Consider the following 288,358-nt stretch of genomic DNA (forward strand, 5'->3'; position numbering starts at 1 on the left):
GTACCCATGGGCCGCCAGCAATGACACATCCCCCGCTGCACTGATGATCTGGTTGGAGACCATCATGCCCTCATTCAACACCTCCTGGAAGTCTTCCCGTTTATCCCTAGGCAGGGAGTCAGCAAACTGTTGCAGGGAGTCCCATAATGATCGGTCATAGCGACCCAGCAGAGCGGAGGCGCTAGCAGCCTTCATAGTCGTGGCCGACGTAGAGCACATCCTCCTCCCCAAGTAGTCCATCTTGCGACTCTCCTTATCCGGAGGAGCTGTTGAAGAGGGCGACGTGGCATGTTGCTTCCTAGCCGCAACCACAATGACAGAGTCCGGGGGAGGGTCCACCCTGAGTAACGCCGGGTCCGAATCAGGGGCCCTGTACTTCTTTTGCAACCTTGAGGGAGCAGACTTCACCACGGCCGGTGTCAAGAAGACCTCCATGGCTGGTTCCTCCAGACCTGGAACCAAAGGGAGGAGGGGGCGTGATAGATGCGCCTTGTGTAATGTCTCGAATATCACAGAGGTAGGGGGAACTGGTACTGTCACTGAGATTCCCAATTTTGCCGCCCCTCTCATCAGAACATCTTGGAAAGTGGCAATATCATCCACTGGCGAGTTTCTAGTAGGCGGTGTTTCCGATAACGTGGGGGAAAGCCGTCCAGTGCCAGAAGAGTCCGAATACCTCGTGCCTCTGGATCGAGATCTATACCTCCGTCGTCCATGCCTTTGAGTGGACGATCTGTGTCTGCTCCCTGACCTCCGGCGCGATCTAGAGCGTGATCTCAGTCTCTTAGGAGCCACTGGCCGCCGAGGAGAAGGCGGGAGCTGTGGCACCGGAGGCGGTGGTAGCAGAGGTGGCGTAGGTCGCTTAGGAGGCGCCACCGGGAGCCGGGGGTCAGGTGGAGGAGGAGGAGGCGTAGGAGGCTTCTGAGGCCGCGGCTGAGGTTGCAGTCGCGGTAGAGGCAGTGGATCCATTGGAGACTCTCCCCGTCCATCACTCCTTGCAGGAGAACCCGGACTAGCCCTGTCTGGACTTCCGTCCACCCTTCTCTTCTTTGCGGGCCTACCCCGTGAAGAGGCCGAAGTGAACGAGGGTGTAACGCCCTGAACGTCTCAGGATCGTTTAACAGACACGATAATGAGAACGCAACCACTTGTGAAGGTCTAGTTATTTTAATGAAGGCAAAAATAATACAAGGAATAAACAAAGGTTATAGTCACTGGAATCCTCCAGGCTAAGTACGTTACCAGCCCACAGCACGGATGGTCCTAACCGTCCTCTGCATATACGCCGATCCCGGCGTATGCCAACAGAGGGCAGAAATGAAATGGCCGACAATGCCAATCGGTAGGCTGTGAGGGGCACGAAGAGTGTTGGGGAGAATCGAGGAGTCAGGGAAACACCCAGCCGGGGTCTCTACCTGAAGGGAGCAGCCGCTCAACCTCTTCCTCAGACTGCACCGGGACGCGGAGTCACCTCCTGGTGATGCGTCACCGATACCCCAATCACAAGCAAAGAAGACTGAACCGAGAGCAGCCGCTCGATCGATCCTGTGGACTTCCGAGTCTGTAACGCGGCAAACACCTCCTGGTGTGCGTTACAGCTGGCAGTCCCTGTATCTCTGGTCGGGCTGGGAGTTACGACTCCAACCAGCAAAAGCGCCACTGCGCTTTGACTCAGCCGAGTCAAAAAGCGAAGCTCAATGGTTATCCGGTAGAGCTTCCGGGTCCTTCACAGGTGACGATGGGGCAAGACACGGCCCAGGGAGTAACGACTCGACCTACCTCCGTTCTTGCCTTACTGGAGCACCACTCCGGAACACTGCTCTTCACTAAGCAGGTACGTCGGTGTAAACACAATATCCGACAGCGTTGTACCTACCGGTTCCTCCCTTTATAGGGCGTGTTTTCCTTGAGTTATGTAACAGCTCTCCTGTTTACATAAGGGCGTGTTTTCCTTGAGTTATGTAACAGCTCTCCTGTTTACATAAGGGCGTGTTTTCCTTGAGTTATGTAACAGCTCTCCTGTTTACATAAGGGCGTGTTTTCCTTGAGTTATGTAACAGCTCTCCTGTTTACATAACCTCTCAACCGCTAAGCATCCTGGGAGATGTAGTCCGTTTTCGCTGGTTACCGTTTTCCTCCCCTCGCATGACAGGAATTCTTGACAGAGGGAGAGCGTCCTCCTCTCCTAGATCCACGACTGGATATCGTAATCACTGAAGAAGTGTTACCAGGTGATCTGGTCCTCGACGTCGAACCGTGCGTCGACCTCGTATGGCTTCTCCTCGCCGTTGAACGCAAACGGCGTCCCCTCGACGTCGAACGGCATCCCCTGCCTTTCCTCGACGTCGAGCGCCTTCGTCTCGACGGCGAGCCTCTCGACGTCGACGGCGATCTCCTTCGCCTCGACGGCGATCTCCTCCGCCTCGACGGCGATCTCCTTCGGCTCGACGTCCGTCGCCGGTGTCTCCGCGTCGATGTTGTCGACGTCGAGCTATGAGTCGACGGCGAAGGAGGCGAGCGGGCTCGCCTCGACGGTGAGCGGCGCTGTCTGCGGGGCTCAGTACGACGTCGATGGTGTGTCGACGTCGACTGTGAAGCCTTCGACGGCGACCTAGTCCTAGGTCTCGCCGGCCCCTCTCTCGACGTCGAACGTCGAGGACTCCGCGATCCAGAGCCCTGGATCGACGGCGAACACACCGGTGCTGTACCTTTCGCCGTCGACGTCGTCGCCCTCGACGTCGAACGGGATCTTCCGGCCGGTAGGTGTCGTTTCTGCTCCTTTTTCTGCCCGGAGGTCCCTCCAGTGGCTGAAGCATGGACAGAGGATGGGGCAGGAGATCCTCCATGCCCAGAAGTCCCACCTGTTCTCTGCTTCTCCTGTCCCTGAAGGCGAATCTTCTCTCTGTCCCTCAGGGTCCTCTTGGAGAAGGTCTTGCAGAGGTCACATGTAGCAGGGACATGTGAAGATGATAAGCAGAGAATACAGACATCATGTGGGTCCGTCTTGGCCATTTTCCTCCCACACTCAGGGCATTTATCAAATAAAGCGATGCTAAGAGTGGGTCAAACTGCACCAAACTACAGGATGCAGCAGAGAAAGGCTCTAGACGTCGAATGAACAAACTTTTAACTTCAAAAAACCAATTTAGTCCAAAATATCCACCCAAAAGGGTAGAGCTCAATGCTCCCGGGTCCTATTAGCAGGAGCCGGAAAAAAGAACTGAAAGTACCTTGCTTTGGCTGTGCATCATGGGATACCGGGGGTCTCTGGAGAGTTCCTTAAAGGCACGGTATCCTTTTAGCAGACACATAATGACAGCCTATAGGGCTTGTCTTTCCACCCCTTCCTCTCTATTGTTTAAAGGGATTTTGGTGAAGGGAGTGTGATACAATAAAGGAACATGTCAGATGTGAATAAAAATGACATTTAAACTTTATTTTGGCTTTTGTGTTCACTTCAGATGAAGTGCTGGCCAGTGCAGCCATATTGTTATTAGGCTGTATTATTGTGTCTGTCTCTTAAGTGTCTTTGCAGGTTTGCAAATGCAGGACAGCTTAAGAGATATTTTGATTGCTCCGGGGTCCCCGCACATGGGCGGGACTATTCATAGATTATGACTATACACAGAGATCCCCTACTACAGAAGGAAAAATTCAAGATACTAACACCGGCCCAGGTATTGGCTACGCTGGATGGTGGTTTTAGACCTGCAGGATGCCTATTTCCTACTTTGACAAGTGACTATTGAAGACAGATTTGCACCAGGCAGTAGTCAACCACCGCTAGACTACGTGAACCTCCTGTCATCTTTGAGGTTCACTATCAAAGTGCTGAAGTTACACCTCTTTCTCAGACACTCCTCTTCATGGGAGCCATTCTGGAAAGAGCATTACTGAAGGTAAGCAACTTGTTTGTTTTCACTAACTGTTCTTTACTGGAATTTCATACCTGTTCTCACCCCCAAGCATCAAACCGCTGGTGACATAGCTTTACTAACGTGCAGCCACATTAATTAATAATGGCCTCCACCATGTTAACAGGTTCCCAGCCCAAAAGCAATTAGGCCATCTGTACTGCGATCTGCACTGGGACACACAGCTCCCAGCAATAGGCAACACTCTTTCCAGCAGCACTTTCAGGTCACAGTTCAAGTACCTGATGCTGCGGAGCTTGGTTCAGCATAAAATGTTGTTGGATTTCAACCAATAGATCTAAACAACAGACTACAATGGCAAAACGAACACAAATACAGAAACAAGCTTCAAACTATATGAATCCTAGGTAATGCCTAGTAAAATAATGTAAAGAACACAGTATTTTCAGTTTCCTTCCCCCTCACTCCGGCATTCCTTAGAAGCAACTTCTCCAAGAAGAAAGTGTTGAAAGTTTCCCAGCCCTAACCCCTCTTCTAGATGGACCACTACGCCAAGGCCGGCAAACATTTCAAGCTTTGACAGGAACTGGCGTTAAGGCATTTCCTGCCAATCTATTGTGATGTCATGCATGACTGAGCAGTACAGAAAAATTGCTCTTTTTTTGTTTTCAAAAAGAAAATCACAAAGTGGGATTTTAATTTTGAAAATAAAAAATAATGCCACCTTCATCACAGCAGTTTTTTCAGATGTGAGGGCGCATTGAGCACTTTTTAGTGTCACTAAACCTGGCGGTGATAGACACGAGAAACGGCTATATGTCCGCTCATCTAAAATCTGGTGGGGAAGGGGACATATAGCAATTTCTCTGACGGCTTTTACTCCGTCAGGACATCTGTCATGTGCAAAGGCGGCGGAAATAGAGTAGTCTGAAGGCCCACCTGACTCTAAATGAAGTGGGCGGACCTTCAGGTCGCCTAAAAGGGTACTTTGTCCGATATGCTGAAGTATTTGCTTCAACTAAAACACAAATTTATAAAATCAGATTTTTTTTTAAATCACTTTATTGGCAGAGATCCATGTTGTCCCCTGTTGTATGTTGATTATTACACATGTTTGTGTTCCTTTAATTCGTGCTTGTGAGCGAGACGTGGAACCTTGCTAGGTTCTTGTTTAGATTCTAATCCTGGGGTCAGTTGCACTGGAGTCCAGGAGAAGAAGCTGTGTTAACGGGCGCTCACCTGTTCTACTGATTTGCTCAAATAAATCTATCTCCTACATACGCTTGTGAGCATCTTTACACCCCCTTTCTTCCTGTATCTTACTCAAGAGGAGGAATCCAATGCCCCTCTTGTTCCCACACCACTCTCTTGTGTTGGTTTCCAGACGTTTCCAATGTATGACTCTCCTTGATGTATGATGTATGGCCTCTCTATCCCTCTTGTTTTTCATACCTGCCACCACCTGCACTAATGTAGCTCTTGCAAACTTGGCCCCTTCAAATCTCCATCCCTCTTTTTTTTTTTCTTACCTCTGTTTCTCCGTGGTATCCTTGGCCATCTCTTTGTTCCTATTGCTCTACCCTGCTTGTCTTTCCTTTTTTAGCAGTAGAAATAATAAAAAGACTACAATTCTAGAGCTTGGAGGCAAACGTCTGCAACCATGGGTTGCCCTATTTTTTCCAAGGTAATAGGGTCATTATTTTTTCAATAACCTTGTTTTTTGTCGTACATATTCTTTCCTCTTCTCTTACTGCACCTAAGATTTGTTATTCAGTTTGCTGCAATTACTGATAACACTTTAGTGGTTTGTAAGCTTGACATGTCTTCAGGTTGGAGTTTAATCAGGTTACATCCACCTACTCCAGGATTTCAAGCATGGTCTAACCTAGTAGTTGGGCATTCATGCACAACAGTAGAGCATCATTCACAAAGCCTGCCTTAAAAGTAACACCACTCGTTTTGCTGTTAAAAGACCATTACTTACGGAAGCATTGTCTCGGTCTCTTTTGCTGTGTCACCCTCAACTGAATGGGGTCACACCCTGTAGGTTTCCTAAGCCACAAAAGGATATTGTGACATTTTTGGATAAAAGGAGGACTGGTAGGAGTCTGTCACCCCTTCCCACCTGAGTTATGCTCAGATAGGCGAGAGTGGTAGAAGTCAGACTAAACCAGTCACAGAATCTCTCATCTGCAGATGGTTTCAGATCCCCGTCTCATACCCCACGATAAGTACACACACACACACACACACACACAGTGGTTGGTATTTCAAAATATTTGAGAATTTATTATAGCCCGTCTGTAAATCGTGCATTAGAATGACTGTGACTACAATAAAAAAAACTCAGCAGTATTTAGATAAATATATTAGGGCAAAGGTTAAATAAGCCCCATATACATTTCATTACACAACCCTAAATAGTCTAAAACCATACCCAAGTTATACCCAGCTGTCTAGCATAGCACAGTTATATCAGTATATCCAAATATGGCAGGTCGTGTTATGCCTTCCAGTGTACCTTATGTGCTGTCTGACCTTTAGCTGGAACATCACATATCAGCAGCCTTCCAGGAACCACCCGCGTATCTAGCCCCCGCCTCTGCACCGTATCCTATATGCTTGGAACGTACCTTATTAAGCAATAGCACCTGAAGTTGTCCAGCAACCGGTCCAGGTGTCCAACACCTCACCCCAGGAACTGTATCTTACATACCCCGATGATCCATCGTGCTCTATGGAGCCGGGGGGGTGTCAGCCATGCCCCGCTCCGGGATAGTGACCAATGCTTCATGTCCAGCACCCAAGCCTACTGATACCTTTCTTTCTTCTACCTACAAGGTGGAGTCCACAGGGCCATCTCTCCTGGGAGCCACATTAAGCTGCTGTTTGTCAAGGAGCGCCAGAGAATGGAAATGTTCCTTTTCTGGGAGTTTCAGAAAACCATGGCAATCGCAAGCACACTTTATTCCCTGCATCATTTGAAAGAGCAGGAAATACTTAAGACTCACTTTCTTTGGACATTTATCCTTTTACCCATAGATTAAAAAGGGAGACTCTAGTCCTCATCGTAGATTAAGAGCATGCATGTATGTTTTAAGGCCGCCGCCTCAACATCTGGCGCACACAGCAACGAATGTTGGGGCGTGGATTCATTTAATGTGCGTCTGTGGTTTTCATTGCACCTAAATGGACTTTCCCAAGGCTGGCGCTGGTGCACCCTCCGATTACATCAACTTGATGTTTCCGAAAGCGCTCTTCAGTGCTTTATGAGAATGTGATGTTACCTTTATGGTACCCGGAGTGTGGTATTCCACACCTAGAGAATTATGGTGGACACCCACTGCATTCAGAAACTGATTGGGAAATGTGCTGGTCTCCCAGGCCACCTCTCTACACCCCCTTAACCCGGTGTGATGAGCAGGCATGAGGTGAACCATAGCCTTGCACTACCACTGTTTTCATATTAGCTACACAGGCAAACATTGCATTATTGTAGCATGGACTTCAAAATTCTGTGTTTTGTTCGAGATTCATATTCATGGCAAAGAGTTGTAGAATCACAAAGACAAACAGAAGTCAAATAGCAGAAAAAAATCAATCCAGCTCTTCCTGTGCAGACAGCGCCGCTTTCTTTTCCAGCTTGGAAACCTGGCAATGGAAAGGACCCGTGGTTAGAGTATTGCAAAGGTCTCATTCACGCCTCATTTCCGCTCACATCACTGGGACCCTTAGCGTGCTTGGAATTATAGCTGGGAGTGTTGAGTAGCATGCTAGCCTATGTGTTACATATCTGTGCAGTACAGCATTGGGTTTGGCGCTATGAACAATATGTCAGCAAATAGATGCACTCAGTCAAATGGGGCTCACCTACATACACCGGATGCCATTCATTGGCCCATACAGTTTAGGTATTTTCAAACACACAAAAACAGTAATTACAAGAGCAGTGCTTTGTCACAGCTGGGTTGTGTTGGGCCACCATGTGCCGCAGCTCACTGCGTGTTGCTGCAATTTGGCAGCACTTACTCCACCGGTGCGGATCTGTGGAGCTTCATAAGGTTGTGTCTGTGAACATAGTGGGGACAAACATTTTTGTGACACCTAGGAGTGTAATGGTGTGTGGTTGTAGGTGCACTGCAGGGTAATAAATGTGGGACGCAAAGCAACTAAGCTAGTGGTGATATAATCCTGGTCTGAACCAGGCCAATTTCTCCTCTGACCAGTCACAGATCGGGCATAAAGTGTGATGCTGGCTATGGACTGCAGAGCTTTGAGATGGGGAACATGAGCACGAACACAGAGCTGAAGGGCTCTTTACTTCAGGTCTGTGGTAAGAACTTTATTTACACTAAGCAATGTTTTATGTTACCCTCTCCCATCTGAATTAAACTGAATCAATATCGACTGGTCACATAGACAGGCCCTGACCGACAACAGTTCAGCAATGAAAAATCCGCAATCAATGAGTGACCCAGAGGTAATCTGTTGACGTTTCAACCCACATAATCAATTAAAAGATCTTCTTCAGGGCAGGCTACAGATAGAAACCTAAATACTCAATAAAAAGTGATTGTTTGGCATCGCTGTTCCACAAACCATAGCAAAGTTTCTTAAATTCCAGGGTCAGCACATCTATGACTACTCAGACTCACCAGTGCATCCGTTGACTCTTGGAACACAGTGCCTACCCTTACCCTAGTTCCTAGAAATACTGGGTTTGCCCCTTGGTGTATTTGGATTATCAACAAAAGTACAGCTCCTCCATGTGCCAAGCATACTCCCAAGGGGTTCGATCATGTGTGATGTAGTTCGGTTTTTTGCCAAGCCTACTTGGAATTTTGAGCCAATACCTACAATGTTAAATGCTATGCTGCATGTTCCAGAATGCAACATGTGGTTGCCTATCACAGATGGCATGAAGCCACAAGGCACCTAAACCCATGCCTAGTTACAGGTACAACCAGATGACACATGCCCATTAACAGGTGCAGCTCTCCTACATTTACTTTGGAGTGACAAATACAACTCTACCCCACTTCTGTTCTCGCTGGTTTAACTTTTTAGTCACCAGTAGTGACTGGTGCACTCTGACATTGGAAGGCACCTTTGAAATATGAAGCGAAAAAGGAGGAGGTTGTTAAATTACAATATTGTGAAATGTCCACTCTCTTTACAATGCAGCTGCAGTGTGCACTGGAAGACAAACAGGGCAGAGAGCGGGTGTTTCGCCCATCAATGCAATAATGTAATTCATGCAGCTGCAGTCTGCATAGTCGGAGTACCAGAATTCTATGTCAGGACCGGAGGCTCCGATTATGCTTCTCATTTCTTTACTAGAAATTTGCTCAGCAGCCAATCATATTACACTATAACAAAAAAACTACAATACCCATGAACCAATGGGTATGACGAAATAACCATAGAGTATGTACATATAAATAGTCAGCAAGAGAATACCACATCCTCTTTCTTTGCTGCTCCGCAGCCAGTTAAGTGCATTTCTCTTTCTCTTTCCAGCTATTTGTTTATTTATTATGTCGCTTGTATTGCAGTATTATACCGCTTGTATTGCTTTATTATACCGCTTGTATTGCATTGCTCTGTGGTTTACCTTGCATTGGTTTTTCAATTCTCAGCGCTGTGCGCCGCTTGCGAACCTTGTTTTCCGCTAATGAATCTTTATTGTATTGTCCTCGGTTCCATCGTTGCAGGGAGCGCGTGTCTGCCTCCCCGGTTCGGGCGCTCTGCGCCCGCGCCTCAGTTTAAGTGGAGCGGGAGTGAATTACGGGGCTGAAAGGCTACGCGCGTGTCGCGTAAGTCTTTCCTCATTTAAATTCAGGCGGCCGTTTACGCGCATAAAACTTGTTGTTTCCTCAGGTATTCAGCGCGAGAGCAGCGCTTTTCATTGCTCATGCCCACAGCCTGTTTTCTCTCGCCCCTGTTGACGTCCTGCTGCAGGTTTGAAGCAGTTGGGGCTGTATAATTTTGCATAGGCTTTGCCTAGAGTGGTTTTCATTTGGCAAGTCCTCCCTCCACATCTAAGTATTTACATATTTCAGGTTCATTTGACCTGTTTATTTAAACTTGCCTCAGGGGTTTGTGCCGCTCCCCCTTTATTGTGCTTTGGCATACCAGATTTACTATTGTTTTCCTTCCTCTTGTGGGCAATATTTGCGCCAGGTTCTACCATGGCTGATTATTTTGAGGAAGATGACTATTATTATGATTATGAAGATGAGGACGCCTCTGGCTCTATGGAGCAGGATTTGGTAGAGGCTCTTGACTTGGGTGTACAATCCTCTGTGAATAAAGCGCTGGTCCGCACTATTACACCACTAAAACGTCATTTATCGCAATATGCTGTGCAACAGGGTTGGTTGCCCTCGTCCTCTAAATCTTCGAAATCTTTTCAGTCCTCCAAGTCCTCTAAATCTTCTAAAGTGTCTAATCCTCACAGGTCAGATTTTGCAAAGCTGGCTAAAGCCCTTTCCTCGGAACATTCTTATGGTCAACCTCCTAAGGAACTTTCCTCCTCTTCAGTTCACCCAACAGACGATGACGGCACCTCTCCATCTTCTTCTGATCATGGGGTATCCTCTCCTCCTCGTAAAAAGGCTCGCAAGGAGCATTTTGTTGATGCGCCATCGCATCCCCAAGTTCTCACGTTTGAACCTTCAGATATCATTCATCCCAATTCCTCTTCTTGGCTCCCGTCTCCTGAGGTGGCGGAGTACGTCCAAACACATATTCGTCACCTTTTGACAAGGAGGTACGTTCCCGTCTTCGCTCTGAGTGTCCCCGTCCTGACTTGGCTGATAAATTAGCGGACACCCCTGAGGTGGATCCCACTATGGTGACATATCTAAAAAAATATGCCAAGGACCCTAAAAGGGGCATTGACAGAGCCTGGCGATCTTGCCAAGATAAACTTTTGGATTTATTGGGACCCCTCACCAAAATTTTGGATTTAGGTTATCGGGCCAAGGAGTCTTCCTCTGCCATTGACCCGGATGACCTTATTGGTTGGGCTCAAAGAGCAGTTTGTCAATTGGGTAACGCCAATTGTGCTATGTCTTCGGAACGTAGGCGTTCTATTTTACTGAAATTGGACCCAAAATTGGCTGAACTTTCTACTTCTGAATCTGGTCCTTTGGCGCAGGGATTATTGTTTGGCCAGTCTTTCCTCAAAGAACTCACTAAATTTGTGGCCACTTTTAGTGGTCTTGATAAGGCGCAAGCGTCTATCAGACGGGCTTTTCGCCCGGTTTTTGGAAGGGCCGGTCGATATAGGGGACGATCGTCCGGCCGAGGTTATAACCAATCTAACCAGCGTGGTTTCCAGTCCCACCGTGGAGGAGGTCAGGACCCCAACAACTCCAACAACAAGCCTTCCTTCTACCCTTCCCGTCGAGGTCGACACCAATTCCGGAAGGGGCGTGCCGGCGGCAATCAAGGAGGACACCACGATTCCTCCGCTTCAGGTGAGTTTGATCTCTGCTTCAGAGGTCAGGTTGGGGGGCAGAATTCAGTTTTTTCTTCCCAATTGGCGTTTGATCTCCAGCGATGCATGGGTGTTGGAAACGGTCACGGGTTTCAGGATAGAATTTTTCAGTTGCCCAAGTCAACCTGTCCCTCCTCTCCCCTTGGTCTTTTCCCTTCAGGATCAGGCGATTATTTCCGCAGAAATAGACTCCCTTCTGACAAAAGGGGCGGTTGTCCGGGCTTCCCCTCATCCGCAGGGTTTTTCCAGCAACATTTTTCTCGTTCAGAAAAAAGGAGGCGGTTCACGGTTGGTTCTCAACCTGAAAGAGTTCAATGGCTGGATTGTCTATCGCCACTTCAAGATGGAGGGCATCCATCTTTTGAGGGATCTTCTTCAGGAAGGGGACTGGATGGTTCGTCTAGATCTAAAGGATGCGTATTTGGCAATTCCCATTTACGGTCCTCATCGCCGGTTTCTCCAATTCCAATGGCAGGGTGTCTGGTACGAGTTCCAGGTTCTCCCGTTCGGCCTCTCGTCAGCACCCTGGTGCTTCACAAAACTTCTGAGGCCGGTGGTAGAGTCTCTACGCTCTCGGGGAGTTCGTCTGATAATTTATCTGGACGACATTCTTATCATGGCGCACTGTCCACGTCTGTTAATGCTCCATTTGGACTGGGCAATAGATCTTTTACAGTCACTCGGATTTCTAGTCAATCCTCAGAAATCTATGTTCCGCCCTTCCCAGTCGATAGAATTTCTGGGCTTTCTGATCAATTCCCTCTCTTGCCAACTGTTCCTGCCTCTTCAGAAGATCAGGATGATCAAACGGGAGTTGAAATTGATTTTACACAAACAGCTTGTGTCATTGAGGTCTCTAGCTCGGATTGTCGGTCTGTTAGCTTCTTCAATTCAGGCCATCTTCCCGGGTCCCCTCCATTATCGGGCGCTTCAGCGACTCAAGATCCGGCATCTCCAGAAAGGCCTCCGATACTCAGATCAGATTCCTCTTTCAGAGGAGGCGAGGTGGGAGATGTTGTGGTGGTTGGAACACATGGAGTCCTGGAATGGCAGAGCCCTGTTCGGAGTGTCTCCGGAGGTGGTGATCGAATCCGACGCCAGTCGGTGGGGATGGGGAGCCCGTTGCGGTCCAATGTCCACGGGCGGCCGGTGGTCCTCGGAGGAACTATCTCTCCATATCAATTGTCTGGAGCTTCTGGCGGGGTCGTTTGCGATCCGTTGTCTGTCTCCACGCATGACGAATTGTTGCATTCTCCTCCGCATGGACAATGTCTCAGCGGTTCGATATGTCAACAAGTTGGGGGGGGACACGTTCCAAGATTCTGGCAGAAATTGCCAAGGACTTTTGGCACTTTTGCCTCCAGAGAAACATCACGGTAATTGCGGAGTACCTGCCGGGTCACAGCAATTTGATAGCAGATTGGAATTCTCGACATCTTCGCGATTTCAGCGACTGGAGACTTTACCCTCGAGTGTTCAGATCTCTGTCTCGAATGTGGGGCCCCTGCCAGATCGATCTCTTTGCCTCTCGCCTCAACACTCAACTTCCTCGGTTTTTCAGTTGGCGTCCGGATCCGGAGGCTCTTGCCACGGATGCATTTCTCCAGACTTGGCCGTCTCTTCTTTGTTATGCCTTTCCCCCGTTTGTCATGATATCCAGGGTTCTGGCACGCATGAAACTATTTCAGACGGAGTTGATTCTGATCACCCCTCTCTGGAGGGCTCAAGCTTGGTTCCCTGTTCTCCTGCAGTTGTCTTGTGCAGTTCCAGTTCTTCTTCCCCAATTGTGGAATCTGTTACTGGATCCACTCAACAATCCTCATCCTCTCGTAGAGTCGGGTCAACTCTTTCTGGTGGCATGGCGCGTTTCGGGGATCGCTGGCAGATCCCAGGCCTTTCGCGAGACGCTTCCAGATTTATCAACGAAGCTTGGTCTCCCAACACACACAAACGTTATGCCGCAGCATGGAAACGTTCGTGTGATTGGTGCACTCAACGGCAAGTGGATCCCTCTTCTGCGGATGTCGCTTTGATTGTGAATTTTTTAGCTTCTCTGGCATCTTCCGGCCTTGCATATCGGACTGTCAACAATTTCCGTTCGGCTATATCTGCGGGGCATATTCCTATTTCTGGTAAACCTGCAGGTGAACATCCTTTTGATTTCCAAATTACTCAGAGGTGTCAGATTGGTAAAACCTCCTTCTCCTAAGTATGTTGCGTTATGGGATGTGTCTATTGTCTTACGTTTCTTGGAAGCTTGGCCTTCCAACGACTCTTTGTCCCGCAAACAACTTTCAGCAAAGTTAACTATGCTGTTGTGTCTAGTCTCTTGCAAGCGTGTGTCTGATGTTCGCGCGCTAGATCTTGCAGGTCGTATTTTTTCTCCTGAAGGGGTTACCTTTTCCATTTCCAGACGTACTAAGTCTAATACTGCCTCCATCACTTACCCAAGTTTTCCCAATAATCCAAAACTCTGTGTAGTGCAATGTATTAAGGATTATGAGGTAAGTACTGCTCCTTTTCGACAAGATTTACATGGTCAATTGTTGATTGCGTTGCAAAAACCATTTCACCCTGTGACCCCGGCTACTTTAGCCAGATGGGTCAGATGGCTCATGGGTGAAGCTGGTATTGATGTTACTACTTTTGGTGCACATTCAACTCGTGGAGCTATGGCTTCCAAGGCTTTTTCTATGGGTGTGACCTTAATAGATATTATGAAAGCAGCTGATTGGTCAACTGATTCTATGTTTAAGACTTTTTATTATAAACCTATTCTGGATATTGCTTCTGTTGTGGTGGCTCAGCTTTGAACAAGCATAATCGGAGCCTCCGGTCCTGACATAGAATTAAAAATTTGCGAACATACGTGACAAGAATTTTCAATTCTATTAAGGACACGGAGGCGAGGATTATCCCACCCAGTTTTTTCTGGTATGTATTTTTTGCATATGATAATTTTCTTTTTCAATTCTATATTCTGGTATACTGTTATGATGTATTTGGATACAGTCCTTATTTTCTCTCTTCCCTCCCTAAGTATTCTATGCTTTTCTTTTTCCTTTCGGACTGGTATATTACGACTTTGTCTCTTCTTTCAGGTTCTGATCCGAAGTGAGCTGCACTTCTTTCTTTATCTTGGACTATTTTTGGACGTCTACTGGTTCCTATTTTGGGGCTGTTGTTTCACGCATCAAATCAGCTGTTCCATCCTGTTGGTCTTCAGTTGAAGTGTTCGAGCTACGATTTTATCTTCCACGACTTTTTTCCAGTTGTTGCATTGTTTTCTTCTTCTAACTGTTGCTAATTTCCAAAGAAAGAGGATGTGGTATTCTCTTGCTGACTATTTATATGTACATACTCTATGGTTATTTCGTCATACCCATTGGTTCATGGGTATTGTAGTTTTTTTGTTATAGTGTAATATGATTGGCTGCTGAGCAAATTTCTAGTAAAGAAATGAGAAGCATAATCCTCGCCTCCGTGTCCTTAATAGAATTGAAAATTCTTGTCACGTATGTTCGCAAATTTTTAACTGTAACTGCACTGGGACAGCGGGGAAGCATCATATCCTGGAGAAGGGGTGGACCCCACGCCGCAAGGTCACACCTGCACACTTGTTGAGTTTTTGTTTGTTTGTTTTTTGCATCTTTTATATAACTTGAACTCGACCCGAAGGTATTGGAGCGCTGTACATGAGCACCGTATTCCCATTACACATTCAGGCACGGGGAGATCAAGTGATTTGCCCAGAATCACAGGATGTGGACGCGACCTCGAGGCTCGAACCCTGGTTTCCTGCACCAAAGTCGGCAGTTTAAGCCAACGGACCACATCCTCTCCCAGCTGCAAAGGGTGGGTTCTGCCTAAGATTGACATGCCGCCCCTCCTCCACCCGGGCAGCGCAGTCACCGCCCGAGATTGGACTCTAACGGGGCGATGAGGCCGATAATCTTCAGATGCCACTTTGTTTGGGGCGTGGGGTCTGTTTAGGGGTGAGCGCTGAAGGCAGGATGTCTTTCGAAGAATGATGTCAGGCCATGGTTGCGTCTGTGCTGGCCGAATGTGCCTGGATGCCTGACCTCAGATTCAGGCCACGCACCCACTATAGTATCCTACGAACATATTTAAATCACGTGGCTGATGGCAGATGTTGACGACTGCACGTTGGGAGTATGAAAGGCGGGGTGGCGCCCCAATGTTCTAATGGCTAATCTCTCAGAAAATACCCCTCTCTCTTGTATGTAAGGTCATTGAATGCTCGCTCTTTCCCCTGCAATATTTTCATCTTTTTATCTGGAGTGTTTAGTGCTGCTCCACGAGGGCCTGTGTCCATGCCAGATCTGCATGATAGCAACGGACAATATAAATAAAAGGCTTATGTGGTTACCCTCAAAACCAGGCATGAATCCAGACCTCGTGAACCACCGGCGGGCCGGCCATCAACATCGTCATCAAACAAGTTTATTTCGAGACAAAGCCCATACAACTAAGAAACAAGAAATACAATGTACACAAAACATACCAAAAATATTTAAAGATCAGACTATAAATATTTCCTAGCTGAGTCCTTGATATTAAAATCTCTCTTTGCCCCTTTAAATAAGATTTAAATAACTTTTAAAAAAATGTTTCCTTTCTTTCTGAGCAAATAACGTGTGAGAAGACAATCAGCCCAGATCTTGTTTCGTCACTTTTAAGTAATTCTACCGTGTGGTTCCCCCCCAGGTATACCTCTAGTGTTTAACAACTATTCAAGTCATTTTATGCTAGCGTAGGTATGTGCTGGGCTACTGTAAAGTGGGGTGGGGCGATGGTCCTTGCTAGCGTCCGGGTCCAATGAACTCTTGCTACGCCAGTGACGCAAACGCGCACAAAAGAAAGGGCAGCCCGCGGCGTGCTGTACCTGCTCATCGATGCACCGGAACTGCCAGGGCCAGGCGGTGTTATACAGGAAGGGGCGCAGGTCAAACCGGTTGTCATCCGGGCTGTAGTTCTCCGCGTGATAGGACGGTGTCAGCGTTGTCATTTTGTGCCGGTTGATGGAGTAGGATCGGAAAAAATGCTTCACCTTTTCTGCCACCTGGTGGAAAAAGTACAGAAGTTCAGGCTAGCAAATTCTCCATGCAGTAGTGAGAGCAATACAGTGTAATGTTTACATTTCCAGATTTAAACACGTTACACATGATTTGATGCTCAATATAATAATATCGACCTGTTCCTAAGCAGTACCTACGGATACATAATTGAGTTATACATTTCATTAAGGTCACATCTGTCGTGTCGTCACTCGGGCAGCACGCGGAGACAGGTATGTTGGTAATAATACTTTCTTCTTCGTTGCTGTGCCCACACGCACGTCTTTCCCCATGCCCTCGTTCTCCAGAATGCCCTTCCCACTCCCTGACCGGAAGTAGTGTCCGGTTGCTGTCCCCGCCCAACATTAGGGTGCAGGGTACTAGTGCCCTCTGACCCAGGTCACTACAACATCCAAATGTGCTTTCATGTAAATTCCTATTAGAGTTATGCCCTCCTGAAAGATGGGAGATTTGAGGTTTCACAGTCGGGGTCGGATGTATGACCCTTTTTTGCGGCCGCAACCGGGAGATCTTCCCGTTTGTGACAGCAAAAAAGAAAAACTGGCATGTTGAAATGCTATTTTGCGAGTCACAGACTCGCAAAATAGCATTTGCGATGCACGCTATTAGGAAGGGGCGTCCCTACCTAATAGCGAGTCACCATTGCATGTACAATTGTTTTGCGACTGCAAAACACTCGCAATTTATCACCTACTTGAAGCAGGTGCTAAACCACTCGCAAACAGGAAGGGGTCCCCAGGGGACCCCTTCCTCTTTGAGAGTATGTGAGGAAATATTTTTTAAGAGCACGCAGTGGTCCCAGGGACCACTGCCTGCCCTTAAAAAATTGAAACTGAAAAGTTTGATTTTTCTTTTGTAAATGCATTTCGTTTTCCTTTAAGTAAAACGGGCTGCATTAAAAAAAACTGCTTTATTTAAACAGCAGTCCCAGACATGGTGGTCTGCTGACCCCAGCAGGCCACCATCCCTGGGAGTGCTAGCCATTCCCAATGGGGTAGCAAATTGCACCAGCCTCATTAATATTCATGAGGCATGTAATTTGCGACCCCATTGGGAATCGCAAACAGTGTCTGAGACACTGTTGTACATCCCAATTTGCGAGTCAGAAATTACAGTTGCAAATGCGACTGAATTTGCGAGTTGCAAATTGGTGGGTCGTACATCTGCAGAGGGGGGTCACAACACCAGAGGGTAACACACAGGAGGGGGTGTTGGTGGCATCAAGGGCAGGGCAATACAAAAAGGGGACAAGTGCAGCATTATAGACTGGGTACGAATCTCATTTTTAGGTCTCGCCTAGGCAGCACGCATGCGTAGCTCTAGGAGATGACCTTTAGAAATTGGTGTGCTGTTTTCAACACACTTGTGCATGTGGCGGCATCCACCTTACGGGAGCGAGCACCGGCGCACAGGGGCCATCTGTATGTAATTAGGGACACGCGCACGCTTGTTTACATTAGCCTGCTCTTAGTCACCTTGCCGGCACGACATCCTGGCGCTTTCACTTTTGTTTACGTCCACGCTTGTTTGTAGAACGCTTGACTCCAAAAGCTAAAAGGCACCAGAAGAGGTAAAGGCAGGATCCTGGGGGCTAGGAGTAGATGAGAGGTGGAACAGAGAAACTGAGATTTGTTTTGGGCTGGCTGATGTCTCTTCAGCCACTTCCCAGCATTTCAATCTTTACCATCAGCTTTCAGTCTGTCTTTGAATTTCCTCCTCCTGTTCTCTTTGAGTTAACATGCGCCCTTCTCCCTCTGTGTCCTTCTTTTGGATTTTGTGTTGAGATTATTTCCTATCTCGTTTCCGTCTGTTTTTATAATCTCTCCTCTGTCACCCATTTCCCACCATTTTTACCCTCTTGTTTCTCCTGTTTTTACTCTGTTCTCTGTATTCAATGTTTCCCTCCGTTTGTGGCCCATCCCAGTTTGCACCCCATTCCTCCATATGCAGCGGCGCCATTTACTCTTTCTTTTTTGCACCGCTATACCCTCTGAATTCACCCCCTTCTCCACTGTTTTCACCCCTCCCTTTGTTTTCGTGCCCCTCCCGTGGTTTTGGACTTGTTGCTTTCGTCTGTTGCCTATACACCTCCATCCCCGCCATGGAGTGCACGTTTCTTGCCCTTCTCTGTGCTCTCCCTTCAAGCTGGGCCTGCTCATCCCTCCCGGCTCTGGAAGTATCCGTACCAGCAGCGGCTCCGCTGACTTCTCTCCTAATTGAGTTACAGCCACGTATGTGCGCCCTGTCCTCCTTGGGAGCCACTGACAGCAGTTCCAGGAATGCGTTGACCTCCCACTTGCATGGGTCGCAGCTTTGAACTTGGCACAGACAAAAAAAAGGCAGTGAGTTATTTATAGGTCCGGGGTAGGTTCTCAAACTCGGTGTCACCTACCCCGGAAGCCGGGTTTGGTGGAGGCTAGTTTGGCTAGGAACCCCACAAGCAGCATGTCGAGCAAGGAAGCCCATGTGAAAATCGGGCCCTGAAGGTTCCTTGAGGCCCGCCACTGCGAGTGAAATCGACTCCTCACATAGTTTAGTGGGCAGCACTGCCCCTTCACTGACATCACATGCCCGTCACCGGTACCAACTATCCCCTGCACCCCGCGTGCCAACCAGACAAGTGTTCCACTGCAAACTTGGGTCACCTCGCACCAGCCTCCCTTCTTCATCCTCGAGCCACAGCCCACGAGCCATATCTGCCCCTTCGTACTACCATTCATCTCTAAGCCCTCCAGTGCCTTCTCATGCCAGGTAGTTCGTGCCCCCGCCCCTGTCAGGTATGGCTGCCCCCTTGTATCAGGACACTGCCCAAACCACCCACGTCAAACCAGTTCCCCTCCCGGGACAGCGGCTCGTCACCGCCCCTCTTGCTTTCAGTTTAGGGGAGAGCGAGATTGTGTGCAAGGTTAGGCACAGAATGTTCTGTCTTGCTCATAATGTCCCCTCGCCGCTCAACCTCTGCACTTGGCCTCACTTCCCCACGCTTCCGTGTGTCTAAGAACATTACGGGTTTATGTTTTCCTGAGCATTAGACCTCAGGCTGGAGGGCTGTGTTCCCGGCACTCTCCAACTCACGCGAGTGCTCATTCACAGCACTCACTCCATTGTCTTGAGTTGGTGGGGCGCCGTCATTACTCATCACTGGGCACATAGGCCGCCATCTTCCCAAAGTGCAACGACAGCTCCTATTTTCTTCTACGTTAAGTTTTTGTTCACTGCACGCGAGACTGTGCGTGCGAAGCCCTCGTCTGTGGTCTGGGCCTAAGGCATAAAAGGATTTAGACCACGAAAAGCATGACCACATAGTGCACAGAGTATGCAGGGCTTACACGGACGTACACCTGTGTGCAAGGCCCGCAAAGCGTTGCCTTCAGTCATACCCTTTGCCACTGCACACAGGGAGAATCACGGGCTATACACAACTTTGTATGCAACAGTGGCCTCCAAATGGCTAACTACATATTTAGATACACAGTACAGCGGAATGAGGCTTGCCTTCGGCATTGCGCTTGCTACAGTGACATCTGATATACAACGACTGTATGACTTGGATATACCAAGCATAGGACATGGTCATATGCCATGCCTTGTGTGTGCAACATACATAGCACATATCACAATGTAGGTGCAAGTGCTATGTCCACTACATACAATGAAACACACATACAGGGCACAGCCTATGGGCATGGTGCATGTGTGTAGTATGTACCGGGTATGGCCTTCAGCTATGCCATGTGCGTACTATGTATACGGACATTGAACACACATTGAGAATCTCATGGGGACATTTTCCTTTGCATAACTCACCACAACTGGCAATTTTCATTTATTTTCAGGTTGCTAATTCTAACTGTAACATCCCTTTATTCCCCAGTTGTTTTTTATTGAGTATTGCATAGAAAATATCTCAGTTTCCATACTCGACGCACAACGTAGCTCATATATGGAAAGGGCTGTTCATAGTTTACACATAAATACAACTAATAAGTAGCATACATATCCTTGCACTTTGGCAGTACTACTGGACATTTTTCAAACCTTATACTTAACAAATCTTGAACAATAAAATACTAAACATTCAGAGTAACTAACCTCCCTCTAAGAAATGTCTTTCAAATAATTTGTATGTCTTCGTATGATGAGGGTTACTGGAGACCCATAACAAAGCTTTATAGTGGGTTGCTTGGACTTTGAAATGGCATACATTGTCTACTGTCCAAAGAGCTGCATAGAACAGCTCGCCTTCTAAACGCTACTTCTGGTTTCAGCATCAGCAGGTTGCAGCTGAGGACCAGGTTGTTGGAGTACTATACAGGAGGCACCTCCTTAGGCAACCCTTTCTTCCCAGCAACCATGCCAACTTGTCCTGCAGTTACTGAGTGACGATGGTCCTTAGCTAGTCTCTGCATTAATTTACCATAATCTATTATATTTTAAGTATTTGCCTCTCGTAGACTCACCGTGGTCTGCAGATCTCTAGAACCCACTTTTTTTATTTTAGACAAATAAAAGATATGTGAAACCCTTGAATGATCTTAACCACTTGTAATTACCCTATGCTGGATATCATTCTATATTTTTTCCTCCATGTTCTATCACAGGTTAGGACTAACCTCATCCAACCCAGGCTTAGTCCCCTTTCAAACAAGCATTTGCAATGCAATAGGTCTCGCATTTGCGAGAGTTTAAGCTATTGGCATTGTGAAGGACAATGCCTGTTATTTATCTGTTTTGATAATGAACACATAAATAAGTCATTTTCATTTACAATGCCAATAGCTCAAACTCCTGTAAATGCGAGACCTATTTCATTTCAAAGAAGCATCCGCCATTTTCGCGGGCTGCTTGGAAAGTAAAAGCGCGCATGGCGCGCCGAATGCTGCAGGAAAGCATGTCGTGCCTCCAGTAGGATAAACTCATTAAAGAAAATAGTGCTTACAGATTAAATATGAAGTAAAAGGGCCAGCCCTCATAGGAGGTTACAAATTAAGACAAGGAGGTACTAAGGAGGCACTAACAAGCCTAAAAACGAATCAGAAGCCAGCATTTACAAATGACAATGACGCAAGCCAATGAAAAATATGGGTGGAGAGTGCGCGGAGCTTCAAGTCCATACTCAAATACAGCATTGCTCCAACTGGGTATGTCTGTGCCTTCCATGCAGTGTGCCCGTTCTGGATGCTCGGGGTTTCGTCGAGGTCGGCTGATTGGAGGTTTCTCTTGGGTGCGTGGAAGGAAATTCTCCCATTGAGGTATTGGATTCTTGTGTTGTGGAGGCATTTGTAGGCGTGGGTGAGCAGCTTGAAGGTTACTCTCTTCTCAATGGGGGAGTCAGTGGAGGTCTCGCAGGTGTTGGGTGATGTGTTCCTGTCGAGGGACGCCAAGGACGTGTCTGGATGCGGTGACTGAAATTTGCGGAGCAGCGGCTTGTGGATTCCGGCGTAGAGGGCGTTTCCGTAGTCTAGTCTGCTGGTTATGAGTACGTGGGTGACCGTTTTTCTTGATTCGGGGGGATCCATTTGAAGGTCTTACGGAGTATGCGCAGTGTGTTGAAGCAGGTGGAGGCGATGGCGTTCACTTGTCGGGTCATGAAAAGGGAGGAGTCGAGTATGATGCTGAGGTTCTGCGCATGGTCGGTGGGGGTGGGTGGACTGCCGAGTGCGGTGTGCCACTAGGCGGTGTCCCAAGCAGTCGGGGAGGGTCCGAGGACGAGGACCTCTGTCTTCTCCGAGTTCAGCTTCAGGCAGCTGTTGCTCATCCAGGTTGCGACATCCTTCATTTCTTCCTGAAAACTGAGCCTGGTGGTGATGGGGTCTTTGGTGAGGGAGAGGAGGAGTTGAGAGTCGTCGGCGTAGGAAACTATGTTGAGTTTGTGTTGTCTGACGATCGAGGCGAGGGGGGGCCATGTAGATGTTGAATAGCGTGGGGCAGAGTGAAAATCCCTGAGGCACTCCGCAGTTGATATCTGCGGGTTCAGACAGGAAGGGTGGCAGTCTGATTCTTTAGGTCCTGCCGGCAAGGAAGGAGCGGACCCACTGGTGGGCAGTTCCCTGAATGGTGGCGTCGAAAAGTCTGCTTGCGAGTGTGCGGTGGGAGACGGTATCGAAGGCAGCAGAGAGGTCGAGTAGGATCAGGGCCGCGGTGTGTCCTTGGTCGAGGACGGTGCGGATGTCGTCTGTGGTGGCGAGTAGGGCAGTGTTGGTGCTGTGGTTGCTTCAGAATCCAGATTGGGAGGGGTCGAGGATGGAGTTCTCTTCAATGAATTTCGTTAGTTGGGCGTTGACGGTCTTCTCGGTGACTTTGGCCGCGAAGGGCAGGAGGGAGATGGGTCGGTTGTTCTTGAGGTCCAAGGGGTCTGCCGAGGGTTTTTGTGCAGCGGCTAGACTTCTGCACTTTGAGTCGTCGGAGAAGGTGTCGGTTGTGAAGGTGGTGTTGATGGTGCATCGTAGTACTGGTGCGATGGCGGCAGCGGTTTTGTGGAAGATGTACGGTGGGTAGGGGTCCGTGGGTGCTTCTGAGTGGATGCCCTTCATGGTCGATTCGGTGCCTTCGGAGGTGGCTGGGGTCCAGACGGAGATGGTGGGTCGGTTGGTGGTGTTGGAGGGGTAAGTGGTTTTAGAGTTGAGCTTGTTGCAGAGGTCTTGGCAAGGGGTGATGTCTGAGGCCTCACTGGGGGTTTTGGTGAATTTTTGGATGATGCTTAAGAATACTTTCGAGTTGCCGGCATTGGTGGAGATCTTTTTCTGGATAAAGGTTCGTTTGGTTGACCTGATAAGTTGGTGGTATTCAGTCATGGTGTTCTTGTATGTGGTCCGGTTTTCCAGAGTTTTGCTGTTACGCCAATTCTTCTCCAGACGTCTGCAGGTGTGCGTAAATTTGCGGTGAACCAGGTTGCCTTCCTGTGGTGTGGTCTGTCGAAGTTGGAGGGGTGTGAGTTTGTCTGCACAGTTGGAGATCCATCTGTGTAGTTCTTTGACTGCAAGTTTGGCGTCGGTTGAAGGGGGGTGGGGGGGCTTCACAGTTGAGGGTGGAGTTGAGGTGCTCCTCTGTGACCTTGTTCCAGTTCCTTCGCAGTGGGCGGGGACCAGGTTTGGGGGCGGTGGGTATGTTGAAGTGGAACTGTACACAGTGGTTGTCCATCCATGGGGGTTGAGTGGTATGGCTGAAGTGGATGTTGTTGCAGCCTGCAAAGATGTGTCCTGCCTTGTGGGTGGGGGAGGAGATGAGTTGTTTCAGTCCGAGGTTGGCGAGGTTGTCCAGTAGGGTGGAGGAGCTGGGGTCATTGAGGTTGTCGAGGTGGAAGTTGAGGTCTCCGATGAGTATGTAATTTGTGGAGGTGATGGCTTGGGGCAAGAAGAGGTCGACGATGGTGGCGGTAAACGCAGTTCGAGGTCTGGGGGGCTGTAGGTTAGCGTGCCACATAGAGTGGATCTGGGGCTGGTCTGTACCCGGAAAGGAGGTGCTCGGTGGAGGACTGGGGGTCATTCATCAAGGAGGTGGTGAGACAGAGGGAGCTCTTGTGTGCGATGGCAGTCTGGTCGGTCTTTCCTCTGGATCTTGTATCCTTCGGGGGTGGCGGTGGGATGTCCGGGGCGGAGGAAGTGTTGGTCCAGGTTTCCGTAACGATGGTGACTTCTGGCGAGAGAGTGCCAAGGAGGTCCCAAATCTCTACAGCATGTCTGTGCAGGGAGCGCATATCGAGGAGGATGCACTTTAGGGCTTCAGTGGTGTTGGCGTCTGGTGCAGAGCTGGTGCCCGTGGGGGTGTGGTGGGTGGTGAAGGCCTGGTGGCAGTAGAACTGGCAGTGGGTGGTGTTCGGTGTGGACAGCTCGCAGTTGTTGTTTCTACCGGGGTTGAGTTCGGGGAGGGTGGCGAAGTCGTAGCGGTGGATGCTCACAGATCCAGGGTCCCAGGCGCTGGTCGCGGTTGGGCGTAGACAGGCTTGCCTACGGCGCACCGGCCGCCATTATATAGTGGAGGGGAGAGGGAAGCTCAGCTGGGAGCGGGGATGGCAAGGGGTCAAGGCCGCGGGGGAGCTATGGCAGGAATGGGTGACGGGAGAGCAGGCAGAGGAGACAACAGGGGCACAGTGAATGGCACAGTAATGGACAATCAAAACATGGGAACAGTGGCACAGTAAAGGGACAATAAACAGAGGTGCAGTATAAAAAGAGACAAAGGCTACTTACGAGGGAGTCAGACACCAAATGGGCACAATGATCACCAGGGCAACAGGAACAGCAGAGGCAAGGCTCGAACCCCTACTTACAAACTCTCAGCTACAGTGGCACAACGATGGAGCAGCTGGAGGAGAGAGCAGGTCCCTGGCCAGAGGTCAGAGGTCGTGCTACGAATCTCACAACTTGCTGCTCAGTGTCAGGGTTTGGAGTATTGTCTCACCTGTTCAGAGACGGTTTTTCAGGATCTTACCAGGTGTTGATTTGTAATGCCAAGTCAATCCATCTAATAGATGCTGCCCTAACTGAAGTTCCAACGCTGAAGCAATGTAATAAATATATAATGGCATAACAATTTCTAATCATGATATAGGGCATCATGTATCGCTGTTTGTGGAGAGTGCTGCGGGACCAGGACTAAGTGTCCCAGGGGGCTTGGCGTTCCACACCTGTAGCGGATTTCACCTTGCAACTACAAAGCCTATCTCCACTTCCGCTGCGCGGACGCGTGTGGACGTGCGCCGGGCGAAGCCCGGGCCAAGTGAGGGCCCGTTTGAGCCCGTTAGAGACCGATTGAGGACGGGACAGGGCATCTCCCTTTCATTATCAGACAAGGTTAGTAACATCATAGTTGCTCCCTGTTGCACTGACAATCATCAGTATTGTATACGGTTAATATAAAGGATAGGATACAGTCATTATTACCGGCAGTACTATGACGTCAGCTTCAGACAGAGGTCGAAAATCTATAGCTGGGACATTAGATCAATTCTTGGTGAGAGTTTCGTCTATTTTGGAAAAGGAAATTGATTATACGGAGAAACGTTTGTCTGTGGGATCTTTGGCTGATAAACGTTCTTCTCTGGGACAGCTGGCTTATGTTCGTTCCCCGGTGTACCATAAAACACCGAGAGATGACAATGAAGTAAGCCTCGTGGAACGAGAGGTAGCAAATAGTTCTTCGTTACATGAAGGGCCCTCTCACTGCCTCCCAGAATCTGAAGGAATTAATCTCAATACCAGACCAAAAGTGAAACAAACAAACCTTATCCAAACCGATGTCGTGCCCCAGAGCGTTAAGACACGTTCTGCTACTAATGTCAAGGAGAAAACCCTAAACTCAAATAATAGTGGGAATGCGAAGAGCCAGAGACCTAAAAGGAAGCGTGGGGAAACGGCTAACGGAGGGAAAAATGCAAAGGCAAGGAGAACCAATCCTGTAAACGCTAGTGAGATGATTCCTACCCCCATGGAAAAACCCACTCCAGGCCCCGGAGATGGAACAATATTCCCTCCCTTGATTCCATCTAAAGAGCTGCAACCAGACCTGGGAGATGACTTTTGGAGAAAGATAGACTCAATCTTCTATAAACTATGCCTTCCAATTTATGACAGACTGGATGTAATAGAAAACAGATTGGTATATTTGGAACTGTCACATGCATCAGCACAGACTCGTTTAAAGAATGTTAGTAATTGTCAGGCGTCTGTTAAACCGACTGGAACACTGTCTCACAAATGCATTACTACTGCGATACTGAGGCAGGAAACCCGGGTCACTAAAAAGAGTTTTGCATGCAACACAGTGAGGGCAGGGAGGGTAACAGCTAATGAAAGTTCATCAGCTGCGCAATTGGGGAGGGAGTCACTTAGTACTTCAGTAGCAAGAAAACCCCAAAGTATACACCTCCCACCTGAGTCCACACCTTATGTGGTGGTATTGGCAGGGGTCAAACCATTGGGCCCAGAAAAAAGGGAGGACTTCAGGGCATTAAAGAACAAGTGCGTTTTTTGGCTTAATTTAAATCGCCCCTTACTCCAGCACGTTTCAGCCGAAATTCTGTTTGCAAGACGAGTCGACTGGGTTGGTCCCAAGAACAAATCAATAGAGGGAGATTGCATAATAATAAATTTCAGAGACAGGAAGCCAGTTGACCACATTTGTAATTGGCAGAAATCAAATACGTGTACTACCATCCTTTCATTGCCTTTGTCCTTTTTTTATTGTGGACACCAACAGCCAATCCTAGACGACCAAGGACATAGAGGTTTTGATAATTGTGTCATGAATAACAGAGGGTCTAATGTATATAATGGGACGGCTAGGTCCTCTGGGCTGGAAGATTGTGATTGACGGCCAGCCCACTCTAGTGATAGGAACATAACAATTGAACCAACCCAAACCCTTCTTGAGAAAGGTGAAGACCAATTAAATATAGTTGTGGGTGATAGACCAGACAATGAACAAAATCCGTTAGTTGGGTCAACAACAACTGACCTGATTCAGACAGGAGTGGTAAGCCCATTAACTTTGGTGAAAGAGGTGGGGTGTCTGTTGCACCCTCCAAGCGATGCTGAAGGTGGCAGCGAGCATGGCACCAAATCCAATATGGGCACTATTATTATGGATAAACTGGCTCACCCCGAGAGGGATGGTCTAGGCGCTCCATTGCTGAGTCTAGATATTAACAAGGGAAAACACAGAGAGAATGGTTCATTGTCTATAATATCTTGGAACATTGCAGGCCTAGGTCCTAAAATTGCCTCCCCTGAATGGATGGGATTCATAACAAAATATGATGTATGTCTCTTTCAAGAGACTTGGTCAATAGATCCTGTGTTCTGTAGTGGCTTCCTCAATTTTTATGTCCCTGCATTAAAAAGCGTAAGAGGCCGCCCGTCGGGTGGATTAACTATATGGATAAGGCAGGATTTGGGGTGGCAAGTAAACCAAGGTGTAAGAATTAGTGAGGATATATTATCAATAAGGATTGTCTCCAAGTCTAGGATTAAACTAGAAAATTTCAATGTGTATGCAAGAGGCTTACCGGGGGGCAAAAAGTCTGTGGTTGTAAAGGAACTGGAAGACTTATTAGACTCTTTGCCCTTGAACACTTTACCCCTTGTAGCAGGTGATTTTAATACCTCCTTTGAGCATTTGGGCCACGATATATCACAGTTTACAACAGAGGAGGACGCTAGATGGGGTATTCCAACCCTCCAGATTGCTCCCGTGAAAAGGTATAGGCAATCATTTGAGGGCAGCCAATGGGAGAAGTGTGTCAGACAAACTCGGAAAGAACACCTTTGAAAATGGCCGCAGGGCGAGCAGAATAGATTATTTGCTTGTTCATGTGAAGCTCTGGTTCCATCTTGGAGATATGAAGGTCATCAACCGTACCGAGAGTGATCACCAGCCACTCGCCTCGGTATTTAATTTGTCCTTATCTGGTAATTTAGTATCCCAGCAAGGTAATTCCGAGCCCGAACAAATTATGTCTAATAATATGCGTCATCTAAAGTGGGGTAGGATTGTGGGAGACTCAAAAATTACGACAGCGATCAAAGAAGAAGTAGCTGGTGCATTACAGGTACCTGGTTTAGCTGTAGATGGTTGGAACTCCAGCCAGATTGTGGTGGAAGTTCACAATAGGCTTTTTGAGGGTCTGAAAAAATATTTTGTTAAACCTATCTCAAAAAGAAACACCGACCACCACAATAACGAGGGATGGTACAATTTTGACTGCAGGAAAGCCCGGGCTAAACTTGGTAGTGCCCTCAAGACGAAAGATTCAATATTGGTAAGGTCTGCTAGGTTATTCTACAGGAAGACAATGAAAGAGGCTAAGGAAATGTGGGATAATGAAAAGTGGAAGGATCTCCTTGATGCTTGCAGGCGTAAGAATGGCAAGCAATTCTGGGACATATACAAATGGGATAGGGGTGGTGTTCCAGAGCGCCCACAGAATAATGTGGACCAGAATGCGTGGGTTGAGCACTTTAAACCACAGTATGCAGCAACCTGTGAAGAAAACTCTGGTGACACTTTTAGCCATGTATACTATGATAAGGCAATATTTTCACCAATAGATGTAGTAAGGGCCCTAAACACAGTGACTGGGGGTAGAGCACCTGGCATGGATGGAATTCCAGCAGATGTGTTTACTAGCGATAGACACCTCTGTTGTAGTTATATTACACGTCTTGCTAATGCAATCGCCCAGGGAGCTGATATCCCTTCCTCATGGAAGGGAGCTGAAATTGTCCCGGTATTCAAAAAGGGGGATAAGTCTGTAGCTGGCAACTACAGGCCAATCAGCCTAATAGATTCAACACAGAAGATCATTGGTCGTTTGTTTCTACATGAGATCTTAACATGGATAGAAAACCGGGAAATCCTAAGCCCAATGCAGGCTGGTTTCCGACGCCGGACAAGTACAATTGACCAAGTTTTCCGTTTTGTTACTTAATATTGGAAGACGGTGGTCTTAGGAAAGGGTGCTTTATATGCGGTGTTTGTCGACCTAAAAGCGGCTTTTGACCTGGTTCCACGTAGAAAGCTCTGGCAGGTCTTGAGAGAAATGGGAATTGCACCTGAACTCCTTTCCGTAATCATCCGCTTACATGAGGGTAATGTTGCTCGGGTTCGCTGGGGGGGTGTGGGAGAGGTGATAGAGGATTTTCCGGTTGGCAGGGGCGTGCGACAGGGGTGCATCTTGGAACCGACCCTGTTCTCGCTCTTTGTCAACGGGGCGGCCGACTTCCTCTCGCTGACCCCCACCGACGCACTGGTATTGGCAGGGTCACGTGTCCCCATCCTCATGTTTGCGGATGATACGTTGATTATCTCCAAGACCCCAAGTGGTTTACAAAAGGCACTTGGGTGTTTTGAAGAGTTCTGCAAAGTGAGGGGCCTGGAAGTCAATACTGAAAAAACCAAGTTCATGTCCTTTAATGAACATAAATCATACAAGGGAAGGATTTATATGAACAATTTACCCCTGGAGCAGGTTACTTCATTTACATATTTGGGAATCACATTGTGTCAGGACACGAATTCCAGCAAAAGGATACCAAACCTCGGGAGCGAAGATATTTCTCCTCTCTCCCCTCAGGGCACGACCAGACTCGAAAACAATCTCGACCTCTGATCTGCTGCCCCACTGGGAGGTAGGAGACAGCTTAGGACCACCAGACTTCAAGGAGGGATGGCTGGGAAGTAGTGTTGTCAGTTGTGCGTGTTCCCTGCAGAGTTGTCAGGAGCGTGATTTCCCTACAGAGAGAGAGAGAGAGAGGATAAGGGACGTGACATGTAATGCACCCCTTTCTATCCCTTCCCACCCGCCAATCTATCTACTTCTATATCCACTCCCCTTCCCAGGAGGTGTGCTCTTGTGGACTCACCAGTTTGGTAATCTGTAAGCGGAGTCTTAGTGATGTAGCAGTAGATTTGAAAAGCAGTCACTTATAGTAGGAGAAATCACGTTTAGATGTAGTGACAGGTGGCTCCAATGTTCGGGTGTCTCCAATGTTCACCTGGAGAGACCAGCAACCCAAACACTCGATGAGTTCCAGCCGCGAGGGAAGGATTGTCACAGTAAACACACAAAGAGGAAAGTCCGGTCCTGCTGTGACGGGAAAGTCCGGTCCTGCTGTGACGGGTAGGGGAGCAAATGAGTCCGACTCTCTCAGAGGTGATGCCGAAGGCAGGGGTAGGATATACTGGATTTGTCGGAATCGGGAGGCCAACGGGGAAGAGGAAAACACGGACCGGAATCAGAGAGAGAACTTGAAATCGGGCGGAGATGAAGACGTTCTCAGCTGCACGGAAAGCCAATTAGTTGGTTCGATAGTCCGCTGGTCTTGCGGGGGGAACGATAGGCATGAAAGGATTAAGGTTCAAATAGAGAAGGGCAGCACAGATCCGAGCAGGATAGTAGCAAAAGCGCTGCCTGACGAAGAGTTCCACGGCAGGCAAAGGTCCGATGCACAGCTGCGAGGAGGCGTGGTCCATCCAAACGGAGGGATTGTCAAGCTTCGACGTGTAGGAGAGAGATGCTTATATCTCCGCCTCTCACGTCAGGTGATCTCAGCAAGCACACACCACCTCCTCCCCTTTCCCACTGTCTTCTAGGAAATGTAGTGCACCTAACTAACCACAGCCCCAAGCACGGGTTCTACCGTGTAACACATTGCAGAAAGACATGCGTTGGGACTGCCAATTAGATCGTGCTGTACTTATACACAAACAAAAATCAGGTGTGCTTCTCTCCAGATTTAAAGCCTCATTTACAAAAACGATCTCCCCAGTATTGGAAGTTTATGGGATGATGGTTTTGAGCTCATGCTTATATGGGGCTGAGCACTGGGGATTTGGTAACTTGAACAGCCTGACAGTGCTTGATAACACGTTTTTACGCAAGATTACAAATCTTCCTTCAAGTACGCCACTGCGACCTCTATTATTAGATCTTGGCAAAAAGCCACTTGAATATCTTGTGAAGCTTCGTCCAATACTTTATTGGCGCCGGCTTTGGTGTACAGGTGAACTCATCCACTATAGGAGTGTCTTTATGGACGTAAAAAAATCTGATTTGTTTCACAAAATACATTGGTTGCGTGGGATCAAATCTCTTCTTGGTAGCATAGGCCTGATCGATCTCTGGAATGACCCATCAAATGCTGTTTTCCCAACAAAGGAGAAGTTGAAAGCAATATATTGGGAATGGGTATTCAAGGTGGAAACTACACAAGGTCTCTCTACCCATCTAACGTGTCGTTTCCTCGACTTAAAGGTTTGTCCATCCCTTGAGAGGTATTGGGATATAATCGAAAAAACCCTCGATCGTAAACTGTATTTCCAATTACGGGTGGGTACTTTACCCGTTGCTGAATTCACCTCCAGATGGGGGGGCCGACATAGCAAAAACGATAAGTGCTATAGATGCGTAGATGTATGTGAATCAGTAGGACAAGTACTATTATTTTGTCCTATGTATGTAGTACCTCGAAAAATCTGGATAAAGCCCATTTGTAGATTTTTGGGCATTAGAAGATACGCTATAGCTCTGCGTATCTTGTGCACAGATTCTGCCCCGCCCACCTGTATAGCTGTGGCTAAGTTTTTGGGATGGGCCTGGGGTATACGGTCAAAAGCCCTGAAGTAAGATGTAAATTGTTTTTAATATGCCCATATTTTTTAGCATCTATCAGATGTAATTAATCTTGGTTGGTAACTAAAGCAGTATGACCCTTGAACTGTGTCATGTTGATATAAATGCAAGATGGATTGGTTTTAGATCGGCTTAATAGCCTTTTAAGTATTGTATTCGATGATTGTCTAGAGATTTAATTGTAATTTTAAACTTTTAGATAATTTATTAACTTTTTGATATGATTGTAATGTGCTTTTATGACTCAATTGTCGAATAAAGCTTAATTGATCGATTATACTGGTGGAAGTATTCTGTATGATTATATTTGTGGCAGTATCCTGTGTGATTATGTGCGTGGCAGTATCCTGTGAATATACTGGTGGCAGTATTGTGTTATTATACTGGTGGCAGTATCCTGTTATTATACCGGTGGCAGTATCCTGTTATTATACTGGTGGCAGTATCCTGTTATTATACAGGTGGCAGTATCCTGTGTGATTATACAGGTGGCAGTATCCTGTGTGATTATACAGGTGGCAGTATCCTGTGTGATTATACTCGTGGCAGTATCCTGTGTGATTGTACTTGTGGCAGTATCCTGTGATTATACTCATGGTAGTATCCTGTGTGATTATGCTCGTGGCAGTATCCTGTGATTATACTCGTGGCAGTATCCTGTGTGACTATACTCATGGCAGCATCCTGTGATTATGCTCGTGGCAGTATCCTGTCATTATACTCGTGGCAGTATCCTGTGTGACTATGCTTGTGGCAGTATCCTGTGATTATATTCATGGCAGTATCCTGTGTGATTATACTCGTGGCAGTATCCTGTGTGATTATACTCGTGGCAGTATCCTGTGTGATTGTACTCATGGCAGTATCCTGTGATTATACTCACGGTAGTATCCTGTGTGATTATGCTCGTGGCAGTATCCTCTGATTATACTCGTTGCAGTATCCTGTGTGATTATACTCGTGGCAGTATCCTGTGTGACTATACTCATGGCAGCATCCTGTGATTATGCTCGTGGCAGTATCCTGTCATTATACTCGTGGCTGTATCCTGTGTGACTATGCTTGTGGCAGTATCCTGCGATTATATTCATGGCAGTATCCTGTGTGATTATACTCGTGGCAGTATCCTGTGTGATTATACTCGTGGCAGTATCCTGTGTGATTGTACTCGTGGCAGTATCCTGTGATTATACTCACGGTAGTATCCTGTGTGATTATGCTCGTGGCAGTATCCTCTGATTATACTCGTTGCAGTATCCTGTGTGACTATACTCATGGCAGTATCCTGTGATTATCCTCGTGGCAGTATCCTGTGTGATTGTACTCGTGGCAGTATCCTGTGATTATACTCACGGTAGTATCCTGTGTGATTATGCTCGTGGCAGTATCCTCTGATTATACTCGTTGCAGTATCCTGTGTGACTATATTCATGGCAGTATCCTGTGATTATCCTCGTGGCAGTATCCTGTGATTATCCTCGTGGCAGTATCCTGTCCTTATACTCGTGGCAGTATCTTGTTATACTCGTGGCAGTATCCTGTGTGATTATGCTCGTGGCAGTATCCTGTGTGATTATACTCGTGGCAGTATCCTGTGATTATAATCATGAAAGTTTCCTGTGTGATGACGGCTCCATAGAACTCAATTACAGCACCAGAGGGAGACTCACACAAACATCTTAGCAGCTGATCTGGACTGGAAGGTGGGGGGGGGGGGGCTTGCCGCATTGGAGACACGAGCGGAAAGACACACCTGACAGGCAGGAACCTAGCAGCGAAGCAGCTACTGACAATAGACAACTCACCATCTTTCAGTTCTCAACCCAAAGAACCCAGTAAGCCCACCAACACTAGGAAGGTGAACTAAGCACCCATATATGCCTCCATCACAAAAGCTAGCCATGGGCATATTGCGCACAAATACACAGTCACCAAACACGCTTAGAAGCACAGGAAAACCAGCATGCAGAGTATGACAGCGCGCATGAAGCTCCACATTCGATACTCGCCACTAAACTGGTTTCTATTTTAGCTGCAGTAAAAAAATCGGATCTACACTTGAGCAAACGCAGACATCACTAGAGTCCAGAATAGACAAAGTTACTTCAGACTTTACGTTACTGCGAGCCGACCACCACAAATTAACAGATAAGGTCTAAGCCAACAAGCTTAACATATCAGAACTGAAGCCAAACACACACAGACACGCGGCCGCTTTGCAAGACCTCCTGGACCAAGTAAACACAATAGAGGACAGACTAGAAGATGCAGAGGGACACTCCCGCTGCAGCAATATCCGTGGGGTGAGCCTTCCTGAAGGAGAAGAGGGACAAGACCCTGTAGCATACAGCAAATGCTGGCTGTAGGAGCTGCTTCCGGAAGATGCGCTGTCGCCCCATTTTGTGGTAGAATGGCACATCAGGTGCCAGCCCGCAAACCGCCTCCAGGAGCCAGGCCAAGATCGTTCCTCTTTAAATAACTAAACTACAGAGACAGGAACGCAGTACTGAGGAAAGTGCGATATTTGCCAGACATCAGGATACAAAAGAGCCACATAATGCTATTCCCAGACTACACTGCGCAGGTACAGAGACGGCGAGGATCTTTCAATACAGTGAAACGCCAACTTAGAGAACTAGGCATCTGCTACTCCCTCATGTTCCCTGCCAAGCTAAGGGTAGCAGCAAAGGGTACCACCCGCTTTTTCGACACGCCTTCTGATGTCTGGGACTGGCTGGAGGAGTAAGGCTGACTGACAGGACCCAGGCAACCCACAGAAAACATATCACCCCGGCGGAGCAGGGGGGCTTGTCGCTGCGATGAGGGAAGAGGTCCGAGTCGCGTAATGCCATTGACAGCGGTCTCGGACCTAGAAAAAAGATCAATGGAAAGGCAAGGGGCAATCCATGTGGCCGCAACAATCCGATCCACGTCTCAGAACTCTGACCACGAAGGGAGTTCCACTCATTCGTTAAGCACAGCTGGGTCGACGCCTGCCAGATCGGAGGACCTGGACTCTGCACCACCAGACGTCACACAACAGACAGCGTACAACATGATCTGAACAATCATGGAGAATTGATTGGTTGGTTGCTATCACATAATATGCGAATAGCGCGCTGTCTTGTCTGTAGTTGATGTCCCAATAGGCACACACTCAGCAAGCAGATGGGACAATTAACATTCTAACAGACATAAAGACCATGCAGGGCCCTACACTCCCATAACCCAGGCTGAACACACACCCACATCTACAACTCAGGTGGGATTACCTTAAATTTTCCTTGCTCTTTTCAAAGAACATCGAGGGGGAGACAATGCCGCATAGTCCACAGCATGCACCCAAACAGCTAAATACAAGTTAACATAACAGTTGCCACCGTTGGGCATTTTAGTTTGGGCGAATTACGACTCTGAATTCACCCTCATACAGTTATGCAGAACGTAGTTGAATCCCTTGTTCTAATTTCTTTTACATCACCCCAAGGAGCTATAAGAGATCGACCAGTCCCCCGCCGCACACTAGCCAACCCTTACAGTAGGGGCAATATCATTTAACTATGGCACAGGCAAACATATTTACCTGGAATGTGAGAGGAATGCACACACCCACAAGCAGATACAACATGTATTCCAATCTGCAACGTAGATCTACAAGCATAGCCTCCCTGCAGGAAACACACGTGAACCAAATGGAAAATGAATGCCGGCGATGGAAGGGGAGCTATATCCAACTCACTACTCCTCCAAAGCATGGGGGGCATTAATATGGATAAAAGCCTGGGTCCCTTATGTGAAGGAAGATGTGATAATAGACCCGGAAGGCAGATATGTGTGTGTCAAAGATTGATTAAAAAGCCTAACACTCCTAATAGGCGCCATATACACTCCTAATGTGGAACAAACACTATGCCTTAGTAAATTAACTGGGGTATTGGCCAGATGGAGCAGAATCCTGTGGCTTCTAGGGGGAAGATTTTAATTCTGTGCTAGACGTAGACCTAGACAGGGCATTCCCACCCTGACGAGAACCACAGCGACGTTCAATGCACAGGCACTAATGGAATGGTTGACTTACTGGTCGCTGACTGACATCGGGTGCGCCCTCAATCCTAAAACATGTATTTACTCGTACAATTCCCCTGGTCACGGACTACATGTGAGGTTGGACCATATAGTGGGGTCACACGCTCTCTCCCCGCTTATCAAGAGGGTTGAATACCTAGGACGCACGTACTCCGACCACAATCCCCAGCTACTGCAATTTACATGGGAGGCAGGTCCCCCAATCCCTTCATGGCAACTCCAATCAGCAGCACTAGCAGATCAAGCATTCCATTTCTCCTTGGGAACAGCGATCCTAGAATACTTTGAGATAAATGAAGGTACCATAAACGACACACTACTTGAATGGGACGTCTTCAAAGTTACCACAAGAGGGCACTGCTTGGGGGCCAGCTGTAACATACGAAAACAATTCAATGACACGTTTAGTAGAGAGACAATTACTACGCCACGAGACAGTTGAGGGCGCGGAAGGCACCCAGCGTCTAGAAGAACTACACACAGAACACGCTGATCTACTAGAAAGACTTCGATGTCCTATCTATGCGGCGCACTCCACACGCACGCAAGCCACAGCATGCCAAGCGGGTCAGATGTTGGCATGGCTCCTGCGTCAGGAACAAACTCGCCAGCCCATATGCGCCTTACGGGCAGAGACAGGACACACACTATACACACAGTATGAAATACAGGCGGCTATCATGCTCCACTACACTAAGCTTTATCAGTCATCAAGGCAATGCGACAAACAACACCTAACCGCTTTCCTAAAATCAGTGCATCTACCAAAGACAACCCCAGAACATAAAGAAATTTTGAACGAAGCTCTACCAACCTACAGATCGGGGAGGCCTAGCGGCCCGAACCTGGAGCAATACTATCTGACCGCCCAGCTGCAGTGGGTGGCCAGGTGGATGGCTGATCGTCATCACAATGACACTGCAACCACGCGCCCAGCCAATACCTTGGTGGAACTGCGGCGACTGTTTAACCCCTGTACGAAAGCAAAGCCTCCAGAATTGTTGTTGCCTAATGTAGCATATAGATTCTTCCGCAGAAGCCTACATCTTACCCGGAATGTTACACCGTATGCACCTGCTTTACTATTGGAGGGAACGCCCAGAGGTCGGGCTGTGAATAAAGCCGCCAAACTGAGGAGCTGGTGTGAAGCAGGAATCCAAGACATAGGACACCTATACTGGGAGGGCATCCTAACCTTGTACGCGACACTAATAGAAGAAGGCGAGCTACCCTAAGGCTAATTGCTACTACATTGGTCGTTGTTGGCCGCCCTCACCTCTAAATGTGGAGACGTAACCCTTGAACTTCTAACCTATCTCACTGTACAATAGTTACATGTCATGGGACAGGAAGGGCATCTTACATGGTGGTTTGCCGACTCACTGTACCACCACACTGCAATCAATCCAATGCCCCTTCGGCTTCACTGGGAAAGAGATATGCAACGTCAATTTACAGACTGCGAGTGGACCTCAGTGCACGAAAGTCCTGTGCACATCCCTAGAACATGCGCTTATGACAAATACAGTATTATGTCACGCAAAGGGAATATCTTACACCTGCTAAAATCAATAGATATTTCAACCGCACGGATGCCACCTGTCCCCGCTGCTCCTTTGTTGAAGCAGAACTTATACATATGTTATGGGACTGTCCCCACCTACACACATGCTGGAGTGAAGTTGTAGATATACTGACTCACTGTACCGTCGTGCCCCCCCCCCCCTCCCTCCCCAATTTGACTGGCGCACCTACATCCTACATCTCTAACACAGGAGTCGAAGCAACAAAGTGACCTCCAGATTCTTAGACTTGGGAAAGGCGGTCGCAAAGAGACTGATCACAAAGAGATGGAAAAAAACCTGCCCCACCTCATATACTGCTGTGGAGACGGTCCATGCTCACATGAGCCAAGGCTGAAAGTATTGCGCTCGGACGAGAAGATACTATGGGTATACGCCAGGTCCCACTTGCCGCAGGCTGGGATGTGATGCTAACTGCGCTGCTACATATTCATAACACCAATACCGAAGCCTATCCTCAGCCAGCCCCACAACTTAGGGAAACACATTCTCAGAGCGGAAAAGATCTGGAATAGGACATGGAGTGGACATACTGGACAATGAATAGGAACACGCATCACCAAATATTCCCCCAGGCACATACCGAAGTTCTCACTGTGCAAAACAACACACAACATGCACCAGGTGGAGGAAACAGGGGAAAGCTCCAACATCGTTACACACTCGCTGTTATATTTTGAGTTGCCCCGTTACATTATTACCCGCCTCCATCACACATTAAACAATACGCAACAAGAAACTGTAGCACCGATACACACGGCATGCATGAGCATTATTGATAGCAAGTGGACACTAACAGCCACTGTTAAGGCCCTCTATATAAATATTTCCGCTTTACATATGTTACAATTCACAGTTCAGGTCGCATCTGTAAGTATCTTTATGTGGAATACTCACTGCCACAATCTCCACCGCATGTCTATCGCCAAGTGATATGTATACTACGTATGTGTGTACGGATGCCGAAAAGTTGAAAACTTAAAACTTAACAAAAACAGATTGCAAAAAAAAAAAGAACTGCACCTTCTATTACTGCAGTGAAGAAGGATGGCCTGGGATGAGGTAGCTGCTAAGGCTGGCTTTTAACGCCCTTAGAGTCAAAATGTGCCACACTCATCTCCTTCCTTTTCTTTCAATTTGTTTTCTCTGAAAGATTATCACACTTACACACAAAAAGAGCAAAACAAACGTGTGGTTCTGGAAAATTAATTTTGCTAACTGTTATACATTTGTGTTATATTGCATTATGTCATATTATTTAGTAAAACCACAAATGCATCTAGATTTTTGTACACGATACAAACAATGCACAAAATATTACTAGTACAAAAATGTGCTTGGGGTCATGGCGCGGCTGTGCAAGCTTAAATCTAAAATCTGCTCCTCCCTTTCTAATTTTTGGGAACCAAGTTGTGCTAATTCTTACCTGTCTTGGTGAACAGATGTGCGCCCAAGTGTTGACGAGTTTGCAGAACATGCTGTATGGTCCAGTTCTGGACACCTTCCTCAGCTTACCGTAGACGGAGAGCTCTGTGTACGTCATCCCCATGTCTGCCTGAGTAGTAAAGTAGAGGTAGCACAGGTAAGTCAGTGTGACTGGCAATATAAAACAGTTCAAAAGCAGGCTACTAGCTGTTACTACCAGGTACCACTTTGGTTTCTCTGTTATAGTCAGGGCCACTGGAATTATGCGACAGGACAGGCCCAAATTATGTGGCAAGGTTGAGTAAATTATGCAGGGGGGAAAAGGCAAAATAAGCGGCATATTTTAGGATAGTATTACTCCATTATTGCCATTTTTAAACTTGCCTGGGTATTAGTTGCACCTCTTTAGTACTACCAGTTTAACATAAATAAAGCAATAAGCTACACAAAGGTGGCCAGTCAATGTTTGCAAAGTGCCTTCCACTGCGTGGCAACATGTTACCGGGTTTTTAGTAACCTTTGAACCATGTTAAAATCTACAGATCATGCAGGAGATAATGGATTATGTGGCAGATGCAACAAAACTATTTCTATGAGAAAATCTCCGCGGTCGCACAATCAGATAATTCCAGTGGCTCTGGTTATAGTGCACATAGCAGCTTCCCCAAGGCGGGGAAAGAAGCATAGGCCATTTGACGAGTACATAGTCATGGATTCTGGTCATCGAGCAACAAAGAAACATTTAATAATTATCACGCTCCAGATTTGCATCCATTTGGAAGTCACAGAAGTGGAGGGAGTCACAGTCAATCCCTTATTGGTTGGTAGCCTGGGCTTGGTTCCTGAATGGTGGGTGTGGCTAGCTGACCTTTGCCTGTTGACTTGGATTCTCAATTCTTGGGTTTAAAGATCAATTCTCTTCCCACATGTGTGCACATGCGCTCCATGTGCTTGTTGAAAGATAGCAGCCATATTCCCTGCCAGGGAGAGGGTGGGGTCATTATGTCCTGAGAGACTGGACCACTGAATACTTATAAGCACACAAAAAAGGAGTCCCTCAGGTGATTATGACTAATAGTACCAAGTCAAAACAGAATGATCAGACATCCGCCAATTAATCATCGATGTTTTCATAGAAATAATGTAGCAACAACGCGCTTTAACATGGAGATCACACACATAATTACATAGAAAAGTTCACCAATAATTATTATGAAGTCACAATATTCAAAATAATGTGCAAAATGTTTGTGTTCTGTCACCAATCTGTGTGAGCAAAAGCAATACAAAAACTGATTCAATGAACAACTAAGGTTCATTTACAGTTCCAAGGGCACATTAATAAGACACCGGTTAATGTCTTTGTATGATTATTGGCACCAATTTATAATGAAAAAGGGGATGCTAGCACTTGTTTAGCAGAAGCCGAACGGTCTCATATTAGTCCATTCTGTCAACTTCCACAGAGAATTTCTGCCTAATGTCCGTGATCAGTAGGATCAACGCGTTTCGACCCCTTTAAGTTCTGAGGGATGGTGGCCTCCTCAGGACAGGGATCCAACATTGCTGGTTATTAAATGACGAGGAAGGAACACCTTTGCTTTGTAATGGACATGCCCACTCTTTCCCCTAGGTTGATTGTTACAGATGCAGTATTCCTTGCAGGAGATTTTAGATAATAGAAAGGGTTCGGGAAGAAAAGGAGCATGTAATGCATCTGTATACCACTCTCTACTGGCTCTTTATTTTTATTTTTTTTATTTTCTAAACCACAAATCAAACACCCAAGGGTGATGGGACACAGTGCTAGGGTTCATTTGTAAAAACTGTTTGAAAATGGAAATTCTAGTGTGAGGCAAACACATATTGTGGTACAACAGAGCTAAATTGAAGGTTTAAAATGAATAACTGAACCCCTCCTCTCCACAGAGAAGTCTTTAAGGGAACACTGTGGAATATTTATGCACAAGTGGGTTTAACGTGCCCTGTGGAATCAATGTAATCTACTCACAGTTGTTAATTTTTTAAGTATTATGCTCCATGACCGTATGGCATATCAAATGAATACATTAATCTAAACTATGCGTATAACTCTAAGAGAAGTGAACTCTAGCAGATGGAAAAGTAGTGTGTGCTGCAGTCCTGAACAACATGTATGGGACAGAACCTAGCTCTTTAGGTATCCGGCTGTAAATTGGCATTGGTTAATTCCAAATATGGGAATGCTGGTAAGACATGCTGTGACATTCCAATAATGACATTCATTGCACTTAGAGGTGATGGCAAGATTCTGTTTCTTTCACCAGCTCTGCCTTTCCCTGCTTTTGATAATTACTAATGAATAAACTAATGAACAAATAAACAATTAACGCAAAAAAATCATACCAAATAAGCAGCAGCATGTTAAGTTACCTCGTCGGTTTGAGACACAAGTCCATCAGCTAATGGCTCCAACTCTGCAGTGGGTGGAGCCACCAAAATGCTGCAAAATAAAGATAGTGTAAGTTATGATAAAAATTGTCTAGCGCCACCTGTGCGGAATACAGGCGCAGGTTATGAGATTCTACTTTAACTTTATCTTCTCTAGTTAATGTACTTCACTATACTACAAATGGCTGCACTTTCAGTGTGGCTTCATGATAGATGTACCATTATGTCTCATTCTGCACAACACAGTACGGCCAAATATAGAGTATATCTGATTGCATCTCTTCCACCATATGTGATATGATTTTAAGGATCAGAGTCGACTTAGGCATGAAGCAAGCTAAGATCATTGGCTCTCTGTCAGAGTCCTCTCGCAGACATATCTGATAATTAGAGCATCTTGTAGGTTCTTTCATGTAGGTCCCTCGCAGGGACCCACCAAAGTTTCTTCAGAGATCAGAACCTGTGAGAACAGCATGGGAACACACCTTTGCAAAGATCTTTGAGGGTCCTTCCAATAAAGATTCTTTGCCTTGCCGTTGTGGTGCTTCGGGCAGGGATTTTGAGGCGATTATCTGGCAAACAACACTTTTAAACCGATTCTTCAATGTCGCACATTTGTTGAGGTTTTCACAGCAGAGATCATCATCAGAAAAGGCTCATCCTCGCTTAAATCAGGCATCTGTGGTCCTCCAAAACCTGTTTAACATGACATGTAAAATTCAACGTACATTTTCACTAAGTAAGGAAGGTATTAGCTACAAACACTTGTCAAGACTTCCTCTCATCCCTGCATAGACCAGTCACACCCGGCCATTTCTAACTCCTTGTCAGATGTTTGAAGCTAACACGTTACTTACTTAGTGAACCTGTACATTTCACTTGTGTTATTCTTAACTGCCCTGAACCGTATTACACTTATCATGGATTTGTCGATTCTCTGGAAAAGGTGGTATCGGTCAGGCCAGAAACTAAGCAACTGAGACATTAAATGCCCCGCACAACCTTAGAGGGGAATGAGGAACACACAAAGCGTAATGCAAATAAACCCCTTTGTTTACAACCCTACAATAAGGGCCGGACTGGGAACAGAAACCGGCCCTGGCAAACTCCTTGGCCGACCCCCGGTAGGGGTAGTGAGCCCAGCTGTTTTTAAAGGCCGGTTTGGCCGATTTTGTTACACGAGTGGCCGATATTGCAGACCCGTGGTAACAAAAATGACCCCCACCCTGGCGGCCTACCGGGGAAACGCCCAGTGCCCACTACAGCCAGTCCGGCCTTGCCTACAATGAGACCATGCAGCAGAGCGATGCCAAGAGCTACACCTGTGTTGCTTTTCCTTACCTTGAGTGAGTAGTTATTCTTTGCTACAAAAAGCCCTGGGGCTCCTATTACTGCAACTAAGAATCTATGATGTCCTCTCCCAACTCAAGCTTACAAATGATAGCAAGTGATTAGGAGTGATGCGGAGAATAGTAACCTTCATTACGAAGCAAACACAAGGAGATGATGGATGGAACTCTGAAACTTTTCAGACACTCACTCCCAGTTACAGATCTGGGTTGAATCCATCATAGTTCTTTAGCTCACTTTGTGGGCCCCTTGCTCACTTTGCTACTTGACTCAAGCTAGCCTGCTTGTGTGTGCTTTGTTCGCCCTAAGTTGGCAGGGTATGCCCAGATATGGGTCCCTTGCTCACTTTGTCACTGGATTGGCTGATGAGAGGTGTTACCCCGAAAACGGTCCCAGGATGCTTGTTTCCGGTCCAGGTAAGACCTGGCTTGGCAGTTCGGGCTGGACTGTTCCCATGAGCTCAGGGTCAAGACTGATTTGCATATAGCTGGGTCTGAACTGGGGTGGCGAAGTGAGCTAAAGAACGATGATGGATTCCACCCAGATCTGTGACGGGGTGAGGGTCTGAAAAGGTTCAGCGCTCCGTCCATCATCTCTTTGTGTTTGCAACCTTGATGAGATGTCATTAGACTTAGTGATGCTGAACGCGACCATCACGACGGCTTTCATCTAGACTCACCTTTTCAGTGCCGTGAGCTGGAAATGGTCCACGCAGTACTCTATGAAGCTCCGTAGGTCCGTCTTACTGATACCGCCGATGGGGTTAAGATCAGCACTGGAGCAGTCATACTTGGTCAAGTATCCTCGAAGGCTGCACAGGAGAGACGTCAAGCAGAAGAACAGAAAGAGGACCTTAGGATTAAAAGACAGTACAAAAAGTGGCAGTGCAAATAACATCATACGAGAATTTTGTTCAGATATCCAACTGTGCCCTGAAGCAACCTCAGAGCCACACACCTTTTATATTGAGAGTGCGGTCACTATTATACTTGTCATAATTATAATTACTGAATCTGCCCATTTTTTCACTGCCTGAGGACAAAATATACCTTTATCGAGCAATCAGAATCCAAGAAACTATCACAATAGCGCCAGTTTTAAATCTGTAGGCAACTAAGAACAATTACTTTGTTTCTTTATTGATTAATTCCCGCTGAGCGCAGGCCCGTCAGTTTATTTCTCTGTGCACTGTACAATAGTAGGTATTTCCAAAGATTAATCCAACCTGCTGTGCGTACTGAACACACAGAGAGACTCAAGAATACATGTCCCCGTCACCTACCGTATGAGGTGATCTCCGCATCCAACCAAGCCATAAGACCCCAGAAGGTGTCCCATACACCCTCCGGCATCTAACTTGGATAACAGACTTCACTACTGATCTATATGTTTATTAAACTACATAACCGGTATACTAAGGCACTATTGATTCAGGCATTTACTCATTGTCCTGATGATGATCCACGCACTAGCCACATGGATCGAAACGCCGTCGACACTTTGAAACACCTTATACGTTAAAGATTCTTTATTTGAAAATGTAAAGGTGTACGCTGTGATTGGTTTCAAAAACTGTGATACTTCTGTAACAAACTATGACCTTTGCATGAGCCCCCTCCTTTTTGTGTTTTGTATTCTGTTGGTCTAGTAGGATACAGGCTTGTGTGATACACGTTCACAACTGGACTGCCACAGATTCCTCCTAGTGCAATGAGTCACTGCAGATGTGAATTTGGAAACCCAGCTGTAAAGCAACAATGATGGACCATTTCCTAAAGGTAATCCAAATCGATCTCAATGACAGAGGCGTAAGAGGAAAAATCCACATCTCTTGCTCACACTGGACAATCCCAAGAAGATCTTACTCACCTCTCGTCCACGTTAGCTGATCCCAGTACTAGAAAACCCCCAGGCATGCCACGTGACCAGAGGCTCAGCTGAGCAAAGAGGTAGGCGATGACCATTCGTACCCTCGCCTGCGGTGGAAAAGTGGAAAGAGATTTAGCTCTCTTAGTGTCAGGCACATGAGCTCACACAATTAACATGGATTAAGCCCATGTTGGCAATGGAGGGGAAAACTCGGTTTGAACAGGAAAAATATAAGGAGGTGACATTCCCTGAAAAGGAAAATAAACCATACTTTTGACATCAATGGAACATAAATGAATATCTTTATACCTTTCCTCTTCATGTCCTAGCCGACCTCTTTAAACTGATGTTAACATAAAATGATGGCCACCCCCTGAAGAATGTGGCTAGGGGCCCCAGTCTTCCATATCTCACAGATATTCATTGGCATTGGGCTGAATGGGGGCTCTCTGAAAAGTTGCCCCTTCCCTACCCCTGCCATCACCCTCATTGCTACCCTTGTTGGTCCAAACGGCCCCTTATGCAGTCATGGATGATGCATATTTTCTTTTGTGCACTAAAAGGCTGCATCGTTAGGTGTTTTTCAGTTCCCATTTAATATATCACCTCAGTTATTCTTAAACCGTCCAATAATAATTCAGTAGACAATCTCACAAATTTAACACACAAATTAGGACATTCGCATATGTGCAAATAAATATAGTAGTACACAAGAAAATTAAATTAAGGTTAAGTCTAAAAACAATTCACAACACTCAAATACTCAAACCATTTTGTATTTGAATATTTTATCCACAAAAAGTAAAATGAAAACTTAATAAATTATTTCTTTAAGCATACATTTTTACCACACTGAATATGCATGCATGTGATCCATTCCCATTTGTGAGAGCATTAGTGTGATGGTTTTACAAAATGTTCCCTCTTCTATTCAGCACAATTTCCCTTTAAATGGGTAAGAAGAGTCCTCGTTATGAGTAGGCTGAAAAATTGCCTGGTATTTACACCCCCTCCACCCCCCCCCCCCCCCCCCCAAATGTATCGGTATCTTTGCTACTTGCAACTCCATGAGCGGCGACAACCCAGCCCATTCTGAGCTGGACTGTGAAACCATGAAATAAGGAAATACCAGGAGTATTGGAAATTATTTCTTTTGGCTCACACTTTCTCCGAGGCACATCAGAATTTAGTAGTCATTGTTAAGGAGGGCCTTAAAAGTCTGTTCTTTCTAATGAGTGTTATTTTGAGTAAAATGCTGCTTTCAAAATGCAACTGCTGTGTGTATTCCAGCCTTGATCTATAAGAAACTTGGTGCTCACAGACGTTCTATGTGTTTCAACCCATACCCTATTTCTTTGTGCAGGGCCTCTTCAGGGCAGGGTTTGTTTGTGGTTACAGGACTGCCAATGAATGGGAAATTCTTTTTGCAGTAGTTGTAAGGCAAGTTTTGAGGCCACTGTCTCTCGACAGATTCTGCAGACCATCCCCTGGGCTGGCTGTGCCTGAGAGAGGAATGAAAGTGAACCCTTTTGGAAGGTCACCGGGAAGGCCCAGCGGGCCCTTTCAGCAGTCATATTCTGCAGCCTGTACTCCCAAGGAGATGGGGGTATAGGCCACTGGCGACAGGTGGTCCAGGGGCTGTCTAGATATACAACTCTTACAGACAGTCATGCTACTTCACAGGTTTGGGGTCCAGGGCTACTGACTAAACTTTTAGAAATTGAGTCATTTACAGCCACTGCCAACAATGCATATCATAATTCAAGTTTTCAGAAAGCAACAATTTTGAGGTGTAAAAAATCAGCTGCACAAAGACATCACAATCTTTTGTAATTCACAAAATGTATGAAATAATCAAATATTTATTATTGCACGACTTTACTCAGTTGAATTTACAATTCCCCTATGTGCCAACACGTCGTCTAACAAACACCACTGTTGTCAACAATGATCAGATCTTAGCCCTTTCCTCTCTCACCAACTATCCATACAAGCTCAACTGATACCCACGGCCCACCTCCATACCAACTATCTCAACTCATATAGACTCCCAACTCCACACCTAAACCCACCCTCTTCCAACCCCACACTCACCGACACCTACTCTCCATGCTAGCATCAAGTCTTGTACTTGACATCCATTTTCACACCAGATATCCAATCTTGCACCCAACATCTACTCTTACTTCATTCTCGTTCCCACTATTTGCAAAATTAATAAAAAACAAAGAATTGTGATTGCACAGCAGACCAGAGAAAAAAGGAGGCTTAAAAATCAATACCTTTCATTTTAATTTGTAACTCGGCATGCTTTTTTTTTTAGCATCCAACACAAGTCTGGAGCACATTTCGCAGTGCAGGCGTCTCCCAGTGTGGTCTAGGTGAAACAAAATCTGCTTTAGTGTGGTGCGCCTTGACCCCATGATTGCTTGCTCTTGTAACCCTTCAATGGTGCTGGCCGGGAAACTGCAACTCCGGCCTAGGGGGTAACCAGTCTCTGGCACCCAGAGGAGGGGGCGCTATGCATGAATTTCTGAACATGTGCTCATTTTGCTTCATGCCCTTGTGAGCTTAGCATTTCGTCCTGTCAGCCTCCTTGTTTGTCTCACAGTCTTGGTGAAACACATTAAAAAGCTGTTGACTGCCCTCTTTTGGGACTAGATTGTTCCCTCAAACACGTTTCATAAACGGGCGTGACACTACTTCATCATGGGGCAGCCTCCTGAGATTAACAATAAAACTCCCACCCACTCTCTCAAACTCCTCCCCTCCCTGCTCCCCGCAGTCAGACAGCGGTAGAGCTATTGATAAAGTGGTATGTGTGTCACTTTCTTATCTTTCTTCTGAACCAGATAAAGGCCTCACTGTTTCCCGGGCCCAGACCGTACGTTGTGCTTGCCAATGGTCTCTGCTGCTGCCTTGTTTTTGGTTGTTGCTGAATTGGGGTGCAGGGGCCACCGTTCTCCAAAGAAATGCTTTCAAATATGATGAGAATGTGCCTTCTGCCCTGGACGTGATGTACCCGGGCTCGTGGAGGAACCAGTGGACGGGCTCGTGGAGGAACCAGTGGACGGGCTCGTGGAGGAACCAGTGGACGGGCTCGTGGAGGAACCAGTGGACGGGCTCTTGGAGGAACCAGTGGACGGGCTCGTGGAGGAACCAGTGGACGGGCTTGTTGAGGAACCAGTGGACGGGCTCGTGGAGGAACCAGTGGACGGGCTCGTGGAGGAACCAGTGGACGGGCTCGTGGAGGAACCAGTGGACGGGCTCGTGGAGGAACCAGTGGATGGGCTCGTGGAGGAAGCAGTGGACGGGCTCGTGGAGGAAGCAGTGGACGGGCTCGTGGAGGAACCAGTGGACGGGCTCGTGGAGGAACCAGTGGACGGGCTCGTGGAGGAACCAGTGGACGGGCTCGTGGAGGAACCAGTGGACGGGCTCGTGGAGGAACCAGTGGATGGGCTCGTGGAGGAACCAGTGGACGGGCTCGTGGACGGGCTCGTGGAGGAACCAGTGGACGGGCTCGTGGAGGAACCAGTGGACATTTTAAGTGTTTCGTGCTGGTATTGTCTTGGGGTGTTTTACCAGATGAACTGTTTGAATGATTATACGTTTGTCTTTTCACATGGGACCGTGTTCCAGCCTTCATGATAGTAGTCAAGGTTTTAAGTTTGGGTAATAATCTGGGGAATATTGGTTTAAATATCAGCCTTTTGTCCTGTACCATACAGAACATTTACTCCGTATTTCATTCTCATAGCTGGTAAAATGTGTTTCCTGCATTGCACCTTTGCCAACTCCCGAGTGTGTGAGGGTACGGTCTCCTCGGTGCGCCTACTGCTGTCACAGTGGCCCCTTTAGTGAGTGTACATAGGGTCTGTGACTGTCCTTTCTGATTGTGTTGCTGCAGGGGGACGATGAAGGCTGGAGGTTAGAGACTGGGAGGTAGGTGGATGTGTAGGTGTGTGTGAATGTGTGTATATGAAGAGGGGTGAGTTAACACAGTCCGAAGTGCGCATGTGACTTTTACTAGTTGCTTGTGTGTACGCATGTGTATGATTGTTTCATGACTCGGAGGGTGAAGGAACTCGTAAGAGGTTATCAGCAGGCGGGTGAAACCTTCTTAAGCGATCTGTGGGGGAGCACACATATATGCAAGTTATCTCATTAGGTTTGAATGTCCAGAGGTGCATTACGCCAAGCGAAGGGACCAAAGCTATCAGTGGAAACAAAGCCAGCAAGCAGAGAAATAGATGATGTTCAGTTGTGAAGTTATGCATGAGGCAGGCCCATAAATGTGATAACTACTAATGGAGGCCTGGGCAAGTCCATTCATAAATAATCCATATTAATCAGTTGTGCACACTACGCATGTGTGCAAACTAGGGAGAGCACAACAGTGAGATTTGAGAGTGTGTGATACATGACAATGATATTTTAGTTTTCATTTGCAATTGATTTTGCCTCATGTGGACACTGATGTAGTTTGACCCTAGGCACACCTCTATTTTGGTTCTTATGGATCAGCATGCTTGCACTTAGTGACATCCCTTTTCAGGAAGTGAAGACACGCTTGAAACCCGCCCTAAGGATGCAATGGCGGCTCCAGAGTGTGAAGATCATAGTTGTTTTACATTCTTGCTCTGGGCTTTAGTCAGAGTATGGGAGCAAACAGAGACCACTGCAAGGAGGAATACTCATGTGAGAGCGTCAAAGGCTCAGAGCACCTCTTAGGGTGAATGGAACCCCCATGCGTACTTCAAGTGCAAGAATATCAGTCACTGAGCTCTCTTGTGAGGGGAATGAGGGGTGAACCTGCAGATGTGTGTAAGCTAAAGATGATGAACCGCAGACGCTGCTGTCACCCGCAGGGAGGCAGTGGGTAAGTTGTGGAGTCAAATGTTGAATTTATGTATGTGTGTATCTCCGTCTGTGTTTACGGTTGTACAGGTATGACTCTGAGTATGCCCATCACATATGTGCATGCAAGTATGTGTCTGGTCAAGGGAATGTGCTCAGCCGTGCCTAATCACAATCACAATCATTCTTGAAAAACTGTTCTTGGGGAGATACTGGCACACCCAGATATAAAGCGTCATCCATGACATCATCTGGGCTCTCCAAACGTATTATATCATCAGTGCCTTTTCAGAATCTACTTTTCCCCATTAAAAAAAAAAAATGTGTTGTAAAATGTTCCAACTAGCCCTTATTTTTATGTTAGCGTTTTCTCAAAGGTGAGAGCACTCCCGACCCTTTGATAGTAAGTTTTGCTCGGTCTAATTTGAGGAAGGTATTTATGCCCAACCGCTTTCAAAGTTCAGCAGCCGCCATCATAAAAACGTCCAAAGCATTTTACATAGAGGAAATACAGATGTTAACAATGGCTCTGTCCTTGGACAATGTCCACGATTGCACTTTCTGCCGCTGGAGTGCTGTCTGGCTGTCTGTTGTAGCACATGACAAGCTCATTTACTAACCACAATTCGTGGAGCGAGGGAGGGGTTCAGTGCTGGTTGTATTGCACCTCTGCTGCTATTTGCAATAGTTAATGGTTTGTTTTTAAGTCTGGCCTTTGAGACTGCTCTAGCTCTCTCACCAGACCACGGTTTTCCACAAACAAAAATACATTTAAAAAAAAAATGTTTTTAAAAATCACACATGTCTATTAGTGGTTTTTTGTCAGCAGGCTTTACCCATTGGGCTATTGGACTGTTACTCACACTTTGCATACAGCAAGGGGCACTCGATCACCCCACTTTACCCACTGGTTTGCTTCACTTTGACTGCACAAAACTTGTGCACATTGTTCATGTTCTTTTAAAACAAGCACTAGCAAAGTCAATAGGTCTCGACTTTAGGACCCATTTGCTTTGCCAATGTTTTTTTAGACTCGCTGTCTAACATCACCAAGGCTGTGTAGCTTTGGCAAAAAAAACAAAGTTAAAAAAAGGGCACCAGGATATGGTGGTCACGTCTTTTTATAGGTGGCTATACCACACATGCAACTGCAAACACAAAGAAGTGAACAATTTTTTACATTTTTGTTTTGGATCAGTTAAAAAAATATATATTGTGAAAGCTGTGTTTTTATAAGCCCAGGCAGAGAGGAGCAGCACAGAGGACCAGAGTGGAAGGAAATAACATGGGTGTTTGGGGTGGGGAAGCAACATAGAGGGCACACCGGTGAGGGGGCAGCAATGCATGGGGGACAGAAGCACCATGAAGGGTGGGGTGCAGAAATAGTGAGTGAGAAAGAGGGTTCCGCAGGAGAAACAACACGTAAGGTGGGGGTGGGGAGGAGAAGCAACAGGCAAGAGAGGAGGGCGCGGGTATGGGGAAGGAAAAGAGCCTGGGGAGGGGAAGCACCAGGTGAGAAAGAAGGAGGGTGCAGGAGGAAAAGTAACGGGCAGGAGAGCAACATGGAGCGGCAGGGGGAGAAGCACATGGGAGAGAAAACAGCAAGGGGTGATAAATGAGGCCGAGCTTAACATGTGTGGGAAGAACCACATGAATGCCAGGAAGCAACACAGAGCGCAGGGGGAGAGTATTACACGTGGATAACACATGGAAAACATCCCCATGGAGTATGTAACCCCCCAAAAAACACACAAAAACAAGTAGTGGCAGCATAGAAGCCAGCCAATCAAAAGAGATGGTAAAGAGGTTATGCTTCAGTGGAAGGACTTACAAGATTGACAAGCTGTGCCACGAATCAAAAGCAGGCAAATTACAGTGAAAGGAAAGCCAACCAATGGGCGAGCTGTACGCCCCTGTATGTCCCTATAAGCCCACAATATGTCTCACACCACACAGCACATGCACTGTCAAGTAGGCTCTACCGAAAACCTTCCTCCTCAGAGACAGTTCTTTAAAAATTTGATCTTTTTCATTTTTGGATATTAAAAATTCCCATTTATTTTGCCTGCCCAGTTAGACAGTGAATTTTTCCCGTCTCCTGTTTGATATTGCTGTTATAAAGTGTTTAAGTGGTACTGAAGCTGCTTGCAGACTGGCTGCATAGTTGGGTGATGACTGCTTGTCACCGTCACAAAAAAAATATTAGTGAAAAGCATGGCACACATAAAAAGCTTGTGGTTTATTCAAGAAACATTGCTAGTAAAAGAGCCACATTAGTGTTATTTTAAATTTAATATTTTTATTAGAAGCCTATAGTGGCCACATTTGCAATTATGATTGCAATAACAAAATGTAAAAAGATGCATTTCTTGCAGCAGCATTCTAATGCCAGACTTATTGGCTTTGCCAAAGGCTGTTCTCGTTTGGCCTCCACTCGGCCTGCATTGCATGGACATGCAGAGATGTCACAACATTCTGGAATAGCAAGGAAGTGAGTCACATGTCTTGCTCTGTAGGACATGTGACAGAACAGGACTAAGCTCCAACCTTCTACCCTGTCAAACACAGCAGCTCAGAGTTCCTCTTTCATAGGACGACAGCACAAAGCCGACTGATTTAATATGGGACGCAATTTACATAAACTATAAACTAAGTTGGTGGATTGCACAGTATAATTTGCTAATGAGGGCTACTGAGAAGAGACTTCATAAGAAATATATAACGAATCTCTAATGAACCTCCTCTCTCTCCCAGTAGTATCGAGCTAGAAAAGGCTACTTTTCACTGGTTACTATAAAAGAACCTAGTGTTATGCAGCAATCTCTGCCATTCAGCACATAGAAGTTAAAAAAAATGCAAATAAAAGATTTTAGTTCAGGAGAATTCAACAAATAAATTTAACAGTTTTTGAGGTCGATCCTGAGCCCGCATGCAAACGCTGCTCTGGCGATCGGCTGTAGTGGAGTAGGGAATAGAAGCCTCGCCCGTATTTGCCGTTGGTACTTGTGTCATTGTCTGTCCTAATGCTGGCTTCTAATTTGTAAATAGGCTTGTTAGTCTCACCTTAGTACCGCCTCCTCTTCATCTGTCACCTCCCATGGCGACTGGCCCCTTTACTTCGGTTGTTACACGGTACGTATTATTTAAACTGTGAACACTATTTTCTTTATCCAGTTTCTCCTACTGCAGGCAAGACATGCTTTGGTGCCTTCTTTACAACCCCGCCCTCCCTCCTGTTGTCCGTGCCTTCTTTACCCCCCCCCCCCCTCCCCTTGTCGCGCCTTCTTTACCCCCCACCCCCCTGTTGTCCATGCCCCCCCTCCCCCGTTGTCCGTGATGCCTACCATTTGCAATAGGTCTTGCATTTAAGCAAGTTTGCGCTATCGGCATTGTAAATGATAATGCCTCTATTTATGTTTTGGTTTTTAAAACATAAGTAAAACAAATTGTTATTTACAAGGCCAATGGCTTAAACTCGCGTAAATGCGAGACCTATTGCATTGCAAATGCTTGTTTAGGAGGATTGACTCCGAAGATTTTATTTGTTTTGCAGCTTTATATAGCGCAAACTCGACCTGGAAGCATTGCAGGGCTATACACGAGCATCAGTTACATCACACACAAGGACGCAGTCCATAAACCCCAGCTCCTCTCTTTCACCTCCAAAAGCCTGGTCTGCCATTGGGAAAACAGCAAGGGGCTGTGTAAGAGGAGGAGTGTGGAAGGAGGATGGAAGGTGTCTGAGACCGATGGTACTACCGGTGCCACACCGGACGCCCTCTCGCATCTGTGTGGAGTAGTTTTGGAAAAAGTGATTAGTGTCAGCTGACCGGACTCCGGCATCGCAGGTGGGAATCGGGAAGGGCTGTGCACCCGAGCCGATACGGTTACTACTACGGATCCAGAGGGCCTAGTGGATGCCGTGGGCGAACCGTGGGTGAGGATTCCGTGAGGACACCTGCCACTTCCTAGGGGCTCGAGGTGCACCAGAGGGAGGTAGAGGTCCAAAGATGTCATGGCGCCGGCGGGAATTATAATACTCCCGCATCGAGCCCAAAGTCGTCCCAGCTCCAGGAAAATCAGAGAGGTGCAGGGTGGACTTTTGCGCCGATTCCTCACCCGAAGGCTGGGAGAGGATGACGGAAACGCTTAGCCTCTGTGGCATAATCAGGACCCACAAGGTTTGAACACAGAATACATGAGAAAGAAGAAAGAGGCACACTGTACCTTTGATAAAAAAATTAATGAAACAAGCCAAAAAACAGCCTGAGGAACCGCTCAGGATCATCATTGGAAGCGCGGAAAAAAAGAAACTGATGTCAGCGCATAGGGGGGTCTTATCTAGACTCCATCGACATCACTTCCGATAGATGACGTTGCAATCGAGCCACACAATGCCCTCTACCGGCACACAGAGGTCCTGCTGAAAAAATGTCTGAATCCAGTCTGGCACGGGAGGAGAATTCAAATGTAGGGAATCTGCAGCTAGATGTCTCTATCAGATTTAAATGTGATTATCATTCCGATTCCAGCACAACAACTTCTACCACTTCAGAAGCAGGTGGGAGGGGTTTGCATTAACTATTATGCGCCAAACCCTAGTGGTCTGATGAATATTATTTAGGCAGCCCACTATTTGCCATCCTTTGACTGGCTTCCAACACTGGCCAGCAAGGAACAGCAGAACCACCATCCCTGTGTTTACATTCCCAAACGAGAATCTTGGTTTTTTTAAGCAGTCTGTGTTCCATAAACAAATCAGTACTTTAAAAAAAAGTTTCAGATTTGCTAAACCGTCCTGGGGAACAAGAACGGTATCCTTTACCACTGTCTAGCTCCAAGTAGGTCACCTGGCACTTCACACACAGGGAAGGTGTTGAAGGGGAACTCCTTCCCCTTTACGAATCAGTTACCATCTCCTTCAGGGAACCTATAACCGATCAATGTTTTGCAACTACAATTATGGAGCAAACTATTGATACATGGCCTACAAAATCTCCATTAGGAGGGTAAACCCTTTCACACCACTTCCTAATTGCGATGTGGTATGGGCCACTAAAACACTTTTGTGAGTCGAAAAAATGTTGCGGCTGCTGCCTCAAAGCAGCAGTCGGTTGGGGGGGGGGGGGGGGGGGGTTGGGGGAGGAGGGGTTACTCACAATAAATGGAGAAGGGGAAAGTGCGCATGACTGGTACGGGCGGGGGCCAACCCTCCTCCCCTGCTCTTCAGCCCCACCTCACGCAAGCTGCCGCAGCAGGAGGACAAAATACAATGATAATAACATTAGCTATTAACATTTCATTTTTTCCTTTCTTTTGCTGCTCCGAGGCAGTGGGGCGATGCTACTCCACCTTAGGGGAGGGGCCTCCACTGTCAAAAAGTATTTTTTGCCTTGCAAAATGTGTTTAGTACATACTAAACGACATTTTGCGTTCTGAAACCCGATCACTTTGCTTCATGAAGCTCGTTCTCCTGTCCTGCTAACAAGATCAGCCATAGGGCATTGGTACTAGCCAATCTCTATCTGGAAGGAGGGCTCGGCACAAACATGGTATACATAATACAGACAATTCTATAGAACTAAAACACATGGTTTGTGAATGTATCAAGTAAGAATGTGACTCGATTGTTGTATTTCCCTCTTACTTCTGGAAGAGACAACACGGGCATTGCAATTTATGTTTGGAAAGGCCGGATGAGAAACAACACATTTTATTTAACTGTTTTTAACGCACACAAAATCATCTTAGCAAGAAATTACTTTGATCTGTAGATATTAAGAAACAATGCTGAGAAAGTTTTAAGCTGCCACACAGTTCCTGAATCAGATGCAAGATACAGGCTCTATACTGGAAAGAAATCAAATTAATCTCATCTGGGACCTACGCACACACCCATGCTGAAACTGAGACACACCAGTTGTGGCAATACCTGTATGTTCTGTAGTGCCAGGTTCTCTCTGCTGCTCCCACCGTGGACTCGGAACAACGGGACCTTTCCCGTCACCATGCTAAAAATGGTTGTTACAGCCTTCACCACCCCGTCTATGTTCACATTCAAATGACAACTGGGGAAAAAATGAAAAAAGCAAATAATGCATTTAGACCATTATTAATGAAGGTAAAATGTATTGTCCTTTGAAAGAATGAAGGCATGAAATATTAATATAGCCCAACAAATATCCTACAAGGGCGTCCCGACTCTTAAACAGAGAACGAAACAGGAGAAAGCATAGAAAACCCACACAAAAAGCCAAGTCTTGATTTCCTATATTCAGAGGGCGCATGCTCCAAAGCTTGGAGGATCGCCAGTAGAAGGATCACACACTGAGGCAGGTCTTTTTATTCTAGGAATGGATATTGTTAATATGGAAATCGATGCATTCATCAATGAAAATGAAATCTCATCCTTATTCAAACGTTGTGAACTCCACATAAACCTCGACTCGCAAATAAGTAGTCAAGCAGGCCCTAAGACCTTGACCTGGGACTACTAATTGATAGGTCAGAGGTGGGAGGGTGGCTAGCTGGAGTGCCAACGCTCTGGCAAGAAAAGTGGGCAGACACCGGAATTGATTGGAAGTTCTGTTGGATCCTCGGGCGGAGGTCCGTCCTGAAGCAGCCGTCACAGTCTAAGAGACTACATTAGGACCTCAAACACAGTTTAGTGCATTTGGTAACCTAGGGAGAAGCGTAAAAAAACAATCTTAGCACTTGTGCCACAGGCAGGGTTTGGCATATTTCCCATTTTCTATGTCCTAACTGAATAAGTGGTAAGGCGGCCTTGGAAGCGATCCCACAGAAGTCACCTTTGCTCGATATCGGAGTACGCTAGCTTAGGTGAAGATAGCCCTTGATAACTCCCAAGATGCAGATTTTTGCGGCATAGCTATCCTAACAGGACAGAGCTGATACCCTCAGTCTCATAGTTTATTAGTTCAAAGTTTACTCAGTGCTCAGTTTCTCAACACCCTTAATATCTGGAAGGAGTGTGGAAGGTACATCTAACTTGGACCCTGGGCGTTTAATAGGGTGGAATTCAGACAAAGGGAAAAATTGTACATGTGTGTGGCCAAGAGGGGCCGGTGATTCCCCGAGTTATAATGATATAGTTTCTAGGATTACCACCTTTGTCTAGGAGCGGATACTGGCAGGCTATCCAGCTCACTTAGGAACGTATTCCACGCAAGCCTTCGCTTTTTAGAGGATAACTTATGCTGTGAGTGTACTAATGTTTTGACAAAGTCATTTTTTCTGTCAACTATTTTTAAACTCAATTATGTATGTGATGTTATATCGATTGATTGCAAATTGTATTATGTGAAAAGACTGAGATCGTGTAGATACAATTGTAACATATTCGCCCAATGTTATAATACTACATATGCATTTTTATCTTGTTTTTAAAAAAAAAAATGTTCAGTCGAACTGTTTGATACAAATATTGTAGACAAAACTACAAAAACTTTCACTTGAATTGTATTTATCCAAATTACTAAAATTACCATGGATTTCCCATTGAAGCAGATGGAAACTAGGTTCCCCAAAAAGAGAATTAATAAGTTTTGCCAAGAGTGGCATTTACACACAAAGGCATCCACATTAATTTCTCTGGCCTAAGTAGGGAATATTTGTCACAGTTATAACCAAACCAAATAAAGACTAAATATGCAGGACAAAAGAAAGACAAAAAAAAGAGTGAATGTTAGAATTATGGGCCCACTTTGAAGAAGCTAAACCTGGTAGCCTAACAATGCAGATAGTGAGCAACCATCCCTCCCCCACCATATGCAGGGATGGATGTTATCACACCAGCTCCCCGTGCATTAGATTATTCAAATCCAATAGTGGAAGCCGACAAGCCCCACACCGAGAAAGGGACAGTTAGGTCTAAGACAGAGAAAACCAAAAGCAAGCGAGCCCAGACACCTTCAGCGTAGCAAAAGTCCCTAGGGAAGGTCCCCAAACGCTCAGCTCCCCAGCTACAAAGCTCAATATGTGACACTTCTAAAATAAGTAAACCCCCCTAGTACGCTGCATCAGGCGAGCACAATATGAAAAGAAATTAAATGAAAATGCACTTTGTAAAGCACATCTAATACCCAAGGGTGTCTTTGCGCTGACTCAGAGAGGAGAATGCAGTGGCAAAGAGGATAGAGTTATTAGCTAAAAAGCCACGTTTTGAGTGTTTTCCTGAAGGCTAATAACTCTGTATTCCTTTTCAATTCCAGGGGAAGGGAATTCCAGGGGAAGGGAATTCCAAATAGTGTCAGGATAATTTATGGCAGTTCTCGATAGTGACTCAGCGAACTTGGGAGATGAAGGGCGCTCCAGTCCCCCGTGAACCAATGACCAGAGTGGGTCCATAGGGTTTGCCCAGGTAGCGGATGAGGAAATGGAGTGTGAATCCGAAGGTGAAGGCAGGTCAATGAAAGCAGCGCGTAGCTCAGAGCAAAGGATACAGTTCATACAGCACTAGGAAGAAAGGCGTGTACTGATGCTCGAGAGAGAAAGGGCACGCCAACAGGCGTTCGCGCAAGAGTACAGGGCAGCACCCTCTTTTCATGAGGGAAGCCGGACCAGGTAAAGGTGCACAGTGCTGGGAAGTATCGGAGGCAGATGTAAGTCTACTAGCGGGAATCAGAGCCACACCAACCTGTTGACACAGGAGAGGGGCAGACCAGGCAATAAAGGAACAAGGCAGCCTGGTACTCACCCACCCGCGATGCAGGAAAAACAAAATGGCACCTGTGCTTACACATGAGGGAAGCAGCAACGAGGATATATGTGCTGCTTCACACGGGTGCACAAGAGAGATAAAATAACCCAGAGGGAGATAATAGCAAAAAAGGAGGAAGACTTTTGCGTACCATTGTTGAGTCCTATTAGCAGTTTGGACTGAGAAGAAGAACCAAAACAGGTCTTGGCCGAGGAAAGGATCATTTGAGCCAGAGGATAGGGCAGCAGCGGAGTGTTGCATCAGAAATAATGGAAGAAACTTATGGGACTTCCTCTATATGCAGCAATGCCTCGTAAGGTGGGAATGCTATATTGAGAAGCCCATAGAGTCACCTAGAATAAGAATTTGCCTGCTAATGCAGAAGGGCGTGGCAGGCATTATATATGTGCCATGGGCACAGATGGAAAAAGAGGGGTTGAGAATAAAGTTGCCGTCATTGCTGGATGGGACAGAGAAATGGAATAGATGCTCCGAGAAAAACACCGTTAGGTATCAACCTAGCGATAGGTGACATTAACAGCCTGTTAAGCAGGCTAATTGGGGAGTAGACAATCAATGTGTTCATCCAAGCTCACATTTCAGCAATCACAAATACTCAGCATGACGAGGCCGTATTTAATACGTACAAGCACAGGATATGGACTGCCTTGAGCAATATATTTCCTGACCACTCAGATGTAGGCGGGCCAATAACAGAGACCATGAAGCCAGAAGAAAGCATAACAATTCCCTAAACAGAATTAGGGAAAGATGGGGACAGGAAACTGGACAGCCGTGGACCAACTCAGCCCCACAAGTTTTTCTACAATATTCTTGAAAAAGGGTTACCCACTGAGATACAGAGTGGGCTGGACAGCTTAGTTGGTTTAGATACCAAACACTGGCAGGAAATACAAGCACATATATTCCATAAGAAACGCAAGAAAAGGATAGAGTGAAGCAGGAGCAGAACCCAAAAGGGACAAACAGAATTAGTGCAGCATAAGTTAAAAAAGACTGCCCTTGAGGGAGCAGCGATACAACAGCCGTGCAGATGGCACCAATCACAAATGGGCCTCCGCTGCAAAACTTTAGATGGTTCCAAGCAGAGAGTCCAGGAACACGAACAGGTTATGGTAGTAAAGGCCAGGGAAGCTGGTCGCAGCCAGACATTAGACAGTGCTTCTACTGCCGTAGGAGAGGTCCCCTGGTAGAGGCATGCCAGATAAAGGCTTACCACGAGCAGCAAAAGCAGCAGAGATTAGAGAATAAGGTCCAATCGACACAAAATCCCACACAGCAGGATATGGTTAACGTCCCACTTTAGTGCCAAGCATAGGGTATTCAGAACACATCATACACTCAGTCGCAGGGAGGTCTGCCATTCGCCACACAACCACAGCAGGGATCTTAACTGAGCAATCATCTTGCAGCAGCATCCACAGACAGGGAGCCCAGCACAACAGGGAACTAGACCACAACCCCGGCATGGAGGGGTGACAGCGTGGGGGGGGGGGGGTAGTGCCTTCCTGCAACCACAGAACCTAAATTCACAGTAAAATAGACCCCTCAGTAAATGAAGAGAGATAATGATAATCCCAGCTATGGTCACCTCCTATGATAAAGACAACCAGCATCCCTCTACCCCCTTTCAACAAAATACATAAATAAATAAATTGTATCAGAAAGGACTAACAGACAGTATTGGGGGTCCAAAAATGTTTTACTTGAGTCTAGGAATTCAAGCCTGCGTCGATCGGGCGTCCACACTAACGACATGGTGATTCCATGGAAACACAGAATAATCAGGTTGCCTAAGGTGCCCATGGAAATTAGGGCCAACTCTGCTGCTGACCCCCAGGCGGGGTTAACTGGCCACACCCCAGGGCAGGACAGTCTGACGAGGGGGTGGTACAGCATCCAGAAAAACGTTAAAAAATGAGACACCTAGGTCCCGCAGCCAAAGTCTAATGGCACGTATCCCGAACACCAAGACAAAAGGACGCCATTTTAGGGCATCATGACCACTCTTAGCATTTCCTTCATGGCGTGTAGTTCCGATATCGCTCACAAATACTCTAGAAACCTCGGTTTCAATGGAGGCCTCTCTTTCAGTTCTAAACGAAGACATCCTCAGTGACGGGAACAATGAACTTCTTGCGCCTTAATCAATCAAGAGTTTGTATAGTGTGGCCACTCACCCGTGAGGGTCTCTAGGCACTGGGGGGAAGGGTAGTGGAGGGGCTGCTGATCCATCTGAGCATGGAGGTACATTCGAAGAGCCAGGTCTTGAGGTCCTTCCTGAATTGGGTCCGCGACGGTAATTGCCGGAGGTGGAGGGGTAGGGTGTTCCAGGTCTTGGTGGCGAGGTGGCCCCATGAAGCAGAGGAAAAAGGAAATGACTGAACTTGCACCATTGGAAGGAGGAAACGACTATGGGCCCTCAGTGAGGGGTCTGCTTATCACACACAGCCCTCTAAGGGGAGGGTAAACGTGCATGGGTGCACTTTTTCAAAGTGCAGTTAAGCCCTTCCAAGGAGATTTCACCCTAGAAATAGAATATGCAAATTTTCTTGAACTGGTCAGAAGGAACACAGCCACCGGAGAAGCACAGACAACTCCAGGGAGACCCACACCTAGAACTGCAGAATCGCAAGAAAAGTTATGTATATTTATATAGTTATGTACGATCTGCCTGCTATGGGGAGTCCCACACTTGAGTACTACAGAGGAACTGCAGAGTCAAGAGATATTCACTAAAAGGGATCTATACTCCTGCGTAGTGATCTCTCATACGTTACCTACAATTACACCAAACAGAACACTAACATCCCACATGCACTACACAGTGCCATTTTGCATATGAACATATGAACACTGGGCTCCCAAGCATCGGCCAGGTCACGTTACATCTGTTCACTAATCTCGCAAGCAGTAGGCGCAAACAGGCTTTACTTGTTCCAAGTAGTAACAAATGAGAATGCAAAATGCCTTAAGCACTTCTACCTATATAGAATAAGGGCCAAGATCCAACCTAACAAGATAGAACTACACAGGGTAGTTGCAAACATAGCCAGATATGACACCAACCCAACAGCTATATACACCCTGAGTCCACTGATATCCAAGCCGATATGGACAGGCTGTGTAGGAAGGGCCACATAGGGGAATATATCACATAGCCCCAAGATTTCACGAAAAAGTGGTAAAACCCCCAACTCAGTGCACAAACACGTCCGCTTGAGCATCCATCTGTGTACCGAGTGGCTTTAAGGATAACCGGGGCCAGACTTCCGAAACAATAAATGTTCTCCTGACATGGAATGCCTATGTAGGGCCATTCAGCTTAGGGATAAAAAGGAACTGTTGTATGGGGGAGGGTTGAATGAAAGTATGAGCACCCCATGTCAGGAAATCTGGGTGGGTGGGTGGATACTCTTGGTTAGAAGGGAAAGGACAAGCCCTGATTGAATGGAAACTTACACTGTATGCCTTATGTTTCAGAAGAAAAGGAATGCTTCAGATGGGCACAAATGCTAACTGCGGAGTGATAGTATATATTACGGATATGCAATGGGGCACCTCCATGCTGATGAATTACTACTGGCAATGTGTCGAGTATGCCTACACTCAGCTCTCTCCTGGATGGAGGAGACTGTGTTCCCTGGTCAGCCTGAACACCCCGACCATGGTCGTTCCTTGAGAAGAGCTATCAGATGCTTACCAGCACCCATTAAGGAAAAAGACAACTTTGCTACACCAAGCTCGTGAACGGAGAGCTGTGGATCCTTTTGGCTGGGCTCAATTCAAAGACACTACAGAAGAATTTAGACTGTTCAGAGAAGCCCAGCTGGAGTCAGAGGGGCCGATACCCTTCTTCACACTGCAAACAAAAGCCAATGCCCGCTGACTACAGATAACCCGGTGGCAGATGCTCAAAATGATGAACAGCACCGAACTCTGCAAATATTACATCAAAGAATAAATTAAAGCAATCCGCCTCATCATGGCAATGCATGACCAATATGTACTGGACTTAATGACCACAATAGAGGTAGTGGTTTGTGCCAAGATCGTAGCCGCCTGCTGCTTGTTTATCCCAGGGAATGACATGGACAATGGGACACTGACACTTGCCATTCAAGCACTGCAAAATCTACAATGAGACATGCGCAAAGAGGGAGGTGCCCCTGAGCAGGAGTGGTTTTCTAACTTGTTCTCATGGCTCCAACAATGGATATCCGGATTATGTAAATCACTGTTGCCAGTTATCATTATGTGGCTATTGGCGTATGAGGCTGTAAAATTGGGGATCACCTGCTGTAAAAATGCAGTCCTCAAACTGGGAAGAATGCAGGTTACTAGAAGGGAAGTTGTTGTCAACAGCGAGCATAAGGAACAACAGGCCACAAATAAAGTAAGTGTCCAAATTCATGACTTAGGTAGTGGAGTTGAAAAATTAACTCAAGTGAAGAATGTTAATATGGAAATTGATGCATTCATCGATGAAAATGAAATCTCGTCCTTAGAAACAGAATCGCCCGTTCTGATCTCAACAACAACATCGACTCTCAAATATATAGTCAAGCAAGCCCTGGGACCAAGGCCCAGGGCCCAGTATTGCTGATTGATAATTCACAGGTGGGTGGGTGCGTAGCAAGCAGGCAAACGCTTGGGTAAGAAACTCTTGGTCAATCCCCAAGATAGCGCAGCAACATTACAAAGGGTCAAAGGAGATTGCTCTAATAAAGCACACATGGCCGGAGGGGGTACGTGTACTCCTAAAACACCATAAAAATCAGATACCACATGAGTTAGGAAACATAGCCCATAAGGACCTAGCACACGTAGTGATCACACGCTCACCATGCCGAACATCGGGACACGTTAAGAAGTGGCCTCAATGTGACCAAGGGAGGGGGAGACCCACCTATAGTACACCCCTTAGACAATTAATTTATGACTCCAAAAGACAGTAAACAACCTTTCTTACCATAAATGGAACCCCAAAAACTTTTACAACCCATCATGGTTTGTATAAAAGAAGGATACTTAACAATTGTAAATTGAGACAGTCCTCTGACTTTGTGCCTGTAAGTGTTCTACCGGCCGTAATATTAATATTAATTAAACTGTTCCGGTTTTACCAAACGCCTCTTGTCTTCTATATTTTAAGGGATTTCGAACTCGGGCGACAATATCAAAAATAAAGAAGCTGCACGGACAGCGCCAGAGGGATGATAAGGAGTGGTATGGGTCTTAATATTAAGGGGCTTTTTGTCTTAAAAAGCCCTATGGCACATTCATAGAGCTTTAAGCATATTAGCACCTGAAGATGTCCAGAAATGGGATTTCAAGAAGGAATTATAAGTAGCAGTCTGTCATCAATATTTTGAATCAACTGCAGCTTATTTAGTAAAGTTGGGGGAAGGCCAAGACCAAGTGAATTACAGTAATTCAGGCTTCCTGCCTGAAAGACAGACTTGTGATGCACTGTTGGGGGCAGCAGTAGAACTCTGCACAAGAGGCGATAGAGAACCATATAGTAGTGGCTGTCTTGATTTGTGCAGAGAAACCGAAAGTGCATTCAGTATGAACCCTAAACTAATTGATGATGTATCAGGTGTTTGGGCATGTCCTAGTCTCTTTGGCTACCAGCTGGAAGGACCAGATGGAGGACGGTCTTCCAAAGATGAGTACCTCAGTCTTATCTCCATTTAACTCGAGAGAGTTGGCAGCCATCTAGGAAGCAACCTCTAACATACATTGTCTGAAGTTGTCTGCAGAGTATTGAACCTATGCCTTAAAAGAGACAATCTTTGTAGCACTGAGTGAAACAGCAGATGTCTCTTACAAGAGGCAGTGTATTTGAAGAGAGAATTAGAGGCGAGTTGGGCACAGCTTCTACTGGAAGGTGCACACTAGATGAAGATAAAACAATGCACTCTCATTCCTGTCCTTATCTTTAGAGACATTCCCCATTTACAAGCTCAGGCCTGCAGTTGAATACAAAATTCAAAAACCAAATGAAAGGCAGCCAAGAAAACTCTGTTCATTAATCACCCACATTATTCTGCTTAGAGCCCATGTATCTAAAACGTTTATTGCCACAGCTTTTCAAGACTAGGAGCCCTTACTGGATCATAAAGAGAGATACTAGAAGCTACAACTAGAATTTGAGGAGGTCATTGTTTAGTGACACAATTATCGATTTCCGATAAACAGCCTTAAAAAATTATTTTTTAATTGAGTTTTTGTGCTACAACTTCCAGCGGGATCAAACAGAGAATATCCGATGGGTATCTGACTGAATAGATCCAATAAAAACAACCATTACTAAGTAGCAATTTGAAAATGAGGACAGGAGACAGTGAGGATTTCAAAAACAAATTCTCAAGTACCAACCCTGATCCACCCAAAATACTAAGCAAACAATTCCAGATTCAAACAAGAACATCGAAGCACATTATATCATTATCAATTAAGAAATTAACAAATGGAACATATTTGTGAAGGAACTTTAAAGTGATAGTTTTCTTGAATGCGCCAGTGCTCCCTGGGTCATAGTTCGTAGCCTTACCAGAGCCATTTCTACTTTGCTCCTACTTGAAAGGATGTGATAGTTCGAGCAAATGATTGCGTGTTACTATGGGGAAGTGGTTTAAGGCAGGGATTTCTTACCAGCAGTCTGGATAATGTGCCTTATATGTATTGACCGACTAGAAACCTATCTTGGGAGCAACACAGACATGTATATTGAGGGTGGTCAGTAGACGATTTGAGTTTGAAAACAAGAAGTGAAGAGGGAACAAGGAAGGAGAAGTGTCTTCAGTTTTGGCAAAGGAGGGCATAGAGATATGGAAGGATTCTTATTGATGACAGGTGAATGGCTCTCTGGAGAAATGGGAATTCAGTTCCTCTCTGAGTGGCAGGAATGATGGACAAGTCTAATGAGCAGAAGGTTATTTCTCCTTTTGCTTTTTGTGACATACAATCTGGCAGGTTTCTGCCTCCTTGTCTTGCATCTGCTATCAAAGGAGAGCTGCACCTAATACTGAGGGCGGCTGGCTGAGTAGAAGGGTCACTTTTTCTCAAGTTAAGTAAAATGCATATGTTTTTTGACAAGTGATCGACCAGCACAGCTGGCTTTCACACTGGGAGGCCTGCTGTGGTGGCATGATACTGGCGATCAAAGTTGGTAAAGGCTGAAAGGTGAAGTAGACTTCTCATCTTGCCTTTACTTGGAATATAGGGACTTTAAATTCTCAAGGGGGGGCTGGGCATCTACACAGCACAGAATGAACATCGTTAGAGGAACTAAAGAGGAATTAGTCACCAGAAATGCACTATGTCATCCTGTACAAAGGTACGTGATGTTTTAACTGGAGGGGAAAATGTATATGACCTGATCCAATGTTTGAATGAAGTTGATGGCCATTCAATCGAGTGTCTGACCCACAGGACAGGCTTTGGAAGAAATCAAGGTTGTCCAAAGTATTTAATTATTTGCCATGGTAAATTAGAAGCTGCTTATGTTTATCAATAACAACATACTCACAGTCAATATTAAGGACAAGCTTTCTTTGAATGTAAAGAACAGTCCATAAAGCAGATCATCGAAGGATGGGCAAAGTAGGCCAGCATAAAGAGTTTTCTTCTGTTAATTCTAGTCTATAACCCATGCATTAGCTGGAGCACTAACACATGCAACAACATGCAACCCATTAATATCTACTGCTTGATGATAGTTTGAAATATGTACCTACACCAGTGCTATTACAATAGTCCTCAAAGCTGTTTGCACCATCACAACGCCCAATACAACATGAATTGTTCCCAGATACAGTTGAACCAAACCTCAGAGGAGTTTAGGGAGAGTATTCTAACAAGGTAAAGGTTACCCACAATGCAACCACTGTTTATCAACTTTAAGCTAACAGTAGATCACCCACCCTAAAGTTAAGGAAAAAGAAGTTTGAACCAACATGATACGGGCAGAGGGCTATTTCTGCAACATAGCTCTGCAATGCATGCCCCATGACTATTGGAGACACTTCCCAGAATGAACCATAGAGATGAGGGCATTTATGTCCTGAACCAGAAAGTATTGTTAACGAATTATTTTGGATGCATCGCCGTGCTTGGAAGTTTTACTTAGCAGTAAAAGTAGAATCTATTTTGGGATAACAAATGCTCTTAGAACAAAATACTTTTAAGAAGGACCCACGATGAAGAATACTCAAAAAACAATGTCAATGAGCATTAGTTGAGGTACAATAACAAGAACCGTATTAAGGGTGTTAAAGCTGGGGGGGCGTGGCTTGGCACCCACGGAACATGGCGGCGGCGGCTCCATGAGCTTCGGCGAGGTTGCACCAGCTGGCAGTTTTTCTTCGTGGGTCCCGTGACCCGTTCCTCACCTGAAGTGCAGTTTCAGGATTATGAACTGCCCGACGTTTATTTGACAGTGCCGGCGATGCACCACCATTAAAGAATACCAGGTATTCCAACGTTTTTGCTGCCTCCTCAGTCGCGCCCGCCATTTTGCCTCCAGTCACCTCAAGCCCCCATCTTCTCACTGCTCCCGTCTTGCAGTGACGTGCTGCATTTCTCATTCCTGCTCGAATGTGCGTTCCCACCAACTCAGCAAAGAATGTCTTAATGCCTCTATTTTAAAGCTCCTTGCAGTTTATACTGTACTTTTATTTTCAACCTGGAAAATACTCAATTCCTCACTGACAATCACTGCTCTCTTTCTCCAGGATGTGGTTGCCTCAATTCCTCACTTTTAATTCTTAAAAATAAAAGAATGAAGCGCTCTAAACTGTGGATGGTTTCAGCGCACCTCCTCGAGGCAATTTCCACTACGCATAAAAACCTTCACATTTTTTTTTTGCAAAGGAGAGATTCTACTTTCTTTTTGTGTATGTGATCACTACGCTTGTGTAATACTGGTTTATTCTACTCATTGAATACCACTGGCACTTTTACAGTCTCTGTGCCATTGAGTTATCCCTGCTTTTGGTACTTCTGGAGATTCTTTTGGATTAAAGTGGGTTTATGGGCAGATTAAGAAGACCTACCTCCTCTACTCCATCTCCTACTCGCAAATTTATTTTAAAAAACTCCACAATTTTTACAAAATTTGCGGCAATGGAGTCTACTTTAGCCTCTCAATCAAAAGTCACCACATCTCCTTCTATATCTGCGCAAATAAACTAGCGACCAAACTCTACCAAAACTAACCCCTAGCACCTTAGAAAGACCCACCCTCTCCTACAAAATCACCACCTCCTGCTTCATTAGACCTGTTACTGGAAGAAATACGTGCATTAAAACCATTTATGGAAGACACAAATACCAAACTTCAATTTCTAACAGACAGGTGGTCTCAATGGGACGAGCGTTTCCATGCAGTAGAACAAAGCGTCTCTTCTTACAACGCAATGGAAAGCAAAGTCAATCTCCTGCAATCGCAGGTCTCCTCCCTTGAGAAACATGTCGAGGATTTAGAAAACAGAAATAGGAGAAATAATTTGCGCATTTATGGTTTGCCTGAAAATACAGAGGGGGATGATCCTATCACTTTCTTCAAAAGCTTTCTACCGAAAGTGTTGGCTTTACCTGAAGGTACTGTTTTGAATATTCAACATGCGCACAGACTAGGTCGTATTCATACAAACACTTCTGCACATGCTCATCCAAGAGGTGTAATTCTTTATTTCTAGGAATACACAGATCTTCTTCAGGTTCTTTCTGCATCTAAATAATCATCACGCATCTCTTGGTTAGGTTATGCACTGTTTTTTTCACAGGACTACACTAAGAGCACTGCTGACAGACGTAGAGAATTTCTTAATATGAGACCAGATCTAGGTGCTCCATATGGGCTCTTCCACCCATGTCTTTTTAAGGTCACATATAAGAACAAGACAACCTCCTGTGAGGAACCAGTTAAATTGAAGTTTTCTTAATGCTTGCAGAATTGATTCTATGGACACATCTGGCGCTTCATCCTCTCAATTTGGTTCAGAATATGCATGTTTTTTGATGTTGTTGTTATGTACTTCTTTATCTGCGTTTATTTTACTCTTCCTTTATTGCCTTTCAGGTTGTTCCCATCTTATGTTGCTCTGATATTTTGAGTCTGTTATTTTTCATTCTTTCTTGTTGTCTTTGTTACTCATCATAGAATGTAATTGTTTAGAATTAATTTTGTAATGTAATCATTTTATTCTCCTTTATAGGCATCTCTGCTACTTGTTTATCCTGTTGTCTCGTACCATGTTGTCTCCATTCGCCCTTGTGCCCCTTCCCGTGAGATCCGGACGCACCGCCTTTCCATGTGGTTTCACCCCCCCTCACCCTCTTCTTTGGATTTTATAGGTATGTGTTTTTCCCTTTGTGATAATCCTCTTCTCCCACCCTCGGTCACACTTCTTTTGCGTAGTTCTTCCCTCTACCTCCTTCTAGTTTCTCTCTGGTTCTTTTACTTTTTCTATACCTGTACTTTTCTGATACCTTTTTCTTATCCTTATGAATTTATTCCTATTACCTTTCTCTACAACTGCATGATGCTGTGGTTTTTTCTGCATACATTTTATATTCTATTTGTATCGCTTCTTAATATCTGGCTTTGTTTTACTCTTTTACTTCAATTGTTTATCTCCCACCTTTCATCCTTGTTATTCTTCCTCTTCTTTTTCCCTTTTTCATATATTGTTACGCCTTTTTCTCACTTACTCAATGTTGTGGTTTATCATTTTTCAAGTATTTATAATATCTGGTCTAGTTCGAGCTGTAGTCTTAATGGTTATTAGATGTCATTAAACATTGTTACTTGGAATGTCCGAGGTTTGCATTCACCGATCAAGAGACAACGTGTACTATCACACTTGTCTAAATTGAATGCCGATATAGCTTTGATTCAAGAAACGCACCTCACAGAGGCTGTTACGGAATGTGGAGTGATGCAATACATCCATAACTTTCTTCTCACTACGTCCATCCAGGGCTCAGTGGACATACTAGCCGATTGAACGCCATCCTTAAGAACACGATTAAAACGTTCTACCTGACCATTTTCTCTTGGTTCGTATAAAGATGTGGTAAGATGTTTGATATTACACATATGAAAAAAATCATTAATTTCGTGTGACGTGAGCTGTATGCCATTATCTGTTACAACCACTTCTGGGGACCCCTCACGAGCAAAAACTTCCTTGAAAAAGGTGATAATCACTTGAGATGAAGCATTTGCTACAAACTTAACTTCTGGCCACTTGGTGTGGTAGTCCACTATGACCAAAGCAAAAGGAGAATTCAAAGGCAATTGCTTGAAGGGACCTGATACATCAAAAGCCACCTTTTGCCAAGGGTAAATAGGCCAAGACACAGGATGCAGAGGAGCAGAAGAAACTTGAAGCATTTTATCACTGCCAATACATTCCGGACATTCTCTAACCGCCCTATCTACCATTTTGTCAAGTCCAGGCCACCAAAAGTTGGCCCTAATAAGCCGTTTAATAGACGACATGCCTAAATGCCCTTGATGAGAAAGAGACAAAATCTTATTTTGCATAGTGACAGGAGGAATAACCTTACCTCTTTTGAAAAGTAAATGTCCAATTTCTTCAATCTTAGAAGATACACGACAAAAAGGAGCAATATCAGCAGAAGCAAATCTTTCCTTGGGCCATCCTGTTTTTTATACACTCAAAAATCTGCTGACACAAAACATCATTATTCATTTCCATTGTCCACTCACTTTCAGACAGGTTCATAAACTCATGAGAAACAAAATCCTTTATAGTGGCAATTATATCCACATCCTGTTCAACAGTGGAGACACATTCGTCTGAACATGGTAACCTTGAAAGAAAATCAGCAGTGATATTGCTCCTGCCCGGGACATATACTACTTCAAAGTCATATTCCTGTGAGCGAGATGTGAGGCGGGCTATACGGGCAGTAGAATTCCAGCCTCCCCCGGGAGATAATATTCCAACAAGAGGCTTATGATCAGTTCTAAGTGTGAATCTGCTTCCCCACACATAGTTACAAAAATGTTCGATAGCCCAGATACATGCTAATAGCTCCCTTCCAATTACGGCATATCCCCTTTCAGTTACAAAAAGAGTCCTTGAAGCAAAAGCCACACACCACTCATCTCTCCCAGAACATTGGCTAAGGACTCCACCAAGTCCATAAAGGCTGGCATCCACGGTAATGATACATTTCTTATTAAGTCAAAAGGACTTAAGAGTAGGTGCATTAATAATCTCTTTTTTGATCTGCCTGAATGCCATTTCTTGTTCCTCTGAACAAATAAACTCAGATGATTTCCTAGTTAATTCTCTGAGAGGCTCCATTTTAGTGTCAAAGTTTTGTATAAATTTGCTATAATACTCGCATAAACCTGCAAAAGAAAGAAGTTTCTCTTTATTATCAGGGGCCAGTGCGTTTATGATGGCATCCACTAACGCTTTCTTGGGCACTACACCCTCACCAGAAAGAGTATGGCCTAGGTATTCTACAGATTTGCAAAAGAATTTACATTTAGTAGCTTTAAGTGTTAGTCCACATTCACCCAATCTAGAACATACTTCTTTAAGATGATGAGAGTGTTCATTCTCATTTTTAGAAAAGATGAGAATGTCATCTGGAAACACTTAACAAACATGCTCACGTCTTTAAAAATGTGATACATCGCTCTCTGAAATACAGATGCGGCGGAGGCTAGGCCAAAAGGCATCCTTTTAAATTGAAAAAGCCTGTGAGGTGTGATAAAGGCAGTGTAATGTTTGGAATCATTAGTGAGCTCAATTTGATGATAGACTGACCGAAGGTCAAGAGTGGAAAAAACACGAGCAACATCTAACATGCATATCATTTCATTGATATTGGGGAGAGGATGACAATCTTGTGTAATTATAGTCCAACTGGAGGAAGAGTCCTGTATACTAATTGTCCTTCCGAACCTAGAGAGTGGATAATTTCTTTTTTTTTTCTTTCAGCTGACATTCGCTCTCCATCTATGGCTTTAGGGAAAGTGAAAAACTCTTCATTCCATCTTGGATTGGTGGTTCTCCTTTCGATTGTAAAAATTTAGAAGGTGGGTCAAATTGCATAATGATGATGCAATAAAATGTTGATCCCAGGAAATAAAAATGAAACAAAATATAGCAAGAAATTAAGCTAGAAAGGTACAATTATATGGTACTAAAAGTCTAGGTGTGCCTGTCACCAAATTAAACAGGCTTATCTACTTTGCAAAAGGAATGCTGGTATGTATACAGTAAAATGTAAATATGGCTCGTCAAAAACAAATGTCACAAAACATTCAAGTTAGATGTGCACATCATTGTGTGCGATTGCTGAAACTAGCATGAGGTATAACTAAGAAATTAACACCAAAGCAATTAATCAGGTGTGCACATCACCGTGTGTGCAATGATGGTCGAGAAATAGACTTTTGTCGTTTGAGTTATAAATAAAAATGAAAGAAGTAGTGCTACGTCAAATAATGAGTTTACCGCTGCTTGAGGTAAAGTTTAATTTGCTGCCGCTGAGTTCCGTGTAGACGAAATAGTGAAGGATACCGCTTCCAATCTTCACTAAAATGGCCGCCGGCGTGATGACGCGCGACGTGACCAATGCGAAGCAGACACATAGGGGGCAGGTATTGCGCGTTGGAGTATATAAGGAAACTGCTGTGCTGACGAATAGAGAGCGTCACAGCCGGTATCCTAGCAATGGATGATGACGTGCCTGGAAGTGTCGGTTGTGTCCACAAACTCCTGAAAATGGACGAAACTCTGCGAAAATCGCAGGAAAGCAAGGAGGACGTTGGGGATTTCCTTGAGTGGCACAGCAGGCAAAGCGGCGAAGCGTAGAGTAACCAGCTAGGTCTCACTCACGTAGAGGTTGGGTCCGGAAAACTTCACAGCACCTGTGCCTCACCCGAAACGTGGGAGGTGTAGTCTTCGCCATTCGTCGCCAATTGTAAAGTACGATGACTCGATGAGCAGGTAGGATAAACTAATTTATTAGTGATTGCTTTGGAAAGAGGCACAGCACGTCCAAATGCAACGAAGTTCAAGCATAACTATCGACCCTGGAACATGGAACATCAAACGTACAACGCAGGTACAGTTTTCCATGTTTCAGGCAGGGAAAACAAGGGAAAGGGAGGATAACAAGGGCAAAAAGGGGAGAATGTAACATAGCCTTAACTAAATTTTCAATTGGAACACTAACCATATAAAGTACTTAGGTGTTTATTTCACTAATTCAATTAATTCATCAATTTCCATTAACTTAGATAAATGCTCCTTAAAGATTTCTTCCCTAATTGAGAAATGGCATCCTCTATATTTGTCCTGGTGGGGAAGGTTAGATACAATAAAAATGAGGTTATCTCCGATTTTTCTTTTTACTGTTTTTAACATTCCTGTTGCTATACCCCAAAAGTTCTTTAAAAAAAATTTACTCTTTACTATCTTCCTTTCTTTGGAATAAAAGGAAAGCACGTATGTGATTGACAAAACGTATTCGCCCTAAATCAGATGGTGGTGTTAATTATCCCGACTTTACTACATATCATAAAGCCTTTAACTTACGCCAATCTTCTCATTGGCTCACTGATACCTCACCAGACACACCTCTGTGGGTTATCCTAGAATCCTAGTACACTCATATCTAGCCCCCTTCTCCTTTGAAGAATATTTATAATTTACTCGAAAACCTCAGAAGTTATCAACTCCCATTGTCAAACACACTAACGAATTACTAGATACCTGCTTATTAGATAGTTCCACCGACATGAAGTCACTCTTACAATCCTCCATATGGCATAACAACCAGGTAACGATTAACGGTAAGCCTATTTATTGGAAGTCATGGAGACAGAAGGGTCTTCTCTGGGTCCATCAGCTAATTCAACAAGGTGTAATTGTAACCTTTCACCAAGCTAGAATTATTTTTGGCTTTCCCGTCTCATTCTCAAATAAATATCAGTTGTTGGAAGATGCTTTGGATTTGGCTGTGAACCAATCTCTTCCATCTTCGGATCCCTCCATTACTACTTCCAACATTACCCATGACTTTCTGATTTTGGGTCTCAAAGCGTCAAAAATGTACACATATTTACGCAAATTGCCCCCCTCTAGAGATGAAACTAAAGTGGAAGTAGATTGGGAACGAGATTTAAATGTTAATTGGTCCATTCAAATATGGAATAAAATTTGGCTTAAGATCAGGAAAACATCTACAGCAGCTAACACCACGCAGACACTTTTTAAATTTACAATAGATTGCTTCTTTCCCCCTTTTTTTATCCATAAGATAAACAATGAATTACCTGATATTTGCGAATCATGCTCCTGTATGGGTGCAGACTTAAAGCCCTTTTTTTTTACTTGCCAATTTGTTCACGTCTTTTGGGAAAAAGTTTTGAAACAAATTACCCTAATTTTTCGTTATGTGGTGCCCTTCCCTTTTGCCAATGTTTTTTTGAGCTCCCTTTCTGACAATTGGTCTCAGTGTCCTTTAAACATGCATGTTTTAGATGTACTCTTGGGAGTAGCATTTCAACAAATTACCAAACATTGGAAGAATTTATCTGATCTCTCCTTTCAGGCCTGGTGGCATGCTGTATGTCATAATCGTAGACTAGACACTGTTTATGTATATCCATTGTCTCTAGCTGTGAAACGCTTAAGTATATGGTCTCCGGTTACGACGTTCATCGATTGCCATGCTAAGCTTTCTCATGCACGTAATGTTTTACAACAAGAAGTTTCAAAACCTCCTTGACATTCCTATTTCTCTCTAGTTGTATTACTATTTGTATAGATCCAATAGAATTTTATTGTTAAGTTTCAGATGAATGACCAGAATTATTTTATATTTCCATATATTTTTTTCTCTATTGTTAAAACAACCACTCATTCATGTATTATTATATTTTCGTAGTACAGTACATATGTATCTTTTTTATATTTCCTTTTCTCTTCCCCCTCCCCTTTTACTTCAATAAAGTTGACTCTTTTCAAACTAAAAAGGGTGGTAAAGCTGAAAATCGCACCTAAAAAGAGGCATATAATAGGTGATGAAGGGTGCATCTATAAGATTTTGTAGTCAGTTGGCCTTAGAGTAAAAAGAAAAAATGTTACTATGCTTGGAGGATCTCCCTGCCTTGTGCAGATCGTCTTTGGGATGCAGGGTGATCGTGCAACATGCAATAACAGAATTCCTGGAGCGGACGCACAAAGAGGAAACAACCAAGAACTACCAGTGACTATACCAGAGTTCCGCAACATCACCTTTGTGGTCATATAGAGAGCTAGAGGCCCAATTGGATGCTCAACAGGTAAGAGATCTAGTTGAAGGATGCAGTGTTTTCCAACTGGTGGGGATTGGATTGGTCCTTCAACAGGGGTTAGGTGGACTAGCGGAAGCAAGATGTTTCTAAAATCTCAAACCAACAGAAATATAACTATATGTTTGCCTGTATGACGCACTGCATAGGAAGTGATTGTATATATACACCCATCACAGGAAGAGAAAATCAGTGCTACATTCTCCTAAGTGTGCTCAGGGTGGCTAGAAGTCCTTTCCTAGTACTTGGTTGGCCATATACGCTGTGTTTCTGTGGAGATGTTAGAGATAGTAGTTATTATTTTGAGTTTTATATAGCGCTACGTAGACCAAAAGGTATCAGAGCGCTTTACATGTTATGTGGTAACGTTTAGAAGACGTACATGAGGGGATTCATAGGAGTCATATATGAACAACACAGCATTACATGGTTATAAAGTACAACAAGTAGAACGCTACACAAGGATGCACTGAGGAACGGCATCCGGGACAGAATAGGAGACTGAAAGAGTCATGTGTCCTCTTGAAGGAGCTAGCTCTCCATAACAATGAGCGATATATTAAACAACATTGTCTGCCTATGATTTGAGTCCTTTCTAAGTTTACAAATGAAATTCTGACTGAAACACCACCTTAAGACCCCACAGTGATGGCCTTGGATGTCCAAGAAATGTCATGGCACAGAATCAGGTCTCGGGACAGGGCACCCTCCCGGAAGAGATCAGAATGCTGGAGATGTGAGGTGCCCTTGCCAAGCAGCTCAGACAGAATCATGGTCTCTATGTCCTGTTGAATAGAACGTGTCATGTCAACAAAGTTTAATTCACCCGTGCCTGACCAGGGGTGTAATGCCAGCACCCTCATATATTGAAATATTGCCACAGTTTATGCTATGTTAAAAATTGATATAGTGTGCGAATAACATAAAGGCTGTCCTGGCACTATTATCAAAGAGGAAAAGGAACTGAAGCACCAGTGAAAGAAGGACCGAGAAGGGCAACAAAAAGCCATGTTTTTATTTTTACAGAAACCTTGGGACTCGGTGATGCTTTTCAGTTGGAATGGTAGGAGTCCAGAGTCGTAGAGGCGATGTAAGAGAAAGCGCATCCACCCTTCCAAGCTATTTTAATAAAGGGAACTGTCAAGGCTAGCAGAAAGGATGGCCTGAGAAGGCATCAAGAACAAAAGTGAACAAACATTTTCATGATATTCACAGGGCCAGAACTATGAATGATCCGCTGGGCGAGGCACGGTGCTCTAAATGGACAGAGTATTTCCACTGGGAGACAATAAAAGGCAGATAGATGGGGTGAGACTGGGGCAGTTCTGGGCAATTGCCAGCTGATGTAAAAGGTAATCAAAACACAAACATGGACAGGAATAAAAAAATAAAATCCCCCAAGCAATGAAAACCTGGGAACATCATTCAAAGTGAAGTACGTAGTTGTTGTTAAAGCAGCAGAGTTTCTATTGTTTATATTTATTTTATGCGAGTCAAAGGGGGCGTCTGGAGCTTATTATCGATTAATTGATGATTTTTATTGCTCAGGAGCCATAGTTGTTCAGACCTCAATCATGGCATTTACCTCTGGGTAAATTGCATGCTTGGACTGCACAGTCGTCTTAGAGCTGACGGCATAAAACACAACAGCGATGGAATTATCAGACCACTGAATAGTAAAATCAATTCAGGTGTTCAGGATCTCCACAATATGCATGAGAAAAATCTATAAAAATTATTAATTTCAGACAGATATTATTTGCATTGTATTGGTTACTGAACAGCAGGATCAGCCTAGGTCTACATTTTACCAAATTAGATAAGAATCCATGTACAAGAAGCAAAATAGTCTTAAAACACCCGTCTGATAACAGCATGAACATGCAATCTCCGCTCTTGCCACGCGTGGCAGTGATTTACGCCGAGTGGTAATGCCAACACTGTGTGTTGGATCGCCTTTTTACTTTTAGAGATTATTTTCTGAGCTGTTAAAAGTTGACATTAGTTGTGTTTACTAAACAGAGCACTTAAAACGTTCCACTCTGAAAGATGCAGAGTTATGTGCAGAAATTAGAGCTACAAAGCCATCAGGCCTTGAACAAATCAGACGAGGAAGAAAACAGAGATGGCTATGTTGGCCTGGTTTCCATACTCAAGAATTCCTCCTCCTCTCTCCAAAGAGAATAACTGAAGGAGAAAGTATAAAGAGAGCTAAGAGCCATGCTGAAGGGCCGATATCGGACCCCATGCCGATGGCTTTAAATGGCATGAGGGCGTTGAAATCAGTAGGGAATTCTCACAACCATTCGTCCAATATATAACCATTCATCCAATATATAACCATTCATCCAATATCAAAATCAAGAGGCTGAGGATATATTTGTAGATATGAGATGGGGACTAGAAAAATTAAATGGGGAATGTAGGGATGTCTGAGGACATATGATTGGGGTTTTGCCAATGTTAATTTTATTTTATATTATAATTGATGAGATTATCATAACAATTCCTTCCATTCTGATATCCAAGACCTATCCTATAATAAATAACCGTATGTTGGTAAACAACAACTGTGTGTGTCCACTGTTTCTAAGGGACCTGCTGGAGATCTGGATCTGGATTCAGTCCTTCCCTGTAGATGAGAAGACCTCTGACAGGGTTATGGGACTCTTAATATGGCATACCTGGATGAGCATAGCTCATTGTAGGGAGTAGTGAGAGACACCTACCTGTTCTCCTTCTCTCCAAAGGTGCTTGGGAGATCTGCCCGCTTATGCTCCCTAAGATCTGGGGTGCACCACACGCCGACATATCAGAAGGAGGTAAAGTACCCCGGTTAATTTCAAGTGGTCCTGTACCTGCCCACTTGCTCTGCCAGCAGTCTCGCCATGTTGCAAGTGTCTTTGGAGGAATTCTCACTTGCCATGTAGCAGGTGGTGAAGACACGTTGGCACAACTCCCGGGGGTCTCCTGGCGTGTAGGTGTCATCATGCACTAGACTCCGGACATCGTCTAGCACTTGCTTATCTGCGGTTGTAGAGGGGTAAAAATAACCTTTTCAGTCTGGGCTCTTGAGCTAGCTATAGCATGTTACAAAAAGTGAAAGCAAATAAAAACATTATTTATATGCACAATTCCATTTTACGTTGTTTTGTTTACGTATCTGTACATATTCAAATACCTATTTCTCTAATTGTATCAGCATGAATCTACAATTTCTTTGGTTCTGTGAAAGAATTAAGTTACAACTAGCTTTTTCAACATTTATTCATCTATTCGGGAATAAACACTCAGGTAAAGATGACTGTAGGGTTGTTGTGTTTATGTAAGCGGTCATGTATAACACAACACAATATTTATGGAGCACACACATTAGGATGTTGAATTAATTTCAATAGCAATAAAACCCTAAGGCATTCAATGGCTACTTGTTTGAAAGTTGCTGAATTAACAACACTGGAATCTAAACTCCTCAACAACACTGCGCGAGTTCCTCACACTGTACAATAGTTTTCTGGGGCCTGGTAAAGGGTGAGAAGGGAGATACATTCATTCTTTGCCAAACCTTATCACATTCAGTTGCATATAGGTTTGCATGCAGCGAAAATCATGCAGATTGGCTTTCAATCGACCATCATTTACAAACACAACAAGCATTGGCAAAACCCAAAGTTTTCAACAGTGAAATGGAATTAATTTGTTACTGATTGTTTTTCTATACGGCCATTGTGCGAGAGCAGGGGTGTAAGCCATCTCTGTACCAGTTTCCGTGTGCTTTATGAAAAGCATAAGGAAATGAATGGAAAGTGCTTGCCTGGCATGCATGGGGGCCATAATGGAACAGTTATCAAATTTATTTTACGTTTGGGATTGGTTTTTTTTTTTATGAACAGAGAGGCATGAGGGTGGAAGGAGAGGTAGAGACGCAGACACATTTATCTCGAATAAGCGCTGCAATGCAAGGTCGAAGATCAACAGAGGAACAATACATGCCATCCCGTCGAAACATGATGGAAACTAAATGCTTCTCGTGGGGCAAATCAAAAAATAGGGAGGAAAGACTAAGAATCAGGATGAGGAAAGTGAGGGAGAAATGACCAAATCGAGTGACTTGGGGAACAGCCTGCGGCAACAAAAGGACCGGCTTGAGTAGGCAAAATATGAGGAGAAAAATGCAAGCCATTGGAGTGGGACGCGTGAGGAAATAAGTGTGCTGGAAAACAGGAAAAACAAGCTTCAAATAAGGATGGAGTCCCACTCAACAAACATAGGAACTAATGGAAGGCGACCAGCAGCAATCTCCCAACAGTTGGCTCAAATAACATAACAAACATCACTGTAATAATATGGTACACAGTAAGAAATGAAAACAAACGGAGATGCACCACAGAAAGTTTTGGTGAAAACATCAAACATCTAAGGCTAAAATTAGGTTGATTACACTAGGACTGCTGAGCCCCGTCTGTCCCTGGGACTGGTCGAGGACACAGCCCACATTTGTGTCTCCGCAGGTCTCTCTACAGGCGAGCTCGCCATGTCAAAGACTGAGGAGGAAAGAGGTGAAAGGGATAAAAGTCAGAGAGGTTTGGCTATGTATGGTTTCATATAGTGCTGAACCTCGGAATAGCCAAGTACTTTGAGGCAGAAGTGAACGAGGAAACTTGGGTGGATGAGTAAGAGCTGTAGATTAATCTATAAAAGAGAGATCTTGTCCATTCATCATCCAATAGACTTGAGTAGAAATGCTATAATGTAAGAATATATTGCACTGTCACCCATCAAGGCTATAAGACAGACACACACACTCTTCCATCCCAGCACTCTCCGGGAGTAGGGCGCTACCTATGAGCAAATGTGTGTCAGTTACTAGTCGGGTGGTTGAATCGCTGCATAAGTGCAAGTACAATTTCATGAGAACAATATTCTAAACTCATTCTACTCTGCCTCATCTCTCATTCCTAATAACTGGAAATAAAAGGAGCTTTGTGCTGTGGCATCTTATAATGTGTCCCTTATAATGGAAAAACCTACATAAAATGGGCTTTCTGGGTTAAGTGGTATCAAAACCAGCTGCAGCCCCACTCATTGGGGTTGCTTGGTAGTCGGCCATTTTCATCTGATGTTTCATCGTTTCTGGTTGGACTGCTAAATTCTTGCTAAAGCGTAAATGTGTTTTATTAGCAGGAAAGTAGCATTTTAACAATAAACGCTGTTTGGTACGGCAGTCCACAAGGCCACCTCAGACAGTGGGAGCATAAGTCCAGGAAGTGTTGAAATGGGTCCTGATGCAAACCGATAGAAAGAGAAGTAAAGAGCTGAGGGCATTCAAAGATAACAGTGTCTCGTAGAGGATTGTATCACTTCATCTGGACATGCTTCTAGAGCCCTGGCCAAGCAAGGTCTGCAAGGCCATCTTCTTTGAAGCATGCTGGGCTCCGTATTAATCTGTAACCAGTTGCGTAGGCATTATGCCCTTCGCCACTGTTTGAAATATGAAATAAGGCAATATTTAGGGTTCAGTGGTTTGCAGTCCCCGGTGCCACTGCACCTGGTGCACCAATGAAAGCCACGCCCCTACCTGTAACATGTTCAATATTCCAGTGTGGCAATATACGGTTTCTGTTCTCCATGCAACAACACGTTGGAGACTCCCAACCACGTTCATAATGTTTCCCCTTCACTTGAAGGTTTGTGACAGGGGCCAGTCAGACACGGTGCGGCGTGGCCGGGCTTCCCTGGACTGGCCTACACAGTGTCACGTCACCTGAACAAACACTGCTGACGTCAGCCTCTGCCCCCTCGTTAAATAATTCATTTTGACAAATAGAAAAAGGTAAACGGAATGTTAAATTCTGTATTGTTCTCGTCCCTCGATCATTGTTTTGGCTGTATGTTTTCTAAGTATAGACATGTATGTAACAAAAGTATATATGTTTGTATAGAACATACAGAAGTCTCATGAAGGCACCTGCACCGCAAGGGGCCCCTACCCTTTGCAGGTGCAGGGAGCCCTGCGGAGGGCCCGCAACCCTTCAGGGGCCCACATTTAATGAATACCTGTAAGGTATGGGAGACACCGGGATCCCGCAACGCCTTCGGGTGGGGGGGGAGGGGTAATTCACTTTACATTAAACGCCACTGAGTGCCCCCATATGTGAGAGAAAAACGTGAAATGCACGATACTCCTAATTCATGTACACAAATGGTAAATTTAACAGGAACATCTTCGACCAGAGTTTGGTGTAAGACGTGTTATGTGTAATGCAGAGGAAATACCACAGAGAGCAAAGGTAACGCCACTGTAAATTATTGGCTATAAACGTCTAAATCTGTGTTTTTTTGCACACTGGCTCCCTTGTCATTATTGGCCTAACAGAGTTGGAGTCGGGAACTGGGCGCACTTTCCCGGTTTCTCCCAGCGAACTTAAAACAGGTGCGCCAGGCGCAAACAGGGAAAGTACGCCCTTTTACATATATTGCGCTGCCCAATGGCAGCCGCGAACTCACATTCAAGTGAAAAAACAGAGCGGGTTTGAAGCATCTTTTAAGGGGATTAGACATCCCCTGGCAGGTGAGCGCAGTGAGTGACTGCACCCGCATGCAAGAGGATGTCTGTCCAGCCTCTCCCCCTCCAGAGGGCTGCTATCTGGGAGTGCACTTCTGATGTGACTGCGACCTCCCCAAAGGCAAATGTGTATCTCTAGCCACAGCAGAGGTGATGCCCCCTTATTTTGGGGATTACTACGGCTAAATGATAAAACATTTCCCTTACCAGGCCACAGTAATAACATAGGGCGGACTCCCAGTATTATCACGGTATCGACCATTTATGGAAGGCGCTTCAGAGATCCAAGGGTCTCATTGGACATTAAGTAAAGAGGTCCATTAGTGAACTCAATGGCACATTGTTTTCAAAGGTGGCCCGAGGCAGACCTGTCCATATCAGGATGCACGCACACTCACTCTTCAGGGAGCCATATCTCACCCAGTTTTCAATATTTCGATCGCAACTTATCAATGAAGTCTGTTTTAGATGGATTATAATTTCTTATAATTATGTATCTCTTAATATACAGTACCGTTTCTAAGCGCTATGAATAATGCGTGTTTATTCTCTGATACAAAGATCTTTGATTTATCGACCGACCATGGAAGGATGTAAAGCGGAGTTGGCTTTGTTTGGTTTCCAATCTCATTACCCCTATATCGCTCATGGTGTCAGCATTGAGCGCTTACCTCAGTGAGCCACTGTCGGGCCTGTAGACAAAGCGCTTTTAAACACTCACAAGTATCAGCAGCAGAGTGTCTATGTGGCTCTGCAGCTTGCTTCAAGCAGGCGGATGTTTGATGCAGCAAAACCATGCGAGAGTCATGCACACATTCCAACTGGTCAGAGATGGAACAAAGAAAGCAACAGCCACCAACGCTCACTCTCCTAAATCTGTGCATGTCAGAAAGGATGAAGAAGCGGGCAAGAATGTCTCAGGCGGGATATTCCTGTGAGTTGAAGACTTTGGCTGTTTCTCCAACAGATGTTTTTACATTCTGTGTTTTCACAGGGACACCATCTTTGCACCAGAAATGTACACATTATTGCACGTGTGGGGCTACAAGCAGACCAGGAGTCCAGATCCTGAGATCGCACCAGTAAATCTTTAGTTCCCGCTGACTAATCTCTTCTTATTTTCTTTATATATAAAAGTTGGAAGACACCCTCGCCTGTGCTAAGAAGCAATAACTGAGATCCACTTACTTCCGTCCTTCACAGCGAGCGTAACCTGGTGACACATGGAGAACACGATGCAAGCGGTCGCTGAGCTATCGATTCCACCACTGAGAGGGAGCAGAAATCCACCCTAAAACCACAAGCCACAACAGATCACTTAATACAAAGGTGCAGATCATTTTATTCTATGTACTTCTATTAGCATTTTAATAATCTGAAACCTACTATCTCTGAATAGTAGAGGTTAGAGTTGCAGGCAGGACGGGATCGTGACAAAGTCAAAGAGGCAGCGTCATAGCCTTTCTACGCTCTTTTTTTTTCCTTTTTAACTGGTATGAACCGTGAATCATTTCCTGTGAGGTTTCTCTGAGGAGCACGTGTGACGTTTCATATGTTCACATTGACAAACATGAACTGAAGCCGCACATGTGCTCCTATGAGAAATTCAGTTCTCAGCAAATATCATTAAACAGTTTAGTGATCGACAAAACATTCAGACAGGAGCTTGCATTAAGTAACCAACACCCTCTAGAAACTTTGGGACTTTTTTTTTTATAGTTCGGCAGATGGGATACTCTGTCACAAACCCGTAGTGTCATAGGTTTTAAAGAGGGGTTTCCATTTTTAGTTAAACCCAGTTCTAACCAGTAAAACACCACCAGAGAGAATACCTGCTTTTCAGTGTAAACTTGAAAGCACCAGATTTTGCTGCATTTTTACTGCTTTGACGCCCTCTAATGTCACAGCATGATAAGTGCAGCCTCTACGTGTTAGTACTTTTCTGTGATGGATGTTTTCGCTACGACACTCTTGGGTCATGGTACGCCACATGGGCCTTGATTAATTTCGCTTCTCCTGATTAGGAGTGATAGGTTTTCCCACACCCGGATTTATTGGTAACTTCCGCACGCCCCAAAAAAATCAAAATGTTCTCGAAAAGAAGAGCATACAACACTTCTCCTGCTACTCAGGATCGTAGCATCAAATATTACAGTGTACAAGTGTGCCTCTACAATCCTAAAAATGCTGTACCAAACACTACTGGCGCTTTACATCAAACATCTTCAGCAACCATGCGCAGATCCAGGAGTCCATGCACCGGTTATGCTGAAATGCGCAGCTTCTCTCTCATACATCAACTCTGAAAATCTATAAGTTGCTGTACGAGATGCAGGCAATGCAGCCCTTAAATATGAAAATGCAGGCCAGTGCTCTGTTCCGTAGCATGTCCTGCAGACAGCACAATGTGTTCAAAAACAGGTGCATGGACCAGTTCCTAACTTGAATACCAAAGTAGAACATGTTCATAGTTCAGCCCCAGGATCACCAAATTCGCTTAAAAAGCCAGAACTAGGCCTGGCGCTCACATGTACAATAAACAAAAGCCCACATGCAGGGTAAAAACCACCGATTCGCGCGTCCCTTGCACTAGTTTTCAGATAAAAGAAGAGATCCCAGCAAGATAGACGAATAATGTAAAAAAATCTTTATTCACAACATGGACTCCACAGGCAAAGAACCCGAGGCCTCCTGCAGGGCATAAGATCTCTGTATTAAGTCAGCTTCTTCTTTAAACAGCAGCATAGTTTCTGTTAAAAGCACCTATAGCGAAGAGCATGCATAAGGCATGCTTGCATGGGAGACAGCCGATCTTATATAGGAACATTGTCTGTACTCCCAGAAAAAATAGGCGAATGAACAGTCCCAAGCCTTTTGTAATTCACTAGCCCAGCATTTTCAAAATAAAGTGGAGCAAATCTATATCACTTTTGACAACAGGACCAGATCTGATACACATGATTCAGTAAATCCGCGATCCCCTAGTGCTCCAGTATTCAAAGAATTTAAATCAGTCACCAACGACGAGATGACAACTCTTATCCTACAGGCCAAATTGGGCTCTCCTTATGACCCTCTTCCCCCCAGAATATTCAAACAGGTCCCTGAGATACTCTGCCCTAGTCCAACCACCATCTTCAACTCTATGTTTACAGAAGGGGTTTTTCCTTCCGCCTGGAAGAGGGCACCAATTCTACCCCTTCTGAAGAAACCCAGTCTTGACTCAGCCGAACCAAACAACTATAGGCCCATCTCGCGTCTTCCTCTCCAGGCTAAATTGGTAGGAAAAGTCATGAATGACAAGCTTACACTCTATCTTCATGAACGTAATTTTCTAGATAAGTCCCAGTATGGTTTTAGCACAGAGCACAGCACCAAAACGGCCCTAATAAAAGCTACAGATGAAATCAGAGCAGTTCTAGATGTAGGAGGTGCTGCGGACCTTATCTTGCTCTATCTGTCGGAAGCGTTCGACATGGTCGACCACAATCTGCTACTCAATCGTCTGAATACTCTTGGCATCACGGATAACGCTCTAGCACTGGTTTCTTCCTTTCTATCTGGTAGAACACAATCGGTTGCCTGGGGCTGCTACGAATCCCCACCCTATGTTCTCCCTTGAGGGGTCCCACAGGGCTCCTCAATGAGCCCTACTCTTTTTAATATTTATGTATCAGAATTAGTAGCACTAATCAGATCCTTCGGTCTGACACTAACATCTTATGCGACGACACTCAAATCGTCTTGTCTGCCTTTAAAAACCGCATGCCGCCAGTTAAAAGATTCATCGCTTGTATGATGGCAGTCAGCTCATGGATGAGTTCACACTGCCTGAATCCGATCTCAGGAAAAACGGAGAAAGTCCTCTTCAGCAACTACTCCCCAAGTTGGTCCCAGATCTGGTGGCTAGACAAATTGGGGGCAGTACTTATTCGAGCTCCCAAAGCAAGAGATCTGGTAGTGATTATTGATGAGAAATTGAACTTTGAGGCACAGGTAAATGCGGTCTCCTCATTTCGCTTCTTCTTACTTAAGGTGATTAAGAAAATCCTACCTTTTATTCCAGAAGATAGTCAGAAAACTGTGGTTACATCTCTGGTTCTTGCCAAACTGGACTAATGCAATGGGCTCTATCTAGGCATTCCTGGGAAGGAGTTAATCAGCTTCAGATAATTCAGAATGCCGCTGCTAGGCTTCTGCTAGGAATCCCCAAGTTTCAATCAGTATGAAAGCCTCTTCAGAAGCTGCACTGGCTTCCAGTTAGGAGCCACATTCCTTTTCAGGCCTTATGCATTACATAGAAGGCACTGCGTGGTACCGGCCCTCAGTTCTTGAGGCGGTCACTGCACCGGTATTCTCCAAACAGATGCCTTCGTTCGGAAGGGGCGAAAGTGATGCTTCCTCCCAGATTTCGTAAATCCAACTGGGGCAGCAGGGGCTTCACAGTGGGGGCTACGAAGCTCTGGAACAGTCTCCCCATTTCCATCAGAAGGCTCCCTTCTCTGACATCCTTCAGGAAAGCTCTTAAAACCTGGCTTTTCAACAAACGGAGGTCCGAGCTCGCTCCGGGCTGCTAGCGCCAAGACACCGTTTGGTATTTGCACACTTTATATATTTTATTGACATAAGCATTGTTAAGTATGAATGGAAACATTACGTGGGCTGTTGGAATTTAATGACAATTAAAATGCAACAAACAGATTTTAAAAGAATAGAACAACATGCAGATTAATTTCTAAGCAGAGTTCATCCGTCTGCCGACGTGGAGTAGGAATAATAGGTCCATATCTCAGAGTAAAGCTATATTTATGAGTCCCGTCCTTTTGTGTTATCTCAATAGAAAGAGCAGAGCAGACAAGGCAATGTGGCACTGGTTTTCAATACAAGAGGACAGATCATCTCATAATACATATCTCATGTCCTAAGTAGGAAATCTTCAGTCAACATTTGTCTGGAAAATGCAGCAGTAAGAATGTGTTTTAAATAAATGAACCTTTTATTCACTCCAACCAGGTCTTAATGTGCTGCTAGGATATTAGCATCAATGCACAACTCAGACAAGGGTGGGACTGGCATGCTTGCAAGAGGAGTTTTAGTGCTGGGAAATGAGGCAAGCAGTGAGGTGAAGGAAATGCTGAAAAGTCACTTGTAAGAACAAACTGAAGGGTATAATACAGAGAAAGGAACTAGGAGCATGAAAGAAGAAAAGAAAAACTGACTATAGGAATGAAGGAGGGTTAGAAGGATAGAAACAAAATCCAAATTGCCTATAAGTATTGGAAAAACAGCATCCCCATGATTGCGTTATAGAGCAAATAAAGTAACCAATGAAACTATTTCCTCGCTATCATACCTTTATCTCATTGTCTCAGGCCTGCTGCTAGACCTACTGTATTATTCTAAAGTTATTGTAACTCTGTGATATATTTATTGTTATGATACCCCAAGGTGCAGCGCTGTGCAATCATCTACACGAGGCTTTATCTATGGAGAATTTATTTTGGGTGTTGTATGGCCTAATTTATTTAGAATTGACCCATCTGCAGAAAGCAGATGCAACCATCTTCCTGACCTCTAGATACTGGGAAGCTCATTACTGAAAATGATCCACAAGACGGTTGAGCAGATTCACAGAGAAATTCCCCAGCAGCAAATGACGGAATACATGGAACACAAGAATCAATCTGGAAATATCCTAAGAGACAGCAACATATGCTTGAGAAACTCTTTGGGAATTCCACATGCACCTGAGCATCTCACTCACGCTGTACACATCTCCCAATTTGTGTCAGTTTGAAACTTTGTTAAAAAAGGCTAAAGCAAACTGCATTCAATGATGCACTCAAATCTGTACATTGCCCACAACTGTCTGTAGGTTCTCATACTGAACGTCAAAAGTGTTGAAAGACAATTCTGTTATCGGGTGTCATCAGCACAGAATTGCAGGTCCAACCTATGATGCTACACCTAATTCCAGAAGGAAGACATATATGGTTGAAATCATTAAGGTTTTGTCAAGAGGTGGAAATCCAAGCTTTATAGCTTCCATCTTAAGAGTTGCATAGCTTTCCAAGTTTACGGGATTCAATAAGGCCCCTCCCCCCAAGGTAAGCATGGAAATCTACATGCACACCTAACATTTCCACGAGCTGAGCACTCCTTTTCTAAGCATACTCCTGAAAGGCAATTTTCTGGGTAATCTGGTCAGAAGTGTATATTTGCTTGTTTTTTGTTTTTATTTATTTTCTCTCCACAATTAAATAATTCTGAGGATACCAAACAAATTGCGAAATGTTTGTGAATAACAACAAAAGACATGCGTTTGTTAATGTCCATAGCATTTTGCATAATCACCCTTCCCGTCATGCCCTCTTTCAAAGCAGCTACCCATAAACAGATAATACTACATCTTGGTGTATTGTCCACAGTGCTAAGTTCCATCTGTACATGTAAATGTCTGTAGATCCAACCAGAGTTCACTTTTTCCCCACACTTAGTTAATTTAGATACATTAATACAAGCTTGTGACTACGACCCATGGATAGCGCGGACCTTTAAGGGCCACCACGGTGTCCGCTCCTATTTAACATCCATATCAAGCCTCTGTTTGTCATCATCAGAGGCCTGACGTCTATTCGTACTCACACAATACACAAATCTAACCGCTGGCTAAAGGCCATTATGACAATTTGTCCAAAGTTGACTGATTCTAAATGGAAGAACTACTCTTCGTGTGACGAACAAACTGTGAGCTTCACACAATCTTCCAAACCACCTGAGGCGTTTAACTTCTGAGTCAGGTAAGCCACAAATCCACAGTACCTGGGCCTTATTAGAGACTCCAATCTGAATTCTGAAGCCACACACACACAGGGTCAGTAACTTGCTCAGCATTTTTTAAGCATGAGACAAGGGAAATACATTTTGCCCTGTGTGGATGATATCTCAGAAACATAGTTGGTTCTTCAGTACGTTCAAAACACAACTGTGATTAGGAAGTCCCCCAATTTACAAACTCACCAAATTCAATTTGCACACAATATAGCAGCAAGACAGGTCTTGAAAAAAAGAAAATTGGACAATATTAGGGAAGTCTTGGTGTCCCTTAACTGGCTTCAAGTTTCCAAAGATCATCTTTAGCTGGCCTGTTTATTTTTAATTTTTAAATCCTTTCAGTATCTTCTTACAAATGCACTTCAATTTAGAGGTCAATTGTTGTTTAGGAGTCTAATATTTATACCCCATTCTACAGGAGATCCAAGATGTTCCATATTAGAATCTCACATGTGGAGTTTATTTCCAGAGGACATTGATCTGCTGCTCACACAGATAAGATTCCGAAGGGATCTCAGAACCCTGCAGTTTGAGCTCTAATTGTCATTGGGTGTTCACATTGGTGATCTGCTGCATAGTTTACGTATTTAATTTAAATATAGCCTCGAGGCAAATAATTTTGCGGAGAGGACTATCCAAAGAAATTTAGTATCATTGCATGGTGTGGTTTGTTGTTCTCATGCGCACCCATTGTGTCCTACCTTCACAAAAGGATGGACAACCTTTTTAAGGTTTACTTGGGTACTTTAACTACTAGAGCTAGTAACTTAACATGGTTGAAGGAGTTAAAGTGGGCCCATGATTTCACACTCCATTTTCACTGGATTGCCGTTTCATACTTTTAACAAAAGCCCAACCCTTCACAATGATGGGCATAAAAAAAAGTTATGCAATGAGCCTACATAAGGACAACCTTTTTTTTTTAGACGCCAAGAGCCCCAGTCTACTGCAGTTGCAAAAAAGACCAACTAGAGGGCTGGTGGATTTGGACAGTTCCACCAGGCCCTGTGTGGCAATAGCAAATGTGGGATTTGGGATTGAGTGTCATCAGTGGCTGGTTCTCAACCCATGCTACAAATAGACATACAAGAGTCACTACCCTAGTCCCTAGAACAGTGCATGAGGGGGATTAATCAGGCTCATCAACCTTAGTGGCATACATTATGCATTTTTTTATATAAACAATTTGGACACCTCCTTGCATCTCTCCTGTCATGACACCATCTGTGCAGCAATTTAGAAGAGATTATACTATTAATAATGTTTTGTAATTCCATGGCGTAATTGGTTGTTTTTTGGAATTTTCTTATCAAGGCAATCACATTTAACAAGAACATGCCCCGATAACAAGAGTAAAATATAGGACAGACTTGATGGTTCTACTAGTTTTAAACCTCAACAAGTACGGCTCATTTGCTGCCCAGAAAGAGGCCATTACATAGAAGGGCTTGGCATTGGCTGTAACCCTCAAAAACCTGAAAAGGTTATCGGCAGGGCCAACACTGTCACGCCCCGCTTCTCGTCATACAAGCAACGCTATTACCATCTATAAAGTATGAGAGCGAACTATTGAGAGGAAGGGACGCCAAAGTATTGAACAGTATAATGACGAGGTCACACGGAATAATGATTAATCTTCCTAGCTATACTTCTCCGGCTCAGATCCAGCTGGAGTTTGCCCTGCCAAACCAGACCCTGGCCAAGCGCCAATATACACAGCTGGAACAAAATCAGAAAGGCGGATCCCAACACATTAAATCACCTCCTACAGTAAGAGCTGCAGAACAGAGATTCCTCGCCTACAAGAGTCTACCTCAAGGAATCACTGGTGGCCACTGGGCACACCAGCTCTGGGATACTCCAATGAGCCATCTGGCCTTCAGAATAATAGCCGTGGAAACAAGAAAAACGCGCTCTCTTGTCGAAGACAAGGCTGGCCTGGCACGCAGAGCCCACGCAAGGCTGACCCTAAATAATTTAAAGACACCTGCACATCAAAAGTACTTTAACACATGGTACACCAGTGCAGTCAAGGATAGGTTCTTGAAGTATCGCCTATCGATGCTACCCCCGCAATCCCACCTCCTCCCAACCCCTGGCAGCGGAAGGGCACACTGAATGGGTCCCGCCTATGTGGCAGCTGAAACGAAGACATGCCACTTTTACTATGCTCTTGCAGGAAGCTGCTAGGGTAAAGTAGACAACTGCTAAGAGTCCCCCTCAACCAAAGAGGAATAGGCACACGGAGGCACCGTGCTGGCCTGCTTCGAACCAGGGCACCCGCAGCTGAAGTGGCGACTGGTCAAATATCTTATAAGCAGGGCAAGAGCCGGGAATACACACGGGTACACGGCGTCCACCCACTATTTTCACAGGGTGGACACCGTCCACCCTGCTAAGAAGTTGGACCCCACAGAAATATATTGAACTTGTCCCAGTGTAATTTTGAGACACCGGGACACATTCAACAGCTCCTACACGTTGTCTGCTTTCAATTCACAGCAGCAACGTGCAGGCCGCGAGGGGGCTTTTTTCACCTCCAGCTGGGCAACGATAAAGACAGAAGTTAAGAGGCCATCAGACCTCCTTTTAATGAGTATGGGACAGGAGGCGTCCTGGAACCTCACAAATGCACCTGCGGGGAAACAAAAGCACACAGCTTGTTACCTCTTCACAGGTACTTGAGAGATACATGCTTTTGACTTTGTTGTATGTAAGTGCATGCACTGTAACAATGTCGGATGGGTTGGTCTGTCTCAGTATTTACACAAATAACAATTTAAACAGCACTATTTTATTTCTATTATAGCGCTACTCATCCCAATGCAGACTGTTAGAGCGCTTTACAGAACATTATCCATTCCAAATAAATCATGTAAGAGTGTAAATTAATGGACAAGATGTGTTACATGAGACAGTCCGGGTTACAAGGTGTAGGAGTCAAATACCCTTCATAGCTCACTGTGGTCTACTAGAAGGATTACAATTTATGAACTGCAACTAACAAAAGGATCTCGGTCTTCAAAGCAGTAATCCAGCTACCCATCCACATAAAGTAAAAATCTATGATTTGCATGTTACAGGATATGCTTTGCAGGAGGCAACTTTTTTTTCAACATATTTTATAGCATTTTTAGTTGGCATATATTATAACATACACATATCACAGCATCACTTCCAGTGAGGTCACTTCCTGTGATGCCACGGGAAATGTCATGGTCGTGACATCATGTGCTTTGATAGCACGCGTCATGATGTCACTTGCATACTGCCTGACGTGGTTATTCCCCTCACTTCTTTTTTAGGACTTGTGCCCTGCTAATAAGGGTGGAAAAGAAAATGGGAATACAGCAATGCTTGCCCCTGTCTCTACTTCCATTAGATAAGCTTCAGTTGGAATTGACATGCTCGGGTACATGTCCTTTAACGTGGCTAAAACTAATACAGTAACTTGTCATGTTCTTTAAACTCCTTTTTCTAGTGAATGCAGCGGCTGTGATCGGCTCTCCTGAATTTGTTTGACTGCACCCTTTGAACTGTTTGTATCTTGATTGCATCTTTTCCGGCATTTGTGAATCCACTGTTGCAGCATTTTATTAAAAATGGCTTTATAGTGAATGTGCCGGCCGTGAACAGCACTTTTGATTTTGCTTGACTGCACTTTATTCATCTGTTTGCACCGTGATTGCATCTTCTTTGGCAGTTTTGAATCTATCTGTCCCGGGTGTTATCGAAATGGCTGCCCTCCGGCTCATGTCATACTTCTTAAACTTCTTTGTTATAACAGGCTGCGCTTGCTTTTAATGAACAATTTGCACTTAAGATGGGGCTGTACTTTGCCCCAGAATTATTCAATCCGCACTCTGCACTTTGTGGCGGTGGCAACTTTTTGTCTCTACTTGAATTTTTTATAGCCGCCGCACACTTGAATTTTTTATAGCCGCCACAAAGATCAACTTAACGAATGTGAACTTTGGTTTTACTGTCTGTTGCATATCATTGTAAAGGTATTTATTTTTAAGCATAACTTTCATGATTTGTAACAAATATTGATATGAGGTGTCATAGTTTGAAACTGATTTTCCTTTTTTTGATGTACATTATTGCACAGGTTTTAAGTAACTATGCAATTAAAACAAATGAAAAACAAGCTTGTATTTGAAACCCCAACCAACAACTGGCATATTTCAACATCATAGACCGACCATTGTCAGTGAGCTGTACTTTGAGCCCCCAACCCAATGGGTCACTCTTAGGACTTATCCATTCCAAACATGGAGAACAAACAGAAATGAGACAGGAAATCCTGAGCTAAATCCTCTGACACACTTGGTAGCGCTTGCATTTCAACGGTGCCATTACACAAGGCCATCAACCAAGTGCAAATCTGAAAACACCTACCTGTTTACTACGCCGTAAGTAGTCCCAAAGCCAACAGGCCGGTCCAAGGCTAAAAACAAAGAGTAGGATTAATGTGGATAGATGACATAGAAAGACAAGCTCACGGCACAGCAGCAAATGTTATCTTATTTAGGCTTGCTAACGGCACAAGAAAGAGGGGTATACAATGCTAAGTAGCTTTGCATTAACAAAAAAGGAAATATTCCCTACATTTTACCTGAGTTCTGCGTTATGGACATCTTCGTGTATAATGAAGAATAGCTCTAAACAAAAACATACATTTATGGAAAAACATACCTCTATGCAAAAACATAGCTCTATGCAAATAAACGTTTACATATGACACGAGGTAGACATTTTGCAAATCGTAAGAATTCAAAACATAAAACAAAAATATATATATAGGCTGTTTTAGCCACATTTAACTCTTATTTATCAAAAGGAAAACAACACTAGGGTCAATGTAGAAGTCCAAAAAAAGAAGACACTATAAGACACACATGCTGCTCCAGAGACTAATCAGGGACCGTTAGTGATGTCAGCCCTCAGTCTGGAATCCTAGGCAGAAATGGATCATAGGGCAGGATGTACTAAGAGAATTTGCAGCACGCCATTGCGAAATGTGCACCACCTTTTCGTCAATCAAATCACATTTTGCAAACCAACCTATATACTAAAAGGTCCATTTGGAAAAAATGGAGACACAGGGTGTTGCAGAACGACATGGCTAATTAATATTCATTAAGCAGGTCGCAATTTGATGCAATAATAGCGATGGTGGCCTGCAACGGACAGCAGACCACCATTCCCTAGATTGTATTCCAAAATTAAAACCATTTTAGGTCTCGCCTAGCGTTGCTGCGCACATGCGCAGCTCATTAGGAGAGATTTATTGCAGATGAGAACTTTTAGAAAAGGGCTTGAAGCCCCGCCCTTATTTCCATTGGCTTGCGTCACCGTTTATGTTAAACGGTGACCTGCCATTGGAAATAATGTTTCTAGGGTGCCTCCTTTTGGCTTTTTTGTCCGGCCCAACCGGACTGGCTCGCCTGCTTCACGGCTGTCGTAAAGCAGTTTCTTATCGCAGAGGCGTGTTATGTAAACAAGCCCTGCGATCCAGTCCGGATGGGCCTGACAAAAACGGAGACATAGCGCCGCGTGTTTACTTTGCATCGCGCTTTTACTTTAAAGTAAAAGTGCGATGAAAAATAACAGCGGCTGCCTGGCGAGTGCTTGTTCTTGATGGCTTTTGGGATCAACGGAGTTTGGCACGTGCGCGCTTGGCCCTTGCAGCTCCCTAGCTCGTTGGCAGACATGCTGCGGCATGCAAGGTCGAGGCGCTATGAAATCTAGCCAATGGAACTTGTTTGCGGGTTTAATGTGTCCCCGGTTTGTGTGGTATTGTCTTCCAAATTGTGGTTCAAGCATGGCACGCGTGTAAGTGCTGCAGCCAATGACTAGATGTCAGCAGTATTTTAATATAATGGCTTTAAAAGCTATTGGTGTGTATTTAATTGTGGTAAGTATTATTTGATGCACTACTGGTTACAATGAAATATACATTATAGTTAAATTGTGCACTACCGTTTTGGGCTGACCAGTTAAACCGCAGATGAATTTACAGCTAACATTCAAATCCCGCTAGCGCCTCGCCGGTGTTCTAACCAGCTTAATTGAGATAGCGCTTAACATCTGCAAAAAGGCATGGCGTCAATAAAGTAGAAGCTCTCACTGGGTCCTGCAGTGGTGTGAAATCCTCTGCGGACGATGTTTGTGAATCCCTCTAGCGCCAAGAAGCCTAATACATAAACTTATTTAAAAAATGCTGGTGGAAGGTCTCAGGGGGCGCTTAGTAGCACCTCCATGCCATTGGTAACTATGACAGATATGGACAACATGGGTCAAACGTGTGATGACGTTGACTTGGGAGACGGTGTTTCTAACCCTGCTGTTTTCTAGCTGTGTGGTCTTGGTAACATAGGAATTGATCTTAATGTAAAGAAATCAATGCGTCTCGGCGTCGGTTACCGTGTCTACTAAAACTGGAAGTGCTTTAGAAACGTTACGCCCCTGTTGTAGGCGCTAGAAGTGGCATTGACGTGTGACATGAGTGACAACTGTTATCGACAATATTCAGATAAATCATTGGTCCAGTGCTTAATTTAAAAGCACTTTTACCAGTTTAGGACATTAATGTTCTCTACGTGGATTACAAATGTGGAACGTCCCTGGCAACGTTTTGTCATAATGCATGGTGCCACGATTGCGGCTTCTCAGCGCTGCACGGGTTTTGCCAGCACAGCCATGGGTTCGTGGTATGACGTCATTAAATGCCTCTGCACCCCGTTTCAGTTTCAAGCCGCACCCTTTACCATATAGTACATTTCATGGAATCTGCCTTTTCATTGTCTGTGACTGTTGTGAGTAGTTCAACCACGGCCAGAGGCACGGCCCCTACAGATATTAAACCTGTGCGAAATAAAGGGCAAGGAAAATTCTGGGACATGTGAGAGCAGTATGAAGGTGGAGGTGGCCCTGAAACTGCCCTTTAGTTTTTTTTTTCTTTTTCAGCAGGGTTGAGGGAAGTATTTAAGTGCTACACTTCTGTTTAAAACAAAAAGTTGCACAGAGAACCCGCTCAGTCGGTTAAATGTTATGCCGAATTGTGGTCCTCGGCAAGTTCCTTACCCTATTTTGTTTAGCTGCGAAAACCTGAAGCGCTCTGAGGCAGATATCCAGCATAAAGCACTATATTAAAGCTGCAAACTTGAATTCAATGACTGGATTAGCTCAAAAGTGAAGACCGATTTCCAAAAAGCGAAACTCTTAGAATTGAGCAATTGAAATGGATCACCCCCTCACCCCATGCTCGAGTCCAAAGGAGGGACAAAATGGGATTATAGGATTTTCTCTACAGGGCAAACAGAGTGCAGCCCGACTCAGGGCTTCCGGCTAAGGCCGAAGCCCTGTGCCTCCCCGCCACCTCCCCTCCCAAACACACTCCTGATGGTCGGCGCTGAATCCACTTTTCGTTGGACCTGGCCATTTTAACCCGATAGGGGGTGTTTTCAGTTTGTTTTCCAAGTCTCCTGCGCTTTCAGGAAACCGAAGATGCTGCTGAAACGGGGCTGCACGAGTGGGTCTCCAAAATGCCACCCCCGGAAAAAATCAATACATCTTTGCCTGATCGGGGCACATTGTAGCTACGGGGGCAGAATTTTTTTTAATATGACCCACATAAGCCAAACGTGGTGACAGAGAAATGATTAAAATGACAATGCAAAAAGGTGTTTGGCCAATTGAACAAGGGTGCAAAGGGACAAACGTGCTCAGGAAAGGTATGCATGAAATACAGAAACAAGGAAGCCGAAGGAAAGAGGATATAATAAGGAGGGGACAATTGAAGGTACAGGTGAAAAGAGCTTCGAGAAAAACTCAAAAATAAATGGAAAAAGGGAAAGAGAAAGGGAATGTACATATATCAGTGTGGCCCAGTAGGGAGTCAGGATCGTTCACTCGTGAAGTATAAAGTTCAAACTGGGGGTGGAGTATCTTTCTGGCGGTGCCCTTAAACAGGTGCAATTAATTAAAAGATTGCATCTAGCGCTTTCTGTTTCTAACCCCCCCCTCTAGTTGCCTGTGAAACTTTCATTTGGGGAAGGGGGGGGGGTGGATGCGTTGAAAGATTGGAATCGCTTGTGTGACGGTTTAGTGCCCAATATTTGCTTACCCACCTTGAATGCGCTTTGTCTCGTCCAAGCGCTATGAAGAATGCCAGTACATGAATATTTGCGGTTTAGTTTTACGTTCGATTCCCATCATGCTGGGGCAATACGTGTTTTATGTACATACTGCACGCCACCTACCTCATTCACATTCACTTAAAGCAAATACAAATCTGCCGGGTGAGTGTTAAAGTGCACGAAAACCATTACATAAAGTCCGTCTCCCACAATGCGTTAAAGGGGTACGGTTCCAACTTCCAGCCCCTCATTCCCCCCTCGCCGTTTTTGCTTTTAGCGGTATCGGTCTGGAAAAAACGAGCTTTGAAGCTTACAAATTGTAGTGTGCTTCAAAAGCAGGAGATCGCTCTTAAGGGACCTGCATTTTTTTTTTTTGAGGGGCTATATTTTTTCCACGAATAAACTTTATCAACACAATGTGGAACAATCGGTGAAAATACTGGTTGTTTAGTATTTTTATGGCATATTTGTCAATCTAATTATACAACATGACCCCTGGTTAGCCATGATGTTTCCTGGCAAAACGCCTGAAATTTGTATTTTTGTCAGTTTCTGATAAGGTGCATCCATCCTTCACATCTTCCGAGGCCCCCGCCTGAACTGATATTTATCTGTCTTTAAACCCCCACAACTTGCTCCCTGCAGAAAGTGCTGGCGGTGTTTAATGGGAAGCCAAGTGTCTGGCTGGCCCCAATGAACACCCAGTGATTATCTGGCATTCCTCCGCAGGGTGTCAGACACCGAAAAGAGAATACTGAGACACTGATCGGAGGCTGGGTTTAAGGACAGTGAGGGAGGGTGCGCCCTCCCCCCATGTTTGTTTTTTCTAGATCTAAAAGCCTTCCTGTCCTGTTATAATGTTTGACTATGTGACGTCACAGCTTGAGCACCTGCGTCTTAAGTATACTGTCTGAGTGTTTACGACGTCACAGTGAAACGCTCCTCTGCTTTCACTATCCTGACTGTGTTCACGCGACGTCACACTGAACGCCAATCCTCCCCTTCCCCGTCTTCCCTATCCTGACTGAGTGCTTGATTGTGCGATGTCATAATAGACTAGAGACCAAGCCTTCAGGCCTATCAGAATGTTTGAGTGTGTGACGTCACAATGGGATCCTCCTACTTCTTCACTATGCTATCTGATTGCTTATGTGAAACGCTCCTGTGCCTTCACTGTGTTCATGTGACATCACAATGAGGTGACGTCTCCTCACGACTGCTTGAGCGTGTGACGCCATAATACAGGTGACAGAGACTCGTTTGATTTCTCTTTTCCAGTTAGAATTTGTGAATGTGTGACATCATGACGGAATGGGAGGCTTCTCTGGCTTCACTGTTCACTTAAAAGGTTTAATTGTGTGAGCTCATAATGCTTGAGGCGGGAATGGGGATAACTTCCCCTTTCGTAGCCAATCAGAATGCTTTATACTGTGACATCACAATAAATGGGTTGTCCCCCTGCCTTCACTGACCTAATACTGCGATTGATTGTGTGATGTCAGCAACATCGCTGTAGGTGTCATCAGTTGCAGAGAGTCCTTCTAGCCACCCCATTCCATGTGAGGTTCCTCTGACATGAAATCTGTAATAAATATTTCAAATGTGCTTGTTTTCCTGCTGGTCCTAGAAATAATTCAGTGTGTTGTGAAGCATCTTTGTGGCGCTGCGCACTTTCAGAGTGACACCGGCCCCTCTATCACATGCCTCTGCACAACGTGATGGTCTCAAATGCTAATGAAACATATCACACAATGCGGTAAAGTTACTGAGCCAGGATTATGACCGGTTTTATGGCTCCGGCCAAGCCTATGATTTAGCCAAAGAATACATCTCAGACCTGCCACTAAAGAGGCCCGCATGGATTTAACGGCAGGAAGCCAAAGGCGTGGTACCTGGAGCAAGGAGCTGTGGTACCTGGACCTAAAAGAACAATTGATACGGGAATGCTGAACAAATCGAACCTTCACCCCCAGTGAGAGATCTGGGTTAGATGCATCGTTCTTTTGCTCACGACTCCACCCCAGTTTGGACTCAGCCATATGCTAATCAGTCTTGACCCTGCTCCAATGGTAACAGTCCAGCTCGAACTGCCAGGTCCCTGGACCTGTAACATGCATACTGGGCCCGATTTCGGGCTAACATTCTTGAATCCAGTGGCATGGAGAGCACGGGACCCACGTCCCACTCGGGTTGACAAATGCAAAAAGAACAAGCTTAAAAAATGCAATAGGTCTCGCCTTTGATTAAGTTAAAGCCATTTGCTTTGCTAATGGTATTGTATAGCAAAGCAAATGGCTTTAACTTAATGAAAGGCGAGACCTATTGCATTTTTAATGCTTGTTTGGTGGGGAATTGGGGATGCTTTATAAAAAAAACCTGTCCAATTTGGAAGAATTCAGCGGGAGCAGGCAGTGGTCCGTGGGACCCCCATATTCCCCCCGAAGCTGCCACCCAGTTCCTTACAGGGCAAGGGTTAAAAAAAAAAAACAACTTCCCCATTGCAAGTCATTTACCACCCCACTTTGGTAGTCGGTGGCTGAACTGAAACTGGAACTGTGTTTGCAAACCATAGATTCACACTGTACAGACTCATGATTTGACAGGAACGCCCCTTTTCTCACTTCTAAGTTGCAATATATTATGGGTCGCTAATCTCATTTTACAATTCGGAGACACTTTAAGAATCGCAAAATGGGTTTAGTACATATGAAAAAGGAATTTAGCGGTCACAAACCCCATGATTTTGCTAACCGCAGGGTTTTCAACAAACCTATTTCCGTTGTCATGACTTTTTCTTGTGAGGCAGCGTGCATACAATAAATACACCAAGATGAACAACAAACATTGTAAGTAATGGGATCTTCATTAATATTTATACGCGATTCAACATAACAGCAAGTTCATCCCATCTCCCCATATATGGTGATGGGGATTTCCACTGCAAAAAGATCTATGTATCTTGTGATGTTTCCCAGCTAGGGCAAAGAGGCTTTTCAGCTTTCGACAGTGTCTGGCAGAGATAGACGGATCTCCATATCCCCGCTTTGAAAATATCTAACTGTGAACAATCCCAAGTACAGCATCTCTACCTTCATGTCTATCAGGTCTCTGTCTGCCTTTGCTGTCCATTCCCCTGATTCATGTTGTCTGGCTTCCCAGTTCTTTTCGTTTCTTCAGAGTATTGGCGTGGTATGCCACAGGAGAGCTGCGGGGATTGCTTTTTGGGTTCTTTTCTATTCCATACTCATTAATACATTCATCCATATTATTGTTGTGACAATAAGAAAGTGGTCTGCTATCTTGTCTGTTTGCAGAGGTATTCTAAGATTTATGAACAGTAATAAAAAATGCAGAAGCGTAATTAAACAAAATGTCGTAAATATACCTGTGGTAACAAGACCTGAGGCACTGATTTAATACTAACGTATTTAATGGCCATGTTAACTACAATGGAGGGTGAAGAGGGCGCCGGACAATATCCAATAAAAAAAGGCATTCAGAACAATCGAATCGCCATTTACTTATTTGTAATACAGTTAAAAACATCCACACAATGGCCATCCAAGCATAGTATCAAGGGAACAAACCCCGAATGCAAGGCTCATTTTAGACCTACACAGTAAATAAGTGTCTCGGCATTTGCAAATTTCTAAAGAACAAAAGCGTTAGAAACTAATTCGATATCAAAAGAATTTAGGGCAAAGAAGTTTCAAGTGAAACAATTTTTTAGCAGTCATAAAATCAACTACATTTTTCTTGTATACAACCTCAGGTATACACCTAATTTGAAACTTTAAAATAAGCAGTGGCGGTGCGTCCATTAAGGGCGCTGGGGCGTTGCCCCACAAGCCGCCCACACCGGCAGCTCCCTCGGCGTCGAGGGAGAATTTTCTGACAATTATGTCAGTCACAGTCAGCATGAACTCGGACTGCCCACCCCCTTCAGAGTCTGAAGGGGGAGGGCGGTCCGACGTCATGCTGCTGAGTGACTGACATGCAGCAGACCAGGGGTGGCGCAGAGCGCACAGCAGGCAGCAGTGCGCATGCTGGGTGAAGGAGGCGAATTTTCGCTCCGTGCCCAGTCATGCGCACTACTGTCTGCTGTGGCTGGCGCATGCCCATTAGGATAGCGCGGGTTGAGCAAAGGCTCAAACCTCGGTCTCCTAATGGGCAGGCGGGCGGTGAGTCACCCTGCTCTAAGCAAATACTGGCGCTGCTGGAGCAGTGTCAGTATTGGCTTAGAGGGGTTGCCAACCAGTGCTGTTCCTTAGAAGAGGCACCAACGGGACCCGGCCGAGAAGCAGAGGCGCCGCGCGGACCTGGTCTGGTAAGCTTAGCCTTCTTTTTTAAATTGTAGTCCCCCCCCCCTTATGCGTAATTGCACTACATTTGAGCCATTGTTGTTGTGTGGTCTTTAGAAAGACGTTGCATTTAATTGTACGTTTTTCAAAGTAATTTTGAAGTCGTTGCTGGGGTAGTTTAGATTTGTAATTTTAAAGCTTAAGTACAAAGGTGAAGTCACCGATCTTAAAGTAATCGGGTCAAGACCATCAGGCATGGCAAGGAGTCGGAGAGGTTTTGTTTTCCTGTTGACATGAAAAGGAAAGGTTGCCAGGGAAGAAAGTATTGAAGAAAGCGCCGAATTCACATAACAGGTTAATATTGAAAATAGTTACTTTTGAGAGTAAGTTATTCATAAAAATCAATTTGAAGACGTCCGCAGTAGTGTCATGAATGTAGGTGAGTTAGTAGGTATAGCGTGATGCGCGGCACCACGCTGTTCAGGGCAGGGCCGCACTTAACAAACCGTTAACACATTAAAAATGCGTCCGTGCGTAACCCTTGCCATGGTTGCTTAGCCTTACGTAGAGGCAGAGACTGCACAGCTTTCTGTTTGTTTCTGTACTTCAAAATTCAATGAAAAGAATTTTATAAAAAATGGGCCTTACGCTTAATCAGTTGTTTCTCATTGGCGCTGCTTGCTTGGTTGAGGTAGTAATAACCGAGTGCTTCTCGGATGCAACTTCCATGTGTGTTAAATGTATTACATTTAACACAAATACTCCTGTTAGGGATATTTGTGTTAAATGTAATACACTTGGTGACTGCGCTTACAATTGTAGCAACAAATAAAACAAATAAAATGTGTTATTCCTTCTCATATCCCTAGTTTTGGCTTTAGGGATGTGCAGATGTGTGCAAAGTATGTTAAAAAAAAGGCATTTTAGGGTAGCATTCAAAATTACATCGAGAACGTGCTTGCTCACATTATTTTATATTCCGTTTCTCGCCTGTCTGTGCGTGACACGTGCCAGCTGAAACACCTGAAGCCATGGCATGTTGTATGACAGTCAGCCAGACATGATGGTCCACAGATTGATTTGTTTGCCTATAAAATGGAATAAAAGGCGCTCACTGTCAACAGGTCTTTTAGTGCGGTCTTCCATCTGCATATGAATAATTATTTGTAAAGCCATGTTGTCAGCATTGTGTTGTAACACAGTCTTTGTCAGTATGATAATCGTGTGCTGCTGCTGTAAAGGAGGCCAATCATGCTGACATTGCAGCATTCACCTTCTGCGTTTTTAGGTCTCGCTGGCGTTGCAGCGCGAAGCGCTGCCGCCAACGAGAACTATTGTTACCGTGATGCCTCTCAAGGGAGACAGACCAGGGCACGCGCAGCGATCGGGGTCTGTGGACGTGCTTCTGAGAAGCGCAGACGCACACGCCCCCAAGCGCGCGCGCGCCACGCTCCGCCGACCGCCGGGCTTGTTTATGTGAGTCTCCTGGCTGTGAGATTGTGTACTTGATGGGGATTCTCGCCGCTCGCGCAGTCTTGGGTGTTGCAGGTGAGGGCCGGGTTCTCTTAGAGCTGGCCTCTCTGGGCAGGCGGCACCCCTCGTGCCACCTTCAGGCAGCGTGCCGCATAAGTGATCACCGCTTGCCAAATTGGCCGGAAAGCGACATAGTGGTGGTGTCTGCCATGTCCTGTACGGAGCAGAAGGAGAATTCTCTGGCCAAAGGCGCAGCCCACCATGAGGACTACAATGGCAACCTGGAACTGGAGCAAGTGGAGGCTGTCTTCCTGGGGCCGCGGGACCGTGTAGGGCTGGCGGTGATTGACTCGCGCGCCAACGCCAAGGGCACGTGCTAAGATGACGCCCTGCTGGAGAACGGCAGCCAGAGCATGGAGAGCCATGACCTCAGCAGGGACCAGGACCCTAGTCCCAGTGAACCTCTGAAAGAGACTTCTTTCTCCATTGGCCTGCAAGTGCTCTTTCCTTTCCTGCTTGCCGGGTTCGGGACTGTAGCTGCCAGGATGGTACTGGATATAGTGCAGGTAAGTTACCTTACATTTTTTTTATTAACCCCCCCCCCCTCCCATTCTTCCCTTCCTGAATGCAACTAAGGGATCCTTGATTCCTCTTAGTATATGATCATAGCAGATGTGTATGAATCTGAGGCCACATCCTGGACCGGTTTCACAAATCAAATTTTCTAAAAACATCTGGAGTCTGTCTCATTGAAATGCAATCATTTGTTTTTGACTGTCGGAGTTTTGTGTGTATGTAATTGTGTGTGTGTGTGTGTGTGTGTGTGTGTGTGTGTGCGTGTGTGCGTGTGTGTAATAGTTTGTATCGAACTACCATCCATGGGAAGGGGCTTGGATTTCAACAACATCGTGTATAAGTGAAACATTGGAGGTTCAACACAGTTCCGAGTTTGATTAAATACGTTTGAGTAATCGCGACACTTGGTATTTACAGCGCTACAAAGCTGCTAGGTCGAGTGCAGAAGCGATGCACATTCTTTATATTGCTACTGCTCCCCCCCTCAGTTATTGAATTGTTGTGTAGTAAATATGGTACTTCAAAGTGCTGAAAATGGTTTGGCGCAAAGGGATCACCACCACCTGAGGCATGAGGAGACAGTGGGAGATCACACGGTATGATCAAGTGGTGCAGCAGGAATTCTAACCCAGGTGCCCTGGATCCTACGTCTGTAATTTAACTACAGGGCCCTGTCTGCAGCCGAGCAACCATCACTTAGAGTACAATAACCATAAGTGTCTGAGCAGTGCAAGGGGGCTGGTGGTGAGTGTATCATGTTAAAATGTTTACCTTGTCTTTACTTGGACTGGGAAGGAGATTGGGTGCTAGTTTATATACAACTTGAGATTCCTGCTGTTTTCTGGAAACAGACCCTTCATGTGGTTCCCTTAGCGCCCCGCTCCCTGGCCCATTATCCATTACACTCAGTGTGCGTTAATCATACTGGACAGACTCCTGACTCCTTCCTTGACAACTAGAGGGGATCTGAGAACTCCATAACAGATGGTGGACTAGACGTCAAGAAAGCCTGATAGTGTTTGTGCAGAGGCACACAACATAGGGTACACACGATGCATGCACACAGACCTCCAACAGTTGCCTATTTCCACAAATACATAGACATCTGTTCAGAGAACTAGAAGCATGCAGGCATTGATGCGCTCAAAGCGGCAATTGTATATGGACTTGTTCTGGCAGCAAGCAGACGGCCTAATGGGCATCAGGGGAGACCTGGCTGAATGTAGTTTATTGGCCCAGTAGTGGGCATTATGGTAGCTCACTTTGATGGACACTGAGAGACGTCTCAGAGGCTTCAAGTTGTTTCATCTGATCCTTTCCTTGATTTGTTTTTCGTTCTTTGCATTCCACAACTTGTAATCTATTCCCCTTTATAAAGGCAGAACTTAAATGACTAGAATGCCAATATATAGAAGGACCTGATTAGCTTCTGACACCTGGCAGAGGAGCGAAACTTTTTCAATCTAACATGTTGTGAGTGATATATTTCGAGGGGAAGGAAGTGTGTGGGTAGGCACCATATGTTCTTTGATGCAAATACGTCACCTGGGCATATATAGAGACTTCTGCAGCTTACTTGCATGCGAAGCCACAGAGGCCTGTGTTTTGTGATACACATGCAGGCAAGCCTTGAGGGAAAATGTTCACATAGAACTAATTTTAAACATCGATATATGGGTATGAGATTTCTGTGCGGACTAAATCACAAAAAAACAATATTTCAAACATTTAGAAGGGGCAATAATAACTCAACCAGTATGTCACACGGTTCAGCCAGACCAATTTTATTCAAAACCAATATAAATTCTGACAATCAAAAGTACAAACCGTTATGGATACAATAGTGCAATAATTGTATCTGCAAAAAGCAAGACAGTTTGTCAATCTTTTTACTCGTGTCAACGGCGTTTTGACCCTTTCAGAATAATTATATTTTCCTTCGTCTTGGTTAACTACACAACTTATGTTTTTTGTTTAAATATATATGCAGGCAGGCCTGGGTTTTAGGTCACCAGCATTTGCAATCTTTTTAAGCTTCTTATGATAACGGTAGAACCACAAGACCTAGAAGGAAAACTTATATAGCTACAAGAGTCTATACTGGAGGAAGTCACACTTGAGTTGGGGCACTTAACAACTGTGCACATGAGTGGAACAAAACCATATGCTTGTTTTTAGGGTTCTATATTTTTTAATTGTATTGGTCTATTGCACTTCTCTTAATTTACTAATTTTGGTGTATAGGCCTGCTGTCATTTTTCGACACATGCTTGCTGCTGCCTAACATTAGTTTTGAAGGTTCGCTACGATAATCTTCTTTTACTTTTGACTGTGCCATTGGCTATGTTACACGTTTACACAGGAGCCACTTATGCTGGCAACTATTGCCCGGTTTTGCACGCAATAACTATTTTAATGCCTGCTGTGGCTACGTTTAAACAGTAGGCCTCGTCCAATCAAAGTGAAAATGTAGAGGAGCTGATAATACAGTTGAGACCAGCCCTGGCCTCCTGGTCGCATGCGTTCCCAGTAATCCGTTTAATATTCCTATTTGCTTTAGACTAGGGGGTTCTCCCCTAAGATCTTTCTCTCTTGCTTTTGTTATGTGATTGAGTACTTCTTCCAAAACACTTTGTGTTCGTAGTGGAGGGAGAATTTTTTTCTTCAACCCAAAAGGTGGGTTGTGGATTTGGCACCTATGGTTTTGAGTGGGGAGATTAGACTGAACTGATCATAGCTGGCAGGATGGCTCATTCCATTGAAGGATCTCTTCTCAGAAGGGCAGATTAGAATCTCCACAAGGCAAGCTCAAACTTCATCCTTCCAATTTCTGTAAATTGTGTTTAATTAATTTTTAGGTCTTGCCTAAGACATGCATGCAATCACTGACTCTTGCAAGAGATATTGTATACCACTACAGGCTTGGAGCCTGCACATTGCTTATCATTAGTTTGCTCCATTGTCACTTTACTCCCTCCTAATTGACCAGCGTGTGCTGGCTTCACTTCCCCCTTCTTTGGTGTGGCGCATGAATCCAGGACTGATTGCTTCGTCTTGATTAGTGTCCTTCTGCTGTGATTGAGGAGTTATTTTTTTCTTTTCGTCTTCCCCTGTCCTTGTCTTACTATTTCTCCCTCCTATCACACTCGTCCATGCTGCTTCTTTCCCTTCTGACCCTCCGTTATGTTACTTCTTCCTTCTACCTCCACACTTGTCCATTTTGCTTCGTGCCGTCCGCCCAACCTTTCTGTTGTCTGTGTTGCTCACACCTGCCATAAGGAAAAGCGCTATGACGTGGCCAGCACTGGGCGTGCTGCTTTTTTTTTCTTTCTTTTCCTGTTCTTGCTCATTCCCTCCCGCACTCCGTCCCATTGTCTGTCTCGCCTGTTCCTCCTAACATCCCTGCTGTTTTCTATCCCACCCGCTATGGGGGGAGGGGTGGGAAGAGGGGTCTTGACTCTGCCAGTGTTGGCCACGTCATATCACTTTTTTTTAAAACTTTTAGCCATGCTGCTGTGCTGCTCCACAATGTGGCTTAAAAACATTGGTGAAGTCAATAGCTCTCACATAGGCAAGACCTATTTGCTTTGCCAATACTTGTTGTAATAGGAACACCTGTTTACAGAACTTGGAGCATACGTGCAGTATGAAGCATTACAGAAACAAGTTACTATCATCACATCAATAAACTCCCTTCTTGTTTTTCTGTGAGCAGTAACAAAAAGCTCTTGCCTATACTTCCTGTGTGGTCTTCTAAAAATCCATAGGTCAGGCACTCCTCCTCTCGTGCTTAGACTACTGTAATGCAGTTTGTCAATTTTCTTGATTACTCTCTTAAGCCTTTGCAACACATTCAAATCGTATTAGCATATTTGACTCTTGGCCTTAATAACCAGTCAATCTCTATTCATCTATGCTCTCTTCATTGGCTATCTGCCTCTAAAATATGCATTGTTAAGGCCCGTTTTTCTTCCAACCCCTCCCAACATAAGGTGATACAGTAGTCTAATCTGAAAGGGGGACTTAATTTATAACTTGAGCTTTAGAAGTAAAGGAGATGTGTTTGCTGGACCCTTTTTAATTGACAAAAACAGAAGAAAGCCACAAAATTATCCTTCTTTTTCTTTGTAAGTTCGGCATCAATAGAGAGACACACATTTTCAGATGTTTGAAGCTCTAGAGATGATGGACGGATGGTGGACTGCCACAATGATTTTTCTCCTTTTTAGGTCTCGCTGGCGTTGCAGCGCGAAGCGCTGCCACCAACGAGAACTATTGTTACCGTGATGCCTCTCAAGGGAGACAGACCGGGGCACGCGCAGCGATCGGGGTCTGTGGATGCGCTTCTGAGAAGCGCACACGCACACGCCCCCAAGCGCGCGCACGCCACGCTCCGCCGACCGCCGGGCTTGTTATTTCCCAGTGCCTCCACCTGAGTCTCCCATGTGTATCCACCACAAGCTGCCCCTCCCTCCCCCCCTTCGGCTGCCCCACTCACCAAGCAGTAGGATCCGCAGCACTTTGAGCTCCTCCTTGGCATGCTCGTATATCTCCCGGTCGATACGCTCGCTATGGCTCTGGGCCTCCTGCAGCTTGCCGGGCACCGGTGTGCTATAGCACAGCCCCATGTGTCTGGTAGCCATGGGCGAGAAGAGAGGGAATTTGGGACGTCGGGTCGTGAGGCCACGGTTCCAGAGGTGAGCGATAAGTGGGTATGGTGGATGACTGAAATAAGGTGCAAGACGAGTACAGGGGGAAGTCCGTTTTCAGATATCAGGCAGGTGTTTTTCTTGAGAGAAGGGTGAGATTATTTTGTGGAGGGCTCTAAACGCAGTTACATTGTTTTATGACAGGGCAGGAGGAGGGATTAAGTTTGAAAACAACGTGCTGTTGGTTACCCGTGTTAAAGGGGGAGTGAGTGGAGCGTCAAATTCAAGTGTGTTTAATAGGAAGGTTTTTCTGGAATGTACCTTTGTGCTTTTGTCGAGGTTTAAGTTTCAGTCGGTATAAAGTGTCGACAAGGTGCAGGCACGTTCCTGCTCTGTGGATGTAAAACTTCTGCTCCACTCCTTATACAGAGGAAAAGTAAACAGAAAACTGGGAATGATTGGAAATTGGCGCGGGAGCTGCGCCCGTCCTGGAAATGACGCCATGTCTGAGGTGTCTTGTTCCAGGTGCCGTTGGGGTGCAGTTCCCTTCTACTCCGGCTTCCCGCCCCAGCCACGGTTTCCCTTGCTGGCAACCCGTCGGTCTTCGAATCCCTGCCTCCTTGCGCAACCACTCCGTACCCCCGTCTCTTACTCTGAGTGCCGCCCCCTTTTCAGTACCCTCTAACGAGCCCCCCCCCCCCATTCCCCATCGCAAAAGTGGTCCTTTCCGGTCCCCATTTCACCCCCTCAAGCACGCCAGCTCCCGCCCCACCTGACAAGAGACAAACCCCAGCTGCAATATCATTTTAAACAAGCATTGAAAACACATTAGGTCTCGCCTTTGATTAAGTTAAAGCCATTTGCTTTGATAATGGTATTGTATAGCAAAGCAAATGGCTTTAACTTAATAAAAGGCGAGACCTACTGCATTTTTAATGCTTGTTCTATGTGTATCTCTAGTCAGTGCTGCCAGTAAATTCGCTGCAAGGGCCCCTCCACACTTTCCGGTGCCCCTTCTGAATCTAATTGCTTCACCTTCCTGCTCCTGGCTGTACCAGTGAGTGAGTATCATTTCAGTCCGTGCAGCTAAGTGAACAGCAGGCTGCACTGCTCACTTGCTCAAGGTGCACTTTTACTGAGACAATAAAAGTGCATCTTCAAGAGTGCTAACAAGACAACTTCCGGTCTCGGCAGACATTATTTAATATCAGTAAGTTTTAGATTCGTTTATAATCTTGTATGTCATTTACATTAGAAGAACATTGCATATTTCTTTGCGGAGGAGTGTTTAATGTATTCCTCGCCTTTAAATAGTATTCAGGTTCTTAGGAGGTAGCATCAAGCCACGTTTGTCTGCAATGTATCCCTGCCATCGATTTGGTGAGTTTGAATTTGGAATGTCATCAATAAAGTCTAATTTCTTAAAGTAATCGCTTCATTTCTGAAGCTGTGAGGTGGGTGATTAGGGGCACAGGGTGGTGGTTCTCTCCTCTGAGAGAGGTTTGCAAGTATGGCGTTGGATGCACATTGAAATGCATCAGGTCACCACATATAAGTAAAATAACTTGTTCTTTCATGTGCGCACACTAGAGAGGTGGTGGCTGCTAGATGTCGCTCTCTAGAGCACTTTTGTCAAGGGCAGCAAAAACCTTAGGACTGCTGCCTGTCAGGTCTCATAGATCAGCTGTGGTGTCTGCGCCTCACTTCAGTTTCTTGTCTGGGCTGGCCTGTTGCTGATGGATGATGTTGTTTATTTGCACTCTCTCCTACTCCTTTCTGGTCTTCCCTTTCTCTGCCACACTACTCCTTCTTTATCTCTATTTTCTTCAGTATCCCCATCTCGCTCTCTCTCTCTCTATTGTCCTCTCTCGTCTGTCTGTCCCCACTGACTCACTTTCTCCTTTTCTCTTCCCTCCTTTCTCCACTTTTCTTCCTTTGCACTTCCTTTCTCCCCCTCTCTTTCTCTTGCCTCTTACCTTCTCTCCCTCCTAGTGCCTGTGATAGGAAAGGCAGTCTCCGCTAACGTCCCCAATGCCCGCACTCTGGTGGTGGGGGTGCCCCACTCCTGATACCCATTATTGGCAGCCCGTGGCACTGCCAGGTGCATGAGGATCCCATTTAATAAGAGTGATTTCAAATCCCTTAAACGTTCCCGGCTAATGCACTTGGTTCAGGGAAATAGGTCTTGAGCCAGAAAAAGTCTGACTTCTTAGACATTATCCTCCCGGCAACCACTGCCAGCCCCTGCCAGGGTCCTCTCCTATCAGAAAGTGGACGAGAAGTAACGGTTAGTGCTTCTCGGCCTTTTGGCTACGATCAAGTGTGTGTGTGTACTGCTAGTGCCTAGAGGGCCCTCTCCTGCCAGAGAGAGAGCAAAGATAGGATAGTGGAACTGGGTGTATTGCCAGCAGATTTGCTGACGGTCCTGGGAGTCTGATAGGACAGTGAAGCTGGGGCAGTGTCTGTAGACTTACAGGCAGGCCTGGAAGTATGAAAGGATAGTGGAGCTGGGGCAGTGACGTTAGACTTACTGGCAGGCCTGGGAGTGCTAAAGGGTGTACAGGAGTCTGTAAGGACAGCTGAGCTGGAGCAGTGCCGGCAGATTTATTGACAGGCTTGTGAGTCTGAAAAGACACTATGACCATTGCTTTATTAACCTTCTTGCTTTTGCAAATATGCTTTAAAATGCACCATTTGCCCACTCTTTTTTCAAAATTTTCTCGGGGGGAGAACCCTCCCTATGACATTGAAGCCACCGCGCACTCACCACAAACTCTCCGCCTCACCACTTTCAAATGTCACCAGCCGCCACTGAAAATAAGCGCTAAACTAGCAATTAAAACCAGGGGGTGACCGATCAGGTGCAAAATGTAAATATGCTTCACATTCCATAGTTACTTTGGTGTGCTTAAGCCATTCCAAGTGAGGTTTTCTAACAGCATCACTATAATCATTAATCAAAGAGCGCAGTTCTCTCATTTACTTAGACTCTGCTGTGCTTTCCTACCTGATCTCCTCTTCGGGGCTATGATACCGCCACTGTATGGGAGAGCTGGTGACGGCAAAGATATCATCAGAGGACGACAGCGCAAAGTCAGCCTTTATTCTGTGGTAGGGGGTCACTTTGGTTGCCTGTTCAAGAGATCGAAAAATTTATTAACACACAGAATACTAATGACAAATATGGGAACGAACACTTTCTCAGTGTGGGCAATAGACGTTAACACTATACCACATGTGACTGCTTCTGGAAGTAAAACTGAGGTGGAGTGGCCTGTGGGGAACCTAAAGTGTTACCAAAAAGGCAGCTAGCCTGAATGAGGTAAGTATTCTGAAATATTTCACTCGAAAAGCAAACCTGAGTTTTAAAATGTTCAGCTCCTGGTTTAGAGTTTGCGAACGCGGGTCAGCTGCCAAAGAGGGATGGATGCCTTTTCTATTTTATTTAGAGCACACCATTATCAAGGCACCCTTGACAGGGCGGGCAGGACAGCTGCCTCAGTTTAAAAGCAAATGCTGAAATTCAATCTCTGACCAATACTACTAATTACCAAGACCTTGCTTTAGTACCCAAAATGGTTAGCACCAAAGACAGAAACTATAATTTATGGTGAGGGCAAGTTGCAAAACCCAAAAAACTTTTTTTGGGGGGGGGGGGAGCGGAATTGGAGCTGCAAAACAAAAAACATTATTCTTTTTTTTTTTAATTCGGAGTAAATACATTCTGAGAACAACAACGTTTTCTTTTTTACAGTAGATGTTTTTCATGAACTATTGCAAACTAAATGCATTTCGAAATAGAATTCAATCTATTTACCTAGATCTTAGACTGAAGATCTTTCCCCATCACTCCCTTCCATTCAGAAGCACCAGATAGATGAAAATCATATTGTATAATTGTAGTATTGTATAAACTCTTGTAACGTGCGAATCTGCCACCCAACGGGTATCCTGGCGCTATGAGACACAACAACAGGGGACAACACAGAAACGTCTAGCCGGGAGTCAGGATTGATGCCATACTATTCCAGACGGAAAAGCCAGGTCTTTAGAGTCCTCCTAAAGCCCAACAATGTTTTAGCCTGTCGCAGCTCAAGGGGCATCTGATTCCACAGACGAGCTGCCGTCGTGCTGAAAGCCCTTCCTCCCATCCTAGCACGCTTTACTCTAGTAACAATTGCCAGGCTCTGTCTAGAGGAGCGGAGGGACCTTGTCGGTTGGTACCAAGAGAACCTATCTCGCAGAGGCAACGGGCCGAGATTGTGTAAGGCCTTATAAACCATAACCAGCGACTTGAACTCAATCCTCCTCTTAACCGGGAGCCAATGGAGGTCCTTTAGTGCCAGCGTGACAGATGATTCACGTCGCCTTCTGAGAGCCAGTTTTGCCGCCATCGACTGAACTCTTTGCAATCCCTGTACAATGAAAAGGGGGGCACCCAAGTACAGTGAATTACAATAGTCCAGTCTACTCAGGATCACACTCTGGACCACCAGAGACCTAGTCTCATCAGGGAGGAGCGGGAGGATTTGGCGGAGAGCTCTCAGCAAGACGATACAGGAGCCAATAGTTTTATTGGCCTGGAATTGTAACTGGAGGTCTTTATCCATCATGACCCCCAGGTTACGGACTGATTTTACTGCGGTTATAGGAGGATCCTCCGGCCATAGTCGAAACTCGGACAGAGGAAGTTTGGAAATTTTGCCTGCTCTCCTTCCAGGGGGAACATCAATTGTATATCGTCCGCGTAATTAACTACCTCGATCCCATAAGATTTTATTAGGGGGATCAGAGGTCCCAAGTATGCATTGAAGAGGATATCCTGTAGGCCAGACTTCATCTGGTCTACAGGATATTTCAGCAGAACCTATAGTCTACGGGACCTCTTGTCATCAAAATCAACAATGTTATACCAGAGCTATTTCCCCCTGAGCACATTTTTTTTTCCAAACATACCCCTGTTGACCGGTCCCTGCGTGAGATTCATCTCTGCCGTAACCCCTTTTTCTACCAAGCCCGGTCAATGCACCACTTAAAACGTTTGTGTTGGTTAAACACGCCTCTCAAAAAAACCTTCTTCATACAGCTACTTTGTCTCAGTAAGCATACTATTTCGGATATTAAAATGCACATATAAACCAGCTTTTATGGACAGCCCAAAAAAGTGTGGGCTTACAGTGGGTGCAACGTGAGGGGCAACGGTCGGGGTCTGAAAATCACTTTAACTTATACATAGTCATTTCTGCGCCCACCCACTTGATGGCCGAAAAGTAAATTCAAGAAATACAAAAAGGGTCAGAGTTCACCAGAGGAGGGTGGCATTGATGATTGACTGACTGAGTGTGAAGATTTGTTGGCTCCAACTCCGGCTAATGTAGTAGCTGTGTCTGGTGCTAAACTCGCCACGAGACATGAGGTCCCGGTTAAGAGGGGTCGCATACCCTCTATGTGTAGGAAAGCTTCAGGAAGCCTCGGTATGACTCAGGTTGCTCCACAAAACGTGATCACTGACTTACCCTCTTCTACTACTGAGTTGTTATGCAGCAATAGAATTTTACCATTACAACATCTACTGGAAACTAGCATTGTAACTGAGGACACGAGCGACAGTGGGGGGACCAAAAAGGGAAGTACTCCCCCTTTTGGCGATGCCCATCCGGTTAATCCTGTTGGCATCTCCGTTTTTGAATTACATAAGGAGGTCAGTGACCTGAAAACCACCATTGGGACACTAACGGGGCTTATCCACAGGCTGCTGGATCGGCTAGGAGATTCCAATAACCAGGGCATACTAGCTAGAATAGAGCACACGAGGGAAGCATCGTGCAGGAATCAGTTATCTCATCCACCCGTTCATCACACTTCACCATCAGCAATCTCAAACACCAGCTCGAGCAATGGTACAGCCGAACCAGCTGGAAATGTAGTGAGGGGTAAGCCAGTTCAACTTGCATCAGAGGCACCGTTAAGACACTCCCACCCTCTCCATCTTTCACGTAGAGAAGGAGCAAGGTGCAATAGCCCGCGACGTTGGGTAGGACCTGCTACTCCGCTTACTGCATAGGAAACAGATTTTTATGAACAATGTTCCTAAATGTAACCACACAATAAGGCTAGAGACTGAGGAATCCATAATCAATAAAACCATCCACTGAAGAATGCAGATCCATGATTAGGGAGGACATACTGAGTGCAAAAAAATGTATCTTATACAACTAATCAACAGATGCCATTGAACTGACCCTAGCTGATGAGAGGCTAGTGTACGATCTTATCGCCCCGGAAACTAGGCCTCTTCCCCCGGCTACATCCAACATCCAATTCAAGAAGCGGCTGACAACTCATACACACTCGTGCAACTCTACCTTAAAAACCAACAGGCTAATTTCAACATCCCCCCTAGCAGATATTGACTGAATAAAGCACAGCCCTACATGCATGCCTATAGAAACTAGTGCCTCATGTAGACCTTTTGGAAAACAAGGATCTGCTTGGAGGGCCTACACCCCACAGCGACATCCAAGGGAAATATTTAATACACAGCCAGGGCTCTGCTATAACTGACAACAGAATGTCATCTATCGGTGAAAAAACTGGCCTTGAGAATCCTTCCCACATTCCATTAGGGTTACCTACATGTCCCAACTTACTCAAATTAATTTCATGGAACGTGGCTGGAATTCAAAGCAAATTGAGCTTGCCTCTCTGGGTACAGCTAGTGCATTCTCATGACGTATGTATCCTGCAGGAGACTTGGAGTTTAACCCAAGTTTCCTGCCAGGCTACATGTAGGTTCATCAGCCTGCACTAGCATCTAGTAAAGGTCGCCCTTCTGGTGGGATGATGATACGGGTTAGCACTGCACTGAATTGTAGTGTCAAGGAGATACCTACAAATTGCCCTGGTATTCAATCTGTCAGATTGAAAGACGATTCTGGCTACATTTTAGACATCTATAATGTGTATGCCAGAAGCACTGGAGAGGGGGGTAAATCGGTCACCCTACAGACTCTAGATGAGCCCCTATGCAATAGTTAATCTCTAACTGGCGTATACTTTGTTCCGCTTCTTAACTGATGGAATTTATTAGTATGTCTTTTTTAGCAGCATTTTGAAAAATGTATCTAATCTAAGGTATACATCACTTGGTGATAAAACTATCAAGAAGTGGGACTGGCGTTAAAAGGTCTATAAGGAATATGCTACTTACCAGTGTGCATCTGTTCTTGGCATGTAGAGCTGCAGATCTATACACTGTGCATAGATCGCCATCTGGTGTTGGGCCCGGATGTTTGCAGTTTGTTTTTCCTCTTGGAAAGTCTTTGGGAGTCACGAGGTCGGCGACTCCTCCTTTGGTTCGTATTGCGCATGGGCTTCGGCTCCATCCTCAGATTGTTTTTCGCCAGCAGGGAAAGATGGAGCATAGTAATAACAGTAAAGAAACCCATGTGTGTTGTATCTAAATAAGATAGACTGGAACGGATACAGGTAGCCGGGGAGGCGGGTGGGCGTGTATAGATCTGCAGCTCTACATGCCAAGAACAGATGCCCACTGGTAAGTAGCATATTCCGTTCGAGGCATATGAGCTGCAGATTATACACTGTGCATAGACTATATAGCAGTACCCAACCCTAGAGGCGACCACCGGCATCCGTTGCAGTTGTTTGGAACAGTGTTTTTAGTACAGCCTGGCCCACACTAGCTTGTTGCTTGGTTTGCACATCTACACAGTAATGTTTTGTGAAAGTGTGCGGTGTTGACCATGTCGCTGCTTTGCAGATGTCATCTAATGGTATGTTCCCTAGAAAAGCCATAGAAGCCCCTATCTTCCTTGTAGAGTGGGCTTTAGGGGGAACAGATAGCGTTCGTTTTGCTTTGTGGTAGCAAATCTGTATGCATTTTACAATCCACCTAGCTATCCCTGATTTAGAAATAGGGTTGCCTGTATGTGGTGGAGAGAAAGAGACAAACAGCTGTTTGGTTTTTCTGAAAGGTTCTTTTCTTTGGATGTAGTAAAGTAAGGCCCTTTTAACACCCAATGTGTGTAAAGCCCTTTCCGCAACGGTTTGAGGTTGTGAGAAAAAGACTGGTAAATCTACCGACTGGTTTAGATGGAAGGGAGAAATGACTTTGGGTAGAAATTTTGGGTTGGTGCGGAGAACAACCTTGTTCTGATGCATTTGGAGAAAAGGTTCCTGAATAGTGAGTGCTTGTATTTCACTAACCCTTCTAAGGGAAGTGATGGCCACTAGAAAAGCTGTTTTCCATGTGAGAAATTGCAGCTCACATTTATGTAATGGTTCGAAAGGGGGTCCCATTAGCCTTGTGAGAACTATATTTAAGTTCCAGACAGGTGAGGGTGGTACTCTGGGTGGAATTACTCTTTTGAGGCCTTCCATAAAGGCTTTGATGGCATGCACCCTGAAAAGTGATAGGTGCTGCCTGTTTTGTAAGTAAGCAGCAATTGCTGCGAGGTGTAACCGAATGGATGTATATGCTAGGTTACACCTTTGTAGATGGAGCAAGTAACATATGATGTGCTGTATGGACACATTTAGAGGGTTGATTGTGTTGTTGTGGCAGTAAACAACAAATCTTTTCCACTTTGCAGCATAGCATGCCCTAGTTGTAGGGTGTCTACCTTCCCTGATAATATTCATGCAATCAGGGGGAAGGTTAAGGTATCCGAATTCTAGGACCTCAGGAGCCAGATCGCAAGGTTGAGCTGAGCTGGGTCCGGGTGCCTGATCTCTCCATGGTTCTGGGTTAGGAGGCATGGTGAGAGGTGCAGATTTTGGTGTGGTACTACCGAGAGTTCCAGCAGTGTGGTGTACCACGGTTGTCTGGCCCATGTTGGAGCTACTATGATCAGTGTGAGGGAATGCTGTTGTAGCTTTCACACCACTAATGGAATTAGTGGGAGAGGTGGAAAAGCGTATGCAAATTTGTTTGACCAGTTCATCCATATCGCATTGCCTTTGGACAATGGGTGTGGATATCTGGCGGCGAAGCTTGGGCGTTTTTTGTTTTCGTGAGTGGCGAATAGGTCTATCTGTGGATGCCCCCACTTCTGAAAAAACGGGTGAAGAACCTGTGGGTGAAGTTCCCATTCGTGAATCTGTTGCGTTTGTCTGCTGAGCAGATCTGCCACGGTGTTTTGTACTTCTGGGACGTGTTGGGCCAGGAGAAAGATTTTCTGCGGAATTGCCCATCTCCATATGCTCTGTCCTAATTGAAAGAGCTGTGGAGAGTGTGTGCCCCCCTGTTTTTGAATGTAGTACATGGCAGTCATGTTGTTTGTGCGAATGAGGACTGCCTTGCCTGAAATCTGCGTCTGGAAGGATTTTAGGGCTAGAAAGATTGCCAGTAACTCCAAATGGTTGATGTGGAGTAACTTCTGTTGCGGCGTCCATGTGCCCTGTACTGTGAGATGTAACAGATGAGCTCCCCAGCCGGAGAGCGATGCATCTGTTGTTAGGATTATTTGTGGAACCGGGTTCAGGAACGGTCGACCTTTGGAAAGGTTTGTGGTGTTCCACCACCGCAGAGAGCGATGGGTGCGACCGTCCACCAACACCAGATCTGTCAGTTGCCCCTGGGCCTGGTTCCACTGGCGCGCTAAACACTCTTGGAGTGGCCGCATCTGGAGTCTTGCATGAGGCACTATGAAAATGCAAGAGGCCATCATCCCTATCAGTTGCATAAACACTCTTGCTGGGAGAGAGTGTTGAAGTATGAATTTCTGACGCAGAGCTTGTATGTTTGCAATCCTGGCAGGATTGGGATAGGCTATGGCTTTTGAGGTGTTTATGGTGGCACCGAGGTATTGTTTTAAGTGTGATGGTATCAGGTGGGACTTTTGGTGATTCACCGTGAAACCTAGCTGGTGAAGTAGTTGGATTGTAGCGGCGGTGTGGTGCACACATTGGTCGTAGGATGTGGCTTTTATTAGCCAGTCGTCCAAATATGGGAAGACGTGAATAAGCTGTCTTCTGAGGTGTGCCGCCACTACTGCTAGGCACTTGGTGAATACCCTTGGTGCTGTTGTGACCCCGAACGGGAGCACCTTGAACTGGTAGTGTTGCCCGTCCACTACAAATCTGAGGTACTTTCTGTGAACATGGTGTACCGGGATGTGAAAGTATGCGTCTTTCAAGTCCAGTGTGGTGAGAAAGTCGTTCTGGGAGAGGAGTGGAAGAACCTGTTGAAGGGTTACCATGTGAAAATGGTCTGAATGTATGTAAGTGTTTAGAGGTCTGAGATCTAGAATAGGTCGTAGAGTCTCGTCTCTTTTTGGAATCAGAAAGTACAGGGAGTAAACCCCTACATTTTGCTGATTGATGGGGACTTGCTCTATGGCTTGTTTTTGCAGGAGGGAGATTACCTCCTGTTTTAGTAATGTGGCATGTTCTTGTGACATTGGGCGTTGCCTGGGGGAATGTTTGGGGGGGTAGATGTTAATTCTAGGCAGTACCCTGAATGAATAATTTGGGTCACCCATCTGTCTGAGGTGATGGCCTCCCAGACGTGAAGGAAATTTTGTATTCTGCGCCGACCGGAGTGGGATCGTCTGGAGGGAGTAGGGGAAAGTCATTGGGTAGGCGGTGTGGCAGAGCGGGCGGTATTTGTTTTGCCTCTGCCTTTATTATTATTTCCTCTGTAGCCGCCTCTTTGATAACCCCTTGTGAAGGTGGACTGAGGAGGGGATTTGTAGGACGTGGATGCGCTATCTGAGGAGTAGCCTCTACCCGTGCCCCGAAAGGAAGTGCGGCGAAAGGAGCGCCTAGGAGTGTGTGACTGTAGGGCTCCCATGGATTTCGCCGTATCAGTGTCTTTCTTCATCTTCTCGAGGGCTTCATCAACTTTTGGACTAAATAAATGATGTTGATCAAATGGGTGGTTCAATATAGAGGCTTGCACCTCAGGTTTAAAGCCTGAAACTCTAAGCCAGGCGTGGCAACGGAGGAGGACACTGGTGTTTATGGCCCTGGAGGCTGTATCTGCCGCATCTAGGGCACAGCGTATAGAGGTATTAGTTATAGTTTTCACCTCTTGGATCAATTCATTAGCCCTATTTCTGTATTTTTCAGGGAGATGGTGCATGATGGTTTCTATCTCATCATAATGCGCTCTGTCGTATCTGGCCAATAGCGCTTGAGTGTTGGCGATACGCCATATATTGGCGGCTTGTGACGCAGTGCGCTTCCCTGACGCGTCTAGGAGCTTGGACTCTTTGTCAGGTGGTGGTGCTTCGCCTGACGCCTGAGAATTTGACCTCTTCCTAGCTGTAGATACCACTAAGGAATCCAGTGGTGCAGGGCCTTTAATGTATGCAGGATCTGTGGGTGCGGCTTTATATTTTTTCTCTATACGTGGGTTTAGGACCCTAGCTCTGACTGGGTCTTTAAAAACCTCTGGTGCATGTTTGATTACTCCTTTTAGCATAGGTAGTATAGCAGTAGACCTATGTGCAGTATCGAAGGTGTCTAGGAGAAAATCTTCCTCCACTGGGTCAGTATGTAGCTCTACCCCGTGGTAATATGCCGCCCTCTGTAGTAGGTGGTGAAAACCTAACGAGTCTTCTGGTGGGGATGGCCTGGATGGATATAGGTCATCCTGTGGGACATCTGGGATGTCCGGATTGTTATAGTCATCCCATGGGTCTGGGGATCCAGTAGGGGTGGGGTCTTGTGGCACATCTGCTGGATCGTAGTAAGGGTCCCCTTGATCATCATGGTCTGGAGACAGGGTCGGAGAGCGATGAGGCAGGAGTGGTGGAGGTGGGGAGAGTGGAGGGGGTGGAGGAGGTGGGGAAGGCACTCTGAAAGGGGAGGTAGCAGTGTCCTTCCTCTTTGGAAGTGGAGCTGGATTGTCCAAATGTCTCTTTTTTGAAGACAGAGTCAAATGTCCAGTTTTTGGATCCTTGGTTAGTGTCTTTTGCAGAGGATCCGGTGTGAATAGTTCTTGCGACCCTGGGTGTTCGGTCGGCGCCGAGGTTTTCGGGGCCGACGGCTTTTTGGGCTTGTCTGTGCCGTTCTTTTTCGGGACCTCCGATTTTTTGTTCGGTGCTGAGAGAGGCTTCGGCGCTGGAGTGTCGGCGCTGAGGGCCTTATGATGTTTGTTCGGCACCGAGAGGGCGGGTTTCGACACCGAGGTCTTTGGTGCTGAGCTCGGTGTGGAGGTGGAGGCCGATTTTTTCTTCGGTGCCGAAGGGTATTTTTCGGCACCGCTGGTAGGCTGGCTCGAGCCCGAGCTGGCGGAAGGCTTAATAGGCTTCTTTACCGGACCCGAAGGTGGGGTGTTAGAAGCAGTGTCCTTGGTCTTGCCTAGGCGCGAAGGCGTGACCGAAGCCTTTTTGGGTATCGGCCCGCGTGTGGGAGGGGGTATAGTACTCACGACCCTCTGCACCGGGGTGATGTCCTCCACATCTGAGTCGTCGGCCTCGGAAGCACGGACGAGGTCGTCGTCATCTTCTTTGATGTGCTGCTGTCCCGGAGCTTTGACGTCGTCCCCGAAGATGTCGACTGGAGCTGAGGTCGAGAAGTGCGCCATGCTGCGTCCTGCCCTTCGATCTCGAATAGTCTTTTTCGATCTAAAAGACTTGCAGGCGGGACAGTCTCAAAGCCTCGTGTTCAGGTGAGAGGCAGTGGTTGCATACCTCATGAAGATCGGTGTGGGGGAATTTGGACCCACATCGTGGGGCACTTATTGAAGGGAGTTCTTTCCATCAGCCGAGACCGGAGCCGGGATAGGCCCGAAGGCCGCCGTCGACGACTGGAATCGAAGAAGTGTCGAAGTAGAAGGTGATTAGGATGATTTGCTATTTGAAGAATCTCGATGAGCGAGGATTTTTGCGTCGATCGTTGAACTGGAAAAGGTCGGAACCGGAGCGCGAAGTATTACATCCGAGCCCGATGGCGGAAAAAAACAATCTGAGGATGGAGCTGAAGCCCATGCGCAATACGAACCAAAGGAGGAGTCACCGACCTCGTGACTCCCAAACACTTTCCAATAGGAAAAACAAACTGCAAACATCCGGGCCCAACACCAGATGGCGATCTATGCACAGTGTATAATCTGCAGCTCATATGCCTCGAACCAATGGTTTTAATTCCTTTTTGATTGAAGTCAACTGGTTTTATACGAACTTTTTATCTATATTTCAGGTTCTGCAAATTCCCTATTACATTATGCACCAGCACTTTAACGTAACCATTTATGCTGCTAATCGTCTCACTGACCGATTTAAGCACTTCATGTAAACGTAGATATTAACGTTTTTGAGTTTATCTAAGGGACTGACTAAGAGCAAAAAACATCTTGTTATTATAAACTGAACATACATACTGCATATATAGGTAATTGCAGACCGTAATACCAGGACTGACTGCAAATTAGATCTTTGTAGGCTATATTATATACTTAGATACAATGTAACTTGATGTCTGTATTCCTTTTTTACTTGTTTTTAACATAGATGGGATGTGCATATTTTGTGTAAATGCCTTTATGGTCATATTGACCGAAATAAAGTTTTACAAATGAAATTAAATGTTAGCCTCTACACCCCCCGATTGTTGGAGGTGATTTTAATGTAACTTTCGAGCCACTGGATGAGGATGATATCCTTGAAGTAAATGATGAGGATAAACTTTGCAATGTCCCTCTGCTTACCATACCTCAAATAAGAAATGGTCTCTAGCAGCCTTGTACACAAATGCGCTGGCCATTGAAAATAGGCTAAGGGCCACTAATGGCAGGACCGCATCGGATAGAGGAGATGAATTAACCTTCATTGGCCCAACAGGAGCAAGTCGCATCAACTATTTCCTAGTAGACCTCAGGTTGTGGCATATATTACTCGACATGTCACAACCCACTCAGTCTAGAGCTAGTCTCCCCGTGGAAGGGGAAAGTTAGTGCTTCCAGGAGTCATCTGATTACGAAAGAGCTACTAGCCACTAGTGATAAGCTTCATCTTAAATGGCCCTTGATTCTTGGGGATGAAACCAAACTTAGCAAAATCAAGCATCGATGAGAGATCAAATCCCTTTCAGGGGCCGCAGGAGATTTGGAAGACGTTTGTAAGCTGCACGTAATGTTTTTTGAGCAGCTTACGACATGCTTTGTAGCAAACCCTAAACGTACTAAACATAGCGCTGGGGACTTAACCAGAACGAATTCATGGTTCTCAAGCAAGTGTAGACCCCTAAAGCATCAACGAGTTAGAGCCATTAAAAACAAAAATATACCCCTAGTAAGAGAATTACGGAGACTATACAAATTAGCCTTAAAGGAGGCTAAGCGAAATTGGGATGGGGACAGGTGGAAGCAAATTGGGGAGGCATGTTCAATGAAAGAATATAGGAAGTTTTGTGGGAAAGGGCAACCTGGGAAGCCAACCTGCACTAGCTAACAATATATCAGCTGGGGGCTGGCAGGAATACTTTGGAGCCCTTTATTCGGCTTTCACTATTTGCTCCGAAGGGATGCCTCCTTTAGATCTACCACCAAACCTAGCGAGGGTTAACTTCACTTAGGAGGAAATAGAAACCTCAATTGAATCTACTGTGGCTGCAAAAGCCCCGGGACCCTATGGAATACCTAGTGATCTGTTCCGATACGAAAAAAACAACAGGTCAAATTATATGTTGTCACTCTTCAGCGCCATTGCAGGGGGGAGAACAAATTCCAGAGTCATGGAGGGGAGCCGAGGTCATACCGGTCTTTAAAAAAGGGGTTTGTAGTAAACCAGCCAATTATGAGGCTATTAGCCTAATAAAGTGCACCCAGAAGGTGTTCAGTCGCACCCTTTTAGCTAGAATTCAGGACTGGATGACTGAAGGAAATATATTAACACCACTCCAAGCCGGTTTTCGACAAAAGACTGGCACAATTGACCAGGTTTTTAGATTCATTCTCCTTTATTGGAAAGTTATGATTTTGGGCAGAGGGCGTCTATATGTTGCCTTCGTGAATATGAAGTCAGCATTTGGCCTTGTGCCACGTGGAAAACTCTGGGAGGTGCTGAAAGACCAGGGATGCCCCTGGAGATCCTGGCATTGATTTTACGTGTTCATGAAGACAATTATGCCAGGGTACGCTGGGCCAATCATGGCCAAGTGTCCGATCACATCACTGTAAACCAGGGTTCGTCAGGGCTGTGTGTTGTCCCCCACATGGTTCTCATTATACATTAACCAGTTTGTGGACTTTTTAGCGACAACATCAGATGACGCTCCTTCCCTGGGGAACATGAAGATCACCACACTCTTTTTTTGCGGACAACACGCTACTTGTCTCGTAAACACCCAGTGGGCTGCTGACGCTACTAAATCAATTTAAAGCGTTCTGTGATGAGAGGGGGCTAGAAATAAATACTAGCAAGACGAAACTAATGATGCTTAACCCACACAAATCTTTTAGAGGTTGTTTTACTCTAAATAGTGCTAGGCTGGAGCGGGTATGCAGTTTTGAATATCTGGGAGTAAAACTGGCTGAGGGAGGCCCTGGAAGCCACACTTGACTAAGACCAATTTAAAGTTTAGACAGATAGCTGGAGCCTTGAGAAAGGAACACTCAGGATCCTATACAAAACCGTTTGCTCCAGCCTTAGACATCTATAAAACCAAAGCAGTAAACAATGTTCTCTATGGGGTGAGCTATGGGGGTTTGATAAAACGGACAGCCTCACCATAACTGAGAACAGGAACTTGAGGAACCTGGTCTCTCTCCCACTAAGCACACCATTACTTTCTCTTGAATTAGACATGGGTGTGAAATCCATAAAGGACTTGGCCAAACTACGTCCTCTTTTGTTTGGGCTGAGACTCCAATTCAACTCCAGATCTGCACCCATATGCCTCAGCCTGGGAGGAAGTGTGTATTTTAGACACATAAAAGAAGATTGACTGGATAAGGAATATAAACATTTTCCTAAAAAACTTTGGGGTACAAGGAGGCTGCATCCATCTCCAAGACCCTCCCATAAAAAACAACTAAAATCTATGTATTGAGACTGGGTATTCGGAAATGAGATCAGGAACAGCAATTTAGGAAGACTAACAGGAGAATTCCTTGATTTTAAAGTGCAGCGATCATTGGAGAGCGTCCTTGATCTGATACAGGTCCTGGCTGATAGAAAGCTCTACATCCAATTTAGACATGGCACAATTCCTTTGAACAGCCGAAGGTGCGCCAAAGGCAAGCCCGTCTGCGCCCGTCCGCACCCGATCCGCAACCAGCGCCAGCCCCAATACCGGTCCTACAAACATGAGTGAGATACGGATTTCTTACTCAAGCCGTCAGCTGCGCGAACTAAATAACAAGCTTTACAACTCTGGATGCATCGGAATATTCCCAAACACACTCCCTGGATTAGACCAGAATTTCTGTCCTAACTGTAGTGCCAGAATACTATTATATCACTACCATGCATCCATAAATACACAGCTCCAGCATAAAACACTCAGAGAAGAGCATGAAAACAAGATGTTCAAATGCCTCCTGCTTAATACAAGATCACTAGTAAAACACAGTCTGGAATGTGCGCAGCTCCTGGAAAATGAGGAAATTAAGATCGCTTTTTTTACTGAAACCTGGACAAACGAGGCTTCAGGTCCAGATTTGGTCAATGCTATACCACCTGGGTACAGCTGCCACTCTCTTAATAGGGTGAATAAGAAAGGAGGGGGGCTCGCACTAATTTTTCATGATTCACTAAAGGCTATATTCCAGGGTTCACTATTGCCAGAATGTGAGACACTGGATTTTTGTTTCTATCTCTCCCATCGATATACCTTTAAAGGGACCTTAGTCTACCGGCCTCCTGGCCCAAAATCTCAGTTCTTCTCTCAGGCGGGTAGCTGGGTTGAAAATGAACTAGGATCAAGATCGTACACGATCCTAGGGGATTTTAATTTTCATTTAGAAAAAGAGGGAGACCCAGATACTTGCACACTAACTGATATAATGAACTCAATTGACTTGAAACAATTGGTCCCAGGGCCCACACACAAAGCAGGGCACACTCTAGACGGAATATTTTCCAATAATGAACAACTTAATTTCATTAAAACCTTTCCTGTTATCTGGTCCGACCACAATGCCGTGATATTTTCTGTCACCCCTCCTTCTCTTGACACAATTCAGGGTAAGACAGCCCACAGGGTATATCGCCCATGGAATAAGGTAAAGGGACAGGACTTAAACAATTTGCTACACGATACCCTTCTAACTCCTCCTACTAATCTAGATGAAGCCGCCATATGTTATTTTAAATGGCTGGAAGCTGCCAGTAACAATCTGGCCCCCCTAAGAAAAAGTAGGAATTCCAGGAAACGACCATCATCCCCATGGTACTCGCAGGAACTCAGGGAAAAAAAACTCAGCTGCAAAATGCTTGAAAGAAACTGGAGAAGGAACTACGACAAATTAGAGAAAACACTATACAAAGTAGGTCTGAAAGAATACAAAAATCTGGTGTTCAAAACTAAACAAGATCTCTTTGCCCTTAAAATTAACGAGGCAAAAAACTCCTCAAAGGAATTATTCAATACAGTTATGATGCTGGCTCACCCTACTCCTCTAAACATTTCTCAAGAGCTTTGCGATAGGATAGCCAACCATCTGTTTGACAAGGTGAATGTGATATTTTCCACCTTTTCACAAGTATCCAAAAATTCCTATCTGAGCACGGTAGATCAGAATAATCAGATTGCTTTAGCAAATCAGTTACTCCAGTTTGCCCCTATCACAGTCACTGAAGTAGGGAATCTCCTGACTAATATTAGATCAGGATCTCCACTGGATCCATGCCCTGCATCAGTGCTGAAGCTGGCACCTGAACCAGTCACAAAATATCTGGCAGTTGTAATAAATGCCATGTTTACAAAAGGACATTTTCCTTTAGACTGGAAAACTGCATCAATCCTCTCACTTCTAAAAAAACCGCAACTTGATAATAATGATCCTAACAACTTTAGGCCTATTTCTAGGCTCTCGTTTCCTGCCAAAATCGTGGAAAAAATCATGAACACCCAACTCAGCAACTTTTTGGAGGCAGGTCGGGCACTTGATCCTACTCAATATGGCTTCCGAGCAGGACATAGCACCGAAACGGCACTCCTTAAATCAACAGGAGAGATGAGAGCCACCCTAGATCAAGGAGGAAAAGGGGCATTGATATTGTTGGACTTATGAGCAGCATTTGACACGGTCCATCATGGGTTGCTGATGGACCGACTAGAGGAAATTGGAGTCCGAGGCATGGCCTGGCACCTGATTAACTCCTTTTTGAAGGATAGAGTACAAACGGTTACCCTAGGAGATTTCACTGCCAAACCCTTCTCCTTCCCCTGTGGGGTCCCGCAGGGCTCCTCCATTAGTCCAACACTATTTAACGTTTATGTCAAACAGCAAGCACCTTTGGTAGAATCCTTTGGGTTCCATCTTACCTCCTATGCCGACGATACCCATATTGTGGTGTCTCTGCTCCCGGAAGTACAACAGAACATCCACTCTAGGTTCCATGATTGTATGACAGAGGTTGGCAAGTGGATGGCTCAGAACTGCCTCAAGCTGAACTCCAGCAAGACAGAGGTGGTTCTCTTTGGGAATGATCCTAATTTTTGGACTCCAGAATGGTGGCCAGATTCTTTGGGACCACTTCCGCCACCCAGCAGGAAAGTTAAAAACCTAGGGATAATGCTAGACTGTCAGCTTTCTTACAGAGATCAAGTCAATGCAGTGGTGTCCGCCACCTCATTTACTTTAAAGTCCTGTAAAAAAAATCCCCCCCTACTTCCCAAAGAGAGTGTAAGAACAGTGGTATCAGCTCTTGCCCTCTCAAAACTGGACTATTGCAACAGCCTATACCTAAATATTCGGGAAGGGCTCTTGAATAAACTCCAGTTACTTCAAAATGCAGCAGCTCGTCTCATCTCTGGGATCCCAAAGTACGCATCGATCTCACCCGAAATAAAAAAATTACACTGGCTTCCAGTAAAAAAACGTATTTTATTTAAAGCCATGTGCATAGTGCATAGGTCACTCCATGGTGAGGGACCCTCATACTTGACCAAGCACATCCGCTGGTACACACCCAGAAGAGCACTACGCTCTGCCGAGGCTAAACTGGCAGCAACTGCACTAGCGAAAAAAACAAACTGGGGTGGCCGGAGCTTCTTGGTCGGAGCCACTAAGGCTTGGAATACCTTACCACGGTACCTTAGAGGCACTTCTAACCATCTCAGCTTTAGAAGGGCACTTAAAACTTGGCTATTTGCGTACTAGTAGTCATATTTGACAACTCACTCAGCTGAAGGAGGACTTTTCCCTAGAGCCAGGACACCTACGGGTAACAGATGCGCTTTATAAACTTATAACATAACATAACGTAACACATTTACAAGCTAATGGTCAGGTAATGACATGGCCAGTAAGGGTTGTCCATGTTGTTATGACCCTTGCGAGTCTGCAGGCTATCTTTTCTTTGGCTGCCCGGTTCCCGTTCTGAACACGCCGCCACTGAGCGGTACACGAAGAGGCATGTATTACCTACGCTTCGCCTGACTCATCGATCCCCGGTTCGACTGACCGTACTCGTTCAATCCTCGCGGATCCCTGCCTATTATCGGTTAACAAGCTATTTAGCCCGTTCGGAAATCCGTTCACCGCCCCACTGCAGGCCCTCGAATTCTTGCAGTTGGCAATTATTCAGGCATGTAACCTAATTTCCTGATGATGATCCAGCAATTCTAGGTATGGGTTTGAAACGTCGTCGACTCCTTGACCCCCTAACACAATCATAATTACTATTTCAAATGTGTAATGGTGTCCCCCTTAATTTGTGCTTGTCAAATTGATGAAGTTATTTCAAGCACTAAGTTTTGACTGAGCCTGTTTGTCCGTTTCTTACTTGATGTAAGACTGTGTTCCCACTTCATTGTTTGTCCCAATTTTTGTTACATTAAAGAGATTTCTGTCCAGCTGGACAGCATAATATAGATCTAATTGTATTTCTGTATTTATTCCTTTTCTATAACCACAATTCAAAAGAGGGGGGTGCGGGGGGGCGGGGGGGACAAGCAGCTGTTGGAAATAGGTCCTGTACCAATGCTCCTAAAGACAATGCAAAATACTATAAATGGTACCAGTTCCTAGAGGAAAGTGAAAGCTCAGCAGCCCAGGTCGGTGGCGAGTCAAGATAGGTGTCTCCAAAATTAAGGAATGAGTGTGCTAGAATGGGGAGTGGCACTCCTGTGTGTGTTGTGTCCTCACACACCCTTTTGGGTGTAAAGCATCATCATTGGGCACTGCTCCTCGTGGGGGTGGCACTGCAGTCCCTCACGGGCCCTACTGGAGGGCTCTCTGGTGGAGATCTTTTAGGAGTTGCCGCACTTGTGCAAGTGGGTGTGTGGGCCAAGCGGTGGGTGTGAGTGAAGATAAAATAACCCATTGGTACCCGGATAGGTTTATTAGAGGGTCCTCTGGGTTAAGCTCAAATCTGGACGGGGATGGAGATGCACTTTATGCAGACGAAGAGGGGAAAGAACAGATATATTCCCGCTGCTCTCAACTCATGTAACATTGAGAGCAGCGGGAATATATCTCACACAGGAGTACCACTCCCCATTCTAGCACACTCATTCCTTAATTTATTCCTTTTCTCCCATTGTCCTTGTGAGGGACCAATGTGCTGATACCATCTTTGGCTGCCCAGCATACTCAGTTCCTAGGAGCAGATGGCTTGTTCCCATATGCAAACAACTGGGCACTAGGGACCATAGTGAGACATTCCGCATTTTAAAATCTGATGCAAGACCCTTGTTTGCTTGTGCGACTGCTAAGTTCCAAAGCCATATGTGGGGAATCAGAAGGAAGGCACGATCAAAACCATAAACCCTGACAATTTGTCCTAATGCGATTCCCTAACCACGGCCAGTGAACAGCAACCTGCACGGTTTTAAAGCTTACTGTGCATCACCATATAGAAGCAGAAGGTTTGGGTCATACTGATTTATCGTCTTTCAAAACTTTTATCTTTAAATTCAAATGATTCTTAATGGATAGTCTTTTTTATCTATTTTACTACATATGCAAAATTGGATCATGTTTTAATGTATGTATTGGCAATTATAATGAATAATGTCCATGTAACTTGTAATAATCTTTGTATATGCACATGGCACTTTTAAAGTTTGCTAGAAAGATACGGAAGGAAGTCACAATAGGTATCGTCTAACTTGATAAATCGTTCTACTGAGACTCCCTAACCATGGCCAGCGAACAGTAGTCAGGACTGTTCCAAAGTATGAATTTCACCAACCTATAATAGTAGGTGGTTTGAGGCACATTGGTTAATCTTTTTTGTAACAGATACAGCTTCCTTTAAACAATTTTATTACATATGTATATTGCGATCATGTTTTAAATAGTTGCCTTGATGAAATCAATGTATGAAAAATATGCAACCAGCAATAATTTATGTATATGCATGTTGATACTTTTAAGGTCTAGACTGACCGAAATAACCTTTTTTGCTTTTTTTAAACGACAAACTGAATTCTAACAGAAGTGGACATGTATCCACACAGACAGCTGATCCACATACAAAACTTAATGGTGGATTAATTAAGTGATCTGCACAAAGATGAGTGGATCAGCAACTGAGCGGCATGCAAGCCCCACTGATATATTAAATACAGGAGAAACCGGAGTTATAAACACATTAGAAAATGATCACAATTTGGAAATATAAAACTTTCAGATACTCATGGAACAGTGTAGCATTGTAGATAAAACCTTTTCCTGCCTAGCACATTAACCAGTACGAACACTCAAATTTTAAGTGAACGGATTAAAAATGTAAAGTACTGGGTACTAATCCTGGTGCTGAAGAAGGCCTGGTGTCCGTTTCAAGTACAGCTGAATGGCTGCAACTAATGCATGTAATCAATTTGAATGTTTTCTTTATGAGCACTTTAGAGGAGATGAAGCGCTGTACGAAAGAGAATATGGCGAGAAGAATATTGCTATAATCAGTGTGGGGAAGGACCATGAGCTGGAGATGGGATGGAACAGTTTCACCTTTGGAAGTAGGCTCATCTGATACCCGTCTGTTTGTGAACCGCTTCGACGACGATCTTTGAAGCAGAGAACGGAGTGCATGTCGAATCAGAGAGACATGGTATCCAGTGACATGGTAGACAGTGATGTATCCAAAGCCATGTCTGTGAGCAAGGCTAAACCTACAATGTAGACGGTTAACTATCGATGGGAACCGGCGCCATCCTTCCGCCTGGACATGGACGTAGCACCAATCCCCCCAGCCCAGGCTCCTCATTAGCCCCTTGCACATAACAGGCCACTCGCAGCCTTACGTTTTTTAGTTCCTATGTATCCACCTCCTCAGCTGCGCAATGCCGACTTAGTCTAGGTTCCCTTCTCATGCCTTGGCCCTCATCACCGTTACACTGATACGCTATATGACAATACTGCCTTATACATCTCTTGACTCCGCAATACCTCACAACTGTCTCCCCTTCCCTTTGTCCCCCCTCTCCACTGTGTGCGATGACTTCTTCGTGTTATAAGTTGCTCTTCATAAAACGTTTCTGGTCTTGGTTCACATGCGGGATCCATAGCAGCGGGATGTTGTCATAACAATGGCTAATGCAACAACTTGACACTATTAAGAAGAGCTGACTATGTATCCTTTATGTCTGTTGTTCAATTGTTCATAAAATTATTAAAAACAAAAATAAAACTGTTGATGGGAGCCAAATCTCTTTTGGTTGAAACATAATTTCCACAGAGCATGAACATAATTGATGAATGTAGTTGACCATGGACAATTTGATGAATTGGCCAGCAAAACCTTCCCGTGTTCCGGTAGAGGTCAAAGTTCACATGTTGGAGGTTGGAAAAATGGGCCCCCTCAAATTTAACTAGGAAAGGAGGATTAGAAGCTTTCCATCTTCAGCAATCATTGCTTCTGAGAAGAATGAGGTAAACCATTCGAGATTCTGCCATTAAGGGTTTGCAAGAAATGAATGGAAAAGAGGACCTGATGATCTACGGCATGAAACATTCTCAACTGATCAATGAGTACTTAATGTGTCTTTCTATTGGTGACACAGAGGGTGTTATCACCTACCTATGTAGCTGCCATGTCGCTGTTGCATGCAGGGTGGAACACTGACCAGCGGGCAACAATAACCTGTCTGCAGCTGGAATACAACTGCTCAATATTTCAACTAGGAAGGGAATGGCTCATGAAGCAACTAGAGAGGTTCCTAGTCAGGGCCGGAGTGGCCATAGCGGGCACTGGGCATTTCCTCGGTGGGCCGCCAGAGTTGGGGGCCCGTTTTGGGCCCCTGGGGGCCGATTTTGTCACAGGGCCATTTTTGCAGCATAGCTGCAATATCGGCCGCTGTAACGAATCCGGCAGAAACCGGCCCTGGTAAACAGCTCGGCCGCAACCCCAAACGCCTGGGGGGCTGGCCAAGCACTGTGCCAGGGCTGGTTTTGGGTCCCAGTCCGGCCCTGTTCCTGGTAGCTAGATGTAGTCTGTGTTGGAGGAATACGATATGGCTAGCTTTTGAAAATTTATTGTGGGAATGGGAATGTTCACTAGCTGAGAGGCCAGCAATTATACAGCAATAAAGGGTTTGGGTACAGGTTTCATATGACAATATGATGTTATCCCAGTAAATGGTGGCTGAGAAACAGTTGACAATGGTTGTAGGGCCACACTGATCTTACAACCATCTCAAGGCGGAATTATGGGGTTGTTGGTTCTGTCATTGCTTTGATAAATATCAGGGACGTAATCAACAAATTAGTGGTTGAGGTCGAAATATTTCTTCATTTGGTGCAGCGAATGCAGGTTTAATTACCTTGCTCATATCATATACTTAGGTGCTGTTATTTAGATAGAAATCTGAATGAAATCTTAATACTTTGGTGATGCTAAGTTTGCATGTTGATCAGACAGTTCTTAGTGCGAAGAGTTCTTCGGGTGATCATATAGTTTATAAATGTGATAGATTTTTCCATTGTTAGTAGAAAGCTCCTTTGTCCACAATGGGGCCGATTTCAATGGTCTGATATGGTTAGTGGATGCACGCAGGCCTGTAGTGTGGCTTAGCGCAGTGATGAGAGATTTAGTAGTTGGGTTCGAGAGTAGGACAAATACTTTCTGTGGTTGGTGGACGGGGTATTTTGGATGATTTTGTTGTTCTCTTCGTAGGCTTATGTAGGGCCTTGGGTGACCGCTTGTGATGTTAGATGATGAAGGGGATGGCATGATGATCTGGACAATCCAGATGAAATGTGTATTTGTAAGGTCAAGAGAGAGTAGGTGTGAGCCACTGACAACATTTATTAACGATTATCTATTAGCAGTCACCTCTGTTACTAAAATATTTTCTGAAAGTCTACTTTCTTTATGTACAGAAAATATAGAACTATATATTCAATAATAAATCAATGTAAGCAATTTAAATCTTTCAATTAAAAACAACTGTGGTTATTCCCTCTACTCTATGAAGTTCAGAAGAGTTGAGAAGACAACCTGTTGAGCTCAAGATAAGGTGATTTAATTATCCAGCTAGACTGTACTCCCTGCTCCCTACTATCTTCCCTCGCTTTCTGTGCTAGCCAGTGTTCCGAAGAAGATCTCCTGCGGCTCAAGCACCATGCAAAGTGAAAAATAACCAGATGATACAAAATGTATTTGGATTGTTGGTTACATATTGATCATGTTGAATAGATAATGAGAATATTTAATCAGATTTAAGAACTAATTTTTAAAGAAAATAAATTCTAAATTAGTCTGCATGTCTATTAAAATAATATTACCTTGAGATTTCGTGCAAGCTAAAGAAATCTACATTTATTGGTATTGCTTAGTTGGTTAAATGCATGCTATTAGGATGTGTGTGCATCGAGAAGGTCACTGTCAGATTCCAGTCGGGCAGCACAACTTATGACCCTTCCAAGAAGGTTAAATCTGTGCCTTGGAAGTGGTCAGTAGAGAAATCCTGCACATTCTCTGTCTCCTCTCCTCAAATCCATGGATGTCTATGCAATACCACTATACTTCAACAAGGACCATCACCTTCATGATAGTTTTTGCAATGTCTGCCACAGGATAGCTAAAATCCTGATTTTTAAAATCACCCTATGCTGCTGTATAATTCTTTTGCGCACCGGCAATGTCGGGAGGAGATAGAGAGTATGAGCCCAGGAGACTGGAGACACGTTTTATTCTAGAAATGGACAGTTAGAGATCCCATGACCTTAACATAGATGAAGAACTACATACTTGTTTAGGTTAAAAAAAGAGTGTTGTCTGGGGAGTTGTGTGCCATTATGAGATTGTAAGGAAATGGTTTTAATAATTAGTTGTAAAAGAGGGAATTTTTATTAACAGTTATATGCGTAGGAATTAATTGTGGTATATAATGTATGTCTTTTTGTATATACATTTTTTTAAATGCCATTTTTTCATGGGACTTGTGAACAATTCTTGGAATCTGAACCCACTTGGGCTGAACGTAAGAGGTTGGAAAGGATGCTCACTTTTAGAGCAAGAAATAGGCAAACAGGAATATGACTAACCACTTATGGAATGGGACGTTGGTGAATTAATACTGATTTGGTATTACGAAACAATCAATTATTGCTGAGTTTGGTACAGTTAGATTTATCTTTTTACAATAGTGTACACATTATGAATGGATGAATAATTGAAATTATGAAAAAAGGATATGTAGAAATTGATACGAAATCAGATTCATTTTGCAACAGTATTGTACAAATTATGAATTGATAATTAGGTCTGATGTATCATGCATTAGTTTTATATACATTATTAACTAAATAAGTTTAAATACAGTGATTTCTTACCAACTATGAATCTATGAGCTATGTTTGATATCTTCTTCTTTTTCTCTGATTAGCATATCACTTATTTGATATATTCTGCACTGTCTATATACAACCTTTTGATTCTAACATGTTATAAGATTGTGACCGTTTAGCATGTATTCGGTTACTTCTAGGTTTATGTATGTGTACGAGTATATAGCATATGAAATATAATGGCGCCAACACCATGACCAAAGCTGCCACATGCAGGCGAAAAGAGTTGATGTACTTTTTTTGCAGCCTGAATAAAACTTGGAAAACAAGGATTGTAGTACCAATCTCTTCTCCACAGCGCCAGCACGATTGTGATACGTGCAGTCTGCGCGTTACTACTCGTGCACCACCGACGGTTGGGAGCACGCCTGCAGAAGCAACTACAAGTAAAATGGATATCAGTTTGTGTAGCAGGCACAAAATATCAGTATACCTTCAAAATACAGTTTTTTTCTATTAAAAAGTTTAGACTCTTTTCGCATACGTTGCCCAAGACAGTAGTTTGAAAGAAACTTACAGAAGGACAAAATCATAAGTATTAAAAGAAGTTTAAAGAAGGCACAAATGCGGTCCTCGGGTTGAATTCTTACCGCCAGGCTTCGAGAGGAAATCTCTCCCCTGTAACTCCTGATGTCTTCCAAATCCAATGTTGCAGTCAAGACCTCCTGTGGAAAGAGATTACATCATCAAAGTGAGTACACTCCATTCAATGAGTACACTCCATTCCTAATGAAACAGTGTAGTCCACTTGTCCACTTTAACAAATTCATGCACATATGTGACATGCTGGATGTTAGACTAGCAGGGATATAACCGGAAAGTAGAAATATACTATTTAGGTGGCTATCAGTGTGCCCAAAACAACCTACACCGAAGTATATTAACAACTTAAGATGAAGCAAATGCAAGCACACTAGCTTCGGAGCCCTACGGCGAAGATGCACTGCTCTCCCCAGTTTCCCATCTAATTAAGTCAGAAAACCTGCTTAGTCTCCAACAGTGGAGCCTCGACTGGCTTTGCCATTGGCTCATTCGCAACATGACCGTCAATCCGAGAATGAAAGAAGGCCCACTTTACTTCAGGGGGGACTTCCGATGGTGAATTTTGCAGAAAAGGTCTTCCATGCAAGGCAAAATGTCCCAGATGCAAAAGAAGGAAACATGTTGCCCATCAGGGACGGTGCTAATTAGTTTTAGGGTGGGTTGTAAAGCAAATAATTGCCAACCAGCTGCCTCAATATGGTAGACAAACAGGCATTATCAGTTTAGCAGAAAGGGAATTTGGCGGATTTGTGGGAGCATTTTTTGAAAATATTCCTCAAGAGTGGGAGGGAGCTCTAAAATTTTCTTGAAAGCTACCACAATGCTGAGGTGAGGTCTGTGCTGCCCTTGTGATCTTGCACGATGTCACTCAAGATTTATATGAGCCCCAACACATTGCATATTCATTGCTATCCGACATTATAAAGCCAGGGCCAAGTGACAGACACAGCGATAATAATTCGATTACTTTTACAGTTACAGATTTCCCACACTGGATCATGGACCCCATTTCCCACTCGTTTACAGATACTCAGATTAGCGAAATGCATTTAATTTTAAAATGTATTAACAGTCATTATTTAATAGCTACTGCTAGGTTTTTTCGTTCACTTTCCTACATAAAAGTATGTAATTAAAACAAGCACCCATGTCTCCATTCAAAGTAATCCTGGCACATCCATTGTAGTATTTAAAACAAGCACAGTGAGACTAGTAGGGGACACGAAAACACAACACTATATGGCGTATGAGATTCTTTACATGTACACGGGGCTATACATTTTTTACGAAGGGATGTTAAGAGAGGATGCAAGAGATGGGGGATTCCTGATAATCAATACATTCATTTGAATGTTTCACCTTAATTCTATCAATCATATCTTTAATTTGTCACATAAATATTGAAAGGAATAAACAACGGTGAAGCTGTTATCAACAATCCACGAAGAACTAACTTTCAAAACATGAAAACCCAGGCCATCGTGATTACTCTCAGATGTAACATGCTTAGAAAGGCAACCTACCACATCATCCAATGAGAACTGGGCTCCTTGCGAAATAATGTCTCCATTCAAAGAAATCATGGCACACCCATCATAGTAGAGGCGGTCACCATCGCAGCCCTTCTGATTGGCCAGTATATAGACACCACCATTCTGAAAACACACCAGAGAGCAGTGTTTATCAATGTGCGCCCATCATGCAGTACATGTAGGGTTATTCAAGACAGCAGTGAATGGTATTAAATATAGGATCAATAATACTCTTAAACTTGAGATTCCCTAAAGAGAGAATTACAAAAAAATATATTTTTTAACAAAATGTAAAAAAAATGAAGATAAGAGCCAGATTGTGCTGTACATCTTCCATACCAGATTGTGCTGTACATCTTCCATTATAATAAACAATCAATTTCACATTTTTAAAGACAGAACTTTGAAATTGTGAAACAAAAGTCTTGCTGTTCACTTATGCACCCAATTGCCTTTGTAAAGAGCCACCCTTTCAGTGTTCTAGAGATCAAAACTGAGACAAACAGTAATATAAATTAATATTTGATTTTGTACAAAAAACACACACAACCAGTTAGCAATTAGCACCAATACAGATGGTGTCACTCAGTATGCCAGCTCTCTGTGTTTTGCCTTTTAGTGCCTTGGTTGCTGGTGCATTGAGTTAGTTACCCTTATTGAGATATACTGAGTGGAGCTTGAAAACAGGACATTGTGGGTTCAGTGATGATGGAAACATAGGGGGACCAGTGTCGCTTAATGTTGGGATCACGGAGGCACCACTAAATAAGCAACTGAGGAGAACTACGTCTACAGAGAAACGATAAGAGCAAAATAAAAGTTTTAATGTGTGCGAAATAAGTTCAACATTGGAAGATTGCTAATTAGGAATCAAGATAGTTTTTCTATGTGTCCTCATCAAATTACCATGCTAAATTGAAACATATGTTTCTGCACCCCTAGACTCTCACAGTCTACACAACCCTTTGCACCTTTTTTCGATTTTCTGTAGATAATGTACATAAATGCGCAGGCACAAATTAAGGTGCATTCACTGGAGAGATGGCCAATGGTGGTAACGTAGGCCTTCATTAGATACTCCATCAAGCAGTCAGATATCAAAACTATTCCCAAAAGACAGCATGGTTCATAGCGGATTGCTAGTACACACCCCAATTTTCAAAGCAAAATTAGTCGGAGATCAAAGCAATGTCTACTTCCAAAACAAACAGACGTGTGGGTGTTTGAGCAAAGAAACGCTCAGATGAAAGTAACAATTTATCAGGTTAACAGAAAGTGAATTTATACAAATATCTTAGATGTGTATTCTGCAACCAAGGACTTTAGTTTGAAATTAGCACTGATGCCGGCTGGCTACCAGTTTAGGGATAAAACGTTTTCAGCGTTTCTTGCTTCCGGCTACGTGGGCTTATATTAATCTAGCTATAGCATTCTGTACTGTTCGGAAATGGGGGTGGCACTGCTATCCTCCTGAAATAGTACCAGGAATGTCACATATTTAGTTTAATCTTTATTGGAAACAAATCAGGAGACAATAGGTGATAGGTGGAAAGGAAAAATACCCAGATTAGACAGGTTGTCCCTAGAGACTTACAATTGTTTTGCGGCCAAGTTTGTCCCAGATTACTGACATTGTACAATAAGGTGAAGATAAATTTGGCCTTACTGTAAAACAAATAGTGATGCTTCCCAAGCAGACCTGCTCAAGACGGCATTTTACAGGCCATGCTCACTGCTAAACTTAGATCATAAAACAATAGGGACCGTGACATCAAACAGAATATTACATGTGTGTCATGAGGACGGGACTTTAACAGCGATTCCAACTTGGAATCTCCCCCCTAGGGAATGAAGTACTCACTCTCCCTCTCCTACGAGAAACATCGTAGAGTCTAATGGATTTAGTCCCTTTATATCCAGCTTCTCGTTTGGACAGAGGTGTGGGCAGCAAGCGGACCTGAACCGGACTTCGATGTAAAATCGTCAGCCTCCCAAGAGATGTTGATCAGCGTCCCAGAGGGAGAAGAATTGTGGACCGTATCAACGGTGAATGAGAGGAACACTGCTCAGGAACAAGGACCACCTTTCCAGACAAATCCTGGTGAAACCGGATCAACAGACATGACGAAGACAGTTGAGGGATGTGTGAGGGCATCAAGAGACAAGACTTGCGCTTGCCTCTAGTCTGTGCGGTTTAGACGTAGGCTTTTGTTCCCACTTCTTTTCCCTTTCACTTTGATGTGGGTGACTATTGCACCCAGATTTGGAACAGTTACCCTTTGTTTGAATTGAGATTAACACAGGGAGCACGGGTACTGAACCACAACTAGCCCCTAGTCCCCCCCCTTTTTTTGTTATATTGGCATTTTAGATGACATGGCATGGATAGGGCACTGGTGGTCTACAATGTCTAACTGTTAGACCAGACATCCTTGATGTGGTATTTTCCCTGAACATTTTGCCTTCACCCCCTCCTATTTTGCTGAATTTGATTTTGTTGGCGTTATTACTCTGTGAACTTTACCACTCTCCCTGCAAAATGGACAACATTGGCCTATGCTTGATTGGCACAATGTATGTATTTGCCAGTCCCTAGTGAATGGTATTATCTGTACAGAAGACCTGTAAATGAAAAGCTACTAGTGCACCTGCAGCCATCAGTGTGCCAACCCCTAAAGTATCACTTTAAAACATGTCTCAGGCCTGCTACTGCAGCCTGCGGTGCAGTTTTAATTTGCCATTTCGATCTGACAAAATAAATCTTTTGCCAGGCCTATACCTTCCTTTCAAAACCTGATCTGTCACCCCGAAGGTACACCCTAACCACCCAGAGGACAAGAAGTGTTCCCTTGCGATATGGGATAAGTAGGATATGTGTGTTTAAGTGTTACATTTCCTGGTTTTTCACTACTGTAAGGCCTATCTGTCCAATAGTCTAACACTGTGTTACTTTATTTCAATTAATAAGTGCTAACTTTGGATTGGGAGCAGATAGAGATAAGCTGTTTATTCTCAAATTAACTGTAATTTAAAATCCTCATTAATGGTAAAGTTAGAAATTTGGTATTTTTCTGCTCAAATGTTTCTGATGCCTTCTAGGGATTTCTAGCTACCTGGCCCTGGTAATGGCTCCCTTATTATGAATCTGTATTGGGCCCAGACAGAGAACAAATAGGACCTGGATGTAGCTGGGAGAGTGACTTCCTAACAGGATGACTACAGGGGAGCTGTACCTTTCCCCAGTTACACTTCAAAGGGCTTTGCCTCAAGCACACACAAAGGAACCAGACACCAGGCCTGTCCTGCCTTTTGTCACCCCAGACTTGGAGCCCTAACCAGGGGAAGAACTTTGCAGAACAAGTCCTCTCACACAAAGGCTGGCATCAGCTATAAACATAGGACCGTCATGACTTTTGCTCAGTACAATCCCGAACCTGTGGAAAATTCAGAAGGACTGCCTTGCTGCTGGAGGACTGTTTTTCTACTTTAAGAGGGACTGGACCTGCTTGCTTGCATTCCAAGCTATCTAGAGTGACTTCAAGGGTTGGCAGCTGACCTCATGTGTGAGCCACAGGGATACAACAAGCTTTCAGAGGCCTCCATGCAACTACTCAGCTAACAAGCTGCAACTGGACCTGTCTGAACCCTGCTGCTGGCCTCTGCTGGTGTGAGCCCTGACTGAATCAACGGTATCTCCTCCAAAAAGAAAAAGGTGAAAACCTGAAGTTGGGCTGCTCGTGGCCTTTTCCAACGCGAACAGAACTCTTTGAGCCAGATTTGAGAAGACAACTCTTCAGCGTTACTAACCTGGTCTTTGTATCTGGCCTACGCTCCATCGCAGTCGGTCTGAACTTGTGACTTTTCCCATGGTGTAGTGCGACGAGGTGCCTAAGATTGCCACTTTATGCTTCTACGCGAACAACTTAATAACTGATTTCCACCAGTTCTACCGACTGGATTATTAAAATTCAATTTATTTGGGTTAGGATTTTTCTTGTGTCACATTTTTACTCGATTACTGTTTATCTACAGCCATAAAAACCCTACCCATTGCCTCTACGTTAAGCCCGACGGCTTTGGTGCCAAGCTACGAGAGGGTTATGGTTAATTTTAGTGACTTCTGTTGTTCACCTTGACAAGGATTGTGGTTATTGCCCGAGTGGAGCTCCCACCCACCTCAGCCAATAACACAATTTCTTAAACTGACATATGTTGCGATTTTTTTGATTACAACTTATTGTACCTCCACAATCCTAAAGGCCAATTGAATAAGATAATGGAAATATTAGGCAAGTAGGAGAAAATGTCAGGCCTTAAAGTAAACTGGGACAAGTCTTGTCTTTCTGCACTGAAGCAAGTGGCAGCAACATCTCTATCGCGAGTAGATCAGTCATCACTGTTCTGGCCCGCCACCACGTTTAAATATCTAGGGATTCAGATACAACATCTGAGCTCGATCCCCACAGCCAGCAACAAAGATTGGGACATCAGTGCGATACGGAATTATATGCGTTTCTGGAACAGTCTTGTCCTCTCGGGGATGAGGAGGATCTCTCTGGCCGAGATGGTAATGCTCCCGGATATTTTACCATTTTTTGCTAATTTTCTGGGAAGTCTACCATGTTCATTAATCTGAAATATGATATGACAGGGTTACTATTGAATATAGGGAGGTACAAGCTCGCTTTGCACAAGATCCGATTGCTATTGTCCATTGGAGGCTTGAGAGCCCGAGATTTCAAACTATATTGTTTTGCAGCAAAGTGAAATGTGTAACATTGAGCATCACATCTTAAGCACCAATTATCCCGAAGCCCATAGAGAGCCGTATATTGTAGGCAGGGTAGGGAGAAACGCATCCCTAAATTACTGATTACAGCTAAATATTGTTAGCATCAATTTCTTAGCAAATTAAGCAATACATAAGCTCATTCAGTTGACTGGCCCTTTGGTGGCTTGAGGTGGTTGGTACGAGCATTGCTTGGGTTTCATGTAGAACTGTGGAAAAATGTATTCTTTCACAAAATAGGCAACATATTCCACTTCGGTATGCTTTGTATGTCTGAGAAAAAAGTGGCTACGGAATAAAATCTGACAAATTCCTGACCTATAATTCCCTAGCCAGAGCTAAAAGACTAGCCTAGAATATAGGGAAAACTGAACTCAGGCACAATATGATGTTACATGCGCTGTTAACGAATGAGGAGGATGTCAAAAATAGGACCTCAATGAATTAAAGGGATTTGCTCGGTAATACAGCGAGAATACTCTTCGATTTAAAATTCAAATGGGAGAAAACTTTATAAAGAGACATTGACGATCACGACTTAAACGGGACAACTGTGCATTCCCTGAGGTTGTCCCCGGAGGCTTGTCGGCTTGGTTTGTTCCCTTACTCATCCAGGCTAAATATAAGAATAGACCTAGTGCTGCTGCTGGTAAAAGGACAAATAGTCATAGGACAGAGGGCTGTGCATGCTCTCTCCCTAATAGAATGGAATTCTGATGCAGTTCGAGGGGCTTTGGTGGAACCAGGCTTTCTGTGTACGCCCCACTGTAGGAACACAGCTTATGAATTACTAAAGCCTTGTTAAGAAACATTGGTTAGGTTCACTCACTGTGAGGATCGACCTTTGAGACCAGCAGGTATCACATAGAGTAGGCTGATATTTAGTGATTATTGGTGCACCCCTAGGAGGCAGACAGAAGCGGAGCGTTGCTTAGATATATATTTGTGCCTGTTATGCAATGATCCCTATTGAAATAGAAGTCACTATACTACAGTAGGGTCCACCTGTCCTCGTGTTGATGTATGTTCTTGTTTGCAGATTTGGACAGAGTTCTCACTTATTACTGATACCAGCGCCTGGATAGTGATAGGTTACACCATACACATCGACCTTACATAACATACTGAACAGACATGATGTGATTGCAAGTAAACTTAAAAACTTCCATAGAGATTGCTATAAAACAAATCTTCTGAAAAAATTAAAACCAATTATTATGAGACAGTAACAGGTAGAGGCTCTGGTGGCGCTGATCTGAGGGAACAGAAGTCTTCACTATACATAAAACAGAAATGTAAAAAAAGAAAAAAGGCAAAAAGTAAATAATAAAACAAGCATTTCATGTGAGGTAGGTTTAATATTACAGAAACGGTTTTATGCTTTAAAACTAGTGACAGAAAGTTAACGAGATTCCTTAATATTTATGATAACGAACTAAGATTTGTTCTGATTATTCTTAAATTTAGGTTTTAATATATCTCCATGACACTGCTAAATCAGAGGAACTTTTTGCGAACCCTAAATATAAAAAGTATCATATTCATATATATATGGAACTTATGTTCCCTTGTTGCAATCAATTCATCTACATGAATTATTCTACAGATCATATATAGACCATTTAAATAAAAGAAGACTAGACATTGGATATTTCCTTAATTAACTCCAGAAGTGATAGCTTGATTATGGTAAATAACTGTGTTTAAAATGTGGACACTCAGAAAATATTTTATCCTTGTAAGAGGAGTTTTGAAGCAGTTGATCACCCGCTTTAAGAGGTTAATAATCACAAAGCAGTCAAGAGTATTAAATGTAATAAATAAATATAACCCAGCCATGGATACAGATAAAACATCATAACTCATTTTAGCTCCAATGTTGATTGTATCCAATGTAATAGTAGGAAACTAGATAGGAATACAAGCTAAATAGTTATTGAGTTCTAGGCGACTTGGTGTGTGAGAATGACCTTCACCGTGAAATGGAGGTTAGCATTTGGTTGAACATTGCATGCAAGCCATAAGTCCAGATTGAGTGAAACAGAATATGAAGTGTGGTGAGATAACAAGCATTTGTAATGCATCGGATTTGCCTATGTAATGAATAAAGAGCTGTTTTCATCAATCATTGCCCAGGAGAAGGAAAGAGCTCCTTGACAGATAACACGGGAGTGGAGAGCATGTGGCGCAGTGGCCACGGCTGCTGATTTGAAAGCTGGGGATCCCAGTTCAAGTCTCGGCAGCACCGTGCAACATCTTGTGACTCTATGCAAATCATTTAATCTCTCTGGGTGGCAAATTGTTATATAAATATGGTGCAATAGTAAAAGGCAAAGCTTTATGAAAATATAGTTCCACCAAAGCGGATGTTTACAGTATTTCGCGGGGGGGGGAATCTGATAAGAAAAGCAGACGAGGAAAAGCATTGGTAAGTGCAAGAAAATATGCTACAGGCAATAGAATTGGAGGAAAGGTAAGAGGTATGCACCGGAACCAATGAGAACCCAAGAAAGAGAAGAGGCAGGATGTAAGTTCCTTTTAAGTTCATATTAAAAACAATAGATTTCTCAAGCAAAACCTAAAAAAGCATCTATTATCCTGGTAGTAAGATGGCTAAGAGGGTCATCCCACTGTTGACTGAACCAGAAGCAGGTTGTTTGTTGTTACTCCATAGAGGTGGGTATGTTGCTCTTACTTTAAGGCTTCTCCAGCTACTTGAAGGAAGAAAAAAATAAAACAAGTCTTCTTAACTGTTAATCTTTTACCACAGTAGGATTCAAGTAGGGCCTTGTGCTTGGGCTTTTCTTCATATACTCCTAAGACATGCATAGGGGTGTAGGGTTATCAATGGCCATACACTCCTGGAGGAGGCCAAAAGACACAAAGGGAATTCCTTTAGGTGGCAGACTGGATGCAGATGCTTCGGCCATCAAGCTGCATTACAGAGATATGCCATCGTGAAATGAAAGTGTGCCACTTGGTTAGTGTGAGAGTATTCACTTTAGTATATTTTTTAACTTAGAGGAGAACAAAGTACAATTCACTCATCATTTTCAGGTCAGATACTAACAATTTGGACTGTCTTCTTTAACAATATAAGAAGTGCCTCATCATATGTCCTTTTAAAAAAAACTCTTCAAAAACCTACACATTGACAAATACATAACCATCTTAACACAGATTCTTTCAGAGACCCACTCTACTAATCTTACATATAGTTATACGTTTACCCATTTTTACAAATATAGCCTCAAGTTAGTACTAGTGAACAGCCTCTAGTTATCTCTGGTCTGCTCACTGATTTAGGGTCTGCCAAAAGACAAACGTGCAATGCTCTTAGCAAAACACTGAAGCTTGTTCTTTATATCCTACCTTAGACCTTCCATATTCTCATGGCAAAATATATACAGTTTACTGTCTGTTTGATCATACAATGGACATACCAGCATTTCGAACAGTCAAATGTTTATATTACCTTAACTTCATATACTCTCGTAATATCCCCCATGCTAATATGTGCACAGGAACAAGCGCTATAGTATTTTGAATTGGTTTATGCTTTACTCCAGCCTGTTAATGTTTTCTTGTTGTACAGCGCAAGGAACCCCGCCTGAGTTAAATAAAACGACTGCAAAAATTATATCCACATTTTAACTTTTGCAGCACAATGAAAAGGTGACGTTTGCTCACGCCCAGCTTACAGTTAACTTAACAAACTTTAATCAAATTCTACCATAAATATAAGAACAGCAGTGTCATAATGAATGCTAGATTTCTGTAGGGCTTGGTTATTGGCCACTATGAAAGACAGATACAGCCCACAAAAGTACAGGTTTACAAAGAACATTAACCATACGAACAAGCTGAATTCTTTCCCTTTATAAATTTCAACAAACGTTCTAGTCTCAAAGACTCACTTTTCAATAGTTTACTGTATAACATTATCCCTAACAATTAAAATATCGCACCTAAAACACAAGAAAATGTCTTGAAAGCTCTACCTTTGCTGTCGTGGACTTCACCAGATCCACTCTCCTATCGGCTTTCCGGAGTTCATGATGACTGCCCGAAGAGTTTGTGAATATCTCAACCCCATCCAGACCCATTTCTATGTGAGGGCTGTTGGAAAGCAGAAACATACGCCAAAGTTAATGTTCTCTCCTAGAAGATCTGTTGAGCGTGGATTGGTGCCCTTGGAATCTAGCAGCATGAACGCCCAGAGATTCAAAGGAAAACCTCACACCCAAGTCTGATCTATAAATGTATTTTCTTTGTCCTGTAACAGGGAATTGCGCAATTCTACCAAGTACCCAAACACAAGCTACAAGAGGCTGGCAGTTACAGTTAACTGAAGGTTGGGGTCATCGAGTGAATTACTTCCTGCCAAATCCCATATTATGGCATGTGTTTGCCCTCATGGCAAATGGGAAGAACAAGCTAATTGGATGAGAGTGGTATAGAAATGTTCCATACTCTGGGAACAGGAAGGCCTTTTCTAAAGTACAGTCCATCACCTATATCCCAGTGAGCTGGTGCTGGCACGTTCTACAGCTGTGCACTTGAAACCGGAAAGCTCTTCGCCAGGATAATTTTGTGCCGAATGTGTAGGAGAAAGGGAGTATAAAGGATAAACATTGCATCCTGGGTTTGTTTTAGTGGAGCATTTGCATCGTAAAGTGGTGGGGACCGGCAGTGCGCAGCATGTTGTTATAGACACAGAACCACACTCTACTAGCTCAGCTACTGTTAGTTAATGCAGGGCTCTGAGAACTGTGGGTTGGTGTTTATTTATGTCTAAGAGATGGCAGATAGTGGTCAGTATCCTTTACATGCAACACAGCGAGAAGACTGGCCCCCAAAGGTATGCGATCCCTGCAAGGCCGAGTAGTGACATAATATAGGAACTCTCTCTTTGATAGGGATTCCAAATAAGTTAATTGCTTCAAATTCCATTAAGCTATATTATTATTGCACTTGTATACAACATTACAAAACACAATAGGTCATATAATTAAGTTAATTACAAAAAAGACTGCATATTTAATACACATTGCATTTAAAAACAAATACTGTAACTTGTTCATGGAACTTTGTGTCGGTATTTTATATTCTGTAGCATTTTCTTATTTATAATATACCTGTGATGTTACCAAATATATTAATCACACTGTTTTAGCGGTCACAGTACAGCAGGAGATAAGAGTGCAAATGTATTAGCATATAATTAAAATAAATACTAAGAATTTAAGAAGGAAATAAAAGGACATTTATATAAATATGTACTTTCTGATTACCTATATTAATTAAAATTTGTAGGAAAATACAGCACCTTTGTTTGCACTGATTTTCTTCATAATGTGTTATTTTAAAACAAGACTTCTGCAGCAGTTTTGTCATCGTGTTGGATTTAAAAACTCTATTCGTTTTTAACATTTCAGAAAATGAACCACAGTGGGGTTTTTCAGGTGCTTGTAGTCTGTCACCATTGCACCATGGGAGTAGCTTCATGACTCACAGGCAGAGCACCAGGATATCGCAGCTGACGCCACTCTTTAGTAAACGTCTATCAAGAGAATGCACTATTAAAAGACTTAGGAAAATAGATTCATGATTCAACGTGATTTCAAGAGATTGAAAAATCGGACGTGTTCTTATGAAGAAGGTTCCAAAAGTGGGGCTACAAACTGAGAAGACCAAACAGAAATCTGCAAGTTTGAAAGTAGGATGATTCGATGAGGAATGGCAATGTATATATTAGAGGAGCATTCCCCAAACCAGTATATTGGCGGGAGTCGGGAAATAACACTATTCTCTCCTGTAACAGAATTAGAGACCCTAAGACAGTGTCAACACTGCCTAAATGTAAAATGAAGGCAAACAGGTAAGGCTCTAACCTGCAATATTAAAGGGGTTGTATCATACATGAAGAATTACTCATCATCTTACCAAAAGTCTCCTTTTTCTCCATATGTTTGCTATCAATCTGAACATTGCGAGAAATTCGCACCAAAGGCCAGTTTGCTTCACAGAAAAGTAGCCAGAATATTGGTCTTCGTACCCCAGGTGTCCTGGCAGTTTCCCATCACCCTTTTATGAACTAAAAGTATGATCTTCCCGACCAGCTGTTCGAGGAGACATTTCAACTCCCTGGGTGGGAAGTCGGACGATCAACTCCCAAATTTGAGCTTGTGCGATGTCTACCAACTATTTGCCTTTTGTCGTAGTCAGTCGGTGACATTCTTCTTTCCACCAGTGAAGTTATTACCTTCTGGTGTCTGTTGTTTTTGGCATGCACTGCCAAAGGCTATTTGTGTCCTTGAAGTTATACTTTGCTTCTATGTTTGTCTCGCTTGTAGTAATGCTGAAGCTGTTGCGGGTTGTTTGATGAAGCCTCTACCACAAATTGAATTAAACTGAACTCTTTTTCAATCCAACACACTTCAGTTTTCATCTCTTGATACTCTTCATCAGCATGGGAATCGAAAGCAAAACTCCCAAAAGTAAGACGATGCTTCTGTTTGGCATCTGAGCTTAGCAAAGTGAGAGATAATTTGGAAGAAGATTTCATGGACATACCTCACCAATGAGCTATCCAGCAAGAGGGCAATTGATTAACTAGTCCTGTAGTAACCAATTCTTCTCCTGGGTACCTGGTCAGCAGATTGGAAATTGCTCTATTCGGTTGCAAAGTGCTCAGGCATTCCGGACGGGGAGAGCTGTGGAACTTGGCGCTACCTGCAAAAACCTCTTCTACAGAGAATTAAAGCTATGCAAATGATGTTAATATTTATGAAAATATCTTCATGAGATCCCGTAGATAAGCAGGGATATCCTATTATTTTTTAATATCTACGACTACCCAAGATGCTCAGAACCTCCATAGGGACGTCAACATATGTTTTCATGCAAGGTTGCAGAGTCTAAAATGTAAGACGTCAGAGGCTGGCCCCTCAGAAATGTCTGATCCTCTCCAACAGTGACTCTGAAATGTTTGTGAGCAAGATAATGGACTGAGAAAGAAGCACAATTCCTCACTGGAGCTCCTGTTTAACATCTATCACAACTTTATGAATATTATGGGAAAATATGAATGTCACTCAAGCCTAATAAGGTAGTAAGAGTTGCAAGAACACCATCGACTGCAGCCGCACCACATGCCGGACGATTTCCAATCTGACCTACATGCCATTTGAGGTTCTTAATACCACTCAGTTGCCTGTATGACAATTTAAGAAAAATCTTGGATGAAGGAGATTTTAATGAGCTCATCCTTTGTAGTTCTTGATGCCGCCTTTGATAGTGTTGGTAAACGGATACTGCACAAAACATTTGTCAACATAGCAGCAGCCTAAACCCAGTAGATCCAATTTTCTGTCCCTTTACTGCACATACGCAAAGTTTCAGCGCTGTGATCAGGCAGCCTTGGTCGAAGTGGTGAAAATTTAAGATTACACACAAAGGACCCTCCAAGTTGGATCGGCCATTAAAAAAAGCTTCAACTGGTGACTAGAGTAGCTGCTTGGGAGATGATCTTGATGCTCCATGGGACTGAGTGCAGCTGTTCCTGGACCCATGTCACTTAACTGAACAAATACGACAGGAACTGAAGATAGTGAAGAGGGAGCCAATTAAAATGGGGCGTGAAGCTTCCATATTGCACCCAGAAATCCTGAGAATTAAACATGGGTTTTGGGGCTTGAATATTTGGTTCTCGCGTCTATCTCCTGCCAGTGATTAGTTTCTAGATGTCAGAGGGGGCTTTTAGGTGAAGGTTCTGCAAAGAGTGATACTTGAAGACACCTGGCTGTTGTTTCATCCTAATATTTGTGGCTGTCTGATATAGATCCCCATTTGTTTGGTTGAATTCCTTGTGATCTTATTCCGGTTCTCTGCTCTTCTGTAACACAAGAGGGACAATACGTCCGAGAAGTCTTTCATGTCCTGTGAACGTGTGCGGCATAAAAGGTTACTGGTTGGTTGTAATATACTGATCACAGCCTTTCTTTGGGGTATTAGTAGGTAGGCTGCTGCCTCCACTGTTGTAATAACCACTCCAAGATATTTATTACCAAATAAATACAAAAAATATTTTGTTTGAGTTTGTGCAATCAGTGGCTTATTTTTATCCTTAGCTTTCTTTTTTGTATCAGGTGGGGTTTGCCGGTCCCAGTCCACTCCTGTGTCCCTTGGCAATAATAAAATGGCCCGCAGGCCTAGAGATGGAATAATACGTGTTGGAGACATATGAAGCAGCTACTCAATATGTTCAAGGGCCCCAATACTGGTCGTCTAAATAGACCTCACCAGGGACACATTACAAATACATTCCACTAGCAGAGTGTCCTGTGAGAAGCAGTAATGAAGCTGCGTGTTTTGGGATGCTGGTTGCTCATTTTTATGTCTCAATGAAAGACTAAGAAGGTATTACAAACTCTTCAATAAGATACGGTCAGTGATGCCCCTTTAAGAAGTCAAATAGCAGCCCTCGTGGTTTTCATTGACTTTTGCTGTGGCACTGGTTGGAGAACTGGTGAATACATCAGTGCTTTGGCGAAAGCAGGTGACATTTGCTTTAGAATATGTTTACGTAGATAGATACTCAGACCTTGTCAGTAAATTGCTACCCTCGCTGCACAGTTCTGCCTGGTAGCTATTGCCCCCTGACCCTTCCAGGTCCTTAGTTCAAGGCCCTCCTCTACCCGCAGGCTCCCGCCTGCGCCTCATCCCTGGTGATCCAGTGGGGAGCATCTCTGCTCTCCTGGTGCTCTGCCCTCTGTCTTCTGCTCTCTGCCTTTTTTGCTCCTCTGCGCTTTTTTTCACCATCTTATTTTTCTATTTCTGCTCTCTTGTCACTTTCCTTCTATTCTCCTTACTTGCGCCTTTTTTCCCTTTGCCTGGACGCTGCTCATCCCCCGCACCCCCGCCCCCCTTCAGCACAATTTAGCCGCTTCCCTGCTGTCCAGCCCTCCCCAAACACTATTCAATGGCAGCCACTGCATGGTGAACGATCGATCTTACTGACCTTGTCAGAGAGTTGCTTCCCTCGCCACACGGCTGTTTGAAAGCTGTTGCCCCGACCCATCCAGGCCCTTAGTTCGAGTCCCTCCTGCACCCACAAACGCCCGCTTGCGCCTCATCCCTGGTGATCCAGTATGGAGCATCTCTGCTCTGCTGTTGCTCTCCCATCTGTCTTCTGCTTTCTGATTTTTTGCTCCTCTGCTCTTTTTTTCCTTATTTGCGTATTTTTCCCTTACCCTAGCCGCTGCTCGTCCCCCACGACCCTGCCCCCTCCAGCACCGTTTTCCCACTTCTGACCTCTCAGCTGTCCCGCCCTCACCAAACATTATTTAATGACAACCTCTGTGTGGCCTGACAAAGGCAATCCGGTCAACGCCTGGACCGCGCCCAACACCATGGACTTTGGTCACATGACCATCCACCGATAGGACTCCAGCACCCTTTACAGCCTCAACACCAGTCGTTCCACCATGTGTCACCGAAGAACATCCAAGGCTCATTCAGCTGCCAGACCTGCAACTTCGCAGGCCTCTGCACACCAAGCCAACCCGACCACACGACCCTCAAGAACCAGACCCGACCACCTCAGATGCATTCTACCCAACACCCACTCCCTCAAAAGATATGCCGAGATATCTAGGACCTGCTCGACTCCTACTCCCACAACATCGACTTGTTCACAGAAAGCTGGATGAACTTCAGCTCAGCCCCGGGCATCGCAACCGCCATCCCCAACGGCTACAAAATCAATCACAAGGACCGTGTAACCCAGCCGGGAGAAGGCATCGCCATCATACACAAAGACACCCTCCACCTCACAATCCGCTCCAACGACCCCTCACCCGACATGGAGCACCTCCACTTCCAAATCCAGACCAACCCGAACACCACTCTCCGCGGCACCCTCGTCTACAGACCTCCCAGAGCCCTCCCCCTCTTCAGCGGAGCCATAACAGACTTCATCGCTCACCAAGCTCTCGCCTCAATGGACTACATCCTCCTTGGCGACCTCAATTTCCACCTGGGCAACCTTGAAGACGTCAATACCTCTTCCCTACTAGAGAACTTCGCCACCATCGGACTGAAACAACTGGTCACAACGCCATCCCACTCAGGACACACGCTCAACACCATCTTCTCCGCAAGCAACAAGACCTCCGTCAGCCACACAGTCCAAGACACAATGGACCGACCACCACTGCGTCCACTTCACCAAACCCACAATACGCCACCACACCCACCCCAATCTTCGCAGAAGCTGGAGCAAGGTTACTGAAGACCAGCTCCCCACTTCCCACAGCAAGACCCCACCACCGACAACACACTGGCCCTCCTCAGGAAACCCACAGGAAAACAGCCCTCCAAGAAAGCCAGCTGGTTCTCCCCGCTCTCCAAGAGCCCAGGCGCACCTGCAGACGGCTTGAGAAAAGATCGAGGCGCAACAAGATCATCGCAGGCCACGCAGGCTTCAAATCCACCATCAACACACACCACCACCTCGTCAGAACAACAAAGAAAGCAGGCATCCAGGAACGCATCAAAGCCAACGCACCCAACAGCAAAGAATTCTTCGCTGTGGTCAATAAATTTGTTGAACCCAACACAGAGACAGCAGACATTCCCCTATCTCGGGACGTCTGCGACAACCTCGCCACCTTCTTCCACCGCAAGATCAAGGAGATCTATGACAGCTTCACAACCCAAGACCTAACCACCCCACCCAATGGCTTCAAACCACAGCAGACCTTGACCAACTGCACTACCCTCACCTCTGATGACACCCTCAAGAGAATGAGGAGCATCCACTACAAAGCCCCCTCGGATCCCTGCCCCCACCACATATTCAACTTAGCTGGCACCTCCATCACACCTAAACTCTGCTGCACCATCAACTGCTCCAGCGAGTCCGCAAACTTCCCAGAAGCAAGTAGGCATCAACCCCCTTGCTGAAAAAACCCTCTACCGACCGGATGGACCTCAAGAACTACAGACCCATTTCTCTGCTCCCCTTCCCAGCCAAAGTCATTGAGAAAGCCATCAACACCCAACGCTCAGAGTTCATCGAACCAAATATCCTGGATCTCTCCCAATCGGGCTTCAGAAGCAACCATAGCACCGAGACCGCTCTCCTCACCACCACAGCTGACATTCGCACCCTCCTAGATTGAGGCGAGACAACTGGCCTCATCCTCCAGGTCCTCTCAGCAGCCTTCTACACAGTTTCCCACCATACCCTCTGTGAAAGACTCCACACCACAACCACATCACCGGCCACCTGAGAGACCTACACTGGCTACCTGTCAACAAAGAATCACCTTCAAGCTCCTCACGCGTGCCTACAAGGCCCTCCACAACACCGGACCTGCATACCTCAACCACTGCCTCTCCTACCACACTCTTACGAGACAACTCCGCTCCACCCAAGTGGTCCTGGCCACCATCCGACGGACCCGCAAGACCGCTCCTAGAAGAAGATCCTTCTCGAACCTCGCAGCGAAGAACTGGAACTCCCTGCTATTGCAGCTCAGGCAATCACCATCACTGCTGCAATTCAGGAAGGACCTCAAGATCTGGCTCTACGACTGAAACCAGAGCCCCCCCTCCTCCCCAACTCAGCGCCATGAGACCCTCATGGGTAAGTAGTCACACTTTAAAAGATTAATTATTGACTGATACTCTATAGTAGACGAGGCCCAGGCATATCATGCACATCTATCCCATTGTTTCTACAATAAAGTTACTCAATATTTAGGACCTACTTTTTTATGCACAGTACATTGAATTATGTATATTATTTTACTGACTGGGTCCAAAACACCTTCTGTGTGTCTCTCTACGTCCTTCCACAACAGGCTTAATATCACTGTCTCCTGTTCTAAACCCACACCCTGACTGGGATATGTTTACCTCCTCCCCAAAACGTATACCCATTAAGGTAAATAATATGCCTATCAGATGTTAGGGTATCTGATATAGCACAAACATTTCTACAAGACGTGCCTGTCTAACAGTAAGTTCCGCTCAAGCATGGATGCCGCAGTGGGAACACTATTTTGTCCGTCGTGAGCCAGATAAACCAGACTGCATAAGGATAAACATTGGAACAAGCAAGTGCAGCAGTCATGTCATTTTTACATTACACAATTTTACCTTTATTAACATTCAATTACACAGATTTACAGTTAGAGTTGCGTAGAAGCCAGAGACTTGATACTCTCACGAGTGAGTAGTCGCGCTTTATAAGAATACTGATTGATTGATTGATGTGCAAGTGTGGGGCAGAGATTAGAGCCTTCAGTGCCAAGGATATGCATTTAGAAACTATACCACATCTGATCGCAGCTCCTCGCAAGATCTGCTCTAGCTCCTCCCTAGGGTGAGTTTCTGGTGCACACTTTATACCGTATGTGATGCTCCTCTCTGGAGTATTTGAGAGTTTTTAGGTATGCGGGCAGTGTTTCCACATAAACATCAATACAATTCATAGGGAAATAATTGGTCTTCAGTTATTGTCTAAACTTTTTCTTGCCCGCCTATCAGTCATACCCGTCTTTTAGATCGCGGCTGTAAATACTGTGTTAATGCATAAAGGGGTAGTAGCATTACACAAGGCATCTGTAATATCATTACGCAAGGCATCTATGCTGAATTTAATAATGCATGGGCAAGTACAGTGAGAAAAGACTGCTAACATGTTGGCAACACGATTACTGGACATCTTTACCACCCTGCGGCATTACCTACAATTCGTAAATGGTAAATAATGATGATAAGGTTTAGTCAAGTGGCAAAGTGAAGCGTAAAATGGGCACACAGAAAAAGAAGGCGACCTCGATATAAGTTGTGATACTTACGAAGAGTCACCAATAGGGAGTGTTACCTTACTCTCTGGACAGACCGAAGCTTTACACAATGAGTTACCTGTTCGGTGGCCAGAGCTCCTCACAGATCTCGCTTCCAATGCACGTGTCCTTCGTGGCTATCACCGCATCCCCGAAAGCCACGGTTTCCTAAAACAAAGACTGCTGTGAAAAAAGAGCAACAGAACATCTACGTTCTTGAAATTTGAATAAATATATATATGATGGAATATATTTTTTGTCAAAACAGCTATCCTCAAACAGTGATAGTTAATAACATATTCTGTAGCTTTAAACAGTAATGGACAAAAGGCTCTTACTTATATACATGTGTGTCTGTAGTTTGGGCGAGTTTGACTTTATGTGGGAGAACGGTCATATTTGGTTTTCCTAATAAAGTATCGTTCATTTACAAAAACACACAAGATTTGGAGGCAATTTGTACTGCATAGTCCTGCTTTTTTGTTCCATATTTTGCCCCAATTGGTGACCGGGACAAAAATGGATTTTCTGCATTTAAATCACTATATTGACTGAGATCATTCTTGGTTTGTGGACAGTCTGAGCACTTAAAATATACGAAAAGAATGATAGTACAAACAGAAAAATTCAGACAAAGTTATGTTTAGGGATGTTATGGTTGAGATCGACTAAAATATATCAAGAAACGCATCTTTGTGTTGTTTAAATGATATTCATTTAAGCGAATTTCTACGTTTTTATACCAGACACTATTCTCTTATGAACATGACTTTCCTTTAACAGATGTTTTTCAGTGAACTGTTTGGTTTTTGTTGGCCTTTCGCATAAGAACCCACAGGGCACTGATAGACACTGTGCACAGCAAGCATTAGGGCTTTTTCATCCTCACCCTTCATCCTCTGAGCTGCTGTAGATGAGGTTCTGCAGGGTGCAGCAGGCTCTGGGCAGAGGGCATAACATGTATTTCTAATTTACACCCTGCCTCAGTGTTCTGGACCCACATCACCCGGATGTTGCGTTGTCCGTGGTCTTCCTTTGGCCACACTCAATCCCAGATAGATCTTGCTGAGCACTTGTTTCAGCCACGCACAGAAGATCCTGGATGCAAGGCTTGGTCAATGCCCACATGCTGCTCCCAGTCTTTGTGCCCTGGAGCCCAGGTCTCATGCCCTTCAGAGAGGAAGAGTGTGCCCTGGAAGCAGGAAGTGGGATCCACCATACTTTGCACCAAGTAGCTCTTACAACAACCACTTCACTTGGCTTCTTCTCTGTGCAAGTTGCTGTGCTGCCAGATCAAACAGCGCATGGCACCCTTCCTGAAATAATTTCTGGAAGTGTTTGAAAATACCCCCGGGCACACGAGCCAAATCAAAAACACTCAACAAATTCAAATTAAATGAAGGATATAATCTGAGTAAAGTTCTATCATCTTTCCAAATTCTGTGGAGTTCCATTTAGAAGATCTGGTTTTAGGAGAAAGCAAAAATATTATTTTTGTATCACCCCAAATAATTTTAATTCCTCCTTAACCAAACTGCCAGAAATGTCAAATTAAGCATCTTGGTAGAAAGAACCAAGTGTCTGCCAAATGTTGTGCACATTTATCAATCAGCACCCAAGTTGATAGTAAAAACAAAAATGAATATAAAATCCTCTTTTGATTCCTGCCCAACAAGCCTTTTTAATGCATAGATCACAAACACTAATAAATTGATCTACACCAAACAAAATAAGGGCCTATTTGTGGTAACGCTCTATATTTAGGCTGAGTGTGGTGTAATTCTAGTCAGCATTCTACATCACAGCCGAGCAAAAATATCCAGAGTACGTAAAGTGGGGTATACTACTCTCGGATCATCTCACGTAAGTGCCTCTCCTCGTGGTCATTCAGAAAGTTATATGAAATGAATCAAGTTAGCTCGATGGAACATGCAATTGATAAACTTCATTCTGATCATCCAATCGCCCCAACATTATTTGCATTTCAGAATGTCCATTTAGAAAGGAGTAATCAACTCAACAGTAGGAAAATCACACTTTTAGCCTGGTCACCGCCATTGTTTGACTGGTGGTTACTGACTCTGAAAGTGCCCTGGGCTCTGCTGAACAGGCCCAGGGCCAATGCTCTTTCCTTACAAGGTATGAAGTAAATTGGTATAATTCTTATTGGCCAGGACAGCCTACTTGTATGTCCCAATTATAAGGCAGGGCGTGTAGGTTTAGAGACCCCAGCAGACTTAATTCACTTAAGTTTGCACTTCTGTGGTGTCTTGTGTCATTTTAAAGTCTGGCCTGCCTTACAGGCTAGTTTTAAAATAAAACTATGTCCAAATCTGACTTTGGATTCAAAATAACTTACAAATTCCCAAACCACTTTTTTATTACATATAAGTCACCCGGTCTGCCCTGGGTGCCCCAAGGGTAGGGTGCATTCTTATGAAAAAGAGATAATACAAAAGATGTTTTATAAGCCCTGGTAGGGAAACAGTAAAAGTCGTTTTTCCCCATCGTAGTGCTGCTAACCCCACAGACTAACATGGATAGGCTTTATTAAACGTTAATCAAGTCTAACTTTTGATTGGAGTTAGCTAGCAATATGAATCAAAGTATCAAAATAATGGCTAAATTAAACCAACAACTTGCCAGGGTGGAATGTATTATAACTATTACAGGAAAGTAGTTTTAGAATTTACTATTGTTATAGTTACCTAAAGCAGCCCTATCGCAGCCTCTTCTGATTGGTCAGCCTTTCTCAGCCTGAGCCAAGCTGCGATCTGAGTAAGTGGGAAGTGGCCCGGGGCTGCAACAATACAGCCAGTTGGTGAGACGTGATCTGATTCCTGGAGAAGCCAGGGAGAGGAAGGGGGGTGGGGAGATAAGCTGGATTTCAAAGGCAGGAGAACAGATGTCACAGGACCCACACCAGCCCCACTTCCTTGATCCCCAGCCAGATGGGAGCCCGCTTGAGATTAGGAGAGGGGGCTGGTAGCGGAGTCTGGTGAATCTTTAGCCACACCTGGAAACCAGATGAGAATTTCTCTATTTTGGTTTTTGGAGAACAGTGCATTCTGGGTCAAATATATGCCACATTTTGCAGGAAGAGGTCATAGCAGAGTGTCGCAAGTTGAACCCTAGTGGTTGGGGCGTACCACCTCTTACCAGCAAAGAATAGAGAATAAATATGTGAGATCTGCAGTAGTCCCTCAGATACATGCCTGAAACAAATGGGGGGAGAAAGAGGACTGTTGGACGCTTGGATTGCACTACAGAAGGCTTGCACTCAGAAGGACTGCACGTGCTACACTCTCAAGGCTCCACACAAGAAAGGACTATGCCTCTCTTACAGAATAAGCAGTGGGCTCCCTGAGCAGCAACAGATAGAAGCGTGCTGTAAGAAGTCATCTGCAGCAAACTAAGCGAGTACTAAAGCTGACCAGCGACAACTGGATTCTCCTGGTGCTTCTGGACACTTTCTGACCCTCAGAAAACCTTTCAGAGAAGATCTGAAATTTTGGGAGCTTTTTCAAAGTTTTGGTGAAAAGCACCATAAGAAGACTAGCACCGATGACGAGACTCAAGCCGATGACGCTGAACCTCTACTTGGCCTGACCGCGCTGGTTTGTCCCACTGAAAGCTCCAGGGTTCCTCACCGTCGACACTGAGGACAAAGACTTTCAGAGGAATCGCACTGCAACAGGCTGCCGTCATCAACATGAACTCCGGATTAGAGGACCCACACATTCGACATTGAGAAGAAAAGCTTAAAAAAAGGGACTAAATTTGATGGTAAAATCTTGACCGATACATAGCACTCAACCTAAACAACCCGTGCTCCATCACGGTCAGCCTATAACTTTGACTTTGTCCCAGTTCAGCGTGACCAGATAGCCGCAGTTGGCGCTTTATGCTTTTTAGTGCTAGACTGCACATTTTTTTAATATTAACTTTTAAAATGTATATCTCCGGGTTCCCTACAATTGATTCTTGTAGTCAAGTTGGTTAGTGCAAATGAAAGCATTTCATGAATTTAGCCCTGACTGACACATCTGCAAGAATTATTTTTTAAAGGACAAACATCTAATTATATTTCATTAATTCAGTGGAGGGGTATGATGCTTAAAATCCAAAACCTAAAAACCACATAAACGTAATGCCCCACACCCATGACCTTACAATTTCATGGTCAATAAAGGGGTGTCAATATATTACACTATAACCACAATAAAAGCTGCAGTACCATTGACGGCCAACAGGTGTCTTCAAAGACATTTTACGTAAAACAGAGTTCAGCAACTAGATGTCCTCAAAGAAGTTATATATAGCAGCGTTCACTGACTCGCTGAAGATGAGTCCGTGTGGAGACTGCATGGATAATAACACTCGCAGTGAACCGTCTAAATCTTGATGTCTACACAGGACACGCACAAATACACAATATTCTTACAACCACCACATGTAAGCTCACAGTGCCTCTTTTAGCGGTTACTGAGTTTATATGGACAGGTAAGGCTGCTACAGTTACAATAGGGCATACTGCCACTGTCAATAACCAGATATCCTCACTGTCCTGTTATCTACATGAAAAGCAGTTCTCCCACTGGGAGCAAACAGATGGCTTCAAGCACCAGGTTGTGTGCTCATCACTCCTCTATGTAACAGGCACTTACCCAAAGCAGGTGGCCCAGGCCACCCTCTGTGGGGACATTGATAATGACAACAGTGATTTCATAAATTATGTCATCTTTCATCTGTGAGGTCATCTGTGAGGTCCTGAGCAGTGCACTGTGGTAGAGTCCTGGCTGAGGAGCTAGCCATCACTGGGAAATGTCAGTATTTTTAAGTTCGACAGAAAACCATATTGTTCCTTTAACAGATCTTTCTTCAAACAATAGATGTCCACATATTCTCTGACAAAGCTAATTCTGAGTGCCATTAGAGACAAGCATGAGAACCTTAAACTGAGTTTTGCTTGGAAATTTGAAGGCTTTTTAAAATAAAATATGCGAAAACCAGAATAACTCTTAAAAAAGCTTTTTTTGCCAAATACTTCTTGACTGATGCCGGCACGTGTGATTTGGTCCACCTCTTGAAGAAATTATCGAACAGCCATCGGAGCTCCTGCGATTAAGTTGCATCCCGCTCCGCCCCCTGATCATTCATCTAAGCATTGGACATCCCTTGTCCCCCTGGATGAAGCCCGCATTTGATCCTGGACACTGCTAACCAAATTTATGTAACCGAGTCCTGATGATGGCCTAACTTGTCTACAGGCCAGAACCGCCGTCGACTTCCACAGCGGAACTCCTGGCGCCTTTATTTACTGGATGCCCTACCTTACTTCTCTTTATCCTTTTATTTATTTATTTTATTTATAAAGTTTTATATAGCGTGAACAAGATCCCGAAGGATATCAGAGCGCTTTACAATAGGCAGGAAGAGAGGACAAGAGGGCAGTATGTACCATTAATTGTTTGGGTATCTCAAATTGTATAAAAGATTTTTACGTTCACTTACCTTTTGTTGCGCCCACCACAATCGCTGTATATACCAACTCACGTGTCACTTACGCCGTCACCAAAACTTCACGAGCACTTGTACACAGTATATTATCGGTTACATGTCATTTAATTTAACACAGTGCTACCGCCTCATGTGATTGTACATATGAAGTTTAATATGTCCAACATGATCAACAATTGAAATATAATTGATCTTCTGCAAAAATGTCTCCCTGGCTTTCTTCCCTCTTGATTTAATCCATGGTAATTAATTGTGCCTATTATACTTGTATGCCAAATAATACCCTTGCTTGAGACACTGTTGTTTGTTACACATTACTGCCCTAGTCTCCATGTGGTTTAAGGATTACCTCCTGTAGTCCGATACTAAATACTTTTTTCCAACAGGAATGAGTAAGCTGTGTCAGCATGCACGAACAATGGGGTTACGCAGTTAGCAGTTGATTGTTGCCTTTATCTGGCTCTCACAAGATATTATTAATGGCTAGTTATCATATTTAAAGTGACAAATAAACTATCTGGCCGCCTATAGGGACGTAATATCAGAAAATGTTTATTGAATGATCTTTATTCGTATGTACCCTGAGTGGGCCAGCGTCTAATGTGATGGAGTCCAGTGGTTCTGTGAGTACTGTTCATTTGAGCTTATTATTGGTTTTTGATCGTCCGTGATGAACTTCATCCAATATTGTTGATTTAGGAACTCGCAGCGGAGAGTCTGCTTGTGGTATAATCTTCATTGCATCTTTGGTGAATATCTAGTTGTGGGAATGTGGATTATTAGTAGTGGTAAATACATATCTATCTACCACTGGCAATAAGGCCACTAACACAGTCTAAGGTCCAGAATAGCTCTCAGAAAAGTATTCCCCTGGTCAACCCTTGGTAGCTTGGCCAAGCAGGCAGGCTTAACGTCAAAGACAGGTAAGTAAAACATTTAAAAACACTAATTGTGACCCTTATCCGATCCCTCCAGGATGGTTTCGGCAGGTAAATACGGCCCTGGGGCAGTTCTTGTCGGCCAGCGGAGTGGCCAGAGATGTGTTACGGACATGTTTCCAGTCTACGTACTGCGGGGGGCTGCCGACGTCCGACATTCTATCTTACTATATGGCGTCACACCTGCTGGTATTAGATGACTGGGGATAAGGCAGACCCTGATTATGCAGTGGAGCGGCGATGTATGGGGGGATTTCACTTTGCATACTATATTATACTCAGCACCGCTACGGAACTCCCTGCCATCAGTTACGAGGGTCGTTTTTCAGATTTGGCGGCAGGCCCTTCGGAGGATGGGGTGGTGGGATAGGCCGACGAGGGAGACTCCTCTTTGGAACAATGGCCGATTGCCTCAGTTGGCTGCTCTGTCTGGGTTTCGGGGCTGGGACAGGATTGGCATCACTACCCTGGGGGATGTAATGCGGGGACCCGTCCTGAAGTCCTTTCAGGATCTTCCGCTGGATTTTCAAATGCCGAAAAAACAGTTTTATAGATATCTTCAGTTTCAGGATGCTATCTCCCCCAGCTTGGAGGGCTTAGAGTCACTTGCTGAGTTTAGTCCGATTGAGGCGAAGGTATTTATGGGAGACCTCCAAGACCATAAGATTTCTCAAATTTACCAATCCCTGGTTACTCATAGCTCCTCTACGTTACAGAAGCTCAGAGAGGCCTGGGAGAGTGATGTGGGCCCACTGGAAGGGAAGGACTGGGTGGAAGCACTGGTCTCCCAGAGGAGGGCTGCAACTGCGGTGCGCCTGCACCTTATCCAATTCAAGTACCTTCACCGGGTATATTTTACCACAGTTCGATTGTGGAGGGTGGGGTTGTTGGCCTCCCCTGTGTGTCTCAGGTGTGAATGGGAGGAGAGGTCTCTAATGCACACAGTTTGGCATTGTTCCGCCCTGGCGTGATTTTGGAGGGGGGTTGTGGCCTGCCTCTCGGAAGTATTGGCCTGGGACCTTCCCCGCTCGCTGAAGCTGGTACTTTTACATATTATGGAGGGGGTTGGGGGCAACATCTACAAATGCCATCTTACGTTACTAGGGTTTACATTAGCTAAAAGAGACATTGCTAGGACATGGAAAGCACCGGCGGCGCCCTCTCTGACTACATGGAAGAATGGTTTGGATTTTTGTATGGGTTTGGAGATCCCCATCTTCACAGCAAGGTGATGTCCGCAAAAGCATTTTAAAATTTGGAAGAGATGGGCGGACTATCGAGGTCTACAGTTGGAGCCAGTTTCCATGGCGGGCTGCCTGACACTGCTTGATTTCCCCTAGTTCCCTTTTTTTGGGGGGAGGGGGGGGGGGGAGCGAGACACTGTTCTATGTATAATAATGTGCTGCATTTTCTGGTGTGGGTGCTTCTTTTATTGATTTGCTGCTTTAAGGAAGATTTTAGTGCGACAGACGGGGGGTTCTTGCTTTTTTCTGTTTTTCTTGGTTGTCTTTTTCATTTGTATTGCTTGTCATTTCTTCTTGCTACTTTTCTGTTAAAGGACAAAGTCACAATGATGAACATTTATTATGCAGACGTGTCTGGGGTACAGAGCACTGCTTTATATGTGTTATTTGACAAATAAAATGTGTTTTTTTTAAAAAAACAATTGAGTAACAATTAAGACACAACACACAATAAAAATCCAACATCAATTTTTAAAAATAAGAAATATTTTAAAATTGAAAAATTACACCAAAACGAAATAAATCCCAAATAGGTAGCCGGAGATATGATTTTTTAAAGATTTAGCACCATATAGCACATAGAAACTTATAGCTCATATTGGGACATCTGGTCACGCTAGACCGGGACTATATCAAAGTTTCAGGCCAACTGTGATGGAGCCCTGCGCGGCTACCCCTCGAGGTGGGTCTCAGTCAAAGTTTTTACCTACTGGCTTAGAAACTTTTTTGGGAGCTTTTCTTCCCTTCGAAACTCTCAGCCAGTTCGGATTTGGTGAGGGTTCGCCGGCTTGCCATGCGACGAGCTCCTCGTCAAACCTGTGGAAGTCAGACCTTAGGAGCTTTCCAGCAGGACGAACCAGAGATCCAGGCCAGCTCACGGTTGAAGGTGGGCGGCTGGACTCTCGCAGTTGGTCCCAAGCCCATTTTCTACGTTCGGACTTAGAATCTTTTACTGACCTTTTACTCCTGAAGTCCTTTGATGCTCTTCACCAGAACAGATTCGGTGAGGGTTTCTCCAGCTTGGGTTCCGATCAGCTCCTGGTCAAACTCTGGAAGCCAGACCTCTGGAGCTTTTCAACTAGACGACCTTGGAGGGCAGGCCGGTTCGCGGTTAAGGGCCGCCAGCCTGGCTGGCCAGGTCAAGTCGGTCCACATATGGAGCTTTTTTCCAAAGTTGCTCCAAACCTCTGGAACTTCTTCCTGAAGTTCCTTTGAGGGCCCAAAAGTGTCCAAAACATACTCCAAGGGTCTAGAAAGCTTCAAGATAGTCCATGTAAGTTTGGGACTTCAATTCCCACAATCAACTTGGGCAAAACCCTTACAGATCGACAGGTAGTACTCCAGGCTAGAGATCTTTGGTGGTGATGGTCCAGGTGAGCTCTGATAACTTGTAGCTTGCAGGGAGTCCACTCTTTAGTCCTTCTGAAGCAAGTTAGGTCCACAGGGCTGTAGTTCCAGATAGTGCAGCAGACGCAGTCAGAGTGCCGGGCCTGGTTGGTGCAAATCAAACTTCTAGCATGGACCCTTCTTCGTCCTTTAGCTTCAAGCAGCAGATCTGAGCAGCACTGCCCCTCTCAGATACTTATTCATTGTTCTCTAAAGTCAACACAGGAGGCCACTCCTGTCTAATAGTCTCCCCCAGAAAGCACTAGTTCTCCAAAAATTCAATATGGCTGGAGTCTCAGCAGAGAGGCAAGAGCTAGGTAAACCAAGCAGAATGGCTCAACTACATATTCTCCCTCCCCCTGGCATCTGCACATTCCTTACTTAAGCCTGCCATCTGGCTGGGTTCAAATAGTAGGGGTGTAAATGAAACTGGCTTCTTCTGCCTTTCCCTTCCTTCTTTTGAAGATCATGGTTTATGACCCCTCCCCCTTGCTCTGGCATGCCTAAGCAGCAGAACCATTTCCTCCCAGAACGGCTCTTCACCCCATGGGCTACTTATCACCTCATCAAAACTAAACTTAACTCTGACCAATTAGGACAGATCACTGGAAGGCTGAATTTTGGCTTACAGACAAGAAAGTCTTATAACTTCTTATCTGTAAATGTTATGATAAATTCAACAATAGCATATGGTTGGATTTATCAATACCATTCTACTAACCCCTTAAATGATATTATCTGTGTTTCCTGGCAGGAGTTATTAATTAGTCTCAGCCGGGCTGACACACACAATGGTAGGGTTGAAGGGGGGGGGGGGGTGGGTTCTGAGGAGTCCTAGAGCTGACGGCTTGTCAGAGCAGGGGGCACTGCTACACTAGTTATCTTTATTTAGACCACACCCCTACTTAGATAGGCCACACCCCTTTGAGGTTTGCTCCGACCCTTTTAGAGCACCCCCAGTTTTTTTCCCCACTGAAAGCCCTGCCAGAAACCATCTTGCCGTGTGTAGAGGAATCTTGGATTTACAAATGGAAAACAGAGTGGTTTCTCACAGCGCCATGACTCCAACGAAAGCGCCACCTGCAGGACCTCTGCCAACATTGAGACCCTCCAGATCCACATGCAGAAGCACCAATGCCCCCTGGTTCTGCACCCCTCACTGCCTCCTCCTTTAAGAGCAGAATCATACTATACAAACAAAAATCTACCAACCGTTTATTTTGCTGATTTGGGAAGTAGCAAGTGTGAAACACAAGTTGACCTGATACATGTCATAGAGGAGCACAGTGCCTCGTGTGAACCACCCCCTTCATTATATCTTTATACATATATCTCAAGGTGTCTATGGGTTCGTAGTTTTACCACTAGATGACGGCCATTTGTGCATCTTGTTTTTTTCTATTTTTTCTGAGCTAGAAGGACCTTTGACTGTTCAGACACCACGTGACCACAGCTGACATTTTGTTTCCGATAGGTGACGGTCAGTCAATGTGTGGCACCCAGCGGTACGTGGCAACAGACAACCCCGTGACGGTGCCATCTCTGCCTGGCTGCTACCGGAGCTACAATCAGAGAGTAAACAGGGGCACCTCAGTATCCATAGCAACTTCGAAGCAATCAATACACAACAAACAACAGCGTTTCTTCCGGGGTAATTTCTTCAGCATATTTCTCATTTGAGAAGAGATCAATTGTAACCCAGTTGTATTAATAATTCAAAACATTTGTCACACAAACACTAACCATAGTAGACCCGCATGTTATTCAAATTATAGGTCATACTGAATAGCTTGAAAATGAAGAAGGCCGCTACAGTAGTGTGCAAAAGGGGGAGCAGTGCTCGAGTGATAGCCATGTGAAAGCAATGGCCGCGCGGCCATGAAAGTTACACGGCCGCGCGACGCGAAAGTGAAAGGAAACCAGTGGTGCGCGCGCACCACAGAGGAGCGGGGGCGAGGGAGAGCGGCAGCCAGGTTAACGCGCGTTGCTGCGCGTGCTAGACATGGACGGGAATCGGCAGAGCAAAGGCGGAACATGCGCCCGCCTTTGCCCAATTGCGTGCCATTTTTTTAAAAAACGCGAAAACCAATGGCTGCCCGCAAAAGCGAAACCACACGCTCATGCGTATGGTCAGCTTCCAGAACCCCCTTACAATACGTCTCGCGCTGCGCGAGCAATGCTTCGCACTGCAACGCTTGGCGCAAGACCTAAAAAAGGGGGGGGGTGCTCAGGGCACAGGATGACTTTGCTAAACTAGTTTAACACTTTTTAGTGCCCAGCACTTTATAATTCTCCTCTTTAGTAATAACCTTTTTGGTTCCGATTAACTTGCTTTTATCCTGTAAATGCATCACCAGTATTAAAATGCTATCAATTGTAGCTACTGAAGTTTTAAGTCAAAAACTGGCGCACTGTCAAAAATGTTGGCAGATTGGCTTACGTCGAGATACACAAGCCTTAGGTTATAGTAAACATTATTTGGCATGTACATACGCGGCAAGGCCCAACTTGATTTCAGCATTCAATGCTAATTCACTGTCAAATGTCTAAGCTACTTGATAGATGCAATTTAAATGAGCATGCCATGAGTCTTATTGGTTTTAAATTCTACATGAGTTCACTGTAATACAGAATGAGATATTGTTTATTTGTGCTTTTATGCTTGCACAATTTATTATTTTAAGTTGTTGGCAGTTTATTGGACTTGATTTTCTAAATTAAGTATTTTTCAAAGTCAACCTGTCAACATGCAGAACTGTGTGTTGGAATTCATCGAGTTAATCACTTCTGACAGGAGTACTGACATATAGAGAGAAGACAAACAGTGCTAGACACCTGCATTGCCCTGATGTCGACATGGTTCAGGAAGAGTTCAAGGGATGAATCAGTTGATGCCTTCCTGTGTTCCCCAGAGTTACATTCGATGATTGTGGATAGCAAATATCTCGCCAGGACCCTTTCTGATCATAACCTGTTGCTGGTGCGGGTGCATTGGGCCCAGGTGCGCCCTGCTATTCCTAATTGGCGTTTGAACCCGGAACTTCTGGAAGATTCTGTGTTTCGCGCGGAGGTGGAAACAGGGGTGACTAACTTTTTTTCTCGAGAACATGGGTATGGCTTCTACGTTGGGTGTCGAATGGGAAGCATTCAAAGTGGTGGTGAGGGGCTTGTGCATTGCCAGCGTGGTGGGGGTCCGGAAGACGCTGCTTCATGATATAGAGGCTGCGGAGCAGTGTCTCCGGACTCTGGAGCTTGCTCGGCCTGGCCAGCCTGATAGCCACAGGGTACTCTTAGATGCAAGAGAGGCAGTAGTTGTGGTAGTTGATAGATTGCGCAGCTATGACTATAAAAAGTATATTGCGCGTGTGCATGCCGAGCGTGATAAGTCTGGTACCTTGTTGGCTTGGTTGGCCAATCCAGAGAGGAGGGGGTCGATAATCTTGGGAGTTGCAGGGTCCCGCCGGCGACATCTGCCCAACACAGCAGGGGATCAATGATTTGTTTTATGCGTATTACCAGGAGCTTTATCGAAGCAGGGTGGCCCTGAATGAAGATACCCTCAGGGATTTTCTCACTGAGGCGGCGCTCCAGGAGCTGGACAGGGCAGAGGCGGATAGATTGGGCCAGGATATCACATTGGGCGAAGTGAGAGGGGCGATTAAGCATATGGTGCGGAAGAAGACCCCTGGAGCAGATGGGCTTCCAGTGGAGTTTTATCTAACTTATATCAATCTGCTGGCACCCAAATTAGTCACCCTTTTTAATGTTGCAAAAAACGCGGGGCACCTGCCGGACTCTACCTGCGAAGCGGTAATAATCCCTTTGTTGAAGCCAGGGAAGTCCCCAATGGATAGAACGGCGTATCGGCCGCTATCCATGTTACCTACTGACTATAAGATACTGAGTCGGGTTTTGGCGACCAGGCTGCTTCCTCTCATGACGGGCCTGGTCCATGAAGACCAAGCGGGCTTTATACCGAAGCGGAACACCGCGGTTAATGTGCGGCAGCTTCTTCGTATCTTGTAGGCTCCCATATACCAGAAGGCGTCTGCGGCAGTTTTCTCGGTGGATATCGAAAAAGCTTTCAATAGTTTAGAGTGGCCGTACTTATTTCAGGTAATGCGCGCATTCGGGCTGGGCGAGGAATTCATAAATTGAATAGAAATGCTGTACAGAGCCTCCACGGCACGCGTAAAGACAGGGGCCGTGATTTCTGACTCCTGTGTGGTGAGCAGAGGGACGCGACAGGGATGTCCACTATCCCCACTTTTATTCGCTATGGCTATTGAGCCACTGGCGGACATCGCTAGAACGGGACGCAGATACACGGGCCTTGATGTAGATGGAGACGTACAGTACATAGCACTCTACGCCGATGACCTGTTGCTGTTTCGGGCTGACACAGGAGCAGCCCTTACTGGAGCGCGACAATTGTTATGTGACCTAGAGCAGGTGGCGGGCCTTAAAGTGAACTGGGGGAAGTCGTGCCTGTTTCCGACCGGCCCACGAGATCCGGGCCCACAGTGTACTAATGGAGTACATTGGGAATATGATTGCCTGACTTATTTGGGAACCCGGGTTTATCACACACAGCCGGATCTGTTGGAAGGCAACGTGCATAGGGCGATCCGGGGTAGCATGGAGTTTTGGAGCACGCTCCCGCTGTCACTGGCGGGCCGCGTGGCCCTCCTCAAGATGGTGACGTTGTTTAGGCTCCTTTACTATTTCCGGATTCTGACGATCTGGATACCGGCGAAGACCTTTAAACAACTCCAAACGCAGATAACAGGTTTTCTGTGACTTAGAGGTAGGCTACGGGTGGCCCTGAAGACGCTCGCACGACCGAGAGGGGAGGGGGGGCTGGAGGTACCGGATTTCGAGTCTCATTATCTGGCGGTCCAATTACAATGGCTCACACAGGCAGTGGCTAAGGTTTTTCGGGACGTCGGTGAGCGGGAGGCCGGAAGCGTGCCTAGACGGGTATTGTCCTCCATCATCTTGCAGCGGCCGCTTCGGCTTGATGAACTTTCTACCGAAATTAAAACATTGCGCGCATGCTGGATAAGAAGCCAGAGGAGGGCTCTGATAGCTCACCCGTACGCCCCTGAGATTCCTATCTTGATGTGTCTGGTGCTCCCTCACGGAGGTAATTGGTCGTCGCTTGCTCGTTGGAATGACTCGGGCCTAAACACGCTGGGTGATCTGTATGATGACGGTGCCCTCATACCATTCGAGACCTTTCAGGACCGCTTCGATCTGCCCCGGGGAGACTATTTGCTTCATTCAGCATTGATAGCGGCTGTTCAAAGGTACTGGGGAGAGGGCTTGTCTGAGCCTCCGACCTCTATGGTCCGCCAGTATGTGGTATTAGCTGCGGGCACCATTAAGGCGGATGACTCATGAGCGGCTTTTTCCCCTGGAAGGGCTGAAACAGAAATGGGAGGAGGACCTGGGGGGCATGATCCCTGAGAAGGCATGGGCTGAAGTGATCGAAAGGCCTTGGAAATGCTCCAGAAATGCCCGGTTTCAGCTGGTCCATTTTTTATTTTACATAGAGCGTACCTTACGCCAGCGAAAATCAAGCAATATTTTAATGTGGCAGCAGCGCTTTGCCCAAGATGTGGTACGGAGAGGGCAGGCTTTCACCATATGCTGTGGGACTGCGTCCAGTTGCAGGCGTATTGAAGAGACGTAGTGGAGCTATTATGTAACATTACTGAGAGGGATGTTGATCCGGGGCCGGGGGGTTGCCTGCTCCACTGGTTTCCCCACACCTCCAAAACCAAGGTCACAAGTAAGTTTATGGATCTGGGCCTGGTGCTGGCAAAACGGGAGATAACCGCACACTGGAAGGCTAAGAAGGGCCAGAGTTTTACTAGGTGGAAGGCTGCTTTCATTAAATGGGCAGATTGTGAGGGGGTTGTTAGAGTGCAGGCGGCCACTCGTGCGAATAACGATAAAGCTTTGGACGCTGCAAGGGCTTGAGAGGCACTAACATTATTGCTGAGATCGTCTGACACGGACTCCGATGCGGAGTCTGTGGCTAGTGGTCAGCAGGATTTGACTTAGTGTCTGCACGCTGGGGACTCGCAGGAACATGCTAGAGGGCCTACGGTTGGTACTAGGAGCCCCCCGAAAATAGGCGGACGCTTGATGCTACAGTTGGTTCTGGTCACCCGTGCTACACTGAGAGTTCCACATTCTGTACTAGTGTTAACTGTCCCATTTGCCACGCCAGGGGGTGGGGGGGAGAGGGCTTGTAGGGGGGGATTTAGGGTGGGGGGAAGGAGGGTTCTCTTTATTGAGTGCATGTTCCTTCTTATTGCTGGTCCTCTTTTATTATTTGGCTTTTTTGTTTGCCCTGGATTGTTTGAATATTGCATTGGTCCCATAATTGCTATTGTTGAGGATGTTGTTGCGCTGGAGAGGCTCCAGTCGCTTATTAATAGCGGCACTCTGGAGCTACCTTATGGACCGAGCATTGACTTTATTGCTATTTTGTTTTTCCAGCAGCAGCATTTACTTCATCCCATAGTGGGGCCTTTCGAGTGCTTTTATGATAAATTTGCTGTTAGTTGAAACTTGCATATTGTATGTGTTTGCTGATTTTGCCTCTAAAATGAACATGTTACAAAACAAGCATTTACAATGCAATGGTCTCGGCATTGTTAAAGTTAAAGCTATTGGCATTGCTCATGACATTATTTTTGTTTATGTCTTTGTTTTTAAAACATTTAAAGAAACGGCATTGTTATTTACAATGTCAATAGCTTAATCACTCTCAAATGCGAGACCTATTGCATTTGCACCCACACACAGAGCCACACACCCAAAGCCACCCACACACACAGAGCCACACACACAGAGCCACTCACAGAGCAACCCACACACAAATAGAGCCACCCAGAGAGCCACCTACAAACACACAGAGTTACCCACACACAGACAGACCCACCACGCATAGAGCCACCTACAAAAATAGCCACCCACACACACAGAGCTACACACAGCCACCCACCCACACAGACCCTCCCCCACACACACAGAGCCACCCCCACCCCCACACAGAGCCACCCCCACACACACACACAGCCACCCCCACACAGAGCCACCCCCACACACAGAGCCACCCCCACACACACACCTAGCCACCCCCACACAGAGCCCTGTGTTTTGCTCTCTCTCGTTCGCTGCTTTTCTCCTTCCTCTTCCTACTTTTCCCTCAAACACTTTGATTGCTCCCTCCCCACCCCACCCCCGCTTGTCGTTTAAAAAATATATATATTTTTTTTTTTATGTTACGGAGGCGGAAGGCCAGTAAGGAAAATGCGCTTTCATACTGCTGCTTTTTGATTTTATTTATGGCTCATGCTCGCATCAGTGAATTAAAGTCCCCGATGCCGCTTTGTAAGTGCGCACGTTTACTTTTGGGCCTGCTGTACTCTATCTTGCCAATGCTGTACAGCATCGCTAGATGCATTGGAAAAGCCAGTTGGTCACAAGCACTTTGCCAATGCTTGTTTTTAAATTGGCTGATGTTTAGCAATATCAATAACCATTTTTTCTGTTCTTGCAGTTGCTGAACAGGATTGGCAAAAAGCAAAGCCAAAAGGTGAGACCTATGTTTTGTTAGGTTATAATGGGTCTATCAGACATCGGCTCTTTCAAACCAAACCATAAACACAATTTCTGAAATAAACCCAGTGGGCTCTGCTTCTGTTCATAGCAGCTCCTTTTACACTTTGTACTATTGACTGGTGTATCATTTGTCTGCCTGGTGGGAGTGCTTCCCTCGCAGTGCATGAGTGACAGATGGAAATCTCAAAAGTGCACTAAATCGCCACGCCGTTTCTTTTGTTATAAAAAATGCATTATAAACAGTAAGCAGTCATTTTTCTGTTTAATAGAATCAGTCTGTTTTTTTTTTTTGTAGGTCTTAGTCCGGATATATATTTTGCCCGCTGAAGGCTTCCATATACGTTGATAAACACACATTCTTGTATACACCAGTCTCAATATGGCAACTAGGCGTGCAGAAATGCTCTTTGCACACTTTCGCTCATTAAAGCCAGACCTATTTGCTTTGCCAATCCTCCTTCTGTTTTGGCCTCCACATCTAAGTGCAGTAAGCTGTGCCTGTCTGCAGCGATCAGCCGTTGGAGTGCAGGCACTCCCCTCGCTTTGTATCCTAGCACACTCTTTCCTTATGCAAGGGTGCTGCCTTTCCATGCCAGGAGAAGGAGAGCTGACTTTATTAGTTACCTAAAGTCTTAAAGCCGTGGCAAGTAAATCTCGCTCCGTCTGGCCAGTAGCCCAGAATTCCGTAGCTGTTGGAAACAATTACATGTGAACAAGCTGCATATTTTAAATGTCGTGGTAATTCTAGCCTGGGGTCCACTTTTACCGGCTTAATAAGGTGATATTCCCTGCAGCGGTTGTATTGAGCCGCTCGGCGCATCAACTTGTTCGCAGCTAGTTGACGTATCCCCTCTCTGGTCCAAACCAATCTCACTTAACAAGATACTGAAGTCCATTTCGATACTGTGAAGTAGCTACAACTGGTGTGAGCTCCTGCACATCGTGCATCACTTTTTCCACATTACTGAGATGGTTTGGCATTGGTTCACATAGGTTGGCCGTGTGCACTGTGCTGGCGACTAGTTCCTTTTCCTTTCCTAAGGTCACCCGCTAAGCTGCCTAGCCTCCATGGTTGGTCACGTGGCTCTTGTAGCTTCCGCGGTTTTATGCAGCAGTCTTGGGATCCTTGGCGCGGATCTAGCCTGTTCCTTCTTGCAGTCTATGAATGTAAGCCACAATCTGTAGGGTCCGTATTGGTGTGCTGTATGTACAGTTTGCTGATATATAAAAACAGGGGATGAGGAGGGCGGGGCCGAGTCAGGCAGCTCGAGACCGAGGCTGGACGTAACATCCTGCGCTGGGCTCAAATGGTAGGGAGCAGGAAACAGAGCTAGAAAACACGCTGCGCGCGGAGCAGTAACCAGACCAGAGCAGCAGCCGAACACGGGAGCCGACAGCAGGGGGAGAGGACGCCATTAACACCACCGCCTTTCTCAGAGGTCAAGCAGAAATGCCTTGGAGAAACGCAGCAGCGTTTTCGGATTCGGGGGCGTGTTTTTCTTTCTCTCCTCTTGCCATTGGCTGGAATGTTTACATTCCAGAGGAGAGAAAGAGAGTAAAAAACACGCCCCTGAATCCGAAAAAGACGGGGCTTGTTTGGAGAGACAATGCTCTTCTCCAATGGCTGACCAGTATTTCAGAGGCCAGCCAATGGAGAAGAGGTAAAAAAGGGGCGGGTTAAAGCCCCACTCCTAACATTAAATCTTGGAGCGAGACTGCGCAAGCGCAGCCTTCGAGCCGAGACCTAAAAATGGATGAATCAGTTCTGAATGACAGGATTAAGAAAGCTCATTGCAGCCTTGTAATGTACACATGCCGTTCAAGTTCAGCGAGCTTTTGTCTAAAACCACGAAACAATAGGGCTGTCCTGGTGAGACCTGTTGTTGAACCAGCACATGCCCTTCAGAACACTGTAATGCCCGAAGGATGCCCAGAGGCGTGGGAAGTGGCCGATGCATGTACAAAGGTTGGCAGGGAGGCGACTTACAATTGCCTAAGTTGCTTAAGAGGACATTGTGAAAGCATACATTAAAATCTACGTGCCACAATCTATTGAGTAAGAGGGGACTTTGCAGTAGACACCTGAAGGCTGTCAAATAACCAGGGTAGGGCACAGTGGCACGGATAAGAGCAAGAGAAATCCACTCATACGGGACTGCCAAGTTGTGGACAACCTTCTAAACCACCATCTAGAACCGTTGGCTCGTGGTACGTACCTGGGTAGAGCTTTAGTAACAGCTCTGGCTACCAACCATGTAGGTAAAATCAAAAATCAGGAATCCGACGAATGCCCACCCAGGATTACCGCTGTGACCACAGAGGGCGACCAGCCTTACCGCACTTTGAGCGAGAGCAGCGTTTTCAAGTAGTCATTTTGTTGCCAAATTACAACTTGGATTTCACAGCATTTGTACAAAAGTAGGAGGACACTGAAAGTGCACCACAACCTGTGGGCACCAGTCTCGTCCAGTAAGACATACCTGTGCGGTCACCTCTTGTATCATCCTTGGTAAAAAGTACTCTTCCACATGCCTATGAAAAGCACACAATATTTAGAGTTTTATACAACAATAATATCCCTGTGACAGATAAGAGGCTAGCCCAGGCACCCTGCAAACTACAACTCTGTCTCCTCTCAGGTCAGAGCTCACCTTGGTTTGCTCCAGGGTGAAAACCAGCGCAGCTCTCTGTAGTTGCCTGTGTTTGCCAAGGACATCTTTGGTCGAATCAGGAGAATTTTTCTGTAAAACAGAAATGTTTTTGCAATGTCACATATGTTCAGAACAAGTGGAATGGACAACTCATGGAAATAAGTTGATGTTTTTGCTTTCCAGAAGTGTCCTTATGAAGAGAGTGCACTCTCTCGATTTCCATTCAGGCCACACACTGACTGACTCTGACCCAGCACTGCCGTCCTGCTGAAGCCCCACCGGGTCCTGAACCATTCTCCTTACAAGTCGCTTATGAGTGACTCTGACCAAGATTTACTAGTCAGTCACGACACTGTCATGCCGTGTATTCTCTCCATTCCCCTCATGATCACCATGACAGACACTTCCCCAGCCCTTCCAGCCGTGTCCTGAAATGTCTGCATCCGTCTACGGATTGAGTTCAAATACCTGAGCCCACCTCAGCCCTCCGGCTCCCAGGTCTCTGCAGCGCCCTCAGATTTTAAATCTCCCCACTGCCACCATAGGCCCACTTACAGTCTTTCAGTGGCCCATCAAACTCCTTACAAGCCAACATGGGTCTGGTTTTGCCGCGTGTTCCCATCAGCAGTGATGCTCGGAGATAGCAGCCACCCTCCCACCCCGGTTTCCCGCAGTCGTGCTTACACTCAGCTGTGACGTTTCTCTGGAGCGGGTCTGTGACATTTCAAAGCGTTCTCTAGGTGGGCTCCAGTGTGGGATTTCTCCAGCCCGAACCCACATGGAAAAGGGCGGCACCTGCTTCAGACGCACAGGTTGCTCCAAGCTCCCGCGTGACCTGTTGCACCTCCCACCACTTCTGAGTTAACAAATGTAAGTGAGATATTACTCAGAGCTTAGCCACCGGTACCTGTTCATTGTGGCAAGAAGAGGCCAATGTCCTGTGCTCCCAGCAATATCCCGGGACAACCAGACGCCGTCATTCCTCGGCCATTACAGAATCTCTGCTCTTGGTCTGCAGGAACCTCAACACAAGACACCCCACAGAAGGGGGGTCTAAGAGAATATTCAGCCGAAGGGATGAGCCAGCGGGCCGAGGAGATCCCCAACACCAGGGGAGCGCGGCTCTGGAGGCGGGGGATGTTGGTGGGCTCGGGGCATTAGCGTCAGAGGGCTGTGTAGGGATGTGTACGGAGGGATGTTGGTGGGCTCGGGGCATTAGCGTCAGGGGCTGTGTACGGAGGGATGTTGGTGGGCTTGGGGCATTAGCGTCAGGGGCTGTGTAGGGATGTGTACGGAGGGATGTTGGTGGGCTCGGGCATTAGCGTCAGGGGGCTATGTAGGGATGTGTACGGAGGGATGTTGGTGGGCTCGGGCATTAGCGTCAGGGGGCTGTGTAGGGATGTGTACGGAGGGTTGATGGTGGGCTCGGGGCATTAGCGTCAGGGGCTGTGTAGGGATGTGTACGGAGGGATGTTGGTGGGCTCGGGGCATTAGCGTCAGGGGCTGTGTACGGAGGGATGTTGGTGGGCTTGGGGCATTAGCGTCAGGGGCTGTGTAGGGATGTGTACGGAGGGATGTTGGTGGGTTCGGGGCATTAGCGTCAGGGGGCTATGTAGGGATGTGTACGGAGGGATGTTGGTGGGCTCGGGCATTAGCGTCAGGGGGCTGTGTAGGGATGTGTACGGAGGGATGTTGGTGGGCTCGGGGCATTAGCGTCAGGGGGCTGTGTAGGGATGTGTACGGAGGGATGTTGGTGGGATCAGGGCATTAGCGTCAGAGGGCTGTGTACGAGGGATGTTGGTGGGCTCGGGGCATTAGCGTCAGGGGGCTGTGTAGGAGTGTGTAGGGAGGGTTGTTGGTGGGCTCGGGGCATTAGCGTCATGGGGCTGTGTAGGGATGTGTACGGAGGGTTGATGGTGGGCTCGGGGCATTAGCGTCAGGGGGCTGTGTACGGAGGGATGTTGGTGGGCTCGAGGCATTAGCGTCATGGGGCTGTGTAGGGATGTGTACGGAGGGATGTTGGTGGGCTCGGGGCATTAGCGTCATGGGGCTGTGTAGGGATGTGTACGGAGGGATGATGGTGGGCTCGGGGCATTAGCGTCAGGGGGCTGTGTACGGAGGGATGTTGGTGGGCTCGAGGCATTAGCGTCATGGGGCTGTGTAGGGATGTGTACGGAGGGATGTTGGTGGGCTCGGGGCATTAGCGTCATGGGGCTGTGTAGGGATGTGTACGGAGGGATGTTGGTGAGCTCGTGGCATTAGCGTCAGGGGGCTGTGTAGGGATGTGTACGGAGGGATGTTGGTGGGATCAGGGCATTAGCGTCAGAGGGCTGTGTACGAGGGATGTTGGTGGGCTCGGGGCATTAGCGTCAGGGGGCTGTGTAGGAGTGTGTAGGGAGGGTTGTTGGTGGGCTCGGGGCATTAGCGTCATGGGGCTGTGTAGGGATGTGTACGGAGGGTTGATGGTGGGCTCGGGGCATTAGCGTCAGGGGGCTGTGTACGGAGGGATGTTGGTGGGCTCGAGGCATTAGCGTCATGGGGCTGTGTAGGGATGTGTACGGAGGGATGTTGGTGGGCTCGGGCATTAGCGTCAGGGGGCTATGTAGGGATGTGTACGGAGGGATGTTGGTGGGCTCGGGCATTAGCGTCAGGGGGCTGTGTAGGGATGTGTACGGAGGGTTGATGGTGGGCTCGGGGCATTAGCGTCAGGGGCTGTGTAGGGATGTGTACGGAGGGATGTTGGTGGGCTCGGGGCATTAGCGTCAGGGGCTGTGTACGGAGGGATGTTGGTGGGCTTGGGGCATTAGCGTCAGGGGCTGTGTAGGGATGTGTACGGAGGGATGTTGGTGGGTTCGGGGCATTAGCGTCAGGGGGCTATGTAGGGATGTGTACGGAGGGATGTTGGTGGGCTCGGGCATTAGCGTCAGGGGGCTGTGTAGGGATGTGTACGGAGGGATGTTGGTGGGCTCGGGGCATTAGCGTCAGGGGGCTGTGTAGGGATGTGTACGGAGGGATGTTGGTGGGATCAGGGCATTAGCGTCAGAGGGCTGTGTACGAGGGATGTTGGTGGGCTCGGGGCATTAGCGTCAGGGGGCTGTGTAGGAGTGTGTAGGGAGGGTTGTTGGTGGGCTCGGGGCATTAGCGTCATGGGGCTGTGTAGGGATGTGTACGGAGGGTTGATGGTGGGCTCGGGGCATTAGCGTCAGGGGGCTGTGTACGGAGGGATGTTGGTGGGCTCGAGGCATTAGCGTCATGGGGCTGTGTAGGGATGTGTACGGAGGGATGTTGGTGGGCTCGGGGCATTAGCGTCATGGGGCTGTGTAGGGATGTGTACGGAGGGATGTTGGTGAGCTCGTGGCATTAGCGTCAGGGGGCTGTGTAGGGATGTGTACGGAGGGATGTTGGTGGGCTCGGGGCATTAGCGTCAGAGGGCTGTGTACGGAGGGATGTTGGTGGGCTCGGGGCATTAGCGTCATGGGGCTGTGTAGGGATGTGTACGGAGGGATGTTGGTGGGCTCGGGGCATTAGCGCCTGAGGGCTGTGTAGGGATGTGTACGGAGGGTTGTTGGTGGGCTCGGACCATTAGCGTCAGGGGCTGTGTAGGGATGTGTACGGAGGGATGTTGGTGGGCTCTGGGCATTAGCGTCATGGGGCTGTGTAGGGAAGTGTACGGAGGGATGTTGGTGGCCTCGGGGCATTGGCGCCAGAGGGCTGTGTAGGGATGTGTACGGAGGGATGTTGGTGGGCTCGGGGCATTAGCGCCAGAGGGCTGTGTAGGCATGTGTACGGAGGGATGTTGGTGGGCTCGGGGCATTAGCGTCATGGGGCTGTGTAGGGATGTGTACGGAGGGACGATGGTGGGCTCGGGGCATTAGCGTCAGGGGGCTGTTTACGGGTGTGTACGGAGGGATGTGTAATGTTGCCCCTTTCCTTATATGTTGTTGCCCCCACAGATGACACTGATCGTTGGTAGGGTTTGAAGGGTTTATTCCTAGATATACAACTCTAGCAGGAGCGCCGGTACGGAGCTCCGTTCGCTATTTAAATCGGCGCGCTAATGCCGAACCTAAGCTGGCCGCCGCCGGAAGTCCGGTGACGTCACGCCTCGCGTGCAGCAGACTAGACCGCAACACCACATCTCCCTCCTTTATAACGCAACAGTCACAGTCCCTCCTTAACACTAGAACAGTCTTACTTGTGGTCTAGGCTGAACTCCTCGAACCTTCGTGGCAGCATTATTCTCCTCCCGCAGCGTGTCCTCCTGCTTCCTGCGCCTGCGGTAGGGGTGTTGCCCCCCCACTCGGAAACGCCTCTCCACTCGCTTCTCGTGGTTCATGCCCGCACAACTCTGTCTCTCGGTCACTTAGTCCCGGAGTCTCGACTTCCCCTCCTCTTGGACTCCAGGTTCCTTTGGGAACGCTTCCTGCTTCTCCCTCTGGTCTCCTACTTTCGCTCTTTCCCGCCGGTGTGGACCCGGCTCCTGCCCCGCTGTCCAGCTCCATGTTCTGCTCAGTCTCATCGGCACTGGTACATCTTGCCATCCGATCTTGTGCCCAAATCTTCCCGTCACTCAGTAAGGCTGATGTGGAATAGGGTTCCACCACTTGGAAGGGGGGCGTGAACTTGCTGTCCCCTTTCCTCCCCGGTGTTGGCAGTTTCACCCTCACCCACTCTCCTCTCTCCAAGGCGACTTCCTTGGTGCTATGCCTTGAGTCGTAGTAGTTTGTGTACACGGCTTGTGCTTTCTCCAAGTTCCTGCGCACCACTGCCGGTGACCAATGACTCTGCACCGTGAGCTTCTTCCAGGCCACATTGTCTCGGGTGAACGGTTCTCTTCCTCTCAGAATGCGGAATGGGCTGTAGCCTGTGGACGAGGGAGTTATCCGGTAAGCCCATAGCAGACGCTTGAGTTCTTTCTCCCAGCTTGCTCCCTGACCGATGGCCGCTTGCACTGACCCCATTATTACCCTGTTGAATCTCTCTACTGCTCCGTTCCCCGCAGGGTGGTAGACCGGTGTGCGCCTGACGGTTATCCCGTTTCTGTCCATGAAGGCCTCCCACTTGGTCGACGTGAACTGTGGGCCGTTGTCGCTGAGGATTCCTTTGGGGATCCCTTCTCTGATGAACACCTCCGTGAGGAACCCCAGGATGGTATCTGTCTCCGCGTTTTCATCCACATGGACTTCTGGCCACTTCGAGTACCTGTCCACGACCACGGTGAGGTACTTCTGGTTGCCACTGGCGTCTTGTATGGGACCTAGGACGTCTATGGAAATCTCTTCCCACGGGTTTTCCGGGAAGTCGAAGCGTCCCAGCGGTGGACGTAGCACTTTCTGCGTCTTGTCTGCATTGTTGCATTGCTCACACGTTCTGACGTGTCTTTCCACTGCAAGGTCCAACCCTGGCCACCAATAGTCCTCCTTCACTCTTCCCTTCGTTTTCACGATTCCCAAATGTCCTTCGTGGGCAATAGCCACCACTCTAGGTCTCAGCGCCATCGGGGGTACTACTTTGTTGCCCCGGAACAGGAAACACGGGTTGTCCCCCAGCGACAGTTCTTCCCTGACCTCCCAGTACTGTTTGAGTTCTTCTCCGAGTAACCTCTTCTCCGGCCACCCCTGCGTCACGTATGTTTTGACTGCCTTCACCCTCTCGTCGGAACCGTACTCTTCTTCCCATTCCTGCTTGCTGATTGCTCTTTCGTGATCGCCCATGAACGCCACTGCGTACTCTGCCCAATTCTCTGCGTCTTGCGCCCCTGCCGATTCCTTTGCTGCCGCCCTGCTCAGGTAGTCCGCTACGCGGTTCCTGGTGCCTGGGATGTACTCTACGTCGTACACGTAGTCGAGGAGTCGCAGCGTCATCTTAGCGATTCTTGGTGTTGCGTGCTCATGGCCGTTGGACGTGAGAACTTTTACCAGGGGTTTGTGGTCTGTTCGTAAGAGGAACCGTCCTCCCCACAGGAACTGTCGGAACCTTTCCACTGCCCACACGACAGCCAGCATTTCTTTTTCGATCACGCTGAATTTGCGTTCATTGTCAGCCAACGTGCGGGACGCGAAGCTGATTGTCGCTGTCATTCCTTGTGCAGACTTTTGAGTTAGCACCGCTCCTAGGCCTCGGTCGCTCGCGTCTGTGGTCAGGGTCGTGGGAGCTGCTGGGTCGAACCCTTGAATGGGTATAGCTTCACATATTTCTCTTTTCATCTCCTCGAACTCCAGCTGTTGTTCCTCCTTCCATGTGAACGCCGTTTTTTCTTTCAGGATCGACCTCAAGTGGTGTGTCTTTGACGCAAAGTGGGATACGAACTTGCTGTAGAACTCAGCCATCCCTAAGAATGTCCGTACTTCCTCCTTGCTTGCGGGCGTAGGTGCATCCCTGATGGCGGCTACGTTGGATGCCTTGGGTTTAATGCCCTCCTGACTGATTTCGTGCCCCAGGTAAGTGACATTTTCCAGTCCAAACTTGCACTTGTCCCACTGGGCCGTAAGCCCGTTTTGCTCCAGTACTGTCAGGACACCTGCTAGCCTCCGGTCGTGTTCTTCCGTGGAGGCGCCCATCACCAAGATGTCGTCCTGGAAGAACTGGATTCCTTCCATCTTGTTGAACAGGCGGTACATCAATTTTTGGAAGACTGCCGCTGCCGAGGCGAGCCCGAACGGCATCCGTAGGAATTTGTAGCACCCGAACGGTGTTATGAATGATGTGAGGTGGTTGCACGATTTGTGGAGTGCGATCTGGTGATACGCAGACGTTAAGTCCACAGTGGAGAACCACCTAGCGCCCTTGGTCTTGGCTAACATCTCATTGATGCGGGGAAGGGGGAACTTGTCCACCACAATGTTCTTATTGAGTTCCCTGAGGTCCACACACAATCTCACCTTCCCGTTCGGCTTCTGCGCCACGACTAAGGGGGCCAACCATTCCGCATTGTCGATGGCTTCGATGATCCCGTTGTCCTCTAACCTCTGCAGTTCCTCTTGTACTGCCTCCCTGGTGCGGAACGGGATGTTTCGCACTTTGTGGGACACCGGTCGGGCTCCTTCCTTAAGGTTTATTTTGTGCGGGAATTTGGTTAGCTTCCCTATGTCGTCTCTGAAGACTTCGGGGAACTCCTCCTTCCACTGCCTTGCTCCCACTCTGGGGTCCTCTTCCATCATGAGCACTTGTACGCGGCCTCCCGGGTTCAGCTTTATTCCCAGCTTCCCTTGATCCTTCCATCCTAACACTGATGGTCCCTTTTCCGCCACATACAGTTTTCCTTCGCACGTTCTGCCCTTGAACTCGAATGTTAGGGGGCAATACCCTACCATGGGTATGGGTTCCCCTGTAAATGTCACCGGGTGGATGTCCGTGGGACGCAGTCGATGTGTGGTAACAGGTGCGAAGTCCTCCTCCCATATCTTCTTCTTTATGATCGTGTAGGGGGAACCTGAGTCTGCGACCATAGTGACTCCTACTCCCCCGATGGTCATGTCGCACCTCGGTTTCTTGTCGACCGCGCCGTCGATCCCCAAGATCTGGTCTTCTATCATCAGGATCTCTTCGTCGTCCTCCTGGCATTCTTGCTCTTCCTCCTTGCTCATCTCCTGTGCCACGTACTTCACTTGCTGCCTTGGTGTCTTCCTTCTGCATACTCTTTCATAATGACCCATCAGACCGCAGTATGTACACTTAGCTCGGAACGCTGGGCACCCTTTGTCGTTGGCGGCATGTCTTTCACTGCCGCATCTGTAGCACGTGTTGGTGCTCCCTTGTCCCTGCGTCTGCTGTTTCGCGCCCCGGGTCATGGGCTTCCTGTGCTGCCGTGTGTTGTGCTGTTCCGCCGTCGTCTGTCTCTCGCGGCTTTTCCGATCTTCTATCCCGCACACTGCTTGTTCTGGGAGTCGGTCCTTCTTTGCTGTCTCCGCACATCTCTTGGACATTTCTGCTTTCTTCACCATGGCTACCACTGTCTTCAGGGGTTCGTCTCCATTAGCCCACAGCTTATCCTGGATGGACGCGTTCGCTGCGTGCATTACTATTTGGTCCCTAATCAACTCTTCCTGGAAGGCTCCGAATTTGCACGTTAGGGCCAGCTTCTGTAACGCCGCCACATACTGGTCAATCGTCTCCCCTTTCTGTTGCGCTCTGTGGTAGAAGTTGTACCTGTCGATGGCTACACATACGGTCGGGCGGTAATGGGCATCCATGTCGTCGATCGCGTGCTGAAACACATTATCGTCTGCCGCGGGCCGCACCACCTTCACCAGATCGTCGTATACTCTCTGACCTGCGGGGCCCAAATGGTGTAGCAGTATCCTCTTCCTGCGCGTGCTCGGGAACTCAGCGCCGCTTTCCTCCTCTAAAGCGAACAAGAAATTCAAGAAATACGGCTTCCAATCCTCCCACGGCATATCCGGAACCCCTGCTTTCGTGAGGAAAGGTACCGGGTTCGGCAATCCTGTCGATGTGGCACTCATCTTACTCCTTGCCTCCGTTCGCCGCGGTCTTGGGCTCGAGCTTCTCGACCCCCGGGTGCTGTCGGGGCTCCCTGCGCCTGGGTCGTCGTCTCGGTCTGCGTTGCCGCTTCTCGCGTGTCGTCCTGTGACCCCCGCCACGGTGTGTGCGTGCGCTTCGCCACGTGGACTCTCCCTGGCGCCGTTCCACGCTGCTGGGCTGCTGCTGTCCGGAATCGGGCTCAGGAGGGACCCGTCTGAATGGATGCGCGCCCTCCTCTTCTCTCCGCGACACTGCCGCGCTCCTGCTGGTCAGGGGTGGTGACTGTGGGTGTCGATGGCATGCTGACCACGAGGCACTCACCCTGGAGGCAGCGCTGGGCCGTTTCACCTCCTCGTCGCCATTGTAATGTTGCCCCTTTCCTTATATGTTGTTGCCCCCACAGATGACACTGATCGTTGGTAGGGTTTGAAGGGTTTATTCCTAGATATACATATATATATCGCTTCTCGTGGTTCATGCCCACACAACTCTGTCTCTCGGTCACTTAGTCCCGGAGTCTCGACTTCCCCTCCTCTTGGACCGCAACACCACAGGATGTTGGTGGGCTTGGGGCATTAGCGTCATGGGGCTGTGTAGGGATGTGTACGGAGGGTTGATGGGCTTGGGGCATTAGCGTCAGGGGCTGTGTACGGGTGTGTACGGAGGGTTGTTGGTGGGCTCGGGGCATTAGCGTCAGAGGGCTGTGTAGGGACGTGTACGGAGGGTTGTTTGTGGGCTTGGGGCATTAGCGCCAGAGGGCTGTGTAGGGCTGTGTACGGAGGATGTTGGTGGGCTCGGGGCATTAGCGGCAGAGGGCTGTGTACGGAGGGTTGTAGGTGGGCTCGGACCATTAGCGTCAGGGGGCTGTGTAGGGGTGTGTACGGAGGGATGTTGCTGGGCTCGGGCATTAGCGTCAGAGGGCTGTGTACGGAGGGATGTTGCTGGGCTCGGACCATTAGCGTCAGGGGGCTGTGTAAGGATTTGTACGGAGGGATGTTGGTGGGCTCGGACCATTAGCGTCAGGGGGCTGTGTAGGGGTGTCTACAGAGGGATGTTGGTAGGTTCGGACCATTAGCGTCAGGGGGCTGTGTAGAGATATGTGTACGGGGGTGTTGGCGGCTATGTTGGGAAGCGTAGAGGGGTAGAATACGAGTGGTGTAAAATAGAGTCATATACAGAATATCTCCACATAAAACAGCATGAATGGGAAATGTAAAACACATCAGTTACATACATCTTACGGTAGCTCATGTCGCTCACAATGCAGCATAAAGCGGTACTCGAGTATTCACCTCAGGGGGTTTCAAACGCTAGTGACGGACACCAGAGGTTTATTATCGCTCAACTCAATGGTACTCATTTTGTCAATCTCAGAAGGATGAAAGCAGGGGCGGCAGGCGACATCTGAAAGTGCTGGGCGTAAAAGTTCGGAAACAGTGACCTGTAGCGAGCGGTTGTATGTCGTTACAACGCATTCCGTTGCAATGCATACCTTTTCCACGCATGCGTTACAACGGAATGCTATTTACCCGCACAACCTTTACCACGAATATTCCTTTACCACGCACACTTGCATGGTAATTAAATACTCTTGGTAAAGGTTATACCCCACCCCTGTACCCTTACGTGACCCCCCAATCATTATTTTTACCCCTGCCCGTTACCTTCAATCTATATGTATATATATTTTTTATTCTTTTATTCCCGTCACCTCTTCAAGTCTTCTCCTCGATCTTCTTTGCTTACGTCCTACGTCGCAAAGAGAAAGCGTCATTCCGTTTCCTCTAAAACGACTCAGATTGTCACCACTTCCCGACGTTTTCTCATGTTCTTTTTTTTGGGGGGAGGGTAGACCCCCATGCCCCCTTCTTTTTCCGTACACATTTGTTTTTATTTTTGGGGGGGGAGACCCCTCAAGCCCCCTTTTTCTATTTTTACCCTTAAACACACGTCTTTGCCGACATCAAAAAGGGACTGAACTCGACGAAGATGATCAGGTTCCAGTGCAGCTTGCGTGAAAAAGACGGTCGTGGAAGGCATACGCGTGGTAAAGACGTTTACATGGTAAGTGTACCGTTGTAAACGTAACGCGTAGAAAAGCCTTCGTGGTTAAGGATGTTTCCCGTAGCGAGCAAGCTCGACTGTCATAATGGGGGTCTGAGGGGATTATCCCCCTGCAAAAAAAGGAAAAAAGCTTGGGCAAATGGTGCATTTTAATGCATATTTGAGCAAGCAAGTAGGTTAATAAGACAATTGTGAAAGTGTAGTTCTGACATCAGTAAAGAGATTTCATTTGATGACGTACATAGCTGCTTATTCAGTATAGCCCGGGCCTACTTTTGATCACAATACAATCCTGCAGTGACCGGTTATTGAAAAGTGTGTGTGGAAGCATTGGGAATGATTTTTTGTGCGGTGCACACTGTGTTATGTTTGTGGGACGGTGGGTCTTTGTATAAGGTTGTTGTGTGACCCAATTCTAGCGCCTTGAATCCAGTGGAGCGCTATGAAAATCATGCTTTAACTGATAGTTTTCTCAGCCGGGTTTAATCACCTCGTTAGCAAATCATAGGGGCCCATGGTATTCTATAAACACCGAGTGGAGAGAGAGCCTTTCAGTCACACTGTAGAGCTCCATCGGCGCCCATTGGCCTGGCGTCTTCAACACACTTCATTGCGAGACAGCAATCCTCCAGGACAGCTTCTGAACAGTGTGCCAACAGACTAGTGCCAACAAGGCACAGCCTCTCTCTCTGGCTGCCTCTCTTGCCCTCTACACTCTCTCTGCCCTATCTCTTTCCTCTCTCCCTCTCGTGCCCTCGACAATCTCTCTCACTCTCTTTCTCTCTCTGTCTCTATCCCCAACTCTCCCAGTCTAGTCTGTCTGCCTCTCTCCTGCCCTGTACTCTCTCTCTCTTCTGTATCTCTCTCTCTCTTAATGTTTTTCCCTGGCTCCCTCACTCCTGCGCTTTAGTCTCGCCCCCACCTCTCTCTCTTTCTCTCAATCGTTCACCCTCCTCACTGCTGCCTCACACACACAAGCATACAAACGTGCTCTCCCTTCCATTTTATCGCAGTCCATCCCCACATACTCTGCCTCCAGCTGGTGAGGTCCTCCCTTCCTGCCCTATGGGGTAGGTCTCTCTGTATACAAATTCCCGCTGCTGGGTTGCAGCAGTGGGGTGCACACACAGTTATTCACGCAAACATCTTGTGCACCACTGAACCCTCGTGCTGCTGCTGCTTGAGACGGGCCCACGCTTCCTGATGGTGTTCAGATCCCAAAAGCCCTCGGTGCACTTAGAACCCAAATACAGTGTCCACCCACGCACGGCGCACCGCCCCGTTACAGGTCACACAGCAGATGGCTCACACGTTTATACAAACATGAACATGATTCAATTAACTTTCATTTAGTGAAGCTATGCGCTCACTCCTTTATTTAAAAAAAAATATGTAGCACAATAAATTAAGTAAACGTAACTGTAATGAAACCTACATTTAATGTGCAGGATGATTTGGGGGGGGGGAGGGAGGGGTCGGCTAGAGGTGCGTTTTAGCTGCACTGACTCCTGTTTGAATTCGCAAGGTCCGCACCGTTACTCTCTAATCTGTAGCAGCTCCTGTGGCAGAGCAGCTCAGGCCGGCACCTCAGAAGGAAGCTTGCAAGACGGAGCTTGGAAGCCCCAGGCAGTAATCCAAAATGCTCAGCTCAGGGTGAGCCAACTAGCGTGCTGTTCTGGGCCATTGATTTAGTAAAATCTGCTCCTTGGTTCTTTTCTTCGAGTCCTAACACACGTAAAAGAACAGTACACGCTGCTGCGACATGGTCGCTCATTCAGTAGGCCCCAGCCCGCCAATCAAAGTGAGCAAAAGCAGTGTCAGAGGCCAGTGACACGCCCAGCCTTTCGTTCTCTCCATAGACCTACCCCGCCCCTTGCCATTTACTTTAATGGCACTGCTCCAGACACGCCCTGGGCCATTGCGAAGTACGCCCTAATTGGTTTCTGCATCTCGCAACGAACAATCACCACTCCCATCACTACTGACGTCATTTTTCAAGCTTTTGCTTGCAGGTCGAGCAAGACCTCGCCCTGGCCCCTGACAAAGTGAGGGATCATCCGGGCACAGGCCATTCGTTCGGACCCTCACCCGGCCCTCAGAAAAACAGAGAAACAAATAAAATTAAAAATGCAAACTTAAATTTTATTTTAAGATGCCCAGTATTATTTATTTTTCATCCTCTTCTTCTTTCTCCTAAAAGTTGGGAAGGCAGCGCCCATTTCGACCATTAGTACCATGCGCCCCTGGATGAAAGGCTGAGACGCCTAGGTATCATTTGAACCAGTGACTCGCAGAGATCCCCAGCAGCTGCTTTAGTACGCTGAGCCACCCGACACGTTATGATAATCAAGTCTTTCTTATAGCATTGTGATTTTTGTGCTGTTTGGTAAATGTACGTTCTCCCACAATTGTGGCTCTGCTAGCCATAATCCCCGTGGTATGCAAATCGGTTTTATGAAGATTCCCCAGAAAGCATGGGCCAAAACAAGCAGGAGTCTGCACCCTGCACCCTCTGTGTGCGGTCCAGACCTCTTCCGTCCTAGAACAAAGTGGCCTCAGCAGGCCAAGAGGCTACGCAAGCTAGGGGGATGGCTACAGTACTGACGGCCAGTCCAGGCAACACAAAGCTAGGGAGTGTGGCATGGCTTCCTTGAGGACTATAGGGTATGATACATGCAAGAGAGGGCTCTTTGCATATAAACATGACTGGGAGTTCAGGCGTAGGCATGGGGCAAGCAGACTCTCCGCTTGAATTGTGGCAAATCGCCATGTTTTCAGTTTAGAACCTCAATGTTTTTATGACGTGGTTCACGCTAAAAAAACAGAGAAGGGAATCTTCCACCCCTCTGACGGACACATCATCCAGGCAGCGGGGGGAGGATGGCCTAGCATTAAAGCTGTACGGTTCAGCAAAGGGACATCTTTGCATATTTTTCTAGCAAAGCATGAGAAGCGCACAGCTGACCCCTCCTTGCTGCATACCGTTACAATACAGGGAGTCAAGGTACCAGTGGCGGCTGGTGAACTTCGAAAGTGGCGAGGCAAAATTATATCACTGTGTATTATCATAGAAGTGTGCGAAGGGAGCAAGCCTGACTCCCGGTGGGAATTGGCAGTGAGTTCTAACACGGAATTTTTTTTTTTTTTTTTAAATAGTGTGATATCGATTTAACTGTCATCTACTAAATTCTTCTCTGGAATTATTTTATAGCACCACTCACTTAAGTGTAGGGTTTCAGAGTGCTCTCATCACACAGAGAGACACAATACATCATACAAGTGTGTAAATCAATGTACAGGAAATGTTACACAAGACATTGAGTCTTACAGGGTATAGGAATCTCATATCATCCAAACTTGTAGATGTTATATGTTAAGAGTGAATGGCTGGGAGGAACATATAGTTAGAATATAAAACGTAATGCACTTGATTGTAATTATCAGTACTAACAAGACTTTATCACTTACCAAAGGAACTCTACTTTGCAATCTTAGAACAACAGATTGAGAAAAAATAAGGATGTAAACCCAAGACTTTCAGTTTGCATGCAGCACCTTCATGCCAGTAAATAGATCACCGTGCAATATAAGAATATTTCAACTTAAGGACTGGAAGGAACAAAATGGCCTCAGTGTCAGAAGCAGTAGCACACTTACCTAGCTAAATATTCTGTGATGTGCATTTTACACGGTGTGCCTTGCAGCAGGCACATTCATCCTCTATACTACTTTATGATTCAAAACTGTGAATGGAAAAAACAAAGAATTCTCCCAGTGCTGTGTTAATCACTAGTCATAATTTCCAGTATAATCCCCTCACAATTGCTGGGGGGGACACAGACCTCTGCATCAGGTGTCTAAACCCTGTAAAATAGTTTGCAGTGTAGCCCCTTTGTGACCAGTTAGGGTTCTAAAACAGATTTACTGTCAAATGTGTGCTTGATGACAATTTCATTGCAGCAGATTTATTTTGAAATACATTTGAAAATTGACTGTCAGACTTGGTTTTCAAGCTCTGGCCCTCATGACTTAAACCCCCTTTCCTTTGCAACACATTAGATAATTTTGTTTTCCAAATTCAGCACTTCCACTCCCTGATAATTAAAGCAAACAAAGACATAACAATGAGTACAGAATATCTAAATAAAACCTGTACAGAAGCGCGATTGTCATTTAAGATGTATTGTATTGTATTGTAATTGCATTTATATAGCGCTTACTACCCATGATGAGGCGTCAAAGCGCTTTTTTAGCGAGTAGCACGCTACTCCAAGACCCATAGAGGATTAGTGTTGAATTAGTATAGTGAAACATGCAAGTACATTTTAAGTGGTGGATAGGTTAGTCAGTTATTTGGATTTGAAAGGATAGCAGAAGGATAGAAGAGGAAAAAAAGGTTTGTATTTAGATAGCGCTTGTTACCCCTGATGGGGTGTTGAAGCACGCTACTCCGGAAACCCATAAAGGATTAGTGGTGAATTAGTATGGTGAAATATGAAAGTAATTTGAGAGGTGGATATTAGTCAGTTAATTATGGTCAAAACGTCAGCATTCTGAAACAATGCGGTCTTGGAGACCCGTGCTGATAACTGCTGCCTTTCCAGGATCTTGTGCTCACTCAGGATGTCGCCCCTAAAGGAATGTGCCCATCACTGCTGATCTCCGTTATTCTGAAAAACCGCAATCTTACCAAAGAGTACTCATCATTCCTCTCACCAACCCTAGGGGATGGTGGCGATCCTTGCCAATTACCCAACAATCTCAAGTACTGCTATCTCAGCGAAGAGTGCCATTCGTGAAGGTGCCTAGCACCAGTGGCGTAACGAAAGCTCAGGGGGGCCCCCTGCAAGGTACATGGAGGAGCCCCCACTCCGGATTTAATCCGGAGCTCGCAGGCATTAGTACTCGGCTGAGGGGGCCCCCTGCAGCTCACGGGCCCCCCCGCACCGCGGGGGATGCGGGGGCCTGTGTTACGCCCCTGCCTGGCACTGCTGATTCCCCCGGATTCTCAAATCCTGCAATCTCAGAGAAGCATCCCTCTCACCAATGCTAAGTTTAAAATGCCCATCACCGTAGAGTCCCAGGTTTCTGAACCGGTGCAAACAGAGATGGGTGCCTATCAGTCTACCCCCAATTAAACACTAAGCTCTAGTAGTGTGTGTCAATCGCTGGTACCTTCCCAGGACCTTTGCCACTAAGAAAAGCAGGGCATTACTCCTCACAGCGTTCAGATAGGGGACTCCCGTGATCACGATATACAGCACTCTTCACAATTAATGCCCACTCCTATCCTGCAGATCTTAGGTGCTCCTGCCTACAACCGCTGATACCCCTTGCACTCTTGGAGTTGTGTGTAAGGCTCCTGCCAACCACAGTAGCGCAGTGCCAACCTCCACATGCAGGGAGAACAGGGCCTCCTATTTTGCAACCTTGTGTGAGTTTTCTTCCACAATAGGCTATTAGTGGCAGTGTATAACCGTGGGCCACCCTTGCAAAGCTGTTATCCGAGGAGAGTGCTTAACCATTGCGTGCGGTCTTCAAACTTACTGGAAATGTTTTTAAATTAAGGATTCCTTTCCATTGTTTACTTACCTGCGTGTTTCTGCACGCCTTGAATGGCTCGATTCCGTCTTTTTATTACAACACCAGGCACGTGCTGATCACAGCCGTATCAGGAATCAGGTTAGAGCTGAGCTTGAACCCTCTTTTCGCTCCTGCTCCATCCTGACTCCTGATAGCGCCTGGGGCGATTTGGTCAGACCGCCCGTGCATGCATCCATTCTTAGACAAGCTGCGCTGCAAAGAGCATGCGCTGCAAGTCTATGGGTTGCAAATGTGTGAAGAGGGCGGAAATGAAAAGCGCTCTTCACGCATGCGCAAAACATGGAGCTGAAGCAACTCTGTGCACTTCCGTTGACACCTGCACAGAAATGAAAGCAAAACAAGCTGACAAATCTGTCAGTTTGTCCGTTTGCATTTCTGGAGGCTGGAAATGCACAGAGTAGCTTGTCTCTCCTCCTGCGTGCTGGTGATGGGAGGTTGCCGCCCTTGCACCCCCTATGGAGCAGCCGCCACTGCGTACAGGTGATGGAGCGAGGCTGGACACATGGAGAGGTCGCTATGGGGAGGGCTGAATTGCTGCCGCTGTGCAGATGACATCATAAAGTACGTCAGGAAACGTCACGGCTTGGCATAATAAAATCTTAGAACATAGGTACAGCCATTGCTAAAAGCATTACCGACACATTGGGTAGACTTGCAGTTGGAGATGTGCGATTAAGATACCATATGAATTTCTGTAACTGGGTCACTATAGCAATAAAACAGAACCCGCCCATGGTAGATCTCTCACTAATACATACTGGCCACTCAACATTTACCGTCAATACATTAGGTTGACTGCAACCAGAGACAATTTGCATTTTTATGACAAAAAAGGTAAAGCTGCAAGGCTGATGAAGCACCTACTTGTTTAGGAAGATCACTCTACAGTTGTACCGGACATTTCTGTGCATAACCGGCCTGTAGGAAAAGTTCAAGACTGTTAGATCACATTATCTTTGAATTACTTGCTGTAAAAAAAAGAAAACAGGAACAAAATCTTCGCAAATATGAGATCACTATCATAGGAGATTTACGTGAAATCAATTCTTTTGCACAACAGCATACCTCTTCGATTCAATTAGCAATAAATTAGAAAATGATTAGATCAATAATATTTCACTCATTACTTTTGGGAATCCCTATTCATAGTCCATATTTTTCCCAACCTGAGGGTTATATATTTATGGCAATCTAATGTTTGCCCAAACCACAGTCCGGTAAACCGTCAGTTGGTAGATCCCTTCCCCGGAGGCTTGAGAGCAATGGACCTCTATCAGTCTCCAGGTTCTGCGATACTCCGTATCTTCTTCCTCCGCCCTACCTCTATCACGATATGATCTGTGCTCGTCTGGGTCCTTACGGAGAAGAAGACAGAAGTTACTGGGGAATCATTCACAGTCCTGCCGCTCAAGGTCCTTGAGTTTCTGGCAGATGTTCCTCCAGAGGCAAATAACCTTATAGCAGGAGACCATGGGAGTTATCATAGGCACTGCAAACAATGTTAAAGTCCTGCCCTTCTTTATTAACTTCTACTATGGAACAAATGAACATCCTATTATTAATGTAGCTCTTCTCTATTACTATATGAGAATTCTCAGTGGCTTTGTCGCTGAGTGCGAGCCTTTACCCTAGTCTCACAGATCAATGCTAGGACCACCCTGAATATCCCGATCATTGGCTGCATGCACATTAGACTCTGGGACCCAGAATCAATGGACTTTAATTCACATGCTGAGGTGACATCCGCACCTACAATGAAACAAACAACCAATAACATTTTCGACTCAACATCTTCCTCGTGTAAAAATCGGTGTCTCGAGGTGCGATGTGGGCAACACAAGTGATTAGTAGCAGAACGTGCTGCGAATCAGCACTCATGTCCTAGTGACAATACATACAAGGTTTCATGAAGAAGTGTACATCTTCACTACGCATGCTACCCTGGGTGGTGCTCTAACCACGCCAGGTCCTGATTCTACCACATTAGAGGATGGCGCCACCTCCAGTAGCTCTTGCCTGTTGGGAGAGGTGTGGATTCAACAGAGCACCCTTCCCCTGAACCTGTACTTGACAGGTCCTCAGGTTGCACCACACATATAATGGGTTAGAAGAAGAAAACACATGCAGAAAGAGGGCTGTCCTCATATGTCCAGGACCACCTTACTCGATGAAAGAAACCCAATATACGATTCTCTGAACACAGTAGGTTCAGCTCTATCAAAAAACCAGGGATCCACCCAAACAGGGCCATCCAGAACCTACTTTCACTAGTCCACCATAGCATCATATTCCTGTACATTTTTTTCTTTTTTTTTACCATTCTCAAGGCTTTGGCCATTAACCAGGAAAACATTTTGAGGTCTATCATTGGTTGATTAACAACTCATACCCTTCCCAACCACTCTCCTTAGCTTTAATGTCGCCTTCTTGTCCCAGTTGTTTATTTATACACGATAATTTTATTGTATTAGCAATGGTGGATTTGAGCAATATTAATATCTGGGGTTATGGATATGTTTTCAGCTACATCACCTCCAAAAACAGAATCAGGATTGTCCAACTATAGTGACAACTGGTGCCTTTTGGGCAGGCTTCAGAGTTAAATCAGTGAGTACTTTGATTAGGCCTACACAGGCACTAATAATTCAGGTTAAAGTAAAAGTAAAGATACTGGGGGGGAAGAGAAGCAGCATGTCTGGATGCTGGGTGTGGAACGATGGGTGGGCGTAGACAGACTATGCATATCTATGGCAACATAGATATGCTTTGGGACACCAAAGGTGCATTTCATTGCCTGGGCAGCATTCTATGCCCAGTCTAATTGCAATAGCCATCAGGTGAGTTTGTATCTTATAAAGGGCTAGCCTGATAATACTGGAATAGCTCAATCCTTCCAGGATAGTGGATGATCCAATTTACTCAAATCAAAGCAGTTAGGTCGATTATCAGTCTGAGAAAATACAACAATTTATCTTGTACTCCCTCAGTTTTCGTCTACTCGCCATGTTATGTTATGTTAAGGAGATTTCTAAAGCGCGTGATTACCCGGAGGTGTCCTGGCGCTAGTTACTTCTCGTGCAGTAGAGCTTGGAAGAAGGAGTTATTTGTCAAAAAGCCAGGTCTTCAGCCCCCTCCTAAAGGCGAGAAGATTGATGGTATTTCTCAAATGAAATGGAAGACCATTCCAGGCCATCGCCGCACACAAGGAGAAGCTTTTGCCGCCCCACTGGGCTTTTTTAGTGGGTGGGACTACGGCCAGTTTCGCTTCCGATGATCTTAGAGTTCTCATTGGTTTATACCACTAAAATTGGCGTCTTTAGATGGTCAGGTCCCCATCCTTGCAAAGCTTACAAACTATACAGAGGGACTTAAACTGCACCTGGTTCCTCACCGGGAGCCAGTGCAGTTTTTTAAATCTCTTTTGAGATTGGGGAGAATTTAGATGTGCCCGTAAGAAGTCTGGCCGCGGCATTCTGGAGCAACTGAAGTTTATACAAAAACTTTTGCTGAATGTTCAAGTATAGACTGTTGCAGTAGTCCAGCCTCGATTAAACCAAGGCTGAGACTACTGTTTTCCTGCACCCCAATGGAAGCAGACGCACGACCTTCTTCACTGTTCTCAAAACATGGACTGTTTTTGAAACTACTGCATTGACCTGGGCTCCCAAGGGCAGTTTATCATCCAGCAAAATACCCACATTTTTCACCTTTTTAGAGGGTGTAGGGAGTTATCCCAGAGAGGCCGGCCACCAAATGGAAGTCCAAAAATTGGGATCATTCCCAAATAACATCACTTCAGTTTTATACGAGTTCAATTTTAAGCAGTTGCCCGCCATCCATCTTCCTACTGCTTCCATGCAGGACTGGAAACAGATGTCTATTCCCAGTTCATGGCCGGGTAATAGCGACACCACAATTTGCGTGTCATCCGCATAGGATGTAATCCCAAACCCATGAGCACTGATAACAGGAGCCAGAGACGAGACGTACACATTAAAGAGTGTTGGGCTCAAAGAAGACCCTGTGGTACACCACATGGCAGCGAGAAGAGTTTTGACTGAAATTTCCCCAGGGATACAATCTGGCCTCTGTCTGAAAGAAAAGACTTGAGCAGATCCCAGGCTTTACCCTGTACCCCACATTCTCCGAGACGGTCCATCAGAATCCCGTGATGGACCGTATCAAATGCAGCAGAAAGATCCAATAGGATCAGGGCTGCCCTACCTCCCTGATCCACTGCTACTCTAATCTCTTCTGTAGCCTTGATAATAGCAGACTCCGTGCTGTGTCCCTCTCTAAAATCGTGTTGGGAGGGATCTAACGCTTGGGCTTCCTTCAAGAAAGCACTGAGTTGACCATTCATCGCCTTCTCAACCATCTTCGCAGGGAGAGGAAGGCGAGAGATTGGCCGAAAATTGTTTGGGTCATTAGGATCAAGGCTAGGCTTTTTTAACAGGGGTAGTATCGAAGCCACCTTCCACTGCTTCGGAAACTGTCCAAATTCAAACATGGCCTTAAAAATGGCTGTGAGAGATAAGGCAATTGGGTCAGGGGCCAGTTTAGTGATCTTTACTGGGCAAGGATCAAAAGGCGAGCCCGATTTGGCTCCCATTAGGAGCTCCGACGTATCATGCACAGTCAATGGCCTAAATTTATCCAGGGCATACGGAGGGAACCTTATGTGTTCAGAGTCATCCTTCACCGTGATTAAACCACCATCATTAGAATCACTGAAGGCTGAAAATATGCTTGTCACTTTCCTTCAGAAGAAATTGGCAATCTCCTCACAAAGGTCTGGACTAGACTGGACGGTAGCTGGCCTCTGAGAGGCCAATTTCGAGACCGTTTGGAAGAGCTCTTTAGGTGAGTTCTTTGCCAGTTCAATTTGGGTTGCATAACATTTTTGTTTAGCGGAGAAAATGGCTTCTTTGTAGATTTGCAGGCTAGATTTATACAGTTTCTTCTCTGCGTCCACATAGCATTTTCTCCAATTGCGTTCTAGATGCTTACAGTTACATTTATGAATTTTTATTAAACGAACCTCCTGACAAACTTTAGAGTTCAACAAAAGTCGAAAATGGAATAACCAATTAACAAACAGTGATTGTACTGGCCTAGTGTTGTAGCAATGTTTGTGCAAACACTCTTGGGGACGTTTGCCCAAATCTAGACTTGAGTGCTAGACTCCCTCCTTGGTTCATGAGTATCGTATTGATCTAAATAAACATTTACGAACTGTTTGCATTCTCCCATCTGAGGGCTGTTGGCTTGGCATTAATTTCAAACTAGCTAAAAACTTACAGTGTGGGTACAAGTAACAATCAGTATTCATCTGAAACCCCAAAAGACACAAGACACTTACATGCCCACATCGCAGATTATGTTTTGGGTGACAGGCATTTCCAGAAGCTTGGCCAGGACTTGGAATGAATGTAGAAGGGTATCACTTTCGTAATAGTGATCCGCGCATCCATAACCACTGTAAGAAGAAGACAAAAAGAATCAAACTAACCATGCATCTCCCAGAATCTACAGTCACCAGAAATAGTTGGATTGCAAGCATTGGTTAATGCAGCTCAATCACACACAAAAGTACACTGGAGAAAAAAAGTACATTCAGAGCAATTTCTCCAAGGATGGAATCATTATCCTAAGATGCATGAACTTTTAAGCACACACAAGTTGTACAAAGTCATAAATTATACAGACCATTTAAGTTAAGCCATGCAGGTAAAGCATGGTGGTCCCAAACAAGAAACCGAAGAATTGACCCTCACTTGCTGGATGAAATCTCCCTTCATGCCAGGACCATGTATTTTTTATTAATAAACTCCAGTTTTGGGAATTTGGTTTTGAAAAACAAAAAAAGGATGCTGAGAAAGCTTATTAAACACGGCGCCCACTTGACAAAGCTTCAGTGCCTTCAACGGTGCTGGGAACAGAGTTGCCACCCAGCCTGCCTGTGATCTTTTAGTATGGTGAGCAGTAATGATCCCCGGGGAGCAGAGGACATCTCTGCGAGTACTTGGCAGACTAGCAGTCACCCATCAACATCCGAAATAACTCCCCAAGGATTATATTTACAAACAGATGATTCCGAAGTCCCGGAGCTTGGGAGGGGAACACATGGTTGACAGCTTTGGTTATTCATATCTCTGAATTTTCAGGAGTAGGTGGGATCAGCTTCTCAAGTTGCTTTTGCGTCCTCTGATTCATAGTTTGCCTACCGAGAAGAACATTGGGGGTCTTTAGAGAACTCCTTTTTAGGTCTCGGCCTGGCGAAAGCAGCGCATGCGCTGCTCTGCCATGAGAGGCCTTTTGGAATCGATACGATTCCAGCGTGCACGCGGGGAGACAAACAAGACAGAAGATACAGAAGATGTGCACGCAGGGATTGGATGCTTTACTGCCGGAGTGATACACTAGCGACTTTTTTTTTTGTCGCCAGTAAAGGCAGTCCCCGCGTGCACATCTTCTGTCCGTCCCCTGACGGTCTGCGCTTGTTGTACCAGGATCGGTGGGCATTTCACTAGAATGCTCTTCCATGAACCGGTTCTGCTTATAAAGTTACGGCACTTGCACGAGCGTGTTTAATATAACGAGGTGCTTAAATTGTGTCTCACTTTTAATTGTATCCTCTTACTCTTCACACGCCTGTGTAAATTGGCTCTAAATTCTTTCTTCTTACGCCTCATCAGTACTTTCATTCTATCTTAAGCCTATCTGTTTTTTTCATTAATGCAAAAGAGCACACACCTCTTTCCTTGTGCTCTGATATCAACGCCTAAACACTGTATATTAGTAATTCCCCCTCTCGCACTTCCTGTATTCTTCCTATTAAAGCGCACTGACACCCCCTAGGTAGCGCACCCACGCCCCTCGCGCCGGTACGTGTTTCGCGCAACGCCAGGAGCTGAATGAATGAAATGCTGCTGCCAGAGCGTCTTTCCACGGGCTGCAGATGACAGTCGCTCGGGATTTCGGGGGCGGCGCGCATTTAATTGTCGCTACGGTTCTCAGAGAAGCAGATCTTCGAGTAAATGAACGCTATGTTCACACGACAACAGTTTGCGCTGTCGCCACCTGAGTTACCTGCACATTTCAAAGTGAGAGCCTCCGGTTCAGGGCCCTGTGGGTGGGGCCTGTCAGGAGTCTTCCCTCGAGAACCTGGGACAAAGAGAGGCCACATCGAGTGATGGATGTGCATGCACTCGATGCCCGGAGCAGGCGGGGTTATGTAAGAACATTCACTCGAGTAACCAGGGCTTACAGGTACCCAAGGCAGAATGTGCCACTAGGCGCTACAAGTTAAGAGCTCAGACCGCCTGTAGAGCCGGAGAAATCTGTCACATGGACACCACCCCCAAGATAAGAAACGGGTGCCTAGGGTTACAGTGTGGGGGACAGGACACGAGACACGCTCTGAACATACTAGAGAAAGTCACAACAAAGTGATTTACGGGTGGATATATCCAGACAGAGCCTGCGCTTTAGGCCTCACAAAGCGTATTAGAAAGCGCTACATACACATCAATACAAAATAACACCGCCGATGATTAGATAGCTATAGACAGGCATCTCAACGCATTCCGAGCCATGAAAAGAAAGGGCCTGCTGTTTATAATATATAGGTAATGCATAACAGGTCCAATGTTAGCATTGAGCAGCTCTGCTAACATCATAAACCACAAGGCCAAATGCTGAGTGGTTTGTAAATATATTTAAAGCCCCAAGGTGGCAATATAGAACCATATTACACATTCCTCATTATTTATTTTTTTAATTACATGTTTATTTTTGTGTAATTATCTTTCAAAAGCTGTTTTCTTCAAATTTCAGCTAACAATAGGCACTGATTGCAGTTTGAAAAGGTAAGTTTCGCTTTCATGAATAAATTGCTAATAAATAAATGGATAATGGTTAGGCTGGACTGGTGTACCGGGATCAGGCATTTCCAAGGGAGACTGGAAGGGTGGGGGCTGCTTTTGTTACTGGGGGATGGTTTTGTAGCAGTGCAGCAGTTTTTAAAACCTGTATATCCAACAGTTTTTAGGCAACAATAAAAGTGCCAAGATATCTCAGGTGATTAATGTACCTGCTGGAGAGAGGTCAGAGTTTTGTCCAGTGGCAGGTTTGACTCATCTAAGGTAGCACAGAGGGTTAATATGTCTGCTGCAAAGAGTGTGCACTATGCAGATCACAGAACAGTACTTTATGTGCATAGCTCTGTGGGTTTCTGCTTTTGTCACAGAGATCCTTTTGTTACTGTGCAGTTCCTAAATTACAATTGTAATCTAGATTATAAATTCTTTCGTTATCCTAATTTTGCTAAAAAGGGTTTGTTTGGGTAGAAATACATTCTTATTAGTGAAGTTAACCCCAACCACTGTGGTACATTCTGTATCCTGAGTTTGTGCTTCCCCAGACCAAGGACTCTTAAAAAATGCCTACCAGTATCGATTACGTGAATTCTACACCTTTAGTCCCCTTTATCTTACTTAACATCTACTATACACTACTTAATACACGTATGAGTCCCTGTCTCTGTATGTGTGGTAACTCTCTGGGAGCTGCCTGACAATTTTTCTTCAGGGAATTGCACACTCTATTAGTTATGTTTTGTTAATTCAGCTTATAAGCGCGTTGCTGCCCAAACAAAAGGTGTCATGGCACTGTGACCAAGGAGGAGCAGAATAAACAAGCATTAAAAATGCAATAGGTCTCGCCTTTAAGTTAAAGCCATTTGAGTTGCTATACAATACCATTAGCAAAGCAAATGGCTTTAACTTAATCAAAGGCGAGACCTATTGCATTTTCAATGCTTGTTAATCTTTGTTGTTGCTCACCTCCTTCAACCGCTGAGAAGTCTGAGCCCTCTTCTTGTGGTCACTCCAACATGGGCCTTCTTGGTCACCCGGTTTAAGACCCACTTGACTGCTATTTTCCACAGCTCTCTGGGAGAAGACAACTTTGATTCCACCAAACGCTGATGCAGTTTCTCTGTGGTACAATTAGACAAAAGTGGTCTTTCGTAATTAAACTATACAGCCCATCCAAAGTGTCCACATCATTGCCTTTTATCCAGCCTTCTAGTGCTTTGACCAAGGAGTCCATGAAATCCACCCATGTCTGGGTTAGACTTGATGGGTGTCCCTAAACTTCACTATGTACTCTTCTATGGTGAGTCCAAAACCTATGAGGGTTGTCTTTCATGTGCTTATAGAACTCAGCCACTTACTCGTTAAGGGTTAGAAGTCTGTCTTTGCCCTTCACTGACAATGACTTACACAGTAGACGGCCCCAGCGCTGGTGTGCTACCCTTCTCATTTTGCAGGCTCCCTCAAAGGCTGCAAACCATTTATCAATGTCATCAGCATCACTAAATTTGGGGCTATCCATTTGGGGATCTGAGGGCCAAAGGTTTCCTCTTTCTCCCTACTAAAATTGCTGCTATTATTATCTTTGGGCCTTAAGCCCATCTTGACCCTTCTTTATTCAAGGGCTAGTCTCCTTTCTTTGAACTCAAACTTTTCTCATCCAGGGAGAGTAGATCAAGCTCTTCGTCAAAGGTTCCTGCCACCTTTCCAGTAGGGGGTCTGATAGAGTGACTTCTGCCACTTCCCACTGTTGAAGGTGGTCTGGGAAAGAGTGGAAATTTAGATCTTCACCTTCTTTCCCATCATCTTCGATTTGGACTAGGGTATCATTCTCACCCTCTAAAGGGTCTTCTTCTGAAGAATGGCCCTCCCTCTCTAAATTCTCCTGTTCAAAGGAGCTGATGGCTCTTACAAGATCCTCCTTTTTGGTAGTTGCTCTATAGGCAATACCCTTCACCTTGCACAGAGTTGTAAGATCATTGACCTTCAGAGCTGGGATGACTGGCAAGTCGAGATTCTGTCCAGCCTCCATTCTGCCTAACTTTAATTTGAAAGTTGGGATCATTTTAAAACTCTGAAAAACTTTTAAACCTTTTATGCTGTAAACTTTACAATTGCGGTCAATGGGAAAACAGTACTTGTGACAATCAGTCACTTTCAGGTCGAGTTAACTGGAACCCGTGGTGGGGTAAGGTGCTGTGGGTCCCAGGACCAATTCACAACAGTCAATTCAATTTTACCTGGCCTGAGAGGCCCAGGTGCAGAGTTGTCCTGGCTGTCCTTGGTGCTGAAGCTGGAGCCGCAGGAGACCTGGGTTTACTGCTTAGACGGTGCAGAGGAGAAAACGGATGCAAAAGGTCAACAACGGGGCCACTGCCTTGGTCATTGTAGTGTTGCGTGGTTCCCTCTTGTTGAAGGGGGTGGTAGTCGGAATGGTCACCAACAATCCTTGGTAGCAGTAAGGTCAGCAAATCAGTACTTTGATGTCCAGGGGAATATGGTAGCTGCATGCAACTTGCTGTAGGTCAGGACTACTTTCCCACAATACACTGAACCATCTACTTTTGGGCGATCCCTTGGAGGGACCATGGCCAGAGATTCTTTGGTTCCGGGATGTTGTTTTTACCTGCGGTGAGCAGGGGATTAGTGCCACTAGTCCAAGGGAATCTGGAGTTGCATTTGGCTCTCAAAGGGGTCCCTCTGCCTGGGAGAGGCGTTCTTTGGTTCAGGACTAGTCTCAGTCGAACAGTTCCAGGAGTTTTGCCACCGCAGCAAAGTATCCCACCTCTGGTTTGTGTAGCTCCTGTTGTCGCAGACTTGAGTCTCTGCTTTGTCCTTTGTAGTAGTCTTCACAGATCTGAGGTTCAGGTGTCAGGGGTGTACATTAAAGCCTAGATTTGGTAGTGTTAGAGGTGTGGGTGCAAGTTACCGATGGGCTACTTGGGCCAATGTTTAATCCATCCCCGAGGTGACCACATCCAGGGGTGTGTGTCACCTTTACTACCCAGAATTCTCTATTCAGTAACTTCTAAAACTGCCGGAAACCCTCCTTGGCTGTACAGACCAGGTAGCCCATACTAGGGGTATGGCTATCCTTCTTGGGGTGTAGGCCCTCTGACTTACTAATTTTCCTGCCTGCCCGGGTGCAAATGTGCCTGGGAGTCAGCCTACGTGCATATCAGAGGGGGTGAATGCTTTGAAGTTGACCGCCTTGATGTGCCACTTCATTAGTCATCCTGTCAGTGATGGAGGTGTTCACACTGCCTGGCAGCAGATCAGATCCCTGTCTAGGCGGTGGTAGCTACAAGGTGCCAGCCAGAGCACACGAAAGGCTGGGCCAACCAGGTGGGCAGTCTCTAAAGTTGACACATCAACCACGACACTTGAATCGTGTCAGGTATGAGGAGGCATGTGGTATGATACCAAACATGATGATATTCGGAGGTACAATAATGGAGCTGGAGACCTCGGGTGTGCCCGGGTGCCAGCCTATGTTATTCTATGGACCGCAGAACACTTTTAGTAGTACTTAATAGAAAGGGCTACTATAGGGACAAATAAACTTGCATTTATATGTCCACCCTTTTAATATACTGCACCCTGCTTCCTGGGCTGAGGAGGTCTACCTCAGGGGTGACCGGCATATATTTAAGATAGTGCTTTTGACTTTGCCACACATGGTGAGGACAAAGTCAACATGAAGCAGCTTGCACTGTTCCTGTATTCTGAAATGGCGGACCTTCTGTCCTCTGTTTATTTGGGTCACTCAGGAAGGAACAAATAGTGATTCAGGCCCTGGCGACCCCTTTAACACCCATGCCCTGGGTACCACTTTACTAGGGACTTATAAGGGGGTTTATGTCCTTGTCAATCGGAAGAACGAATTTGCTACATCATGTTTAGGGAGAGAGCACTGGGACAGGCTCCAGTGCACTTTCAGAGTCATAATCATCAGCATTAGGGTAAAAAGTGCGGGGGTGACCGTACAAAAAGGGCACTTTCCTACACTAGGCATTCCGATGGAAGAAAAGAAAACAGTACAAAAATCAACATGCGCTGCAACCGAAATACAGGTTACAGGGCAATCAGCTATAAAAAAAACAGAATAAATGTGATATCAGACACACAAATTACTGAGCTGTCAGCAAGGACAGAAGATTGAATAAATACCATGTTAAAAACAGTCTACAGGGCAGTCAAATAAGATTACAGGTTAGTCAGATAGGATAAAAAATTGAATAAATCCGATGTTAAACAGCCTTTTTGACATGCACAGTGCTCAAACTAGGATTAAAAACAACTTTTGATCTGTGCGTGTGACGTTCTGTCTTATCTGCTGGTTTATGTTACCAATACAGTACGATTCTGCAGTGCTTTGGGATTACCTGCATCCATTGTGGCTTCAAGGTTCCCAATGACTGGAGAAGAAGGAGCCCATGGACACAGTGTACCGCTGCATTTGGTATTCTACAGTAATTAACCATGCTGGAGTATGGCCAGATACATTATTGCACTCTTATGGATTGGTTAGTAATAATTCACATTGGGTAACAGCCAGCGTAGGCCTTGTCGCGGATCTGTGCTGTTCGTTATATATTTGGATGTTTTTGTGCTGGAGTTGTGCTTTGCTGGCAGTGTGGTTGTTCACTATTCATTGTAGGATTGCTATTCGGTCTGCAGGCACCTCTGTCAATTATGTGACTTTGAAGCAATGCTGTGCACATGTAGAAGGGGTCTCCTAAATTTAAACTGCTCTAAATGTAATATCGTAGAAAGGATGCAGAAGCTGCAACATTCAAACAACTGAACAGATCTACAGCCCGGTTGTCTGCATTTGTGTACCTGGAGGAGTGTCTAACGAGTGATGTCATTGTAGTGCTAAATATATTTGGTTGTGCTAAAAAGTCCCTGGAAGCTCTCAGTGATGGTGGTTTAGGAGGACTCGGGTTTTTGTGTTGGGTAAGACACATCTTTGCTTAGATAAACGTAAGTGACATATTCTGTCCACTTAGTTTTGTTTGATGTTGAGTTGTCCTGTTTGAGAAAAACACTCCAAAAATAATTTAAGCCTTAAACTTTGAAATGCACAGATCCCATTAGTCATCTGGTAAGGATGATAGCATTGAATAGTGAACACGCAAGGTAGTGCATTCACCCCATTCACATAAGGAAAGGGCGGATGATTGTCCAATGACCATCACATCCTTGACCGCACAATCACAACAAATACACTTCCGAATGATTCGAATGAGCTCATGCTGTCATGAGATGCAACAGCGAGGATAATTGCTCCTGGGATTTCCAGTTGGGGAAAGACGCCACTGAGGTGTCAAGGATGTGAGTGGAGCAAAGGCAGGAATGTTTGGGATGCTTAATGGAGAAGAGCTATGAAAGAAGTATGGGAATGAGGAAAGTGGATTACAACTCCCATGGACTGGACCCCTCCTCCCCCCCAAACTTCAGGTCCCTATATGGCACCCTCACTATTATATATTCCTGAAATGTTCAATGAAAACTTTTAAAACTTTAACACAGTAATCACATCGATGCACTCTCATGCACTGATATCACTACACTCTTAATATGGCGGATGGCGGATGGGAAATGAGAATAGGAACCCTGAACTGATGGCTGGATACGTCGGCAGCAGGCGAGCGGATTACTGGAACTCCCGAAGAGTACTCTCTAGCCGTATCACGTATCTTGAAGCCATGGCATCTTCTTTGGGGGAGAATTAGGACTATACCAAGAATCACAGGCCCTGGCTAGTTTCCTGGTTCGTCTCCTCCAAGCTGCTTTTGACCCTATTTACAGATATGACCTCTGTTATGCAGGGCGTTGGGCACTTGTTGACCTTACATGTATGAAACCTATATTTTTTTGGTATCTTCCTTATCTGACCTCGCTCTGAGAATCACCTAGGTTCGCTTTCCCCTCTTGTGGTTGTTTTTTATGCCGCATCGTGCCCTGAAGGAGGTGTGACTGATATATGGGTCTTCACCGAAAAGCAAGTCAGCGCATACCTAGGACAGATGAACAAGGATCAGAACATTTTAATTCATTCAAGTTTTGATTACTTTGATCTTCTATCAAGTATAGAGTATTTGACAGATGCACATGACCTGTGAATAGACTGAATATGAGTGTTACTTGGGTCCTTGTAACCCTTTATGATTATTCCCTGCTTGTTTTTATATGTGTTTTCTGTATGAATGATATCTGTGGTATGAGTATTGAGGTGTGTAATATGTGAGCGAGTTTGTGTGTTTGGGGGGAGGAGCAATGTATATTTACCAAGCAGTGAGAATTTCTATATCCTCTATATTTGTTTTATGTAAGCTACTAATGTATATATGCATTTGAAAAATTATATAGTAAATTTGTAATAAAAATAATGTATTACATTTCATGAAAGAGGCATTGAATTAGATTTTTTACTGCTTGACCTGTTGAATCACTTGGCTCCAGTGGGACGCTTCAGCGCTTTATATTGAGGTCGGATATTCCGCCCTATTAAACAAGCAGGCAGGTTGTTTTTGTCTGCTTTTTAGGAAACATATGTGACGCATCGCTGAACCGCAACTATAGTCACACAATCTCAGTCAAAATAAATCTTTTAACTAGAAAAATAAATCTGTAAAACAAAGGAAAAGGCTCTCACCATATTTCCAGTTCTGGTCCAAGTCTGTATCTGGCACCTTTTTCCTTTGCAATTTCAATACCTACAAGAGAGAAACATAAGCTGTTGAAATCAGCAGATGACCTTCCTTAGCCCGTTTGATCCGTGGTCTCGCACTCTCTCTCCGCTGTATCAGGAGACTGGTTGCCAGTGGTTGCTTCTATTCTGGTTCATCAGTTATCTCTTCTAGAACAATGATTCACCAGATGGAGTATTATTGAAAAGGACTGGTTACGACTCTCCCTTTCATTGATACAACTATGACCTTCATATGAGAGCTTCTCATAAAATCTTAACTGACTGATCAAAGTCATCTTCTGTAAAAAGAAGGCTCAATTCTTCCACAGTCGGTGTAATAAACTTCTTAGATGTTTCAAACTCCTTAGTGACTTGAGAGCCACTCAATTCAGTATATAGTAAAGTACAATATTTGGAAGGGATATTGAATGCTGAAGAAGAACCACTTCTTGTTGGCGAAGTGGGCTTAAAGACAGTCATTAATTCTGAAGACGTCTGTGATGGGTATTTCATACCTTGCACTAAAACTGAAAAACTGGGGTCCACCATAGTGCCAGCAAGTTGCCAAATCTACGAGGCCTGCTTTGCTAAATTACCTCCCCACCCCTAAACAGCAATATTCTTCTCCATCATCAAGATAGGACAAGTAACTCGAATACTCGAAGAACCTTCCCTACTAGAAAAGACAAGTCAACGACAGAACAATTTGTCTACATTCAAATAGTGAGTTTCACAGCCAAAACAAAACTGTGTTAAACATCAACCTGAATTCAGACCAGTAAGTGGTATGAAAAGGACTAGGTCAAGTAATACGTGTCAGATAAAAGGGAATTTTATTATTGTAACATCAACACTATGTCTAGGGAGAAGGGCAACTTTCTGCTACTGCCAAGAAACAAACATGGTGGTACAAGGAAGAGCTATACCCATATCACATTATTGAGCAACATAACATTCTGCATAACTCTAAGTACATCACCAGATTACAGACCAAAACAGAAACCTGTTCCAAAAATGCAGTGACAAATGCCTTGGAGACCGGTCTGCAAAATGCGACACAGTAAACTGAAAGTTGCCAAGATATGATAAAATTCAACTTGATCTTCTAAACATGGAAACATAACACACCATCCATAAACTTCAACTGCCACACGACACTCAAACATTCTATGCACAAAGTTCAGATCCATGAAATCACACACTTCATTCATAACATTCTACGCCCAAACTCCAGCTAACACCATAAAACCTCTTCCCTGAAGAACAACGATAAACCAACAGAACGCATTAAAGTAGCATGTCAAACAGCGCAAGCGGATTATTGGAGGATATCTAACATTAATTTAAAGGTGGTTCTAAGTCTTGCTAAGCCCTGCACACTAGGACCTGCGCAGTGTGGCTGCATTATGTTGAATGTGTCAGAGATGCTCTTACTGTTTCCAGTCGGGCACTCCTGAAAGCTCCCAAAGGTGGACGAGCTCCATTTATGAGACCTCTATTTGGACCCCAGCCAGACTGGCAACCTAGAAAGGGAAGGGCAAGACACGAAGAACTTGATAAGCTGTTAGCCGGAGAGAGCAACTCTGTACGTCCTAGAGCCTCCATCCTCTCCGGTGGGGGGGTGAGATCTTACACAGTACAGCTACCCTCTGTGTTACAACTTTTCTGTGTATGTGACAGTAAATCAGAAGCTACCGCCCACACTGTACCTCATTTGTAAGTGAGTAAATGCATGCTGTGCATGTGTGTTTATTGCACCGCCTCTGCTGAATCAATCAATCAAGATATATAAACCACGGCTAATCACCCGATAGGGTATCCAGGCGCTTGCAGGCCCCGGAGGCTTAGTCAAACAGCCAGGTCTTGTAATTCCGGAAGTGAGCTGATGGTCCAGAGGTGCGTGAGGAGGCTGTTCTAGGACTTTGCGGAGATGTGGGAGAAGGAGCGTCCTCCATTACTGCTTCGGGGAGTATGGGCAAGTGAAAGGGAGGCGGAGCTTAACAATTGGAAGTATGTGGTGGACGTTTACACAGCTGCCTCCTTTTGCTGAACCTGTTCTGTGTGAGGGGAGCAGCTAGCTATATTGAACCAGTTATGTGCCCAAGCCCAGAGGAAGTGTGCCCTGCTGCATCCTGTGGTGAATCACACTAGCTCACCATAGTGTAAGGCTGTTTGTGGGTAGAAAGCTTGCACCACTACAGCTCATGTATAGGTTTTTGACTTCCTCACATGTTGGTGATTAAGTTGTATATTGTCGTTAACTTATGCTATACTTAAATATATTATTTTTGAGTATTAAGGATATATGATAGGGCATAGCAGCCACGCCTTCCCAACCCAGTCCTGATACTTCTGAAGACCAGGTAAGGCAGGGTCATTGAACCTCACATGTGGTATGAGAAAGGCTTCAAAAGAGGCCATGTGTACACCTTACCTGTGCATCACACACCTGAACAGGTGGGAAAGAGGTGAGCTTGGATTCAATGGTCACTAAAAATAGCAGCACTATATTTTGTTATTCTTCAATTAAAAGTCAGTGCCACGGAGACGTTGTCACCATTATAAGTATACGAAGCATAGATAGTGTAATGCAATTTACGGCACAACAGACCTTCTGGGAAATGCAGGCATGTACTAATAAAAAATACAACAGCCCACGTGAGAAGTGCTGACTCTCTCATGCAGTACAGCCGATCTCCTGAAAAGTGCGGACACCGTCTCATTCTATGCAGTGCAGACTTTCCGAGAAGTGCATTCTTTATCTCATTAATGCATTTTGGCTAGAAGAACCCACATTTCCTGGCCTGAGAACAGTCTGTCCCTTTCACTTGCTAATTCTGAGAATTCGCGTGGATCTGTCACACAGCACGGCTCTGATGCAACTCTCGGCTTGCCTGCAACGAGTACAATATATATAGCGCTTACTACCCCTGACGAGGCGATGAAATCACATTTGCAACATTCCTATACGCAGCAGATCACTTACTTTTTGCAATTCTTTCCAGGTTTCCTTCAAAATCTAGAGCCCACTGGTTCAGGGCACACGTGGCCACAGTCACCTTCCGCCCCATTCCCGATTCTAACCGTGACGATAAAAATATATCTATATTGATTTAAAAGGACAAGGGCTGCGAGCGCGCGGCTTCTGCAGCAGGTCTCTGCTTTCGAGGCGCTCTAGACTGCAACTTGCACTTCTTGGTGTCTGATCGTGCACCGAGCCGGCCACTCTGCTTAAAGAGATATGATTCCCCAAAGGAAATGATTCTGGCGCGTGAGGTCACGTAGCAGCTTACTCAGCCCCGGGAGATATGTTTGATAATAACATCTAGAACTTCTACGGGGAGACTGTAAGAGCTAAAAATATATTTAATGGAATTAGTATGTGCAGAGCGATGCAGTGCGGAACACAACCCCTCCGACCAGGCTGAGAATCAGTCGATCCTTGAAGTGGCCGCGAGCCACCGGAAGCGCCTCTAAGGATTATGGGGACTGAAGTCCACAGTTCAAAGATCATGCTCTATGAACAAATATTACTATTTATGATAAACAACATTGAAAAGAAAGGAGGATCAAATAACGGAAAGAGCTGGTCCATACACAGAACAATGTTGGTTTAATGTTAGTATAATATAGGTACGTTTCAATACAATATAAAGTGAGGTTATAGAACGGGTGGAAACTGGTGTGAGCTTCAGTGAGTAAATGGCCTGTTTTAGAAGGGTTATGTAGATTTTCCTAGTAATTTATGACGGAAAGTCTTAATTTTCTTAAAGACACGGAGGCGAGTATTATGTTTTCTTATCTTGTTTTTATTGGAATAGCGCGCAAAACAGCCATGGTTTGGACTCTAAATCAGTAAGGCAGAGCCCCAAAAATCAATAAACAACAATACGCCAGTACTGATGACCAATGTAACCTTTTTTAACACATCACATTGAAACCAAACAACGTGACCACTAGACCTTTTTCATCTCAGTTTTTTAATCAATCAAAGTTTATTCATCCACAAAATCATTTGAATGGATTATTAAAGATGTATTCAACATACCAAATTATTCCCAACCACATTTCAACATCTGTCTCACACTGCCAATCATACCTTATTCAAACTTACTATATTAATTTTGCGCAGTTTTACAATCTTACCACATTAATTCCAGCAGCCATACAACCATTCTTCCTAGAACAAATTTTATAAAACGTGCTGTCATTTGTTGGGTGTGGTTGTGTTCTAGGAAGAATGGTTGTATGGCTGCTGGAATGAATGTGCACTTCACTGAAGTGTTCTGAATTTCTAGTTCCTCTGTACTCTTCGACGTTGAAACGGTATTGGTTTCAGTTACACCTATGTGTAGGTGACTTCCTCCCTCTACATCATTATGTAGGGGATGAATAAACAAGGGTATTTATTAGCGCAGCCTATACCTGATAGGTATCTTGGCACTAAAAGAAGTAAGAGATATAGGGCATCCTAGACTGTAAAGACGATGCATGATACCAGTAAAATAGGGGCAGTGTAGAAAAGGAAAACCTTATTAGGTAAGAAGGTGAGTTTTTAATTTCATATGAAAGATGTTGTAATCCGTAATGTTGCGCAGAGCATCAGGTAGTGGATTCCAGTTTTTCGAGGCCCGCACTGAAACGTTTTCCCTATAAAATGAGTCTGCCTGAAAAGCAGCCAAAGCTTGAGTGTCGAATAGCCATAGTATTTAGTGATACTAGCTTTGATTGTGTAGTGTCCTCCAGATACGTAGCTGTTTCGAGCCACTCCCGAGGGCTGGTCTTACACCCACCCCACCCCCATCCAACACAGGCGTCATGAGTGACGTGACGTCTGCTAATAAAAGGGCTACGTACACGTGCCCTGGGCCAGTTCAGCACCATTCCACATGGTGTCTGTGTCCCACTTTTATTTGGCACGCGGGCCTAGGGTCCAAAATATCACATTGGCGACGAGGTCTGACCCTCCATGTGTAATGGCGGGAGCACAGCCTCCTGTCGCGGGAAAAGCATACTGTGCCAGCCAGCCACCAGCCGTTGGCAGCGAATATCGAGAGAAGTCCCAGTGGTGATGCAGAACTGTGCGAGGCCCAATGTGCAGTCCCAAGCCCAGAAAGGCAGGTGAGCGCAAGAGATGTGTGTGGTGTAGCGGTCTAGTCCGCGGTGCGCACTACGTGCGACATCACCGGACTTCCGGCGGCGGCCATATTGGATTCGGCACTAGCGCGCCGATTCGAATAGAGAACGGAGCTCCGTACCGGCGCTCCTGCAATTGATGTAACTTAGAGAATAAACCCCTTCTACCACACTACAACGCCTAGTGTCCTCTGTGGGGGGGGCAACATAAGTAAGGAAGGGGCAACATTACAATGGCGACGAGGAGGTGAAACGGCCCTGCGCTGCCTCCAGGTTGAGTGCCTCGTGGTGAGCACGCTGTCTACACCCACGGTCACCACCCCTAACCAGCAGGAGCGCGGCAGAGTCACGGAGAGTGGCGGTGGGCGCGCATCAGGTCAGACGGGTCCCAACCGAGCCCGGTTCAGGACGGCAGCAGCCCGGCGGCAAGGAACGGCGCCAGGGAGAGTCCACGTGGCTAAGAGCCTCCACGCACCGTGGCGGGGGTCACAGGAAGACACGCGAGAAGCGGCAACTCCGACCGAGACGACGACCCAGGCGAAGGGAGCCCCGAGAGCAACCGGGGGTCGAGAAGTTCGAGCCCAAGATCGCGGCGAACGGAGGTAGGGAGTAAGATGAGCGCCACATCGACTGGATTGCCGAACCCGGTACCTTTCCTCACGAAGGCGGGGATTCCGGAGATGCCGTGGGAGGACTGGAAGCCGTATTTCTTAAACTACTTGTTCGCTTTGGAGGAGGAAGGCGGTGCAGAGTTCTCGAGTACGCGCAGGAAGAGGATACTGCTACACCATTTGGGCCCTGCAGGTCAGAGAGTATACGACGATCTGGTGAAGGTAGTGCGGCCCGCAGCAGACGATGACGTGTTTCAGCACGCGATCGACGATATGGATACCCACTACCGCCCGACCGTATGTGTTGCTGTCGACAGGTACAACTTCTACCACAGAGCGCAACAGAAAGGGGAAACGATCGACCAGTATGTGGCGGCGTTACAGAAGCTGGCACTAACGTGCAAATTCGGAGCCTTCCAGGAAGAGTTAATCAGGGACCAAATAGTAATGCATGCAGCGAACGCGTCCATCCAGGACAAGCTGTGGGCCAACGGAGACGAACCCCTTAAGACAGTGGTAGCCATGGTGAAGAAAGCAGAAATGTCCAAGAGATGTGCGGAGACTGCGAAGAAAGACCGACTCCCGGAACAAGCAGTGTGCAGGATTGAAGAGAGGAAGAGCCGCGAGAGACAGACGGCGGCAGAACAGCACAACACGCGGCAGCACAGGAAGCCCATTACCCGGGGCGCGAAACAGCAGGCGCAGGGACAAGGGAGCACCAACACGTGCTACAGATGCGGCAGTGAAAGACATGCCGCCAACGACAAAGGGTGCCCAGCGTTCCGAGCTAAGTGTACGTACTGTGGTCTGATGGGCCATTATGAAAGAGTATGCCGAAGGAAAACGCCAAGGCAGCAAGTGAAGTACGTGGCACAGGAGATGAGCAAGGAGGAAGAGCAAGAAAGCCAGGAGGACGACGAAGAGATCCTGATGATAGAGGACCAGATTTTGGGGATCGACGGCGCGGTCGACAAGAAACCTAGGTGCGACATGACCATCGGGGGAGTAGGAGTCACAATGGTTGCAGACTCAGGTTCCCCCTACACGATCATAAGGAAGAAGATATGGGAGGAAGACTTCGCACCTATTACCGCTCACCAACTGCATCCCACAGACATCCTCCGGTGACATTCACGGGGGAACCCATACCCATGGTAGGGTATTGCCCCCTAACATTCGAGTTTAAGGGCAGAACGTGCGAAGGGAAGTTGTATGTGGCGGAAAAGGGGCCATCAGTGCTAGGATGGAAGGATCAAGGAAAGCTGGGAATAAAGTTGAACCCGGGAGGACGAGTACAAGTGCTCATGATGGATGAGGACCCCGGAGGGGGAACAAGGCAGTGGAAGGAGGAGTTCCCCGAAGTCTTCAGAGACGACATAGGGAAGTTAACCAAATTCATGCACAAAATAAACCTAAAGGAAGGAGCCCGACCGGTGTCCCACAAAGTGCGAAACATCCCGTTCCGCACCAGGGAGGCAGTACAAGAGGAACTGCAGAGGTTAGAGGACAACGGGATCATCGAAGCCATCGACAATGCAGAATGGTTGGCCCCCTTAGTCGTGGCGCAGAAGCCGAACGGGAAGGTGAGACTGCGTGTGGACCTCAGAGAACTCAATAAGAACATCGTGGTGGACAAGTTTCCCCTTCCCCGCATCAATGAGATGTTAGCCAAGACCAAGGGCGCCAGGTGGTTCTCCACTGTAGACTTGACGTCTGCGTATCACCAGATCGCACTCCACAAATCGTGCAACCATCTCACATCATTCATAACACCGTTCGGGTGCTACAAATTCTTACGGATGCCGTTTGGGCTTGCCTCGGCAGCGGCAGTCTTTCAAAAATTGATGTACCGCCTGTTCAACAAGATGGAGGGAATCCAGTTCTTCCAGGACGACATCTTGGTGATGGGCGCCTCCAAGGAAGAACACGACCGGAGGCTAGCAGACGTCCTAGCAGTACTGAAGCAGAAAGTGCAAGTTTGGACTGGAAAATGTCACGTACCTGGGGCATGAAATCAGTCAGGAGGGCATAAAACCCAAGGCATCCAACGTGGCGGCCATCAGGGATGCACCCACACCCGCAAGCAAGGAGGAGGTACGGACATTTTTAGGGATGGCTGAGTTCTACAGCAAGTTCGTATCCCACTTTGCGTCAAAGACATACCACCTGAGGTCGATCCTGAAAGACAAAACGGCGTTTACATGGAAGGAGGAACAACAGCTGGAGTTCGAGGGGATGAAAAGAGAAATATGCGACGCCGTACCCATTCAAGGGTTCGACCCAGCAGCTCCCACGACCCTGACCACAGACGCGAGCGACCGAGGCCTAGGAGCGGTGCTAACTCAAAGGTCTGCACAAGGAAGGACAGCCACAATCAGCTTCGCGTCCCGCACATTGGCCGACAATGAACGCAAATTCAGTGTGATTGAAAAAGAAATGCTGGCCGTCGTGTGGGCGGTGGAAAGGTTCCGACAGTTCCTGTGGGGAGGAAGGTTCCTCTTACGAACAGACCACAAGCCCCTGGTAAAGGTTCTCACGTCCAACGGCCATGAGCACGCAACACCAAGAATCGCCAAGATGTCGCTGCGACTCCTCGACTACGTGTACGATGTGGAGTACATCCCAGGCACCAGGAACCGCGTGGCGGACTACCTGAGCAGGGCAGCAGCAAAGGAATCTGAAGAGGCGCAAGACGCGGAAAATTGGGCAGAGTACGCAGTGGCGTTCATGGGCGATCACGAAAAAGCCATCAGCAAGCAGGACTGGGAAGAAGAGTACTGGTCCGACGAGAAGGTGAAGGCAGTCAAAACATATGTGACGCAGGGGTGGCCGGAGAAGAGGTTACTCGGAGAAGAACTCAAACAGTACTGGGAGGTCAGGGAAGAACTGTCGCTGGGGGACGACCCGTGTTTCCTGTTCCGGGGCAACAAGGTAGTACCCCCGATGGCGCTGAGACCTAGAGTGGTGGCCATTGCCCACGAAGGGCATTTGGGAATCGTGAAAACGAAGGGAAGAGTAAAGGAGGACTATTGGTGGCCAGGGTTGGACCTCGCAGTGGAAAGACATGTCAGAACGTGTGAGCAGTGCAGCAATGCAGACAAGACGCAAAAAGTGCTACGTCCACCGCTGGGACGCTTCGACTGCCCGGAAAACCCATGGGAAGAAATCTCAATAGACGTCCTAGGCCCCATACAGGACGCCAGTGGCAACCAGAAGTACCTCACCGTGGTCGTGGACAGGTATTCGAAGTGGCCAGAAGTCCATGTGGATGAAAACGCGGAGACAGATACCATCTTGGGGTTCCTCACGGAGGTGTTCATCAGAGAAGGGATCCCCAAAGGAATCCTCAGTGACAACGGCCCACAGTTCACGTCGACCAAATGGGAGGCCTTCATGGACAGAAACGGGATAACCGTCAGGCGCACACCGGTCTACCACCCCGCAGGGAACGGAGCAGTAGAGAGATTCAACAGGGTAATAATGGGGTCAGTGCAAGCGGCCATTGGTCAGGGAGCAAGCTGGGAGAAGGAACTCAAGCGTCTGCTATGGGCTTACCGGATAACTCCCTCGTCCACAGGCTACAGCCCGTTCCGCATACTGAGAGGAAGAGAACCGTTCACCAGAGACAATGTGGCCTGGAAGAAGCTCACCGTGCAGAGTCATTGGTCGCCAGCAGTGGTGCGCAAGAACTTGGAGAAGGCGCAAGCCGTGTACACAAACTACTACGACTCAAGGCATAACACCAAGGAAGTCGCTTTGGAGAGAGGAGAGTGGGTGAGGGTGAAACTGCCAACACCGGGGAGGAAAGGGGACAGCAAGTTCACGCCCCCATTCCAAGTGGTGGAACCCTATTCCACATCAGCCTTACTGAGCGACGGGAAGATATGGGCACAAGATCGGATGGCAAGATGTACCCGGACCGACGAGACGGAGCAGAGTATGGAACTGGACAGCAGGGAAGGAGCCGGGTCCACACCGGCGGAAAAAAGCGAAAGCAGGAGACCAGAGAGAGAAGCAGCAAGTGTTCCCCAAGGAACAGGGAGTCCAAAAGGAGGGGGAGTCGAGACTCCGAGACTAAGTGACCGAGAGACAGAGTTGGGCGGTCTTGAACCACGAGAAGCGAGTGGAGCGGCGTTCCCGAATGGGGGGGGCACCACCCCTACCGCAGGCGCAGGAAGCAGGAGGACACGCTGCGGGAGGAGAATAATGCTGCCACGAAGATTCGAGGAGTTCAGCCTAGACCACAAGTAAGACTGTTCTAGTGTGAAGGAGGGACTGTGACTGTTGTGTATAAAGGAGGGAGATGTGGTGTAGCGGTCTAGTCCGCGGCGCGCACTACGTGCGACGTCACCGGACTTCCGGCGGCGGCCATATTGGATTCGGCACTAGCGCGCCGATTCGAATAGAGAACGGAGCTCCGTACCGGCGCTCCTGCAATTGATGTAACTTAGAGAATAAACCCCTTCTACCACACTACAACGCCTAGTGTCCTCTGTGGGGGGGGCAACATAAGTAAGGAAGGGGCAACATTACAATGTGCCCTCCAGAAAGGCCCTCAGGTGGTAGAAACGGGCTAGTGACGCAGTCTGTGCTGAGGCAGGGCACTAGATCTACCTGATGGAAAGAGATGCCTACTGCACCTGTAGAGAGAGAGGCCTGTGCAGGAGTGTTGGAGCCAAATGGAAGACTACAGGCTTCAACCAGCTCTCAAAGTGGCAGCAGGACAGCGTTGCACTGTTTTTCCTCACCTGACCCAAGTACCTGTAGTGTTGGGAGCAGCTTCCTGCAGGACGAGGGGAAGTCAATGATTGGGTAGGAGATCGCTGCGCAGTCCCTGTTGGCCACCTACTGATACCGCAGATTAGAAGTGACCGTTTGCTTTGTAATGTCCTGCCTGCCAAGTGTCACAAAGGAAAGGAAACTGAGGTCACCGCAGTGAGAGGAGATCTCCCATAGAGGCCCTGCAACCAGAGAAAAGCATTCCGTCTGCAGGAGGCAATGAGTCTACACGAGAATGAGGGGAAGCTAGCATGAGCAGCGTGGGACTCCCACCCCACTCCCCTCTTGTAACTATCAGCGACCAGCTGCAAACAGGTGCGCAGGGTTGGATTGGGATTAAAAATCGGCCCAGCACGCTACAAAAATGGCCCACATTTGCATATTCCTTTCCCGCAAAACACTGCTTCGGCAACATTTTATAAACAAGCATTGGCATAGCCAATAGGTCTCGCTTTTGGGACCTTATAAGTATTTAGTTATGCAACTGTTGCATGGCTAAACACTTATAAGGTTCCAATAGCGAGACCTATTGGCTATGCCAATGCTTGTTTTTTATTGGACATAGCAATTAAAATATTGTCTACATTGCTCCTGGTGGTGCCTGAGGACTAATAGATGAAAACTCCAGCTGTAATTTGACTTCACAAAATGCAATACTACAGTGAATCTTCAAATCACCCTTTTTATATATTTATTTGGAGGAGATAGAACTGAATATATGTATTTTGGACTTCAAATTAAAATTTTAAAAGTAAATAAGTACTACCCTATAAATGATTACATTTCTTACTGTAGTGAGGAAGTCCACGCAGGAAGGTAGTAAGCAAAGATGTTTTATTCAAGTAGATAACATGTTGAATAGTTGACAGGCTTTCTTAAACTCATAAGTGCAATGTAGCGGCACTCCTGGGCAAATGGGTCTAATGGGTTACTCTCAAAATCACATACACACTGACCTTTGGAATGATATTTCGGTTTATTTTCCATTCAGCACATGCACGACCCATTTCGTCACCAACATGCAAAGCAAAGGACTAACTCCGGTTCCTACCCACGTTGCTAACATAGACAGCGTTGGTGGAGTAGGTGTGTGGGCGCACATGGTCAGTGACTGGCTGCCGCCCCCCTCCCTATGACCTCACCCACCCCCAGACACAGGAACATAGAACGTGGTATCTTTGGAAGGCGGGAGGTCGCAAGACCCCCCGGCCGTATTTATTAAGTTATAAAACAATAAAATTTATGATTGCACGATAAACAGTTATACAAAAATCAGCAGGACATTAGACACATTATTGTCAACAGGTGTGAGTGACTATCCTTAACAAAAACTCTAATACAGATTGTTTCCTAACCGAGTCTAACATCCTTCTCTGCATTTTTGTATACTAACATTTCAGGGCTATATGGCAAGGTCGCTAACCGGTGTCAGGTCCTACTAGCTGCGCCTCACCTAAAGATGTGCGCATGCGCAGCCGGGCCCGGTAATTACCCGGTCCACGCCGTGAAATTCATTTACCCACTTAAGGAGGGCCCTTACTCTGCGCCATCCGGTGACGTCATGAGTATGCGCGCGCGGGGTGGCTACCAGCCTAAGGAAAGCGTGACTCCCCAACCCGCGCCCCTTTGAAGCACCAGTTACCTTGCCCCTGAAGTTCTAGGAGGGGCCAATGTCCCCTCCCCCTGGGCGGGAACCTCCATAGGATGATGCCCGCCCCCTCAGACCTTAAAATAGTTGCTCACCGGTCATGACCTTACCGCACGCCCCATTCCTAATAAATACGACGACCTATGGGAAAAAATTCTAAAGGACAACTACACTGACTAAATCATACATTATGTATAACGCCGTAGAGCTACAAAGGGAAAAAGAGGCATAAACACATTTGCAGCAGCAAAACATAATACAGTACCATTACTACAATGGGAGAAAAAGGCCTACGAGAAATCATCATCATCAACATAACATTCCGGATACAGTATAGGGCACTACACTGGGAGAGAAAGTCCTACAGAAAACCTCATCAGAAAATAAACATTTCAGTTATACTTTACAACGCCTGAAAAAATTAAGCTAACAACATCCTAGCAATGCACACACTAAGATGGACTAGCAACGCATCAACCGCGTACTCCAGGGATGGTGGGTGGGAAAATAAGAAGCCCCGAGCCCAGGGCACGTCCTGTGTGGGGGAGCGACCAAGGACCAAGAGGGTCACCTGGGCGCTCCCCGCTTCTTTAATCCTCAGTGACCCGCCCCCCTCCCCCCCCCCGACCCGGATGTCGATTAGCGACATCCGGGTCAAGGGAGGGTGGCGACCAATCGGTGGCAGGGCGTGCCCCAAGGGACACGCCCCACCCCCGAGAGGTCCCGGAGGTAAGGACGGTCGCCGCACCGCCATGCGGGCGGGGGGGCCAAGAGCCCCCCCTTTTCACATGGTCAGTGACTGGCTGCCGCCCCCCTCCCTATGACCTCACCCACCCCCAGACACAGGAACATAGAACGTGGTATCTTTGGAAGGCGGGAGGTCGCAAGACCCCCTGGCCGTATTTATTAAGTTATAAAACAAAATTTATGATTGCACGATAAACACTTATACAAAAATCAGCAGGACATTAGACACATTATTGTCAACAGGTGTGAGTGACTATCCTTAACAAAAACTCTAATACAGATTGTTTCCTAACCGAGTCTAACATCCTCCTCTGCATTTTTGTATACTAACATTTCAGGGCCATATGGCAAGGTCGCTAACCGGTGTCAGGTCCTACTAGCTGCGCCTCACCTAAAGATGTGCGCATGCGCAGCCGGGCCCGGTAATTACCCGGTCCACGCCGTGAACTTCATTTACCCACTTAAGGAGGGCCCTTACTCTGCGCCAACCGGTGACGTCATGAGTATGCGCGCGCGAGGTGGCTACCAGCCTAAGGAAAGCGTGACTCCCCAACCCGCGCCCCTTTGAAGCACCAGTTACCTTGCCCCTGAAGTTCTAGGAGGGGCCAATGTCCCCTCCCCCTGGGCGGGAACCTCCATAGGATGATGCCCGCCCCCTCAGACCTTAAAATAGTTGCTCACCGGTCATGACCTTACCGCCACAGGCCAGCATTGTTAACCGACGATCTGGCCTCCCCCTTTACCTAGACCTAAGCCAGGAGCGCGCTTACTTAGCAAATCCCTCCAACCAGGCCCAGACATTATTAGACCACAAGACGTTCGCTGCCTCAGTCAAGTGTACCCCGTCCCTCAGGTAGAACTGCTCGCCCCAGATACACCCATGTGGAATAGTCTGCAACCGGGGGGTTCGAAATAATTTGTCCAACTGTGTGTTGATCCTCCGGACTGAGTGATTCAACGCCCTGACCGAGTCCCCCCCCCGCCACTCCCACCGGGGGATAAGTTGCGACCAAACTACTGTAGAACCCGGGCAAGTCTTGGCCACCCACCCCGCAGTGGAGATGATCTCCTCAATAAGGATGCGCCTCCCCAGTTTTGCCAAATCATTCTCCCCCAGGTGAAGTATCACCACTGACGGGGGGGCGGGCTGCTGAGCTAAGAGTCCCTGGAAAAAATTCCTAAACTGGCTGAGGCATAAACCTCCTCTCCCAAAGAATGCGATATCAAACCCCTTTTGCGCCGCCTTCATCCTACGGTCCCTAGAAAGAAAAACATGTTCTGCACGCCTGACATAAGAGTGACCGACAAGCCAAATCACCAATTTCCTGTGTCCCTCGCGCTGAGCTGGCGTCGATCGTTGACGCCCGGTGGCGAGTTCCTCCCCTGCGTCACAGGTTTGAGAAACTGCAAGAAACAGAAACATACCAGGTGTGAGCACCATCCTGTCACAACATGTCAATTCGTACATAACGTTTGTAACGTTCTGACGACCATCTCCCCAGCCTCTTCACATTCTCAACTGGGAGACCCCTCGCCACTGCCTCCGTTGCTGCCCCAATCCTAAATGAATGGGTGCCGAATTCTTTTGGATCAAAATCTGCCAATCTAACAGTTAGCTCTAAGACTCGCCTAAACTGGTACCTAGTCAATGGTGTACCGTCGGCGTGACACAACAGTGCGCCCCCCGCCGTGCTCTCCTGCTGCCTGCAAAAGGCCTCCATGTGAGAAACCGGGCAGCAAGGGTTGGCCCGGGCCCGGTGGAGCACTATGGTGTGACCCCGAGCGTCCTGATCAGTTTTCGATCTCTGAATTGTTATCCACATAGCGTCCTCACTGATCTTCGCATCGGCCCACTGTAAGCCGCCCACCTTATCAGCTTTTGATCCAGCAACTAACTCCCCAATTCTCAGAGCCCCATAGAAGGCCAGGGAAAATGCAGCCTTGAACAAAAGTACCTCCCACTCAGAGCTACAGACACTGTGAAGAGCCCCCAATAAGGCTGTCAGTCGTGCCAGTCCAATGGGCCTTCTCTTATCCGCCCGGTAACCCTGTAAACGGCGCCAACCCCTCAAGGCCTTGCGTACCAGAAAGGTGTTAGTGGGATCTCGCATGCCCTTAGCCTGTGCGAAGAAGGAGACCGCCGCCCTATGTCTGCTCACAGCCGCCACTGAACGCCCTTCCCTATGCATCGCTTCTAAGTAAGCTGCAAAGCTGTCCTCCTGGGCCCACCTAACCTCCCATTCCTGCCCCAAGAAGGCCTGGTAAGACAAAAACGCCCCTTCGTAAGCTGTCTTGGTCCTGGGGGCTAGGCTAGCAACCACGAGGTCCTGTAATCTGGGGCACCAATCTGCCAAAGTCCTGCCGGGAACTGCGCTGGCGAGGGGTCTGCTGCAGGAAGATGTTCCCTGAAAGCCTGCATTTGAAAGCGAGAAAGGGAGTCAGCTGCATTGTTGAGGATGCCAGGGACATGCTTGGCTCTGAACACCACATTCAATTTTAAGCACCGCAGCACAATCTCCTTTATCAAGCGGAGTATAAATGGACAGCGTGCCCCCTGCTGGTTTATACATTCCACAACTGTCATGTTATCAGACCAGAACAACACGGATTGATTGCATAAGTGTTCCGGCCAGACCATCAATGCTACCCATATTGGGAAGAGTTCCAGGAATCCGATATTGGCGGTCAGACCCCGTGCTTTCCAATCTGCCGGCCACCGCTGGGCGACCCACTTGGTCCCCAGGATGGCACCAAAGCCCACACTCCCCGCAGCGTCCGTCCATAAACCCAATTCTGCTGATGTGGCGGGTGGACCCGACCACACTACTCTGCCATTAAAACCCTCCAGGAATGCCATCCATATACGCATATCCTGGCGAACCTCAGATGACAACCTCGTGTGGTGATGTTTCTCCTGTAGCCCTTTCATAGCCTGGGCAATGGAACGTGAGAAAGGGCGTGCCATTGGGATGACCCGCAGTGCAAAATTCAGTTGCCCCACCACTTCCTGTAGCTGTTGCAAGGTAACCTTGTCTGTGCGTAAGCAACGCCGCAGGGCTGCTCTAAACCTAAACACTTTGTCCCTGGGCAACCTGAAGCATCCTTCCACTGAGTCAATTTCGATACCCAGGAATTCCAAACAGGTGGACGGGCCCACCGTCTTCCCCGGCGCTAGCGGAACCCCAAAAGTCCGCATGAGCACGCAAAATTCCTGCAATGCCCAAGCACACTCCCGAGATCCCGCTGCACCCAGGAAAAGGAAATCGTCCAGATAATGCATAACCCGCTGGTGGCCCGTCGCCTCTCTCATGACCCATTCCAGAAATGAGCTAAATGTCTCAAAGTAAGCACATGATATGGAACAGCCCATGGGCATGCATTTATCCATGTAAAACTTGCCCTCAAAAGTGAAACCTAAGAGATGGTGGTCCAGAGGGTGGACTGGGAGGAGACGGAAAGCAGATTCTATGTCTGATTTTGCCATCATTGCCCCTGGCCCCAGCGCCCGCAATAAGTCAACTGCCTGGTCAAATGAGGCATACTTTACACTACAAATCCCCTCATCAATAGCATCATTCAATGACGCTCCTCCGGGTGCCGACAGGTTGTGAATCAGTCTGAACTCCCCTTTCTCTTTTTTGGGTACTACCCCTAGTGGTGAACACACAAAATTGGGTACAGGCACCTTCAGGAAAGGACCAGCTATCCTGCCCAGAGACAGTTCCTTGCAAATCTTCGCGGCCACCACTGCGGGGTTCTGTTTTACCGACAATTGATTCCTGCAATGTGTGCTACCCGTGTACCCCCCTGCCGGGATCCTAAAACCCTGGGAGAAACCTTCTTGAAGCAGAGTGGCCGCTGTGTGGTTCGGGTACCTATTCAACCAAGGAATCATTGCCAAAACATCTATAGGGGAGGGGATATTCAAATTATCTGTCCTACTCTGGCTTCCCCCTCCCCCTCTGACTGTGGTTGCCCTGCTTGGATCTACACAATGACTCGGGGTGGGAAGGGTGACCACAGACCGAACATGCATGCCTAAATCTACAGGTGCCAGGGGCCCTTGTGCAGGAGCGCTTATTGAAATCCCAGCACACCCCTTTTCTCTCAGACCCCCCCCCCTACCTCTACCCGGGACCTCACTCCCCTGGGCCGACCGAAAGGGATGTTGGGGTCTGGCGGTGTACCCCCTGCCCGCACCGGTGGGCTGGGGTGGGGCTGCGTTCCCTGAGAACTGCTTATGCCAAGACACAGAGTCAACCCTGTCCCATGCCAGCGATGCGTCAAATTCTTTAGCTTTTCTGAAATTGACATCATACTCCTTCCAGGCATCCCCTGGGTACTGTTCACTCCACCCCACAATCCTACTCTGGTAGCAAGCCAATGGCGCCTGAACATTGGGAGGCCGTTCGGCCATGGCGGTCGTGAATACTGCGAAAGCCCTAACCCAGTTGAGCAAAGTTTCCTCCACCCTAAATCTAGAACACTCTGCCCTCCATTCATTCGGAAGCATCCACTCCTTCCGCATCTTTGCACGTTCCATTTCCCTGCTATCAAGTAATAATGAAAACATGTAAATATATTTCCCCGCCCAGATCATTTCTTTCGTCGCTTGGGACACATGTTGTGCCAAATTCTCACTCCTGGAGGGTATTGACCCATCCCCCAAAAGAGGCAGCGCTAATTCCTTACCATTGTCGGCCACCTGGGCCGGTTGACCACCATCTGCATTCGGTTGGGCGGGGCTGGAACCTGTAAGTAAAGAAGATGAGGGAACCGCAGTACTGCCGGCCGCCGCTGCCGCTTTGATCTTTTCTACCAGCTGTGCTGCATCCGCAGCGTGATCCGATGAAGCAGGTAACACGCCCCCTTTTTGCAGCCAAGGCAGTAAAGCCGCTATTTGAGATACCAATTCGGCGGGGACCGCGTCTGGGTTACCCGCTGGGACCGGGGGCGCCCCAGGGGGGATGGCAGGCAACGGAGTGACCGGTGGCACTGGTGTGGCAGGCAACGGAGTGACCGGTGGCACAGACGGGGAAGGAGGCCCCGCAGGAAGGGGCGCCGGCGGTATGGCAGGAGCCGGTGCCGCGGGCGCCGGAACTACCGGCACAGGTATAAGAGGTACCTGAACCGTGTGTGAAATCGAAACCGGAACTACCGGGGCTGGGGCACTGTGCCTGGGCTTCTTGGCCTTAGACTTGCGAGGTAGGCTAACGAAATCCCCCCTTGACAAGGGTGCCTTTCGCTGCCGCGTGGGCCTGCCTGAAGGACCTGGGAGATTAGCAAACCTTTCATTCATGCGGGCCTCCAGTTCATCCACTTCCCCAACCTCCTATTAATACTGTTCATCTCCCGCATCATGGCCTGCATCATAACCTCCATACTGGACCCTCCTGTACTACCCTCTGACCCCGACATGACTGCGTACCCCTATACTCCTAATATTCCAACACAGGCTCAAGTACACTTCTTACCTTCACCAGATGGATGATGTACAGGGGGCTGTAAGCACCATGCAACCGCAACCGCAACGCCCCGGCTTATCCGGTTTGTCAGGGGTGAGTAAACTCTAACGTAGACCCACCCGGCGGCTACAAGAAGCAATGAAATGCGAGCCCCCCGTTCTCCTCTTACCGTGCAAATCCTGCGCACTCCCAGCCGGAATTGGACTTGTGACCACCACTGACGTTCACCACTCAGCGTCTCCTACCCGAAATTGCAGGGATGCAGTTGCAAACTTAAACCCCCAACAGTGGTACTATCACCGCCTTCCTGGCATGAAACAACAAAAAGGCGATTAATAAATGCGCAAAGCTCATCAGCAGCTGGAAACCACACGAACCAGCAACCGCGCTGCTAAATTATCCCCCTGCTGATATTTAGACAAAATTGCAATGGTATGTACAACGCCCAATGCCGAAATCTGGCCGCGGAGCTGGCTCACCGCATACAGAGACACTCCCCCACCCCTAAACGCGATGGCACTCGTTACTGCTGAGTCACGTGTGTTAAAGAGACACCTATGGCCAATCTTTGCATAAACCCCCCCTCTTGTTAGGCACGGGGAGATTAAGCGGTTTGCTCAGAATCGCAGGATGTTCGGTTTTTCTTGCCGAGACTCGCCCCAGTTAACTATTGCTTCCGCGCATTCAAAAAAGGCGCCCGGAGCGCAGGGACAAAGCCGCTCGCTATCTCACCCCCACGCGTTGCAAACTTGAAATTACAGAAAGCCTAGGCGTCCGACCGCCAGAAAAGCCGCACAAACCCCGCACAAGCCCCCCGACACCTCACCTCAATGAAATGGAAATCACAGGATCAACAAACCAGCTGCCCGCCGTCCCCCACAAATGGCGGCAAGCTCCGCCGCCCCGGTCCCGCAGTCGGAACAGCCTCCAGCACCGAGAAGTCCTGGTTCACCACGCCAGCGGACCTCAATGTAATGGAGATACACCGCAGCCCTGGTCCCGCAGTCAGAAGCAACCTTCAGCGCCGAGAAGTCCTAGTTCACCACGCCAGCGGATCTGAAAAAACAAAAGCAAAAATAAGAAGCCCCGAGCCCAGGGCACGTCCTGTGTGGGGGAGCGACCAAGGACCCAGAGGGTCACCTGGGCGCTCCCCGCTTCTTTAATCCTCAGTGACCCGCCCCCCTCCCCCCCCGACCCGGATGTCGATTAGCGACATCCGGGTCAAGGGAGGGTGGCGACCAATCGGTGGCAGGGCGCGCCCCAAGGGACACGCCCCACCCCCGAGAGGTCCCGGAGGTAAGGACGGTCGCCGCACCGCCATGCGGGCGGGGGGGCCAAGAGCCCCCCCTTTTCACTCTTACAGGGTCAATGCATTTGCTGGACAGCTCGTTTCACCAATCAAGATGAACTGGGCATATTCATAAGGGTAAATAGGAAATTCCAAACTGGTCGGTACGTATGCACATGAATGCTACGAAGCTGACAAGGCTGGCTAAAAAGGATGTTAATAGCCTAACTCAAAATGTAAACTAAAACATGGTAGGTTAGATCAGAGCAGGAGGAAAAGAATACCGAAAGCGTTTTACAATGACGCCGCATGATGAATGAACACGTGATCTCGGTTGCCTGTATCACACCTACAACAAAAGACCGGATGATAATTTTTAGAAACAACAGTGAAGCACACATGGAACATCGTTCGTTGTTTGTTTGTTAACTTGACTTTATTTACATTTTATAAGTATGTGACATAAATGAATGCTGGGTGAATATTAATGATATTTAAGGGAATAAAATTAACGGGATGTGGCATAGAAAATGAAAGTCTCCATTTTCAAAGCTTCGAAAACCGAACAGAATCAATCGTCGTCATTTCTTGCCAATATGTAAGGCCCAATTATCTCAAATGGACTAGCACGGTCTGCATGAATACGTAAATAAAAAAATAAAAGTAACAAAGGCATAAATGATTTTCTTACATTTTGATTACAGTGGCATTTGCCCTAATATCCTGAAATATTTGTAAAGGTTTTTTGTGCGGTGGAAAAAAATGAAAAAGGAAATATATAGTGTAAGTAAATGTACCCCTTCAGGTGATTTAGAAATGGCAGGCACTTGTTCATCCTTACACTGCTGTCCATCTGTAAGTTAAAAAAAAAATGTCTAAATATAAACCTTTGGCAGATCAACCACCCTTAAAACACGTGGACGACTTGGAGAAAATATCTGAAATATGAATGAATGTTTGAGTATACGGTTGAAAGCTCTCCACATAAAAGGCTCTGCAGACGTCGATTGATCTGAGGCTTGTTTGCACATTCCTCGGGGCTATGCGTGGTGCATAATAGGATTTCTCTGGGCCTAAACAACAAAAGTTGTGAACTGGCTTTCAGTTGCAAACTTTGCTCATTTCTGCCTGCTGTAAAAGAATGCAAATCCGAAGTCAGGTTTTGTGAGCCGACATCAAGTCCTTTTACAAACAAGACAAGCCCGGCGGAGCGTGGCGCGCGCACTTGGCGGGGGAGCGCATTCCAGGCGGGGGAGCGGACCCTTTGAAGTACGATGCCAAACGGATTGCATGGCGGCACGATGCACGTGATTGTGCGCGTGCTCGCCATGCAATCCACTTTTGGGAGCACTTTTGGGAGCCCCTTACTAGAGACTCGCTGAGCGTTCGCTTACGCGATAGCCAGGCGAGACCTAAAGAGGTGGAGGTGGGGGGTTAAGAAAAATGCACGGATTAATTTACACCGGTGAAACACACCTGAAAACAAGTAAGGCCACTTTTGCTCGGGCCTCCTGCCCTGCTCAATATGTATACATTAATGGGTCGGCCCAGCGAGAGAAAGGGAGCGACACCTCTGCCCATTGATAAAAGGGAGGTAATGGACGCCCATCTTCCTCCAGAAAGGCCACTCAGGCACCCACTGGGCCGCTGGCGGCATTGAACAACGCAGAAACCGCCCAAATCGGCCGCACAGGCTGTCATAATAGCAGCCTACAGCTGCAACTGGACACCGGCCCCTCGAGCAGCTGAGGCTTGTGAAGCCTCAACCAATTTGAGTCTGGCGCCGAAGCCGCGCAAGAGGGATGTGTGATGACGCCGGTGGGGCCCAGGGCAAGAGTATTGAAGCCAACCAGTAGGAGCAGGTGATCCAGAGTGCACACAGCGGCCCCATCTTCCAAGATCCCTACTCGAAAGACCGACGAGGGTCTTAGTGAGCAGTTGAGCCTGCCATTGAAGAGGACTGAGGAGGAGGCGCCACAAGCCCTGAGGTAATAAGAAGCATCCAGGCCTGCGACAGAGAGAGGGAAAGGGGTTCAGCCGTTGAGAGAAGATTGGCAGTTTTCTTGACGCCAGTGCACTACCTAGTTAGCCTCCGGTAGCTAACTCAAATATTAACCACGGATCCCAGGCAGTGAACCTGGGAGGGATCTCAGCGAGGAGGGCTTGTGGCTTGTTGGCAAAGAGAGGGAAAGAGCCCATTGGGGCCCAAATGCAGAGAGCAGACTGTCTGCCTCCTTAAATGTGGTAGCACAACCCTGCAGCAAGCCAGAGACTGTTCATGGAGCGCCCCCACACTACCTAAAGACTAAATCACCCATTACAGGCGCGAGGAGTGTCTCGCACTCCCTACTGGCAAGCTGTCAATGCACACACCACCACACGAGCTGTGACACAGTCAGGCACTGTTGGAAAACGAGGCAGCATCTGTGAGGCCTGCACAAATAACATGACTGCATTTGTCCTACACTGGGAACCAAACACCCCATTGTAAAGCTTGACTCTCAGAGGGTAGCGTTGGAGAGCAGTCTAAAGCTTACTCAAGGGAGGTGGTGTGGGCTAGTAATGGCCATTTACCAGTATGCAGAAATAATACTCAATAATGGATTGTCCAGGCTGTACTTTGCTTGAAAAAAGGAAGAGTACATTTATTAAACACACACACTACTCAATACTATGCACCAATTTACAAATATACATAAGATGTTGGAATTACTTTGTGACCTTGCATAACATGTCCACCCCTCCAGCAGGGGGCGTGGGGTCTAGTACCACCACTCCCATGTATGCACATCATCTTGCCCCCTAAAGCAGTGGGTTGACATAAACTGGAGCGAGGGCCTTGCCCACTGGCACCATCCCAGTGGCGACCCACCCCATCATCTCAACAAGCATTTAAAATAAGTACACCTACCCTTCTGACATATAACCCTGAATGCGCATCTCATACTGACCATACAGTATACACCTCTACAACTTAGTGGCTAACAGTCTGGGTTGTTCTTCACCTAACGCAGTAGCAAGAATAAATGTTTGGGCATCACTTAGAATGACAGTACTCATCATTGTTGATAACGGTTATAATGCATTGCAATTAAAGGCCCTATTAGGCGTCACAGTTAGAATCACAGGATTAAGTATATACTGCCAGACACCCTAGCAGGAATGACCGGCAACATAACCCCACTTAGCTTATGATTTCACCTTACACAGGTTCTTCACATAACACATGTGACTTTCAGTCCCTCTAAAAGAAATAACATCAGTAAATGCACTTCTCGTGCAATTGCACCTCTTCATCTCCAGGGGCTGCCCTTCTCCAAACGTCCCCCGAACAGCCCTCCATACCGTGATGCAGTCCCCTGAGCACCCCCAGCTGTAGAACAAAAGTTCCAGCCCCAGGATACTGTGACTGTTGGCTGAGCCCTTGAGGGGTTATTTCTTTGGAGTCCCCAGAGACGTAGGGGGGACTTTCCTCTTCGTGCTGGGGGAGACTGCGTTGCTCCTGCATCTCCCCCTGCACCTTTGCACTCATTTGGCGGTGACCCCATCCTCCTGGGGTCACCACACGCTAAGAACCATCCTCTTTTCCTTGCAGGCCTGTCCAGGCCTGCAAGGCATTATGGGGCGAAGAGCTCTTTGCACGTGCATGACATAGTAGCGGCTCCCCCACTGCTTGAGGAGAGCCGCGCCACCATCGTTGGCGGCCTCACGCCGCTCCGGATCCTTGGGGGGGACCCGGTCCCACCCAGACCTCTCCTGTGCCAAGTGAGTGTACACGACTCGGGGAGCACACCCCCGGCCGCTCTTCTCTTCGCGGGGGCCTAACCCACCCAGGCACCCCGCATTGCCAGATCGGTAGGGAGCTGCTGGCCAGCACCCTTGTGTGCTGCCGCGGGAGCTGGCACTCCACTTCAGGTCTGCCCGCTCCTGCGGGCAGACATGAGGCTGCCTCCGGCCTGGCGGGTCTTCGGGGGAGTGGGACGGCACTCCCCCTGGCCTTACCGCTGCCGCGACGGAGTGCAACAGCCCAGAGTTGGGGGTCCCGGGCCTCTTTCACATTACCCAGGGGGACGCGACGGCACTCCCCTGCTTCTGTTCTCGTCGGGGTCCAGGGTGGGCTCCTGGCCAACGCGTGGCCCATTTCACCGGGAGCGTGACGGCACTCCCCGGTGTAGCTTCTCTCCAGGGGGGCGCAACGACACTCCCCTGTCTTCCTGATCCACTGGGGGCCATGGTGGACTCCTGGCACCCCTTTTTGGGCCTTTTCACGGGGAGAGCGGCGGCGCTCCCCGACTTTGCTTCTTGTGCGGGCAGCCCCCGGGACCTAACCCACCCCGGGGGCTCATCTTGGACTGGCAGTGGAGCCCCACTCGCTTCGTCGCCTGTCCTAGCAGAGGTCAAAGGTCGCCTACTTTCTGGTGAGTGTATCTCGGCCCCCAGGTCACCGATCGGCTCCATTCTGGCCTCTTCTTGCTCCTGGTGGCACTCCCCAGCCACTAGCAGCACTTTCGTTTTGCCCTCCTGGTCTCAGGGAGGGTGAATGCATCAGGGCATGGTCTTCACTGGCTCCCTGCATCAGCCTTTCACCTGGCTCTTCTCCTGGGCCTCTCTTCTCCTTGCGCAGAGGCCCAGGCTTCTGCTCACTGGTCTCCACTTGGGGCGCAAGTCAGGGTCCTGGCCCAGTCTGGAGGTTCTTCCTTCCAGCTGCCCATGGCGCCAGGCTGCAGCACGAGTCTTCCTCAGCAGACCACACCCCAGAGAGATCTCTCCTTCCTGTGCAAGCTCTTTTAAGATAATTTGGAGGGGCTGGCAGGAAGTCTGTGCTTGCTCTATCAAACAGCGACACCTCACCTCTCTGCCCCTGCTCCCTCCTTCCTGCCCAGGCCTCTGGGTTAGTTCAAAATGGCATCGCCCAGAGGTCTCATGGCACATGGTCTCTGAAAGACCCTTCCACCCTTGCTGCCTTCTCTCCAGAGCAGCTTGGTGCCTGGCACCAGTTGACAGCTGCTGATGGATTAACCTGTAGCTCCACCCATCTTCTCTCCCTTTTGGAGAGGAGATCTTCACCCTTCGAATGCTTGTCGTGAAGGGCTAGGCCTCTGATGCTACAGCTTGGGGAGGAAGGTCATTAATCCAGCCTGGCAGGGTCAGCCCTAGCCAGGCTCTGGTTATGAGCCGAGTCAGAGGAATATGACATTTCTGCATGACCCATAAGCAGTACATTTATGGTTTTGAATTCAGAAGAATACTTCTTCTCACCTATGTTACAGTGGACTTCAGTGCGTGTCTCGAATTTGTGGGCCCTTGGAAAGTGAAACTATCCCATGTGATCTCCATCCTCATAGTAGAATAATGAAGTAGTTCTTCAGTGAAAACAGTAAAGCACACTTACTTTCCCTTATATGTTTCCTCCCATTGTATAAAGCCTATTCTATGTCACCAGCCAGCTCTGCATAATTCCTGCCACACTATTCAATCTGTAGCTGCTCCTGGGCTGCATATGCCAGGAATCTCCCCTGCGCAGCCCCTACACTTGTGCACATTCATGTACACATGTGTCTGCATGTAACTAGCCCAGTGCCCCTTACTCCGGCTGCAGCGCAGAGGCCTACTCTCACTAGGGGGACACCACTAAAATCCACATGCAGCCTCCGTCATCATGAGTTCACTGTGGGTGAGTCCCAACATATGAGGCTCTCCCACAGTAAAAGCTCAACAATTGGGTGTTCAAAAAGCGAAAAATCTGTGCGGCTCAGATGGTCAGAACCACCTTCTAACAGGCGCAATAACATTGAAAGGAGGCGGGGGAGATACAGCAGGTACGTCGCAGAGCTGAAGCTGCTGCAAAGAAGGAAAGAGGAGTACCGCATGCGTCAGTCAAGAAGTGCCCACTTGAGCGCTCCCCCCTAACTGAGACTGCCTGACAGAGCAGATGCAGCTGATGGACACAAGAGGGCACTTATGGCACAAGGAAGCTGGTTCAAAGCACTGAGAGGTGAACAGCCCCACCACTGATGTTTACACATCCGCAATAATGATCAGCAACTGCCGAAAGGGGTTAACGCACTTGCTAGCTAACTGCTTTACCTTTGACAGTGGCCAGAATCATATTGGAGACAATAGAGAACATGCCCACTAATCTCATCCCCAATTCCAGGGCTGGACCAGCCCCTATTTCATCTTGTACCTTCTTTAGAACGCTCAGTAGAACGCTCATGGAGGGGGTGCCAAAGCATAGTGTATACACCGAAGCAACCACCATCCCCCAGGTGGTGCAATCAGTTAAAGTGCTTGTGCGTGTCAAAACAAAACCACTTAGTAAACTCATCGTAAGGATCCTGTGTATCTCAACAGGGGTAGTATGTGGATAAACAGCCTTGAGTTGCTCAAATTATTCTGCCAACCAATATGGCAGATCATCTATATTCTGAGGATGTTTGCTCATCACTGAATTAATCATAATGGGAATAATAACAAGACCACCACCATGTCCAGGTGGCTGAGGAGCGGCTCCAGCCAGAGCCACTTGTATATAACGTGACATAAATTGTATGACACTTCTGTGTATATGAATCAATAATGTACGTAACTGACGTAGCTCTGCGAATGTAACATTAAGATCATTTGGATGCAGTGTAAAACTTGCCAAAACAGGTCATGTGTGATGGGGAAATACTGGGCACCCTCCCAGGAGCAAATGAATTAAACTCACCAGACAGAGCAGGTTTACTCAGAAAAAGAGTGAAATTTATTTATTGGAACCAAAAGCATGCATCATTGCTAATCAGCAAGGAAGAAGTCGGATCTACCACCTTAGGGGCTCTCAGACTGCTTCTTCCCAAAGTGGCTGGTTTCTGGGTGCTATATAGTGCTGTAATGCCACGTCAGTGGAACTAGAATAAGACACCAAGCCAAATATGGCTAACATGGATGTGCAATGTCTGCACCATGCAAATTATAAACAGCCATATATGGGCAGACCAGAAAGGCTGGCTCGGCACTGTGTAAGCAACTTGCACAACCAGACAAGGAAAGTGACCTTTAAGGCTGATTCAGGATAGCTGCTGGAAGCTTGTCCAGGCAAGGTCAGATAGGAAACCCTTTGGAGCTCTGGGTCTCATGTTAGTGTGAGTGCATACATATGAATTTAAATGGATATACATATATATTTTGCAACAATGTGGCCCCGTCGACTGATAAAGGGCCTAAACAGACCACAGAAACAGGGTGAGGAAGGGCACCATTAAACCAAATGGTATGCTTCCAGGCTGTAAATAGAACTTCAAGTAATCGATAAGGACGATAATTCCGCGGAACCGCGGCTGGAGTATATTCATGAAAGAAATTATCATTCCCATCCACCGCTGGAAATGTAACCCAAGAAGTGTTGTCAAGCATGGCATTTCAACACAGTGTTCTCTTAAATTTCCCGTCTGTCATTGTGTTTCAGTGGTTCTAATGAAGGGTGTGTAGATATTGTTGTTCTCTAATGTATAGTATTGTTCCTGATGGTTCAAGTTGAAACATGTAGGCATATGTTTTTGTCTCACTGTCTGTTTGCAGTTGGGTCTGTCTGTTTTGCACAGTTTCTGTACACCTCTGTGTTGGTGTGTCTGCTGTTTCCTGGCCCAATGCCACTCAGTGATGAGTCCCTCTGTCACACTGACTCCTGCACCTGTTCTCCCTTGCCCATCAGAGTTGTCTTGGATGTTTTCTTTCCGCATGGCACCCTGGACCATCATCCTTGAGGCTTTATGTCTGAGGCTGCCTAGTTTGGAAGGGTGGATATAGACTGACAGACCAACAGACAGGTAGACCTATGGATAGAAATCAGAGACACGGGTATGCACAAATCAAGGCATAGGACCATGGATCAAGGCATAGGACCATGGAGCAAGGCAAGTGAGAGATAACTCTGCTGTCTGTGGCAGGTTAGGGATACCTGCTCCAACTGCAGCAAAGTTCTGTTTCATGTATTAGGCAGATAACAGGCATTGCCAAGAAGTGCAGAATGGGTTACTAGTGTATATAAAAAGTGTTACAAGGATTAGGTGTCACTACTACCCAAGTTAGCAGTTTTCCAATGCACAGCTCTCCGAAGCACAGGCGTGTGAACCCATCTTACTTGGATTCTAACGCATTCCCTGAAGATGCTAGTACTTGCACATTGGGAATGTGGTAGCTCTTGAACGAAACGAACGATTATGCAGCAGTAGATATGCGAGGCACTAAACTCTCCCTGATATCAGGCCTGAGGAAAGAGCCAAGAAAGATATCCAGTAGAAGATCCATGGGGAAATCAGGCAGAGCCGCATACAGGAACAAAAATAGTAGCAAGTGGGCGATGAATGCGACACAGATAAGGGGATGAATTTGTTATAATGCACCTATCACTTTTTAATGCCTTCTTTATGTGTGATCAGAACAGGAACTGACATCACAGTAAAAGACTTGACTTCATCTTGGATTGGGACCCTCAGGCAGGAATTTCAACACTGCCCATCATGTTGGAAACTGCCCTTTCTTAAAGCTTGACCAGGTGTCTGTCTTCTAGAGCCAGGTGTCTGTCTTCTAGAGCATGGTGTCAACTAAGTATGCAAGAAAGAAGCCCATGTTTGACCTCTTTCATCAGATGCAGAGCCCTGCTATCTAACCATCACCCTTCCCACCTGGCGCTTCTCTTCAGTCGCAGAGCATCCCTCCGGATGACAGCAACCATGGAAATACTAGAGCAGTCTGCGACACGAGGTTGCCATGTTGCATGCAGATCTGGGTGCTGGAATACTTTTCGGAATGGGAGTGCTGCCATCAATGTTACACAAGCAACTTGGATTAAGTGGCGGGACAGCACCCAATTATGTGGCAGTGTTGACAAAATTATTTGGCCAGAGAAGACAAATTTTGCAGTATGATGCAGCACATTTGGTGACAGTCTTACTTCATAATTTTGTAATTTTTACACTTGTTAACACTGTCCTTGTAAACATTTCAACTGAGTACCACTTTAATATTCAAATATAACAAAGTACTGAAAAGTGACCAATCAACCTTCGGAATGGAGTTCTACTGAGCAGCAATACATGTTGCTACATTGTTAGTAATTTGTGATCTGTTTGGGCTAGAAACAATTTTTCTGTTAAAATCTTCAAATTATGCAACAGATGGTGGATTAGGTGGCAAATGCAGTGAATTTCTAATTATACAAAAAAGCAGCAGCAGCATCACATAATTCCAGTAGCCCCCCCTGACGTTACACCACTGAAATCATGGAGAATGTGAAAAATCTCAGAGTCACATAAAGAAAAAGTGTAGCAAATGAGCCTTGCCCATTACTAGAGTAGTAAGTGTGTAGTATGAAGCTGGGGGTGCATTTTGGAGTGCACTGTTGCAAATATATTGCTGTACATTAAAATGGCCACTAAATTTGCAGATATAAAGTTTGACTGATAAAACTAGGTAGAGCACAAACAATAATGTGACAACATCGGATTCATCGGATTTCTTTCCTTTGCTCATCATCAAGCAAAGAGCCTTGATTTGTTTTGATCCTTTTAAAATCTTTTTTCCATCACACTTCAGAATTACGAAAAAGCACTTCATTTGTGCTTTTGTAACTGCTGATATATTTAGTATATCCGTATAATTCATTTATAGGAATTAACATTTTGTCATGTGTTAGAAAAATGACACTCTACTGCTTTTCCTTTCACATCAGCAAGATTGACACATAGTTCACTTTACCTCGCGCACCAAACGAGACACCACGGTCTTCACTGCCGAACACGACATTGATTGAATACTATCTGCCCTATGATACTTATAGTTTACTTACTTAGTTGGCATCTGGATTGAAGAGCCATTGAGCTCGACTTTAGTGAAACAACAAACGCAGGCTATACTGATGAATACGATGTGGTACATTGCAACCTTGTGGTTCAGATTAGGAGAATGGATACCAATTCGTAGGATTTTGCCCTGAGGAAGACTATGTGTAGGTGAAACGTGTTGGCTGCACTTGCTGAGATTAAATGTAATAAAAAAGAAGTCAAACATAAGCAGTGACTGACTCATCTTGGCTCCTCTAGTCCTGTGTTTAAATCTTCTTTTACTCTTTGGTCTTTTGTTGCCTCTCATTCTATATTTTAAAGTGTCTAATGTTTGGCTAATTGGTATGCAGTCATTTTGAGGTGGGCAACTTGTTTGAAAATGTGTGATTACTTCAGGTGGTGCAGTGATAGGTCCCGTGGCTGCCAATATTTGTTTCAGTTCACTTTACAAAATCCTCTCACTTTGAAGTCAGTAAAAGAAAATACCAATCTCCATGTTAAAATAATAAGCAGCAGTTTGTCATAAGACATAGTGTGACATTTGTAATCTGACTCTGAAGGCACAGCAAATATGACAACATGAAAACAACATTTAAAGACATCTTCATTGCTTGTTCACCTTTGGAACTCCAGCATGGTTATTTTTGGGTGCTGCAGCATCCCTACCGTCCATGCTTACAGCTCTTATGCATTCAGAGCAAGTGTCCTACAACACATTGCCTGACAGCGCATATCTGACAGGAGCGATGGTAACTTTGACATATGTAAACCTACAGGCAACCTCAAACTACAACTGTTTAGGGTACAGGGAAAGGGATAAATAGACACACTGGATTTTGTTGCATTGGCTGGTTGCAGAGCTGGAATTAGTCTGTATTGCAAGAACGCTGATATTTAAAAATAAGAGTTGATTTTAGTATGGCTATAGAGTTGACCTTCAAAGCCAACGTTTGATTTTTTCTATATGCTATGCCTGCTTACATTCTATGTATTTCCCAATCTCCATACGGAAATTACACTTGATATTTCTTTTGATCTGAAATGCAATTAAAGTCAACATAGTATCTGCAAACAACACTTTGAGTTATTGTATATTGTTTGCTGGGTGTTTGGCTATTGAAGGTATGTATCTTTTCTTGTTCATGTTTAGAATTGGATTTTATTTAGGGGAACACAGTTCTTTAAGTATATTAAACTTCCTGATACTAACAACCTAATGTGAATCAATGCTTGCTTTCTGGTGATATTGCTTATTGTTAATGATGTATACCTATAAACTTACCCCCTTTACTGCTGAGGATTTTCCACCCCAATGCTGAGCCCTTTTCTGGCTATTTGGAGTACTGTGCATGGCGTTTATGCTGCCATACCTTGTTTTCCACACAAAGTATCCATGCCAATTTTGCATTTTTTTTTAAGTCTCATTGGATTCTAAAGGTACCGACTGTTTGTGGATTCCCCAGGAGGGGACTGAGAACAACATAGCCAAACATAGCAACATTTTGAGTTGGAAACATAGGAAAAAAGTGCTCCTCAAAAAAGCATCTATTTTTGTTTTACTTAAGAATGTAACCCTTAGCATTTGTTTGTAACCGATTAACGAAGTTGCTCATTTATAATGTAATGCATATATTTAAACGTGCACCAGAATAAAGTTTCACACAGCTGTTGTAACATAAGTTTAAATGTGTAGAATCGCATTTGATGTGTTTATGTAACATGGTAGTTTAGGAACGCTTATATAAAATGTTCACAAATGCATTTTCCTAGGGCCTATGTGCTTCACTCTTATGTTGGTCGATTTCTGTAGGACTGAAATGTATTCTCCCTGACAGCTCTCGTAGAGGGGTAAGAAAACTGGATTTCATGTGCTTGTTGAATTTGTTCTGTTCTCACGTTTCTGTTGCAGGTGGAAGAAGTCGTCTTTGTTAGTTAGAATAATGCCTTTTGTTTTAGGAGTTAGGCTTGGGGAGGAGAGGATACGTTTATGCAAGAAATGCTGATAATTGAGAGTCGGTGTTCTTTCTCACTAAAGAAGGCCTGAGAATCAAGGTTATCGAGCCAGGAGCCGGGAGTATCTAAACTAAATGTAAAATCCCCTATGAGAAGTGCCCAGCAGTATGAGGTGATCCAGATGCAAGCAGTGGGCATGTTCTGTGTTTCGCGTTTTGAATTAGGGACAGTGCCCCGAAAGTTGAGTGGGAAGAAGAGGTGAGGAGATCGATGGAGAGGAAAGGAACACCTTAGAACGATCTCTGTAGCCTTTGGCTGCTTGACCCATACAACGTGAGTGTACTTCTTAGGAAGTCTTCACGTGCTGACACCTTTTTCTGATCTTGCCTGGGGAATGCTAAGTAGGGATGGCACAGTAGTAGTAGTGTAGGAATAGACTAACGCTTTTCACTTACCTACCCCAAATGAAGACCGATCTTGATGTGGGAGCAATTATTGCCTGCGTTCTGGCGCTGGAATTCGTCATTCTTTTCATGCTTCAACGTTTCAATCTTGCCCGTAGGTTTGAATTTGTATTAGTTCCAATGTACTCTACAACCTCGTCTTGAGGTGTCTGGATGTCCAGGAATTTCTGGCTTTGTAATAAACCCATTAACTTGGAATTTGGAGTCTGTGATTCTTCAGAGTCATGTTTCTTTAAAGTTGTTATTTTGCCTTAACGAATTGTTTCTCCCCTCTACACTTCTCAGCAGGTAATAAAGGCCCATTTCCAGAGTAAATCGTTAGAGAAGAACCCGGCCTTATAAAAAGCTATAGATTTCTGAAAAGTAGCCACAATTATGAATTCAGCAAGGGATCATTTGTGTAGATTCCTCAAGGTTTTTCCAATGAAACTAATTGTTGAAACACAAAAATAGTGAAAATGATTAGGAAAAAAAGTCCATTTGTCACAACGTTTTCATCTGTAAATTTTTTACACGGTGGCCGATTTACAAAAGCAATATATCAGTACATCTGCTAAACTATTCTGGTCGTGAGGATATTTAGGTTTTGTAGGTTACCCAAGAGCTTGAGATACACAGAGCCAGTGCTTGATTTGTAAATGAAGGAGTGCTGGTGCCTGAAGCCTCTGCTCAGAAGTCCGCTGCCGGCACAACTAAACGTCAGACTCTTTAATTCACTACAAGGCACTCCCTGCTCCATATTTTTTACTGTTGCACGATCCTGTTCTCCCTTTGTGATGGTTTTATACCTTTATCGTCCTCCATCATTCTTATTTGTGTGTTTTTCCCTCTTTTGCTCTCGGGAATATCTGTTGCAGAAAAATAAGAGCTGGTCCCTAATAATAAGTGCAGTGGACCCCACCTGCCACCGCCCGCACAAATTATGAACTGCCCAGAGCCAACAACCGAGCTGCATCTTACAATGTTTTTTCATTGTGTACCGAGAATAAAGTAATTCATATGATAACATATAAAGAGTGAAAAATGGGCAATAAGGAACATTTTACAAAATGTCTTCTTTTTTACACAGTGGCTTACATTTTGTAGGCACAAAGGCATAGAAACCAATAAGTGATTAAAAATGTACTACAACCTTGTGTTCCCACATGTCTCCTGATAAAACAAGCATTTGCAATGCAATAGGTCTCGCATTTGCGAGAGTTTGAGCTATTAGCATTGTAAATGACAGTGCCTTTTATTTCTGTTTTAAAAAAACCAAACTTAAATAAAAAGCATTGTCATTTACAATGCCAATAGCTCAAACTCTTATAAATGCGAGACCTATTGCATTGCAAATGCTTGTTCTTAGAATTCTATGACTTACAGTCCTGGTTGTATTCTGGGTTAACTAAAGACTACAAATCACAGAATTACAAGAAAATGGACTGGCCTAACTTGTCGCGCACGGACCTATACAGCACATCAGCCACTGTCATGGCAGCGCACACAAGCGACAATAGGCGGTGTTACAATGGTGTTGGAGTAACGTTGAAAAGGAAGAAAGGACTGTGTGATGCCATACGTTCTTAACGTAGTGTACAGGCCGAGTGACTCGGCTCCGTGCACTGTTGAATGCGCAGTTAGGGATTGCGGGATGTGAGACGCTTTTGATAGCGGGTGCAGGACAAGTGGATGTCACAAGCGTAAGTTTACTCGGCGGGCTTCAGTAGCACTCGCAGCAGTACGGGCACGGTGACTCTCATCGGCGGACGTCTTCTCTCCATTCCCAGTCCCCTTTGTAAAAATGTCAAGGGTGTCAAACTACCTCCGGTGCTGATGCTGTTCACCATCCCTGCGAGACCGACAAAAGTTACCCAGTGTTAGAGTAGGGTGCCACGCAGTCGGCGGACGTAGGGTGGATGCGCAGCATAAACTGTCATAAATTCATATGTCTTTCAAGAAGGAGAGAACCAACGAACTCAGCGGTACATTTTAGTCTGTGTCAGACCGACACTGCGTGATTAGCCTGTTTTGGCATTTTATCCCACAGCATGTTGTATTGTGGGACATGTAGTGTTGCTGTTAACGTAGTTGGTTTCGGATTCTGGAAATGTGAATTGCTCTTGGCTAAGCCGCCATGGCTGGTTGACGAGGCCACATATAAATCATCCACTTTCCAGCTATGTATGGGATGGTTGTTAAAACGAGGTGTGTGCGCGCGCGTTAGGCAGCCGGGGTCGGCAGCGGTGGGGTGTGTGCGCGCGCGTGTGTGTCTGTGTGTGCGTCTGCGCGTCCACAGACCCCGATCGCTGCGCGTGCCCCGGTCTGTCTCCCTTGGGAGGCAACTAGGCAACAATAGTACTCGTTGGCGGCAGCGCTTTGCGCTGCAACGCCAGCGAGACCTAAAAAGGGTACATCACATGTGTGGGTAGGCCTAAGGCCTGCAACAGAAAAGGGCCCAATTACAACGTGGACACATCAAATGTTTTCCATTGAAAACACCTTTTATAGCAATGCGGGTACCTGTAGATTTTGGGCGCTAGCTCTAACTTTGACTAAAAATAAACATTTTCCTCACCTTTCTGTGGGGAAAACTTCTGTAACCTTTGGGGAGCCACACATTTCCAATCACCCAAATTTCTCTCAAGTCTCCATATAAAATGGTACCTCACTTGTGTAGGTAGGCCTTGCGCCCGTGACAGGAAAAGGACCATAATGCAATGTTGACATATCACATTTTGTTCACTGAAAACTGACCTTTTTTTGCAGTGTGGTTAGCTGTGGACTTTGGGCTCTAGTGCAGGCAGCATCTAGGGAAACATAGCAAACCTGCACATGTTTTAAATCTAGACACCAAGGGAAATCCAGGTTGGGGTGACATGTGTGGCTCTCACCAGGTTTCCATACCCACCAGCTTGGTAAACCTCAAACTTTTACTAAAAACACACATTTTCCTCCCATTTCTGTGACAAACACTTTTGGAATCAACCGGAAGCCACTCATTTCCTACCACCCAGCATTCCCTCAAGTCTCCCAACACAAATGGTACCTCACTTGAGAGGGTAGGCCTAGTGCTCGTGACAGAGAAGGACCCAAAACAGACACATGACATTTTTTTACTGAAAGCGGACCCTTTTTTACAATGTGAGTAGTTGTGGATTTTGGGCCCTATCCCAGCCGGCACCTAAGGAAACCTGGGGAGAAGGGAACATAAGAGACTGCGGTGTGAAACTCAAAATCAGGCGGCTGTACAAACATTGGTCAGTAGGGAGTGTATGTCTAGTAATTAACAATATTTTACAAATATAAACGAAAAGCATTAACAGAAGATTGTCAAATGTTTTAAGGGCTTTTTTGTGGATCTACAGATCTACCACGGGCTACACGGGCCCACACTGAGCACAGCAGTGGATCCGCAAGAAACCTACCAAATTGGGCTTCTTTACAGGAAACATAGAAAGGGTTGAAAAACAGCGCCCATTTAGACGTGGTATAACAAAAATAAAAGATGAAAGGAAGTCTGTGATTTGCTAAGTACAGGAGTATGAGTGAAAGCACAGCGGAAAGGTAGCCAATATTGGTACTTTTGTACTGAGAGTGGAGGAGGATTGGATTAAACAAAACCATTTAAAATAGGGTCCAAGGGATATATATTTTTTAAAGACCCACACCTGATTTTATCCCTAGCACCAGCTGAATGTATAACACACGAAACACAGGGGGTCTAACAGCCAAATTTGAGAGGCTACACTGTCGATACTGAGTCAACAAGATCTCAAAGTATCTTTATCGCACACACATAACGTATTAATAAAGATAAAGAAGGAAAAAAGGCTAACACTACATGCATAGAGGAGACCGGTACATCATCGATTATTCGTAAAATGGCTGATTAATCCACAACAGATTGTAAAGGGTTTCCATCAAATTAGACTCAATGATCAGCCCTATCATTTGGCCAAACCCATGTGCAAATGAGGCTGGTCCCCTGATCAGTGGGACACTCAGCTCCGCACCTTATTGTTGTATCAGGATTTGGTCCACCAAATACACAAACCGTCCATGATGACTGATCTTTTGATGGTAAAGTAAGAAGAAATAGTGCAACAAACAAAAAAGTGATTTAAAATAGGATGGAAGCATGAACGTGTGTAACCCTATACGAGCGATACGTACACACCACCTGTATACAGAAACAATGGAAAACGTTATGGGTCTAACTACTCTAGTTCAGGGTCTGACAGTAGTGATCCAGACAACACCAACACGGGCGCTCCTAGCTTTCCACAACGTGGGAGAGGTAGGGGGAACAGACCCTACTCATATGGCAATCAACATATTGATCCATACCAGCAATGGTGGCCACCCACCCCTTGGGGTTTTCCACCGAACCAACAGCCTTACCCTGTACCTCCACCTCCGCCGAATTTCCAAGGGTTTCCAAATGCCTACAATTCTCAACATTTTTTAGGGTTTGGCCCACGCCGACCAAGAGGCAAAAGGCGAGCAGCACAAAACACAGTTGTACAATGGGAAGACCAGACAGGCCCACATGCAGGTACACGGAGCCAAACTGCCAAGAACCAGAAAGCAGGCCCATCGAACAATCCCTCGTAGTCAACTTATCTAACAAGATACTAACTCCACTTGAAGAACAAGTACTGAATAAAGGCTTGGGTTTCGTCATGACGAATCATGGGGACCCATTCACTTTCCAATGCGAATTGAGTCAGTTTTTCAGGAAACTTAGATTACACTATCTCTTCAAGGATCAGATTAATGCTGATTGCGACACAAACACCGGTCTTAGACCAAAATTTAAATTCCAGCCACCTATTCACACGGTTCCTCCACAGGTCTTAGCCTTTGAGCAAGCTGTTGCGGGTGATATTGCTTCACTGTGGAGCACAACAGTCAGGTCATTTAACAGCCTGTTTTTGGGTTTGGCCAAATGATAGGACTGATCATTGAGTCTAATTTGATGGAAACCCTTTACAATCTGTTGTGGATTAATCAGCCATTTTACGAATAATCGATGATGTACCGGTCTCCTCTATGCATGTAGTGTTAGCCTTTTTTCCTTCTTTATCTTTATTAATACGTTATGTGTGTGCGATAAAGATATTTTGAGATCTTGTTGACTCAGTGGAGGAGGATTGCCATATTTCTAACTTGGGATTTGTAGGAGAAAACAGATATTAACATCACTGATGACATCTCAGATGACATTACTGATGACATTATCCAGCAAAGTAAATCAAAGTACACTTCAATATACTTCAGAAAATATCATTTATATATTTTTTTAAATGAGAAGGCAACACAGGTGAGAGACGCACAGAACAGAGCTCACTGTAATGTTATCAACTACTACATTCACTTATCACCTAAGAGACAGTTGTCAGAGGATAGTCCTGTCTCTTCTGAACCACTACTCTAAACATTAATGACTGAAGTAAAACATCTAACAATGTACGCTAGTCTATTGTAAACCACAATAACACAATTTGTGAGCCTGGACAATGGTTTTAGTTTAAATGTCAGATTTACCCAAACTACTACAGCATACAACAGTACCAGTAGCGAGTTTTCAGCCGACAAGCCACTGTGTCATAAAGCACTAGTAAAATTATTCTTTATCCTAGAGAAAGCTGTGCGCAGAGTGACCAGTCTGTTGTAAATGTTTACTATACCTAGCCATCACCCTAGGGAAAGGTCTTAGTGAACAGAATAATGTATTGCATTCATCACAAAGGAGAGAGGTCTAAGGCAACTGGTCAGTATGTAATCACAAAATAACTATACTCAGCCATCACTGTGGAGTGAAGTCTCAATGAACAGCTAAGTGAGACTGTTGCAAAACACGCCATGCACCCAAGATGTGTAGAGGTATTTAACACGTTTAAATGTTTGCATTCTAGAGTAACTCTGTGTGCAGGTGACAGTTGACTTGTATTCATTATGCTCCACACAACTTTTTGGTTCTGCAGAAAAAAAATATTCTATGTAGTAGATACTAACTTTTTAAGCAGCCTTGAGTTATTAGAGAGAATTGTGTCAGCATGATAATTTATACTTAACATAGAAGAGTATGTGCACCAGGCACTAGCCTCTGTAAGCATGCTTGTTTTGCTTCAGAAAATGGGCTATCTGTAAAGTTTGATGGGTAGCATGATCTTTAGCACTTCAGATAAGGGTTATATTTAGCAAATACTGTCTTTTTTTACAACTCTTGCATAGAATGTGCACTGGTTTTAGTAGATTCTTTTGAATACTCTGTGGTGCATTTCTCATGAGAGTTTCTGTGTTTGCAAACAGTGTGGTATAGAATCAACTCTCTCCATAGAGTAAACACTGTTTACAGTACTCCGTTCTCTACTGAAATCAACTTAATTTCTTTAATGTAGGTTTAGTATGTGGCTGGAGTTTCATACAGATATAAGCAATCCATAGTATGGCATTCACAATTCTGGCTTTCTGTGAACAGTTTTACACAGATTGGACACCATACTCAATGAGGATTTCCCATATATCTATGGTTGATTGTTAATGTGTACTATGCTACTTATAAAGCGTATACTATAGGGTCAATGTTGCACATAATGTTATTTTCAACAACTAAGAGAGTTGTTTCTGTGTTGGTAGTAATGATGACTGATCTTCTCTTGAGCTATTTTGTACTTACTGTCAGACCTTTAATGCCATAGTAATTTATACAGACATATGCGTGAAAATGAAGCTTGGATGTCATCAATGATGTCATTTGAGATGTCATCAGTGATGTCATAGAACATGTCATGAGGGATGTCATATGTGAGGCCATAAGTAGTGCTTGGTGGTGGTGCAAGTTATAGTTAGAGCTTCTAACTATAACTGCTGAATTTCTATTTGGTTTAGTTACAGCGCTAATGTTGTCAATGAGAAACTCTACAACACAAAAAGACGATGGACAGAATGCTGTCAAACATTCACTCCCCAGTCACACATCTGGTTTAAATCCATAGTTTTTTTACTCATCATGCCACCCAGTTTGGGGTCTAGCCATATGCAAATCAGTCTTTAGCCTGCTCCCCATGGGAACAGTACAGCCCGTTCTGCCAGGCCAGGTCCTCCCTGGACCGGAAAGCAAGCATCCTGGGACCGGGTTCAGAGTATCACTCCTCATCAGCCAGTCTAGCTTGAATCCATAGGCATAGACAGCATGAGGCCCACTTCTGGCATACCCTTCCCACTTAGGGCGACTATAGCAACCCAAAAAGACGATGGACAGAATGCTGAACATTGTTAAATGTTCACCCCAGTCACAGATCTGGGTTAAATCCATAGTTTTTTTGCTTATCATGCCACCCAAGTTTTGACCCAGCCATTTGCAAATCAGTCTTGACCCTGCTCCCCATGGGACCAGTCCAGCCCGAACTGCCAGGCCAGGTCCTCCCTGGACCGGAAAGCAAGCTTCACGGACCGGTTTCGGGTATCACACCTCATCAACCAGGCTAGCATGAATCCTGTGGCATAGTGAGCACAGGATGCATGTCTGGGCATACCCTTCCCACTTAGGACCACTATAGCAACACAAAAAGATGACAGGCGGTCCTAGGATGCTTGTTTTCCGGCAATCCCAAATGAAATAGTTTCTTGTTCTTTACCGATGAAGGATGAAATCCAGAAACATATGTCTAGAGATGTACAGCACTATCTGCACCAACTTTGGTGAAAAACTACAGTTAATATTGAAGTATGCGCTAATTGTGTGCTGCATTAACCATACAGCAAAGGGGCGAACTGTGCTGGGATGTGAGGTAGTGTGCTCCCAACCCCCCTTTGGCCTAATACTTCATTAGTTATTTCTTGTACATTTCTTGACACTATTTTTTATTTTTCAATTGATGATCCTTAATTGATTGAGCACCTTGATCAATTGCACACACTAACTCATTTTCCGTAATTTGGTAATTACAAAATGCTTCAGTACTGAAAGTGTGTTTTTATTCTCCCTGGAAAATACTGTAAAAGTTTATTTTAGTAACTGGAACCTTCTGTCAACATTTTTGTTAAGGGAATTAACTCGTTTATCTAAACATCTTATTCGTTTTAAAATAGGAATCAATAGGTTTCTATTTAACACAAAGGCCTTATCTACTAGACACTAGACCCTTTGTGCTTTTTCAGTACTCCTCTGCTTTTCACTATCTTCATGCTGCTCATATTACTCGAGACTACTCTTCTTTGGAAGAACTTCTGATGATTTTCTTTGAATTGCTTGTTCTTAAACCTGTCTTGTTGGTCTTCTCTTTTCCTGCCATTTTGTTTTGTTGAAAAAAAATACAATTTCTTGTTACATGTAGAGGTATAGAGATATTTTCAATACTAGTTACATCTGCACAAGAAAATTTACAGTTTGTTATTAATCTTTTTTATAAAAGACTAAGTGCTCTTAATTGATTTCAATCTTTTTTTACCCATGTTTCCTTGCTCTGGATATGTTCCATGTTTGGCGTCGTGTTTATAGTAGCTTTGTTTTCTCTACTTGTTTTTATGCTGTTTCATTGGCATCTTTAATCAACTCCAACACCTACAGAGACTATAAAATACAGGTAATATTAATTTGTATTTCTCATAGAGTTTGTCAAAAAAATCAAATTGATGTATAATTCAGTTTAGTAGCAAGAGTCTCTTTATTGACACACTCGGACTGAAGAGGGTGTTTGGTTCAGTTCACAAACAGCTACTGTCAGCTGATGTTCTAAAGAGGATGAAGGGTGTACGTAGAAGGATGCATGAAAACATTAGGACTTCTATTATCACAGTTTAACAAGGCGCAGCTCATGAAAGTTTTCACTTTGATGAGAAAGGGTTGACTTTTGTTATAAGTGTGATACGCTAAATGCTTTTTCTTTTTTTAAACAACATAACCTCGCTGTTCAGACATGTGTTCATAGTGAAAGCTGGGTGTGAAAGGCTTTACTGAGAAAGTCATCCCTCTCTAAAGATGTTTTCTCTGAGTGAATAGGGTGTTTAGTTCACTGCAGTAACACCACCCTCTGTAATGATTCCTCTGAGTAGAATAGACAGTCTATGTAGAAGGATCGAGGGAATATGTAGGCCCTCTGCTACTTTATTTCAGAATGTTACATGGTCTGCATAGTAGAGTTTGATCAAACAAAGATGCAATCTCATCCTATCCTGTAACAACAGACTCTGTCAGTGACAACTCAACAGAAAGCTAATGATTGTGAACAACACCTAAGAGAACTAGTACCTCTTGTGTTACATGCCTTGATAAACAGCAAGCTGTCTAGTGATAACTGTGAACAAACTAACGCGGTGTGTGTACAAGCCTGAGACAAACACTATCCCCTGTGCTCCGACATTTTGTCAGAGGGCAGATGGGGGATACTAAACTATGATGTAAAATCAGAGGTTTGTAATAGAATTGTATATAGAGTGATTGGGTCACTTCTGTGAGAACATTCCCACTCTACTGATAAGTCTGTACAGCTTATTAGTTGGATGTAAAAGTCTTTAGTAAGTAACCCTGACCTGAACAAATCCCTATTTTCTTAGAGAAAATGTGTATGAGTGGGTTTGCAGAAAGGAAAGCATCTACTGATAGCTCTGAAGAGTGTAAATGATTTGTATAGAAGGTTTTAGAGAACCGCTAGGCCTATTCCTACCTAATTTAAGCATGGTATAGTATGGTTGTGGTAGTGTTTGTGAAAGAGTTACTCCATCTCATACAAGTCCATACAGAGTGAATGATTCACAGGACACTATCTTTCCTGACACCCCTCTACAGGTTGAACCGTGGGTGTGAAGGGCTTTACTAATGAAACCATCTATTTCTATAGAAGTTTCCTGAGAGTGATGCGGGTGTTTAGTTCAGGTGATACACATCTATCAGTCTACTGACATCTCTACAGGGAACAAGGGATGTATGTAGAAAGATCTATGCACACACTATGCCGTGTACTATCCCAGTTTAACAGGGCACAGATTCTGTATGTATGTATACAGAGTGAATGGTTCAGTTTTGTAACAACACACTGTCTCCTCATACTCCTCTACAAGACAAATGGTAGCTGTGATGGGCTTTACTAACATCATGACCTGCTCTCTACATGTTACATACTGGGTGAAAAGGCTTTTGTTAGAAACCCATTCCTCTACAAAGACCTTTCCAGTGAGTGAACTATATGCATGATTGTTTTAAGAAATAGAACCCTCTGTAATTACAGCACTAAACACAACACATTTGTATAGGCTAGAGATTAAATATGGTGTATTTTCATAAAGGTTTGAGTATATCTCATACAATTGTATATAGCATGAATGCCACCATTTAAGATCAATATGCACTCTTCACAAAACAACCCTGGATAGGATGAAACCTGTGGGTTAAAAATGTATTAAGGAGCTAATTCCGTATGGAAACATATTTTCAGTAAGCTGCATCTATGATTCAATTCAGTTAGTGCACAATATGTAGTGTGAAAACACTCTTGCATATGTCTAAACTTTTAGTGAGTTAAACTTTCTGCACATACCTTACTTTCAGAAAAACAACATTAGTTGGAGTATGGAAAAAGAGCCTCAACAGTAACACATCACTACAATGTAAAACTCTATGTTGGCAACATTACCACTATGCTGTGTTATTTCCATTATAACAGTGTAGACAATTTCTACAGTACATTTTCATAAATTAGATTCTTATTTTAGTAATCTACAATGGGTGAAAACTTTATTTTTATGACAATGTATCCTCTTAGCTCACACTTCTCTACCAACTGATATCGAGGTACTTTACCGTTTATTGAGAAACTCCCTCCCCTTCAAACAACTTTTATATTAGTGACACACTTTTTCACTGTGTTTAGGACATCCAGTGTCCAAAATTATATATAGTAAATACAATACTTGGAATATACATCAACCATTCCTGAGAGACACCTACATTTCAAAACAAAAGTATCTCCATAGCCACCTATGAACTCAATAACATATCAAAGATAGAATTAGCTACGGTTCAATATCAAGCACTCTTAATTTATATTTGGCATTTTAAACATCCAAATTATTAGACCTCTCATAATAAATATATATAATTTACATATCAAAACTAGTTTCTAAATATACGATAATATTTAATTATTCAGTAACTTCATACTTTAATGATACTACATTTTTAATTACCAACAAATATAGCTATATGTTGACATTAGCTGAATACACCAATGTCCTTTACTCGAAAATCAAATGGCCTCTGCTGAGCACAAGTCAAAGAGATTGCACTTACTTTACCTCCAAATCGCCAACGACAATCTCAGGTGCCTGAGAGTTTGCAAAATATATATGTGTCTGAACCCTCAAGCCTTGCAGCCAATGATAGATTTTTAAAAACGTTTGTAGAGGGAATGACAACTATTAGTTGCCATTGATATAATCTCACTCACGCATTCTGTACACAGGAAATCTATCTATCGCAGTTTGCTAGCGCTTTTTAGCTTTACCTAGTGTTTCTATTTAGTGTGCTTTTTTCCTTGCTGTTTGATAGGACTCCCCCCTTACCTGCACATAATATTGGAGAATCACCGCTCTTTTAGCGGGTCCGGGCTCCCTGGTAGTTGGGAACAGCAGCGCTCCGATTTTGGGCGCCATTTTGGGTTGGGCAGTGGCGCTCTGGCAGCGCCATCTTTAGCGTCCATCTGGGACAGGGAGGACCTCACCTGGAGGACCTATTTAAGGCGGCTCTTGTGTGTGCTCGCCCTCGTTGGATACATTTGCCCGGAGGGGCGGCTCTTTAAAGCACGCTCGCGCAGTTTGCTAGCGCTTTTTAGCTTTACCTAGTGTTTTTATTTAGTGTGCTTTTTTCCTTGCTGTTTGATAGGACTCCCCCCTTACCTGCACATAATATTGGAGAATCACCGCTCTTTTAGCGGGTCCGGGCTCCCTGGTAGTTGGGAACAGCAGCGCTCCGATTTTGGGCGCCATTTTGGGTTGGGCAGTGGCGCTCTGGCAGCGCCATCTTTAGCGTCCTTCTGGGACAGGGAGGACCTCACCTGGAGGACCTATTTAAGGCGGCTCTTGTGTGTGCTCGCCCTCGTTGGATACATTTGCCCGGAGGGGCGGCTCTTTAAAGCACGCTCGCGCAGTTTGCTAGCGCTTTTTAGCTTTACCTAGTGTTTTTATTTAGTGTGCTTTTTTCCTTGCTGTTTGATAGGACTCCCCCTTACCTGCACATAATATTGGAGAATCACCGCTCTTTTAGCGGGTACGGGCTCCCTGGTAGTTGGGAACAGCAGCGCTCCGATTTTGGGCGGCATTTTGGGTTGGGCAGTGGCGCTCTGGCAGCGCCATCTTTAGCGTCCTTCTGGGACAGGGAGGACCTCACCTGGAGGACCTATTTAAGGCGGCTCTTGTGTGTGCTCGCCCTTGTTGGATACATTTGCCCGGAGGGGCGGCTCTTTAAAGCACGCTCGCGCAGTTTGCTAGCGCTTTTTAGCTTTACCTAGTGTTTTTATTTAGTGTGCTTTTTTCCTTGCTGTTTGATAGGACTCCCCCCTTACCTGCACATAATATTGGAGAATCACCGCTCTTTTAGCGGGTCCGGGCTCCCTGGTAGTTGGGAACAGCAGCGCTCCGATTTTGGGCGCCATTTTGGGTTGGGCAGTGGCGCTCTGGCAGCGCCATCTTTAGCGTCCTTCTGGGACAGGGAGGACCTCACCTGGAGGACCTATTTAAACCGTTCCTTCCAGCGCAGCGGGATCGCCTTCGCTTTTGCCTGAGTCTTGCCAGAGTCCTGCCCGTCTGCGTCCGTCAGCGTTCCGGAGGCGGCGGAGCGGCGAGAGTGCCTGGCCTTAAGACTGTTTTGTGGGTAATATGGTTTGTTATACTGCGAGGGAATTACGTGCGTTGCAAAGCTCCTCTTGTGCTTGCCGCTCTGTGTTCCCGGGCCGTTACAGAGGTAAACGGTTGTGTCCTGCCTGTGGCTGGTCGCCTGTTTATGCCCCGGCCGCTTCTTTACGGAGAGATGAGGTCTGTGTTAAACCCCTCTGCTTAATGCTGAACACGAGATCGGTAGGGAAGCACGCCTTGGAGATCTTTGATCTCCTTGTTAGAGAGAATCCACTTTGTCTCCTGCTGACAGAAACTTGGTTGGGGGAGATGTCCAATCCGGACATTATGGCGGCATTTCCTCCTGATTATACAATCTTTCGTCAGGATAGAGTGAAAGGCAGGGGAGGAGGGGTGGCGGTAGTAGTGAAAAAGTCAGTTACCTGTTCTATCGCTTCTCTGGACACCATTGCAAGAGCCGAATCCCTTGCCTTCACTATCAGATTAACCCCTCATCAAGCTCTGAAAGGGCTGCTGGTATATAGATCTCCTGGACCAGTAGGCACCTTTTTTGATGATCTGCAGGGGGCCATATTGTAACGCCCTGAACGTCTCAGGATCGTTTAACAGACACGACAATGAGGACGCAACCACTTGTGAAGGGTTAGTTCTTTTAATGAAGGCAAATAACATACAAAGAACAAACAAAAGTTATAGTCACTGGAATCCTCCAGGCTAAGTACGTTACCAGCCCACAGCACGGATGGTCCTAACCGTCCTCTGCATATACGCCGATCCCGGCGTATGCCAACAGAGGGCAGAAATGAAATGGCCGACAATGCCAATCGGTAGGCTGTGAGGGGCACGAAGAGTGTTGGGGAGAATCGAGGAGTCAGGGAAACACCCAGCCGGGGTCTCTACCTGAAGGGAGCAGCCGCTCAACCTCTTCCTCAGACTGCACCGGGACGCGGAGTCCCCTCCTGGTGATGCGTCACCGATACCCCAATCACAAGCAAGACGACTGAACCGAGAGCAGCCGCTCGATCGATCCTGTGGACTTCCGAGTCTGTAACGCGGCAAACACCTCCTGGTGTGCGTTACAGCTGGCAGTCCCTGTGTCTCTGGTCGGGCTGGGAGTTACGACTCCAACCAGCAAAAGCGCCACTGCGCTTGGACTCAGCCGAGTCAAAAAGCGAAGCTCAATGGTTGACCGGTAGAGCTTCCGGGTCCTTCACAGGTGACGATGGGGCAAGACACGGCCCAGGGAGTAACGACTCGACCTACCTCCGTTCTTGCCTTACTGGAGCACCACTCCGGAACACTGCTCTTCACGAAGCAGGTACGTCGGTGTAAACACAATATCCGACAGCCTTGTACCTCCCGGTTCCTCCCTTTATAGGGCGTGTTTTCCTTGAGTTATGTAACAGCTCTCCTGTTTACATAAGGGCGTGTTTCCCTTGAGTTATGTAACAGCTCTCCTGTTTACATAAGGGCGTGTTTCCCTTGAGTTATGTAACAGCTCTCCTGTTTACATAAGGGCGTGTTTCCCTTGAGTTATGTAACAGCTCTCCTGTTTACATAACCTCTCAACCGCTAAGCATCCTGGGAGATGTAGTCCGTTTTCGCTGGTTACCGTTTTCCTCCCCTCGTATGACAGGAATTCTTGACACATATCTGGTATGGCATTAAGTACGGAGCACTGTCTTCTGGCAGGAGATTTTAATTTTCATATGGACGATGGCGATGATCCGGATGTAAAAAAACTGCATGATATTACAGCTCCTCTCGGTCTTGTCCCGTTTTTGGTTGGTCCCACACACGACAAGGGACATACTTTAGATCAGGTTTTCTCCTCGGTTCCTCTTGTTGATGTTGAGCTCCTTCCGGTGCTTTGGACCGACCATAGGTTGGCCAGATTTGGTGTATTGGGTGGCGAAAAATCATTTAGTAGCGCCCCCAGACAGCATGGCACTGTTCAAAGGGCTCTGCACAGAGTCACACCTGAGCTGCTGGCTCAGGCTGCTTTGGACCATCCTTGCCCTCTTTCAGGGGATTTAGAGCAGGATGTGGAGTCCTTGCAGGGATGGCTGTTGGAGAGGCTGAACGATCTGGCCCCCGCAATGGCCCCTCGGGATAGGGCTAAGAGGGTTTCAGCCCCATGGTTCACAAAGGCATTGTGTGCTACTCGTGCCCAGTGTAAGGTAGCCGAGAGGGCATGGCGCCTTCGCTATGACCCGGAAGCTAGATTGGCTTATAGGACTATGATTAAATCCTATCATCAGGATATTCTCCAGGAGAAAAAGGACTATCTGGCCAGGAGGATTGAGACTGCCTCCAACTCCTGTAAAGAGATCTTTACTGTGGTGAGGGAGTTTACGGCGCCCAGATCCAACGTGGCCCACAGTGTTCCATCGGAGCGCTGGGTTTGTGATCTGGCCACATTTTTTACGGATAAGATAAAATCTATCCAGGACTCTTTCCCAGTGAGGTCTGTGGAGGTGTGTTCCAGTCCGAAGGCCGGATTGTCCTCCCCGTCCGCGCAGGGTGCGGTTCTTGCTGAGTTTCCTCCTGTCTCGGCCGATGTTTCTTTTCCTCTTCTGGCCAACCTTAAATCGGGCTCACCATTGGATTCGTGTCCTGACAAATTTTTGGCCAGGATGGCGGCCGTGGTTAACCCACTAGTCAACCCTTTGGTGAATCTATCCCTGAGGGAGGGGAGGGTTCCGGTGCCCTGGAAAAGAGCTATGGTGATCCCCCTCCTCAAAAAGCCTGGGTTGGACTCTGAGGTTTTGGCCAATTATAGGCCGATTTCCCTTCTGCCGGCCTTGGCTAAGATCACAGAGAAGCATGTACATGGCGTTCTCTCTAGCTTTCTTGAATCCAATGATTTGTTCCATCCATCGCAGTCCGGTTTCCGTCCTAATTTAAGTACGGAGACGGCACTTCTGGAAGTGTCGGAGATCATCAGGGAGACACTGGATTCTGGAGGAAGGGCCATGCTCGTCATGCTGGATTTGTCGGCGGCCTTTGACACCGTCCCCCATGAGGTGCTCCTCTCCAGACTTTATGACATCGGGCTGAGGGGGACGGTGTTCGATTGGTTTACATCTTTTCTCGAGGGCCGCCGATAAACGGTCTGGGCCTCTTCGAGCTCCGCCGAGATGCCGCCACTGGGAGTCGGTGTTCCACAGGGTTCTGTGTTGAGCCCGACTCTGTTCAACATCTTTATGACACCTTTGGCGGCACTGGTGGAGTCCTCTGGGGCCTGGATCGTATCCTACGCTGATGACACTCAACTGCTCTTCACGTGTGGGAAAGATCAGGCTTTCGATGGAGAGAACATCCGGGGTTGCTTGGAGATGGTCTTTGGCTGGTTCCAGCGGAACAGCCTCAAGGCAAACTCCAGTAAATCGGAGGTGTTGTTTTTCGGCTGCTCTCTGGACCCTGACTGGCAGGCCTGGTGGCCATTAGGTATGGATCCCCCTGTCCAGGCATCGCTCCTGGCTAAGAATCTGGGAGTGAAGGTTGACAATAATTTGTCACTGAGCTCACATATTTCTGGCCTGGTGGGTACCTGCTTCGGCATTCTTAAGATGCTTCGGAAGTTCCTGCCTTTACTCACAGAAGAGCATAGAAAGATCATTGTGCAAGCCTTGATAGGCTCCAGATTGGACTACGCGAACGTCCTTTATGTAGGTCTTCCGGAATATCTGGTTCAGCGGCTGCAGGTTGTGCAGAACTCCGCGGCCCGGGCCATCTTTGGCCTTCATAGGCGAGCGAGAGCTTCGGGTCTGGTGCGATCGCTTCATTGGTTACCTATCCGGAAGCGGATTATGTTTAAAGCACTGACCCTGGCGCATAAAGCGCTTTTTGGCGCCGGAGCAAAGTATCTACAGCGGAGACTGTCTTTCTACCGCCCAGTTAGATCTCTGCGGTCGGAATCTTTGTTTCTCGCGGTGGTTCCTCGGGTGAGGAAGGCCCGCACTGGGGGTCGCTCTTTTAGTCTGAGGGCCCCTCAGTTGTGGAACTCTTTGCCTTTGGACCTACGGTCCTCCTCTTCTCTCCTTTTGTTTAGGAAGAGCCTCAAGACGTGGCTTTTTAACCGTTAGGGTGCCTCTGTCTTTTCTTTTGTCTGTTTTATGTTTTCTGTTTTACTGAGCTGCCTCGATAAAGCGCCGGGACACTCTACGGAGTAGCCGTGCGCTATAGAAATAACAGTTTAACATATAACATATATAACATCTTGTTCAGAGTACAAGAACTGCATGTACCACAATACCCTTTAATGGTCTTTGTAAGCCCTTATTTTAGCTTAATTATTAACATTGACAACCAGTGCTTTATTTGAATTACTTTAAGGTTGTTTTAACCACTTAATAACCCCTTTACAATTCTAATACACACTCTTTTCTCTCCCTGTACAATTGAGCTCGCAACAGTCACACGAGATTGCATAGAGACCTCAAGGCAGGGTCACTCAGTAAATTTCCATGCGACTCTTGAGAGTCTCGCTGGATCTACGAGGCCCCCACATCAAGCTTCACCTGCAGAAGCTTGTTAATGTTTCTCACCAAACTCTTGCGGGACTGTAGGACAATCGGAAAATCACTCAATAGAAAAGCTCCTCCTGTTTAACAAGTACAAAAAGCAGTTGGTCACTACCTAACCTACTTCTCAAACTGCCAAAAATCTACCAATTACATTTATATCTTCGCCTCCCTCCCATGTTTTCTCTTCTCTTGTGAGTCCATATTTCTCCTGAAGCTTACTCTTTCTGCTGAGCACTACTGTTGTGATTGACATCTCCATACTGCACCATGGTTCACCTCTGGATTTCTGGGCAAAACTTCATCCACTGGGCTAGAGAAAATGGGTGAGAAGGTGGTAATGACCATCTGACACGGCTAGATGTTTTGCTTTTTGAACACATGATTTTTGAGCTTTTACTGTTGGAGAGCCTCATAAGCTGGGACTCCCCCACGATAAACTCATGATAAAATAGACTGCATGTGGGTTCCACTAGTGTCCACTTTGCGAGATAAGGCCACTGCACAGCACCCAGGGTCGAGGGCACTGGATTGGTTACATGTGGACACGTGTGCACACGTGTGTGCACCCTTGTAAGGGATGTGTGGGGGAGATTCCTGGTGTGCGCAGCCCTGGAGATGTGTACATAAAGAATGGTATGGAATGCAGATTTGGGTGGTGATGTGGGATAGGCCTTAGAATGTGGGAAGGCACATGTAAGGGATAGTCAGTGTGCTTTACTGTTTCACTGTTGGAGCACTCCATTATTCTCCTATGGAAACGGGGACCACATGGGTGAGTTTCAGCTCTCTAGGGCCTACAAACTCCAGACATGCACCAAGGTACACTCTAAATTGTGTGAAAAGAATCAGTCTGTTATTTCGAAGCCATATCTGTACTGATTATGGGTCATCTAGAAATGTCCTATTCCTCTGACTCAGCTCAGAACCAGAGCCCGCCGGGTGTGACCCTGCAAGGCTGGATTCATTACCTTCCTACCCAAGCTGTAGCATCAGAGGCATAGCCCTTCACTGCAAGCATTCCCAAGGGCAAAGGTCTTCTCTCCAAGAGGGAGAGAGGGGTTGAAGCTGCAGGGCCTCAATCAGCAGCTGTCATCCGGTGGCAGGCACCAGGCCTACTCCAGCCTGGGCCATGAAGTCAGCCAGTGGCATTGATTCAACAAGTGTCTTCCTGACAAAAAACCAAACTATATAACCTACCGCTAAGCCCCGCCCATAGATAGCGTGTCCCAGGGCCTGTTTCATTGTGCAACGTAACCCATGGGGGGGGCTAATGCCTCACCCCCCACTGGTCCCACGCATTGCACAAAAAATCACATACCACTACTTTCTTCATTAGAAAAAAAGGCCACTTTTAAGACAGGTATGTAGCATAAACTTCACTAATAAACATCAAAACATTACCCCCACCCTTAAACGCCCCAATTTGTTCAACATTGCTTCAAGACAAAACTCCATGCTCTTCCACCTTTTCACATTCTTCATTCACTCACCACCTCTTCCTTGCATACACCAATCTCACAATCAACCCCCCATCAAGCATCCCCAAGCATTCTGCTCTAGGGATGTTCAAAGCCACATTGTTTACTCTTCACCTCCTGTATGTTCTGTTCCCCTACGCGCCTCCCCCCGAGGAATAAGTCCTCTCCAGACTGTCTACCTCCCAAAAAACTACCACCCAGGAAAACCGAAGAGTTTTCCTGCCCCAACACACTGCCTCTGTACCTTCAGACTTTATAATGTGTTGCTAGAACACCAATGTTTCTCCTTCGATAATTTTGCAAACAATTCCCTCATTTCCAACAAATAGTACTCCTACCCCATTTTTGATAAATAAACCCTGTCAGAATGAAACATATGGGCATTACTTTCAGTTAAATTCCCGCAAACCAATACTGTAATACCCATATTTGAACAAAAAACTCTCATTGCCCTATTTAGCTTTCTTTTTGCCTTGTCTATTGCCGCATGACTCCCCGCCTCTCTCTACTGCTTTCGTGGAATATTCTGTCCAAAATCAACTAGTACCACGCCAATTTTTTTGTAATGGATAGGTCCACTTTCATTTGCTTTATCAATATTAAACCGGATAATTGGACTAAATCATTTTCACCTACATGAATCCTCTAATCGAGCACAGCTTTTCTAAAATAGACAACATATTCCCCCAGCAAATCCCACTTTTTTCTTTCCATACCACCTCATGACTGGTACTTGGGAGTCCAAGAGAGCAGCCATAAATTTGTTCTATTGCATACAATGCTGCCCATTTTATGAAGGAATGTTCCAAGATCCAGGTAATCATTTTTACAGATAATGGATCATGAACACAACCTAAATTAAAAGAAACAGGAATTAGCAAAATGTTAATGCGATAAGTGTTTATTGTCTTACATATCTTTCACAACATTTTGATTTCCATCTCCCAATCCTTCTTATCTCTGGCCATGACCAGCCCAGTCTTGCAGCCTCAGTTGCCACCCCAATTAAAAAAATAATGTGTCCCATAACGCCTAGGATCTTTACCTGATTGATGTAATGTGTTTCTTAATGCAGTTATTAAGTTTGAAATGGTAATAATAATTCTTTAACAGTCTGCATGACAGAAAATATTGACTTTTCTTACTCCCTAATCTGTTTTGACAGGGCAGCAACCATCAACCCACTCTTGTTTAAGCAAACCCATTTAGCCCTTCCCAATTGATCTGTTTTCTATGCTCTTAAATAAATCCTTATTCTATTATGTTCCAAAACTATCACACCACTTTGTTTACCTACCTGCCCTCTCAAACCTAGTAACTCTGTGTGAGAAGCTGGCCTGGTACATGATGTATACTAATGTAAGTGGGCACCTTTCGCCAATCAATTAGGTCGAGACAGAGCGTCTCCTATATTATTTGTTGTGCCTGTAACATGTCTAGCCTTACAGAAAATATTAAGTTGCAAACATTTCAGCACGAAGGCTCTTAATAAACGCAATACTCTCAAATCTCTCGCTTTTTGCTTGTTAACCAAATCTACTACTGCCATATTGTACACATTAAACATAACTGACCTATTTCGAAATTCTTCAGTCAAGACGTATAAAACCACAACCAAAGGGAATCCTTAAAAAAAGTCTATAAAGTCTATACTGTGCCCTTGTCTGGGCCAGTGCTGTGGCCAACTCTCCATGCACCAATCACCTCTCAGAATATGCCAAAATCTTTGGAACCTGCGGCATTGGAGTAAATCTGAATCTGTCATATCATGTCTTCATCCACAAAATACAACAAAACACCATTGAAATCATCAAGAAACTTTAACCATAGATCCAGATCAACCCTGATAGCCATGAACATTCTTATCCTGTGGTGAGGTAAAAAAGCTCCAAACATAGACATACCCTAAGCATCTACAAAATGTCCTTCCCGCTCTGACTACTCTGCATTCAAAACTTAAGTAGCCTAGTAATTTCTGTACCTTCCAGAGCACCACTTTTTTCTCTCCGATTACTGAAAGCAAAAATGGCCTTATTTCTTGAACTTTTGCAATGGGAAGCCTAGCTATCATTTCCGCAGTATCTATTTGAATGTCTAGAAATGTCAACTTTGAACTTAGGCCCTCCATTTTTTCCGGAGCCAGTAGTACTCCAAGTTCTTGTGCCATGTTTTGGAAATTTTGATTGGCTTTCGTGCGCTTGCCTGTATTCTTTTGACCGACCAACATGAAGACATCTAAATAGTGACATACAAGTTTGTGACCACTCATTTACATGAAAACTCATCGTAAGAAAGTGCTAAATATCTCAAATAAACCACACGAGAATGAGTATCCCATTGGAAGGACTTTGTCTACATAAAAAGGACACTCAACCTGCATGCCAAATGATTCAGAACCAGCAGGATGTATCGGCAATAGGCGAAAGCCTGGTTTGTGTCACTCTTAGTAAGTTTTGCTGCTCTTCCCGCTGTTCTTACCAGCTTCAAAGCATCATCAACTGATCCATAAAATACTCTAAAATCTTCTTGAGAAATAAAATAATTTACAGATTGGCCCTGATAAATAGTGGATCAGTCTACATTCAGCTGGCATTGTTTTCGGCAATACACATAATGGGGAAATTACTTAATTTTCAAATGGGCACGGTAAAAAAGGACCTGCAACCCTGCCTGCCTTTAGCTCTGAATTTAACTTTTGTTGTACTATATTGTGCAACTTTATTGCCGATTTGAGATTATCTGCCCATCTTTTCTGCCTTGGTCCTTGATAACAGATTCTAAAGCCATGCTTGAATCCCCAAATTAATTTGGATGCTGCTCCACTACCTGGATAATTCCTTAACCAGGTTGATAATACCTCAAGTCTAGAATGAGATTGGTGGAGTGGTGCACTGCTCGTTATTATGACAGTGATGGCCAAATAGTCAATAAGTCTTGATGTATAATGAATCTTATTTTATTTTCCAAGAAATGGTTTGCCAGCCAACGCGTTTCGTTCATAAAAGAACTTCTTCAGGGCATCAGTGATCATAAATGTAGGATTGGAGCAGTACAGTGGCCAATTTCCAGCGCGGTGGCCGCCTTGATAAGGGCCTGTGAGCGCGAAGTCTGTCAGGCGGGCTGCGTGTGGAGCCGTCAGCTGAGATGGTAGCGCATTGCATTCACACAACGCAAGTCCCCTTAACTGCTTCATGCGTTCCTTGGTGGCCCTCAGGCTTCACCATTTGTGCTCCTCCCTTACGCCTTGACACTCCTCCTGCGGCCCTACTCTTTCTCTAGAGTGAGACATTGCAGTGCTGCTATCAAGCTCTCCACTATTAAAACTTTGTTTTCCTCAGGAACTTCATACAAGACCTCAGACTGCTGCCCAAGAGAGTCTACTGACACCACCGCTTTGCACTGTAATTTTTTATTTTCACCCGACCCTCCATTTTATTTTTGTTTTCTTCTGGCAAGCATGCTGACACTGCTGCAGCTACACCACTAGCCGCCCTCCACTTAGGTTGTTCTAAACCCACCAAGGCTGACCACGACACCCTTGGTCTCAAAAGGTCCTCCCTACCAGCCTCACATAAAACGATTAACGCTCTACATACTTCCTCATTATCCTCCATTAGCAATAGTTAGAGGTGATTTATACACCTAAATCCCACTATCACCTAACCTGACTAAAACTATTTCTGTCACTCAAAATTCTCTAACTGCTTTTGGCACTGCTTCAACGCGCGCCTTCTTGCCCAAAAACCTAACTATATAACCTACCGCTAAGCCCCGCCCATCCTACTATCCCTACCTATCCTGTTCTGTGGCCTGTTCCATTGTGCGGTCACCCAGGGGGAGATCAACTAATGCCTCGCACCCGTAAGGGTCCCCCCCTTACCCCTGGGCCCACACATTGTGCATCTTTGGAGATGGAATCACATTAAATGATCAACAAACAGTATGTACAGTAACATCAACGTACATGGTGAAGTTAAAACAAGTGCACCATGGTTACAGAAGTGTACATGGGCAGTCAAACAACAATCACGATATACATTCAAAATAAACTAGACAAAACTCATACATAGGTGACCACTGAGCAAATGTCAATTTTGAGAGTTCGTATTGGCTGTAAACATCCAGTATAGTAGATGATGCATGTAAATGTCAATTTTAGTATTGAGTATGTGGACATTAGTAATGTGCCCTCATCCAGAAAGTAGTTAGTCCTACAAGAAGACATGCATTTCCTTCTCAATGTTCAAACCCAGGTCCACCGATCTGAGTTGAATTATCCATCTGAACTTCATATGTCTGAGGGCAAGTGTCTTGTCCTCCCCCCGTACATCATGCCTATTGTATCAACGCCATGGAAACTGCCCGCAATTATTTTGTTATTTCTGAGCAACGTGTTGTAGTGTACTGCCAGTGGATAACTTATATTGGTATTTCTGATTGCCCTTAGGTGCTCCTGTAACCTTTCTTCCAATGGTCTGGTCGTACTGTCAATACAAATTAGGCCATACTTGCACACACTGCAGTATACAACATATATTGTGTTGCAGTTAATGAACTTGGTATCCTGTGCACCCTGTTGGCATTGTACTGGAAAGTGATTGTTCTGTCTCTAGATAAACAGCAGATATTACAAAATCCACATTTGAAGAATCTCCTAGGGGTGACGGAAGCCAAGTCTTCTGTCTACGGGCTGGTATAAAACTGTGCCAGAGTGTCTCTCTCAGGGCCTGATTCACAGAATTAACTTAAGACAAAATCCTAAACTTACCACTTTTGGTATTCACAGAAGTTAGGATTTTGTCTTAAGTTTGTCTTAAGACAGACTTAAGACAGACTTAAGTTAGGAGTCTGTCTTAAGTCTGTCTTAAGTCTGTCTTAAGTTTGTCTTAAGACAAACTTAAGACAAAATCCTAACTTCTGTGAATACCAAAAGTAGTAAGTTTAGCACTTTGTCTTAATTTAGTTCTGTGAATCGGGTATAGCTGATCTCACCCTCTTCAGAGTGTCATCTGTGAGTGACATATGCCAATGTCTATTGAGAATTTGGTACACTTCCATGCTAACCACACTGTAGGGAGTGATCAGATTTAATTGCCTGTTCTTTCTTTTTCTTCTCTGCCTGGGGCCACGGCTGGTCAGCAAGTTATCCGCTTTCAGTTTGATAGCGTTGTTTCAAGCTGCGCCCAGCGTTAGGTTGTATAGACCCTGGTCCTGAATCTGGTCTCCAATTTGTCCAAGTCGTGGGGAACTCCATATCCTAACTACAATTGCGCCTAGTTCTGACCATCACCCCGTATGTAAGGCTATGATTTGAGATGGCGGGTGTGAGCTACCTGTGTGCAATATTGAATTGCATGCAGTAGGTTTCATGAATAGGGCTGACTCTATATGTTCACCTTCTATGAACAGTGTGACATCTAGATAATGATTCTTGTGTGTACTATAATCGTGTGTATAACAAATGTTATAGATGTTATAATTGAGGTATTGAAAAAAGTGTTCTTGCCAGTCTGCACTTCCTGACCAAAACATTAGAATGTCGTCTATGTACCTGCCTCAGTATATATGTTCAGTGAGTTGGGTGGGGCATCGGGTCCAAATGTGTACGCTTTCAAACAGTCCCATGTACAGGTTTTCAAAGGAGAGAGGAAATGTGGCCCCCATTTCCACATCCTGTATCTGTACCGAACCCCATTGTGTACAAATATATTGTTATCCAAAACAGTACGAATGGGATCCGGTAGCATTTGAGCATGTTCTAGCAAAGTAGAATCTCGTTTGTCTAAAAACATTGTATAGCAGAGATTCCCCATTCTTTGGGGATGCTCATGTATATTGAACACACATCCAGTGTCACCAGAAATTTGCCCTGTCCACTCAAAATCAGCCACTTTCTGAGCAGATCTTTAGTATCTTTTATGTAAGATGGTTGGTCCCATGAACACTATCTCAGTTCTGCATCCCAGTTATATATAGAAATTGTTTATTGAAAGAATGGAATAAAATACAGGATACGTATCCACCCAATGCAAGGATAGCAATGCCGAATGGTGCAAAATGCATGAAATGAAGTCAAATTACATGTATTGTTTTTGTAATATGAAAATATCAATAAAAATATTTCAGAAAAAAATCTTTTATGTATGATGGTAAATTTGAGACGAACTGTTGTAGGTACAAGTCGATGTACTCTGAGAGTCTATCTGTGAGTGACCCTATGCCTGAAATTATCAGCCTTTCAGGTGGAAAATTCCCCTGCTAGTGGATTTTAAATAAAATATAAATGCAGAGAATCCTAGATGTTGGATTGTACATGTAGCGAGATTCTGCATCAAAGATAAGGCATGCATCCCCCCAGTATTTAAGCCTATGTTCAATGAACGTGTTTTTGTTTTTTAAAGGGTTGTGCATGAGCTTTTGGTGCGCTGATGGGTCCAACAGTTGGCGATCTATATCCTCCCTAAATTCCGTCTCACTCATATATATAACAAAACTCACTCCCATTGGTTGGCAGGTCTTATAACCATCCAAATGTAGTGCCTGTGGATTGAAAAAAAACACCTTCAGTATGAAAATGTTGTAATATTACAACATTTTAAGACAAAACTGCTCATGATCTAATAACTGTAAGAACTTGAGATGCATTGTGGAACTTATCGACTTCGTGAGAGACATTTCCTACTGAATGTGTTTTTTCCAATCCACAGGCACTGAAATTGAATGGTTATAAGACCTGGCAACCAATGGCAGTGAGCTTTGTTATATATATGATAGAACTGATATTATCAGACCCTTGTGGAGACAAGCATTGAGAAAAGCAAATTATTGCCGAAACGCATCTGCTTGGCACAATAAAAGGTCTTTAGAATCCGCTGTCTGCTCCTGAATGTTCCTATTGGAGCATTGTTGTTGGAAATATATAAATAAATAAATAAATATATATATATATATATATATATATATATATATATATATATAGCAGGATACAACTTGTACATATAAGCGCCTCACACCCCATAGGACAAAGGAACTTATGCACCCCTAATACTGCACTCACTGAGGTTCAAAGGAAGCAACACACTCCTACTACTGCACAACTTGCAGGAGAAAGGAACCAACGCATTCCCAATATTGAACACCTTGCAAGAAAAAGGAACCAACGCGTCCCCTCTACTGCACACACTGCAGGACAAAGAAACCGTGTCCCCACTACTGCACACACTGCAGGACAAAGGACCACACACATCCCCAATACTGCACACACTGCAGGACAAAGGACCTAAGCACTTCCACTTCTACAAATTAAAGGTGTCTTCCAACCATAGACATTTCTACTAAAAGGAAATCGTCCCTCAGGGTATCATCGAACCCACCCCATCCCCACACACAGGTAATTATGCAAAGGGTATCTTACAACACACTAGCCACACACAGAAAAAAAATAAGAGCTAACCCAAACACATCCTTACACATAAAGAAATTTCACTGTGCACCTCAAAATGCAATATGCACCCCATACTGCAAAAAACACACATGCACCCATCCAAAGGTACAACCACATCCACTTACTGCCCACATTAAACACTCACCACAGCAGACAACATCCCTTAAGCATGGTAAACAATCAATACAACAAAAACGTAATGACCATATGTAGAAGCATAACTATGGAACAATGCATTGTGTGTCACATGACAGTAGCTACCAAAACAGTTAAGTGACCGGTGAGCGACTTCTCACCCGACTATGGTCTTATCCCGCATTCAAAATTGCCAAAGGTAACTGCTGAGAGCTATGTCAAATGCAAAAAGAACAATTGATGGACAGAACGCAGAACAATGTCATACATTCACCCCAGTACAGAGATCTGGGTCTAAATCCGTTTTTTTATCACCATGCCATTCCAGTTTGGACCCAGCTATATGCAAATCAGTCTTGACCCTGCGCCCAGTGGGAACAGTCCAGCCCGAACTGCCAGGCCAGGTCCTCCCTGCACTGGAAACAAGCATCCTAGGACCGGTGTAGGGCTTTCAGCCCTCATCAGCCAGGATAGCTTGGGCCCGATTCACAGAACTAACTTAAGACAAAATCCTAAACTTACTACCATTTTGGTATTCACAGAAGGCACTTACTCATTTTGGTATTCACAGAAGGCACTTACTCATCTCGGTATTCACAGAAGTTAGGAGTCCTAACTTTAGGACTCCTAAATGCCTTCTGTGAATACCGAAAGTCTTAAAATTAGGATTTTTCTCAGTTTAGTAGTAGTATAGTTAGGACTCCTAACTTTAGGACTCCTAAATGCCTTCTGTGAATACCGAAAGTCTTAAAATTAGGATTTTTCTCAATTTAGTAGTCCTAAATTTAGACTTAGGACTACTAAATTGAGTAAAATCCTAATTTTAAGACTTTCGGTATTCACAGAAGGCATTTGGGAGTCCTAAAGTTAGGAGTCCTAACTATACTACTACTAAACTGAGAAAAATCCTAATTTTAAGACTTTCGGTATTCACAGAAGGCATTTAGGAGTCCTAAAGTTAGGACTCCTAACTTCTGTGAATACCGAAATGAGTAAGTGCCTTCTGTGAATACCAAAATGGTAGTAAGTTTAGGATTTTGTCTTAAGTTAGTTCTGTGAATCGGGCCCCCTGATTCCAGTGGCATGGAGAGCACGGGACCCACGTCTGTGTGAGGATTACGGGTCCGCAGCGCCTACCCAGCGTATAAAGACTACAAGCCCCAGCAGCCTTAGCACCAGGAAGTGGGCGTCTATAACTAGACGCCAAGCGCGGCAGAAGGCGTGCGTTATTTTGAACCTCAGCGGCTGCAACCTTGTAGCAAACTGCGGCCACAGCATCACGGAAGGAGTTTGAGAGAAGCGGAGAAGCGGAGAGAGACGCGGAAGAAAGCCCGTCAGGTGAGAGGTTCCATTGCGCTCGGCGGAGCGACAACCCGGATATTCCCCTGGACGCGGCCGCACCCTTTCTCGCAACGCTAGCCTCAAACCCGGTCCACGGTCTAGACGACTCGGACGAGTCGTATTCCCCAGCGACAGTCTAGGCAATCAACGGAGCCTGACTGCTACCTCGGTGCTCGGATGAGCATGCTTCCACAGAGGGCTCAGCAGAGTCCGGTCCCAACCCGGCAGTAGCGCGGGAGATTCGGAGGGCTCAGAAGCCTACCCCAAACAACGCCAGTGCTCGGAGGAGCACGACTTTCAGGACAAGCTCGGAGGAGCTCACTATACATTCCAGACACACGGGGGATTCGTTCAGTGGGGAAGCCACTGGTGTTGTAAATATAGGAACCCTAGCGTGTTGATTCTCACCCTTGTGAAGGAGCGCTACAACGAGGGTGCAAGCGGGCGTCGGTGTATTAGCCGTGGAAGCCCTTCTAAGTTACTTTGCTTATAATTTCAGGACACAGGGGGAGAACTAACTTAAGGGAACACGGTCTGACGGAAGACCATAGTTTCTTGCAATTAGGATTTCAATGCTATCCACCTTGAGATATTCTTTCATGTGACTGCTCGGGATGAGCCTGTTGTTGGGTAGTCAAGGCCCAGGCAGAGAGTGGAATCTCTGATATGTGCGGTTCACCAGGGTACATAGGTATATAGTTCTACCAGTGAGATCTTAAGAGAGTAGACTGTGATGTGAACTATGTATGAATATGTCTTATTTGTTTTCACAGGTTCTTGTCCCTGCTGACCCTTCCCCCATCCTTTCCCTCGCCTGATCACCTCTGGGCTCTGTAACCTTTGGTTGGAGACCGGGGATATCAGGAGGTGGACCTATATAGCATCACCCGGATCCTGAGGAGCTCTGCAAACCTGACAGAATAACGCACCCACGTTTGGTGCTCCTCCCGGTCCGGGGGTGTGGGTGTGGCCTCCTTAGAGGATGTAGTACAGGCACTGGCATTAGTCCAGCAGGAACTAGTGGCATCGCGAGTCGAGACGGCATCTTTGAGAGACAGAGTAGATAGGCTGACCCGTAACCCTTTTGATGCATCAGCTTCGAGTGGTCAACAAATCCATGTGACGGTGCCTCCGCCTATACCTCTGGCCAGTCCGAAGAGATATGCAGGGGACCCACAAAAGATTCAGATTTTTCTGACTCAAGTCATGTTGCATTTCTCATGCAAGCCCTCTTCCTTCCCTACCAATCACTCGAGAGTAGCCTTTGCCATCTCATACTTAGTGGGAGACGCTGCCTCTTGGGCTGTTCCGTTAGTAAGGAATAATGACGCTATTCTGTCAGATTCGGACGCCTTCAGGACCGCTTTTGAAGGGGTATTTGATAGGCGAACCACTACTTTTAGTACTGACAAGGAGCTTCTTTCCTTGAGGCAAGGTAAGAACGATCTGGTGACATATCTCACCTCGTTCAATCGCTTAGTAGCGGAAGCAGCTTGGCCAGAGGAAAAACGCATGTCCTTGTTTTATCAGGGGTTGTGCGAAGAGCTGAAGGATGTGGTGGCAAAGATAGATCCGCAAATTCATCAATGCCTCCTGCGTGGCATTGATGAATTTGGTCCTGCGACTGGATGGTCGCATGGCAGAAAGAAGAGGAGATAGGTACAAGGGGAGCGGGGTTACTACTAAGTATGCCCGGAAAGAGCAGACCCCCGTGTCCCTCGCTAGTGAACCCATGGAGGTAGGGGCCCTCCGAGCTCCTTTATCTCGAGCGGAAAGGGAAAGTCGTCGCACCCTAGGGCTATGTATGTACTGTGGTAAAAGAGGGCATTTTGTACGCGAATGCCCTTCCAAGCCAAAATCCCCCTCAGGGCCCTATAGAGGAAAAAGAGCCGCGGTGTCGATGCTGGGAAATGAAGGGAACAACCCCGAGATCGATGCGTCCTTGATACCAGAGAAAACAGTGTGGAAGATACCTTCCTTAGCCATGTCACGGTCCAAAGATACCGAAGCACATATAGTGTTACGGGCCGGGTTAGAAGTGGGTACTCAAGTACATCAGGTCTTAGTCATGTTAGATTCTGGTGCCACCGGCAACTTCATCGACAGCGGACTGGTGGACTTGCTGTCCCTGGGGGTAGTGCCTAGGAAATCTCCCGAGGAGGTCCTGACGGTTGATGGTGAACCCCTGAAATCCGGGAGGATCACTCTCCACACCGAGAACCTGAAAATGACCTTACAAGACGGTAGTAACCAACATCAGGAGGAGATTGAGTTTAATGTCATCGAGGCCCCCCAATATGAAGTCATCTTAGGGATGCCTTGGTTTGTGTGCCACAATCCAACCGTGGATCGGCAAAAAAGAACAGTGAGGTTCCTTTCGGGGGGTTGTGCAGAAAGATGCTTAAGGGTTCATCAATCACAGGCGCTTGCTCTGACATCTCCCTTTTGCATAGCCACTGCCGCTGAAAAAGAGGTGGAGCTACCAAAGGAATATCTCAGATATGCCGAGGTCTTCAACAAGACGCAGGCGGAACGCCTCCCACCGCATAGGCCTTTTGATTGTCGGATCGACCTGGTGGACGGGGCTGTCATCCCCACTTGCAGGGTGTATGCGTTGTCGGAACCCGAGACACTACACCTAAGGGAGTATCTAGATCGATACTTGGCTCTGGGGTTTATTAGACCTTCACGCTCCCCGGCAGCATCGCCACTCTTTTTTATGGCAAAAGCCAACGGAGAATTGAGGGCATGTTGTGACTACAGAGCATTAAATAAGAATACAGTACGGAACCGTTATCCGTTGCCACTAATTAGTGTCCTGTTGGATCAAATGCGGGAGGCGGTCATTTATACCCGACTGGACCTCCGTGGGGCCTAACATTTGGTGAGAGTCAGACAGGGGGATGAGTGGAAAACGGCATTCAAGACCCGTTTTGGGCTGTATGAATACTTGGTGATGCCGTTCGGGCTCTGTAATGCCCCGGCGGCTTTCCAGTTCTTTTTAAATGAAGTACTGAGAGAGTATATGGACATCTTTGTAGTAGTCTACATTGATGATATCTTGATATACTCTGCTGCAGTGGAGGAACACCCTCGCCATGTTATCTTGGTATTGGAGAAACTGAGGGCCAATCGTTTGTTTTGTAAGCTCAGCAAATGTGAGTTTGGGGTTACCACGGTTGAGTTTTTGGGGGTGATTCTGAATCCAAAGGGGTTAGGCATGTCAGAAAGGAAGGTGCAAGCCATCAGTGAATGGCCCACTCCTCGTTCAGTGCGAGAGGTTCAATGCTTTTTAGGATTTGCCAATTACTACCGCAGGTTCATACAGGACTTCTCCTACATCGCGGTACCCATCACCCGGCTGCTTCGGAAAGGAGTGCCTTTCTCACTTGGTCGAAGGAGGCCACGGAGGCGTTTGAATTGCTGAAAACGAAATTCACCTCGGCTCCCATTCTACGTCATCCGCAGACAGACGTCCCATTTATAGTGGAGGCCGATGCGTCCGACGACGCCATAGGAGCCGTTCTCTCCAAAAGAGACAAAGTCACTGGGCAGCTGCACCCGGTAGCATATCGCTCCAAGAAATTAGATAAAGAAGAGTTAAATTACACAATTGCCGAAAAAGAACTCCTGTCAATAAGGAAAGCATTCCAGGAATGGCGACACTATCTGTGGGGGGCGCAACATCAGGTAACGGTATACTCCGATCGCCGGAACCTGCTGTACATGAAAACGGCTCGTCATCTAACGCCCAGACAGATGAGATGGACGCTTTTTTTTGCGGAGTTTGATTTTTGTATCACCTTCAGGCCAGGCACAGACAACAGAAAGGCCGACGCCTTATCCCGACAGTCCATGAAGGACGGAACACTAACACCGGCACCGGAAGCAATCATCCCTCCCGCCAAGGTAATCTGTATCTTGCGAGCAGACAAATTTTTGGATGAAATACGAAGCAGCCGATCATCAGAAGACTGGAAGAAATGGGCAGACATGGATGGGGACCGTACCATCAAAAAGGGTCTTCCTCTTTATAGGAGTCGGTTGTTCTTGCCTTCAAAGAGGATACGAACACAGGCGTTTCAATGGTGCCATGTCGCTCCTTTGGCTGGTCATCCGGGAATCCTAAAAACGACGGAGGCAATGATCAGGCATTTTTGGTGGAAAACTCTGCACAAAGACATACGACTATGGGTTATCTCATGTGAGGTGTGCGCCCGAAACAAAGGAGAGCGCTGCAAGAAAAAAGGGAAGTTGCTTCCTCTACCGACTCCGCATAGACCCTGGCAAAACATAAGCTTGGATTTCATCACCGGACTGCCTGTCAATAGCGGGTGCTCAGCGATCCTGGTCGTGGTGGACAGCCTGACCAAAATGGGTCATTTTATCCCCTGTCGAAATCTGCCCACGGCGGGACAGACGGCTCAGTTGTTGTTGACACATGTGGTGCGACTCCATGGATTACCGGAGGTGATCGTCTCAGATAGGGGCCCTCAGTTTATAGCCAGCTTCTGGAGAACCTGGTGCCAGGCGTTGCAGATTGAAGCCGCTACCTCCATCAGCTTTCACCCGCAAACTGATGGGCAGACCGAGCGCCTCAATCAAACACTTAAACAATATCTAAGGTGTCATGTGTCACAAGCCCAGGAGTCGTGGGTTTCCCTATTATGGATGGCTGAACTGTCTTACAACTCCGCACTGCATAGTTTGATAGGGGCGTCCCCGTTCCTGGCCAATTTTGGGTACCACGCCAAGACTCTCCCAGTGGGTCTACCGGAGGAAGTGGGCAACCAACCTACGGTTCACCATCGGGTGAGGGAACTGCAAGCTCTTCACCAAACGACACATAGAGCTCTTCTGAAGGCCAAACAAACGTACAAGAAGTGGGAGTATCGGAACAGGATCACGGATCTTTCCTACGCTATTGGGGATCGAGTCTGGTTGTCCACGAGACATATTTGTTTCAAACTCCGAAGTGTGTTCCACCCTAGGTACATAGGGCCGTACGAGGTGGTGCGGCAGATCAATCCAGTGGCATACCGACTCAAGCTGCCTAGCTCTCTATGGATATACCCGGTTTTCCACTGCAGTCTGCTGAAGCCGGCAGGGGCGTCCAGAAGAAGAGCCCCGCCGCCCATATGGGGTGATGGGGGTTTGGAATACGAGGTCAAGGGCATCGGTGACGCCCGTTTTCGTAGGGGCAAGTTGTGGTTCCTGGTCTCATGGAAAGGCTACCAAAGAACAAAGGGCAACCCCTAGTAGCGTAATATGGGTAGAGATAAAGGGGAACAATGAAACCAAGCAACAAAAGAGAAGACTCTACCCTTACAATTTGGTGATGTACAATGTATCATGCATAAGATAAACAGAGAATGACACCCAAATCGGATTAAGGTAATATGGCATACAAACACTTGAGAGCACCAGACTAAATAGTATAACTCTTTTATTTATTTCATTTGTTAGTGTCACTTATTATAGTACATAAATAAAATTTGTTTATTTTTATACAAAAATGGTCATAATAGACAGGACACAGGGTACATTATAACAAAATATAAATAAATGAAGGTGCTAAACATACACAATAAATATCTGAAATTAATACAAAAAGGAAAATATCACAGAAAAATTGCAAAAACAGGTTCCCAAGCAGGGGATAAAGGTGAAAGGATGCTTTTTAATCGAAACTACATACACTCAAATTCAAACAGCTCACATTCATACAGCATTGCAAAAGAATTCATCCAACAAAAGGCCAAAAGATTCTTGTAGGCCCAACTCAAAGCAGTAACATCTGTAATCCCACGATATTATGATGGTTATTGAGGATAAATGTTAAAACACTTATCCAAAGTGCAAAATCAAATGGGAATGGAGAGGGCCCAACTAAAAAACGCCGACGCGCGTTTCGGTGAGACAACTCTAATTCAGGAGTACCACCTTCTTCAGGGCGTAAGAAAGACAAATCCCCACAAAATGGGACCTGTTGAAAAAATAAGAATAAACATAAACATAAAAAATGTAATACAAAAAATAAATAAAAGGATAAATGAGGAATATATGCACAAACATGAAAAAGTATGCCATATAGCAACCAAAGAGTAATAGACTCCAATATGGGTGTCAGACCCCTGAGGATAAATGAATATGATAATTAATTTAATACCTTTTAAGTTAGGGAATGATGAGCAGGCACCAAAGCAGGAATTGAAAGAATGGAGGACAGATAGAAAAAATGAATAGAAATTGGGAGAAAAAAGCGGGAAGATAGAGAGAGAAGAAAAACAATAAACACAAATCCAAAGGCATCTATCTAAATTTTATATGAACAAGCTATATAGACTAATGAATAGACTTAAAACGACGAAGGAATATGGATACACATAGGAGCTTACCTGTGTGAAAGTAGAAACAAAGGACTAAATGTTCTAGAAGTAGCTCAAATCGGCAGAGATCGGTATAGAGTGGATTAAACGTTGTCCCCACTTGTTCTATTACTCTGTCCTATTATCGGTTTGGTAAAACGGTGGATAAATCCAAAGGGAAGCCCCAATGGGATCTGAAATAGGGAAAGGGGAACCCAGAAAAACGAAGAAGTAAATATGAATGCACACACACTGTATGGCTTTAATTCAGTGTAAGTGAGACAGAGTTAATTCAACATCGAGGCAAATCCCACCACGAAACAGACAGACAATAAAACAATTCACTAAAAGTGATTTGTACGTTCATAGTTAAACACAGAACTGATGTATTCCGGAAATTTCTAACTTGACGCCAAACGAGGTAAGCCTGATACGCAAAAAAGGACGAACCCCCTCCAGGTGGCGAGTCGCCCCTCCCCGCCTCCCCAGTCTGCTCCCCTAAAACACCACTGACAACTTTCTTGGGTGCCTGAAAAGGTCGCAGTTTTATTAGCATGATAACAACTTACACATTTGTATCGCATTGATCGTGGTTATGTACATGCTGCATTATTATTGTCCTTGACCCATTTCTAGCAATCGCCTAGGCGAGGAGGGGACCCTTTTTGCGTTCTGTGCTTCCGGGTCTAGGCTTCAGCTTGCTACCGATTTTGGCGGGTCTCCGTTTGGACCTGCCCGGGCTGCAAGTGCCGTCCCGCTCGCCCTGTGCCCTTTCGTGGGTCCTCCCCTCGCCCAGAGGTCCCTGCCGGCTGGCATCCCAAGGGCCTTCTCTTGCGCATCTGCTCTAATTTCTTGCGATTGGGTCCTTTGCTTTTTGTCTCCTTCTGAGCCCCTGCCGTGAGGCATCCCAAGGGTCATGAGAGAGCATTACCTCTAAACTTTGCTGGCGGCGTGCCGCCCTTTGGCTTGCTCACTGCCCCTGCCGTGCGGCATCCCCAGGGCCCTGTGAGAGCCTCACATCTATCTTCTGCTGAGTTCGTCCCTTTTGTTTGGTAATTTAGTTAGTTTAGCTCCGCCACGCTCCCTATGGTTTCTCGATCAGAGGGAGCTCCCCCCAACCGTCCCCTGCCTTGTCCTCCTGTCATAGGAAACCCCTCTGCTCCAGTACCCCAACGATGTTCAGCAGAAACATATCCATTCCCACCCCTGTGAGGTGTACTCCGTCCTCGCTGTGATACCCCGGGGATCTTAGGTTTATGAACCCATGGCGGACGAAACCCCAGCCATTGGCCTTGCATACCTTTGCCATAGTAATATTGAGCTTTCTTCTGGACCTTTCCACTGCTCCTATGTCAACCGCCCCCCGCCATGCCTTCCGGGCTATGATTTCGGAAAAAATTATGTCAGCGGGGCGTACCTCGCGTGCCACCGCAGTGAGGCCCCTCTGCATGTCTTCTAGGAGCGCCCTCCGCCCCATCGCTGCCAAGTCGTTCCCGCCTAGGTGGACCACCACTGCGTCTGGCTTGCTACCCCGCTGCAACGCGTCCCGCACCGTGTGAAGCAGGTGTTCCCATTTCATCCCGGGACGCCCCCACCATTCAATGTCGGTGTCCCGTAGCCATATTCCGCCAAAGTCCCGCCTGGCCGCTGCCCACCTCTGTGCCCGCGTCACGTAAGAGTGCCCCACGATCCACACCTTCCTTTGCGAAGCGTTCGGACCTGTAAGAACCAGGGGTGGGAGGGGGGGGGGGGGGGGGGAGAGGTGCGGGCTTAGTACAGTGTTGGGCGTATGTACCGCTTGTAGGCGCCGGATGCCCAACGCCCTATCCCCTTGATTACCCCCCCGCCCATACCCAGCTCTGCCGCCGTGGTGGCCGCCCCAATTCTGAATGAGTGTGATCCATATTCCCGGGCCGGAAACCCCAGAGCGTCCAGGGCCTTCCTCATAACTGCTATGAACTGAAAGCGGCTGAGGAACGACCCATCCCTGTGTTGAAAAAGCGGCCCCTTCCTCCCTTGGCTGCTTTCTAGGTGACTTTTTAGTAGACAAACTGGGCAGTGCTCTGCCTCCGTTGTGCACCGCAATCTGGTCCATAACCCCTTGCCTGTCTGGTCCGTCTTGGACCTCCGCAGCAGCATGTCCATGTGCTCCTTCTGCATGTTTACATCCTCTCTATGTATGCATGCCGCTCCTGAGTCCATCACTGACGGAGCTACCACCTCGCTAACTCTGTATGCCCCGAAGAATGCTACTGCGAATGCTGCCCGGAATAGTGTGCTTTCGTGCCGCGATGAGCATATCCCGGCAAGAGTCCCTAGCATTGCTTGCAGTAATTTGAAGTGGATGGGGCGCCTGGCGTCCCCTGGTGCCCGCTGTAGCCTACCCCACCCTTTCATAGCCATCCGACACTCAAATGCCCTTGTTGGGTCCTCCCGCCCTGCCATCTTCGTGTAATGCGCTATTGCGCTTAAATGCGCCTGTGTCCAAGTTTTTGACTTCCCATCCCGGAAAGCCCAATCTATGAATCCCAGTATGTCCTTCTTATGGGCCCATTGCCCCTTCTTTAGCCCTGCCCTGCCCCTAAAAGTCTCCCAGCACTTCCTGTAACGGCTGTTGGTCTTAGGGGCCAGTGCATTGTCCAGTAACCATTTCAACCCGGTTCCACCCATGACCACGCCTCCTCTGGCATCGGGGTCATCCGTCTGTCTGCGCCTGGGGCCAGCTTCCTGAACTTCTCCCACTGGAAACGAGAAATAGCATCCGCCGCTAAGTTTTCCACACCCTGAATGTGCCTCGCCCTTAGCGCAATGTTGCCCCTTAATTGGCAGCCCACTAGTTTCCGCAGGAGGGTCCCTACCGCTGGGCAACGCGCAGTTCCTGTGTTGATTGCCTGCACCACTGCGTGGTTGTCTGACCATAGCGTGATTTGTCTATTTGCCAGTTGGGGGGCCCAGATGTAGAATGCTACCACTATGGGGAAAAGCTCTAGCAGTGATATGTTTGTGGTCAGCCCGGATGCGTGCCATTTTTCCGGCCATTCCCCTGCCGACCACGCCGTCCCTAGGATTGCCCCGAAGCCATCCCCCCCTGCTGCGTCAGTGTAGAGTTCCAACTCGCTAGCCGGGACCCAGGGGGCCCGCCATATTAGGGTGCCGTTGAAATCCGTCAGAAAACTCTCCCATTGGCCCAGGTCTTCCCTCACTCCCTGTGTGATGCGAACCCTGTGATGCCTCTGTGTTAAGCCCCTCGTGAGCCAGGCCAGCCGTCTGGCGAATGGTCGCCCTGCGGGAATTACCCTTAGGGCAAAGTTCAGTTTCCCTAGTAGTTGTTGTATCTCTCCCAGGGTCGCCTTCCTTTGCTGCTTCAGCCTCCTTATGTCGCCGAGCATGCCCTCCACTTTCTCGGCTGGCAGCTTGTATGTCCCTGCCACTGAGTCTAGCTCTATCCCCAGGAACGTCAGTTTCGTTGTGGGCCCCTCGGTTTTGTCCTGAGCTATAGGGATGCCTAGCTCCCGCGCCAATGCCATGAAGTTATTGAGGAGAGTGGCACAATCCCCCGTGTCTGCCCTCCCCACAAACAGGAAGTCATCCAGGTAGTGTACTCGCCCCCCTCTGGGAGTCCGTTGGCCCAGCTCCCATTCCAAAAAACTACTGAAAGCCTCAAAATGCGCACAGGAGATCGAGCAGCCCATTGGGAGACATCTGTCGTAGTAATAGCCATCCTCCAATTTAAACCCCAACAGATGGTAGCTGTCTGGGTGCACTGGCAGCAGTCTGAATGCTGATTCTACATCTGACTTGGCCATTAGGGCCCCCATCCCTTCTTGCCTAACCAGGTCCACCGCGTCGTCAACGGATGCATATGCCACCGAGCATGCCCCCTGCTCCAACCAATCGTTGACTGATTCCCCCTCTGGGTATGAAAGATGGTGAATCAAGCGGAATTTGCCTGGCTCTTTTTTGGGTACTATACCCAGCGGGGATATTACCATGTCTTTTAGTGGAGGCGTGAGAAAAGGGCCCGCGACCCGGCCCAGCGCGACTTCCTTTGCTACCTTTTGTTTTGCTACCTCGGGGTTGTCCCTGGCTGACTTCAGGTTCCTACTCTCCCGTGCACCTCTGGGGCCGTTGTATGGGATTGGGAAACCCTGAGTGAACCCCTTCGCTAGTAAATTCCCATCTGCCGTCTTGTGGTACCTGTGTAACAGGTGTAGCAGTCTGCCTGTTTTTATGGGTGTTGGGAGCGCCTGTCCTCCGCCCCCTTCTCCCTTGGCCCCTCCTGACGGGGCCCGCTTTTCATTTCTTAGGGGCCGCCTTTGGTTTCTCTGCCGCTGGCCCTGTGGTTCGCCGGCATCGTATCGCAGGGTGGTTCCCCCCACATGACCCGCAAGCGTGCTTGAATTTGCATGCATCTCCCCACCTACACTCGTCTTTATCGAACTTCCAGCACGCCTTGGTGGACTTGGTGGTTGGTTGGCCCCTCCCTTTGGGATCTTTTCCGTGCCCTTCAAACTTGCCCTTACTCCCGTAGGGACGAAAAACACTCTCTTTTGCCCCAACCCCTTCCCTGGCTGCCACCATGTGTTTGGAATAGCCTTCCATGTCTTGGCAGTCCCAGCCTATTGTCGGCCACACCTGCATTTTTTCCCTGAAACCCTCGTCATATTGCAGCCATGCATCCCCTTGAAACTGCTGCTGCGCTTCGTGCACCTTTTGCTCATACAAGATCAGTGATGCTGCAGTCTGTGGAAATTTCTCAATAAAAACACATGCTAGTGTCCTAAAGGCTTTAAGCCAGTTCTCTATACTCCTGTCCACCCTGGGTTTCCTAGGGCCCCTCCTGTCCTCGTCTTTCTTGTCTTGGGTGGTGAGATCTAATCCTGCCTGCCGCACTTCCAGCAGGGAAAATATGTCTATAAATTCCTTCCTCCAAATTCTCTCCTTTATTGGGAGTGGGATAAGGTTGGCCAGACCCAGTAACCTTGTTGTCGTAGGGGGGTCGCTAGGGGACGGGCGCATGTACTCGCTCGCTGGCTTGCCCTCGCCCGCCCCGGTCGTAGCTGAGCCCCCCCCTACCGTGGAACCCGTGCACTCCTGTTGCACCGGCTCCGCACTGGTTCCATCGCCCTGGCCTGCCCGGCTTAGCCCTGAAGGCCCCTGGTCCTCCGTCCTGGCTGCCTGTGCCCCTGCGTTGGCTGTTCCGTCTAATGCTGGGCTCTTTGCGGGGCCCCCTGTGCCCCAAATAGCGTTCCCTGGGAACGGGACCCCTCCTCCTGGCCACTGCCACCATGGTAACCATGGTGGAGGTTGCATCGACCCTTCTGGCCAAGCCTCCCCCTGAAAGCTCAGTCCCCCTTGTCCTGCGCCTGTGTGCCAGGGAGATTGCGCGTGCCACGGCCCCTGTAATGCCGTGTCCGCCTGTGGCCCCCTTCTGCTCTGTGGCCCCACACCCTTTTTGCGCCCCTGCGTGCTTTGCGGCAGTCCCTGCTTACCCCGGGTGCTCTTCTGCTGTCCTTCCTGGGGGGCCGCCGTGCCGGCTACAGACCCCTCGCCGTCACTGCTCCCGTCCGAATCGGAGCTGGCCGCCTGCTCTGCTGCCGCTGGGGTCTTTTGCCTGGTCGCCTGGGGGGGGGGTCTCCTGTCGCCTGATTGTGCTTTTTTCCTGCGGGGGGCCGCCGTTTTGGCTGCAGGCCCCCCCTTTGGCGCTTTCTTTGGTGGTGGTGGTGCTGGCGAATCCCGGCGTGCCCGTTTCCCATTCCCAGGGTACCCTTCCTTGATTTGCTGGTCCACCCAGCTCCGGCCTTTCAAAGCCACCAGAGCCCTTGCCTGCTCCAGCATGTCCTGCAGGTCGTCATCCAGGTCGTTCTCCTTTCGCTTCCTCTGGTCTGCCTTCGGTGTGGCTGTCTTCTCCTGTGTCTCCCTGAAGCGGGCCGGGGGTTGTTTCTTCCTTTCCGTAGCCCTTTTCCTGGTCGCCATCTGTAACCTACTCCTCCGTCCCCGTGCGTGCTGGTAGCCTGGTTACGACTCAAAACCGCCGCCAAGCAAAAAAGGGGGGGGGGGTCCTGTCCCTTTAAGACGGCGCGTCCCTCACCAGCGCGCCTCCCCCTGCTGGCCGGAAGCGCCGATGGCAGAGGAGAGGCGGGCAGAGCACGGCTGTGTCTCCTGTGCGTGTGGCCAACGGCCCTCGGTAGCACTTGCAATGGCTAACTCCCCGCTCCGTCACCCAGGCACCTGCGGGTCGCTGTGTCCTTCCCTGTAACCGCCGCGGTCACGACTTGATCTTCCCGCTTTCTGCTGCTTGGCCCGATGCGGTACCTGGTCGCAGGATCTTCTTCCTTCGTGCCTTCCGGCGGCGGAGCGAAGGTGGCGCTGAGCCGGTGCCCTCCTGGTCTTTCTCCGCTTGTGCTCTCTGCTGAGGACGGCGTCCCTGGCAAGCGTGGGCTTTAAAGTCGCTGGAGCCTGCAAGTTCTTGGACGCGCTGGTGTTTTGGCGCCAATTCCCCGATGGTCGCCGCTGGTCGCCGCTGATCGTCTCCGGGTGAGCCCACGTCTTCTCCTTCTTCGTCCTCAGCTCGGGGAGGGGGGGGATTTGTGGCTCCACTGGCCCCTGCATCCCTCTTTATCCCCCCCCCGGCCCCTATGCTCGCCCCCTGATTGGGGGGGTGCATGTCCGTGCCCCCCGGGCCAATCCTGGCTGCGTTGGCTTAGCCCCCGCATGCAAATTCCCGGAGGGGGTTGGGCGGGGGAGGGCCGCCGCCCCCGGATGGCGTTCTGACCCGGGCCTCTAATGGGTCCGGCTCTGCCTACCCGGCCCGGGTTCTAACTAACCTGAGCCCAGATAGCTGTTCCGTAAGCCTGCTAGAAGGGTCAAACACTCGCAGGGTTCAAGCGGCGTTTTCAGGGTGGCAGGGACATAAATGTCCACGGTTCCGTTTCGGGAGGCAAACAGTCGCGAGATACACGTGGCGTATTCAAAATACCGGGACCATAAAGATCTTTTAACTGAATAATTCAAATAAAGAAAAAAACAGAAAGCAAAAATAAATAAATCAGGGCCAAATAACATCCCAGACTAATGCGCAAAAAAGAGGGGGGGGGGGGAAACAGCCAAGATAGAAACATAAATGAAGCTAAATCGCAGGACCAAACCCGAGGGAAACCCCTGTCAATATATTTACGCAGAAAATACCTTGATAACAAAGGTCAGCGTCGGAGCTCGATCGGCCGTAAACCAAATGATGTAACCCCCAGAAGGATGGTTGCGAGGGGGAGTCTATCACCGAAATCGCATTTGAATTCTCCAGGTGAGCCCCTCCCACATCGTTAGCGAATCCAGATAGAGAAGATAACAAAAGTGCGCGAATCCTGCAAGAAGGTAAACGGAGGAAACTCTATCATCAAAGACGGATTCGAATTATGTCAATAGGTCCCTCCCACATCATTAGCTAGGTGGAGGGCGTAACAGATATGGTCCGTGGGCGAAGAAAAAAATATGGAAAGGCTACTCCGCGGAGGAGGATTCTTGGGAACTGGAGGAGGCGGTACATGCGCCGGAGGCGGTGAAGCGGTTCTATGCCAAGAATCCGGGGAAGCCTGGCTCTAGGAGGCGCTTGGGGAGGGGACCTACTGTGAGGATTACGGGTCCGCAGCGCCTACCCAGCGTATAAAGACTACAAGCCCCAGCAGCCTTAGCACCAGGAAGTGGGCGTCTATAACTAGACGCCAAGCGCGGCAGAAGGCGTGCGTTATTTTGAACCTCAGCGGCTGCAACCTTGTAGCGAACTGCGGCCACAGCATCACGGAAGGAGTTTGAGAGAAGCGGAGAAGCGGAGAGAGACGCGGAAGAAAGCCCGTCAGGTGAGAGGTTCCATTGCGCTCGGCGGAGCGACAACCCGGATATTCCCCTGGACGCGGCCGCACCCTTTCTCGCAACGCTAGCGTCAAACCCGGTCCACGGTCTAGACGACTCGGACGAGTCGTATTCCCCAGCGACAGTCTAGGCAATCAACGGAGCCTGACTGCTACCTCGGTGCTCGGATGAGCATGCTTCCACAGAGGGCTCTGCAGAGTCCGGTCCCAACCCGGCAGTAGCGCGGGAGATTCGGAGGGCTCAGAAGCCTACCCCAAACAACGCCAGTGCTCGGAGGAGCACGACTTTCAGGACAAGCTCGGAGGAGCTCACTATACATTCCAGACACACGGGGGATTCGTTCAGTGGGGAAGCCACTGGTGTTGTAAATATAGGAACCCTAGCGTGTTGATTCTCACCCTTGTGAAGGAGCGCTACAACGAGGGTGCAAGCGGGCGTCGGTGTATTAGCCGTGGAAGCTCTTCTAAGTTACTTTGCTTATAATTTCAGGACACAGGGGGAGAACTAACTTAAGGGAACACGGTCTGACGGAAGACCATAGTTTCTTGCAATTAGGATTTCAATGCTATCCACCTTGAGATATTCTTTCATATGACTGCTCGGGATGAGCCTGTTGTTGGGTAGTCAAGGCCCAGGCAGAGAGTGGAATCTCTGATATGTGCGGTTCACCAGGGTACACAGGTATATAGTTCTACCAGTGAGATCTTAAGAGAGTAGACTGTGATGTGAACTATGTATGAATATGTCTTATTTGTTTTCACAGGTTCTTGTCACTGCTGACCCTTCCCCCATCCTTTCCCTCGCCTGATCACCTCTGGGCTCTGTAACCTTTGGTTGGAGACCGGGGATATCAGGAGGTGGACCTATATAGCATCACCCGGATCCTGAGGAGCTCTGCAAACCTGACAGTCTGGGCAAACCCGTCCCAATCGGGGTGACAAATGCAAAAAGAACAATTGATGGACAGTATGCAGAACAATGTCATACATTCACCCCAGTACAGAGATCTGGGCCTAAATCCATCGTGGTGAAGTGAGCTAAAGAATGATGATGGATTCAACCCAGATCTGTGACTGGGGGTGAGTGTCTGAAAAGTTTCAGCGCTCCGTCCATCATCTACTTACGTTTGCTGAGAGCTATGTCAAAGCTGGTCAAAACATCCAAATGCACTTCCAATTTAAGGCTGTAGATTGGTCATTAAAATAAATGCTGCCAGTTTGCTTAAATAACGATAACAAAAGTCAAAATGACTTTTCCAAACATAAGATGACTGCAGGCTTCCCTGACTTAAAGGCACAAATATCCAACAGCCAACTGTGAGAAGTTGGTCTGGTATATGCTGTCCACTAGTTATAGTGAGCACCCTATACCAGTCCAAACAACCCTTATGGATGATAGGTTAAAGACAGGTAGGTTAAAGACAGATAGGTTATTGAAAGCTATCCTAGTGGTAGCTATGGAGAGCAGCCTTCAGGCTAAGTCTTGAAGGAATGTAAAGCAGCTTGTTTTACCAGTCTATAATCTCTTGAATGGCTAAATGAAAGACAACCACACCAGGTACATATATATAAAATATATGTATTTATTTCTGAACACACCCTCCTAGTCTCTTTATGAGGCTAGAGGTCAAAACACATTAGTTACACTTCAAATATTACAGTAGAATAGCACAAATACACGTCAGGCCCTAGGCGTGAGCCAAACCATATTCTAAAATAGTGGTATAAGAACCATGACTTAACTAGACACAAGGCCTAGAGCCTGTAGAATCGCTGGGACCCCAAGGAACCAACCAAGGTAGTGACACAGTGGTCCCCGCGGGGGCCGTGTGCATTGTGAGAACACAGCTGCGAGCTCCCGTTAGCTTCTATGGGGAAAGTCGCGGTTAGATTTTTAAAGATTAGGGACACTTAGAAATGAGTCAGGACCAAACCCTTTGGGACTTACGAAGTTCTAGAATCAACACCCACGGGAGCACCGGAGTACTCGTGTTACTTCACCCTGGGAAGCCGGGTATGCATAGGTGTCAAATGGTGTCGGGTCACGTCAACGTTTTCAATGGGAGCTGGCAAAGAATTGCTGCTGCCGGGAGGATGCGAAGTGTCCAAAGAGATCCAAGCCTGGAGCGAAGTTGAGAAAAACCTAAAAGCAGAGGGGACAGAGTCTGGGTCACTAGCCAGTGACCAGGAGGACGACAGGCGGATGCCCACCGATGTCGGGTGATTTCAGGTGAAGAAGGTGAAGCTTGACTCTTCAGCCACGAGGACCAGGAGGCGTCGACGACAACCAGGAGCTGGATTCGAGCTGTCCCACAAAGGATGTCGAGTGCTGCAGCATCGGTGCCCGGATTGGGCACAACAAGCCTTGGCAACAGCAACCCATGCAGAAAGGAGAAAGATGCTTCGGTGCAGACCAGCAAGGTCTGAAGAACTCACCACTGGGTCAGGGCACGTCTGGAGAAACCAGGGAAGCCCAAGGAAAATCAAAGTTCCCTTCACAGGGACCCACCAGTCGACGGACCAGGGATCGTGAAGGAGCCTCGAGAACAAACACAAAATGGCAGCCCACGGGTCACTCGGGGGGACTAGGTCAACAATCTTCGGTGGAGTCTCGGCTCGAAGTGGGGGCTACAAGTAACCCCAAGCACGACTTCAAGAGACATCGAGAAGTCAATGCACTTGCAAAAGTGCACGGTGACCAGGAGTTCTGGTTCCGCGCTACCCACGAGGTCAGCTTTGCTGGGGACTTGGGTCGGCTTCTGAGATGTCTGGAAATCCTCTTCCTGGGCTGCAAATGCTTCAGAGTCTGGCGGGAGCTTCGGAGATGCAGACCGGCAAAATGCTTTGTTGGTACCTGCCAAGCAGGGGAGTCACTCCTTGACCCCAAGGGAGATTTCTTCAGTCCTCTAGTCTTTAGTAGAGCGTCGAAGTTCCAGGATTCAGCTTCAGAGTTTCGTCCAGGGATAGCTAAAGTCCTGTTGCCAGTGGTTCCTTACTTATACCTAAGGAAGGGGTTGGACTAACTCTGGGGACCCACCTATGGGAGGGTTTGGAAAGAGGTGTGGCTACACCCATTTCCTTTGCCCAGTTTTGCGCCAGAGCAGGGGCTGGAAGCCCCTGAACCAGTTTGAGCTGGACTATGCACAGGGACACCAAATGTGCCCCCAGTGCAGGACTTCAAAGCACTCTGAGAGTGCTCCCACCCAGCCCCAATACACATAAGCCTTTCTGGGAGGTGGTTACACCTCCCTGTGACAGGAAACCTATTGTCCAGGCCTCCCCTGCCGGAGTTGCAGTCAGCAGCAGGAGGCCAGACCCATGTCTGTGGCTGCAGCATCCATTTTGTGATGCCAGGGCTCTGTTAAGTTGGTACCGGGTATACTGGTGCTGTCATGTCTCTCCCTCTAGAAGGGTGGGATCATATTCTCACATCAGGAATTGATGTGAGGGTAGGATTCCAAGGTGTTTGACACCAAACACGACATGTTTCCGTGCAGCCAGTCCAAAGTTAGCATTAACCGTTTTAGATATAATGCACTTAAGAGTACATGGTTAGGCTGCACTACTGACAGGCCCCGAGAAGAGATTCCGAAGGTTGCAGAGGGGCTCAGCTTATGCCTGGGCACCCTCTCACATTTAACCAAGCACCCTGCCTTCAGGACTGATAAGGCCTGCCATAGGGGTGACTGATAGGTTGCTATGTGCAGTGATAGGTGAGATATAGTGAACCTATATCTCAGTAATGGGTGCATGCACCACCTTACCCAGCCTGCAGTAGCAGACATGTGGTGTCCTTTTGGAGGGCTTTCCAGGGGTGGCATAATACATGCTTCAGCCCCTGGTAGGCCTCTGGGGTACCTATGCCCTAGGGCACTTCAGAATCTAATCTGTGATGTACCTAGTGTACATGGAATCAATTTAGAGAGAAAGTAGCTAGGCTGGGGTCCTGAATAGCAGGGCCCCAGCCAGACTAAAGTCGAAAAACAGGGAAACACCAGCAAAAAGTGGGGGTAACCATGTGAAGCAGATCCTACTCTCCTACACCAACACTTCAATTCTGTAGGCTGTCTGTGTTCAAATCACACATATCATACACCCAAAACTTGGGGCCCGATTCACAGAATTAACTTAAGACAAAATCCTAAACTTACTACTTTTGGTATTCACAGAATGCACTTACTACTTTTGGTATTCATAGAATGCACTTACTACTTTTGGTATTCACAGAATGGATTTACGACTACTAACTTTACGTCCACACTCGGGCTGGAAATTCCGGGCCGGAGGCAGAGCTTCCGGCCCAGAGGTGGGGATTCTGGCCAGTGGCTAATCTCCGCCACTGGCCGGAATCCCCACCTCTGGGCCGGAAGCTCTGCCTTCGGCCCGGAAGCCCCGCCTCCGGGCCGGAAGCTCCGCCTCCGGGGCCGGAATTTCCGGCCCGAGTGCGGACGTAAAGTTAGTAGTCGTAAATCCATTCTGTGAATACCAAAAGTAGTAAGTGCATTCTGTGAATACCAAAAGTAGTAAGTGCATTCTGTGAATACCAAAAGTAGTAAGTTTAGGATTTTGTCTTAAGTTAATTTTGTGAATCGGGCCCTTCAAATCTGTAAGCTGTCTGTCTTCAAGCCACATATGTCAAGTGCCTTTTCTGTAGACTGTATGATGTAACAGACACAGTGAGGGAACCGGGAAGTTGCTTTGGCTTCTCTTCAGACTCCAGCTTGCTTCTCTTAGGTTCTTGTGCAGTTTCTTCAGTTTCTTATCTTATCCCACACATGGTTCTTTTTTTCCAATCGTCACCACTTTTGTTAACAAAATAAGGGACTTACTCTCACCCTCGTCGCCACTTTTGTAAATGAAGTAAGGCCCTTGTATTTAATCAGTCCAGTAGCCAGTAGTGTAAATTATATAAGTAGGCTTATTCAATTACAAGTAAGATGGGAAGAAAGTGCCACACTGGGAACAGCATCCTGCTGCTCAGTCCTACTCATTCCAACTACCCACTCATACAAACCACGCACTCATGAACATTCTATTATATCACACTGTAGGAAAGTGGCTCTGTATATACTGTTCCCAAATAGGTGCAGTGTGTACAGAGTCCACAGTCCCCAGAGGTTTGGCAGAAGCTAAAGTTAGATATAGTTAGATATAACCTTACTCTCTAAAGTGGTAGCTTGGTCGAGCAGTAAGGCAGTATCAGAGGACAGTGTAAAGCATTTGTTGTACACACTCAGTCAGCAAATGGTCTCACACACCCCAGAACTGAACTCTAGGCCAATGGTTTTTGTATAAAAATATGTAGTTGTTTTATTTTAGAATCAACAATGGGTATCAAAATATACTTTCTCAGATTGAGAGGCTTTAGATAAATACTTTTCACTAGGCAATAGACTTTGGATGCAATAGATACAGTTGTTGCAATAGGCAACACAATTTCAAACACAATTATACATTGAGCTCAATGGGAATTTCTAGTAAAATGCAATAGATTACTTTTTGGATTCCTTTTCTTACCACAAGACTGGATCCTAGATTCAGTCCTGGGACAGTTCCTGTAAACAGTTGAGTAAAAGCGTTTTGGGTACAGTAGTGATTTTTAAGGAATATTATTGTATTTTAAAAGTTGACAGAAACTTTTTCAGCAAAAATCACCAATGTTATCCAATGGGAGGAAATTCACATAGCAGGTAAGTGGGGTTATAGTTATTTTTTCTAACTCAGTGTTGGATCCTGGATCCAGCACTGGGACACCTCTTGAAAGAATGTGTTTTTGTTATACAGGCAATTTTTAACAAATATCTGTAAGTTTGCAAAATCGACACTTAGAAACTTTTTCAGCAAAAATCAGGCAATTATAATCCTATGGAAGGAAATTCAAGTTACCGTTAAAGTATGTTCTCGTTACTTTTGTAATCCAGTGCTGGGCTCCTAGGTTCAGCACTGGGACATCTATCTAAAACAGATAAGTAATTACGTTTTCACAGTTGGTGCGATTTTTAAGAATATTTGTAGTTTGCAAAAATCGACTGAAGAAATTTCACAGAAAACCAGTCAATGGTTTTCTATGGAAGAAAATTAGGTTAGCGGTAAGTATGGTTGTAATTACTTTTCAGGGTCAGTGCTGGGCACCAAGATCCAGCACTGGGATCTCTCCTGATAGCAGGTGAATATTTTCGTTTTTGTTACTCAGTTGATTTTAGGTGAATATTTTAAAGTTTAAAAACTCCACACTTAAAAGAATTTCCAAGTGAAACCAGTCAATGTTACCCTATGGAAGAAAAGAGAGTTATCGGCTTTTGGGTTAGTACTCGACAGGCAGAGTTAAGGTTCTGGTCATAGACTCAGGGGTCTCCCAGGGTCAGGTTAGTACAGTTGTTACACCCTCAGCGGCACAGGGGCAGCCGGGTGCAGAGTGAGTTAGGCCCAATGTTATCCAATGGGAGGCAGGGGGCCCTTGGTAGGTGGCTGCTGGCTAGCAGGCCACATGGCTGTGGGAGCTGGGCTCCTGGTCACTTGCTCAGGGCAAATAGGGAAGTAGAGTAGAGTAGAGATTGCACTGCCTGGGGCACTTGGGCGGCTGGGTGCAGGGTGCATTTGAGCCGTCGGGCGCTCAATGGATTGCAATGGAGAAGCTCAAAAACGAACAAAAGCTGCAAGCTCGGGAACGAAGATTCTTCAGGTGTGACCACCACTTTGAGAGGTAAGTTGGGTAGTTGGAGGTTAGGTAGGCACCCTGGAGTTGGGCACAGGGGGCCACAGGGCGCCAGGTGCAGGGGTGCCTTTTGGTGTCGGTAAATCTTACCCTCGGCTGGTCGAGGTTGGAGGGGTCCCTGGTTCTGAGGATGCAGTGTCCTCAGGAGCGTCAAGGTGGGTCTTTGGTTGCTGGATTCGGGGTCACAGTCGCTGGGGGGACGTCCTCGGGGTCTTTGTTCACTCCAGCACAGGCCAGGCTTGGCGGGTGCAGAGTTTGCAGGGTTCGCGGTACCTGGCTGATGCCAGGGGTCAGTTACTTGCTTTGAGCAGTACCACTGCTCGTGGAAGTCCCAGATGCTTAGAGTCACAAGGTAGGCAGGTCCTCCGGGGTTTGTGAGGTTGCTGGCCACGGGAGATGCCGGGATTTAGCAGGAGCAGGTTCGAGGGTCGACAGGCCGGTAGGCCTGGGGCCAAAGCAGTTGGTGTCTTCCTCTTGTTAGCAGCTGCACGGCAGGTCTTTTTGTTTCTTGATCTTCTTTGCTGTTTCGGAATCTGGATCTAAGGAAAGAAGGTTCAGGGTGCCCCTAAATACTGAACTTAGGGGCGTTACAGGTAGGTAAAGGGCAGGGACCAATGGGTCCCAGCCCTGGGGTGGGTACACCCCCCTATCCTGCCAGTCTCCTGTGGGAGGGGGGCAGTAGCCTAGTCCTGATTGGGCAGGGCGTCCCATCTGCAAGATGGCGAGAGCCCGGAGATGTGCTTCACGTCACCTCCCCCACCTGAGGGGTGGGGTTGGCAGAGGCTGGCACACCCCCTTTCCTTCCTTGGAGTTTCCGGACAGTCTTTCCGCCAGAGTGGGGGTCAGAACCGGTAGGGGCCAGTTGCTGAGTACAGCAAGTGGCCTGGAGAAGCTCACAAAGCGGCATGCCTTTGAAGTTTCCCCTGCCCATCCTGTAGGATGAGACTTAGCACCTAGCCCAGGATGTGCATTGTTGCAGGCCTAGGAGAGCGGATGGCTCTCTACCCAGGGGTCCAGCAACATGTCTGCTGTGTGGCAGCCTAGACAAGACGTGGATTGTAGGATAGGTTCAGGGGGCTTCTCTAAGATGCACTCTGTCGTGCATTGTACATTAAATCCCACACTGGCATCAGCGCAGGTTTAATATGCTGAGAAGTTTGATACCAAACTTCTCAGCTTCAGTGTTGCCATCATGGTGCTGTGGAGTTCGTGTGACGACCTCCTAACACCATATACTCTTAATGGCAGCACTACACTTACAGTGCCCAGGAATGGACCTGGGTACTGTAGGGGTACAGGGCTCATGCACCTGTACCCACACCACTAGCATAGTGCACCCAGCTAGAGGGGTGGCTGATGTATGCCAGGGCAGTGTGTGTTGCGGTCATGGCACACAGGGATGTGTGCCATGTCGACTCTCTGTTTTGTTCTGCACCAAGACACTCAGCCTGCAAAGGCAGTGTGTGTGTGTGTCGGTACAGGGCCTCTAAGGGTGGCACAATAAGTGCTGCAGCCCTTAGGGGCCTTCTCTGGTCACAGTGCCCTGGGTACCTATGGTACCATTTACCAGGGGCTGACCTGTGGCCAGAGATGCCAATTGGGTTTAGGCTGTCATGCAGTTTTAGGGAAGGAACACAGGCCCTGGGTACCTGATTGGCAGGAGCCCAGGGCACACTCAGTCAAAGTACATCAGCAATTCAGCAAAGAAAGTGGGGGCATACCATGCAAGAAAGATGGCACTTTCTCACACACACTCACACAGGCTGAGCAGCAAGGAACTTGAAGACAATAGGATATAAAAAAACGTCCTTGAGTATTTTATAGTATGTCCATCATACCAAATGAGGATGTAAGTAACAATTGTTCCCATTCCTCCAGGAGACTTCGAATGAAGGGAAAATGACCACCGTAACTCTCTAGGAATTTGTTTGGTGTCTATATATCTGTGTATGATTAGGGCATCCCACCACCTAGAGAGGTCATTTTTTTAGATGTTCCAGTCTCACGAATTTCATTTTCAAACTCTCTCTCTCATTTACTGAAGTAGAGTTCAATCAATCAATCCATCAGGGAATAGTAAGCACGCTACTCACCCGTGAGGGATTCAAGGCGCTGAGGGGGAGGGGGGGGTCCGCAGATCTGTTTAGCCGAAGAGCCAGGTCTTGAGGGTCTTCCTGAAGGTGTTCAGGGAGGGGGCGCGTCTGATGTCTGCCGGTAGCTTGTTCCAGGTCTTGGCTGCAATGTGAGAGAAGGATCTTCCACCTTTTCTGGCTCTGTGGATGCGTGGGGTTTCGGCCAGTGTGAGGTAGGAAGGTCGGGGGTTTCTTTTGGGTACGTGGAAGTTGATTCTGTCACTGAGGTATTTGGGTCCGTTGTTGTGTAGGCATTTGTAGGCGTGAGTGAGGATTTTGAAAGTGACTCTTTTCTCCACGGGGAGCCAGTGGAGACTTCGTAGGTGTTGACTGATGTGTTCATGTCGGTGGATGCCGAGGATGAGTCTGGCGGTGTTGAAGCAGCTGGCGGTGACGGCGTTGACCTGTCGGTTCATGGTGAGTGATGAGTCGAGTACGATGCCGAGGTTCTTGGCGTGGTCTGAGGGGGTGGGTGAGCTTCCGAGGGCGGTCGGCCACCTGGTGCTGTCCCATGCAGAAGGGGTGGTACCTAGGACGAGGACTTCTGTCTTCTCGGCGTTGAGTTTCAGCAGGTGTTGGTCATCCAGACTGCGACATCTTGCATTCCTTTCTGGAAGTTGAGTTTGGCAGTGGTGGGGTCTTTGGTGAGGGAGAGGATGAGCTGGGTGTCATCAGCATAAGATACGATGTTGACGCCGTGTTGTCGGACGATGGCTGCGAGGGGGGCCATGTAGATGTTGAAGAGGGTGGGTCTCAGGGATGAACCCTGTGGGACTCCGCAGGTGATTTTCGTGGGGTTGGAGAAGAAGGGTGGGAGTCTGATCCTTTGGCTTCTTCCGGTGAGGAATGATTGGATCCAGCCAGGGCTCTTCCTTGTATGCCTGCATCGTTTAGTCTGGCGACTAGTGTGCAGTGGGAGACGGTGTTGAATGCCGCTGATAGGTCGAGTAGGATGAGGGCTGCGGAGTGGCCTTGGTCCAGGAGGGTGCGGATGACATCTGTGGCGGCGAGTAGGGCGGTCTCTGTGCTGTGGTTGCTTCGGACTCTGGATTGGGACGGGTCGAGGACGGCGTTCTCTTCAATAAATCATGTCAGTTTACTGTTGACTGTTTTCTCTGCAACTTTGGCTGCGAAGGGGAGGAGCGAGACGGGCCGATAGTTCTTGAGGTCGGTGGGGTCAGCTGTGGGCTTCTTGAGCAGAGGTCTGACTTCTGCGCGCTTCCAGTCATCTGGGAAGGTGCCTGTTTTGAAGGTGGTGTTGATGGTGTGGTGTAGTTTGGGTGTGATGGTGGCTGTGGCTCTGTGGTAGATGTGAGGGGGGCAGGGGTCGGTGGGGGGCCCTGAGTGGATGCTTTTCATGGTCGAGGCGACGTCTTCGGCTGTGCTCTGTGTCCAGTTGGAGATGGTGGGCTGGCTAGTGTTTCTGGGGCGTGGGGGGCCATCTGTGGCGCCTGGTGGATGGTCGATGAAGTTGTCGTAGAGATTTTTGATCTTGAGGTGGAAATAGGTTCCAAGCTTGTCGCAGAGGTCTTGGGATGGGGTTTCGCTGCGTGGGTTGGTGAATTCTTGAATGACACTAAAAACATCCTTGGAGTTGGTGGAGTTGGCCAGGATTTTGTTGTGGATGAAGTTCCTCTTAGTGGCTCTGATCTGGTCGTGGTAGTCCGTCAAGGCGTCCTTGTAAGTGGTGTGGTTTTCGTTTGTCTTGGTGTTTCTCCAGTTCTTCTCCAGGCGTCTGCAGGTGCGTCTGGCTTCTTGGAGAGCGGTGGTGAACCAGGCAGCTTTCCTGGGGCGTTGTCAGTCGGGTTGTGTACCTGGGTGAGCTCGTCTGTGTAGTCGGAGATCCAGGTGTGGAGTTCTTTAGCTGCGTTGTGTGTGTCGGGTGCCCAGGTGTGGTTGTCTCGGATGAGGGTGGAGTTAAGTTGCTCGCCGATAACCTTGCTCCAGTTCCTTTGTGGTGGGCGTGGGGCTGGTTCGGGTGCCTTGGGTTTGTTGATCGCTAAGTGTACGCAGTGGTGGTCGGTCCATGGCGGCTACGTTGTGTGGCTGAATTGGTCGCTGTTTCCTGCCGCAAAGTAGGCTCTGTGTGTTGACGAGTTGTTTAAGTCCGATGCTGGCGAGGTTGTCACGAAGGATAGTGGAGTTGGGGCCGCTGAGGTTGTTGAGGTGAAGTTCAGGTCTCCAATGAGTATGTAGTTTGTTGAGGCAATGGCGTGGCGTGCGATGAAGTCGGGGATGGTGGTGGCAAAGGGTGTTCAGGGGCAGGGGGGGGTCTGTAGACGAGGGTCAGGTTCTGTAGTGTCCCTGAATAGTTCCTCAAACAGTGTGTCTCTGTTGTCATCAAAATTGGACATAGTGTTTTACAAAGTTGTGAGTAGCAGTCAGGCATACAAATGTTGGGGAGGGACGTAGCCTAACGGCTAGGGCGGTCGACCTCAAATCTGTGAAACTTGGTACGAGTCTCTGCAACGATGCTCAACATCCTGTGATATTGGGCAAATCCCTTAATCTCCCCGAGCCTAACAAATATGAATGTAATGCAACTGGTGCTCATATAAAGTGTTCTGATACTTGATACCTTAGGGTCAAGTTCACGCTATATAAAACTTAGGGAGAAATGATTGTGAGCTCAAGACCTGAGAGTGCAGGACTACATACAGCGAAATGCAAAAGAGGAGTTGTCCTAACAGCTAGGGCGGTCAACCTCAAATCTGGGGAACAGGGTTCGAGTCTCGGCAATGACGCTCAACGTTCTGTTATTCTGGGCAAATCACTTACTCTCCCCGTGCCTAACAAAAATGAATGTGTCCTCATGTAACGCAACTGGTGCTATGTATAGCGCTCTGATACCTTCGGGTCACAATCGCACTTTATGTTTAAAAAAAAACCCAGAATTGATGGCTATGGCATATAGTCCACACATCCAAAGTGTGATCACAGTTAGAAACAATGGGCAACACACTGTCCAAAGATGGTGCTTGCTTGGTACCAA

The 288,358-nt window shown here is 46.3% G+C and overlaps 1 protein-coding gene across 1 annotated transcript; it reads right to left on the bottom strand.

Moving 5' to 3' along the window:
- Positions 1-6,143: 6,143 nt before the first annotated feature.
- On the bottom strand, positions 6,144-206,057 carry NADSYN1 (NAD synthetase 1). Its single transcript, XM_085643580.1, has 21 exons — positions 205,591-206,057; positions 202,569-202,629; positions 193,393-193,509; positions 188,895-188,948; positions 171,882-171,971; positions 171,711-171,762; positions 152,584-152,672; positions 143,646-143,763; positions 134,847-134,978; positions 133,371-133,445; positions 109,858-109,982; positions 92,109-92,157; positions 82,062-82,164; positions 77,167-77,335; positions 55,141-55,276; positions 44,352-44,458; positions 43,162-43,293; positions 41,115-41,184; positions 38,704-38,832; positions 16,286-16,462; positions 6,144-7,526 (listed from the first exon to the last, which is right to left on the bottom strand). Exons 1-21 carry the CDS (start codon positions 205,673-205,675, stop codon positions 7,473-7,475), a joined length of 2,124 nt encoding a protein of 707 aa, XP_085499706.1. The 5' UTR covers positions 205,676-206,057; the 3' UTR covers positions 6,144-7,472.
- Between the last annotated feature and the right edge of the window lie 82,301 nt (positions 206,058-288,358).

Source organism: Triturus cristatus, chromosome 3_1, assembly GCF_964204655.1.
Source record: "Triturus cristatus chromosome 3_1, aTriCri1.1, whole genome shotgun sequence".
Classification (NCBI taxonomy): domain Eukaryota; kingdom Metazoa; phylum Chordata; class Amphibia; order Caudata; family Salamandridae; genus Triturus; species Triturus cristatus.

Excerpts from the sequence above, each read along its gene's own strand:
- NADSYN1 (XM_085643580.1), bottom strand. The coding sequence starts at position 205,675 with ATGGGGCGGAAGGTGACTGTGGCCACGTGTGCCCTGAACCAGTGGGCT. Across the intron at positions 152,673-171,710 it reads TACAAGAGGTGACCGCACAG|GAAACCGTGGCTTTCGGGGA; the intron begins GTATGTCTTACT and ends TCTTTGTTTTAG. Across the intron at positions 44,459-55,140 it reads TGGCACTACAGAACATACAG|GCGAGGGTACGAATGGTCAT; the intron begins GTATTGCCACAA and ends TTTCCACCGCAG.